Genomic DNA, 288,358 nt, shown 5'->3' with positions numbered 1-288,358 from the left:
GAGGATCTATGTATGTTTTTCTTTGGGCTCACCTTGTTTTTTGGCTTCTCTAGGCTTAATGTGTTTTGTTTATGGCTGGAGTCCACTAATGAGTGAGTGCATACCATACTCATCTTTTTGGGTCTGGGTTATCTCACTCAGGAGAGTGTTTTCTATTTCCAATCATTTGCATACAAAATTCAAAGTGTCATTATTTTTTACCACTGAGTAGTACTCTAATGTGTATATATTCCACACTTTCTTTATCCATTCTTCCATTGAGGGGCATCTAGGTTGTTTCCAGGATCTGGCGATTACAAATAATGCTGCTATGAACATAGTTGAACAAATGCTTTTGCAGTATTATTGGGCATCTCTTGGGTATTCCCAAGAGTGGTATTGCTGGATCCTGAGGTAGATTGATTCCCAATTTCTTGAGAAACCGCCACACTGATTTCCAAAGTGGGTGCACAAGTTTGCATTCCCACCAGCAATGGATGAGTGTTCCCGTTACTCCACATCCTCTCCAGCATAGGCTATCATTGGTAGTTTTGATTTTAGCCATTCTGACAGGTATAAGATGGTATCTCAAAGTTGTTTTGATTTGCATTTCTCTGATCGCCAAGGAGGCTGAATATGACCTTATGTGTCTTTGGCTGTTTGAACTTCATCTTCTGAGAATTCTCTTTTCAGTTCAATACCCCATTTTTTAATTTGGTTAATTGAAATTTTCATGTCCAGTTTCTTAAGTTCTTTATATATTTTGGAGATCAGGCCTTTGTCTGATGTGGGGTTGGTGAAGATCTTCTCCCATTCAGTAGGATGCCTTTTTGTCTTAACAACAGTGTCCTTTGCTTTACAGAAGCGTCTCAGTTTTAGGAGGTCCTATTTATTCAATGTTGCTCTTGTTGTCTGTGCTACTGGGGTTATATATTGGAGGTAGTCTCCTGTGCTCATGTGTTGCAGTCTACTTTCCACTTTCTCTTCTATCAGATTCAGTGTGGTCGGATTTATATCGAGGTCTTTAATCCATCTGGACTTGAGTTTTGTGCATGGTGATAGATACAGATCTATTTTCATTCTTTTACAGGTTGACATCCAAATATGCCAGGACCATTTGTTGAAGATGTTTTCTTTCTTCCATTGTATACTTTTAGCTCCCTTGTCGAAAATCAGGTGTTCATAGGTAAGTGGGTTAATATACGGGTCTTTGATTTGGTTCCATTGGTCAACGTCTCTGTTTTTATGCCAATACCAAGTTGTTTTTATTACTGTAGCTCTGTAATAGAGTTTGAAATCAGGGATGGTAATGCCTCCAGAGGTTCCTTTATTGTATAGGGCTATTTTGGCTGTCCTGAGCTTTTTATTTTTCCATATAAAGTTGATTATTGTTCTCTCAAGGTCTGTGAAGAATTTTGTTGGGATTTTGATGGGGATTGCATTGAATCTATAGATTGCTTTAGGTAGAATTGCCATTTTTACAGTCCAAGAGCATGGGAGATCCTTCCATTTTCTGGTATCCTCTTCAATTTCTTTCTTCAAAGCCTTAAAGTTCTTGTAAAATAGATTTTTCACTTCCTTGGTAAGTGTAACCCCAAGATACTTTATGGTATTTGTGGCTATCATGAAAGGTGAAGTTTCTCTGATTTCCCTCTCAGCTTATCTATCCTTTGTATATAGAAGGGCTACTGATTTTTTTTTCAGTTGATCCCCTTGATCTCCTTATGTTGTCTTTTTGCTATTGCTAGAACTTCAAGTTAGAATTTAACAATAATTCTACCCCCAGAAAGCCTACAAACTCACGGATACTGAACAGTCAACTACTGAATTACCCCTGGGTCAGGGAAGAAATAAAGAAAGAAATTAAAGTCTTCCTTGAATTCAACTAAAATAAAGACACAACATACCCAAACCTAGGGAACACTATGAAAACAGTGCTAAAAGGAAAGTTCATAGCACTAAGTGCCCACATTAAAAAAAAAAAACGGAGAAAGCTCACATTAGAGACTTAACAACACAGCTAAAAGCTCTAGAAAAAAAAAGAAGCAGATTCATCCAGGAGGAGTAGAAGACTGGAAATAATCAAACTGAGGGCTGAAATCAACAAAATAGAAACACAGAAAACAATCCAAAGAATCAATGAAACAAAGAGCTGGTTCTTTGAGAAAATCAACAAGATTGACAAACCCCTATCGAAACTCATCAAAAGGCAGAGAGAGACCCATTCCACAGCCCCATGACGCGGGACAATCAGACGTGATAGGGAGTCAAGTCAAAGCAGGAACTCAGTTTATTACGGTGAGCATCAGCTTATGTAGGTTAAGTGACATGGTGTGATGTGGGGGTACCTCCAGCCAATGAGAGACACCCAAACCCTCCCTCTGGCTAGAGGGGCATCTACCTAGATTTTGTTGTCTCATTCCCGCTCTGAAGTTTTGAGACTATCCATCAAACATAAGCCAGGCTTTTCTCTGTCCTACAGGCCTCAAGTACAGGCCCTGAGATAATTTTGGCCCAACACCAGTACACATAATTTTCCAAAGATCTGTGTGTTTGTGTGTTTGTTTTTCAGACAACTCTCTCTCTCTCTCTCTCTCTCTCTCTCTCTCTCTCCTCTCTCTCTCTCTCTCTCATGAATTGCAGGCTCTCCCTGAAACCCCTTCTTAGGCTTCTGCAAAACCAGGTAGCTATTTTGAAATCCAGTCAGGCTATGACTGTTCTACTCAGCAGCAATAAGCCATCAACATCAGTAGATTGGGTAAGATAATTGGGAATTCTTAAAGGGAGAAATTAGTTAAAAGAGACAGTTTTTTTTTCCCATTTGAAAAAAAATTTAAAAAAAACCATTACAATGGAGGAATTTGAATTTCCATATGACAATATGCTAGAAGGTTTAAAAATGGAGTGATTAAATGAGAGGATATCTAATGTAGATGGGATTTATGTATAGAGTTGTAAACATTATCAGCTTCATCATTTTTGTCTTATCACTAGAAAGTTGGTTAAAGCTGAGTGCTAAGATACAGGTCTTAGAAAAACCTAATAAAACAGATCACAGATAAAACAAATTCAGGAAGAGGAACTTAGCGGAAAACCAATCTCAGCATTGCGTTATAAGAATAGAGAGCAGCCTGAGGTTTTCAAACAACAACCTTATTATATCCAGCAACCTTACAGAAACTGTCAAATGACAGAAGCTTTGTTACAGCTAACTGGATTCCTGTGCCAATGTTAGATGTGAGGGGATTCAAGGAAGAAACATTCTCATATAGCACGCATTCACCTTTTGTGAAGCAAATGTTAATCTCGTGGTCAGTTTATAATAGAATTATCCTTAAAGACTGGATAGAATTCATTGAAGATTTTAGAGCCAGGTCCACAATTACAAAGGAGTGTGTGGTTCAGAGAGGTGGCTAAGAGTATTGAACAATGGAGTAAAGCTAACAGTAGGGAAATCTCCCAAGATCAAATTCTTAGAGAAGGAGATTATATTACCATAGAAAGGCAATCTCTGTATGACAATCACATCCTGGATTTATGCTGTGCAAAAACATTAGAATTCTTGGAAAGAATTGGAGAAATAAGAAGGAAAATTGAGTCAAATACTAAAGTCATACAGGGCACAAAAGAAGTCTTTACAGATTTCTTACAAAGATTGACTTCAGCAGTAAATAGAATGACACCAAATTCTGAAGTTAGACAAATAGTAATTGAATCTCTGACTTTTGAAAATGCCAATTCTCTATGAAAAAGAATAATTAGGCCATTAAATGCGAGATCAGCACTTTTGGAGGAATGGATTTGAGATACAATTAATAATGAATCTCATGACCATGATAATGCAGATAGGAGAGGTGATTTATAGAGGTTTGAGGAAAAATCAAAAAGTCAAATGTTATAATTGTGGCAAACAAGGTCACCTTAAAAGAGATTGTAGATAGGTCATTCCTAGAAACAATATTTTTTTTCTAAGAATGATCCATTCAGAACATCCCTCCCTTATTAATTATGCAGAAAGTATGGCAAAGCCAGGCATTGGACTAATGAATGTAGGTTAACAAGAAATATTCAAGGTAATCCCTTGCCATTGGGAAACTCCATGAGGGGCCTCTCACAGGACCCTGTGCCAAATTCGGTTCAGTTTTATGCCATCATAGAGGAAACTCCTTCCCAGAGCAATTAAAAACCTAGTGCCTATTGTAAAAAAAAACAAAACAAAAACAAAAACAAAAAAAAAAACCATACTGCTCTGGATAATAGGTCAGCTAAAGAAGAGAAAACAAAAAATTCAGAAAAAAATCATAAAGTTAGTATTTTAGCAAGCTTCTATCAATGAAAAAGAAACAAAATTTAAAATGTGAATTAAAATCATTGCCATTGATGGTCTCATAGACATGGGTACAGATTTAACAAAAATTTTATCAGAATTGTGGCATTCAAATTGTCTCTGCAGGATGTAAATGTTCAGTTTTTAGGAATTGGAACTTTATCTCAGGAAAAGCAGAGCATGAGATGGGTCGAATGTATAGGACCAGCAGGGCAGAGAGAAATATTAAAACCATATGTGGCTAACATAGCAATGTATTTGTGGGGACATGATTTGTTACAGCAATGGAATACTCAGATCAAAATTCCCCCTATTTTATAAAGAAAGCTGTAAATTAACATATGTTTCTTAGAAAAATATTACAAGATATTAAAAAGAAAAGTCACCAACCATTAAGGTTGTACAAAAACTGGGCATGATAGCTGCTGATATTTCAAAGGCACCAGCATCCCTACCTTTAAAATGGTTGGTACATAATCCTATATGGGTTAAGCAATGGCCTCTGACAATAAAGAAACTGCAGGTTTTAGATCAGCCGGTACAGGGCCAACTAAATGTTTCACATAATGAAGAATCAACCAGCCCTTGAAATCCCCTATTTTTTGTTAAAAAGAAATCTGGAAAATGGAGAATGGTATCAGATCTAAAAACTGTCAATAAGGCAATTCAACCAATGGACTCTCTACTCTGGCATTACTTTGCCTTCTCTGTTGTCTAAACAATGGTCTCTTATAGTTACTGCTTTAAAAGATTGCTTTTTCACTATACTCTTACAAGAAAAAGACAGAGAAAAATTTGCCTTCACAGTGCCTACTTCCAATAATTCTCATCCTGCTAAGAGATATCAGTGAAAGATTCTCCCACAGGAAATGTTAAATAGCCACACCCTGTGCCAATATTTTGTAAGTCAACCATTGAAAATGATATATAAACAATTTCCTGAATCTATAGTTTATTATTATGTGGACAACATATTGTTACCTGATTCAAATGTAGATACGTTAGAAAGAATGTTTGAAGAAGTAAAGTAATTTTTGCCTTATTTGGGGATTACAAGTTGCTCCTGAATAATACAAAGAGGAGATTCTATTAATTACTTAGGGTATAAAATATGTTTACAAAAAATTAGACTTAAAAGAGTTCAAATTAGGAGAGATTGATTGTAGACTTGTAATGATTTCCAAAGATTGCTAGGAGACATTTCCTATGTATAGTGCACTATTGGGATAGGTCCTAATGACCTGATTAATTTAAAACAACCTTACATCGTGATAAGGACTTAAATAGTCCCAGGAACTTATCAGCTGAAGCTGAGAGAGAATTGGCTTTGATTGAAGAGAAATTACACAAGGCACATGTGGATTGTGTAGAACCAAATCTTAACTGCATTCTGATCATACTACCCTCCAAACATTCCCATACAGGAATTTTAATGAAGAAGGAAGACATTATCTTAGAATGAATCTTTTTACCACATAAACTGAGTAAAAAATTTAAAACTTATGTGGATAATTTCTCTGATTTAATTCTAAAAAGAAAATTGAGACTTCATCAATTAACAGTAATAGATCCAGCAGAAATTATAGTACCTTTCAATAATGAAAAAATTGACAAATTATTGAAAGAAAGTGAATCTTGGCAAAGAGCTTATTGTAATTGTTTGGGATAGATTAGCAACAACTATCCTAAAAGCAAGAGAATCCAACTTGTAAAGAGAGCTAGATGTTGGCGATGGAGGGAGATGGAGGCAGAGACCCACGTCGAAACACTGGACCTAGCTCCCTAGGTCCAAACGAGAGGCAGAAGGAAGGAGAACGTGAACAAAGAAGGCAAGAGCAGAGGAAACCTTCATCCGACGTTGGATGGTGATACAGACGGAGACCCATATTGGAGCACCGGACAGAACCCTCCACGGTCCAAATGAGGAGCAGAAGGATGAAGAAAATGAAAAAAGAAATCAGGATTGCGATGGGCGCCATCACCCACTGATACAAGGGGACTGATCTAATGAGAGTTCACCAAGGCCAGCTGGACTGGAACTGAACGAGCACGTGATCTAACCAGATTCTCTGAATGTGGCCAGATTCTCTGGATGTGGCTGGCCCGGAGTCTTTCTGAAAAGCCATTGACAATGACACTGGGACTTGTTTCCTCTGCATATACTGAATTTTTGGGATCCAGTCTGTTTGGATACTCACCTTCCTGGACCTGGAGGGAGCGGGGAGGAACTTGAACTTCCCACAGGGCAGGAAACCCTGACTACTCTTAGGGATGGAGAGGGAGGAGGAGAGAGAGGGAGGGAAGTGGGAGGGTGTTGGGAGGAGGGGCGGAAATGGAAACTTTTATAATTTAATAAACTTAAAAAAAAAGAGAGCTAGATGTATCCTTCCTCTCATTGTATGGGACACACCAATAACTAGAGCTCCTACCTTCAATACTGATGCAAGTAAATCAGAAAAGGCAGGTTGAGAATTACAAAATTTAAATAAAATGGATCAAAACACTTATGGTTCTGCCCAATATCAGAATTATATATTATTCTCAAGGTACTAAGGGATTTTAAAGAACCTCTTAACATAGTTACCAATTTGCAGTTTGCCAAAAGTGTTGCTTTGAATATTGAAACCACTGAATTTCCACCAGATGATACATAATTGACTTCATTATTATTCAATTACAAGATATAATAGAAATAGGAACCATTCCATAACACACATCTGGGTCTGTCAGGTCCCCCAGCCCAAGGTAATGAGGACATGAATCAGTTATTGATTGAAAGGTGCTGAAGGCCTCAGAATTTCATTTAAAAAATAATATCAATAGGTCTAAAGAAAGAATTTTTCCATCACATGGCAACAAGCTAAGAAAATTATAAGAAAATGTCCTGATTGTTCTTTATACAACCAAACACCACTACCTGCCGTAAGTAAGCAAAGGGCACTCAGTGGAATGAACCTAGCAGATGGATGTGTTCCACTATGTAGAAAATGAAAAACTAAAACATGTACAACACACTATTGATACCTATTCAGGTTCTCAATGGGTAACTGCTTTGAGTTTGAAAAATGCTGATTTGGTAATTCCACATTTGCTAGAAATTATGGCCATTATGGGCACAAAAAGACATACAATGCTCCAACATATGTCTCTATGAAAATAAAAGTGTTTTTCTTATTATATTATAAAGCATATTACATATATACCACAGAATCCTATAAGCCAGGCAGTTAGAGAAAAATCAAATTAAACACCTAAGGATATGTTAAATAAATAGAAAGGGATGATAAAGACCCGCAAAAATAGATTGCATAATGCTTTATTAACTTTAAATTTTTAAATGCTAATGAGAAAGGAACAACAGCTGTGGAGAGACATTGGATAGTAGAAAAAACTACAGAATTAGATCAGCTAATATAATTTAAAGATGTACTGACCTCAGAATGGAAACCAGGATATGTGATAACATTGAGGAAGAAATTTTGCTTTTGTTTCTGCAGAAGAAAAGCTATGGATAACATCAAAATTGACAAATATTTGATTTGAACAAAAGACACCTCTTAATAAGAAGAATGGCTGTTTAATCTAAACTAACCTATAAAACTAACAAATGTTTTTTATTTGATCAGACATTTCTTGCCAAAAGAGAATTCCTTCAAAATTAGGGCTGGGGAAGGGTTTTGTTTTGTCTTTTCAGGAGACTAAAGGTATCCAATTAGGACATCTGAAGACCATTGGAAAATGAGACATTTGAAGAAAAAGGACAAATCTTCCCGAAAAAAAATCTCAAAAAAAGAATAAATTGGCCTATTGTATATCACATTTCAAACAGGATAAAATTTCATAAATCTTCAAAAATGTTTGTTTTTGCTGTTCTCTATAGACATATAATGTGAATGGCCTTTTTGTAGTTCCAGTTTAATTAAAAATTAAAACAGGATTAAGAGTTGAACTGTGGCTCTCTCATTCTCTAAACCCAAGCATGCCTATTAATGTGAAATCCAGAATCTCTATCTCGTGACAGAAGAATCACTTTGTATGGGACAGAAGAAAAATAAATATTTAAGGGCTATTTTATCGCTAATAATCTTATAATCCTTTGGTTTTATATTGACTCTTTAACAGCTTTTCTTATGGTATATTTATAAGATTAATATATACATACATATTTTAAACTTTTGTCATAATATTGATAATCATAAAGAGTACTGATTCTAGAAAAAGCTTTCATCTACCTTCCTGTACATGATTTCAGGTTTGAGTCTCTATCAGTTTCCTGCAGTGAACCACGAACACACATGATAGTGACTTGCTCAATATCCTTAGTCATCAGATAAATGCAATCAAAACAACTCTGAGATTCTATCTTACACCTATAAGAACGATTAAGACAAAAATCACTGATGACAACTTATGCTGGAGAGGTTGTGGGGAAAAGGGAACAGTCCTGCATTGCTGATGGGAGTGCAAGGTGATTCAGCCCCTTTGGATATCAGTGTGGTGATTTCTCAGAAAAATTAAAAAACAACCTTCCTCAAGACCCAGCAATACCACTTTTGGGAATATATTCAAAGAATGCTCAATCATGCCACAAGGACATGTGCTCAACTATGTTCATAGCAGCTTTGTTTTGTCATAGACAGAACCTGGAAGCAACCTAAATGCCCCTTGACTGAAGAATGGTTAAGGAAAATGTGGTACATTTACACAATGGAGTACTACACAGCAGAAAAAAATAATGACATCTTGAAATTTGCAGGCAAATGAATATATCTAGAAAACATCATTTTGAGTGAGGTAACCCAGACCCAGAAAAACAATTATCATATATACTCACTCATAAGTCGTTTTTAATCATAAAGCAAAGAAAACCAGCCTACAAATCACCATGTCAGAGAATCTAGACAACAATGAGGACTCTAAGTGAGACATATATGGATCTAATCTACATGGGAAGTAGAAAAAGACAAGATCTTCTGAGTAACTTGGGAGCGTAGGGACCTCAGGAGAGGGTTGAAGGGGAGGGAAGAGGCTGGGAAGGGAGCAGAAAAAATGTAGAGCTCAATAAAAATCAATAAAAAAGAAAAGCAAAAAAAAGCAATTACTAGTTTTAAATGTCTTACATTGGATTGGATTTTGTATATTGTATACCAATTTTGTATATTGATGCAAATTTGAGATTAGTTTTGTAGAACGTATTGTGTATACTTTTCTACTCTTGTTCAAGGTATTGTACCTAGAAAACATTTAACAACATTATGTAAACTTATAGTCCTTGAAAGTTATTAATATCAACTGTTTAGAATAATGTAAAAATGCACATTATTAATTAGTCACCTATTACAATTGAACTTGAAGTCACATTAGGTTTGTTTTCAAGATCAAATAGAGATATATTTTAAATAGACAGGTCATCTTCAAACACTTCAGAGGTCTACAGAACATGACATTTAAGATGTTTTAATAATGTCAGGTTTTTTTAAAAAATGACAATGAGGCATGTCTGCTCCTGGCAGCACCAATCTACTTCAGAGAAAGACGATGGTCATCAAAGAAACTCCACATGAAGTTTGTTTTCTTTGTGGCAAAGTAAGCCACTGAGCAAGAAAGTGTCCTTGTCTCAACTGCTGACTGTATGTTGTCCTAAAGGGACAAGCAGGAGACAAAAGAAAGTGACTGCCAGACCTTGCACAGACAAGGTTGGACAGTCCTTCAAAAATCTGGCTACATAGAAAAGTCTGTCAAATATTCTAGGCCTGTAGGGCAAAGATGGATGCCCCAAAGTTAAGAACAGCTTTGGGTGATTGCCCAGACAGCCAGTTGTTTTTGTCATTTCTCACATTTTTTGAAAGTTGCTTGCTTACACTTTGATGTGGGAGTCCCCTATATGTGCTATTAATGAATTAAAAAAAACTGTCTTGGCCTATTGATAGTGCATAACTTAGGTAGGTGTGGAGGACTGGACTGAATGCTGAGAGAAAGAAGGACAGAGTCAGAGATGCCATGGATCCATAGCTGGAGGTAGACATGCTGAAACTTTGCTGGTAGGCCACAACCTCATGGTGATATACAGATTAATAGAAATGGATGTAGGAGTTAGCCAATAAGAAGCTAGAGCTAATTGGGCCAAGCAGTGATTTAATTAATATGGTTTCTATGTGATTATTTTGGGGCTAAGCCAGCCGGAAGGCCAGGAACTGAGCAGCAGGACAAGCATCGGCCCCCTCCTCCTACAACCCTTTGTGCTTACTCCATTAATATTATTTCTTGGGTCCATGAGGGAGTTGAAAACTAGATATTCATAGTTATAGATTTTTTTGTTTACCAGATGCAGAAAGCAAGTTCTGATAGAAAGTAAATTAAGCACAAGACTTTGAACTCGCCAAGAAAGGATAGGTATGGAGTATTTTCTCTGAATTTGTCAGATGGTTTAGACATTGTTGATGTATTTATTGCCTGGTATATTGTAGTTAGTTATTGTACTTATTATATATAGTTTTTCTTATATTAGATAGAGCCTTCTTTTTATTTTAGACAAAAGGGGAAATGTAGTGATATATCTCATTTTTATTTTAATAAATAAAGCTTTCCTGAATGTCATGCAAAGCAGCCACACTAGTCAGCCATACAGGCCAAAAAGTGGTGGCATAAACTTTAATCCCAGCAGCCACAAAGTTAGCCATAGAGGCCAGGTGGTAGTGGTGCATGCCTTTAATTCTAGCACTAGAAAGAAATATAAGGCAAGCTTTGATAGGAAATCACTCTCTTTGTGTCTGAAGATTTCATAGAGGCTAGAGCTCTCTAGTGGCTTGGCTGCTTTGCTCTTCTGATCTTCAGGTTGAACTCCAATATCTGCCTCTGGGTTTTTATTATTTATGCTACAATTACTGTCAGGATTCTCCATAGAAACAGAAGCAACAGAATGGACATGTATTGAGAAGTGAGTTGATTAGCCTGGGTTACATCATAGGGTTGGGTTGTCCAGTGGCTGTCTGCACACTGAAGAGGCTCAATTGGGCTGGGTCATCAAGTAATTACCTGCACACTGGAGAGGCTCAGTTGGGCTGGGTAATCCAGTGGCTGGCTGCACACTGGAGAGTGTTGTGGGAGAATTGTCTGTATTCTGTCAATCATGTATTCTAATAAAATACTGGTTGGCCAGGCAGGAAGTATAGGCGGGTCAACCAGACAGGAAGTAGAGGTGGGGCAATGAGAATAGGAGAAGGCTAGGGAGGAGGATGCTCCCTCCGCCATTCCTGCCCAGACCACCGAAGAAGCAACATGTGAGCTGCCACACTGAGAAAGGTACAGAGCCGTGTGGCTTACATAGATAACGATAATGGATTAATATAAGTTACAAGGACTAATAAGAAGCCTGACCTAATGGGCCAATCAGTTTATAATTTTATGGAGTCCTGTGTGTGATTTTTATTGGGGCTTGATGGCTGTAGGGTACTGGGTGGGACAGAAACCCCAACACACCAGCCATCATGTTACAGGATCCAGGGCAAGAACACAGCCGGCTGCTCCTGTTACAGGAGAGGCTCAGTTGGGCTGGGTAATCCAGTGGCTGGCTGCACACTGGAGAGGCTCAGTTGGGCTGGGTAATCCAGTGGCTGGCTGCACACTGGAGAGGCTCAGTTGGGCTGGGTAATCCAGTGGCTGGCTGCACACTGGAGAGGCTCAGTTGGGCTAGGTGATCCAGTGATTATCTGCACACTGGAGAGGCTCAGTTGGGCTAGGTGATCCAGTGATTATCTGCACACTGGAAAGGTTCAGTCAGGCTGGATAATCCAGTGTCTGTACACTAGAAAGTCTTGGTTTCTGCTTTTTACACCAGGCTGGAGGTCTCAGCAGTCCCACTCTGGCACTGAAGACTTGTAGGACTCCTGGAGAGCTGTTGGCCTTCATCCATGTAGAAAGGTCAAAGAAGTAGGAAGAAACTGGGTTCTAGTATCACAGGAACAGAACAAAGAATCAGGAAGGGACCCACATATAGATGATTAATTTACTTTCAACAACAACAAAAAAAAATCAAGTAATTTTATTGGAGAAAGGAAAAATCTTCTATTTAAAATAAACTGTATAGTAACACTTGATAAATTATGGAAAAAACTTAGGGCTAATGTTAACATCATATCAAAAATAAAAATTAAGGCCAGATGTGTGAGACACACCTTTAATCCTATCACTGGGAAGGCAGAGGTAGGCCAGCCTTTGTGAGTTCAAGCCTATCTTGGTCTGCACAGCAATCTCCAAGACAACCAAGACTACATAGAGAGACCTGTCACATAAACAAAACTAAACTAAAAACTAAAAAGGAGAAAGAAAAGAAACAAAAATGAAAATGTAATACAAGATGAATCATAGAACTATGAGTAAATCTAAAATAGTTTTTTGATTTGTTTTGTTTTTTTGAGACAGGGTTTCTCTGTGTAACCCTGGCTTGCCCTGAAACTCAATCTGTAGACCAGGCTGGCCTCAAACTTACAGAGAGGTCTGCCTGCCTCTGCCTCCCATGTGCTGGAATCAAAGGTGTGCGCCACCACCAGCCAGCCTAACAGTTTTTAAATCAAGCAGAAAACAAAAGAATGTCTGGAAGCTTTGAAGGAAGCAAATGTTTCTTACAACACAAATGTTACAATTAGGAATTCAAAGTTTATAAATCAAATCTCTTCAGAACTGAAACCTAATCTTTCAAGATATATTTTAAAAAGAGAAAATTGGGGGCCTATATTTGCAACTCTGATTAAATAGATGTGTTGTAACCAGAATACCCACAGAAATTCTCACAATGCCAACTCAACTTTAAAACATTAGCAGAAGTCTTGAAGAGACACTTCATAAAATATAGAGATGTTAAGCACAAAAACGTTATTCCGTATTAGTCCTCAGCATCATGCCAATTAAAACATGATGAGGTACCACTTCTTCTTCTCTGTTTTGATACATTGCAAAACTCTTTTGACACTTTCCTATGGAAATGAAACATACACTCACTCTTGATCCAAAAATTAATTCCTCTTTTAGTATCTAAGAAAAATGAAGAGACTTGTTCATAAAAGCATGTAGCAGTTTTGTTTGTATAAAACTGGAGTCAAAAGTGGAGGCCAATTATACAGTTAGTAGCAAGAGAACACAGCCATATTTTTGCATCATGAAATATATTTAATAATACAAATGCAGCAATGTGGATGAATCTCACCAACATTCTCCATCACCATTCTCCCTATCCTCACTTTCCTGACATTTTTTTTTATAATGTTCCCTGAACCTTAGATGGTGTGCTGGGTAGTTTTATGTCAACTTAACACAAGCTAAATTCATCTAAAAGGAGGGAATATCAGCTTAAAATGCTTCCATAAGATCAGGGAACAGGAAAGCCTATAGGACATTTTCTTAATTAGTAATCAGTGGGGGAGGGCCCCGTGGGTGGTGCCATTCCTGAATTGGTGGTCCGGGGTTCTATAAAAAAGCTGACTGAGCAAGCCATGAGGAGCAAGGTAGCAAGCAGCACCCTTCCATGGCTTCTGTATCAGTTCTTGCCTCACTTGATGCTGGTCAACTGGAGCTGAGAAATTGTCAGTGATTAAGAAGATACCAAGATCGTTTAGGTGAAATCTGGAAAGTGTTTTCTGAGAGTACAGAGAAGTTATGTCCCAAAGGTGGCCAAAGTTGTACTTCTTACAGGCAGCCAAACTTAGTAGTGTTAGAGTTACCCAGATGGTACTGGTTTTGAAAGCATGAAGGGGTCATGAAGAGCAGCTGAGGCTTGGCACCGTGAGAGACCCGAAGAGGCCATTGGTGAAGATGCAGCCTCAGTGACAGTTGAAGTCCAGGACTGAAGGGGTCATGCGGAGAAGCTGAGGCTTGGCACCACGAGGAGAGCACAGGAGCAGCTATTGGTGAAAGGGTAGCCCAGTTTCTGCAGAAGACCCCAGCATTTTAGAAACATCAGTACCACGGGATGACCACCACAGACAGCAGCAACTATGGCGTGGAGCCAGAGTTGAGGAGACAAAATGTGTGTGCTGAAGAGGACAGAGCTGAAGAAGTAACCCAAGTTTTTTGGAGGAACCCAGAAGATCGTGAGTGAATCCCAGACATTAGACAACCCACTATTTGCACTCTTGGTTTTGCTTTGATGTGATTGTGATTGTGCCCCGGTTTCTCCCTCTGGAAATAATCAAGTATTTAACTTAATTGTAATTTTTTTGTAAGAGCCCACAATTTGGGAAACTTTGAATTTTTTTTGTCTTTTTTTTTTTTTACACAGGGTTTCTCTGTGTAACAGCCCTAACTGTCCTGAAACTAGCTCTTGTAGAACATGCTGGCCTCAAACTAACAGAGATCTGCTTGCCTTTGCCTCCTGAGTGCTGGGATTAAAAGTGTATTTTACTACCACCCAGTGAGACTTTGAATTTTTAAAGAGATTTTGAATTTTTAAAGTGATTCAATAGTTTATCTTATGTATTTTCTATTTTTAATTAAAAACTTTATTAAGTTATACATTTTTCTCCACTCCTTTCCCTTCCTCCCCTCTCCCCTTCTGCCTTCTTCCATGACCCCCACACTCCCAATTTACTCAGGAGATCTTGTCTTTTTCACCTTACTATGTAGATCCGTCTCTGTTGTGGGACAATGGTCTTGTACCCTGTCACTTGCATTGTTTTAATAAAATGCTGATTGACCAGTAGACAGGAAGGAAGTATAGGTGGGGCGACAAGGCAGGAAGTATAGGTAGGATGATGAGAACAGGAGAGTGCTGGAAAGAAAAAAGGCTCAGTCTGCAGTCATCATCCAGACGCAGAGGAAGCAAGATGAGAATGCCTCACTGATAAAAGGTACCAAGCCATGTGGCTGATGGCTAAGGGTGTTGAGCATTTCTTTATGTGTTTTTCAGCCATTTTAGATTCATCTTTTGCGAATTCTCTTTTTAGGTCTGTACCCCATTTTTTATTGGATTATTTGTTCTTTTGATGACCAATTTCTTGAATTCTTTATATATTTTAGAGATCAGACCCTCTGCATGATGTGGGGTTCGTGAAGACCTTTTCCCAATCAGTAGGCTGCCCTTTTGTCTTGTTGATCATGTCCTTTGCTTTAGAGAAGCTTCTCAGTTTCAGGAGGTCCCATTTATTAATTGTTTCTCTCAGTGTCTGTGCTACTGGGGTTATATTTAGAAAGTGGTCTCCTGTGCCAATGTGTTCAAGTGTACTTCCCACTTTTTCTTCTATAAGGTTCGGTGTGGTTGGTTTTATGTGGAGGTCTTTGATCCATCTGAACTTGAATTTTATGCAAAGTGATAGATTTGGATCTATTTGCATTCTTCTACATGTTGATATCCAATTATGCCAGCACCATTTGTTGAATATACTTTCTTTTTTCCATTTTATATTTTTAACTTCTTTGTCAAAAATCAGGTGTTCATAGGTGTGTGGATTAATAACTGGATCTTTGATTCAATTCCATTGGTTTTCCTGTCTGTTTTTCTGCCAATACCAAGCTGTTTTTATTACTGTAGCTCTATATTAGAATTTGAAGTCCAGAATTGTGATACATCCAGAAGTTCTTTTGTTGTACAGGCTATCCTGGGTTTTCTATTTTTCCATATGAAGTTGAGTATTATTCTTTCGAGGTCTGTGAAGAATTTTGCTGGAATTTTTATCTGTAGGTTGCTTTTGGTAAGATTGACATTTTTACTATGTTAATTCTACCTACCCAAGAGCATGGGAGATCTTTTCATTTTCTTGTGTCTTCTTCAATTTCTTTCTTCAAAGTTTTAAAGTTCTTGTCACACAGGTCTTTTACTTGTTTGGTTAGCATTACCCTAAGATATTTTATGCTATTTGTGGCTATTGTGAAGGGTGGTGGAGATTCAGTATTTTAAAGGAAGCTTTTTTGTTTTGGGGGTGTTTTTTTAAAAGGGTTTCTCCTTTTAAATGTTAGAGCCATGACTGTCCTGGAACTTACTCTGTAGACCAGGCTTGTCTCAAATTCACAGAGATTTTTTCTGCCTCTGCCTTCTGAGTGCTGAATTTAATGGTGTTCACTACCATGCCCGTCTGGGACTGAACTTTTAATGTGTTTGAGATTGTAAAGACTATGTGACTTTTAAAGTTATTTAGTTCTTAATGTGAGATCTTGCTTGGGAATGAATGAGGAAAGAAAGATTGTGGCTTAACTGTGATGTGTTTGTGTGTCAAGTTGACAAGAGTCCAAATAGGGTGGAATAATATTTTACCTTGGTCTAGGTCCTTAATTGTCACTATTCTTAGCATCTTGGGTAGCCTGGAATTTCTGAAATCACTATTGCTATTCACTGCAGAGATGTTTTTCTGATTAAGGCTGAGTAATACTCCATTGTCTGAATACACCATATTTTCTTTCTTCATTCTTCTGTTAAGGGATATCTATATTGTTCCCGATTTCTGACTGTTATCAATAGAGTAGCAATAACACGGTTGAGTAAGTGTATCTGTGGTAGGAAGAAGCATCCTTTGGGTATATGCCAAAGAGTAGTATAGTTGGATCTTGGGACAGATTAATTCCTGTCTTCCTAAGCAACTGCCACACTGATTTCCATAAGTTTGCACTCCCAGCAGCAATGGATGAGTATTACTTTACTCCACATTCTCACCACCATAAATTGTCATTTGTGTTATTAATCTTAGCCATTTAGATGGGTATAAGATGAAGTCTCAAAGTAGTTCCTCTTTGTATTTCCCTAATGACTAAGGATGTTGAACATTTCTTTAAATGTTTCTCAGACATTTGAGTTTCCTGTATTGAGACTCCTCTGCTTAGATCTATTCCCCTCTTTTTTTCTAGTCTCTTAAAAATTTATTTATTTATAATGTATACAGTGTTCTGCCTGCATGTATGCCTGCATACCAGGAGAGGGCACCAGATCTCTTTATAAATGGTTGAGAGCTACCATGTCATTGCTGGGAATTGAACTCAGGACCTCTGGAAGAGCAGCCAGTGCTCTTAACCTGTGAACCATCTCTCCAGCCCTGTTCCCATTTTTAATTGGGTATTTATTTTCTTGATATTTATCTTCTTGATTCTTTATATATTTATATTTGTCCTCTAATATTAGGGGTATTAGTCCTCTATCAGATATGTAGTTGGTAAAAACCTTTTCCCAAATGTAGGCTTCACTTTGTCTGAATGATGGTGTCCTTTGCCTTACAGAAGCTTTTCAGTTTCATGAGGTCCCATTTATTAATTGTTGATCTTAGTGCCTGTGCTATCAGTGTTCTATTCAGAAAGTTCTTTCCTGTGCCAATGAGTTCAAGGTTATTTCCCACTGTCAGGTTCAGTGTATGTTGTTTTATGTTGAGGTCTTTGATGCATTTGAAGTTGAGTTTTGTGCAGGGTGGTATGCATCTATTTAGATTCTTCTACATGCTGCCATCTAAGTCCTTAGACATATATATCAAACATATAGCTACAAGATTGGAGTTTGCCCTGCTGGGTTTTGATCTTGCTTTAGTACAATGATTACTGACTATGCCCCCAAATTCCTTTGGGATAGTTATTCATATTCTATGATATTATATGTTGAAACTATCTGATATGCTTTTAAAGGCACAGGGAGTTACAGTTAAAAGATTACCTTGACTCTCAGAAACGACTTTGGGCTTTTAAAGTGTGTTTAGACTGAAAAACTAAATGCATTTTGCATCATGATATGACCATGAGCCTTTAGGACAAGGAAACGGAATGTGATAGTTTGAATGAGAATGGTCCCCATGGTCTCATATATTTCAGTGCTTGATGTCTTAGTGTATCTATTGCTGCAATGAAACATCATGACCAAAGCAACTTGGTGAGTAAAACATTTATTGCAGCTTACACGTCCAGGTAACTTCCATCACTGAGGAGAAATCAGAGCAGGAACTCACACAGGACAGGAACCTGCAGGCAGGAGCCGATGCAGAGGCCATAGAGTGCTGCTTACTGGTCTGTTCAACATGGCTTTCTTGGTTAGCCTTCATTTAGAACTAGGACCACAAAACCAGAAATGGAACTACCCAGCAATCGTTAATTAAGAAAATGTCCTACAGGCTTGCCTACAGCCCAATCTTATGGAGACATTTTCCTAATTGAGGTTCCCTCCTCTCAGATGACTTTAGCTTGTGTTAAGTTGACAAACTACACAACGTACTTGGTCCTCAGTGAGTGGAATTGTTTGGATAGGATTAGGTGATATAGCTTTGTTGAAGTAGGTGAGCCACTGGAGGTAGGCGCTGAAGTTTCGAAAGCCCATGCCATTCGCAGTTAGCCCTCTCTGCCTCACACCTGTGAATCGAAATGGGCTCTGACTACAACTCTAGTGTCATGACTGCATCCTACAGCTATACCCCCACCCGTGATGGTCACAGACACAAACTCTCTAGAACCATGAATCCCAACATACTCTTTCTTTTAAACATTTCTTGATTATAACATCTCTTTACAGCAATTGAAAAGTAGCTAAGAGATTCATAGTCTTAGAGAATGTGCTAGACAGAAAATAACAGCAATTTCCTCAAGCAGAAACCAATTAAATCCCATATGTGACTACAGTGAAACAGAATCAGAACACAAAAACAAAAGTTAATAAGAAACAACAGACAGATGTGTTTTGACATCTTTGTGCTGATGGTTTCATAGAAATACATCAATCTCCAAACCTTTCAAGGTATGTACATTAAGCACTTGCAAATTTTTGTGTCTCAATCATATCACAAGAAAGTGGCTTAAAGCAAAAAGCAAAGTATTTGAAACTAATTTCCCCACCCCAGTGTAGGAAGTAAGTGATGACCTGAATGAATGTGTCCATGTCAAAAACCAAGGTCTAGGACCTTGGGAGTTGGCAAAGCCTTCCCCAAATGGGTCAGGCTCGGAAATGGCAAAACTTTCTTCTGGTCTGAGTATAAATGGTAACAGTGTGTGCAAGGTCAAGCCGAGCAACCGCAGTCTTCTCCCAGATGCTCATGTGGGCCACACACTCTCTGATGGAGCTGCACCAACTGCTCAGTAACACAGAATCTCGGTGTGATTATTGTGTACATCACAGAGAAAGGAATGGCTAGTCTCTGTTGAAGGTTGTGTTGGATAGCTATGTGTCAGCTTGACGCTAGCTATATATCGAGAGCCTCAAATAAGAAAATGACTCTATAAGATGGGCTGTAAGCAAACCTGTAGGGCGTTTTCTCAGTTAGTGATTGATGGGAGAGGGTACAGCTCATTGTGGTCCAGGGTTCTATATGAAAACAGGCTGAGTAAAGTTAATTTGTAAATGACATCAGGGAAATTAGCTATCCCATTAAGAAAGTAAAATTTCTACCATCTTAAAGGCTAAGTCTAAGCTTATTAAAGAACTAAATGTAGAAGCGAGGGATGAACTTAGTGATGGAATATATAGGCTTAGCACGTACAAGGACCTCTGTTTAATCTCTCCCACTGTACAGAAACTGAAAAAAAAGAAGGAATGTGAGAGGAGGCATCTAATGTAGAATAGACTCACCTGAAGTATTAGAGAAAATCTAGCCATGATCCTGGAATGCACACCTTCAAAAGTCACAAAATGCAAATCCATAGTTTAGGGCAATGCATTGATTACGCCAAAATGACAAAAGACACAATGATCAAATAGGCTAGTCATTTATGTGGGAGAATATTTGCAATAACTTGCTTATGATTAAGACAATTAAGGCTTATAAGTAAGAAGAAAAACATTACCCAATAAAAATGGCTGCAGAAATAAGATAGGAAATAGAATGAAAATATATAAGAAACAAGCATGTGAAAAGATTCTTAGCCACAAGTAATTAAAGATATGCAAATTAACACAATTAGAGGCTATTTTGGAAAATATAGTGAAACTGACAATAATTATAGGAAGCAGTCTCACACATTGATAATTTGACAGTATCTAATCTCTTTTAATGAGCATGCCCTTCAATGCAGAATTCTTCCCAGAATACTCGTCATAAAATCACAGCACAAATATATAAAACTCACAAGATTTCACTCAGCACTGATTATGACAGCAAAATGTTGAAACCCACTGACATGCTGCTAATAATTGAATGAATTACCCATTCATAGGAAAGATTGTTCAGCGAATCGCATAAAAACAAAGCAGCGATGGCAAAGTCTGTCTCTGAGACAGACCATGAGGTGAACAGTGTGTGTGTGCAGAATAATAGACTGAATCACATTAGTGACATAAAAGAATGCCTTGCAGGACAAAGCTTCCCTTCTTTCCTGCACATGGGCTCAAACACATGCAAAGATCTGGAAGAATACCCATCACTGATGCGAGAGGGTGCATCTGGGGACAGGGCTGGGGCAAACAGAGGCCTGATAGAAATGTCTACTTCCCTGGAGGTTGCTGCTTGTGACCTTCACAGAAACACATCTTCATATTTTTTTAATTAGGCAACAATCAGCCAGAGAGTCAACAACTGACTTGGTCCAATGTTGGAATTGTTTTATTGTCTATCAATAACTTGCATTTGACAGGGAAGGCAAGACAGCTGCCTGTGCTGTTTCCACACTCAGGAAACGAAGAGATGAATGCTGGTACTGTTTTCTCTCTTTTATCCAGTTCAGGACCCTACTCCATGGAATGGTGCTGGCCGCATTTGTGAGGGTCTTCCTACTTGAGTTAGCCCAATAAAGACCCTCCTTCATTGATGCATCCAGAGGTGTGTATCCTAAATGATAGTACTTGTTTGTGGCTAAGGTTTCAACATAAAAGTCAACGTGGGACACTACATATTCAAGCTGTACCAACTCCTCTTCCTGAGTTTTGTTAAAGAAGTTGGCAGTTTGGACAATTTTTCACATTCTTGTTCTTGCTGACTGCATATATGTGACATTACCCATAGGTTCTTCTGTCCCTACATCAGGTTCACATTGAGCTTACGTTCCCTAGAACTGTTTTATGATTGGTGTGGACTGCTGACATCAGAAGAAATACATCTGCTACCTGGCTCTTTTTACATTTGCTAGTGATCAATTCTAGATCTATGGATTCACTGTGGATCATAAAATCCCGAGAATCTGGTTCTATCATTTTTACCTTTGTCATGAGAGAAAAATCTTGGCAGCTTGGTTGCTTTTTCGTCTTTGTGCTGTTCCAGCAGTGCCATTGCTACAGATGTGGATCTGGGAAGAGGGGCAAGAGACCTCTCCACCCCCACATCAGTTCCTTGTCCTCTCAACCTCTGAACCCCTACACACCAACTGTTCCATGTCATTACTGTAGCTTCAGACTGGATCTTGTAAGAGAACCTGCCCCAACATCAGACTGACCTCAACCCTCCTGGCCCTGGACCCACGTGCCCCAGCCACTCCATGTGGTGGTTCTAATGGCTTCTTGTAATCACTGCAGCCTTGGACCCAGTAAGAGACCCATGCCCCTCAGCTCCGCCTCTTCTAAACTCTTCAGGCTGTCTAGCCTGACACCCTACTTTTGGATTCCATCTAGATAGACTAAATAAGCCAGGAGGCAGTGGAGCACGCCTTTAATCCCAGCACTTGGGAGGCAGAGGCAGCTCTGTGAGCTGGAGGCTAGCCTGATCTATAGACTGAGTTCCAGGATAGTCAGGGTCACACAGAGAAATCTGTCTCAGATAAAGAACTGATGGGCCAAACATATGGGTTCAAGATACTCTAACTCCAGATGCCCAAATTCCATCACAAGAGTACAAATGGTAATAAAAAAACAAAAAAAAGAAAATATATCCCACCCAAATCACCAATATGGTAGTAACAGACCCTAGGAAGAACAACTTAAATGAAATTCAAGATACACAATTAAAAAAAACAATTATAAACATGTTCAGTGAGTTCAGTGAATTCAAAGGGGACAAAGATAGACACCTGAATGAAAGAGAAGGCATGAATAAACCGAAGTCCAAGAAAACACACATGACTAAATAAAATAAGGACGATAACTCAAGATGTGAAAATTAAATTCAATAAAGAGATAGAAACACTGAAGAAAGCCCAAATGGAAATGAAAGAGTAAATAAAAGACGCAGAGTCTAATAAAAAAAAAAAAACCTCGATGGAAAACCTCAACAACAGGATGGAGTGTGTAACAGACAGAACTGGATAACCAATCGAATGAAATGATACATTTTCTAACATGAATTGTTCCAGCTCGTTTTATATCAACTTGACACAAGACAGAGTCTTCAGAGGAAGGGATCCTCAACTGAAAAAATGCCTCCCTAAAACTGGGCTGTAGGCAAGCCTGTAAGGTATATCTGTGGTGACCGGAGTGAAAGGGCCTGGGAGGGCCAGGGAGGGCCACCCACAGTGCAGGGGGCCAACCCTGAGCTGGTGGTCCTCGGTTCTATAAGAGAGCAGGCTGAGCAAGTCGTGAGGAGCAAGTCAGTTAGCAGCTCCCCTCTATGGCCTCTGCATCAGCTCCTGCCTCCAAGTTCCTGCCCTGTTAGAGTTCCTGCCCTGAGTTCCTTTGATGATGAACTGTGACAATGGGGTATAAGCCAAATAAACCCTTTCCTCCCCAGGTTGCTTTGGTCATATAATAACTATATAGCAACAATAACTATAACTATGACAGAAGTTGGTACAAGGATAGTGGGGTATTATTGTGAAAGACCTGATAATGTTGTTTTGAAGAGAACTATGAAAGAGCTTTGGAACTTTGGACTGGAAAAGACATTGTGTGTTGAGAGCTCAGTGGGCTGTTTTATAGGAGACTGGAAGATAATATGGAGGGCAGTGCAGAGGATGGAAGCCTGGCTGGTGAAGTTTCAGAGGAAGTTTAAAGACTCTATCAGGGCCATTCTGTGGTTCTTGTCAGCTGGGACCAAACAGTTGGCTATGGTTAACAAGAGACTGGCAATATTGAAGGGAAACCTTTGCATTACCGAGACAATTGATGCTGGCCAGCTGGGGCTGAGAAATTCGTGGCGTTTGAGAAGAGACCAGCATCACTGAGGTGAAATCTACTGGGAAGTGTTTCCTGAGAGCCCACAGAAGCTGTGTTCCAGAGGTGGCCAAGGTTGTACCTAGTGCTGGCAGCTCAACTTGGTAGTGTAAGTCACCCAGGTGGTACTGGCTTTGAGAGGCTGAGGGGGTCACGGAGGGCCCTGAAATTTGGCACTGAGAGAGGCCATTGGTGAAGGTGAAGCTTCAGTGGCAGTTGAAGGGATTGTAGGGGTCACAAAAGAAGTTGAGGCTTGGCACCATGAGGAGAGCCCAAGGGGAGCTATAGGTGAAAGGGCAGCCCAGCTGCAGCAGAAGTCCCCAGGATTTTTGGAGATGTCAGTACCATGAGATGACCACCAAGGATAGCAACAGTGGACAGTGGAACCTGCCTGAGCCTAGGAAACAAGCTGTGTGTGCTGCAGAGTGCAGAGATGGAGCGATGCCCCAAGCCTTTTGTAAGAACCCAGAAGATCATGAGTGAATCGCAGTTACTGGACACTGAGTTATTTACACTGTTGAAGTTTGGTTTTGCTTATGAGTTCTGATTGTGACTGTGTCCTGGTTCTTTCCTCTTGAAGAAAGGAAATGCCTAATTTATTTTTTGTTTTACAGGAGCCCACAGTTGAGAAGCTTTAAACCTGAGAGAGAGAAAAAAAAAGAGGGGGGGGGGAGGAAGGGAGGAGAGAGAGAGAGAGAGAGAGAGAGAGAGAGAGAGAGAGAGAGAGAGAGATTGGAGTTTTACAAAGACAGGATTTTGAAAGAGACTGGGTATTTTTTTTTGAAAGAGACAGTTTTAAAGTGTTAGAATTTTTAAGCTTGTGGCACTTTTTAGGTTTGTAAAATAGTTTATATTGTGATGTCTTTATCAATGTGTAACCTTGAGGATGAACAAGAAAGGACAAGTTGTAGCTCGACAGTGATGTGTTTGTGTGCCCAGTTGACGAAGGATAGTGGTGCTGGCTAGTTTTATGTCAACTTGCCAGAGCTATAGTCACCAGAGCGGAAGAGGCTCTATTTAGAAAATGTCTCATAGGATGGTGCTGTAAGGCATTTTCTTAACTAGTGATTGATGCTGGAGGACCCAGTCCATTGTGCGTAGAGTCAACCCTAGGCTGGTGGTCCTGGATTCTATAAAATAAAAGCAGACTGAGAAAGCATGGGGCACAAGTCAGTAAGTAGAACTCCTCCATGGTCTCTACAACAGCTCTTGCCTCCAGGTTCCTGCCCTGTTTGAGTTTCTGTCCTGATTTCCTTCGGTGATGAACAGTGATATGGAAGTGAAAGCCAAGTAAACCCTTTCCTCCCCAGCTGCTCTAGCCACGGTGTTTCTTTGCAGCATAGCTACCCTAACTTGTACACTAAAAAACTGAATATGTAGGAACTGTAGGACACTATGAAGAGACTAAATATGTGGATTGTGCACATATGAGATGAAAAATTCAAGGCCAGAAATATAGCAAATATTTTCAATAAAATCACTGAAGAAAAAAATCCCAATAGAGAGAATTGCCATCCAAGTTGAAAAGACTTACAGGATGAAAACACAAAAGAAAACCCGAAAAGAAATGTCTCATGACATGTTATAGCTAAAACACTTAAAGCACAAAAAAAGGCCACTAAAAGCTGCAAAAGAGAAAATCCAAGTCATATGTGAAGGTCAGTTAATTAGCGTGTCCACTGACTAGTTGATAAAAACTTTTAAAGGGTTTAGAAAAATATATTCCAAGTTCTGAAAGATCTCAACTGCCAACCTAACTTACTATACCTGTTAAACTATCTATTCTAAATTGAAGGATAAATAAAAATTGCCAATAAGAATAACAGACTAAAGAAATATATGATCAGCAAACCAGAAATATACGATACAGAGAATACTGAAAGGAATGCTTCAGAATAGAGAAGGAAACATCACCAAGAGGCCACAGAGGAAAAATTAGCAATTCCAGGACAGTTAACAAAAAGAAGTCTAAGAAAACACCACCAAAAACATCAACAAAACAGTAAAAATCAAACAACAGTTTTCAGTAATAAAACTCAGAATATTTATGGTCCCAGTTCCCCAAAAAAAGACATACACTACCAGATTCTATTAGAAAACAGGATCCAGATTGTTGCTGTCTCCAAGAAAGTTGTTTCAGCATCTGTTGGGGGAAGGACGCTTGTTCGTCCTGGCCACCCAGAGCCAAAATAACCACACAGAAACTGTGTTAATTAAATCACAGCTTGGCCTGTTCATTCTAGCTTCTTATTGGCTAACTCTTAAATCTTAATTTAACCATTTCTATTAATCTGTGCTTACCGGGTAAAATTCCCAGCATCTGTCTCCAGTGGCTCCATGGTGTCTCTCTAACTCCACCCTTCTTTCTCCCAGCATTCGGTTCAGTCCTGCCTACCTACCTAAGTTCTGCCCTAGCAACAGACCAAGGCATTTTCTTTATTCATTAATGGTAATCACAGCACACAGAGGGAACTCCCATATCAAGCATCCAAAATAGTTACCAAGTTGGTAAAGGGTGGGAAAAAGTTTCCCAAGCTAATAAAAGTAAGAAAAAGTAGGCCTTGCTGTTCCAATACCTGACAAAACCAAAGCAGAACTACTTAGCAGAGACTGAAAAGGTCACATCATGCTCATTAAGGGAAGAATACATCAGGAGAGTGTTGCAATTATGACCACACAACAAACTCATCACTGTATCCAATTTCATAAACAAATACTTCTTAATGTGAAGCCACAGGTTAATCCCAATAGAGCAATAGCGGGTATTTCAGTAACCCACCCTCACCAATAGATGTAAGTCATTTAACTCCAATGTCTTTCTATTATTTTTATCTGGCAGACTGGCCATCTAGCTCAGTGGGTAAAGCATTTTCTGGGAAGCTTGGCCCACCTGAGTTCAATCTCCCGGATCCACATGATGAAGAAAAACAATTCCTGCAAGTTGTCTTCTGACCTCCTTCCATGTGAAGTGGAATGTACACACTCACACATGCACACGTACACACAAAGTAAATAAATATAATTAAATGCTCTTTAAATTACATCAGAAATCAAATGGACCAAATAGACACCTACAGAATCCCCAGTCTAAACAACACAGGATACAACTTTTCTTCAATAACCCATGGGATTTTCCCACCAAAATATATAACACAATAGGACACAAAGCAATTCTCAATAAATACAGAAAAAATTAAAGAATTTTATGTATTCTAACTGACCAGGATTGAATGAGGCTAGATGTCAACAGAAAAGGAAACCACAGGAAACACAAATCCATGGAAATTAAATAACTGTTGAACAATGAATGTGTCACTTAAGAAACTAAAAAGGAAATTTAAAAGTTCCTACAAGTTTGGATTCACTGCAAAACTGCATGAAAATGAAACACAAGCTACCAAATCCACAGGATGCAATGAAGACAGAGGGAAGTCTAAATCCCTGCCTCTCCCTATGGTCAGAAGTCTCTAAGCAACACAGGTTCTTGTCATTGCTCTTCCTTACCCACCATCATGACATAGTTAGATCCTGTGGATGAAGAAACCACACTCTTTGGGAGCATGACAGAAAAATCAACCACAAACCAACCAATATCTGCCATCTATCTCATGCTGTCGGAAGGTGCTGGGCTGACAGTTGGAAGACACAAGTGGTCTTACCCACAGGGGCACCCTACATACAACAATGCTGACCTATCAAACAAGACGTCACCACTGAGAGAATAGTGGCATGACTGTTATGGAATAGCTAACTGATTTCAACATGCATTTGAGGACCACTCCAAAAGCGTGTATTTCATATCTAGAGCTATAATCTTGGTCAAAAGCCCATGGCTGGGGAGGACATAGGCCATAGGGTAGAAAACGCTATGGTCATTTTGCCAAATGGCCATGTTGTCAAATTGTCTTTTATGTATTTATGGATTATACCCAAAGACTTGGGATGATTTTAGCCTTTCTCAGAGAAGCTTGTTTATTGCAGTATGTAGGAGTCAACACAGATACAAATAACCAGTCACAGCACTAAGAATAAGAGATGGTGAATGTTCGTCCCTAAATGGAACACCTTTATCAGCCATCCAAGACTTAAGGAACACCGAGGAGGAGGAAGAAAGGAAGTGAGAGTTGAGGGATGGAGAGGAGCTGCGTGAACAATGCTGGCTTCCAGACATAGCTTGGCTCTTACGCTCAAAGCAGTTACTGTAACGCACAGGAGACGTGGTTGTCTGTGCGACATCAGAAGTATAGAAGGTGCCCTCCAGTCCTCACTCCACACCAAGCATCTACTGGCAGTTGATTGTTGCAGAGACAGGGAGAATTTTTGCTGGGGGCTGTGGACCCCCAGACCCTGAATTTTCTGTGAGCATTCTTGGCATTACCTGTGTCTGTCCATCTCTCTCTCTCTCTCTCTCTCTCTCTCTCTCTGTGTGTGTGTGTGTGTGTGTGTGTGTGTGTGTCTGTGTCTGTGTCTGTGTCTGTGTCTGTGTCTGTGTGCGTCTGTGTGTTTCAATCTCCACTCCCTTGCCTGACTTGCTAATTGTACCATAACCTGCAGCGCTTAGAGTGGGCGTTGCACTACAAACGGAGGCCCCCAGTAAGATTGGGAACTAAGGATCCCTGAGAGCTTGCCCTCAGGAATGGTGAGGGTGAATTGAAGATGGGTATGTGTATTTGTTTTTTTCATCCCCAGACTCTTGCCTGATAGCGATTCCATGTGGTACAGGCACCACAAGAGGCACAGCTGAGGTCAGGAGCTAGAGACTCTCCGAGGGATGCCCTCCGGAAGACTGGCCAGCAGGAAAGTAATAAAGAGGAGGCGGGAGAATGAATTGAAGGCCCCAAAAAGATGGAAGGTACTCAGAGAATCTGGATTGAGAGACATTTGATTCTGGGGACTGCTAAGAAAGGTATCTTGACTTTAAAATTTGGGTCTAAGGATTTGTTGCTTTGGAAAAGAGGGTCTGCTTTTGTTTCCACAGAGGCTAATGTGGTTTGATGAACCAAGGCTACTCACAAAGTTTGCTATGAATATCCCCAAAAAATTACTTCACCCAACTAACAGTGGGTAGTAGTTAGAGAGAACGACACTCAAATTTCCTAAATGATTGTTTACTGGAGGTTGTGAAGCCGAGAGGACAGCATAAGGTGGCAGTGCAAGGAGCATCAGCAACCGGAGACACCCAGACCCTGCCGGGCTGCCTGACCGCAAGTCAGCAGGAGAAGGCGTCAGCAGGGCAGGGAGGCAGTGGCAGTCTCCAGCTCTGCGCACCCAAGAGTTTGCGGTGCAAGTGGCCAGTTTTCCTGCAGGACCCGAGGGATCTGCATAGTAGCTGCCAAAGGTCCCCGAGCCCGCCTGCTGTCCCCAGCTCCCAGCGGCGCGGGAGGCACATTGCCCTAGCCCAGGTGGTACCCGGCCTGGTGGAGCCAACCTGGCCAGCTGTGGTGGTGCACGCTAGTAGGAAGGAGACATAGGCAGGAGGCGATTGTCACTGCTAAGACCTGCTCTGCTGGCAGCCGGAATTGCCATCAGCTGCTGTGACTATCTTGTAGCTGGTACCAGCATTTAATATCATTCATGTGGAACAAGAGCAGTTGGATTTCCTATGGGATTTGCATGTGGTTAGTTGCTCTCCTTTTTTCCATCATATTTATGCCACACCCAGGCTAGTCAAGAACCTTGGTCTAATTATATAAAAATAATCTCCAGACCCTTGTCCAATTCATGAGCCATACCATAGTGCGCAGAGCAGGTATTGCGCTACAATTCTTTTGCTGTGAGGGTGTGGCCACTGTTAGGTTTTCCATGCTCCATGGGATGACCCCCACATACGTACACATGGACAGCACCAGTTGAACTGCACCAGTTGTGGGTTATCAAAACAAAAGAAGGCATGAAGTTGAGAGAGGCCATGTTAGAGGGGAGATGAAATGGGGGGGAGGATATGGTGGTATTTCATTCTATACATGGATGAAATTCTTTGAGAATAAAAAAATAAAGAAGCAAGCCCTCCCTCCCACAAAAAAGCAAAAAATCTCTCAAGCAGAAATTCCAGGGCATTTTGTCAGTGAGCAACTTCCCCTGGGATTCTAGGAGTACAGTAATGTAGCTGGGCTCCTGAATGCCAACCAATTAAGACACACTCCAGGAGCAGATTACTTGTCCATTATGATCAGATTTTCATTGGTGTGCAGTAAAAGCAGCTCCTTCCTCCTTGATGCTGGAAGCCTATTGGCTGCCCTACTACCTGTCTGAGTGTGTGTGTGTGTGTGTGTGTGTGTGTGTGTGAGAGAGAGAGAGAGAGAGAGAGAGAGAGAGAGAGAGAGAGAAAGAGAGAGAGAGAGAGAGGTCACTGCAGCTCGTGATCCTATAAATATCCAGTGGGTTTGCATCAGAACTCATTGCACCCTTGCTCTGCACATAAGATCAGCACAACCAATGACTTCTCCAGTATGTGTCTCAGCTCATGGCACAGGTTAGTAAATGCTCCGTTCCGTGTAAAAGCTGACACTGCATCTGGGCATCCTAGAGATTAGCGCTTCCTAGCCGCTTGTTCAGGTCATACCTGCACTCTGCACATAGAGGCCACAGAGGAGAGGTGATAGAGCTTGACTCCAAAATCCCTGCACTTGCTGTTTCTCCAACTGACGTTCTATCTCTGCTACCCCGACTCTGTCTGCTTAGATTCTTTCTTCTCTGTGCCTCCTCTTTGTGTTGCCACCTGGTGCTCTGTCTACTCACCTGCCTGGCTCCGGTGTCTGTGTGTCACCATTAGGATGAATCTCCCTTTGAATTGACCTGTCTATGTGGAAAGAACATGAAAAGACCTGTCTTCTCAGAGTCAGAGAGCTGGGGTGGGTCATTCCAAACATCTGGCTCAGGAAGCTAACTCTGTATCAAACTATCAAAAAGTCCCATTACGCTTATGCAGACATCTTAGCCTGTCTCCTATCTGACTGCTCATTTTTTTTTCTAGAGTCTTTATTTCTATTATTCTAGTTCTTCCTGCCTCCTATGGCCCTCATTATCTTGACATTTCACCATTTTCCCATCATCTTTCTGCAGCAGTAGCAGAAAGGGTGTTGTCCTACCTCTATCTGTTTAAATATTTTATGATTAAGTAGCTCAGTGGGAGAGACATTTGAGGACACGCAAGCGTTAGTTTTGCCTCTTTTACCCTGAAGCTGCTTGACAAGTCAGTGCATGCACTGTTTTCCAGGCTCCATTCCCCAGTCAGATGCAAGAAACCTTTTCAAACCGCTTCCATGCCTTGCTCATGAGGACCGTATCCAGAAGTGAATGCAAACTGTGCACTCTTGTAGAAACCAATGTTGCAATGGTTATGCTTTTGCAGTCTATTCTTGTTTCCCCTTTTCCTAACATTCTCACTCATTTCTGTATTCGATTTCATCGTCTGTTTTCACTCGCCTGCCTTTCTCCCCTTTTCTCTGCCTCATAATTTATTCCTCTCCCTGGTTTTCCATTAGTGCTTTCTTCTCAATCCATTTCCCTGACTGAATAGATTTTTCTGGCTGTCTATGCATTTTCCTTTCTTGCAGATTTGAGAAAAATTGTTAGAGCATCTCACAGAGGCTTATGAATATATTACAATGAGACACGTAATACAAAGATTCAGACTTTCTATTTGCTTTAAGATCTACAGAATAAACAGAATTAAAGAGAAAGAGAATGGTAGTTAGGGACATGACAAGGGTTTTTCCCTTTTCTATTAAATTTGTTTTAGTTAAAAAGTAATTATATCACTTCTCCCCTCCCCTTCCTTCCTCCAGCACCTCCTGTGCCCCCCCCCACTTTACTCACTTTCAAACTGATAACCCATCTTTACAAAGAATTACAAGCAACCTGACAGCTATCTAAGAATTTTCTGACCTAGAAAACTGGTCTTTAAACAAACTTCTGAGATCAAAATCTTGAAAGATCTCTTCTAACACAAATAGCTCAAAGAAGAAGAGGAGAAGGACCTGGTGAAGGCGACGCAGTGGGCGTGTACTGAATAACCACTGGTTATCACTTAGACTGATTTTAGTGTTTCCTTATCAGTTCCTCTTACACCAACCCACACAGGAAAGTGGTCTTAGCAGGGTGCTCTTAGCAAGTGGCAAAACTGAGATGTAAGCATGTTTTGGGCGTCCACAGTCTGAACACACAAGATACAAAATGTTAAAAGTCCAAACTTAAAGAGGGTCAGTATCACCCACTTGTCTTTATGAAGCCGGTTGCCTCAAAACTCAGGTCCAAATCCCAATTTATTCAGTAACCTCAAGGGGAGAGACGACCCAGCCCCTTCAACGAGCCCCTTCAAAACTTCTCAGAGAAATTGTCATGAATGACTTAGATAACCTTTTGCTTTATGGTGGTTCAAAGTGGACAGAATAATTTAAAATGCTATATTAAATTACTTTCAGGCTAAGTGCATACATAAATATATGTGAATTTTGTTTTTGGACTTGGGAGTCATACTCAAGATTTCACAGTTTACAGATATGAAAAATGTGAAATTCAAAACACTTCTGGTATCAAACATTTCAGGTAAGAGATACTCAACTTCGTTTATCTAAGTTCAAATTCTGAACTCTGAGGAACATTTCTTCAATACCCATCTATGATTTTCACAAATAGATACTGAGTCTAAGCAAATGTACCTTGCACTCCCTAATTCTGCCCCTGTCATTGAACAGGTAACTGCTCAGTTCTTTCAAAGGCTTTCAGATACGATGACCTGAACTCTCATATTACGCTGGTTGTCTCTACAATTACCATACATTTTCAAGTTGGCACAAATGGTACTACAACTCACGCGAACCATGGTCATGCTGAGATCACAGAAAAGAGCCAGTCTAATTTCACCCTTGCTATTATCAGTGTCAAAACCCTTTATAATTTCTTCCAAGCCTCTTTTGTACAAATAGCCAAACCCTTTATATCTAGAGGCTAATTCTATGTATGTATTAACTGGACACATTTTCCTCCTGCTTCTCTGTACCTCTTAGGGTTTGTGAATTTGATTATGTCTTAGAAAAGAGGAATTCTGTCTATGCTGTGTCTTCTCTCACATTATTGAAAAAGCCTGGAGGGATAATTCTCAAGAGGAAGTTATGATTGGGTTTGTTTGTTTTATTTATAGACAAATTTGGCTGAGTTGGTCTTGTGCATGCAGCCAGGGGCCCTGTCAGGTCGCATATGGGATAATGTTGTCATGTCCTGCAGATACTGTTCTGTTACAGACGCCCACTACATCTGGCTTTAATAATTTCTGCCACCTGTCACCATGATTGCTGAGTCTTTGGAGGAAGGAGTGTAATATAGATGCCCATTCAGAGCTGAGAATGCTACAATCTCTTATTCTCTGCTTGATAATCAATAGTGGGGCTTGGTATAAGTCACCATCTACTGAAAAAGGCTTCCATGATGTGGCTTGAGAGATGTATTATTGGTCTGTGGGTATAAAGATAAGAACATAGGGGAAAGTTTATTACTATGCCCATTTAGCAGAATAATAGCATTGGACTCTGCCCTAGAGCCTATTATCTAGACCCGGACAGGGGTTTGTCCCTGTCAAAATCATATTTAAGAAACTTGTTGGATTTGTCTAAGTCATAGTAAAGAAAGGGTTAAACATAAATCTCAGTCTTGCTGAGCCCAGGACAAAATGAACAGCGCCAGAAAAACTGTAGCTGAGACATAGTCAGAAATCCTAACAATTATTTTTAAATCTTGATTCCAACATGACTTAAAGGGGACAAAGAATCCCACAGGCAGCCCCCCTGTGGGTTCAGTGCTTCCTTTTCACAATGGCAGGTCACCTAGAATTTCTGGTAATCAAACCCATACTATTGTATATGTGTTGATTTACAATGCTTTAACTCTCAGAGTTTCCTAATTTTTTGCAACTGTCCAGACATCTATTTCTTTTTGTTTTAGTGTTTAAATAAATTATATCCTTTATGGCTATCTGAGGTTTGTATGCCTAGGAGTAGCTCTGCTTAATGTATTTTGGTTAGTTATGCCATGAATTTAACTGATAAATCAATGTTTTCTACATTAAATGCATACTAATATGCTAAGAATTCTGAGTTTCAAAAAAAGGAAGAAAGGAAAGGAGGAAGGGAGAAAAGGAAGAAGAGAGGGAGGGAGGGAGGGAGGAAGGAAGGAAAAAGAGAAGAGCTTTTAAAAATAGGTCTTTGCTGGCATAGTGCTGCGTGTCTGCAATTACAGCTCCGAGCGGAGAGAGTATGCAGGAAGTGGTGAGTTCAGAGCTAGCCCAAATCACTTGGCACACACACAAATGAAATAAACAGCCCTCTCATAGCTCCATCATTTATATGCAATCTTTTAAAGGAGGCAAAAGAAAGTTCTTTTAAATTAAATGTAGCCATGATATTCCAAACACATTGATATATGTATTGCTTTTTGTTTCATTTTAATTATATATTTAACATAGGCTCATAAATATAGTTTTAATAACTACAAAATATTTCATTCATTTCTCTAAGTAACAGTTCCCATGTGATAGTTCCTAAATTTTTCTCTACAAATAATGCTGGGATGTACAATTTTGTGTATAAAAATTCTTAACTGATAATTTATTTGAGTAAAATTCTTAAATGGATCCATGTACCATTTAGTCAGTTTCTGTAATGTCATTATGTGCTAAGCACTGTCTCAAAAATTTCATATGACTTATTCATTTTGTCCTCAGGTTAATCCAATAGTATTGAAGTCATTATTTTTCTTTTTTGTTTTGGGAGATGAAGAAACTAAAACCTAGTAACATAAATAACTTAAATTATACAGTTGGTAAAGTGGGGAACCAGGGTTTAAATACAAGTCCTTGAATTTCCCAAATGGTAAATGGTTTCCACATTAAAGGAATGAATATATTTTGATTAATTGTTTGATACATCTCATGCCATGTATTTTATTCATATTCTCCTCCAGCTCCCCGCTTTAATCCTCCAAGAGCTGCCCCACTTCCCAATCCCCTGCTTCCTGTACTTTCTGTCCTTTAAAAAAAATGTAAATAGCCCATCAGCTCGAATTTGCAATATTCATGTACTTCCTCATGTGAGGCCAGACCACACCCTTAAGGGAAAAGTTCTCTCTCTCTCTCTCTCTCTCTCTCTCTCTCTCTCTCTCTCTCTCTTTCTCTCTTTTTCTCAGAGCCAACAAGTATCAAGTGCCAATAAACCTCAGTTAGGGACTTATAGTCCTCCCTGGCCATGGCCATGGTGGATGTTGATAGACTTGATATCACACAGGTTATGTGCAGACAACCAGAGCTGCTGTGGAGTTGTGAATGCAGCAGGTCCTGTTGAGTCCAGACAACACCAGTTCTCTCCAGTCTTCCCAGAACTCTGGTTCTTACAATCTTCCAAGAGCTCCCAGAGCCTTGAGGAGGGATGAGATATATATGTCCCATTTGTATCTGTCCCCCACCGTGGACACCTAGTCTCTGCATTTGGCCAGTTGTGAGTTTCTGTGCTAACCACTCTCTGCACAAAGGAATTTCTCCGATAAGATCTGAGAGCTGCACTAATCTTTGAGTAGTGAATGAATTTGGAAAACAATTTGATACTATGTCCACTTAGCTAAACAATATTAGGCTGTGCTGGCTAGTTTTATGTTGACTTGACACAAACTAGAGTCATCTGGAAGAGGGAGCCTCCACTGAGAAAATTCCCTACCAGATAGGACTATGTTAAGCCATTTTTTCCAGAGTGGATCCAACATCAGCTGTTCTCCCAGGGTAATTCAGCTTCCGATGACATGGAGTCCTCTCTCGTACCTGATGCAGTGACTCTGTGACCAACCATCTTAGTCACAGCAACACAATGAGGTAAGGAATGAGTCCTTCCAAGAGTCCCATTTTCAATGTGCCATAGCGTGGAGAACCAGTGTCTCTGAACAGCGGGTCAAATTACTGCCTGTTCTGGGAGCATTTGGGGAGAGAAGTTCTGGCATCCCTGGTATAGACTGAGGCAGACCACAGCAGCAGGGGACAGATGCCCTTTCCTCACAGGAAAGAACTCGCAGAATGGCTCTCGTTCATCTTCAGTGTGGTGGTGTCCTGAAGCCACGTGTACCAGCTCTAAAGATCTAAGTATTAGATTTCCAAGAATTCTGAACCCTGGTCATCAAACATAGTTATTAGTAACAGATAATTTGACTTACAACTAAATAAACTATACTTAAAAACAAGTATAGTAAATATTCAAAAACCATCACTTTCTAATTTGGCCACTACATTTTACTGTGAACTATGCTTTCAGTTTGTATGCACAATCTGTGTGTGTGTGTGTGTGTGTGTGTTTGTGTGTGTGTGTGTGTGTGTGTGTGTGTGTGTGTGTGTGTGTAGGAAGGGGTAGGAGAGGCAGACGATGCTATTTCAGGACCAATCTAGTAGACACAAAAAAATCCTACATACAGCCCTTGGTTGATGTTCACACCTGTAGCCTACAATTGCCCTGACATTTTCTGTGCCTTTAATAGAATTTAGCGTAATTAAACTTGCTATCTTTTTTCCTCATTTCCCCTAGTCTACAGTTATGGAAGTAGGTTATCCAAACAGTTTCTTATGCTGGCTTGTCTTTGTCAGTCTGAACCAAACCTAAACACCCCTTGGAAGAAGGAGTCTCAGTTGAGGAATTGCTTCCATCAGCTTGTTCTGTGGACACACCTGTGGGGCGTTGTTCTAACTGTTACATGATGCAGGAGGGCCCAGCCCATGGACAGTACCATGTTTGGGAGCACTTGGACTGTATAAAAAAGGCAGTCAAACAAGGCACAAAGCCAAGGATAGAAAAGCAGTAAGCAGTATTCTTCCGTGGTCTCTACTTCAGCTCTTGTCTACCTTGAATTTCTGCCTTGGTTTCCCTTAATGATGGACAACATATAACCTATAGCCAAAATAAACTTCTTTTCTTAGGTGGTTTTTAGTCAGTATTTTTTCACAGCAACAGAAAATGAAAGCAAATCACTCTTTTTTTAAAGATTTATTTTTATTTATTTGTTATTATGTATACAGTGTTCTGTCTGACTGTATGCTTGCAGGCCAGAAGAGGGCACCAGATCTCATTACAGATGGCTATGAGCCACCATGTGGTTACTGGGAATTGAACTCTGGACCCCTGGAGGAGCAGTCAGTGCTCTAAACCTCTGAGCCATCTCTCCAACCCCCTGATCCATCTCTCCAGCCCCAGAAGATCACTTTTATACACTGTTCACTCACGTGCCCTCCCTCTCCAAACAGACTTCAAGGGATGGACCTACAGAACAGCAGCACAGTCTCAGAGTTCATCCTCGTGGGCTTTGAGCAGAGTCCCCCTTCCACACAGGCATTGCTCTTCGCCCTCTTCCTGGCTCTCTACAGCCTCGCCATGGCCATGAATGGTCTCATCATCTTCATCACCTGGACTGACCCCAAACTCAACAGCCCCATGTACTTCTTCCTTGGACACCTGTCTTTCCTGGACATCTGCTTCATCACCACCACCATCCCACAGATGTTGATCCATCTGGTGACCAAGAAACACACGGTCACTTTTGCCTCCTGTTTGACTCAGATGTATCTGGTCTTTGGTGTGGGTGTGGCCGAGTGCATCCTTTTGGCTTTCATGGCCTATGATCGTTATGTTGCAATCTGCCACCCACTGAACTATGCCCAGATCATAAGTCGGCAGATGTGTGTTAGGCTGGTGCTGACGTCCTGGATCTTTGGGATGGCCAATGGCATCCTTCTCGATTATATGACTTTTCGAGGTCCATTCTGCAGAGACAACCACATAGAAAACTTCTTCTGCGAGGCCCCCATAGTGATTACTCTCTCCTGTGGGGACCCTAAATTCAGCCTGAAGGTGATCTTTCTTGATGCCATTGTGGTGCTACTCAGCCCCATGGTGCTTATTGTCACCTCCTATGCCCGCATCCTGGCCTCCATCCTTAGCAGATCCTCTTCCTCAGGTAGGGGGAAGACATTCTCCACTTGTGCCTCCCACCTGACTGTGGTCATCTTCTTCTACACCTCAGCCATGTTCTCTTACATGAATCCCCGCAGTACGCATGGGCCTGACAAAGACAAGCCTTTCTCCCTCCTCTATACCATCATCACCCCCATGTGCAACCCCATCATCTACAGCTTCCGCAACAAGGAAATGAAGGGGGCCATGGGGAGAGCCCTTGGGAGAGGCAACCTGGCTCAGGCAGAGTCTTTCTAGCCTGAATTCCCTTGAGGGGTTCAATCTACTGTAAATAGAAGCTTATCCCTTTTCCAGTCTTACTGCTCAATGCTGGAGGGCTCCGCAGAAGAACATTCGTATGGTCCTTGGCACCAGACTCAAACTTTGAAGTCATTTTTCCTGGTGTCTAAGGCTCATGACTTGATTCCAGCATAGACTGAACCTCTTTGATTTTCTTGGTAGTGTGTTTTTGTGATTGGAGGGGCAAATGCAATGCACTAGGGGTTATGTCGCTAACTAAGAGGAGTCAAGCATCCTCCTCAAGATAAAGCAATTAGCGTAAAAAAAACACAAACTGATTTAGAGAGCTTTTGCATAGGGAAGAGAATAGTTTGCAAGTCAAGGTGTGGAGGCAGTGGGTTGGGGGAATGTTGTGTGAGGTATGCAGAATACCATTCCTGCATGGCGGCCCACAAATGCTTTAAGTTTATAGAGGGAAACAAGGGGATATTAATCAGTGGAATTTTATTACTTGCCAAAACCAGCAAGAGGATGCATGAAATTCTAGATTAATGTTTAGGAGGGAGACTCTAACTAGTGTTAAAGCCTGAAAGCACCAGCTTGTCCACTAGTTTGATCATAACCTGGGAGTTCCATCTGTGTCACAAAAGGCCTTAGAGTCAGGGAGACTTTGAGGAACCTAATGTCATTCAACAACAGAGCAGGGCTCCTTTAACACATTTGCACAATTGTTGCTTGCTTTCATCATCTTGCCCCAGCTTTCCAAGTAGTGAAATTACATGCACGAGCTACCATGCCTGCCTCTATTTCTATCGCCATCCTGGTCATGTGTTGTACCATTTAATGCCCTTATTTTCCTCCTAAACTGGGTCGTGGCAGCTGGACCTTTATTAATCACCCCAATAAGCTTCCTTGCCTTCCTTGGACAGAGTCTTCCTTTGTAAGGAGAGTTGCTGGCAGGATGGAGAACAGAGAGACAGTGTGTAGGTACGTTTGTTTTCCTGGCTCCTTTGATTACCCAGGTTCTACAGCCTTGATCACGGAGTCACAGATATCTCTGATCCCTTCCCTTTCCTCTTAAGGTGTTACATGATTGAAGAAGAAATGGGAAACATGACTAATCTATAAGCACAACGTTAAATCTGTAGTTTAAATATTCCTATAAGTGTAGAGATAGTTATGTAACTGTAACATTATGAAACAATCAATAAAAAAGTATGATTTTGAACATTGCTATAGTTAGTATCTTAGATGACCCTAAAGGCTCATAAGTTAAAGGTTTTACTGTAATTTCTATCTGGGATGTTCCCCCAGGGGCTCCTGCTTTGACCACTTTGTCCCCAGCTTGTGGTACTGTTTGAAAGGCCCTAGAGCTTTTCCACAGTGAGGTAAAGGCGATAGGCAGCCCTGGTTTAGATCGTGGACTCTGCTTCCTGGTCTGTAACATATGAGCAGCTTCCGTCCCTGCTTCCAATGCCACGGATGAAGTCACTCCCATTACCATAGTTTCTTCCACTTTGATGAACTGGAATCCCTCTGAAACCATGAGATCATCATCCCTTCAGCTATTGATGGCAGGTATTTGATCCCAGAGATTCAAGAGTAACTAAGGCAGGCATAGTCCCCACAGTACTGCCATAGAAAGAGAATGAAGCCATTGGGCCCATTGGGAGCTTTTGAAATTATTGGCATCATGGCTTTCAATGGACTTGTGAGACCCTGTTCTCTTCCTTAACCTCTCTAATTTCTGGTGACAAAATAAGAAGACATTTTTATTCTACCACACACTCTGGCAACAGTCTGCTGTCTCACCATGGGCCAAAATAAACAAAGCTAATCAATCATCAACCGAAGCCTTCAAAACAACTTACTGAAACAGACTTTTCCTGGTCCTGGATTTTTTCTTATAATGATGGGAAACTAACTCACACAAACACAGTAGAAGAGGGACAACTGAACTTTGGAAATAATATTTACCTGACACTGAGACCAAACTTGACAATTCCAAAATAATCTCTTCATAAACATAGTTGCAAGGGTATTAGGGAAAAAATAAGTGATTCTATTCTCTACTGTATTAACAGATATTTTATGACTTCGTAGGGAAATGTGAACAAACATCTGTTCATCTCAGAGAGGGCAGGAACAACAAGACCAAAGGAATTATTCCACCCAACTCTAGGTAGTGAACCAATTAATTTATTGGGTTTACTGATAGGAACATGTGTGACTCAAAGAGTCAGTTGACACATCACCAAGAATTTCTAAAAGCCGCTACCTCCCGTGAACTCTTGGCCCAACTCTCAGACGAAGAGGGTCTCCCCTTTAGCTCATGCCTATGCAACCTTGGGGAGGAAACTTGTGAATCTTCTAGAATCCATTTGTTTCCTGAGCCTTGTGAATTTCTCAGGCTTTTCAGTCTTATGAGATGCCCCACCACCACCCCTTCAGGAAGGAAGTCCAGAAATAGCTACAAGAGATGAGACTTACACTATGGTTTAAATGCAGGACATTCAACATTGAATGAACATTAGAAAAAGCATTACCATCCATCACCACATTTCCAGACAAATGAAGAAAAAGACGCCATCAACTCTGCCATAGCTTCAGGAAAACCTACTGAAACTCTGCGGAAAATTTGTGCTTTTTAAGGAATGCACTCTGAGCAGACCATGGATGGGGGAAATTTTTCATTAAAGTATTAAAGGGATTCTTGAGCCAGGCATGGTGGTGCACATCTTTAATCCTAGCACTCAGAGGGCAAAGGCAGAAAGACCTCTGGATTTTTTGCCAGCCTGGTCTACAAAGCAAGTTCCAGTCCAGCCAGGGCTACACAGAGAAACCTCGTTTTGAAAAAATCAACCACCACCCCCCCCCAAAAAAAGTATTAAAGAGTGTCTACACAAAAACCACCTGGCAAACATCATCTCTAATAGTAATCATCAAACTCATTATCTTGAAGACCAAATAAGTTTCACTGCAGGCACATCGCAGAAAGGGAGTGGAAAGAACTTAATTGTCAGAGGATGAGGAGGAGTGCTGGGAAATGCTGTCTTCTGGATATGTTGAAGTCATGAACACACAGTGACTCTGTTTATCTACAAAAGGTTGAGCCTGCAAACATTTCAGCATGGGTGGGGAAGGAGCTCATGAGGTTCACCCTAGCTGAGGGTCAGTTAGTAGATGCTGGTGGAAGCCATTTCTCTAGTACCCAAAACTGTTGACTGTAGTTTTGTCACTAGAGCCTTTAGTGTGTTGAGATATGCTCCCTCCATATCTATCCTTTTCAGGACGTTTGTCACGCAGGATGTTTGATTCTGTCGAAGGCCTTTTCTGCGCCTACAAAAATGATTGTGTGATTTCTGTCTTGGAGCCCATTTCTGTGAATGACATTTATTGATTCATTTAGATTGGTTCATCCCTGAATCTCTAGAAAGAAGTCATCTTGATCCTGATGAATAGCCTTTCCAATGTGATCTAAATTGACTTGCAAGTGTTTCATTGAAAATTTTTGCGTCTATTTCATTAGGAATATTGATCTTGAATTTCTTTTCTTTGTTGTTGTTATTGTTGTTGTGAGCTTATCTACTTTGGTATCAGCACAATACTGACTTCATAAAGAGTTGGGATGGGAAAGATGGCTCAGAAGTTAAGAGCATGCACTATTGTTGCAAAGGACCCTAGTTCAAGTCCCAGCATCTGCATCAGGTGGCTCACAACTGCCTGCAACTCAAGCTCTAGGTGGATCCGACTCTTTGGGTCTTTTCAGACACCTGAACTCATGTGCACATCCCTAAACACACACACACACACACACACGCACACGCACACGCACACACTTAAAAACAAACTTGTAAGCATTTCTTCCTTTTCTATATTTTCTATATTATGCAATAACTCAAGACATAGTGTTATTACTTCTTTAAAGGTCTTATGACTTCTGCAATAGTATTATTGCAATAGTATTATACGTATAATGGGATCTTTTTAGTTCAGAGAATTTTTTAATTTGGCATGGGGGCCTGCAAGAGGCTCCTCAAGGTGTTTCCCAATATCAAAGGGTTATCTTGACTGTTCCTTGTTGATCTACATTTATTAGTCCAATGCCTGCCCTTTCCACACCTTCTGCGTAATCTGGAAGGGATTCTGTTTGGATTATGCTTTGAAAAACATTGTCTCTAGGAACACCCTGTTTACCATTCCTTTTTATGTGACCTTGTGTACAGCAATGGAAACAATTTTTCTTCAAACCTCTGGAAATCACCTCTCCTATTCAACTATCATCATGGTTATAAGATTCAATATTGACTGTATCTCAGGTCCACTCCTCCAAGAGTTCTGTTCTTGCCTTTAACAGCCTAATTATCCTTTTGCATTGAGAATTAGCATTTTTAAAAGCCACAGATTCAATTATTATTTGTCTAGCCTCTTAATCTAGCATCATTCTATTTATCACTGAAGTCAACCTTTGTAAGAAATAAGTGAAGGTTTCTTTTATGCCCTTTATGACTTTAGTAAATGACTCAATTTTCTTTCCTACTTTTTCAATTCCGTCCCAAGCATTCAAAGGTGTTGCACATCATAAAGTCAGGGTATGGTCATCATATAGAGATTTCATTTCTATATTAGCATAATCTCCCTCTCCAAGAAATTAGTCTTGGGAGATTTTCATACTTCTAGCCCTGTTTTATTGCTTAATGGTCTTAGTCTCATATTTCCACCAGGTCCTCCCTTGTAATTGTGGACCAGACTTCAATCAAGGCTGCTATAACCAAATCTCTCCAGTCTTGAGAGATAATTCTGTTTTAAGTTGACCATGCTTTTAACATTTAATTCACAAAAGGTGAATGCATGTCGTATGAGATTATTGCTTGCTTGAATATCCTTAAATCTAACATTTTCACAAGAGTCCAGTGAACACTTAACTAGCCTTGGAGATATCTGTCATTTACCAGTTCCTGTAAAGTAACTGGATATATTAAGATTGGTTGTTTGGAAACCTTAAGCAGTTTCTCTCTAATCTTACAATGCAATGCTGAATTTGGTTCTTTAAATTCCTCTCTCTGGATTTGAAATTTTCTATGATCTGTTTTAATAACTTTTTCTAAGGCCTGAATTTTGGCACTCATATCAACCAAGTTTTTCAGAGATAAGCCAAGAATTATCAAGATGATAATTATCATTATGTCAACGCCAGTTAAGTTGATTATCCCTTCATTTAATTGACTTAATTGCTCCAATTTTAAATCATGCATTGCATAATCATACAAAGACCTATCTTTCTCTAACATAATTATGTTTCCTATTTTTAATGTGGGGAAAAAAACCTCTTTTTTTAAAAACTAATTTCCCCCTTTAAGAATTCCCAGTTGTTTCACCAAGTCTGCTGACAATAGCAATGAAGATGTGAGGCTGACTGCTGCTACATAGAACAGTAGAAGTCTGAGAGGTTTTCATGACAGCTACCTAGTTTGGCAGCAGCCAAAGAAGAGGGTCCAGGGGAAAATCCACCAGGAGAGAAGAAAGGAAAACCCAGCCAGTGGGGGCAGTGACGCTTGTTGCGTGTAGCTCTGGCCTATGCCAGTGACTGCAAAGCCACAAGCAAGAGGCTTTTTTTTCCCCATGAATTTGTGACCTAAAGCTGGATGCCAGATGTGGCAAGAATTCTCATTGGTCTTAGTCATAAAAACCCAGAGTCAGATATAGGAAATAATGCTGAAAGATCAGAAGATAAGAGCAGCCAGTCAGTACTTCTTTCTTCTACTGATTCCTTAGAGGTGATCCTGTCCCTATAAATCCTCAGACTAAATGCTGTGTTGGTAAAACCTCAGACTGACTGACTGCTCAGACTGAATGCTCTGAACTCCTGTCTCCTCCCACCTGATGTCCCTCTCACCACCCAGCCATAGCACTCCCATCTCCACCTCCCTAGTGCTAGGATTAGATGCAATGATGTCAAGTGTTGGGATCACCTTTGTGTGAACTCTGTTTCTTTTACACAGAGTCAATATCATATAGCACAGGGCAGCCTTGAACTCACAGAAATTCATCTGCCTCTGTCTCCCAAGTGCTGGGATTAAAGGTGTGTGCCACCACTGCCTGACTTTTATGGCTAACTAGTGGCTTAACTCTGCACTTTGAACTTCAGGCAAGCATTATTTGTTAGATCAGAAACAAAATATCACTATGTCTAGTAATACTTGTTTTTAGAAAATTGGGTACATTTGTGCTTGGTGAGCCCTGCATTTAGAATTGTAACATCCTCTTGATAAATTACTCCATTGGTTAGTGTTAAAAGACCCTGTTAATCTCTTCTGATGAGTTTTTGTTTGAAGTCTGTTTTTTAAAAATTAGGTATTAGAACAGCAATTTTTGACTGTCTTGTCATTCTGCTTGTTTGGAATATCTTTTTATATTCTTTTACCCTAAGGTGATGTCTGTCTTTGATGATGTGCTATGTTTCTTAGAGGCAATAAAAGGAGACTACTTGATTTCTAATCCAATATGTGATTTTGTTCATTTTTATTGGGAAATTGAGACCACTAATATTCAGTTGTTATTAAAAGATGTATGTTAATTCCTGCCATTCTGTTGATTTTGTGATATTTTCTTCATTAACATTTGCTTAAACTATTCCAGCATTGTTTAGTCTTTTTTCCTGTAGCATCTTGAAATGCTAAAACACATCATTAAATATGTTTATTCTTCTCTGAAGTCCGAAGTATTCCTTAATTCTTTTTTAGAACTGACTTGGTAGTCATGAATCCACTTAGCCTGAATTTCTCCTCTAAAGTTTTGTTTTGCCTTCAATTATAACAAATATTTCTGGGTATCATGCAGCTGTGGCTTTCAGAATTTGAAATCTCTCTTTGAATATATTCATTTCCTCTTTGGGATCTTGGAACATGTTATAATCATTAATTTGAATTCTTTGTCTGAAATTTTCTCTAAGTCCCTCTCACTGGAGGCCATACTTATAGAATTGTTTTCTCAAGAATATATGTTGTCCTCGTTTTTAAGGATATTTTGTTTATGCATTAGAACCTTTATATCTGGTGTTAAATTGATGTTTGAGGGTATTTTTATTTATTTGAGTCTTTATTTGTTTTAAAAAATTATTTTTATTGAGATACATATTTTTTTCTGCTCCACTCCTTTCCTCTCTCTTCCCCTTCTACCCTCTTCCCTGGTCCTCATACTCCCAATTTACTCAGGAGATCTTGTCTTTTTCTACTTCCCATGTAGATTAGATCCATATATGCCTCTCTCTTAGGGTCTTCTTAGTTGTCTAGGTTCTCTGGGATTATAAATTGTAGGCTGGTTTTTCTTTGCTTTATGTCTAGAAGCAACTTATGAGTGAGTACATGTGATATTTGTCTTTCTGAGTCTGGGTTACCTTCTCTCAATTCGATGTTTTCTAGATCCATCCATTTGCCCACGAAATTCAAGATGTTATTTTTTTCTGCTGTGTAGTACTCCATTGTGTAAATGTACCACATTTTCCTTATCCATTCTTCAGTCATGAGGCATTTAGGTTGTTTCCAGGTTCTGGCTATGACAAATAATCCTGATGTGAACATAGCTGAGCACATGTCCTTGTAGTATGACTGAGCATCCTTAGAGTGTATACCCAAAAATGGTATTTCTGGGTCTAATTTTCTGAGAAATCACCATACTGATATCCAAAGCAGCTGTAGCAGTTTGCACTCCCACCAGCAATGGAGGAGCATTCCCTTTACCTCACAACCTCTCCAGCATAAGTTGTCATCAGTGTTTTCGATCTTGGCCATTCTTACAGGTGTAAGATGGAATCTCAGAATTGTTTTGATTTGCATTTCTCTGATGGCTAAGAATGTTGAACATTTCCTTAAGTGTGGCAGACCAGTTCAACTGGAGCACTGGGGCTGACAGGACAGGGTCTCAGGAATAGGTGGATAAGGAGTCAGCAAATGACAGAAACAAAACTCAAATGAATTGCATCTGAGTGCATCTTTATTAGGAAGGAGGCTCATCCTTTATACAAAAAAAGACTGCTTAACAGTATGTATTGTTTTTTCATGTAGTACAGATTATTATTAGAATTTTATATCAGATACATGAAAATAGATTTTCATCAGACAGATGTTGTGGTTGGTCATGCTAGACACGGTTTGTCATTAGTTTAGATATAAATCATTATCTAGTCTATGAGTTCATGACATTTTGAGCTAAGGGCAAACAGTTGTGGTTAACAGTCACACAGTCTACAGTCTTTGTATATTTCTGAAATCTATGCAAAAAAAAAAAAAACCTTCTTCTTTCCTCCTTCTCCATATTTCTAAGTCCTTTTCAAACCTTCCCCAAAACCAATCTCAAGACATTACAGGCATTTATTTCTCTCTTTTATCCTTACCCCATTTTTGTTAAATCTGTCATAATTGCTTATTTAAGTTTGCCTTTTGTTCTTTATTTACTAAGCACAAAATTAAACCTGGAAGCCTTTTTCCCTTGAATGTTAATCCATCTTCCTCCATTAGCATCATATCCTCCTGTATATGGCAATGGCTCATCAGTAGACTCTGGAAACTTAAACATACTGTCTTCCCTTCCAGAAGAAACCAGACTGTATTCCTTAGAACATAAGCAGGTAATGCCAAAAGTGCAAGGACTCCAATGCAGGAAGCACTGCACACACATCTTCTCTGCGGGCACTTTTTCTTGAAGCTCGGGCTTCAAGGTCTGCACCCCATTTTTATTGGATTATTTGTTCTTTTGATAACCAATTTCTTGAGTTCTTTGTATATTTTGGAGATCAGATATCTGTATGATGTGGGGTTGATGAAGATCTTTTCCCATTCTGTAGGCTGCCTTTTTGTCTTGTTGGCCATGTCTTTTGCTTTACAGAAGCTTCTCAGTTTCAAGAGGTCTGATTTATTAATTAATTCTCTCAGTGTCTGTGCTACTGGGGTTATATTTAGGAAGTGGTCTCCTGTGTCAATGCATTCAAGTGTACTTCCCATTTCTTCTATGAGAGTCAGTGTGGCTGACTTTATGTTAAGGTCTTTGACCCATTTGGACTTGAGTTTTGTGCACGGCAATAGATATGGATCTATTTTCATTCTTCTAAATGTTGTATCCAGTTATGCCAGTACTATTTATTGAATATGCTTTCTTTTTCATTTATGTATGAGGCATATATATTTGTATTTGGGGCATAGATTTCCTCTTGATGGATTTTTTTCCTGTGACTAATATGAAATGTCCTACTTTGTCTCTTTTGATTGATTTTAGTTTGAAGCCTATTTTGTTAGATATTAGGATAGCTACACCTGCTTGCTTCTTAGGCCCAGATGATTGAAAAAAATTTTCCCAACCCTTTACTCTGAGACTACGTCTGTCTTTGTGGTTGATGTGTGTTTCTTGTATGCAGCAGAAGTATAGATTCTGTTTTCGTATGCAATCAATATGTTATCCTGTGTCTTTTTAGGTGTGTTGAGTCAATTTATATTAAGGGCTATTAATGACCAGTGATTGCTATCTCCCATTAATTTAGTTTTTGTTGTTGGTAATGTTAATTTGTATGCTTTTCCCTTCTTTGGGATTTGCTGCTGTAAGATCACCTATTGTCTGTGTTTTTGTGAATGTAGTCAACATCCTTGGGTTGGAGCTTTCTTTTTAGTACTTTGTGTAGAGCTGTGTTTGTGGCTAGGTATTGGTTGAATCTGGTTCTGCCATGGAATATCTTGTTGTCTGTCTAAGGTGATTGAAAATTTTGCTGAGTATAGTAGTCTGGGCTGGCATTCATGGTCTCTTAGTGTCTGTATAATGCTTGACCAGGACCTTCGTACTTTCATTGTTTCCATTGAGAAGTCAGGTGTAATTCTGCTTGGTCTGCCTTTATATGTTAAAAACATATGGAACATACAAATTTGTGTGTCATCCTTGCACAGGGCCCATGCTAATCTTCTCTATATCGTTCCAATTTTAGCATATGTGCTGCTGAAGCGAGCATTTAAGTCATCTTTCAATGGAGGTGTTTTCAGTGTTCGGGTAGAATGTGCTGTAGTATGGCTGAAGTATCATTTTACTTTATTAGACTGGTGTTCTGTACTGTCCTAGTTAGGGCTTTAATTATTGTGAAGAGTCGCCATGACCACAGAATCTTTTATAAAGAAAAACATTTAATTTCAGGGGTTTACAGTTTCAGAGGTTTAGTGCATTATATATCATCACAGTGGGAAAAATGGTGGTATGCAGGCAGACGTGGTGCTAGAGAAGGAGCTGAGAGTTCTATATCTTACAGAGGCAACAGGAAGTGAACTGTGTTACTGGGTGTAATTTGAGCATAAGAGACCTCAAAGCCAACCCCCACAGTGACACACTTCCTCCAACAAGGTCATATCTTCTTCAACAAAGCCACACCTCCTAATAGTGTCACTCCCTTTGGGGCCCATTTTCTTTCAAATCACCACATTCTACTTCCTGGCCCCCAGAGGCTTATAGCCATATCATAATGAAAAACTGCATTCAATCCAACTTCAAAAGGCCCCATAGTTTATAACAGTCTCAAACTTATTTAAAAGTCTAAAGTTCAAAGTATCTTCTGAGATTAACACACTCTCTTAACTATAATCTCCTGTAAAATCAAAATGAAAATTAAGATTACATACTTCCAACATATAATGGCACAGGATATACTTTACTGTTCCAAGAGGGAGGAAAGAGGGCTAATGAGGAAATACTGGACCAAAACAAGGTAAAAAACTAGCTGGACAAACTCCAAACTCTGCATCTCCATGTCTGATGTCAAAGTGCTCTTAAGATCTCCAACGTCTTTCAGTTTTGTTGACCACAACACACTTCTTTCTCTTGGGCTGTTAGCAGATTTCCTCAGCAGGGATCCCATGACTCTAGCAATGCCAACATCTTGGGGTCTCCAAAGCAATCTAGGCATCACCTTCACAGCTTCACACCACAGCCTCTCTGGGCCTCCATTCAGGGACACCTCTGCCACACACCTGGCCTCGGCGGCTTTTCCTTAGCCACAGAGGAAAGTTCCGTAATCCCTTTCTTTTGCCTTTGACTCTGAAGCCAGAACCATGTGGCCAAAGCTGCCAAGTTTTGATGCTTGCTGGGGCTGAAAATTAGCCCCCTTGTTCAATTACAGCTTCACCAGCTTTCTGATTTTCATTGTTTGCTTCACTGCCGATGCTTGGCTGTCTCGCGACTGGATGTGGAGACCAGACTGGCCTTGAACTTAGAGAGTCGCTTGCCTCTGCCTCCCAAGCGCTAGAATCAAGGGTATGCATCACCACACCCTGACCTGAAGCTGAGGGTACAGTGATCATATTTGCCAGGTCTCTTATCTACGGATGAACACAAATTTCCTCAAACAAACCTGGGAGGATGTTTGGTCCTCCAGGTCACTTGCCATGAGTTTGGCCTCACAGGGGAGCCTTAAAAAGGAACAAGTAAAACTACCCCCCCCCCCCCGGGACACACTTGGAATGGTCAGGCCTCAAGAATGAATAGTTGGCCTTATTACAGATGGCTGCCAGAGTAACCAACTATAAACTATCTGTCTGGAGGAGGGGCAAGGTGGGGCAGCGATTCATGATCTCAGCTAGCACACCTGAGAGGGAAGGATGGGAGGAGGAGCCCAAGTGCCCAGCCCTATAATCACACAGCTAGTCTGCAGCAAATGCCCTGCACCCTCACTCTGAACCTCTGGGTTCCTCCTATGCATCCAAGATCATCGTAGACAATGACCTCATCAGCACATCCCAAACCACAGGATCAAGATCAGTGAATGGAGCTGATCTTGTCTCTGACCTTGTCACCAGAGACAAGCATTCTCTGGGTTTCTCAACATTCACATCACAGGGCTCTGTACTTGGTGGCCATTGAGAGGGAGAGCGGGCACAGATTTGGCTCTCTCGCTCGGTTTCTCCCTCTAGAGTCTACAGAGTCTCTGTTGTCCTGGATCTTTCACTGGGTTGCACAGTCATCTGTACCCCATAGTCCTCTGTGCCCCCCCATATGTCCATCAGGGTCTCAGTCTGCCCACCTGCCCTCCTGCCTGGGCAGAAGGCCAATAGTTTGGATGTGACTGACGTGCAGAGTCCAGTTTCCAAGAGCAGGAAGAAAGAGAGAACTCGGTTTAACCTCTTTTTCCTAGAGCTTCAGGAGGAGCCAACTCCTCAGTTCTGTTTCATACAGCAAGGCAAGCATGCCCAGCCTCCCTGGCTCCTTCCATGATGGAATTCTCATCTAGTTTCTTTTTCCTTGTCTGCAGGTGAACATTTTTAGGGTCTGCTCCTGGTGTGCCTCTCTGTATTAACCTTTTCTTTATTTCCACTCTTCCTTTTTTATAATTTATTTTATATTATTTTTTAACAAAGAAAACCATCTTTTTTCATTTTACATACCAATCTCAGTTCCCACTCCCTCTCCTTCTTCCATCCCCTCCACCTACTCCCCCAACGCCTCATCCACTCCTCAGAGAGGGTAAGGCACATTGTTCTGGGGAAGGTCCAAGACCCTCCCTACTATATCTAGGTTGAGCAAGGTATCCATTCACAGAGAATGGGTTCCCAAAAAGCCAATACAAGAGTAAGGATAAATCCTGGTCACACTGCCAGTGGCCCTGCTCTCTGCCCTAGCCATATAACTGTCACCCACATTCAGAAGGACTAGTTTGAACTTATGCTGGTTCCTTCCCTGTCCAGCTGGAGTTGGTGAGCTCCCATTAGCTCAGGTAAACTGTTTCAATGGGTGTCCTCAACATGGTATTGACCTCTTTGTCATATTCTCACTCCTCCCACTCTTCAACTGGACTTTGGGAGCTCAGCCCAGTGCTTTGCAGCAGGTCTCTACCTCTGCTTCTATCAGGACTGGATGAAGGTTCTACGGTGACATTTAAAATATTCATCAATCTGACTACAGAGCAAGGCCAGTTTGGGTGCCCTACCACTATTGCTTAGTCTTAGCTGGAGTCATCCTTGTGGCTTCCTGGAAATTTCTCTAGTGCCAGGTTTCTTGCTAGCCCCATAATGGACACACTTCTCTCCTTTCCCTTTGTATTGTATTAGTTTATTGAGAATTTTATATACGACCTGACCATATTCCACCTTCATTCCCACTCCTCTCAGACCCACCTTCCCTTCTCTATCCAACTCTATGTGCTCTTTCTTTTATTAACTTGTCAAGAATAACTTGTGCTGTCTACACTCCTGAGTATGACCTTCCACTAGAACGTGAACAGCTTATCAGGGGCCACACCCTTAAAGAAAAATGACCCTCCTTTCTCAGTCGCTATCAGTTGCTCTCTCAGCTGGGAGTAAGGACTTCATTCCCACCTCCCTCCCAATGCTGGTATTTTATCTGGCCTGAGTTTCTGCACAGTTTGTGCATGCTGTCTCTACTGCTGTGAGTCCGTTTGTGCAGCTGCCCTGGTGTGCCTGGAAAACACCTCTTCCTGATAGTCATCCTCCACCTCTGACTCTTACAATCTTTCTGCTCATTCTTCATAATGATCCCTTAACTTTGGAAGGAAGGGGTGAAAATATTGATTTGGGATTAATCATTGTTCTCTTGTCTCTGCACCTTGACCAATTGTAAGTCTCTGTGGATATCTGCCATTTCCTGCAAAAAGGAACTTCTCCGAAGAGGGTTGAGAGGTATATTGTCTATGTGTATAACAGTAAGTTGTTAGGAGTCTGTTTAATTTTATGGCCATTTAACAAAGTAATAAGGGTTTCTTTTCTTTGGGCTTTGTGACTGGTCTAGTCACAAGTTTTTCGTCTCAGTAACAGTACCGGGTATGGGTTTCAATTTGTGGAATAGGACTTATTCAGTCAGAAAGTGGTTGTTACTCTCATAAAATAAATGCCACTATTATGACAATGGGCATGTCGTGTCAGGTCAGTCATTGTTGTAGCTCTCAGTGTTCACAGGTGGGTACAACTGAAGATGATGTTTTCCTCTGTATTGCCTTGCACCTCCTAGCACTATCAAAACTGGCAATAGGGATGAAGCTTCCGGGTTCAATATTTTCATTCCTCATTATGTTCCAATCAATTTAATTCTTTGTCCTTCCGCTTGTCTTGCTGTATTGTTTAGTGCAGTGGTTCTTAACTTGTGGGTCACGACCATTGGAAAACACCTATTTCAGATGCTCTTAGAAATCACCAACCATAATTTATTTTTGTTGCCACCTCATAACTGTAATTTTACTACTGAGTGATGCCTCAGTTCCTAAGACCATCAGACCTATGTGCTTTCCGATGGTCACAACCCATAGGTTGAGAACGGCTGGCTTAGTGTGTGTTCTCCCTCTCTCTGACTGCTTTGTCTCATTCCCGTCTTTTCTCCCTCTTTGTGTTTATGTCTCTGCTTTTCCATTTGACATTTTTCTCTCTTTTCCCTTGGGAAAAGGAGGCTGGGAAGTGACTCATGGACAGGGGCTCCGCAGTGTCCCACACGATGCTGTTGTCGTGTGTGTGTCTTGGGGGAGTGGAAGGAGGTTGTTACTAGGAACCAAGCAAAAGGGAAGGAGAGTTAAATATATCAGGAAATGAGCAAGTTAGGTGTGTTGTGTCTGGAATGATAAGCCCAAACAAAATCCATGGGTAAAACATTTGCCAGACAAAAAATTGATATAAAAATTTTTAATAAAGAATAGACAGTGTAGACAGAAACAATGAGAAAATTCTCAGAGAGAGAAGGAAGGAGAGGGGGAGGGGAAGGAGACATGGGGAGAGGAGAAGGGAGGTAGAAGTGGGATGAAGGGAGAGACGGAGAGGAAATCACTCCACTGAGGAGAAACGAGGTCCTTTCCCAGCACTGGAGAAAAGTCAGCTGGCTTCTGGCTCTACTTATGCCGAGTTAGAGTTGGACAATAAGAGGTGGGCAGCTGACTGGCTTGTTAGAGAGTACATCTTACAGCACCAATTGTCCTTCCTGAGACTGGCCATCAGGGAGAGGTGCCTGTAGTCACTAGGCTCCAATTCTAGGGTATTACAATTCTCTGGGTCACACTCCAAGCTGCTAGGGACTGAGTGTTAGCAAGAGAGGATTTTGCTCTATGCATTCAGCCCTCGACTTTCGGCTTTCTCATCTCTACATCCATCCCTTGGTAAACCAACAAGATCGAGTCACTGACAAGGGACAAGTTCTCTTCTGACACTGCTTCAGAGATGAGAAGGGACAGTGGCATCATTGATGTGTTACAGGGTGAAGGGGCCATGAGTCGAACAGTGCTTGGGCCACAGACTGGAGTGGGGAGAGGGCTAGTTCCTGCAGGAGACTAAGCAGAGGGCTAGTTCCTGCAGGAGGCTGAAGGCTGACTGTGGCATTGCTTAGAGTTCAAGAGGTCATTGGTGGTTGGAGACATGTTTTATTGTAGCTAGTGATGATTGACAGCTCTGGGACAATATCAACTAGAACTTCATAGCCTGTGCTCCGGATGATACCAATTGTACCTGAAGATTAAATATCAAAGAAACAGAAAAACTAAAACGGAAACAAAGTAGTATGCTCAGGAGTAGAAGAATAACAAAGGTCATAGTGGTTTGAAGTGACACCGTGAGGTGGTTTGGGGAAGACAGGTAACCATGAACATAGTGGTGGTGGGATGAGCGGCTCTGCACCCGGCACAGGGGCCCAGTGCTGCTGTAGTCAGGGCGTACAGCGATGGTCATGACCTAGATCATGACTTCCCTGGGATCTGAGGTACTTAGTGATGGGTTTCACCTCGGTCTTGCCTGCTAAGGAGATAAAGATAGCCAAGAGGTTGACAGGAATAGGCTATTTGCACTTCTGGGAGTAGAGCAACCCTGACTCTGGACAGATGAACCTACAACCGTGACGGATATTGTAACCTGACTGCAATCAGGGATGTAGCAGAACTTGACAGGGTCCAGTGCAGACAGCTGAAGGGGGCCTTTTATCTTATGGGAAGGTTTTAGGATAGACCCAGTTTCTGGCTTAATGTGAGGTGATCCCCAAAACACACAGAATCCTCTTTGGGCTGTCCTTAACCTGGCGCCCAGGAACAGCCTTGATCATCTGTCCTAATGAGTCTCTGGATCCAGTAGCATGTGTCTGGAGGAAAGCCCTACCGTGAAGGACTTTAAAGGTGTGGCAGAATGGCAGACTTGGGAGTAGAAACCAGGCTGCCTGTGTGTCCTGTTGAGCCCCTTTGCTGTCAGAGTCCTCCTTACAGGACTTAAAATGCATAGTAGCCACCTGAGTCAGAAGCTCCCTGGCTTCTAGCAGAGCCAAAATCGCAGGGACATATTTAATAGGAGGGCTATGAAGACTGAGGAGATTTTTCTAGAAGGTTGTAAGGGTGTAGTTCATATGGAACACATTGGCCAAATCTGCATAAACATTAAGTTTCCTATCTGCCTCAGGAAGGGCCCTAAGTGAGAACAATTCTATCAGGTCTGGAGGCTGAATGACTCAGAAGGGCCCAAAGCATATGACTACTGTGTAGCCAAAAGCCTGTATCTTGCCACCAAAAGATGCTTCCATTTGGTTTTGTTGTTGTTTTCGTTTTTTTGAGACAGGGTTTCTCTATAGCTTTGAAGCCTGTCCTGGAACTAGCTCTTATAATCATGCTGGCCTCGAACTCACAGAGATCTGCCTGCCTCTGCCTCTGCCTCTCAAACGCTAGGATTAAACGTGTCAGTCACCACGGTCCAGCTAAGATGGCTTCCATTTGTAAGCCAGGATTTGGGTTGCTGGGATTTAAAATCTGGCAGTTTTACTGTAAGGGGAGTCTAGCACTTGTTGATTCGGGATTCTGTTAGTTGGGGCCCAGTGGAAGACCTTTGAGTTGAGCACTTTAAGGTTATCTAGCAGGTTTTTAAATTGGGTTAAGTCGGTCTTTAGAGCTTCTAAATCATCAGGTCACCTGCTGGACTTCTGCAGTCCTTTTATAGATGCTGAGAGAACCTTCCTGCCTTGTCTCCTGGCAGTTTGCATGAAGTCAGAGTAGCAGAGCTGCATGGTCATTTTCTTGCTAGTAAAGTTTGCAGCACCCCTGTATCCTTCCTAGTCTGCCCATTTGGAGTGAGGCGGCAGGAGTCGTTAGGAATTAGTCTCTAATGTGTGGGTTGACAAGTCACTGGGTTGAACTCTAAGTTGCTGGGCACTGATGGTTAAAGAGTAGGGAAGCACACTCTCCCTGGCACTGAAAGGCAGGAAACACTGGGGAGCATTGTCCTCTTCTCCACTAACACAGGAGTAACCGGACTATGAGTGGGAGGCTAGGCATGTCTCTGTAGCATTCCTTCCATATGAAGGGAAACCATTGAGAGATGTGGGGAAATTGAGTCAAAACTAATCTATATTGTCTAATCTGTGCCATCTGATAATTATAGGAGTTAATCCTTATTTGGTAGGAGAAAAAAAACTTGAGACTCAACTAGCCAACACTCCTCTGAAGTTGAATTTCAGATGTGCCTGACCCAAAGTCCCTCTGTCTATACACTGGACCTCACTGTCTCCTAATAAGGCGTAGGATTTTGGGAAGGTGTGCATGAGCATTTACATATTTTATTTTGAAATTTATGCATCATTCCTGAAGATTACTTTTCAATGATTATGTCTGAACAAAATGGGTTATGTATTCAAAATGAATATTTATATAAAAAGATACCTAATTGGGGATAACAAAGGCTTTTGCTATGGAAATTAAGGTTCCAATCTGTGCCCCAAGAAATCAGATCTGATCACCTGTCCTTGATAAGTCAATTAAAACAGCCAGACTGGGGCTAGAAAGACTCAGTAGTCAGGAGCACTTGCTGCTCTTGCGGAGGAGTCCAGTCCATTCCTAGCTCCCCTATCAAATGGCTCATAACCTTATATAACTCCAGCTCCGTGGGATCCAACACTCTCTTCTGGCCTCCATGGTCACCCATACATATGTGTCACTCACACAGACATACACACATGCAAATACACATAAAATAACAAAAACAAAAATCTTTTCAAAAAAGAAAAAGAGCCAAATTAAGAATGAAAAGGAGAGAAAGGATAAGTATTCAATGTGGTTACATTTGGGGAAGGAATGGATAGGTCCAGGCATCCTGAGTCCATCATTGGGTCCTGAAGCGAGCCTAAGGTTTAATAGATGGCCAGAGATGCACATACGAAGTAGTCCTAGGTCAAGGTGCGCTCCCGCCCATCACTGTCTCTTCATTAAGGTGATCTAACAACCATCAAATCTGTTTTTTGTTCTGATTGTCCCAGACTTCAGGCTTTCTCTTCTTTCAGCAGGGGATTCCTGAGGGAATTCTAGTTTCTTGAGACCCATCGTTCAGTGGCCAAAATAACGGACAAAAGGGACCCTTCAAAATAGCGTCATCTCTGCCAGGCCAGTTGCTATTGCAGTTTGTGTTCTGATTCTGATTCAAAGTAAGACCGATCTTATTATTAATATATAAATGGTATGTGTATATTTTTTCTGATCAACAACATGCTACTTCATTGTTTATTTGCTTTCTGAAGTGCTGGAGATAAAAACCAGTGTCTTACATAAGATGTTAGGAATTTTTCGAGCTCTCTGCCGATGCAAAAATCCTAATCAAGCCAAATCACAACAAGCCAAATTTAAAAATATCCAGGTTTAATGGGATTCCTGCACTCTTGGGTGGCCCTGGGGGGAAACCAGGAGGCTGCTAATGTGACACCAGGAGGAAGGAAAAGAGACCACATGTTTCTCCTTTGGGAGCGCGCTTAAATACCCTGTGGGAGTGGTCCTGATGGAGGAAGGGGGTCAGGACCTGGCATGCTGGGATTTGGAGTCCAGACCAATACAACTCTCAGGCCTGGGGGCTGGGATGGATGTGAGGGGCTGGGGGCTACACTCCCAACTTAACACACACTACCACCAAGTTACACCCCTTGTACAACATGATATTTTCATATATGTTCATACATTGTGAGACAACTAAGTCAACTAAGCTCCCATATCTATTTGTAATGGGAACCCACCAGAAATGACCACTCAAGACACACTTTATACGGAATTGAAAGTCTTTACTTCAGCCAGCTGGGACTACACTCAGGTATTCAGGACCCAAGTGTTGCCCCAACATTTATTGAAGGGGCCTTTTAAAGGTGCCCCTCAATAGAAGAGTGGTTAAAGAAGGTGTGGAACATATACACATTAGAGTTTTACTCAACGGTAAAAAACAATGACATCTTGAATTTTGTATGCAAATGGATGGAAATAGAAAACGCTTTACTGAGTGAGGTAACCCAGTCCCAAAAAGAGGAATATGGTATGTACTCACTCATAAGTGGATTCCAGCCATAATTAAAGGTCTTTGAGTCTATAATTCGTGATCCTAGAGAAACTAAATAAGAAAATGAACCTGAAGAAAATCATATGGTTATCCTCCTGGATATTGGAAGTAGACAAGATTGCCAGACAAACTTGGGGGCACGGGGGGGTGGGGGTGGGAGGTTGGGGGTGGATGTAAGGGGAGTTGGGTAGAGAAGGTGAGAAGGGGAGGATTCGGGATAGTTTGGGGGAATGGGATGGGTGGGATGGAGGAAGGATGGATATGGGAGCAGGGAAGTAAATATCTCAACTAAGGGAGTCATTTTAGGGTTTGTAAGAGACATGATTCTAGAGGGGGTCCCAGGTCCAAGGAGAGATCCCCAGATTGTTCCCTGGGCAGCAGAGGAGAGGGTGCATGAACTGGCCTCATCCCATAACCATACTGATGAATATTTTGCATATCACCATAGAACCTTCATCTGGTGATGGATGGAGATAGAGACAGAGTCCCACATTGGAGCACTGGACTTAGCTCCCTAGGTCCAAATGAGGAGCAGAAGGAGGAAGAACGTGAGCAAGGAAGTCAGGATCACAAGGGGTGCGTCCACCCACTGAGATGGTGGGATTGATCTAATGGGAGCTCACCAAGGCCAGCTGGACTGGGAGCGATGGAGCATGTGATCAAAATGGACACTCTGAACGTGGCGGGCAATGAAGGCTGACTAAGAAGCCAAGGACAATGGCATTGGTATTTAATTCTGCTGCATGGTCTAACTTTGTGGGAGCCTGGTTTGTTTGGCTATTCACCTTTAAAGACCTGTATGGATGGGGGAGGACCTTGGACTTCCCACGGGGCAGGGAACCCTGACTGCTCTTAAGACTAGAGAGAGAGGGAAAGGTGAGGAGGGGGAGGGAAAAGGGAGGCGGGGAAGAGGTGGAAATTTTTAATAAATAAATTAAAAAAATATTTAAAAGGTCAAAAAAAATAAAGGTAAACACCCCCACCCCATCCCCGCATCTTGTTATCCTGCTGGAAGCTGGGGGTAGAGGGTGCAAACAAGCCCTTTAATGGAAGCTGAGATAAGAAGTTAGCTAGGGGGAGAGGCTTATACAAAGAGGAAATATAACAGAAGCCAAGATAAATTAGCTAGGGAATCTTAACCTCAGGTTCCGAGAATAAAGCTGAGTAGCCAAAGAGCTTAAATTCCAGTCAAACCTAAAATGACCTCTTCAAGAATACAAGATGGAGGAACCCCTGCTCCATCACATATTATCACCTCACATAACCATTAATCCTTTTGTGGTGAGAATGCACAAAGCCCACTACCTTAGCATTTCTCAGGTACATAACACATAACTCACCATGTCATATAATAGAGTTCCTGAAATTATTCCTCTTGCCTAACTCAAATTTTGGGTCTGTAGGCAAAACATCTTTTCTCTCCCCACCTGCACCCCAGTCTCTAGGAGCCACCTTCCTGCTCTCTGTGTCCTTGACATGAGTTTTACATATCCCACACAGAAATGACATGATACAGTGTATTTCAGTGTACTTACTTCACACAATGTTTTCTAAGTTTTTCCACATTATCTCAAAGTATAAGATTTCCTGCCTTTTAAAGACTGAATGACATTTGATAAAGTAAATACCTTATTTCTGGGTCTGTTCATGTGTTGATGGATACTGTTATGGTAACCATAAAGATCTATTAAGAGAAAACTATCTCCTCTGGTCAGAGAACGGAACATCTGACATGGGTGGAAACTGAACATTCTGGGAGAGCAGATCAGTCACCTGGCTAAAGGTGATTACTTCGTCAGGAAGTGAGGCCACCCCTCAGCGAGTTTGGACCATTCCCCAGGAAAGTAAATCTCCCCTCTTTAAGCCAAGCTAAAGAAATAGGAGGATTAATTAGCCCTATCTATGAGAAAAAACAAAACAAAATAATGATTCTCATCTTAAAAGGAATTGGAAATAATTTATTCTGGGGCCCTTTTGAGTGACCATGACCTGGGATACAGATTTAGTTTCCATGCTCCAACATGGAAGCAGTTTCACGATGTTTCACAGTTTACAGAAGAGAGAAGTCACAAATCAAGGTGTGCTGGCTAGTTTTATGTCAACTTGACACAAACTGTAGTCATAGAAGAAGAGGGAGTGTTAATCCCACCAGGCGAGAATAAGACCCACTACCACAATTTTGGGGCCAAATCTGAAGCAAGCTTTATTTGACTCAGGTGTACCAGAGCTGGCCAGCAGCTGCCTCCCATGTCAGGTTAGAGAGAGCAGTGCTGAGTTCGTTTCTTGGGGCCCTTTAAGGAGTGAAACTGTGAGTGGTTGAAAAGCAGGTTTACAGAAGCAAGACAAGGAAAAATCTCAAAATAACAAACAACAAAGTGGTCAGTGATTAGGGAGGGTCAGGATGTGCTCAAAAACAACTCAAGGTCATGGGTTGGGGCAGGTCAGGTTCCAGCAAACTGAAATTTAAATAATAGAAATTCAGTTCCTACAGTAAATGAGAACTTGTTAAAAAATACAACAAAATGACTTCCTGCCTTCCAAATGAAGCCAGGCAGGTTTCTCAGAAGCCTTGATTGAGGAAATGTCTCCATAAGATCAGGCTGGAGGCAAGCTGTAAGGCATTTTCTTAGTGATTGGTTGGGGGGAGTGTTAGTCCCTTATTGTCATGGTGGGAAGCAAGGCAACATGCAGGCGGACATGATACTGGAGAAGGAGCTGAGATTAGAGAAGGAACTACACCTTGATCCCACAGGTAACAGGAAGTAGTCTGAGACAGTGGGAGGTATCTTGAGCATATATGAGACCTCAAAGCCCTCCTCCACAGTGACATATTTTCTCCAACAAGACCACACCTATGCACAAGGCTACACCCTTTAATAGTGCCACTCCCTTTGGGGGTCATTTTCTTACAAACCACCACAAGGCCCAAGATGCTCTCTGACAGCATTCTTAGATTTTGGGTTAGCGATAGCTTGTAGTTGCTAAGTTAACAGATTCCAGATGGTTTTTATCTCTTGGTCACAGGGTGTTGGTTCTGAGGAAGGAATGGTAGTTCCAGGGGTTAAAGCTAGATCAACAGAAGTTAACCTCTGGACCTGTTACATTTTAATCTCTCCACAATAGTGCAGTTCGAATCAGAGATTAAGTCAATCTCTGCAAACACAGCTTCTCTCCAGGAGTTTTCATCCACAGCCCTTTAATGAGATAATCTGGTTTTCTCTCCCACTGCCTGGTGCAGTTACCATGGAGTCACCATGAGGCTCTGTTAAGCCTGCCCACCTTTCTGAGTCCAGACCTGGCCAGAGCAGAAGAATGTTTCCTCTGGTACTTTCGGCTTTTTCTCTCTCTAAAGCCCCCCTCTCCACCATGTGGCTGCTTACAAACACCACAGTTTCCCCCAGTTCTCTCCATTTCCCTCCTGGGGGCAGCTGCCTGCCCTGTGATTTTTCTTTTAAATGTTAATAAATGTGTCCTTGACCTTTTTTCTGAGTCTGTCTTTAAATTATTTCATTAACAAAAGTAAGAACCCCAAGAGAGGCCCCAATTACCTGGGTAATATGTGGTGGCCATGGTAGGACTCCCCAAAATTTCCAGTAATCAGACATTTGATTTCCCAAACATAAACAGTGCCACAGCGAACATGGAAATAAAGATGCTCGCCTGCATCCTTATTATGCTAATTTAGTCTCCTCCGAACATAATACTGCTGCATCAGACCATCCCCATACTTCAAGCTTGTTTGGAAAACACCACGTTTAATATAACAGCAGGACGCATATTCCCCATCACCATCAGTGTGCAAGAACGAACTTTTCCTCCACATCCTTGCCAACACTTACCTTTCATCTTTTTGATAATAGCTATTCTAACAAGTATGAGTTCATATCTCGCTTGGCTCTAATTTGTATTTCCCTGATTGTTAGCTGTTGGGTGTTTTCTTCATATTTCTATTGGCTATTTATGTTATTTTGAGAAATGTCTAATCAGATCCTTTACCCATTTTCAAATCTGTTATTATCTTTCTTGGCAAAGAGTTGCCTTAAACGTCTAAATTGCTTGAGCGTATAATGTTGCACTTCTTAAAATCATCTATATTTAGTCAAGGACTCTCAGTGTTTGAGTTTTCCTCTTACACTTAAGGCCTGAAGGGTCACCTTTATGGTGAATGGGACCCAATGTCATTTTCTGATTGCTATAGGCCTGCTACTGAATTATTAACTCCATCCACATTTGGTTTCTGATGTCCTTAGGTCATTTCTTCTTTTAACCATGAAGGCAAAATTGGATCACAGGCCTGTGGGGGAAAGCAGTTGAGTGTTCTAGCTGCTTTTAGCATTAGAACATTAAGAGCCCCAGGAGATAAAGCTCGTTGTGCAATCACCCCACTCATGAGATCAAGGACATCTCTCCCATATTAGTTGGGAGCCGAATAAATGATTTCCCTAGACTTCTCCTGAGAAGTCTTTCTCAAGAAAGACCTGGTGGTGGGATTAGATGTGGGAATCTCTGCAGTCACCAGGTCCAGTAGAGTGTCAATTTGTGTGAGATGAGAAAGAAATTCTGTTCAACATGATTTAGTAGCTGGTGTTGGTTCAAACTTCTAGAGTCTCACACAGGTCAGTTTATTTTAGGTGTATTTAAGCACAGCAAAATTTTGGGAAAAGCTTCCTGATGATAATTAACTCAGTGCTGTGCATACAGCAAAGCTAAAGACATGACTAAATTGAAACTCTTAACAAAATGCATGTGACCTCTTCCATAAAGATGGGTTCTATTGACAAGAAACAATGCTCGATAAGGGCCTAGGAAGGATGACTGAAATAAACTTAGGAGTCTGGGCAGCCAGGTGTGTCCTGGCACTACAGATAGCACAGAGGTCACCAGGCTATTAAAACAGGTTATCCATCTCTTTCTTTGAAGAGACCACCCTGCATCTGTAACACTCCTGGTTCCCCTAGTGCCTATCTGTGAGAACAAGCTCTCTCCCCAGCACAATCCTATCTTAATCAGGCTTCAGAAGAGAAAATTTGAGGAAACAACAATTCAGCAATTAAAAGAGTAATTTTCAATCAAAAGAAGATAAGATTTTGAAGTTGTTGAACTTCAAAAAAAAGTTTTAAACCTTTAAGTTCCAGCTGCCTTCAAGAAGTTGATAAGTCATGAGCTTCCCTCCAAACAAACAAACAAAAAAGTCTCTAATATATTCAACTCTCCCTACACTGTTTTAGAGATTCACTTACAGTATGAAACAGATCTATCAATTTGTGGGGGTTCTTGAGCCTCAAGTTGGATCTACCATGTGAGCTTTGTGTCCAGAAAACAATGATTTTCTATACCATGAAGAGAAGAGTTTAATCCAATGAATAACAGCTTTAAGTATGCGTAAGAGAAAATGGTTTTAGATGATAGTAAATATGACTAAAAGACATACATTACTTGAAGAAAAACCTATCAGAAGATAGTCAAACTTACAGACTGAATCTTTTTAAAAATAATAAATTAATTTAAACAAGACCGGTGAATCCATAAGTCTCAAATAAACTAACCTCATTCCTAAAGCAGACTATTTTATTATTGAACAATTAATTAATAACAATGCTGTATCTCCCTTGTTTCCTGTGATCAGAGCATGATGGGAGAACAACAGAAAGACTTATCTTTGTAAAGATAACAAGAATCCAAGCATCATATTGCAGTGAGACATTTCCCCACAGGTCTGGCTCTCAACGTCATACTTGATTCTTCGAGCTCATTGTCATAGATGGAGACCTTGCTCTTAATTCCCGAATCCTGTGCTTTCACAGTCCAGAATATGAAAGAGTGCAGGATAATCACAAGACCCTCTCCTTGTGATTCGTACGGCAGAGTCAGCCATGAAAGTGGGCACAGCAATATTTATTACCACTTCTTTGGTTAACCATAGGCTTAATGGGTAGGAATGAACATTTCAGACACTGTTAGAGGTCCTAGTCTGTAGGAAGGAGAGGGCCGGTTGTTGGTTCCTGGCCGCTTAGCCCCAAAATAATCACACAGAAACTGATTAATTAAATCACTGTTTGGCCCATTAGCTCTAGCTTGTTATTAGCTAACTCTTACATGTTAAATTAACCCATTTCTATTCATATGTGTATCACCACGTGGCTGTGGCTTACTGACTAAAGTTCCGTCTGGCTCCAGCAGGGCTACATGGCTTCTCTCTGACTCCACCTCCTTTCTCCCAGCATTCAGTTTAGTTTTCCCCACCTACCTCTATTCCCTGCGCAGACCCAAGACAGTTTCTTTAGTAACCAATGATATTCACAGCATACAGAGGGGACTCCCACATCACTGATCCTTCCTTCCACGATGTATATGAACTACTTTGAAAATTGTTGCTAATTTAACTGTTATCACAGATCCTCTAAGTTTCTCTGCACAGAAACCTAGAGTTAGGTAGCCTTGTTCTCTAGCCATTGGTAGCTCTTGACAGCAACAAAGCCTCCCAGACAGGGACAGAGAGTGCCCGAGAATAGTGGTTCTTAGCCTTCCTAATGCTGTGACCCTTTAATATAGCTTCTCATGTTCTGGTGACCCCCAACCACAAAATTATTTCTGATGCTACTTCATAACTGTAATTTTGTTACTGTTATGAAGTTAATGTAAAAAATGTTTTCTTATGGTCTTAGGTGACCCCTGTAAAAGGGTCATTTGACACCCACCCCCACGTAGGGATTGCAACCTACAGGCTGAGAACCACTGGCCTAGAGAACATCGTTCTGTAGGAGAACAAGGATGATCCGATGGACAAGTGACAGTTTTCTCTTTCCAAAAAAGTCACAGGGGCATATCCTGTCCCCTGTGGTGGTATAATTGAAGGACAGACACAGGTTAGGACTGTTACGTTATGACAATTACCTTCATGTGGAAACAGTATCAGGACCTCTGTGATGGCTGTCATTGGTTGTCATCTGGACGGCATCTAGAATTAACTAAAAACCCAAGCTGCTGGGCACACCTGTGAGGGATTTGCCTTAATCCAGATCACCTGAATTATGAAGACCCGCCTGAAATCCAGACCCTTTGAAGTCAGGCAATCCACCTTTAACCTGGGACACGCAGTTTTGTGACAGCCTATGTAAAGGACACGGAAGAAAGAAACCCTTGGCCTCTGCCTGCTTGCTCTCATTCTCACTGTCGAGGTCATACATCCTGCTGCTGCAGCCTTCCTTCCCTGGCAAGAGAGCCGACTTCTTCGGGATTCTGTAGCATACAGAAGATGTCCAGCCTCACGGACTGAACTACTACTGGGTTCTTGGACTTTCAGTCCAGGAAACAGCTACCGTCGGGCTCGCTGTAAACCACGCTAAGGAATGCCCTTCATGTATGTATAGATCATTCTATCAGTTCTGTTGCTCTAGAGAACTCTGGCTAATACAACCCCCAGATTTTATTTCCCTACCCACTAGGCCTCTGGTAATCCAAAGGGGAGTAATCAAGATGCCTGTGCTCCACTCTCATGATTGATCACCCAATACAAACAACTGATCTTTACAGAAGCTCTTGGACTTTGGGGAAGTTCTGTTTTGCTTATAGATGGTTCTGAAATGGGTCAGAACGTACATCAGTAAAATCAACTATGACAACACAAACTTTACAGAAATTTTTCCCCTGTCCCTTTCTGCTGGAAACTGTGTATGATATGACTTCTTTGCCCAGACTAAATTACCCATGACCCTTCAATCAGATTAAACTATGTCATAAAGGTAATAAAATAGAGACTCAACTTTCAGAATATTCATAAACTATTTTTTAAATTGTTAATGTACTGAGATTAAAGACCGCTGGTCTTTAAATAAGAATCAGTGGAGTTAAGGATGGTGCTGTTTCTCTGTAGAGTCTGCAGAGGAAAATTACAATGCTCTTCTAGTTTACCACAGAAATAATAATCTTGAACACAAAAATTTTTAAAAGGCAAGAAAAACAAAATATACAATCTGATGGGGCAGGAGTATACAAGCCTTTAATCCCACCATTCAGGACGTAGAGACAGGTGAATCTCTGTGAGCTCAAGGCCAACCTGGTCTACAAAGAAAGTTTCAGGACAGCCAGAGCTATTACACAGAGAAACCCTGCCTTGAAAAACAGAAGCTATGTGTATATGTGTGACACACACACACACACACTCACACAATATGAAAAACAAGCAGGTAAGAGCAAGCATTACCAAATGGCAGTATGTAGTCTGAGGCTGCTTGTTCATTTTCTGGCCACCCAGACACCAAATAATCACTCAGAAACTATATTAATTAAATCACTGCTTGGTCAATCGCTTAAGCGTATTGCTAGCTAGCTTTTATGTCTTAATTTAACCAATTTCTAATCATCTGTGTATCAACATGAGGTCATGACTTACTGGACAAAGTTTCAGCATCTGTCTCCTTCAGGAACTACATGGCATCTCCCTGACTCTGCCTTCTTTCCTCTTCTATCTGCTTGGAATTCTCACCTTGCTCTATTCTGCTAAGCCACTGGTCAAAACAGCTTTAGTCATTAACCAATAAAAGCAACGCATATACAGAAGGACTTCCCACACCAGCAGTATGAGGCAGATAGCCCTCGCCGGTTCTATAGTGCCCTGCACATGCAATGTGCTATGTTGCTTAAGAATTCATTTGTCTGTAACAGCATAGGTGTCAAAGAGCTGAAAAGGTCACCAGATACAACTGCCTTCCAGAGTGGCCCACCAGCTCAGATCCCCCCTCCCAGGAGCAGATCTTCCTCAGACACCCTGCCATCTCTCTTACTGGGGACAGTGACTCAGTGACAGCAGGAGCAGCAGAGCCACAGGATGAGATGGGTGTGGTTTGCTTTCTACAATCCCATGTTTTCACACAGATGCCTGAATGTCCAGCTGCTGATGGCACCTCCCAGGGCACTCACTGCTGGCCAGCACAGAAGGTTATTTCTTCTCGGTGAACTACAGGCAAGCATGTGTCCATTAGTGGGGCTCAGTGAGTCCTTGAGTTAGAGTACAACTTCTTCTTAGCCAAGTCCAAGAATTCTATAGATTGTAGCTCACTGACGAATTATGTTGCCCAATCATTAGCTTGGTTTCACCATGCCTGCTAAGTGAAAGATTTTGGGCCCATATTAAGCTCTGATCTCTGCCCTTCCCTTTCCAGACCACCAGAGTACTCCTAGGTACTAGAACTATTCAACATGAAGATGATAGGAAGAGGCCTGGCTGATGCCTTAATAGACCAAGAAACCTCACTGGAAGGGAATCTAGCCCTTCAAGGAGTGGCCCTGGCACAGGAGGTAGACTCTAGTCCTTCAGGGAATGGACATGACAGGGTAGGGAGCCTCCTCAAGGCAAGAGGGAGATTTGAGAACTTGAAAGACAAGAGAGCTTAATTCAGCTTGTATAGCTGAATAGTCAGTCATAAGTAAAGATGAGGGATGGAAGGGGTAAGAATTAGTAGGAGTTGAAAGCGTGAAAAAGGGGATCAATAGAAGGCAAAATGCAGGTATAGCATGAAGAGAAAAGAAGAGGAAAAATGGAAGGGAGGCACTGAAGAGCATGGGGTTCAGCAGGCAAACAATGACCTTCTGAAACACGTGTAGGTAAAGGGGAGCTGAAACACCTTTTGTTTGGTTTTGTTATTTGTTTTTTGAGATAGGGTTTTTCTGTGTAGCCTTGGCTATTCAGGAACTCACTCTGTAGACCAGGCTGGCCTAGAACTCACAAAGATCCAACTGCTTCTGCCTCCAGAGTGCTGGGTTTAAAGGCGTGCACCACCACCACTCAACAGGATCCGGTACATCTTAACTGCAAACAAGATGAAAGTACAAGAGACTGGGTCTGAACATAATGATTCCCTAAATGTTACAGTAATGAGGAAAGACCATGTGAACTGTGACTACTAACTGTCTAAAGATGTCAGATAAGCACCATGTACTCACAGGGTAAGGGTGACCAAGGTTCTCGCGGGGTCAGTTCCAAATGCTTGGCATGTGTGAGCCCTGCTCATTCATTCTCCATTATTAGAGAGGTGGCTGCATTCTTTCTGCCCAGGAGTATGTATGTCTGACAATAAGCCAAGGTGTCACCTATTCAGGAAGCTCCTGCTCCAGCCAGGTACCTTTTGTGCACAGCGTGGTGGATAAATCCCTCTATGAGACTGAATCAGAGAAAGAGTAGATCACTGACTGGAAAGATCCAGAAAGGTGTGCTAGCCACCGTCATCTAAGCAATTTGATTCCTATGCTTTAAAACTTTTTAAGTATGCAAAGACAGAATATAGTTTTCTTCTAGAGAACACGTTCTCATGTGTTTCATACTAAGACCTTTAAGAAACTGCCATCACCATCACGTACTCCATACCCCAGTTTCTTACCTTTCCTCATCTGACCTGAGTCCCAGGCATAGCTATTCTTTCCCCTCTGGATGCATCCGACTGTAAGCAGTCCTTTGATGTTGAAGGACCTGGAACACGTGCATCATTTCCCAGGGCATCTTATCAATCCAGACTAAAGGGGTACCAGATCTTCCTCAACTTCTAAAATGAGGATGTATGTATAGAGCCTCTGGTGACCCTGGCATTTCACTAGGCCATTATTCACAGATTTACCAGTGATTGCCAAGTTCCAAAACATTGACTGTCATCCAGGAAAAGCCTCTTGCTGGGCTTCTGGGTCCAGGGATCATCTAACCTTCCACACAACTGTGCCCTTTATGTTTCTCCTGCCCCCCCTCCTCAAACAGGCTCCAGACAGCAGACCTGAGAAACAGCAGCACAGTCTCGGAGTTCATCCTCGTGGGCTTTGAGCAGAGTCTCCCTTCCACACGGGCATTGCTCTTCGCCCTCTTCCTGGCTCTCTACAGCCTCGCTATGGCCATGAATGGCCTCATCATCTTCATCACCTGGACTGACCCCAGACTCAACAGCCCCATGTACTTCTTCCTTGGACACCTGTCTTTCCTGGACATCTGCTTCATCACCACCACCATCCCACAGATGTTGGTTCATCTGGTGACCAAGAACCACACAGTCTCCTTTGCGTCTTGTGTGATCCAGATGTACTTGGTCTTTCTAGTGGGTGTGGCTGAGTGCATCCTCTTCGATTTCATGGCCTATGATCGTTACGTTGCAATCTGCCACCCACTGAACTATGCCCAGATCATGAGCCCTTGGGTGTGTGTCAGGCTGGTGTGTTCTTCCTGGATCTTTGGGATGACCAATGGCGTCTTTCTTGAGTATATATCATTCCGGAACCCTTTCTGTAAAGACAACCACATAGAAAACTTCTACTGCGAGGCCCCCATAGTGATTGCTCTATCCTGTGGGGACCCCAAACTCAGCATGAAGTTGGTTTTTCTTGATGCCATTGTGGTGCTGCTCAGCCCCATGGTGCTTATTGTCACCTCCTATGCCCGCATCTTGGTCTCCATTCTTAGCAGATCCTCTTCTTCAGGTAAGGGGAAGACATTCTCCACGTGTGCCTCCCACCTGACTGTGGTCATCTTCTTCTACACCTCAGCCATGTTCTCTTACATTAATCCCCACAGTATGCATGGGCCTGACAAAGACAAGCCTTTCTCCCTCCTTTACACCATCATCATCCCCATGTGCAACCCCATCATCTACAGCTTCCGCAACAAGGAAATGAAGGGGGCCATGGGGAGAGCCCTTGGGAGAGGCAGCCTGGCTCAGGCAGAATCTGTCTAGGAGGAAGATCCATAGAGAAGTTTCCTGGGCCTCAGCATCTCAGTCAGACTCCAAGAATAATCATCCATGTCCACCTTAGCATTAGACTCAAGAAGAAATTTTCTTTTGTGTCCATATCTCAAATCTCTTGTTGAATTTCAGCACAGATGGATCTTCTCTGACTTTCCTTAGTGCAGCGGGGAGGCAATATCTCTGTGACATGCATGTCAGCAGAGAGACAAGCTGGAGGAGACAAGAAGCTTGTTCGGCACATGTATCAGTAATCAATGTTGGTTCAGATATCTGGAGTCTAACCCCATGTTGTTTTTTTTAGGCATATTTAAACACAGCATGGTCTGGTGAAAACTAGTCTTGTGGTGAATAACTGAACCCTGCATATGCAACAAAACATACCTAGATCTATGAGGAACAAGGAAGCTAAATACAGGTCAGATGTGGCTACATCAAAACTCTTTGTAAAAACATGTGATACCTTCCATAAAGATAGGAAAATGAGTTAACTAGCAGACTCTGGAGGGGGGTGAAGTGTCTGAAAGGCCCTGGTCACACTGATTGTACAAAGGTCACCAGGCTGGAACAGGATTATTCCAGCCTTCTGGGAAGAACACAAGTTTAGTGTTCCTTTCCTTGAAAGAACAACCCTGTGTGCTTGACATCCCAAGTACTCTAGTGCATGCCTGTGAGTACAAAGACCTTTGTGACCCACACCTTAGTAACATACTTCCATTCGTGGAGGGAGATGTGCGTTGCCAAGAAACTTACTTTATAAAATAAGGAGACAGGTATGTTTTTCAAGGAAAAACAATTGAAGAAGATAATCAGATTGTGTTCAGGGAGCAGCACTCCCCACCCCCCCATGAGTGTGTGTGTGTGTGTGTGTGTGTGTGTGCGCACGCGCGCGCGCGTGCAAATGTATGTATGTATACAGATACCCGAAGGCAGTATCTCTCCTTTGGTGGTGGGTTGTATTCCTTAAAGATGGCAGAAAAGTTGATCCCATTTCCTAAGTCAGTCTCCTAGCACGCATCTTTTGACTGGGGAGTTTAAGTGATGAATATTCAGATTTATTATGGAAAAAATATTTATGTATTCCTGTCATTTTGTTGGCTTTATCCCATTTGGTACTTTCTTAGTCCTTGTTTGCTGACCAACTGTCCTAAGATTGTTTATTTTCCCTGTGGACGAGGGGATGTGGTTATCCTTCCTGCTAGTCTGAAATATTCCTTCCAGAAACCCCTTCAGCACTAACTTGGTAGTCATGAATTCTTTTTGCTTTTATCTTGCTTTCATTGTGGAAAGTTTTTCTTTCTTTTTCCATTATGGTAGTTTTGCCAGGCTCAGTACCTGGGCCAGCATCTGTGTATTGGGATGTAAAATAAATCATTCAAAGGCATTTTGGCTTTTAAAGTGTCTACTGGGAAATTGGCTGTTCTTCTAACGGGCTGCCATATGTGTGACTCAGTCCTTCCTTCTTGTAGTTCTCAATAGTTTCCTTGTCCAGTATATTCAGTGCTTTAACCGCAGTATGATGTGGGGAACTTCTGTTCTTCTCCCGTCTACTTGATGTTCTGTATACGTATTGTATGTATACAAGCATCCCTTCCCCTGGATTTAAGAAATATCTTCATATTTTATTGAAAATATTTTGTTTTGTCAAATAATATTTCCTCTGTGCTCATTAGTCATAGATTTAGCCTTTTCATGGTGTTCCAAGCTCTCTGATATTCCAGTTTCCCATTTAAGTGTGTATCATTGATCTTGACGGAACTAACCAACTTTCTACCTTATCTTTAAACCTTGATAGTCTGTCGTCCAAATATTCACTCTACAGTGAGATTTTTTTTCTGCTTCTTTCTCTTTTTTCTTTCCTTCTTTCTTTCTTTCTTTCTTGCTTTTTGGGTTTTTTGTTTGTTCGTTTGTCTGTTTTTGACACAAGGTTTCTCTGTGTAGCCCTGATTGTTGTGGTGTTGTGGTACTCCCTCTGTAGACCAGGCTGGCCTTGAACTCATAGAGATCTACCTTCCTCTGCCCACTCAGTGCTAGGATTAAAAGTATGTGTCTCCACCACCCGGTGTAGTTAGAATTTTGTTCAATGTTTCAGTGTTTTTGTTTATTTGTTTCTAGGTTAGCTTCCTACTTCGCTCTGCTGATTGTGAATGAGAGTGTGCACATGTGCATTGAATATGTGCTATAAAAATAATTCTTAACTTTCAATTTATTCAACACAATCTCCATTAAAATTCCAATGATACTCTTGACAGAATTTAAAAAAAATGTAAAACTCATTTGGATGGACAAAGTAGCCATCGCAATCCTAACAGAAAGACAATAGTCAAGAGTTTCTTTAGCTTCTTTCATTTGGGAGTTTATTTGTGCCCTCTGAATTCTTTGAATACGTGTATAGCTGTCCTTTTGGAGTCTTTGGACTCCCATCTAAGTTGCTTTCACTAGAGAGAAGTTGCTATGGGAGTTATGATTTTGAAGGCCTCTGACCTGAGGAATGCGCAAGTGGGTCCTGAGACTGTGGGGCTGAAGTGCTGAAGGGTGCCAGAGGTGTGGCCTCTCACTTGTGGTCTGGCTTCTCTATATATTCCACATCTATTAGAAAAACAGTTTGGCAGAGATTTTTCAGTCATCCTCCAAGCTCTGTTCACACTGATGATGATTCACTTTGCTTTGCTGAGGAAACACTTTTTGAATTCATGCAATCGCATTTATCAATCCTTAGGGTTATTCCCTGAGCTGATGGGATTCTCAAAGAATCCTTTCCTAAACACACAAACTAACATCATCAACAAAAACTAAAGTAAAGGAGATAGCAATCACTAGTCACTAATATCCCTTAATATAAATGGACTGGACTCAACTCACCTATAAAAAGACACAGACTAACAGATTGGCTACAAAGAGAGAATCCATCCTTCTGCTACATACAAGAAACACACCTCAACCTCAAAGACATATATCGCCTAAGAGTAAAAGGTTGGGGAAAAAAACGTTCCAATCAAATGGACCTAAGAAACAAGCCGGTGTAGCTATCCTAACATCTAATAAAATAGACTTCAAGCTAAAATCAGTCAAAAGAGACAAAGAAGGACATTTTATAATTGTCACAGGAAAAATCCATCAAGAGAAAATCTCAATACTGAACATCTATGTCCCAAATACAAGGGCACTCTCATATGTAAAAGAAACACTACAAAATCTTAAATCATACATTAAACCCCACACACTAATAGTGGGAGACTACAACACTCCCCTCTCACCACTGAACAGGTCTGACAGACAAAAAATGAACAGAGAAATAAGGGAACTAACAGATGTTATGACTCAAATGGACTTAACAGACATCCATAGAATATTCCATCCAAACATAAAAGAATATACCTTCTTCTCAGCACCTCATGAAACCTTCTCAAAAATTGACCACATACTAGGTAACAAGACAAACCTCCACAGATACAAAAAAATGGAATCATTATCAGATCACCTGGCTTAAAACTAGAATTCAACAGCAATAATAATTCTAGAAAATCACAAACACATGGAAATTAAGAAATACTCACCTGAATCATCAATGGGTCAAGGAAGAAATAAAGGGAGAAATTTAAAACTTTCTAAAATTCAATGAAAATGACCACACAACATACCCAAATTTATGGGACACAATGAAAGCAATGTTAAGAGGAAAGTTCATAGCACTAAATGCCTAAATAAAGAAGCTTGAAAAATCCCACACTAGTGAATTAACAGAACATTTGAAAACTTTAGAACAAAAAGAAGCAAACTGACCAAAGAAAACTAGACAGAAGGAAATAATTAAATTGAGAGCTGAAACTAACAAAATAGGAACAAAGAAAACAATACAAAGAATCAATTAGACAAAGAGTTGGTTCTTCAAGAAAATCAACAAAATAGACAAACCTTTATCCAAACTAACCAAAAGGCAGAGAGAGAATGTCCAAATTAACAAAATCAGAAATGAAAAGGGGGACATAACAACAGACACGGAGGAAATACATAGAATCATCAGGTAACATATTGAAAACCTGTACTCCACAAAATTGGAAAACTTAAAGGAAATGGACAACTTTCTGAATAAATATCACTTACCAAAATCAAATCAAGACCAGATAAGCAAATTAAACAGACCTATAGCTGCTGAAGAAATAGAAACAGTCATCAAAAGGCCCCCAACCAAAAAAAGTCCAGGACCAGATGATTTCAGCTCAGAATTCTACAAGACTTTCAAAGAAAAACTAATATCAATACTCCTCAAATTATTCCACACAATAAAACAGAAGGAACATTGCCAAACTCTTTTTATGAGGCTACAATTACCCTGACACCCAAACTACAGAAAGACATTACTAAGAAAGAGAATTATGGACCAACCTCACTCATGAACATAGATGCAAAAATACTCAACAAAATATTGTCAAACCAAATCCAAGAACACATCAGAACCATCATCCACCATGATCAAGTCGGTTTCATCCCAGAGATGCAGGGATAGTTCAAAATACAAAAATCCATCAATGTACTCCACCATATAAAAACTGAAAAATAAAAGCCTTATGATCATCTCAATAGATGATCATTCTTTCAACAAAATACAACATCCCTTCATGACAAAGGTCTTGGAGAGAGCAGGGATACAAAGAACATACCAAAACAAAATAAAGGCAATATACACAAGCCAACAGCCAACATAAAACTAAATGGAAACTCCCAGCGATCACACTAGGATCAGGATCAAGACAAAGTTGTCCACTCTCTTCATATCTATTCAATATAGTTCTTAAGGTCTTAGCTAGAGCAATAAGATACCAAAAGGAGATCAAGGAAATACAAATCTGAAAATAAGACGTCAAACTCTCATTATTTGCTGATGATATGATAGTTTACATAAGCAACCCCAAAAATTCTACCAAGGAACTTCTACAACTCATAAACACTTTCAGCAATGTAGCAGAATACAAGATTAACTCAAAAAAGTCAGTAGCTCTCCTGTACATAGATGATAAATGGGTTGAGAAAGAAATCAGAGAAACATCACCCATCACAATAGCCACAAATATCATAAAGTATCTCGGGGTAACTCTAACCAAACAAGTGGAAGACTTGTATGAGAAGAACTTTAAATCTTTGAAAAAAGAAATTAAAGAAGACACCAGAAAATGGAAAGATCTCCCATGCTCTTGGGTAGGTGGAATTAACATAGTAAAAATGGCAATCTTACCAAAAGCAATCTACAGATTCAATCAATGCCCAGCAAAATCCCAGCAAAGTTCTTCACAGAGCTCAAAAGAATGGTACTCAATGTCATATGGAAAAGCAAAAAACCCAGGATAGCCAAAACAATCCTGTACAATAAAAGAATTTCTAGAGGCATCACAGTCACTGACTTCAAACTCTACTACAGAGCTACAGTACTGAAAACAGTCTGGTATTGGCATAAGAACAGATAGGAAGATCAATGTAACCGAATAGAAGACCCAGATATCAATCCACACCTTTGAACACCTGATTTTTGACAAAGAAGCAAAAAATAGCAAATGGAAAAAAGAAAGCATATTTAACAAATGGTGCTGGCATAATTGAATATCAACATGTAGAAGAATAAAAATAGATCCATATCTATCACCGTGCACAAAACTCAAGTCCAAATGGATCAAAGACCTTAACATAATGCCAGCCACACTGAACCTCATAGGAAAGAAAGTGGGAAGTACACTTGAATGCATTGGCACAGGAGACTATTTCCTAAATATAACCCCAGCAACACAGATACTGAGAGAAACAGTATACATGGGACAGACCTCCTTAAACTGAAAAGCTTCTGTAAACCAAAGGACACAGTTAACAAGACAAAATGACAACCTACAGAATGGGAAAAGATCTTCACTAATCCCATAGCAGACAGAGGTCTGATCTCCAAAATATACAAAGAATTCAAGAAATTGATAATCAAAAGAACAAATAATCCAATAAAAAAAATGGAGTACAGATCTAAATAGAGAATTCTCAAAAGAGAAATCTAAAATGGCTGAAAGACACTTAAGGAAATGTTCAACATCCTTAGTCATCAAAGAAATGTAAATCAAAACAACTCTGAGATTCCATTTTACACCTATAAGAATGGCCAAGATCAAAAACACTGATGACAACTTATGCTGGAGAGGTTGTGGGGTTAAGGGAACACTCCTGCATTGCTGGTGTGAGTGCAAGCTGGTCAGTCCTTTTGGATATTAGTATGGCGATTTTACAGAAAATTAGAAAACAACCTTCCTCAAGACCCAGCTTTGGGTATATACCCACTTATATACCCACTTTTGGGTATATATCCAAAGGAGGTTCAATCATATCACAAGGACATGTGCTCAACTATGTTCATAGCAGCATTGTTTGTCATAGCCAGAACCTGAAAACAATCTAAATGCCCCTCAACTGAAGAATGGATAAGAAAAATGTGGTACATTTACACAATGGAGTACTACACAGCAGAAAAAAATAACGGCATCTTGAAATTTTCAGGCAAATGGATGGAGCTAGAAAGAATCATTTTGAGTGAGATAACCCAGACCCAGAAAGACAATTATCATATATACTCACTCATAAGTGGTTTTTAATCATAAAGCAAAGAAAACCAACCTACAAATCACAATCCCAGAGAACCTAGACAACAATGAGGACTCTCTAAGAGAGACATACATAGATCTAATCTACATGGGAAGTAGAAAAAGACAAGATCTTCTAAGTAAATTGGGAGCATGGGGACTTTGGGAGAGAGTTGAAGGGGAGGAGAGAGGCAGGGAGGGGAGCAGAGAAAAATGTATAGCTCAATAAAAATCAATGAAAAAAATTTTTTTAAAAAGGAAGTCATTTCCTAAGCCCATGTCATAAAGGATCTTGCTGTGTTCTCTTCCAGCATTTCCAGAGTTTTACACTGAGGTCTCTATTCTAAAAAATTGATTTTTGATTGGCTTAAGAGATGTGGATCTAGTTTCATCTTGCTACATGTAGAAGTCTTGCTTTCCCAGGCACACATTTTTGAAGAGGCCTTCTTTTCCCAGTGTATGTCTTTAACGCATTTGTGGAAAAAATATCTTGCTATTAGGTTGAATAAACGGCATTGGCATTCCGCTGATCTCCTTTCGAATGATCCAAGTCTCTTGTGTGTTCTTTCAATCTCTAGGCCCTTGCCTGGCTCGTGTAAGGTACAGTGGCACGAACTGTACAAAGAGGGTAACACAGATTCAGGTGTTACAATTGGAGGCACCGCTGGGATGATCAGGAATTACCGAGTTCTTTATAGATTTTGGAGTTCAGTCCTCTGACTGATGTGGGGTTGATGAGGATCTTTTCCCATTCAATAGGCTGCCTTTTTGTCTTATTGACTGTGTTCTTGGATTCAATTTGCCAGTATTTTATTGAGTATTTTTGCATCAATGTTCATGAGTGAGATTGGTCTGTAATTCTCCTTCTTAGTATGGTCTTTCTGTGGTTTTGGTATCAGGGTAACTATAGCCTCATAAAAAGAGTTTGACGATGCCCCTTCTGTTTCTATTATGTGGAAAACTTTGATAAGTATAGGTATTAGCTCTTCTTGGAAGTTCTGCACTAAAACCATCTGGTCCTGGGCTTATTTTGGTTGGCAGGTTTTTGATGGAAGCTTCTATTTCCTCGCAGCTTATAGGTCTTTTTAAATTGCTCACCTGGTCTTGGTATATGATATCTATCTAAAAAATTGTCCATTTCTTTTACATTTTCCAGTTTTGTGGTGTACAGGTTTTTGTAGTAAGACCTAATGATTCTTTCTATAACCGCCTACACCCATTTCCTTTTTTCTAAAACCTACATTTTTTAAAACACACTATGACCCAGTTAGAGGTTTATTTTTGTCTGAATCCGTCAAATATCTGTGATTGTTTTTTGATCACTGCCCAAAACTGTTAAGTGGACGTGGCTAGGACCACAGTGGCCACTTTGGCTGTTGGTTCCACCCTGCTTGGCATTTTTAACATGGAGGAGGTACATTTACCACCAGCTCTGGGAGCCAGCTTACCACCCCAACTCTGGGAAGCAGTTGGCCCATTCTGCCACCAAGTAACTAGCAACACAATGCCCACAGACCTCATCCAAGTGCTCTGTAGCAGGACCTCTGGAAAAGAGCCAGCTGTGCTACCAACACTAACCAGGAAGCCCTCTCTTAAAGGAGCCATGCATGTGCTCATCTCCAGCAAACAGTGCCTATCTGAAAAAAAAATGTGGCTACCAAGAAGCCTGTTCTGACTCTGTTTTTGTGCATCTAGAATTTTTAAGTTTTAAGTTTTCTCAGGCTTTATGTGGATATATGTGCCCTGTGTGGGTGCCATTTGTAACTGAAGGTTTCTTTCCCACCTGTCAGTTTCTGAGTAAACACTCAGAGGCTTAATATTAATTACAAATTATTTGGTCAATTGCTCAGGCTTATTGCCAACTAGCTTTTATATCTTAAATTCACTCATTTCAATTAATTTAGGTATTGATACATGGCATGGCATTACCTCACATCTTGCTTCTCTAGCAGATGTTGGCACCTCCTTGATTCCACCTTTTTTTCTCCCTGTATCTCTGTTTGGATTTCCTACCTAGCTCTATTCTGCCTGGTTATTGGCCAAATCAACTTCTTTATTAACCAATGATAATAAAACATACTCATAGCATACAGAGAGGTATCCCACATCATACCAGTGTCAACTTATGACCTCCATACACAGCCACATAGAAAAGCACAGACAGATTCCCACATGGTCACACACATACACTACACTACACACACACACACACACACACACACACACACACACACACACACTTTTCTAAGTTGTTACTATAAAGATTTATTTATACACTGTCAAGATAAATACAACCAAACTGCTAAGAAAACAAAATCTCAATTTCTAATATTGCTGTGGCTTAGATCTTGAAACCCTATGTGTTAAAGGGTATAATCCATGGTAATTGCCATTGAAAGGTGCCAGAACCTTTAAGAAGAAGGCCACTGTGAGAAGTCTTCAGATCATTGGGACATATACTTGAATATGACTGCGAACTTGGTCCCCTGCTGGCTCACCTTTTTGCTGTTATTGTTTATTTTGAGAGTATAGTTTATACATTTCTCCCTTCCCTTGCCTCCCTCAAAACCCTCCCATATATTTCTCCCCACACTCCTTCAAATTCATGGCCTCTTTTTTCATCAATTGTGATTACATTCATATATGTACATATGAATATATATATGTGTGTGTATATATGTATATATATATATGTACCCCCAAATATAGCCTATTGCATTCATATAGCGTTACTTGTGTATTTGTTTTCAGGCTGACCTTTTGAAACTATATGATCAAATGATGTCCTCTTCCATGGTGAGGACCACTTCTCTTGGTCCCAGCTTTACTCAGTCACCTATAGATCTTTGTGTAGTGCTTAGGCCTCATGGAATTTTCCCCATCCACTTTGGCATGTTCATTAGTGTCATCCTGGTTTGGGCAGTTAGGTTGGTGAGACGTTACAAGGGTGGCTTCTGATGTGGTTAAAAGACACAATCTTACAGAAGAGTCCCTGGTCTTCTTAAGATCTTTATGCCCCATCTTCTGTAATGTTTCCTGAGCCTTATGAGTGGGAGTATTCTGTAGATGGACCCACTGGGACTACACATCACAACCCTGCATATTGATTGGTTTTGGTTTTGTATAGTGGTCTCCATCTATCGCAAAGAGAAGTTTCCCTAATGAGACGTGAAGACTACACTTCTCTGTGGATATATGGAAAAATGTAGAGATTATTGTGAGGGATTATGGTGTTTTGGTAACTTAGTGGTTATAGATTCTTCTCCAATAGTCATGGCTTCACCAGCACTGAGTAGTTAGCTAGGTTTTCAGTACTAGGCATGGTCTCCTTCTTGTTGAGTGGGTCTTAAGTCCTATTAGAGAGCTGCTGGTTACCACCAAGGTATGTATGCCACTACTGTACCCTAAGGGGTTATGGTGCCATGTTGGTTATTGATGTGGCTCATAGATGTCATAGCTGGGTAGGACTGTTTGTTGCCTCCCTCCTTTGGAAGATTGCATAGTACCTCTGATACCATGAAAGCTAGTCCTCAGGGAGAGACATTCAGGCCAGCACCAGTTCAGGAACCTCTGGGCCCTGATTCTGAAGTACATGATGTCTTCTGTAATATGGACTTAGCTTCCACCTCTGGGGGAAGGGGATTCTTAACTTTGAATCAATTTTTTATGAGGGTTTCAGCTGATTCACTTAACACTTCTTATGGTCCCACTATACATTTTGTTCTCCTAGGCTGATTTCCCACCTATATTTCCTGCCTGCCTACTGGCCAATCAGTGCTTTATTAAACCAATACAAGTGACAAATCTTTACAGTATACAAGAGCATTATCCCACAGCATTTCCCTTTTGTTTCTTTTCAAAACAAGACCCTGAATCTAATATCCTTTGTTTATCTTTTTTTCTGACCATTATCCATAATAACTTATAACAAACACACTGAAAAAAGTCAAACAACCATAGTCCATTTTTGGAAATGTGGGTGTGGTTTTTTAGGCTACTTCCAGCTGATTGAAGGCACTAATAATCTTATGGGAACCTGAAGAAAATTTGGGATTATAATCAAGTCCCAACTGGAGTATTCTGTGAGGCTGAATCATCTCAACCAGCAGCCTTGAATCTGTTCTGGATATAGAACTCAGAAGAAACTGCAACAGAGATGCTCTGAAATATTGGATCATCTGGGCCATCTGCTCATAATGGAAATTTCCTTTAAGAGAGGCTTCCTGATTCAATGTTAGTGGCAGCTCTTTTAAGGATCTCTTCCTTGATCAAACCTTATTTTTCTTAATACAGAATGAATCCACAGCCTCTCAGTTCCTGTGGAAGCAAAAGCAAACCCTCTTCTCCAAAGTAACATGTCTTTTGAATTTTGACTTAAATTTCAAAGTCAAGGCATTTTCAAAATACATAAATTGGATTAATCCAGCAGCATTTATTATCAAATGTCTCTAAGCAGCTGTTGCTTCTTCCTCAACAGTCAAACAATTCAAAGAAAACATAACATACACTATCCATATTCTCTGTGTATTTTCATCTTTATGTGACTATTTTTACTTTATTTCCCTTATTTTTATTTTATAATTTTTGTGGGGTTTTTTTGAGAAAGAATTTATTTATGTATCTTAGTTGTCCTGGAACTCACTCTGTAGACTAGACTGGCCTCACACTCACAGAGATTCACCTGCCTCTGCCTCCCAAGTGCTGGGATTAAAGGTGTGTGCCACCACACCCAACTACTCTATTTTTTAAGGACTTTCCCTATCCTTTTTCTTTCCTCTTCCAAGTCTTTGTATATTTTTAAATATAGTCCAAACCATTTAGAGGTTTGAATCTGTCTTTACTGAATATCTCTATCTTTTTCTGACTACACGAGTCTTTAATCTGTTAATAGATATGACTAGGATTAAAGCTGTGTCTTTGACAGCTGGGTCTACCCCATTCCTAGTTTTTTGAGAGTCTAGCCTCATGGCAAAGGCTGATGGGATCCAGATTTATTGCCACAACTCTGTGGAGTTTCTACATCCATGCCTTCACCAAGAAGCCAAATGATGACTACTCATAAACATAATTCAAGTGTTTGGTGACAGGGCCTCTTAAAAAAGCTGCCACTATCATTAAATCAGGAAGCCTCTCTTAAAGGAGACATGACTCTGCTCATTACCAGCAAGCAGCCTACTGGAGAAAAGATGGTTACCAAGAAGCTGCATTTGACTCTAATCTTGTCTATCTAGAATCCTTTTTTAAAAAGCTTTCTCAGGCTTTATGTGGAAATTCTTGCCAAACATTTGGGTGCCATTGAAAGACTCTAAATGCATTTCTGAGGCCTCTCAGCTCTAAAGACATTTTCTGAAGCCTCTTAGCATTTGGAAACGGGACAGTCACCCACACACACACATGCTGGACTGCTCATCCTCCTGTGTCCTTGTGAATAATCTTCACACATAACTCCATTCTGGGAATTGATGTTGACTCAGTTCCTGATGATTTAGTCACTGGAACAAGGTCAGGATGGCCCACAGATGCTCCCCTTATCTCACCTGACCACACAGCTATTCTCCTGCCCTGGAATAGATCAATCACTCCTAGTAACCCTTTGAATAAGCCAATCCAAAAGTGAAGGAAAACAACCTTCAGGTTCCTCCCCCCCTTGTGTCTGTGGCTTTTTGCTTTAAAAGATGGACTGTAACAGCATTAGATGTTTTTCATATCCCAAACCTGAAGGGCCCTGTCATGACAGAATAAAAATCCTCTTGCTTTTGCATCAATTGTGGTTGTGTGAGTGGTGTCTGGAGCAACTCCTCCCTGATGTTTGGACTTCTAGTCCAACGCCATTTGTAGATAGAAGTTTTGGTCCTGCCTGGTCCTGTAGTCATTCAGTCCCAAATAAGGACACAGAGGCTTATATTAATTATAAACTGTTTGGCCTATGGGGTCAGGCTTATTATTAACTAGCTCTTACAACTTAAATTAACCCATAATTCTTATCTATATTTAGCCATCTGTACTTTTTGTCAGTAAGGCATTCTCATCTTGCTTTCTCTGCATCTGGATGATGACTGAATTCCCCAGAATTCTTCTAGTGTGGTTGCCCTGTCTATACTTCCTACTTGGCTGTTGGCCAGTCAGCATTTTATTAAACCAATACAAGTGACAAATCTTTACAGTGTACAGAAGCATTATACCACAGAATTTAAAATATTACTATAATTCTCACTGACTTTTCTACTCCTGAAAACCTTGGGCTGCTATAAAATTGAAATTTATGATGCTTGTATTCTGACTCAGTTTAAGTATGGAGGGATTCTTCCACCCTTACTCAGTCTTCTACCATCATCTCCCAGTGTGGATCTTACTGAATCCAATGTACTTGGGGCATTTTGGTAAAATAACCATTTGTGTATAATAAGGTACAAAAGCCAGGCATAGACCTTTGGAGTATGAGATGTCTGATGCTCCTTCACATGAATATTTAAAAGTTTTTGAACAAAGTCAATCATTCGAGCTCTTTAAAGGAGTCTTTTTCTGTGAATTCTTTCCCTGAAAGGTCAATTCATTGATATGCTAAGAAGTTCATTGCGTTCACACCTGTAGCCTTTGAAGTATTGTCTTGATAGAATTTCACCCAAGCATGATATTTACACCAACTGTTCCCGGTGACATTGAATAAAGAAAATTAATATTTATTTTGTCTAAGATTATCATGATAAGCTATCGCATCTTGTGGTTTGTATATTTATTCAATGTAATTTTTAGTGAAAAATAATTGTATTAGAACAAGAGGAGCCTAAAACATGGAAGAACTCCAGGATCCATGAGAGTGAAAAGACATTAACTTCACACGTGTTCTGTTGTGAAGGCCTGAAAAGACCAAAGGTCAGAGAGTTTGGGACTTATTTCTAGTTCCTTAAAATTTACTTGCTTCTGCCTCAGACAAAGGACCCACCTAGTTGTAAACCAGAGTTCTGCTGTCTCAAGGCTATTGTTATCAGGTGTGGCTAGTTGCCAGACCTTGTGTTCCTGGAACAGGAAAGTAGTTGGTTCCTACCTAAAACAAAAGCCTAAGGATCCAACTAAGTTCCAGTTCCCTTTGTGGAAGTAACTTGGGATTCCATCCAGAGAGTGGTTTGCCTACAGAGTATTTGGTCTAGGGCATGAGTCAAGGGCATGAGTGTGATGAATGTAGCCTGTGACTTTCAACTGGTATTACTCCTACATTTGGGGGTCAGGGGTATATTAAGTAAGCAGTTGGAAATTAAACATGGGTGAATTTTCAGTACTCAGAGAAATTCCCTCCTGATACTATTCTATATGTTTCTCCATTTTATTATTTTCATTCACATCTTCATATTCTTTACTACATTTCTAATCCCCACACCCTTACTCTGGCAAGAGGTATTTTTGTCGAGGCTGGTCCCCAACATTCTGCAAATTAAGTTTCTATATATTTCCATTTATTTAGATTTTAACTGTCTTTTTTCATGAGATTTATTCCTATATACTGTATATCTTGGATACCATTTAATTACTATCAGTGACAGCTACTCTTGGTAGTCAACTTGACTGCATCTAGAATGGATTACAATCCAGAAATGGAGGGCACACTTGTGATCTGGATTTTGAGCGGAAAAGACCACACGCCCTTAACCAAGGTTTTGAGATGGGAAGGCATGCCTTTACCCTGGGTCTCACCTTCTGCTGGAAGTGTATTATAAGGAAAATGGAAGAAGGAAGTATTTGGTTTTCCCCCTGCTTGCCCTGACTTTAAGAGCACATCCATTCCTTCACTGGCATTGGAGCCTAATTCTTCAGGATTCCAGCATATATGAGACACCCAGAATTGTGAGACCAAGCAACTACTAGATTCTTGAACGTTCCATTCACAGCTATCCATTGTTGGACTGCAGCCTGTAAGTCATTCCAATAAATTCATTTTGTCAATGAAAGAGATTTATTCCATAAGTTCTGTGACTCTAGAGAACCATGACTAAACACTGTCCTATGTCATGCATATATTGAATTAGAAAAAGCTGACTCCCTGGCAGTAAAGAGTAGAATAGTGGTTACAAGAGCCTAGTGAGTAAAGAATGGGCAGAAGTCAATCAATGGGCCAATGTTATATGTAGATAGGAGAGATAAATTCTGGAGTTCTACTGAACAGTAGACTAGACATGGCTAAGAATACTGCATCCAAAGCTGTTTGAAGTTTGTGAATTCTCTAACCAAAAAGAAATTACACACACACACACACACACACACACACACACACATACACACACACACAGAGTGTGATATGTAATTCGCCTGATTTGATCAAATCACCTCAAAGTTAGCTTTAACTGTCAACACAATCTAGAATTACCTGAAAAATAAATCTTAATGAGGAATTATTTAAATCAGGTTGTGTTGCAGAATATTTGTTTACATTGTATGAAGATTTGTCCCCGTGGTTGGCTTAATAAAGAGCTGAATGGCCAGTAGCTAGGCAGAAGAGAATAGGCAGGACCTACAGGGAGACAGACAATTCTAGGAAGAAGAGAGGTAGGGAGATACCAGCAAGATTTGGACTAAGTTGGACATACAGAGCAGAAGAGAAATGACTGTGACCAAGCCAATTGACAAGATGTAGACTAATAAAAAGAGATTAATTTGGATTAAAAGAGCTAGTTGGGGGAAAGCCTAAGCTAAGACCAAGCTTTCATAATTAACAGGAAGCCTCCATGTCATTATTTGGGGCTAGCAGCTAAAGAGAAAGTTGGACTACATATGGTGCCCAATGTGGGGCTCGAATATCCAAACATAGGGTCTTTGAAAGCTAAAGAAAGTTTCAAAAATGGAGTCAGACATGACTTCCTAGTGACCGTGATCTCTCAGGTAGGCCCACTGCTTGCAGTGTACAGAGGTATGGCTCTTTTAAGAGGGTAAAGCCTAGCACTTGAGCAGCTGAGATACTAGGTTAAAACAACTGCTGTATCATGGACACACTAACTTCCCAGAGCTGGAATGGTGTGGCTGGACCAGTTAGTCTTTGAGGTGTGGAACCAGCCACCAGAAGAGTGTGCTAAACTTGCCATGTAGCAGAGAGCCTAGCAGATTAAGGTTTGTTTCCCATGGTCAGAGAACACTGCAGACATGCAGTAAAGCAAGATCCAGACAGAAAGAAAAAAACCTATAAAAAGGTTCAATATGCTTAAAAACGTGCTTAGGTGCTGAAGAAAAAATAATGGGTACAGAAAGTCATTAAAAGTAGTTTAAAATAATAAAGTCTTTTTTTAAAGTAATATAAAAACTTAGCCACGTACAGATAAGAAATATACAGGGCACCTAGATACTGTATTTTGCTTTGTTGACTTCGAATTTTTAAATGCTAATGAACAAAAAACAATAGCTGCTGAAAGACACTGAATTATGGAAATTGCTAAATTAAACCAACCTATGTATTTTAAGAATGTTTTAACTTCAGAATGGAAGTCAGGAAATGTTCCGTTATGAATTTCTTCAAAACCAATAAAGACCAGATTTGATTGGGGGAGACCTCCTAAAAGTCTTGGTTAAAGACATAAAGAAAAAAACACAAAAAAACACTACAAGAGAGATGATGTATATGCTAACCCTGTTACATGGGACTGGGTGAGACATGATAAATCTTGTTGGCTATCAAGTTCTCGCAACTTGTTATATGACTTCCTTTCATATGGTATGGATAGAGGTTTGGTTATACAGTTCAAACAGATTTATAAAGTTAACAGATGTCTTTTACCTGATTAAACATAAAACAAAAAATTATCTGTAGCTAACTTGTGTACATCACACATTCCATGCAGATAGGTATGTTATCTTTAAAAGTTGGTATGTTTTCAGAAAAAAGGAACCAGACACCAATGACGACAAGTAGCCTAGGTGGTTCAGCCCTTCAGAAATGCCTCTGTTGCAGTTTCCTCAAAATTCCCTATTTAAAACAATTTTAAAACTGCTTTCTGAGATAGTCCAGCCTCACAGACTACTTCAACAAGAAATTCAGATAAGCCTTGCTCTTTCTTATCACACCAAGACTGGACAACAGCTATCTCTCCCAAGACTTGATCATTATCTCAACTTTCTCAGGGTCCCTAAAAATGCCATCTCCCCCAAGATGACAAGAAGCAGTCTAGAGAACAAGTTGTCCATACTCCCAAAAGGTAGAGTGGGTGGGTTTTGGTCATTTATAGTAGGTTATGGATATTTATCAATGTTCAGGGAAGTTGGTTGCAAGTTGTTACTGGTCATGGTCAGGAAAAAACTAAATAAATAGGTTAGATTAAGGGATCTCTTTCTAAAAGGAGGGATATTAAAATGATAGGATAAAAGGGTAGATTATTAAATTTACTTTTAAGCTACAAAACATAACTACTACTCTCAAATATTTTACACTGGTATGGATTTTTGTATATTGATACAACATAAGGTTATTTTGTTATACTATATATACATAATACCCTAAACACCAGTGCATTTTGAAGGACTATCCTACCTTGTCTTGGCAAAGTTTGGCATGTGTGTGTGTATGTGTTTGTTTCTACTCTCTTTTTTAAGGTATTGTGCCTATACAGATCATTTAAAAACGTAATACAATGTTCTTGTCTTTTATATTACAAACTGTTTAGGCTAATTAAAAAATTTAAGTAGTTAGTCATCTATAATAATCAAATTTATAGTCATATTAGGTATATTTTCAAGGTTAAACAAATATATTTTAGATAGATAAGTAGTCTTCAAACACTTCAGAGACTTACCAAATATGACATTTAAGATGTTGTAATAACATAAGGCTTTCCATGACAAGACACATCTGTTCCTGACAGCACCAATTTACTTCAAAAGAGGATGTTGGGCATTGAAAAACATTCATATGGAGTCTGCTCAAATTATGGCAAAGTTAGCTAGTAGTCAAGAAACTGCCCTTGCCTCGACTGCTGACGGTATGCTGTCCAAATTGGACAAATGGAACATGAAAGGTGACTGCTGCCAAACCTTGACAAGGCAAAGTAGGACAGTACCACAAAATATCTGATTCACAGAAAAGTCTGTCAGATATTCTAGGCCTATAGGTTGAAGATGGATGCCCCAACATTGCAGGGGAACCTTGGGTGACTATCCAGGCAGCCAACTGTCTCTGTCATTTCTACAGTTTTGGAAGTTGCTTGCTCTACACTTCCTATTTACTCACAAAATACTTCATCCTTACTGAGTCTCTGATGGGGTTGAAGAATAGATAGAATATAGTTTTATGGCTTTCCTTTTTACCAATTTTTTTAAAAAAAACTACAAAAGAGATATAAAGTTTATAAAGGTTGAGGGACATAAAAGTTTAAAGTGTTTAGCTAAAAAGATGTTTTAAGGTCTAAAAAGATATTTTTAGTGTGATTATACAAATTATTATAGAAAGTGGTTTAAGTATAAAACTTTGGACTCACTAAGATCTGATAGAGTATTTTCTCCAAACTTACCAAATACATATGGACTGGACATTGTAAATGTAATTCTTAACTGGTAATTGTTCTATTGTATATAGTTTTATGTGTTAGGGTTAGAAACTTTTCTTTTTATTTAAACAAAATGGGAAATTGTTGTGGAATATTTGTTGCATTTGTTTGTATGAAGATGTGTCACTGTGTTTGGTCTAATAAACATCTCCTGCCAATAACTAGGCAGGAGAGAATAGGCAGGACTTCTGGGGAGAAAAATGAAAGAAGAGAGGTGGGGAGACACCAGCTAGAAGACCAAGTAGGACATACAGAACAGAGGAGAGATAACCAAGACATATGACAGAGTATAGACTAATAAAACAGTTAATTTAAGTTAAAAGAGCTAGTTGTGGGAAAGTCTGAGCTAAGGCCATGCTTTCATAATTAATAATTAGCCTTCATGTTATTATTTGGGACTGGCAGCCAAAAAGAAAGTACAACTAAAAAGTTGGTCAATAAGTATATCTGTAAGGGATTGTCTTAATTGCTAACTGAACAACCCATAGTGGACAATATCATTCTGTGGTTTGGGTCTATACAAGAGTATAGACTATACAAGAGTAGAGAGGGCTAGCCAAATAACAAGCAAGTAAGCAGCATAGGGGCATTAATTTCTCTTTGCTTTTGACTGTGAATGTGGTCTGGCTAGCTGCTTAAATTCCTTAATTTCTCCCCCAGTTTCTTTCCAGAAATGATGAACTGTGGCCTGATATTGTAAGCCAACTAAATTCTTCCCTCCCCCCTTAGTTGCTTTTGATCAGGCTGTCCTATCACAGCAACAGAAAATGTTGTAAGAGCCCACTTGTTTTTTCCCAGCTGCTCAGCCCAAAATAAACACACAGAAACAATATTATTTGCAATACTGTTTGGCCAATAGCTTAAGCATATTTCTGGCTAACTAGTATCTTAAATGAACCCATCTCCATTAATCTGTATATTGCCATGAGGCTGTCACTTACTGGGTAAAGTTTCAGTGTCTGTCTTTGGTGGGGCTACATGGCTTCTCACTGACTCTGCCTTCTTTCTCCCAGAATCCAGTTTAGTTTTCCCCACCTATCTAAGTTCTGTCTTGCTATAGGCCAAATCAGTTTCTTTATTCATTAACCAATAAAATCAACACATAGATAGAAGAACTTCTCACAGTAAGAAAAAGAACTACGGCCATACCCAATAAACACTTACAATTTTAATCCAATTGAAAATAATGAAATTCCATCTTAAGCATTATATTTTATATTTCTCTTGTGCTGTCTTAATTATGTTTCTATTGCTGTGACAAAACACCTTGATCAAACCAACTTATTAAAAAATGTTTAATTGGGCTATAGTTTCAGAGGGTTAGAGTCCATGTTGGTGGGGCACACTTTGGCAGAAAAAGTTGAGAACTCATACTATGATCTTCAAGCAGCAGGCAGAGAGAGAAAGCTCAAAATGTCACTGTTCTTTTATGTCCTCTAGCAAGGTCACAGCTCCTTCTAATCATCCCCATACAGCCGCTAGAAGACCAAGTATTCAAATATATGAGCCTATAGGGGCCATTCTCATTTGAACCATGACATGCTGTATGACATTTTGGGGCACATGTGAACAAACTTGATCTCCACCCCATATAGAGCACTAATGACAGAGCCAATTAAGAGACCTGGGTGACCCAAAGACAATAACATCACAATAAAAGCCCCTCCAGTATAGTTGATGTTTCATGAAAAATATCCCTGGAGCTCTCTGCATAGCTTGCTGTCAGCTCCATCAAAGACAGCCCACCTCCCATCCCACCACCACCGAGTCTCCCCATAGCAAAAGTTTACTGTTTTTCAAGCCTTGGGGAGGAGCTTGACAAATCTTGTAACTTCCTATATTGCTTGAACCTTATAGCCCTCATGTAGTCCCTGAGCCCTACAAGCCTCTTTATTCACTCCAAGGAGGAAAGCTTCCATTTAGAGGGAATAGCTAGGTATACAAGACCTGGTAATAGACAATAGCAGTTAAATGTTTGCACACTGATTTTGTACCAAGTAACTTTGTTGAACCTATTCATTTCAGCAAATTATCCATGCATTCTTTCAGTGTCTCTATAAATATGATCAAATTATCTGTACTTGAAGAGAATAACATTATTAATTTCTACACTTTTATGCAATAATTTCATTTCCTGCCGTATTGTTCTGCATGGAACCTACCAGTACAATAGTGAATAAAAGTAGAGATAATGTTTATTATAGGTTAATTTGCTCTTTAAGATAATTCCTTTTTAGTTGCCAGGCAGTGGTCCCTGTACTATTTCCTATCTACCGCAAACAGAAGCTCCTCTGATGAAGGTTGCATTAATCCGTGGATATGATGGCAAGTCATTAGAAATTCATTTAAAACTATGTCCATTTAGTAGAATAATTGTGTGAGAACCTACTTTCTGGTCACAGGTTCTTGGTTCTAATAATGGTTCTAGGTACAGGTTTTACCTTATGGGGCAGGCCTTAAATCCAATCAGAAAGTGGTTGGTTACTCCCATGACATTTGTGCCACGATAGAGCCAGTGGTCATGTCCTGCCAGGTTGGTTGCTATTATAACTCAAAGATACACAACTGGGTAAGATTGGTGATTACTTTCGGCCTCTGGTAGCATTCATAGCACCTTCTGCCACTGTGAAGTTGGCCAGTAGGGATGAAGCTTCCAGGTCAATTACCAGCTTGGTTTTCTATGCTGTATAACTCAAGTATGTGGTATCTTCAGCAACTGGATCTTATTGCCAAATTCTGTGGTATCTGGGGGTCTGTGGGCCCCAGTAAAGTTACTGGCCAACAACTCCAAAACAGATTTTCTATTCCTGGAACTGGGTTTATATTTGTTAGTCTGTAATCTTAACAGCTTTAAAAAAGGGTTTTTTTTTTTAACATTCCTGGTTAGTTGAATGCTTTTTTAAAAATTAAATGTAGGTGTGAACTTCAGTCAAACAGGTGGATTTTCTAGATAGATTGACATCATCTAAAATTTTCATTTTTCTGTCAATATGGTGATTTACTATTAATTTACTTTCTAACAGTCACTCAATTTTGAATCATGATAAACTCCATTTATAATATGAAGTATTAATTTTTAATACATTATAATATGCAGTTTGTTAGAAGTTTGTCTAAGAATTCTGTCACTATAATTCTAAGAAAATCAATTTATTTTATTTTGTCAAATTTTGGTACTGAAGTTATGTTAACTTATTTAAAAGTTGAGGTATTTCCTTTTTTCTAATACATTTGTGTTAGTTTTTGTTTGTTTTTGGTTTTAGTTTTTCCATTATCACCAAATACTTAAGATAAGGAATGAATGTGGAAAGAAGATTTATTTGGGTTGATAATTTTGATTGACTATCTTCATTTTATTTCAGACTTATGGCAAGGCAGCATACCACTCCCTGAGCATGAGATGAGGCAAAACACACTATGACTAAAAACCAAAATGGAGCAAGGATATTTTATTTTATTTGAGAGCTGTTGTGAATGGGGGTGTTTCCATGACCTCCTTTTCTGTATGTTTGTTGGTGGTGGTTAATAAGCCTAATCAAGGCACTGGGCCTGGGCGGTAAGCGCAACCTGGCAGGAGGCAGTTCCTGTGTTTCAATAGCCTGCCTGAGTACAGGTGGGCCCTGTGTCAGCTCAATGACATTCCTGGCCAGCAAGGGGCACTGATCTTCTAGCAGACACCCATCAGAGGGGTGAGTTTGCTCCTGGCCTGCGGCAGAAGCCCAGCAAGGAGGAGTTCAGACTTTTCCTGACCCCCTTGACTCCCTGGGTCACCCTGCAGTGGTGGCTCCACCCTGCTAAGCTCTCCCGCCTCCCATCCCAGCTTTCATCCAGGTACACCTTCCTCTATTCCTCCCTTCCCCCTGGGGCCATAAAATTTCCCCAGCTCAGCTGCCTTGTATGCTGAGACTGAGCTGTAAGTGCAACCCAGCAAGAGGCAGTTCCTGTGTTTCACTAGCCTGCCTGAGGACAGGTGGGCCCTGTGTCAGCTCGGCGACAGTCCTGACCAGCAACGGGCACTGACTTCTAGCAGACATTCATTGGAGGAGGGGATTTCCCCAGCTCAGCTGCCTTGTGCACTGGGCCTGGGCTGTGAGCGCAACCCTGCAGGAGGGAGTGCCTGTGTTTCACTAGCCTGCCTGAGGAAAAGTAGGCCCTCTATCAGTGAAGTCCCTGCCCAACAAGAGAACCTGACCCAATATCAGAAGATCCAATAGAGAGCATTTGAAGGAAGAGATGGGCAGATGCCAAGGCAAGAACTCCTCCAACAATCTGAAAAACAACATGAAAACACCAGATTCCAACGACCCTACAATAGAAGGACTTGAACACCTTAATTCAGAAGAAGTGGAAAAAAATTCCATTATGAGAGCAATAGAGTCCCTTAAACAGGATATGAATAACTCCCTTAAAGAATTGGATGAGAAGTATAACAAAAAGTTTGAAGAAATGAGTAAAGAAATGGATGAAAAGTATAACAAAAAGTTCGAAGAAATGAGTAAATCTGTGAATGATACCCTGGGAAACCAAGAAAAAATAATCAAACAGATAATGGAAACAGTTAAAGAATTGAAAACTGAAATGGAAGCAATGAAAAAAACACAAACTGAGGGCCAGCTGGATATGGAAAATCTAGGTAAACGAACAGAGACTACAGAATCAAGCATAACCAATAGAATACAAGAGATAGAAGAACGAATCTCAGATTCTGAAGACACCATAGAGAAAATAAATGCTCTGATCAAAGAAAACAGCAAATCCAACAAATTCTCATCACAAAACATTCAAGAAATCTGGGACACAATAAAAAAAAACAAATCTAAGAATAATAGGGATTGAAGAAGGAGAATTGCAGATCAAAGGCCCAGAAAATATATTCAACAAAATTATAGAAGAAAACTTTCCCAATCTAAAGAACGATATTCCTATGAAGGTTCAAGAAGCATACAGAACACCGAATAGACTTGATCAAAAAAAAACCCCTCACCATATAATAATCAAAACACAAAACATACAGATTAAAGAAAGAATAGTAAGAGCTGCAAAGGAGAAAGGTCAAGTAACTTATAAAGGTAAACCTATCAGACTTACACCGGACTTCTCTATGGAAACCATGAAAGTCAGAAGGTCCTGGATAGAGGTACTGCAGAAACTAAGAGACCATGAATGCAAACCCAGACTACTATACCCAGCCAAGCTATCGTTCACTATCAATGGAGAAAACAAAATATTCCAGGACAAAAACAAATTCAAACAATTCGTAGCCACAAATCCAGCCTTACAGAAAGTAATAGAAGGAAAATTGCAACCCAAAGAATCCAACATTGCCAACACTGCCTACATTAACTCAGACATCTAGCGACCCTTCACAAGTACAACTCAAAGAAGGGAAACACACAAACTCTACTACACACAAAATAAAAAATAAAAAAAAATAAACCGGAGTCAACAACCACTGGTCATTAATATCATTTAATATTAATGGACTCAACTCACCTATAAAAAGGCACAGACTTAGAGATTGGATACCAAAACAGGATCCAACTTTCTGCTGTTTACAAGAAACACACCTCAACCACAAAGACAGACATCTACTCAGAGTAAAGGGTTGGGAAAAGGTTTTTCAAGCAAACGGACCTAAGAAACAAGCAGGTGTGGCCATTCTAATATCTAACAAAATTGACTTCAAACTAAAATCAATCAGAAGAGATGTAGATGGACATTTTATACTCATAACAGGAACAATTCATCAGGAGAAAGTCTCAATTCTGAAAATCTATGCCCCTAATATAAAAGCACCCACTTATGTAAAAGAAAAACTTTTAGAACTCAAGGCAGTCATCAAACCACACACACTAATAATAGGAGACTTCAACAAATCTCTCTCACCAATGGACAGGTCAATCAGACAGAAACTTAACAGAGAAATAAGAGAATTAATAGAGGTAATGAATCAAATGGACTTAACAGATATCTATAAAACATTCCACCCAAATAGGAAAGAATATACCTTCTTCTCTGCAGTTCATGGAACCTTCTCGAAAATTGACCACATACTCGGTAACAAAGCAAACTTCCACAGATACAAAAAAATATTAGTAACCACCTGTGTCTTGTCATATCACCATGGAATAAAGTTAGAACTCAATTGCCACATCCACGGCTATCACGCCGTGTAGCAGAAATGCTGACTGAACGGACTGAGGCTGGAGGATTGGGGTTTGTGCTCCATGGAGTTTATGCCCTGGACTGTTCCCTGGCAATCAGCTGTGGTCCTGATGCCACCTGAATTGCCATCTGCACTGACTCAACCCTCGCTGTCACTGGCACCACTGAAGCTGTTTCTTTCTTGTTCTTTTGTTCTATTCTCGTATTTTGCCAACAGACCATGCTGTTCCAATGAATGAAACTGCTGAAAGCCTTTAAAGAAGTAGCTAGTTCTGGGAATTGCAGGTCATCGTTAGGATAATTCCTTAATGATGTGGAGAAGAAGGAGTTAGTCTTACAGGGAGAAACCTTAGAAGTCTTCTGCAGAGAAACAGTTACAGCAGCCCCCACTAGGCATCTGCCTGGGAGGACATGTGCAGTTGCAATTAGAAAGCAGATGGTGGATGCCCCCACGCTGACCCCAAAGTCTGGTAATTACCTTGATCCATTCCCATACACAGAAGGCCTATAAGGCCTTTCCTGTGGGCAGAAGAGGCCTAAACTGATAACAACATCTGAGCCTGGGAATCAGGAAGAGAGTTGAGAAAAATGGTGTGAAACAAGTCTCAGAGAAGTGTGAGATCATGTCTTTGAGCAACAACCACAACTAACGTTTAGAAGAGACAATGGAAACAAAAATTTGCTATTCTTGTTAAATGACAGTGCTGTTCCTTTTCTTTGTTTCTGTTCTATGATCTGATGACATATGCCTTTGCCAAGTTCCTTGACTGTAAAAGTATAAAAGCCTTACGCTAATTAAAGTAAAGCTACAGCAGCATATTCAACTACATTGAGTGTGTTTGCTTGTCATTTCCTTCGCTGATTCCTGAAATCTTCTGAGCATTCGTCCTGTTTTCCCTCGGTCTGAGTGTCTCCACGAGAGATGGTCTGTGGCACTCAATACCAATTCTAACACCAGAAAGCCCACAAACTCATGGAAGCTGAACAGTCAATTACTGAATCACCGCTGGGTCAAGGGAGAAATAAAGAAAGAAATTAAAGTCTTCCTTGAATTTAACGAAAATAAAGACACAACATACTCAAATCTATGGGACACAATGAAAGCAGTGCTAAGAGCAAAGTTCATAGCACTAAGTGCCCAATTAAAGAAAATGGAGAAAGCACACATTGGAGACTTAACAGCACACTTGAAAGCTCTAGAAAAAAAAAAGAAGCAGACTCACGCAGGAGGAGTAGAAGACTGGAAATAAACTGAGGGCTGAAATCAACAAAATAGAAACACAGAAAACAATCCAAAGAATAAACGAAACAAAAAGTTGGTTCTTGGAGAAAATCAACAAGATTGACAAACCCCTAGCCAAACTAATCAAATGGCAGAGAGAGAACACTCAAATTAATAAGATCAGAAATGAAAAGGGGAGGGACGCTTCCTGGCGCCATATTGCCAGCTTGATTTTACAGCAGAGGAGGCACCAGGGGATTGCTTTCTGTGCTGTGAGTGCTACTTCAGGGAGCTGTGAGGAGAGCATGGGTGAGCATGGAATCCACGGCATGGGTCCCGGCAAGGAGGAGCTTGGGCGTTCCCCGACCCCATAGATGCCCAGGTCGCCCTGCAGTGCTGGCTACCCCCTCCCGCCTGCCATCCCAGCTCCCATCCAGCAGGGGCCCTGACTTCTAGCAGAGGACCATCAGTGGGATCCTTCATCTGGCGAAGGACGGCGATACAGTCGGAGACCCACATTGGAGCACTGGACTGAGCCCCCCGAGGTCCAAATGAGGAGCAGAAGGAGGAAGAACATGAAAAACGAAATCAGTACTGCGAGGGATGCTATCACCCACTGATACAAGGGAACGGATCTAATGAGAGTTTACCAAGGCCAGTTGGACTGGGACTGAACGAGGAGGTGATCTAACCAGATTCTTGGAATTTGGCCGGATTCTCTGACTGTGGCTGGCCCGAAGTCTTTCTGAAAAGCCATTGACTATGATACTGGGACCTGTTTCCTCTGCATATACTGGATTTTGGGGATCCAGTCTGTTTGGACACTCACCTTCCTGGACCTGGAGGGAGGGGGAAGGAACTGGAACTTCCCACAGGGCAGGAAACCCTGACTGCCCTAAGGGACGAAGAGGGAGGAGGAGAGGGAGTGGGGGGAGTGGGAGGGTGTTGGGAAGAGGGGCAGAAATGGAAACTTTTATAATTTAATAAAATTTACTAAAAAAAAAAAGAAATGAAAAGGGGGACATAACCACAGACACAGAGGAAATTCAGAGAATCATTAGATCTTACTACGAAAGTTTATATGCCACAAAGTTGGAAAATGTACAAGCAATGGACTGGTACTTAGATAAGTACCATTTACCCAAGTTAAATCAAGACAGGGTGAACAATCTAAATAGACCTGTTAGTCACGAAGAATTAAAAGCTGTTATCAAAAACCTCCCAACCAAAAAAAGCCCAGGACCAGATGGTTTCAATGCAGAATTCTACCAGAACTTCCAAGAAGTGCTAATACCTATACTCCTTAATGTATTTCACAATATAGAAACAGAAGAGTCATTGCCAAATTCTTTTTATGAAGCTACAGTTACCCTGATACCAAAACCACAAAAAGACACAACCAAGAAAGAGAATTACAGGCCAATCTCACTCATGAACATTGACGTGAAAATTCTCAACAAAATCCTGGCAAATCAAATCCAAGAACACATTAGAAAAATTATCCATTATGATCAAGTAGGCTTCATCCCAGAGATGCAGGGCTGGTTCTACATACGCAAATCTATCAATGTAATCCATCATATAAATAAACTGAAAGAAAAAAACATATGATCATTTCATTAGATGCTGAGAAAGCATTTGACAAAATTCAACATCTCTTTATGATAAAGGTGTTGAAGAGATTGGGGATACAAGGATCATACCAAAATATAATAAAAGCTATTTACAGCAAGCCGACAGCTAACATCAAACTGAATGGAGAGAAACTCAAAGTCATTCCATTGAAATGAGGAACACGACAAGGCTGTCCACTCTCCCTATACCTCTTCAATATAGTGCTTGAAGTTCTAGCAATAGCAATAAGACAACATAAGGGGATCAAGGGAATTCGAATTGGAAAGGAACAAGTTAAACTCTTGTTATTGCATAAGCGACCCCAAAAACTCTACCAAAGAACTCCTACAGCTGATAAACACCTTTAGTAATGTGGCAGGGTACAAGATCAACTCCAAAAAATCAGTTGCCCTCCTATACACAAAGGATAAAGAAGCAAGGAGGGTAATCAGAGAAACTTCACCTTTCACGATAGCCACAAATAGCATAAAATATCTTGGGATAACTCTAACCAAGGAAGTGAAAGACCTATTTGACAAGAACTTTAAGTCTTTGAAGAAAGAAATTGAAGAGGATACCAGAAAATGGAAAGATCTCCCCTGCTCTTGGATTGGGAGGATCAACATAGTTAAAATGGTAATTCTACCAAAAGCAATCTATAGATTCAATGCAATCCCCATCAAAATTCCACCAAAATTCTTCACAGACCTTGAGAGAACAATAATCAACTTTATATGGAAAAACAAAAAACCCAGGATAGCCAAAACAATCTTATACAATAACGGAACTTCTGGAGGTATAACCATCCCTGACTTCAAACTCTATTGCAGAGCAACAGTATTGAAAACAGCTTGGTATTGGCATAAGAACAGAGAAGTCTACCTATGGAATCGAATAGACAACCCGGGTATTAACCCACAAACCTATGAACACTTGATTTTCAACAAAGGAGCTAAAGGTATGCAATGGAAGAAGGAAAGCATCTTTAACAAATGGCGCTGGCATAACTGGATGTCAACCTGTAGAAGAATGAAAGTAGATCCATATCTATCACCATGCACAAAACTCAAGTTCAAATGGATTAAAGACATCAACATTAATCTGATCACTTTGAACCTGATAGAAGAGAAAGTGGGAAGTAGTCTACAAGACATAGGCACAGGAGACCACTTCCTAGGTAGAACCCCAGTAGCACAGACAATAAGAGAATCAATGAATAAATGGGACCTCCTGAAACTGAGAAGCTTCTGTAAAGCAAAGGACACTGTCAGTAAGACAAAAAGGCTACCTTCCGACTGGGAGTAGATCTTCACCAACCCCTCATCAGACAAAGGTCTGATCTCCAAAATATACAAAGAACTCAAGAAACTAGACACTAAAACTCTAATTAACCCAATTAAAAAATGGGGTACTGATCTGAAAAGAGAATTCTCAACAAAAGAACTTCGAATGGCCAAAAGACACTTAAGGTCATGCTCAACCTCCTTAGCAATCAGGGAAATGCAAGTCAAAACAACTATGAGATACCATTTTACACCGGTCAGATTAGCTAAACTCCAAAACACCAATGATAGCCTATGCTGGAGAGGATGTGGAGTGAGGGGAACACTCATCCATTGTTGGTGGGAATGCAAACTTGTGCAGCCACTGTGGAAATCAGTGTGGCGGTTTCTCAGGAAACTGGGAGTCAACCTCCCTCAGGACCCAGCAATTCCACTCTTGGGAATATACCCAAGAGATGCCCTATCATACCACAAAAGCATTTGTTCAACTATGTTCATAGCAGCACTATTTGTAATAGCCAGAACCTGGAAACAACCTAGGTGCCCCTCAATAGAAGAATGGTTAAAAAAGGTGTGAAACATATACACATTAGAGTTTTACTCAGTGGTAAAAAACAATGACATCTTGAATTTTGCATGCAAATGGATGGACATAGAAAACGCTTTACTGAGTGAGGTAACCCAGACCCAAAAAGAGGAATATGGTATGTATTCACTCATAAGTGGATTCTAGCCATAATTAAAGGTCTTTGAGCCTATTATTCGTGATCCTAGAGAAGCTAAATAAGAAGGTGAACCTGAAGAAAATCATGTAGTTATCCTCCTGGAGATTGGAAGTAGACAAGAGTGCCAGGCAACCTCGGGTGCATGGGTGGGGGGGGGAGTGGTTGGAAGGGGAGAGGGTTAGAGAGAAGGGAGTAGGGGAGGAATGGGGAAAGCTTGGGGGATGGGGGGGAGAAAGGATGGATATGTGATCAGGGAAGTATATATCTCAACTAAGGGAGTCATTTTAGGGTTTACAAGAGACTTGATTATAAAGGGAATCCCAGGTCCAAGGAGAGATCCCCAGATTGTTCTCTGGACAGAGGAGAGGGTGCCTGAACTGGCCTTGGCCCATAACCATACTGATAAATATTTTGCATATCACCTTAGAACCTTCATCTGGTGATGGATGGAGATAGAGACAGAGACCCACATTGGAACACTGGACTTAATTCCCTAGGTCCAAATGAGAAGCAGAAGGAGGGAGAACGTGAGCAAGGAAGTCAGGATCAGAGGGAACCTTCACCCAACGATGGATGGAGATTGAGACAGAGACTCACAATGGAGCACTGGACTGAGCCCCCAAGGTCCAAATGAGGAGCAGAAGGAGGGAGAACATGAACAAGTAAGGCAGGACCGCGAGGAGTGCGTTCACCCACTGATACAAGGGGGCTGATCTAATGAGAGTTCACCAAGGCCAGCTGGAATCTCTGAATGTGCCTGGCATGGGGACTGTCTGAGAAGTCATTGATAATGGCACTGGAACGTGTTTCCTCTGCATGTACTGGCTTTCTGGGATCCTAGTCTGTTTGGATGCTCACCTTCCTAGACCTGGAGGGAGGGGGTAGGAACTTGAACTTCCCACAGGGTAGGAAACCCTGACTGCTCTTAGGGCTGGAGAGGGAGGAGGAGAGGGAGTGGGGGGGGAGTGGGAGGGTATTGGGAAGAGGGGCGGAAGTGGAAACTTTTATAAATTAATTTTTAAAAAAAGTCTAATCAAGGAAGTGAAGAACCTCTCCAAAGAGAACTTTAAAGCTCTGAAGAAAGACATAGAGAAAAACACTAGAAAACGGAAAGGCATCCCTTACTGTGGACTGGTAGAATTAATATTGTGAAAATGACTATTCTACCAAAAGCTATTTACAGAATCAATTCAATGCCAATAAAAATCCCATCTCATTCTTTGCAGAAATAGAAAGGAAAAAAACTATCTTAAAATTCATATGGACCCACAAGAAATCCCAGATAGCCTAAACAATCCTCAATAAAAATAAAACCATGCTGGAGGTATCCCTAGTCCAGATCTTAAGATATACTTGAGAACCATAGTAATAAAAACAATGAAAACATACACTTAGACCAATGGAGCAAAAAAAAATTATGACTCATTCAAAAATGGGCCTGAGACCTGAATAGAGCATTCTTAAAAGAAGGAAAAACAACGAATAAAAAAGACCTCAAAAAATTTGTATCATCTCAAGCAATTATGGAAATGGAAATCAAAACAATTTTGAGATTAAGATTTCATCTTACCAATAAGAATGGTTAAAGTCAGCAAAACGACTGCCAACAAATGCTGGGGACAATGAGGGGAAAGGGAACACTCATTCATTGTTGGTGGGATTGCAAAATGTTGCTGCTATTCTGGAAATCAGTATAAGAATTCTCAAAATGCTAAAAACAAATCTACCAAATGGCCCAGCTATACCACTCCTTAGTATCCTTCTACACAGATCCTTGGCATGTGTCCAAAGAACTCCATGTCCTCTTACACAGATCCTTGGCATGTGCCTGAAGGATTTGATGTCCTCCTACACAGATCCTTAGCACAGCCATATTCATTGCCACTCTACTAACAATAGACAGAAAACAAAAACGACCTAAATATCCTATGACCAATGAGCACAAAAGGAAAGTGTGGTACATATGTGCTATGGAATACTAGTCAGCTGTAAAGAAAAATAAGATCATGAACTTTACAGGTTTGTGAATGGAACTAGAAAAGATCATATTGAATGAGCATACTCAGGCCCAGAAAGACAAATGTCACATGTTCTCTTTTGGAGGCTCCTAACTCCAAATCTCCAAATGTAAATGCATAGCCCGCAGTAACTACAGAATCCAAGAAAGTAAGATAGGACCATTGCCAAGATAGGGAAATTGGGGAACAATAGAGAAGGGAATATCAAGTACAAGATCAAGGAAATGGGAAATGGTGGAAGAGACTCTTTAGGGAGGGAGAAAAAAGTGGGAAGAGAATAAAGGAGAATAGAGAATACAAATGATCTGAGGGGAAAAAAAGAAAAGGGGGCCTCCTTAGGGAAGGAAGGAAGAGGGAGGGAAGGAAAAAGCAATATGGATGGGTGAAAACCCACAAGAAATCATACTTTTAACTATTTACCTTAATATATCCTATAAGGTATGTCATTTAGTATATAAATATACATATATTGTTTTAATGAACTTTTCCCATCTGAGCAGATAATGCTCCCTCTAAGACCACTACTGTGGGACAATAGTCTTGCACCCTGTAAAGATTTGCCGCTTATATGGTTTTAATAAACACTGAGAGGCCAATAGCCAGGCAGGAAGTATAGGCAGGGCAACCAGAACAGGAGAATTCAGGGAAGAGAAAAGATTCAGTCTGTAGTCATCACCCAGATGCAGAGGAAGAAAGATGAGAATCCTTCACTGATAAAGGTACCAAGCTACATAGCTAACACAGATAAGAATTATCTTATCTGTGTTAACTAATAAATTAACTAATAAATAAGAATTATTTATTATTATAATTTATTTAATTATTATTATAATTATATTATTTATAATTATATTATTATAATTAAATAATATAATTATCATTATAATTATATTATTTAATTTATTATTATAATTTATTATTAAATAAATTAACTAATAAATAAGAATTAGTTAATAAGAAAGCCTGAGTTAATAGACCAATCAGTTTATAATTAATGTAGGCCTCAGTGTGGTTTTTTGAGGAGTGAACGACTGCAGGACTAGGAGGGACAGAAACCTCTGTCAACAAACGGCACCCAACATAGACAACTAAAGAAGACAGATTTCAAGGAAATATTTTACTTTTTTCCATGTCTATTTTTTGTCTATATCATACCTTTCTTTGAATATATGTTTATATGAATAATGCTTAAGTTTTCCACAATGAACAATAGTAATCTTTTCCTGCAGTAATCTTTGAAGTTACCAGGAAGAAGATGAGGCCCAACAACAACAACTCCACCTGGTCAATATGTCATGATGCTGATAGTGCTACTATCAGACCAGTTTTGGGGTACCAGCTGCTGAAATTGTGCACCTTCTCTTACAATGTTCTAGCCAGAACCACAAATAAGAACATCAAAAAACAAAACCCTATTGACTACCCAGAAACCATTTGCAATTATACAAAACAACAATCTTGAAACTTAACCATTATTTTATCTTTACAGGATCCCATAGAAAGAACATTGTCCCCATGACAGCTGGAAGCAATTCTAGAAGATGACATCCCCTCTCCCAACAAAGTTATAGAGTTGGGGGTTGGTGTGGAAATTGTGTAATCCCGGAGATCTCATAAAAAAAGAGGGAAAACTAAATGGGATAATAAGTAGATTAGTGTGAACTTACTCACACTAATAATAGTAGTGAGTAATAGAGTGAATACTTGTGAGCTGTTATTTATAGACAATTTACACCTATGCAAAGTTATTTTGCTGGATTGTGTGCATGCATGTTTATAACTCTAAGACATTTTGTATAATTGATACAATTTTTAGGATATATTAATCATATTGCATTATACATTTCTACCTCTAATCAAGATACTTATACATCATTTACATTTTGAGATCATTGTCCTCCTTTACTGCATAGTTGTTTAAAGATTGTTTGATATTCTGATATGAAGTCTTAATCTTTAAGTTATACAGGTATTAAGTATTTTATGCCAATAGTCATTCATGTTTGCTATACTTTTAGTCAGACTAATTAGGTTCTTTAGACACATAGAGATTGTATTCTGCATAGGTAGGTAATCTTCAACTACTTCAAAAATCTGTAGAGCATGGCATTTAATAACTTAGGATCGATCTATTTCTGAGAGAGTGTTGAGCACCAAAGACACTCCACTTGGAGTTTGTTTTCTTGGCACAACTGGCTTTTGGTCAAGGAACTGTCCATTCCTTGACCACTGACAAAGTGCATGTTGTCTGGACTGGACAAGCAGGAAACAAGAAAAAGACTGCCAAACCTTGCCAAGACAGGATCAGATGGTTCTGAAAATTTTCCTGCCTCTGAAAATAGTCTGTCAGTTACTCTAGACCTTAGCCAAAGTTGGTTGCTTCAACATTGCAAATGAGACTTTGAATGATTGCTCAGGTAGCCAGTTGTCTCTGTCAATTACTGCACATTTTGGAAGCTGTTTGATTGCACTTCCTGCCTGCTCGAGTAATATTATCTCCCTTCTCAGGCCTTCAATGGGGTTGAAGATTAGTCATAGTTACCTTCCTCTTATGATCTAGCCAAATCATTTCCAGTATAAGACTTATATTCCTTAGGATAGAATGTTTATTAAAACATTTAGCATAGTGTATATAGTTTTGTATTGGGTTTGGAACTCTCTTATTTAAACAAAAGGGGGAGGTGTTATGGGAGCTACTTCAGCCAATAGCCTTTAAGATACCAACCCACTTGGGCATGGTCTCTTATACTATAATTGCCAAGGTAAAGCATGTGCTCACTCTGTTGCTGCTGGCTGCTGGATTCAGTTTCTGTTCTCTGTTCATGCAGAAGACTGTGATCTAGGACTGTGATCTGTGAGTCTATCCCTAAATAAATAGCCCCTTATAATATGCAGTTCTGAGCTACTACGGGATTATTTTGCAACTTCCATCTTCAGACCACCTAACAAAACACTCAATACCAGACATGAGATTTTAAGCTATTATCCAGGGATGTCTAAGAGACTCCCCAAAACATACAGCCTATTGCTATTTCCCTTGGTTACCACTCCCCTGCCCCCAGAAAGTGCAATATTAGTCCCTATTGAAGACACCATGCACTTCAAAAACAGGACCCAGAGGTCCCTGAGCTGGAACTGACCTGAATGACTGAAGACTAGTGTTCATGGTACCAGAAGGTGCCATGCAATCTTCCAAAGGAGGGAGGCAACCAATAGTCTTACTCGGCTATGACATCTATGAACTACATCAATAGCCAGCATGGCACCATAAACCTAAAGGTACTGCAGTGAATTGCACACCTTGGTGGTAACAATTGCTCTCTAACTGGACTTAAGACCAACTCAACAAGAGGGAAACCATGCCTGGTACCAGAAACCTTGCTAACTACTCAGCGCTAGTGGATTCATGGCTATTGGAAGAGAATCTACAACCATTAAGTTGCCAAACTACCATAATCCCTTACAATAACCTGTACATTTTCCCGTATATCCACAGATAAGTGTAGTCTTCACCAAGGAAACTTCTCCTTGAAGCAGATAGAGACCACTACACAAAACCACAATCAATAAAGAAGCAGCGCTATGGTACCCAATCTAAATGAGTACATCTACAAAACACTCCCACACCTAAGGCTCAGGAAATATGGCACAAGAGGGCAAAAAGATTGTAAGAACCAGAGGATGAATGTAGCAGGTTTTCTTGAACTGCCAGCCCCCAAATCTTGATGGGAAACTTATTATTTATGAACACTTGGCCGTAGTTTAGGCTCGTCCCACTAGCTCTTATGTAACGTATTTTAACCTGTTTCTCTCTCTTCACCTATGTTTTGCCTTGGGATTTTTACTTTTCTTTCATTATGTATGTCCTACTTTCTTACTTCCTCTATGTCTGTCTGGTGGCTGCCTGCCTGACTGGTCCCAGCATCTCCTTTTCTTTCTTCCTTTCTCATTCTCTCTTTAGCCTAGATTCCTCCTACTTATTCTCTCTCACAGCCAGCCCCACCTATCCCTCTACTAACTAACTATTGACTGTTCAGTTTTTTTATTAGACCAATCAGGTGCCTTAAGCAGGCAAGGTAAAACAAATGTGATGTGCCTTTACGTAGTTAAACAAATACAGCACAAACAAATGACACACAGTTTACCTACTCTTCTGTGATACTGTTTCTCCTAGCAACATCGAACTATACCGGTAAAGTCTCATCAACCTGAGCACCCAAACATGAACAAACAATGATGATACTAATGAGCACCAAAGTGAATGTGTAAAAACCCATGAGGCCTTAATCCTTCACCAAGAACTATAGGCAGCTGAGGAAAGCTGAGAGCAGGAGAGATGGTTCTCCTCAGAGAAGAGTATACCAATTGGTTGTCCAATGCCAAGTGATCAGTCTTGGAAACATATACATGAAGAACATTATATGGATGTAACAGGCTATATTTGGTAATATGTACATATATTTGTGCAATAACAATTTATGAAAAAGAGGTCATGATTTGGGAGAGAAGGGAGGGATATGTGGAAAGGTTTAGGGGGAGAAAAGGGAGGGAGAAATGATGTAATTACAATCTCAAAAATATTTTTAAGGAGTTAAAGGACTCCCTGACTTGAAAGTGGGGGTGCAAGGATCGTATTTTTCAGGTTTCATGGCTACAGAAGAACACAAATTTTTCAAGAAAACTTGGGAGTATGTTTGGCCCGCCAGGCCACTTGCCATGATCATGGCCTCACAGGGGAGCCTTAAAAAGGACCAAGTAAAACTACACCCCAGGGACACACTTGGAATGGTCAGGCCTCAAGGATGGATAGTTGGCCTTATTACAGATGGCTGCCATAGTAACCAAGAAACTGTTGTCTGTCTGTGGGAGGGGTAGGAAGAGGGAGAGGGCTCACGTGTTCAGACAAGCACACCTGAGAGATAGGAAGAAGGGCAGAGGGGAGGAGCCCAAGTGCCCAGCCCTATAAATGCACAGCTAGTCTGCAGCAAACACCCTGCACCCTCAGGCTGAACCTCTGGGTTCCTCTTCTGCATCCAAGATCAGCACGGACAATGACCTCATCAGCATGTCCCAAACCCCAGGGTCAAGGTCAGTGAATGAACTCTCTTCTGCTGTGGAGATGACCTTGTCTCTGACCCTGTCACCAGAGCCAAGCATTCTCTGGGTTTCTCAGCATTCACATCACACAGGGCTCTATACTTGGTGGCCATTGAGAGAGGTCACAGATTTGGCTCTCTTGCTCAGTTTCTCCCTCTCTAGAGTCTACCAGAGTCTCTGTTGTCCTGAATCTTTCACTGTGCCCCACAGTCCTCTGTGCTCCCTCCATCCCTGACATATATTCATCAGGATCTCAATCTGTTCACCTGCCCTCCTGGCTGGGTCAGACAACCACATCACTTCATCCACAAGAAGAGCTCCCCTGTCTTGCTGAGTCCAGTTTCAGAGGCTGGAAAAGAAGAAACCCCAGTTCAATCTTTCTTGCTAGAAGTGGCTCGCTAGTTCCAGTTCTATATCAGTACCCAAGCATGGGAAGCCTCTGCCAGTCTCCCTGACTCTCCATGTTGGGGTTTTGCCTCATTTTCTTCTCCTCCATAGGTGGAGGCTTCTGGAATCTCTCCTACTGTGCTTCTCTGTACGGACCTGTTCATTTTCATGGTTTTCATAGCTCGTTATATTTTGCTCAGTTGAATTCCTTGGTTTTTCACCTTTCCTTCTATACTGTTTTTTATGAGAAGCCTCCCTCTCTCTGGTTATAGCCTCTCAGTTTGCTTCCCTTATGCCTCTATCTTTATCTTGGTACATCTTACTACTTTTTATTTATCTGATACTTTTTTCCTTCCTTCCTATGGAAAGGGAGGCTAGGAAGCGGCTTATGGATGGTTCTCTTTCAGAGATTGTGACAACAAACATGCCTTCCGCATTTTGTTGGGAATTTTCCAGGGTCAGGGACTGGTGTTTGTGATTTCTATCAGAGCCAGAGAAGAGGAACAAGTACAGAAAACAAACACACCAACAAGTGAGGTGTGCAGAGCTACCTGAGATGAGAAGCAGACAATGATTGGGTGGGGGAGTGGAGAAGGTGGGTGAGGTCCTCCCTTCTCTAGATGTCTATAGCAGCTATGGTTTGTGAATGAGAGGTCAAGCAATCTTTGAAGCAGTCCTTTGATGTGTGAAGTGAAGTCATAGTGTTGTGCCCAGACCATGACCCCCAGAGAGAGACCACCAGAGAGGCCCAGACTGTAATAAGCAAGGTTTAATCAGCATAATACAAACATGTTTGGAACTCATCTCCATCCCCGTTACAACAAGGTAGAGAGGAGTTGTATCTCCTCCGTGGGGTAAGCTTTTAAAGGCATAACTACAAAGAAAATCCTTGAAGATGCTTTGGCATGGGTACAAGGACTTTTGCTCCCTCACATTCTGTTAAGTCAGCTTTTTTTCTTGTTTTTAGGGAGGCCACTGTTCTTGAGTTAGGCCATCTTTATCAGCCTGTACCAGGTGGCTGGCTGGGTTGAACTAAGTGACCTTGTGCTCAGAATATCCTGGGTGGGAGAGGGGAAGGCCACTATCTTCCTGGGAAAACATTCTGCTAGAAAATTTCTTCTTGCCCCTTTGAGAATAAGGGGTGAGGGTCCCACAACAGGAAGACGAGAGAAAACTGAATCAAATCTAATTATATGATCTTAGTTCATCTTCATTTCCTAGGAGAAAAGCAAGACAGTCTGTCAACTAACCCCTAGAATTGAATTTCAGTCATGCCTAATCCAAACCAAAGTCCCTCTGCCTCTACTGGGGATGGGGTTAAAAGTGGGGTGTTTTTTTTTAAATATATAAACATTAATGTATGTTATTTTTTAGTGTAAAGGTTAGCTTTATAGGTCATTTTTAAATGATTACATATGGGGAAAGATTATATATTGAAGGAAATAATGACCCTTAAGGCACTTGTCTTGAAGTAGCAATGTCATTTTAGTTTGTGCATCAAATCTGACTCAAAATAAGAATTTTTCATTTATAAATAAATGTTACATATATTTGTGCTATGAAACATGATATTTCTTAGTCAGGTGTGATGGCACACACCTTTAATCCCACACTGGGGAGGCAGAGGCAGGGGGAGCATTCCAAGTTCTTGGCCAGCCTGGTCTACACAATGAGCCTCAGGGCAGTTGGAACTGCTTAGTGAGAGCGGCCTCAACAAACAGATGGTTCTTTCACATGTTTGTCTATTTTCTGAAGTTCTTGAGATTGCAACCAGAGCTTTGCCCCTATCAGGCAGGTTCCCTCCTACTGAGTTGCATCTCCAGTACACCCTGATATTTTCATATGCCTGTATATGAAACAAGACTAAACTAAGCCAGTTGACAAATTCTCTCCTCATGAAAGTATCCATTTGAGGTGAGGATGGTTAAAAACAATTTGCTCAGCAATTTTCAAGTGTATAATACATAATTATTAAATGTAGCCGCCATGTTGTACAATAGATGTCATGGATTTATTTCTCGTGCTTATCTCAAGTTGTGTGTCTTTAGAGCAATCTCTGCCTCTGTTCTGCCTCGGAGGACCACCTCTCTGCCATCTGTGCCCTTGACACAGAGTTTTAGATGCCACATAGTAGTGATAGCATATGGTATTAATGAATTAATATCTATTGGTTTCATGTGCAATATTCTTTGTTTAGTCCATGTTATCCAAAATGAAAGGATTTCTTAATTTTTAAGGTTGAATTATATTTTCATTATTAATTACCACATTTTAAAAATGTCTGTTAATCAATTGTTGATTGATACAATCATTAATTCTGCTTAACTATTGTAAACAACACTAAATTGAACACTGTAGTATATATGTATCTTCAACATACCAATTTAATTTTCTTTAAGTATGTTGAATCAAATGATACATATATTTGGAATTTTTCTGGGAACCCCCATAATGTTTATTATAACAGCTGAACTCATTTTCCCACCAACAATGTGCAAAAGGGGGCCTTTTTCTCTACATCCTTACCAACACTTCTCTTTCATATCTTTGTTGATGATTTTATTTTTAATTATATGATTTATTTTTATTGTATTAAGATTTACTTTGAATTGTGCTTGTGTGTTTACACACGTGCATGCTTATGCATACATGTGAGCCTAGCATCTGTGGAAGAGGGTATCAGATTCCCTGGAGCTGGAGCTGCAGGCAGCTGTGAGCTACCAGACAAGGGTGCTGGGAATTGAACCCGGGCCCTCTAGAAGAGCAGTGTACATCTTAATCGCTTAGCTATCCCGCTAGTCCTGACTTTATTTTTATATATAATTATATGTATATGTGGAGGAGGTTGTGCACCTGAGTGCAGTGGTCACAGAGACCAGAGGAAGATGGCAGCTCTCCTGGAGCTAAATTACAGGGGCTTGTATGTCACCCTATGTGGGTGCTGGAAACCAAATGTGTCCTTTGCAAAAACAGTTCGTTCTCCTGCCATCACTCCAGGCCCTCTTTCACCTCCTCTTACAACACCATTTTAGCTGGTGGAAGTCAAATGTCACTGGAGTTATAGTTTACTTGCCTGATCATTGGTAGTGTTAAACTTTATATTTTCATTTGCCTGTTGAGAAATATCTATTCAAGTCCTTTATCTATTTTTTATCTAATTAAATTGCACTCTCTCTCTCTCTCTCTCTCTCTCTCTCTGTGTGTGTGTGTGTGTGTGTGTGTGTGTGTGTGTACAGCGTTATACATGCTCATGTATGTATGCATATGTGTGTGCATGCACATGGAGGCCAGAGATGCGTGTCTGGTGTCTCCTCCGTTTCCTCTCCATCTTAGCTTTTCAGTCTCTCTCACTGAATATAGAGCTTGCTGACTCAGTCAGGACCCACTAAGGTCTCAGATCTTTCTGTCTCTCCTCATCTTAGGAAATTTGTCAAGAATCTGAGCTTCACGCTGGCATATGGTGTTTCCCACAGGTCTGGCCTGTAGTATCCCCCTTTGTCTTCGGTAGTCATGGATGGAGACTTCACCCATAGCTCACTGACTCTGTGCTGTCATAATTCAGAATATGGAAGGCTTCAGAATTGTTTCCTTTTCAGGATCTACCATATATTGTGATTAGCTAAGGGCTGCTTTTCATTACAACCCAAACTCTATCATATTTCATTGTTTATAGTGTATTTTTATATATGGGATAACATTAGTTTAATAATAATTACTTGGAACTTTGAGGGGCCCAGTAAGTACTTACTGCTCTTTCATCTTGTGTTGGGTAAACTGAAAAATATGGGGGAGGGAAAGAGTCAGCAGAGAGAGGGGGTCAATACATTACCTTTGTCAACAACAACAACGAGCCTACATGGGCTTCTGTGTGCCCACTGTTAGGTAGGCTTGCTTATTCCCCAGTCACTGGCAGCACCAGACAGCACCAGAGCATCCTAAACAGGGGCAGCACCCAGCCTAGAGAGCACAAGAAACAGGTTTAAAAAAAATAAAAAAATAAAAAAATAAAGTTCCTGTCCTCTGTCCTCTGTGATAGAGTATAGCACAGGAAGGCAGATGATCCCTGTCATGTGGAAGGAAATAGCTAACCTGTAAGAGAGGCACCTCTCTTCCCCCTCCTTCTTTCCCGCTTACCAGTGTCCACCACTTTATTCAACTACCTTGTTATGTCTCTGGTTGACCAGCTTCCACCTGCATAGCTGATCCCCCAGTTTAATTGCTGCTCTTCTGAGACGCTCTTGGACAATCTGGAAGTTCCTATTTTACTTGCAGATGGTTCTGCAATGATCAGAACAATGGGTCAGTTAAACCAACTATGACAACACTGGACCCAGAGAGAGCTGGTTCTCGGTTCTGTTCTACTGCCAAGCCACGTGTGGCTTCATTGTCCAATATAACTTATCAGCAAGTCTTCAATGAGATTAAATTGCCTCATTAAGGGATATTAGCAAACTGCAGGCTCAAACAAAATGATGCATATGAACTACTTGGAAATTGTTTCTAATTTAAGAGACCACACATCCTCCAGTCTTTGAAGAGGGAATCAATACAATTGTGAATGCTCCTTTTTCCCTATGCAGCCTGCAGAGGAAACTATGATGTTCTTCTGGTGTAGTGAAGAAATCCCACAAGTGTCTTGTGAATGCGTACAGAGATATCATGTATAAAGCTATGGATGTTGACCACCATTACTCTTCATGTAAACCACTGTAAATACATTTCAAGGCTAAGATTAGCTGCAGAGGATGTAACAACACTTTCTACCATTTAGTTTTGAATTTTTAAGATTTATTTTAGACCTGAAGAGATGGTTTGGTCGTAAAGCACACTGGCTGCTCTTCCAGCAAGCGTAGCTTCAATTCCCAGCACCCATATGGTGGCTCCTAACCACCCATAATTCCAGTTCCAGGGGATCTGATGCCCTCTTCTCGTATTTATAGGGACCATGCATGAAAGCAATACACAGACATACATGTATGCAAACATCCATATACATAAAAGGCAAATTTATTTTTAAAACTAAACAATTATTTATTTTTAAACATTTATTTTAAATAATTTATTTATTTTTATTTCATGTGCACTGGTGTTTTGCCTGCATGTATGTCACGTGAAGGTGTAAGATCTCCTGAAGCTGGAGTTACAGACAGTTGTGGGCTGCCATGTGGATGCTGGGAATTGAACCCAGATCCTCTGGAAGGGCAGCCAGTGCTCTTATCTGGAGCCATCTCTCCAGCACTGTTTTGTTGTTTTTGATTGTGTGTGGGTGTGTGTCCACATGTGGGTGTGTGCATTCGAGGGCGAGAGCCCACGGAGGCGACAGGCATCAGACCCACTGAAGCTGAAGTTACAGATGGCTATGAGACACCACAGTGGGTATGGGAACCAAGTCATCTCGCCAGCTCCCTCTGCAGTTCATTTTAAGACATTCTTTGTCAGAATAATATTTTTTGAGAGTAAGAATATTTTTATTTTGTTTTGTTTTGTTTTACAATAGAGATACTACTATATGCTGATCTAAAACTAGAGAATTGACATTTTCTTTTTCTTATACTTTTTAATTAAACAGAAGAACATAGGGATTTTTAAAGAAAGCATGGACACAAAAACTATAAAGGGGCAAAAAGGTCAAAATACACAATATGAAAAGCAAGCCAGTAAGAGTGAGCATTACCCAATGGCAGTATGAGGCAGATAGCCCTCGCTGGTTCTATAGTGCCCTGCACATGCAATGTGGTGTGTTGTTTAAGAATTCATTTGTCTATAATAGCATAGGTGTCAAAGAGCTGAAAAGGTCACCAGATACCACTGTCTTCCAGAGTGGCCCACCAGCTCAGACCCCCCTCCCAGGAGCAGCTCTTCCTCAGACACCCTGCCATCTCTCTTACTGGTGACAGTGACTCAGTGACAGCAGGAGCAGCAGAGCCACAGGATGAGGTGGGTGTGGTTTGTTCTCTACAGTCTCATGTCTTCACACAGATGCCTGACTGTCCAGCTGCTGATGGCACCTCCCAGGGCACTCACTGCTGGCCAGCACAGAAGGTTATTTCTTCTCAGTGAACTACAGGCAAGCATGTGTTCATTAGTGGGGCTCAGTGAGTCCTTGTGTTAGAGTACAACTTCTTCTTAGCCAAGTCCAAGAATTCTATAGATTGTAGTTAACGACTTGTGTTGCCCAATCATTAGCTTGGTTTCAATGTGTCTGAGAGTGGAAGATTTGGGGTCCATATTAAACTATGCTCTCGGTCCTTCCCTTCCCTCCCTTTCCCAACACTCAGAGTAGTCTTAGACACCAGAACTTTCCAACATGAAGATGATAGGATTGGGCCCAGCTGATGCCTTGATCAACTGAGAAGCCTCACTTAAAGGGAACTTAGTGCTTCACGGAGAGAGAAATGGAAGGAACTGGGCAAAGGGAACAAAGGGCTCACAGAGAAGGCTGATGGGAATGGACAAATCAGGAACTAGACGAAAAACTGGCAGTGAGAAGAAAGCTAAGCAGGAACACATGGTCCCTTTACGCACATATGCTACATCTAACTCCAAACAAGATGAAAAGTACAAAGACTTAATGTGAGCATGGTGGCTCCCCAAGAGCTACAAGGTCTCTACAGATGTACCGTGCACACCACTTTCTCACAGAGGCAAAAGAATTGGCATGCATGTGCCTTGCACACAGATGCTTTCACACAAAGATGGTTGAATTGTTTCTACCAAATAGTGGGTCAATTCCAACTGCTGAGGGAAAGGTTTTTCCTGATTTAAAAAGAAATACAAGCAATGATAATCAAACGCGTCCTCCAGCATGCACTGGTGTGGCTGCAACTACTCCCAGAGAGTGAGACTGAAGAAAGGTGTGGAGAGGCAGCCATGGCTGCATCAAGGAACCCCTCGGTCATTCCCACCCCAGAGACAGTTTAGTTTCCCCCCAAAACGTCAACACATTTACCACCTCAAATTAGGTACAAAAAGATCAAACGCTGTCCTCTTCTAGAAAATACTACCTTCATGTTGGCTATAATGGCATCTGCCATAATTCCAGTACTTGGGAAGTGGAGGCAGGGATCCAATGCCATCCTTGGCAATGCAGTGAGTTCAAGACCAGCTGGTGCTACACGAGATTTGGTCTCAAAAAAGAAAGAGTGGTGGGCAGAAACAAAGGGAGGGGAGGAGGAGAAAAAGAGATGGAAGGAAGGAAATTAATTGAATGAAAAAAAGAAAAAGAGTATAAAATATGCCTTAAATCTCTCTCAGGTCGGTCCTACAAAGGACCCTCTTTAAGTCAATCACCACCATCCTTCTAGCACACACTCCACACCCCAGTTTCTTACCTTTCCTCATCTCACCTGAGTACCAGGCATAGCTAGTCTTTCCCCTCTGGATGCATCCGGCTGTAAGCAGTCCTTTGATGTTGAAGGACCTGGAATACATGCACCATTTCACAGGGCATCTTATCAATCCAGACTAAAGGGGTACCAGCTCTTCCTCAACTTCTAAAATGAGAATGTATGTATAGAGCCTCTGGTGAACCTGGCATTTCACTAGGCCATTATTCACAGATTTACCAGTGATTGCCAGGTTCCAAAACATTGACTGTCATCCAGGATAAGCCTCTTGCTGGGCTTCTGGGTCCAGGGATCATTTAACCTTCCACACAACTGTGCCCTTTATGTTTCTCCTGCCCCCCTCCTCAAACAGGTCCCAGACAGCAGACCTGAGAAACAGCAGCACAGTCTCGGAGTTCATCCTCGTGGGCTTTGAGCAGAGTCTCCCTTCCACACGGGCATTGCTCTTCGCCCTCTTCCTGGCTCTCTACAGCCTCGCCATGGCCATGAATGGCCTCATCATCTTCATCACCTGGACTGACCCCAGACTCAACAGCCCCATGTACTTCTTCCTTGGACACCTGTCTTTCCTGGACATCTGCTTCATCACCACCACCATCCCACAGATGTTGGTTCATCTGGTGACCAAGAACCACACAGTCTCCTTTGCGTCTTGTATGATCCAGATGTACTTGGTCTTTCTAGTGGGTGTGGCCGAGTGCATCCTCTTGGCTTTCATGGCCTATGATCGTTACGTTGCAATCTGCCACCCACTGAACTATGCCCAGATCATGAGCCCTCAAGTGTGTGTCAGGCTGGTGTGTTCTTCCTGGATCTTTGGGATGACCAATGGCATCTTTCTTGAGTATATATCATTCCGGAACCCTTTCTGCAAAGACAACCATATAGAAAACTTCTTCTGTGAGGCCCCCATAGTGATTGCTCTCTCCTGTGGGGACCCCAAACTCAGCATGAAGTTGGTTTTTCTTGATGCCATTGTGGTGCTTTTCAGCCCCATGGTGCTTATTGTCACCTCCTATGCCCGCATCCTGGTCTCCATTCTTAGCAGATCCTCTTCCTCGGGTAGAGGGAAGACATTCTCCACGTGTGCCTCCCACCTGACTGTGGTCATCTTTTTGTACACCTCAGCCATGTTCTCTTACATGAATCCCCGCAGTACGCATGGGCCTGACAAAGACAAGCCTTTCTCCCTCCTTTACACCATCATCATCCCTATGTGCAACCCCATCATCTACAGCTTCCGCAACAAGGAAATGAAGGGGGCCATGGGGAGAGCCCTTCGGAGAGGCAACCTGGCTTCAGCTGCACCTGCCCAGAAGGAAACCCTCTGGAGAAGTTTCTTTCAGTGAGGGATGGAAGGTTACTTTTCCCAGCCCTTGCTTTCCAATTCTGTAACGGCACAAGAAAAGAGTGTTTGCAGCCTCCTTGGCACTAGGCTCAGACCTGGAAGTTCCTCCTGACATCTAAGGCTCATTTTTTTCCCACGAACTTTCCTGAAGAAAATGTGAGGCTTTCCTGAATTTTTCCTCTGTGTTCCTCAGGACTCAGTGAATAAGTGCACTTAACTCTACCTTGTTTACATAATTCTTTTACATGCCATCACTCAGGATAATTTTTGCACATATATTTAGGAATAAATAATCTTTCAATCTTTTAATAAGCCATATTAGTTGTGTTTTAGAATATATTTCAATTGAAACAGAATTACATTCCTCTCTCCCTCCAGGTCCTCCCAGCTCCTCCCTCAAACCCACACCCCCACCTGTGTTGATAGCCTCCTTTTCTTTGATTATTATAATAACATACATCTGTCTTTATTGTTTATATATAGTTTCGGGACTGATCACTCTCCATTAGACCTCCCACAAATGCCAACACTACATAACTCTACTTGTTTGTGTATTGTTGGGGAGGGGCAGGTAGGAGAAGTCAATGTTTCAAACCCCTTTTCCTAAATCCTTTGGTTTCTTTAAGTGAGACACCATTTGACTGACACTTCCTTTCCATATAAGTACCTCTATCAAGTTCCTCAAGCCACCAATTTCCTGATTTTTACAAGACCTAAATCATGTTCCATGCACCCTGCTGCCTTCCTCCTGCTCCTCCATCTTTGACTGAACTCAGATTTAAATCACTTCACCTGCCTTCTCACCAGAAATGGATTGATTTAATTCTCAGTATTCCAAGGAACACCCATGCTATCTCCACCACTGAAGGGGCCTCTATTTGATTCTCTCCAGCTTCCTTGAGCTTCTTTCCTTAACCAAACCTCCTTTTGTTAGCAGTTTTCTTTATTTTCAAATTGCATATTTTTCAAACTTCTTTGATAATAAATAGGTTTTCTCTTAAAAAGGATAGGCCGGTTTCTCATTTCCCTGATGCTCTTTGATGGTGTGATTGTACTCCACGTGGGAAGCCATCAAATGGAAGCCAAAGTCCCTCCATGTCCTGAGCATCAAGTTCTGTCCTTCCTAACAGTGACCAAAGCAATAACTTCACTCTATAGAACTGCGATCTTGTATCTAGAAACCAGAAAGTGTATGGTAAGGAGGAAGAAATGTCAGCACTGATATGTAGAAAAAGCAATATATGTAGAGCCTACACGTTTCTGTTAAAGAAAGAAAAAAGAAGAAAAACCTATACTGAGGTTAGACAGCAATACTTTAAAACTATTACAGTAGGAGATTGAACTCAAATTCAGATTAGAGGGATTTCCAAGAGCTTTTCTAGACAGTGTGGCAGGATACAAAATTAACAGACAAAAATTAACAGCCTTGACTGAATCCCATCCCAGCCTTCATCCAGGTACACCTTCCTCTCTTCCCCCCTTCCCCCTGGGGCCACAAGATCTCCCCAGAGCAGCTCCCTTGCATGCTGGGCCTGGGCTGTGGGCACAACCCAGCAGGGGCAGTTCCTGTGTTTTGATAGCCTGCCTGAGGACAGGCAGGCCCTGTGTCAGCTCAGCCACATTCCTGGCCAGCAAGAGGCAGTGATCTTCTAGCAGACATCCATTGGAGGAGGGATCTCCCCAGAGCAGCTCCCTTGAGTGCTGGGCCTGGGCTGTGAGTGCAACCCGGCAGGAGGGAGTGCCTGTGTTTCAATAGACTGCCTGAGGAAAGGTAGGCCTTCTGTCAGTGAAGTCCCTGCACAACAAGGGAACCTGACCCGGTACCAGAAGATCCAATAGAGAGCATTCGAGGGAAGAGATGGGCAGACGCCAAGGCAAGAACTCCTCCAACAATCTAAAAAACAACATGAAAACACCAGATCCCAACGACCCTACAATAGAAGGACTTGAACCTCTTAATTCAGAAGAAGTGGAAAAAAGTGCCATTATGAAAGCAATAGAGTCCCTTAAACAGGATATGAATAACTCCCTTAAAGAACTGGATGAGAAGTACAACAAAAAGATTGAAGAAATGACTAAAGAAATGGATGAGAAGTATAACAAAAAGTTCGAAGAAATGAGTAAATCCGTGAATGATACACTGGGAAACCAAGAAAAAACAATCAAACAGGTAATGAAAACAGTTCAAGAATTGAAAACTGAAATGGAGGCAATGAAGAAAACACAAAATGAGGGCCGGCTGGATATGGAAAATCTAGGTAAACGAACAGAGACTACAGAATCAAGCATAACCAATAGGATACAAGAGATGGAAGAACGAATCTCAGAGTCTGAAGATACCATAGAGAAAATAAATGTTCTGATCAAAGAAAACAGCAAATCCAACAAATTCTCATCACAAAACATTCAAGAAATCTGGGACACAATAAAAAAAAACCAAATCTAAGAATAATAGGGATTGAAGAAGGAAAAGAACTGCAGACCAAAGGCCCAGAAAATATATTCAACAAAATTATAGAAGAAAACTTTCCCAACCTAAAAAATGATATTCCTATGAAGGTTCAAGAAGCATACAGAATACCAAATAGACTTGATCAAAAAGAAAACATCCCCTCGCCATATAATAATCAAAACACAAAACATACAGATTAAAGAAAGAATAGTAAGAGCTGCAAAGGAGAAAGGTCAAGTAACTTATAAAGGTAAACCTATCAGACTTACACCAGACTTCTCTATGGAAACCATGAAAGCCAGAAGGTCCTGGATAGAGGTACTGCAGAAACTAAGAGACCATGGATGCAAACCCAGACTACTATACCCAGCCAAGCTATCATTCACTATCAATGGAGAAAACAAAATATTTCAGGATAAGAACAAATTTAAACAATTCGTAGCCACAAACCCAGCCTTACAGAAAGTAATAGAAGGAAAATCGCAACCCAAGGAATCCAACATTGCCAACACTGCCTACAATAACTCAGACATCTAGCAACTCTTCACAAGTACAACTCAAAGAAGGGACACATACAAACTCTACTAAACAAACAAACAAAAAAATAATAATAACCAGAGTCAACAACCACTGGTCATTAATATCACTTAATATTAATGGACTCAATTCACCTACAAAAAGGCACAGACTAAGAGATTGGATACGAAAACAGGATCCAACATTCTGCTGTTTATAAGAAACACACCTCAACCACAAAGACAGACATCTACTCAGAGTAAAGGGTTGGGAAAAGGTTTTTCAAGTACACGGACCTAAGAAATAAGCAGGTGTGGCCATTCTAATTTCCAACAAAATTGACTTCAAACTAAAATCAATCAGTAGAGATGGAGACAACATTTTATACTCATAACAGGAACAATTCATCAGGAGGAAGTCTCAATCCTGAATATCTATGCCTCTAATATAAAGCCTCCTACTTATGTAAAAGAAACACTTCTAGAACTCAAGGCAGTCATCAAACCACAGACACTAATAGTAGGAGACTTCAACACTCCTCTCTCACCAATGGACAGGTCAATCAGACAGAAACCTAACAGAGAAATAAGAGAAATAAGAAATAAGAGAAATAACAGAGAAATATGGAGGTATTGAATCAAATGGACTTAACAGACATCTATAGAACATTCCACCCAAATAGGAAAGAATATACCTTCTTCTCTGTAGCTCATGGAACCTTCTCGAAAATTGACCACATACTTGGTAACAAAGCAAACTTCCACAGATACAAAAAAATATTAGTAACCACCTGTGTGTTGTCAGACCACCATGTATTAAAGTTAGAATTCAACAACAGTGCTACCCCCAGGAAACTAACAAACTCATGGAAGTTGAACAGTCAACTACTGAATCACCCCTGGGTCAAGAAAGAAATAAAGAAAGAAATTAAAGTCTTCCTTGAATTTAACGAAAATAAAGACACAACATACTCAAACCTATGGGACACAATGAAAGCAGTGCTAAGAGCAAAGTTCATAGCACTAAGTGCCCAATTAAAGAAAACGGAGAAAGCACACATTGGAGACTTAACAGCACACTTGAAAGCTGTAGAAAAAAAAGAAGCTGATTCACCCAGGAGGTCTAGAAGACTGGAAATAATCAAACTGAGGGCTGAAATCAACAAAATAGAAACACAGAAAGCAATCCAAAGAATCAATGAATCAAAAAGCTGGTTCTTGGAGAAAATCAACAAGATTGACAAACCCTTATCCAAATTAATCAAACGGCAGAGAGAGAACATGCAAATTAATAAGATCAGAAATGAAAAGGGGGACATAACCACAGACACAGAGGAAATTCAGAGAATCATTAGATCTTACTACAAAAGTTTATATGCCACAAAGTTGGAAAATGTAAAAGAAATGGACATTTTTTTAGATAAGTACCATATACCAAAGTTGAACCAAGACCAGGTGAACAATCTAAATAGACCTGTCAGTCATGAAGAATTAGAAGCTGTTATCAAAAATCTCCCTACCAAAAAAAGCCCAGGACCATATGGTTTCAATGCAGAATTCTACCAGAACTTCCAGGAAGAGCTAATACCTATACTCCTTAATGTATTTCACAATATAGAAACAGAAGAGTCATTGCCAAACTCTTTTTATGAAGCTACAGTTACCCTGATACCAAAACCACACAAAGACACAACCAAGAAAGAGAATTACAGACCAATCTCACTCATGAACATTGACGCAAAAATACTCAATAAAATACTGGCAAACCGAATCCAAGAACACATTAAAAAATTATCCATTATGATCAAGTGGGCTTCATCCCAGAGATGCAGGGCTGGTTCAACATACGCAAATCTATCAATATAATCCATCATATAAATAAACTGAAAGACAAAAGCCATATGATCATTTCATTGGATGCTGAAAAAGCATTTGACAAAATTCAACACCCCTTTATGATAAAGGTGTTGGAGAGATTGGGTATACGAGGATCATACCTAAATATAATAAAAGCAATATATAGCAAGTCGACGGCTAACATCAAATTGAACGGAGAGAAACTCAAAGCCATTCCACTAAAATCAGGAACACGACAAGGCTGTCCACTCTCTCCATACCTCTTCAATATAGTGCTTGAAGTTCTAGCAATAGCAATAAGACAACATAAGGGGATCAAGGGGATTCGAATTGGAAAGGATGAAGTTAAACTTTCGTTATTTGCTGACGATATGATAGTGTACATAAGCGACCCCAAAAACTCTACCAAAGAACTCCTACAGTTGAAAAACACCTTTAGTAATGTGGCAGGATACAAGATCAACTCCAAAAAATCAGTTGCCCTCCTATACACAAAGGATAAAGAAGCAGAGAGGGAAATCAGAGAAACATCACCTTTCATGATAGCCACAAATAGCATAAAATATCTTGGGGTAACTCTAACCAAGGAAGTAAAAGACCTATTTGACAAGAACTTTAAGTCCTTGAAGAAAGAAATTGAGGAGGATACCAGAAAATGGAAAGACCTCCCCTGCTCTTGGATTGGGAGAATCAACATAGTAAAAATGGCAATTCTACCAAAAGCAATCTATAGATTCAATGCAATCCCCATCAAAATCCCATCAAACTTCTTCACAGACCTTGAGAGAACAATAATCAAGTTTATATGGAAAAACAAAAAACCCACGATAGCCAAAACAATCTTATACAATAAAAGAACTTCTGGAGGCATTACCATCCCTGACGTCAAACTCTATTACAGAGCAACAGTATTGAAAGCAGCTTGGTATTGGCATAACAACAGAGAAGTCGACCTATGGAATCGAATAGAAGACCTGGGTATTAACCCACAAACTTATGAACACCTGATTTTCAAAAGGGAGCTAAAGGTATACAATGGAAGAAGGAAAGCATCTTTAACAAATGGTGCTGGCATAACTGGATGTCAACCTGTAGAAGAATGAAAATAGATCCATATCTATCACCATGCACAAAACTCAAGTCCAAATGGATTAAAGACATCAACATTAATCCGACCACTTTGAACGTGATAGAAGAGAAAGTGGGAAGTAGTCTACAAGATATAGGCACAGGAGACCACTTCCTAAGCAGAACCCCAGGAGCGCAGACAATAAGAGAATCAATGAATAAATGGGACCTCCTGAAACTGAGAAGCTTCTGTAAAGCAAAGGACACTGTCAGTAAGACAAAAAGGCTGCCTTCTGACTGGGAGAAGATCTTCACCAACCCCTCATCAGACAAAGGTCTGATCTCCAGAATATACAAAGAACTCAAGAAACTAGACACTAAAACTCTAATTAACCCAGTTAAAAAATGGGGTACTGAACTGAACAGAGAATTCACAACAGATGAACTTCGAATGGCCAAAAGGCATTTAAGGTCATGCTCAACCTCCTTAGCGATCAGGAAAATGCAAATCAAAACAACTTTGAGATATAATCTTACACTTGTCAGAATAGCCAAACTCAAAAACACCAATGATAGCCTATGCTGGAGAGGATGTAGAATGAGGGAAACACTCATCCATTGTTGGTGGGAATGCAAACTTGTGCAGCCACTGTGGAAATCAGTGTGGCGGTTTCTCAGGAAACGGAGTCAACCTCCCTCAGGACCCAGCAATTCCACTCTTGGGAATATACCCAAGAGATGCCCTATCATACCACAAAAGCATTTGTTCAACTATGTTCATAGCAGCACTATTTGTAATAGCCAGAACCTGGAAACAACCTAGGTGCCCCTCAATAGAAGAATGGTTAAAAAAGGTGTGGAACACATACACATTAGAGTTTTACTCAGCGGTAAAAAACAATGACATCTTGAATTTTGCATGCAAATTGATGGAAATAGAAAACGCTTTACTGAGTGAGGTAACCCAGACCCAAAAAGAGGAAAATGGTATGTACTCACTCATAAGTGGATTCTAGCCATAGTTAAAGGTCTTTGAGCCTATAATTCATGATCCTAGAGAAGCTAAATAAGAACGTGAACATGAAGAAAATCTTATAGTTATCCTCTGGGATATTGGAAGTAGACAAGATTGCCAGGCAAACTTGGGTGCAGGGGGGATGGGGTGGGGGGTGGAAGTAAGGGGAGATGGTTAGAGAGAAGGGAGAGGGGGAGGATTGGGGATGGCTTGGGGGAATGGGAGAGGGGAGGAAGGATGGATATGGGACTAGGGAAGTATATATCTCAACTAAGGGAGCCATTTTAGGGCTTGCAAGAGTCTTGATTCTGGAGGGGTTCCCAGGCCCAAGGAGAGGTCCCCAGATTGTTCCCTGGGCAGCAGAGAAGAGTGTACCTGAACTGGCCCTGGTCCATAACCATACTGATGAATATTTTGTATATCACCATAGATCCTTCATCGGGCGATGGATGGAGATAGAGATAGATACCCACATTGGAACACTGGACTTAACTCCCTAGGTCCAAAAGAGAAGCAGAAGGAGGGAGAACATGAGCAAGAAAGGCAGGACTAGAGGGAACCTTCATCTGACGATAGATGGAGATAGAGACAGAGACCCACATTGGAGCACTGGACTGAGCCCCCAAGGTCCAAATGAGGAGCAGAAGGAGAGAGATCATGAAAAAGGAAATCAGAACCGTGTGGGATGCGTTCACCCTCGGATACAAGGGGACTGATCGAATGAGAGCTCACCAAGGCCAGCTGGACTGGGACTGAAGGAGCATGTGATCAAACCGGAGTCTCTAAATGTGACCGACATGGGGCTGCCTGAGAAGCCATTGTCAATGGCACTGGGTCTTGTTTTGTCTGCGTGTACTAGCTTTCTGGGATCCTAGTCTGTTTGGATGCTCACCTTCCTAGGCCTGGAGGGAGAGGGGAGGAACTTGAACCTCCCACAGGGCAGGAAACCCTGACTGCTCTTAGGACTGGAGAGGAAGGAGGGAAGGGAGTGGGGGGGAGAGGGAGTGGGGGGGGAAAGAGTGGGGAGAATGGGAGGGTATGGGAAGGAGGGGAGGAAGTCGAAATTTTTATAAACAAATAAATTAATTAATAAAAAAAATCAACAGCCTTCCTATATGCAATGACAATATGCTGAGAAAGAAATCAAGGCAACGATCTTATCCAACACGCACATTTGCATGCATGCACACTCACACAACAAAATCCCTCTACAGTGAAAGCTTCAAAACTTGAAGAAACTGAGAAAGATACTAGAAGATAGAAAGATTGCCCATGTGCACTGACTGCTCTTCCAGAGGTCCTGAGTTCAATTTCCAGCAACCACTTGGTGCCTCACAACCACCTATAATGAGATCTGGTGCCCTCTTCTGGCCTACAGGCAGGATACTGTATAAATAAAAAAATAAATAAATAAATAAATAAATCTTAAAAATAGCATGGTATTGGAACAAAAGCAGACATGTAGATCAGCAGAAGTGATTAGAGAGCCAGATAAAACTCCATGTAACTACAACTCTAACACTTCTGGGCATAAATGCACAGGGCTCTTTATCCCAAATCAGAGACTTTCTTCATAATAATTACTAAATGATATCAGCCTAGAAGTCCATCACCTAAAGAATGGACATTGAAAATACAGTACCTACATAAAATACTCATCAGTAAAAACATGAAGTTTGTAGGGAAATGGAATGAACTGGGGAACATTATACTGAGGAGACCCAGGTCCAGAAAGATAAATGATGTATGTTCTGAAATGTGTGGGCCCTAGGGTCAAAGCTGTAGATTTGTGTGGTTAACTAGGAATGTCTATGGGAGCCAGGAAGCCAGAAAGGGGCAAAGGGCTGTGTAGGGTGAGAGGCTCAAGTGAGGGGAGAGAGTAGAAGTCATATAACGAGAACGCACCTGGGAGATCCAGGAGTCAGGCAGCTTTAAGCATGGATGAGGACTGGAAGAGAACAGGTCAGGGTGGTCAGCGGAAATAAAGAGGGTAAGAAGAGGCCTTATGAGATCTACTTTGTAGATCTTAATACTGTATAAGCTGAATAAAAATCTTTAAGAAGGAGAGAGTTGTCCTGGAGAGGAAACAGGACCCTGTGTTGCTAGTCAGTGTTACCTAAAGGAAAGTAAGCTTGTCCTATGTCTTTAAGAAGAACAGTAATTTAACCTTTGGGAGACAAGTTCCTACACCCCAGAATGAGAGACAGGGTACCATCTTCCTTAAGGATGGACCTTCAGTAGCTCATGTCCTGGAAAGACCTTCCCTGGGTCCTGAAACTGGCAGTAAGTTTCCAAGATTTATATTCTAATTTTAAAAACCAGAAAAAAAAAATAGAAATCACAAGCGTTCTGATTCTGCAAAAAAAAAAGGGGGGGGGGACTTACAACCAAGAAGAACCCTGTCTAAAGTTATCAAACTGAGGGAAGGGTATAGGCCTTCCAGGTCACCACGGAGGAAAAGAAGGCCTCGTCTGCCCCTTGAGTCCTAGCTTCTCTAAGTGTGAAATTCCAATCTTCAAAAAGCCTTTGAAGAGGAAAAGAAAAATGGTAAAGGAAAGTCTGAGAAGAAAGTTTTCTTTGAGAAATCCTGAGAAATAACTTCATAGCCTTACAGCAGTGGGTCTCAGCCTTCCTAATGCAGCAACCTAGTAATACAGCTCCTCATGTTGTGGTGACCCCAATCACAAAGTTATTTTTGTTGCTACTTCATAACTATAATTTTGTTTCCATTATGAATCATAATGTAAATATCTATGTTTTCCAATGGTCCTAGGCAACCCCCGTGAAAGGATCATTCAACCCATTAGGGGTCTCAACCCACTAGTTGAGAACCAACTGATAGACAATGAGATTATGAACAGGGCAGTTCAGCAAAGAGCAAGCATTACTTAATGGCCCATGCAAAGCAGTTGGAGCACAGACAAAAGCAGCACACATGGATTAGGTCCTAAGACCTTTACAGTTGATCCCCATGATAGTAGGATCATTACCAGATACTGCCATCCTATTTGATAGCAAAACCGGAAGTTCCTAGTGGCTGTTGCTTCTTTTTCTTTCATTTTTTTTTCTTTTTTTCAGATCACACATGATTTAAAGAACTTGGCTGCCATTCTCACTCTGAAGCCCTGGCCCCAGAGCTTATCCCTCCTCTCCTGGTCTGGCACTGCTGTTGTCCTCTTGACCTCTTCCTCAGCAAATGGGATTATCTGTAGACTATTGCGTACACCTTTGTCTGCGGGACTTCCGAGGCCCCTCCCCTCCCTAGAGATACCCAGGTAGTTCTGGTTAGAGGGGGCAGGGCTCGGGATATCCAGACTTAAGGGTTGTAAGGAGAGAAACCTTTTCTTTAGTAGCTGCCCTGAAGTTGTCACTGTCCTCAGTTAAACTCATTGGTTTCTCGGCTGCACTGGGGTTTTGTTACTGTCCTCAGCTCACCTCGGAGGTCCAGAAGAATGCCAGGAGGTGATGCTAGCTAAAGCCATGAAGAATATGGGGGAGTTATAGGCTGCAAAATGGAGAGGGGCGCTGGCTGCTAGGACTAAAATTCCAAACAAACAAATAATAATAATAAAAAAAAAAGAATCTATTTCTTGTAGATGTGCGTTCAACAAGCATGTCAGAAAGCTAGATGGGGCCGGAATGCTGAGAAATCAGACCCGGGGTGACCTCAAACTGTCCTCTCAAGGCCTCCCAGTTGGAAGGACTCACAAGCAAAACTAGGGCCTGTGCCAGGTCTCCCCACCTGCAGCCTCGGACTGTCTGTCTCCTGGAAGGGGAGAGCTCCAGGGTCTATAAAAAGCCAGACAACTTCCGTGTGGTGGTGGTGCACGCCTTTAATCCTAGCACTCGAGAGGCAGAGGCAGGTGGATCTCTGTGAGTTCAAGGCCAGCCTGGTCTACAAGAGCTAGTTCCAGAACAGGCTCTAAAACTACAGCGAAACCCTGTCTTGAAAGAAAAATAATAATAATAAAGCCAGACAACTACTAGAAGAAGAAGCTGCGCTGGAAGAGCTCTCCGCACTTCTCCCGGCCCCCTCTCGTCCTGAAGAAGGGAACACAATTGAGCTCAGCCCCTACCTAGAAACCAAGGGGCAGGAGGGAACCTACAAGTTCTCTCAGATCCTCAGTTCCTTCCCCATGGAGGCCACATCTCCCTGCCCAGCTCCACCTGGCGGCAGCACCCTGCGATGCTGCGGGCCTTGACCCGATTAGAACCGCCGAGTCTGTGGTGACCAATCAGATGTCCTCCGCCTCTCGGCGCGCGCTGTGCAGCCAATGGGCGCTGTCTCCTTGGTCGCTCCTCCCGCGCCGGCTCCAGATTTGTCAACCTCGGAGAAACAAGGTCTATTTCGGGAAGTGACTGCAGCGGCCGGCCGCGGTCCCGCAGCTGCAGAGGCAGAGGAACTCCAGGCGTGAGGTACCCCTCCTCTTCGGCGGAGGCTGGTAGGGGGCGGAGCAGAGCCGCGGACCTCGACCAATCACATTAGGCCTCGGTAGCTGCCGGTTCAGTCCTAGGATGCGGAGCCTAAATCTCTCCAAGCGATAGCTCCATTTTTAGCGAATTGTGTAATGCTGGGCTGCACTTACTGCCCGTAAACAACTGCAGTGTCCTCAGCCGCCTTATGGCCCCCTTTCCACTAACCGTTCGAGGAAAGCCTCTTGACACGTACCTGAAGTCACTGGGCTCTCTGAGTCCCCATAATTTGTGTCTTACGGCTGTACTCCCTCGTTGTTTTAGAATTAATTTACTCTCTTCTCCATCTAGTAGGTGATTACGTTTTTAGCGCTTGGCACAAGTACTTTGACCGTAAGGGGGGTGTTGTGACGGTATCCCTCAGAAAATCCAGGAGAATCCTGGTATATTAACCAAACAGAAGCAAAACTTTTCCTATGGGACCGGAGAGAAAGTGTCCAGAGTCCTGACCCCACCCAAGCCCCCATTCACCTCCTCTGAAATAGTTTAGCCATAGAAATATGGTTTATCCGGGTCATGAAAATTAAACGCACATATTTGTTAACACTAAACCTAAAATTTGACACTAGATCTAAAGACCTGTCCTCTTTCTGGCTCTTCAATACCTGGCCCTTGTCATCCATCTCCGGGCGTGGAAGGCATAAACACTGTTCTCTTTCATCTCTGCTTTCCACTGGGTTCCATCCATGAATGGCAAAGGCCTATCAAGAGGTTGAGTATCTAGTGCCCTGACTTTCTCTTGAGGGAACCTCTTTTACCTATGATTTCTGCTATTGAGGCCCACTCTCCACCTAGTTCAGTCTCCAAGATCTGGAACAGAACTCACTCTGCTTCTAAATTTCTTATGATTGTCCCACATCCTCACCTGGGTCTTCAAAGTAACCCTTCATTAAATTCTATTCAAATTATCTTCCCCTAACATAAGGCTCTCGTCCTTTACTGGGAAGCAGAAATAATCCCCTCAAATAAGAACATGTCAAAGTGGCTACAGGAGCTCTGGAGACAGGCAAACCTGAGCATGGTGTTGTGACGTTCATTGGTTCATTTGATGAACCTGCAGGCTGTCCTAGATACTGCACAACCCACTTTTTAAAGAAAGGAGTGGACCATTGTCACCAAGAAACTCCTATGAGACATCACATCCACTCACCATCACTACAGTTGACTTTGCCGAGATAGGTCAGTAGTAACTTTTTTCTGGGAATGTGATTGCTATGTAGTAGATAAGGCAGGCAAGAGCCTCGGGTGATGGAGCATCTTCTGTCATGTATACACAGAAATGGAAGAAAGTTGGTGTGAACACTGAAGTCAACAGGAAACAGAAATAAAAGACAATGTCTCCGGAGAAAGAGCCTAAGATAATAACTCCCCTGCTTTGTGTCTGCCTTGCACTTTTCCTTCTTTTCTGTGAAATAACTTTATGTCCTTGTAGTAAACTCCGGAAATGTGACCACACACCCATAACAACTATTAGCAATATCTTGTGAGCCCTAAGAACCGCACATCTTTTCTTTATACTTATTTTCAATAACGAGTTCATTTTACTGTCAGATTTCGGGGACTTTTCTGTGAGATTTCCTCATTTCAGCCCTTCATCTTCCAAATATTGTTCTGATATATTTATGTTTAATTTGCTCCACAAGGGACCGACTTAACCATAACTCTGTTCCATGCCATGCACCGTCATTGATGTCTGCAAGCACAAACTGTCTTCTTTTGTCCATATCCTTTGTCTCTGCCCTCGTGTTTCTCCTTTTATGGTGGGTAATAATGTCCTACTGTGTTTATGTTTAGTTACTTTGTAGATTGCTTCTCCTCTACTGGGGGATGGAGCCCAGGACCTTGCTCATGCACATTAGATGCTTAATTTTGAACCACATCCCCATTCCTAGACACACTCTTTTCGAGTTCTCCAAAGCTGGTGAGATATGCATCCTGTCCTGTGTTTGTTTTACTGAGCAGGGGTTTCCAGCTCCACACATTTTGCCAGATGCTGACATTTACTCTGCTTCACGGCAAACCTCTCTTGTCCCACTCTTGAGTGACAGACTCAAGAGTCTGCAGCTCCAGTCTCTAGAGCTGTACATTGGACTTCCCCGATTACTCCATTCTAGACTTTTAAAAGGATTTGACATTGGTAAGGCCACTAGGTGCAGCTCTATTCGACATGTCTAAGAAATCCTGAGTGGTTCTGCAAAGCCGGTGAAATGAGTACAAGACTGTAGTTTCACGCGGCTGTCAACGCTTGCAGCTTTGCTAACTCCTGCTTTGGCTGGTTTGGTAGATAGCAAGAGCTACCATTGGTTTAGCTTGCATTATATTAATAACCACTTTAATTAAATCTACGTATGTTTATTAGTTTTTCCTCCTTAGCAAATTGCCTGTCATCTAACCTTTGTTCCTTTGTGCCAGTGGTCTGCTGTCTTGTTCCTGTTTCTTTGCAGTTGTTATTTGTATATTCCAGAATGATAGTCTGTTCCTGTTTGAATTTTTAATATATTTATTATATAACATTAGCATATTAAAAGGTTAGCTTTTGTTTGTTTTGAGACAGGGTCTCTTTATGTAGACCAGGTTAGCCTAGAATTCTCGGAGATCCTACTGCCTCTACCTTCCAAGTGCTGGGATTAAAGATATGAACCATCACGCCTGGCTCATTGTTAACTTTTAAAAAATATCTCATGCAGCTTTGTGTGTGCCATTTGAGTGCAGTGCCCCCCCAAGGCCAGAGAGGGCACCAGATCCCAGGAGCTGGATGGATAGGAGGTTGTGAGCCAACCAAATTGGGTTGTGGGAACTGAGCTTCGCTCCTCTGGGAGAGCAGAAAGCGCTCCTAACCGCTATGTCATTTCTTCAGCCCCAGTTAACTTTTATATGTCTGGAAATTTTAAAAATTTGTAGTCAGAGTTCTGGTGATGCTTTTGAAAGCACTGACAATGTATGGGTACCACTCTCTCAGTTACATCGATTTTCTGCGTATCGGTATATCTGAGTCATTTTAGTGAACTTTGAACCTTTATTCCCATAGACTTTCCAGTTTTATCATCTCAGTATTTAAAGTCAGGTTTGCTCATTTATTTTGCCTGATCTGTGTGGCTGTCATGAACTCACTCATGTGTGGCACAATTAGAGCCAGAGCAGCAACAACTATTGCTATCAGCTCTTTCCAAATCCGGGGTTATCAGCCTTCCTAATGCTGTGACCCCTTAATACAGTTCCTCGTGTTCTGGTGACCCCCAACCTAACATTATTTTCATTGCTACTCCGTAAGTGTAATTTTGCTACTGCTAGGAATTGTAAATATCTGTGGTTTCCAATGGTCCCTGGGGGTCACCACCCACAGGCTGAGAACTTCTGTTTTAGGGATGACATTTTGATTAACCTCTGGTCCATTTTTATAAAGATACTTCTTTCTTATTTTATTTACTGATGTGGTTCCCTTCTGAGTTCCACTCTCTGGACAGAACATCTCCACAGAGGATGCTGTCTCCTCCGAGTAGAAGGCTACTCGGACTGTCTTTCCCCCTTCTCCGTGGGTCCTGCTTCAGTGCTTCTACTGTCTTGCTTTGCTATCCTCTCCCTGCCCCTCTTCCTAAATTTTGCAAATGCAAGGCTGATCTGTATATCACAATAAAGACAGTTTCTCCGCCAGGAGCAGCTTACCTGTGAAAACACAATCTGTGTCCCATGGCAAGCAAGCCCTTCCAGAAAAGAACCTAGCTCCATTTCTCTGGAACAGTGGACTGGCCCTTTTTCAGTACCGTGTTTCAGGCAGGAGCCCCATCCAACTGTGTTTTCTCTCTTATTTGTGGTATTTTATTTTTCTCACGGTGTAAAATGCAAGGATTTTATTATTACCTGTACTTTGTACATTGTTGCAAACACTGTATATAGGTTCATTTAGGGAAGTGGTGGTGGTGGTTTGGTCAACACCAGTCCAGAGTGGGATGTTATCTCTGCTACTGTCTTGCAATGTTCTACTACATGTCCTTGCAATATAACTTGTTACAGATTTTCTGCGCAACATTTTTTACCTCATCTATTTTACCTTGCCCTACGTGCATACACATCTACTTTCCCCGTATACCATGCATTTCTTATATCGAAATACTCCCAATTCAGCCAGCAATACTCACGGAACAGAGGCTTTCCATTCCATCTTCTGAGAAGCACGTTGCCCTTATTCAAGAACATAGCTTTCTCCTGTCAGTAGTTTGTGAGCTCCTTAAGGGCCTGGGGAAGTGGGATAGAGAAGCTTGTGGAAGGCACCAGTTCCACAGCGGACTTCCCATGGTTGGTCTTTGCCTCTCTCTCAACCTTTCTCCTTTTCTAGTCTGCAAGAAAGGGCTAAAATGTCTAGTAGAGCTATGTCCCTGCTAAAATCAGTAAAAGGGCTACACTTTGTGTGACTTGGAGTTACTAAGTAGCCATGCCAAGGCTGCCTATGTGGGGTCAGGGTCAGGGTGTAAGCACAAAGGGAAATAAACCACCAGAACACTGCAGAAACTATCTTGGATCCTGCAGACTTCCCTGATCTAGGAACTGGAATTTGTGTCAAATTTAATCAGGTCTGTAATAGCCCTGGGAAGTCCCTTCGGACATCTAACCTACATATAAAATGGCTGTATAAACATCATCACCAAGGTTTCTTTCCAAAAAGAAAATGTGAAAGATTCTGAGAGATGACAATATGTTTCAGCTAAATTCCCACCTCTGCCCTCTGAATTGCTCATTTTCACTCTTATTACTCAACTGAACATTTTTTTTCATCTTATGGTCAAGATGGTCCTTTACAATAATATAAATTGTGCTTGGTGTGGTGGTGGACACATTTAATCCCAACACTCTGGAAGTAAAGGCAGATGAATCTCTGTGAGTTTGAGGCCAGCCTTATCTAAATGGTGAGATCTTTTCTCAAAAACAACAAGAATAATAGTAGTAATAATGTAGATCTCACTGACTCCTGACGCTGTTTTTTTCTTACACATCTAAACATCTTTGGGATAGAATGTCTCATACACCTGATGGGAGCTCACAGTTCCTACCAGCTCCCAGAAGGCATGACACCATACCTATCATACCTACCACACCTACACAAGCCTGACCCTCGCTATCATGCAGTGTCATGAATGGAAACTTCGGTCCCTCAATGTTTCAGTTCACCAACCCTCTAAGGACACTCTGAAGAAATATTATTCCTGAGTGTTGTTCAAACACTTGCCTTAAACTCTCTCTGGCAAGTTTAAAGGAAGAGCCAGTATTGAAGACTAGGTACTGGGGCCAGGAGGAAACTCCCAGAGGCAACAGTTTCTTCATTAGAAACTCTACTTTGCTGAAAACTCAATATGGCCCCTCATAGAAATGCATGGAAGAATATGGACAATTCTGAGTCAAAGTGATTCAGAGGTGCCCAGGCTCAAGGAGAAGTAAATACAATGCTGTAATAATCATTAGTTATAACTATGTACACAGCAGTGATATTTTAAAGTTCTATTTTAAATTAAAAATAAATGATGTTTAAATAAGAATGAAACTTTAAGACCCAAGTGGTGATTATTATTAACAGTGATCATTATTGGCAGTATTATTTCCTTTTTCCAGGGTGCCCAACATGAGGTGCCACTCAATCAGTGGTATTCCAAGTCACTGGTCGACACTTCAGAGATGACAAGCATGAAGATTCAGCAGCAGCTCTCAAGGTGCCATAAATCTGGAACTAGATGGACAGTGTGCTCAGGACTGAATAAAAGCACACACGGAATAGAAACGAGATCAAATGAGGTTATTGTTCCCCAAACAGGTACGAACAAAAAGAGGTAGCCACTTAGGGGAGGATGAGGACACACTCCTGTGTTTCTGAAAGGGAAGCACTTATGGGCCTTAAAGAATGGTGGGGATTTGAACTGGAGGACAGGGACAGGACAAATAGAAAAGTAAGGGTTTTTACCGAATGCAGGGAAATGGAAGTGTCTCCAGGGAATGAGGGGTGGTACATCCTGGCTACAAAATTCATTATTCCTTTCGACTTTGCCCATTAAGGAACTTGATGAAAATTGTGAATCTTGCTCTTAGAAATAAAAGCATAGATTGATAATCAAAAGGAGTTGCATAGTATCTCTGGAGAGTTCTCACTCAAAGGCAGTAAGAGAGGCAAACAATCAGGGGAGACAGAAAATGCTGGAGATGATGGCAGAAGGCTCATTTTTGGAGATGCGGTTTGTATACCTGACTTCTCTGGGAAGAAATGGAGAACCATCCAGACTGCTCACCCAAGGACTTAGGAACAGGGTCCATCTGGGAATCACCTCCAGCACGGAACTGGAGGATTTGGGCTTCTGATGAGGTAAGACAGTCTTTAAAAAGGAGCTAGAAAATGAAATATTGGTGGGGCAGGAGGTATGCCAGGCCCTTGTTAGGGAGGAATTTGACTACCTCCCCCTACACACACACACACACACACACACACACACACACACACACACACATACACACACACCACATCACATCACATCACATCACATCACATTTTATATTTAATATAAGCAGCACTGGGGAGAAATTGCAGATTGTCAAGAATATTCAGAACTCTGGTTAGGAAGATTCATTTGGGGAGTATCGGTATCTGAGAGACGGGGGGGGGGGGCAGTTAGTTTATTGCAACTGCATTTATAGTTTTCAAATCCATCTTACTTATTCAGTTTTCCTGTCTCTCCTCACCACCCACCACATGGCAGGAAGCCAGGCTTTTAGAAGGCCTTTGCCAGTCCTGAAGTGAAAGACATAAATTCACTTCGAGGTTCCTCTTGTAATGTCTCTCTTCCGCGACAGGTGGCACCATTACAGCATTATTTACAGAGCCCGGTTCTTTCTCAAGCACAGCGCTTCCAAGCAGAAAAGCTGTTTTTCAGAAGGAATTCACCTTCTGAGGACAATGTAGAATGGGGGGTGGGGTGATAGCTAGAATAAGATTGATGAGCATTCCTTCTGTGCTTCAGCATTCCAGCTGTAATAGGTTCCCTGAGTGAATTTCTCTTTCTAAGCACTTAAATAAGGAAAGATGTTTATGAAAAGCTGTCTTTCAAAGCATGAAGTTTTATGTGTTTCGAGAAGTATAGTAAATATGTTTGGGGGATGATGTAACTCAGTTCTAGGAGAACTTGTGTTTCTAGGTGTCAAGCAGAAACTATAATCTACAACACCATCGAGAGTCCATAAATCTGCATGCGATGTTGAAGGCCAGTTTGAGTCACAGGGAAACAACAGATCCTCTAAGAGCAGATTTAGCTGCACCAGGCTAAATTTATAGCTTGTTTCTATGAAACAAGATGTGCTTTGTCTTTGAGATTAAGATCTAATCTTAATTAGGCCAGTTAGAGATGAGAGTTCCAGAAACCGAGACTTGCATTGAGTTGTATGTGGGGTTGTGTTGGCCCCAAACAGAAAAAAATAACTTGAAGCTACAGATAGTGTTATGTAGTTGTTTCCTCTCAATTAAAATGTGCCTCCCTGCCATGCCTTTGATCCTAGTACTTAGGAGGCAGAGATAGACAGATCTTTGTGAGTTCGAGGCCAGCCTGATCTACAAACTGAGTTCCAGGACAGCCAGAGCTACACACAAAGAAACCCTGTGGTGGTAGGGGGGTGGTCTTAAAGTGAGGGTGAAAGCTTTGAAAACTCAGAACCCAGAAAGTTAGGACACACTCCACTCCTGAAAGGTTATGTAACATTGGTGTATAAGACTCTGCTGGAGCTGTCTGCAAGTGGGGCAGGGAGCCCCAGGGATGCAGCTTTTGGGAGTAGCCTCCTGTGCTGAGGTGGGCTGTTCCATGATGCAGCTACCTTTGAGTGAGCTAGCTACCCATGCTTCTGTAAGTAATTCCTCCCCTGCACCCCCTATTAAACAACCCAATAAGCTCGCTAGTTTACCAATCTACACTTGGGTGGGATTGCTCTTTCAGTTTGTCTTTAGTGAGTAGATGAGTGCTCTCGAGTTCTTAGGAGACCTCAGACATTTCTTAGGCTCTCACAGTACTTTGACGGATTTCCAGTATTTCAGATTTGGAAGTGATGGCAGGATTGCACCACCTGATAGGTATCAGTGTAATCAAGTAAGTGGAGAATAGTCAGACGGAGACAGCCATTTCAGTTCCAGGCAGGAAATACTTCGGAGGCTCCAGGAGGCATCGGTGCTGGACATCCTGGCCTCAAACAGGTTCTTTTCTTTGTGGATTTTTTTTTCTAGTTGAAGTCTCTCGTTCCACTTTACTCAATGGCTCTTACCATTTTTTATAAAAGTCTGATTCTTACTCTTTAAGGATTAAGTAGAGACAATAACCCTTTCTCTCTAGAGAGAATATATATTTGAAGGATTTTGTGTTTAATTTCCAATGATTGTGGCTTCCTGAAATGTAACCGTAAGGTCTGTCATAAACCCTGGGTGGGAAACTAACTGAAACTCACTTACCTATTTTCCAGTGGGAAATAGGAAAGGCAGAAGTGGGGTAGGGTTGGGAGGCAGGGCAGCCTTGCAGAATCTCTTTGACATGCTGGTGTAGATAAAAGAAGGCATAAGAACTACTTTCTGTAGGAAGACTTTTATCTATCTGGACTTGCAGGGAATAATTAAGGGGGCTGGGGGGCACACATACACAGGAATAGATGTTGATGGCTACAGGACTCCACCAGAACTTTCTATGGAGTCCAGATGAGTTATGCTGCCTTTGAGATTTAGGTCAAATGATGGAGGATCTGAGCTCCGGGGAACAGAAAGTGAGCTCACCGGAGGAAGGAGTTGTCTGTGAATGCCTGCAAGCATTGGCCTCTTCCCCTCCAACAGCAGGTCCAGACAGCCATCTGCTCCATGCAGTTACTCAAGAAAGGTCATGCTGAGAAAAGTCATGAACCAAAACCTGAACTGTGTTCTCTTCAAACTGAGAAGGTGACAACTGACTAAATGATGCTGGTGCCCTTTCAGGATTCTCTCAGTCTCTTTGAAGATCCAAATTAAAGAGCAAATAGAAAGATGGTTTCTATCTAGGATTCTTTTAAATAGGGCCATCTTGGGGTTAGGTCCTGGCTCTGTCTAATTCAAGTCTGTGACCTTGAAGTCTTAATCCTGTGGCTGAGCTGTTATGTAAAAATAATAACCGTTTGTACGTCATAGAGTTGCTGGGAGATAAAATTGGAGCTCAGTAACTGATCATCACCATGGTAATTGATGCTGACTGTTGAAACTGTAGCAGAAACCTATGCCCCAGTCCTCAGCTGTGTGCCCTGTCTGCTCTCCTGAGGGCCCCAGCACACATTACCCAGGACTGTATATACCTCAAGGCTTCCTCTGGCATTTTCAGAATATGGGACTAATCATCTAGCCTTTTGGTTCATACCCACTTTTGTTTAAAATAAAAAGGCCTGTGCTCTCTAGAGAAGCTAACCATGCCCTTTGCCTTAATTCTATCCTCAAGAGTAAGGGTCCTTTATTTGGGAAAAGATCATATTAAAAGAGAGTTTACTCAAGGGGCAGAAGCAGGTAAATCTCTGTGAGTCCAAGGCAAGCCTGCTCTACATAGAGAGCCCAGGTCATCCAGGGCTGTGTAGTGAGACTGTCTCAAAAAGAAAAAGAGGGTGGGAAGGAAGGAAAAAGGGAAAGGGGGTGAGAAAGGAAAGGAAAAAGGACAGCATAAATCTGCAAAATAAGGGCTGGAGAAATGTCCTGACTGCCATGAGCCCTTGCTGCTCTTCCAGAAGACTCAGGTGTTTTCCAGCACCTCGTCACTCAGCTCACACCTGCCTGAATTTCAGCTCTTGGGAATCTGACAGTCTCTTCTGGCCTCTGTGGGCACCATATGCACATGTGCACACACAGAGGCACAAACACACGTGTACATAAATAATAAACCTTTTAAAAGAGTCTCTAGGACCTTCCCTGTGTTGTTTTGCTTTCCTGAAGGAGTCAGTCACCTCTCTGCATCCCTAGGAGAACTATAAAGAAACTAACACTTACACAGACCTCCTAGGAGTATTTTTTTGTCAACGAATTTTTATTCCTATCATGTGTATTCTGAAAACCAAGTCTCAGGCAGTAAATTCAGTGTTGGAATTTAAAGATTCAAACCCATATCTGTGCCTGCAGCCCTCTTTGGACCTCTCTAACAGAAGCAATTTTACATCACACACACACAGAGACTCACACATACACACACACAGACAAACCAACACATACACAGAGACACACAAACACACGCAGACAAGGCACGCATGTGTGTGCGCGCACACACACACACACACACACACACACACACTCACACACAGAGCCTAGTCTGCTTCAACTTTTGTTCTGGGGCAGCCTCAGGACATCTCCATCACCCAAGGGAGCTGCAAGAGATGATGTCAGTGTTGACTCTCTCGGGGGAACACCTTGCCGGCATCTTCCACTAGAGGCCTGAGGCAGTTATTGTGGTTTCCTCGGTGATGTGTCACTCCACTCCGGAAACCCTAAGCAACCCCTCCATCCCTAGAACAGGTGTCATGCCTGCTGTGCCAGGGCTCTTGTTCAGAAGCCACCCTGTGGCGGGGATGATGAGGGGGGATGCTTCACTGAAACAAAACATCTCGTGAAGGTGTGGAATGCTGGCTACTAAGAGCCCTTGTAAGCTGGGTATTTCCCTGCCAGTCTGCACATTTCCCAGTCCAGTTTGGATCAAGGTCTGAGCCAGAAGGAAAAGCAGACAGAGTTGGCAATGCTTGCCCCAACCAGGACAAGGTCAGTTAACTCTCTGGACTGTGGGCAAGGAGAGAGGAGGGAACGCATGGTCCCTACGTTCCTACTAAGCCCTGACCCCAGCAGACCCAGAAGCCCCACCCTTAAGCCCCCTTAGGACCAGTCAGCAAGAGGGGAGATGACGTCTTTTTATTAAGGTTGACACCAAGGAAAGCACTGAGAAAGGATACACAAAGGAGGGGGAAGGGCACACAAAGTCACCACTTCAGAAGGTAGGAAGGAGGCACATTAGTTAGGGAACCTCAGGACAGCCACATGCTCCATGCCCTGGTTGAAGAGTGGGGCAAAGGGGAAAAGAGAGGGGAAAGTGCCATGATAGCCCGGGGCTCACAGAAGGGTCTGAAGCCCCCTGAACCTAACGCTAGAGCCACAAGCCCTGCCCCTGAGGGCTCACACACTACTACACAGTGGACACACAAAACACAAGACATTAATGGAAGCAACACCAAAAAGCAGAGGGTAGCGACATATTGACAGAAAAAAAGGAACTTAAGTTTCAGCAGGTATAGCCAGAAAAGACAGTTTTGGGCTGCAGCCCCCCTTCTGCCAAGAGTTCCTCAATTGTCCCCTAGATCTGGGCTATTGCCGAGCAGCCCCAAGTCTCTGCCTGTGAACTGGGTACTTTGTTCTCTAGGTCCAGGTGAGGGGGAAAGCAATCCCAGACGAAGGCAGTGAGAGGGCAGGTTCTGCTCCGCATGCAAAATCCCAGAGCTTGAGCTATTGTGTCTTCATGCACATTCATAGCAGCTCCCCCAGCCCAGGGGCCCTTGCAACCCCATGCACCCAGATTCCTAGGGCTGCAGCTCCCTCCTCAAGCTTCCTTTACCAATCAACAGCCGCAGAGATCTGTGAGGGGAGAGGCTTCTGCAGAGCACTGTGTATCTTGGATTTCAGCAAAAGGGTAAATTTCCTGTTGCCAGAACAGAACATACCCCAATTCCTTAATTTCTAGGTAAATACAGATTATTTGCCAGAGTCCTAGATGAGTCCTTTTTCGGAATAGAAAAAGCAGAATTTTATTTACATAATTAAATGGTCCTTCTGTTTCCTGGGAAGAGGGGAAAGGGCAAAGTAAGGGGATAGTTGGGAATCCCAGAGATGGGCACTTCCTCTCCGGGAACCTCACCTTTCCGCAGTTTTGCTATGATGTTTGCTTGGAAGATTTCGCGATGCTTCCAAAGTCCTTCACCCTACAAATCCTTACGTGAGGGAGTCTCTCTCCCTGACCTATGAGAACCACGTTTGGAGTGAAGCACACTGCACCGCACTGTTCAGTCCCCTCTCATTAAGGACTTAGAAACTCAAAGCCCAGGTAGTTGGTTGCCCCCGTGGGGTCCTGCCTCACAGAGAGACCTCGCCCTCCAGCTGCAGCAGGGTAATGTCAGGCAGGTCGTGGGGCTCCACAAGTGGCCCATCCTCCCCAAGGAGACCAGCACAGGGGCTCTCAGAGCGCTCACAGTGACTGGTGGGTGTGGCGGGGCTGGGCATCCCTTTCTCCTCCTCTTCATCCTCGTCCTCCTCCTCTGGATCGCGACCCAGCAAGTCGCTGTCCCCGATACCAGGCGAAGGTGTCTCTGGATCATGTGGAACACTCGGGAAGCTCCCCTTGCCGCCGGCCACGCCCAAGCTTCCCTGACGGGGCGCGGTGGTCATAATCTGGCACATGGAGACTATGGCCCGCTGGTTGGCGCACACGTCGTCCGACAGAACCTGGATGTGCGAGGCCTGCTCGTCAAGCGCCCCTCGCATGGCCCTCACGTCCTCAAACAGGGCCTGAAGCTGGGCCTTCAGGTGCTCCATCAGTTCCTTCATGCCGCCGTTATACTCCCCAGAGATCACGTCCCCCACGGCTGGCACCGTGGACACCTCCAGAGGTGCCGGCATGTCGCCGCCGTCCTTGGTCATGATCTCCAGCAGACTGTCCTCCATTGAGTGGCAGAAACGGGCTGTGGCAGCTCTGGGTCGCGTCCAGCCGGGCCTCCAGGGTGGGGGAAGGGTATGAAGGGAGAAAGGTCCCGAGAGGGACAGGGTGGATCCCAGGGACACCTAGGCTCCCTGGAGGGGCGGGGAGCCGACGTGAGGAGAGCAATCCCAGGCAGAGGGCGCCGGCAGGATCAAGGAAGGCCGAGAAGATTCGACGGAACGAAGACCCGTCTAGGGTCCTGGGGCCAGCGTCTGCGGGCTTACCCAGGGGCAAAAGTGCCCTGCCAGCTCGCCTCCCGAGTGGTACCTGTGTCCCTGCCGCCCTCCCGGCAACCACCGGCTCTCCGGGTCACGGAGGCGTTCGAAGAGGAGTGGAGGTCGAGACGGGGACCTGCAGCGTGTCGTTCTCGGGACTCCCCCCGGGCCATCCACCAGCAGAGCCCGCGAGTGCGGCTGGAGCGGCAGGGGCGGGTCTCCCAGCCGAGCCGCGGATGCTCCCCCGTTTCCAAGGCGACGCACGGCACGTAAATGACGTGTGTCTCCATGGCAACGAGGAAGTGGAGAAGAAAGGGAACAGGGTTCCGAAACTGCAGTGGAGCTCTGCTGTTTGGGCGGACAGGCGGGGCGGGGAAGCTGCAGTGGCCTCAGGGAAGCTGCAAAGAGCGTGTGGCTGCAATATTTAATAGGACAGCATGAGAGAGCAGTTTGCTGCACGCCCCCCACCGTCAAACCCGAAAGAGATGTCTGCCTGGGTGGGAGAGCTTTACATCATCTCTCCGCATACCTTTCTTGGACGGTGGCGCGAGAGCCAGATCCTGTCCTTGTCCTCCAGCGGCCGGCGGGACTGGGTAACAAGACGATTGTTAATAATCCCAGGCGAGGTGGCCGCGCCAGGCCTTACGTTGCAGAGGGAGGTGGAGGGCACGACCGATTTTTGCCTCTCCCTTCTGCTGCGTATACCAGTTCTCTCGCACCAGAAAGCTCCGGGTGAGATTCTGTCCCTTATGAGACCCAACTGCTTCTACCCAGATTACTGTGAGTTGATGAGAATGGTGAAACTAAGTACTTAAATTTTGAGAATGAAAACTCCATAGCAACAGATTTCCCTCTCCTGCACCCTCCATCACGGAATCCCCGGCGCTTAAAATAGCGTCTAGGACGCAGAAAGCCAAATGCTTAATGTGTCTGTAGAATGGATACTTAAGAGCCACCAAGTACCGTTCCCTTCCCCAGGATTCTCCAGCCCACACATAGGGTACTTCCAAAGACCTGAACACAATTTCGTTTCTGCCCTTAATGATTCAAACCTCAGCTGAATCGTTTTTTGTTTGTTTTGTTGATGTGTTGGGGCACTGGACTGTAGCGTCTCTAAATCTGAGTTAACACTGTACCTTCACACAAATGAGTGAGTCATCAGTGTCTGCGGGGCCATTGCCCCTAGTGCCCATGTTTAGATAGCCGCTGAATGTCCCTGTCCTTTATGGAAACTCCTTCCCCAACTTAAAGGGTAGAGCAGGAGAGAAGGAAGAAAAATGGGTTATAATATATTTAGAGATTACATAGACTGGGGGTTTGTCATTTTGTAGGCCGCAGTATGCTAATATAACCAGTAAATGAGAAAGCCAACTGATCGCAACCTTCAAGTTTACAAGAATCTAGGAAGGAGAATCAACAGTGTCACCTAAATATAGAAAAAAAATGTGGTTAAGTGTCACTGGACACTAGTAGTTCAATAAAAGCAAGTGTGTTCTTGAGTTTCCCTGGTTGTGTGTCTTAGTGATGAAGAATGTCTATCTAGCCGAGGAAATTTTTGCTGTACCAAAGAACTGTTTGGTCTATGCGTCTCTTAATGCTGTTAAAATAAAAGCAAATTAAAATATCTTAAACTATCCAGGGTCAGCATGTTTAAATAAATAAGCTAAGGCATATATATTGGGCAAATGTGAGGAATTTTATTTCTCAAAACAAATATGTAAACTAAATAACACACGTATCAAACAATATTGTGTTTGCTAATATTTGTGGCACTCTTCCCTTTTCCTATCCCTCTTGGCTCTGCCATTTGTGCCATCCATGATTAGTAAACTTTAGATGAACCCTAAATTTCTAGCTTACAGAAGAAAGTGCCAGGTGGTGGCAGCACACACCTTTAGTCCCAGCTCTCAGGAGGCAGAGGCAGGTGGAGCTCTGTGATTTGAAGACCAGCCTGGTCTACAGAGCAAGTTCCAGGACAGCCAGTAACCGGGCCTGTTACACAGAGAAGTTTTCCTTGGTGTCCCTAAGTACAAAGAGACTTTTTTTTTAACATAGAAGACGAAGTCTACAATCTGAGTTGGATCTCTGAAACCCACACTGTGAAAGGAGAAAACCAAGGTCCACAAGTAGGAATTTGGTCTCCACCACAGCAAGTGTGTGCTTGCATGCAAATGTTTGTTGTTGTTTTTGGTTTTGGTCTATAGGAAAGCTAGAAACCGAGGCAGGACACCACCAAGCTTACCCAGAATGACATTTGATCACATTACAGCAAAAGTCCTCAGAGCTTCACAGGATCCGGCCTGCTGTTCGTCCCTCCCGTGAGAGCCTTGCTGCAGCAAGAAAAGACTGGCACATTCTGCAGGCTTTCTGCCATGCTCCATTCTCCCCCTCTCTTCGCTGGCATGTCACCTGGAAGCTTCCATCTCGCTGGTTCTCTTCTGGTGTGTCCCCTGCCTTCGACTTTTGAAGAGTGATCCTGTTACTGGCGTCATGCTTCCCATCTTTGCTGCCGAATAAGCTGGACATCAGACCCTTCCCCCTCAGTAGGAGCTGGGCTATGCCATCACACAAGGCCCTTGGCCACTATTGTTGAGGGTGCTGCGTCTGTCAATGCTTTCAGCATCAGAATATCATGCTGCTCAGAGGCTCTGACCATGCAGTACACAGAGAACACAGGGGCCTGGGCCGGGAAGGAGGGGAAGTGACTGGAGAAGCACCGGAGACCATGGGAAGCAGGTGCAGAGACCCAGGGCTGTGGCTGAACCAGGCCAGTTCCAGGTCAGACATTTGCCAGGGTAGGTAGGAATCTGGGAAGTGGGACTTGAAAATACAGGAAGGAAACATTAGTTGCGTTTGATTCAAAAACAGATCACTTCATAGAGTCTGCATGAAAATTAGTAATAGAGAATAGACAGGTCTGGTCTTAGGAAATTAAAGGCGATGTGTACAGGGAATGAAGCACAGCCTTTATCTGCTGGTTGGGTTAAAAGGCTGGATGATTGGGAGATCAGTCCTTGTGGTTGAGTACCCCAGCCATAGTACTAAACTCACCAGAGGAACTGCTCATAGAGGCGGAAAAAAAAGCCTGCTCAGCCTCCTGCCTCCTGCCTTAGTCTCCGGGTATCACTGTAGCTGCTATATTCTATCATCTTATTCTCGGTAGCCTGTAGGAAGAGGAAACCCCATGCTAGAAAGGTGGTCCCCGCTATGTGTACCCAGTCCCAAGTGTCACATTCTTTTGAAAATTGCAGTTGAGTAGCCCCTTTCTATGTTTGTTATGTACCTCGGCCTTCTGAAGCTGATCTGAGAAGGATGCTTCTGGGCTCGGGTCTAGAAGAATACACTACATCAAGGCCAACTGGAAGCCCAATTGCTGTGCGTTTGTGCCTTAGTCTAGAATCCCCAGGCAATGCTCCCCAAATAGAACTTATGAGGCTGTGTTGCCTAAGGCTCATCTCAGTGTGACCTTTGTGCTACCCCCTTTTCACAACTTGACACAAATTAAGGATACCTGGAAAGAGGGAACCTCAACTGAGAAATGGCTGCCCCCTGTCTGGGCTATGGATATGTCTCTGGGACACTTGCTAATTGGTAGAGGAAGGCCTAGCTCACTGTGGGTGATGCCACATGATTCTGGGTTGCATAAGAAAGAGTTACATAAGGAATGTGAACATGGAAGCAAGCCAGTAAGCAGCAGCATTCCTCCACAGCCCCTCTTCACTTCCAGTCTCCAAGTTCCTGTCTTGAGTTTCTGCCTTGGCTTCCTGCAACAGTGGACTGTAACTTCTAAGCCAATTAAATCTTTTCCTCCCCAGTTGACTGCGGTCAATATTTTATCACAGCAGTAGGGAAGCAAACTAGGAAGGAAATTGTTTCTGGGAGTGGGGTTTTGCTGTGATGGACCTTACCGTGCTTTTTGGAGAGGATTGGAGAAGCATTTGGAACTTTGGGCTGGAAAAGTTTTTGAGTACTTAGTTCTCAGTGAGCTGGTCTGTGGGAACTTGGAAGACACTGCCAACAGAACTGCGGATGGTGAATGTCTGGCTTGTGAAGTTTCAGAGGGAAGCAAAGATGATCAGGGATGTTTGTGTGATAATTCAGGTTAATGATCTGTGGAAGGGAGACCTTTGCTGTACTAGGACAATCATAGCTGGTTGGCTGGGCCTGAGAATCAGCTTGGTAAGAGACCAGTATCATTGAGGGGAAATTTTCTGGGATGTCTCAGGGATGTCACACAGATGCATAATTTCTAGTTCATCAGGGGCAACTTTTCTTGATAAATTACTTCTCATGGTTGCAACCCACTCGGAAAGGAATTATACCTGTGCCTGGGTAACATGGTGTGCGGACCAAAAACTTCCCTCCTCGTTTGTCATATTCCGAGGACATCCTTGTGTTCTGGTGTACATGTTTTTGTTTTGTTGTTGTGTTGGTTTTTAAACAGGGCTCACTGTGTAGCCTGGGGTAGTCTTGAACGCTTTCTCTTCTTGCGGCAGACTCCTAGGCACTGGGGTTGCAAATGTGCACTCCCGGGCCTGACAGTGAAATACCTATCTACTTACTACTAATTGATTAATTAATTATATTAGGGGGTTGCACACACATTCAGCCGTAGACATTGGAGGTCGAAAGACAATGTGCAGGAGGCAATTCTCCCCTTTAACCTCCGGTCATCAGGCTTGGTAGCAAGGGCCTTTCCACTTGGGGCCACCCTGCCAGCAGCCCGGGGTGGGTTTTTGCCTGTGACGAAGTGGAGGCCTTTTTGTCCCCTGCTTGTGTCTTCTCCTAGCTGTCCTAAAATCACACCAAACAAGAACTGTCCGCAATGTGGAACAGGCTATAAAAAGCTCAGGCTTCTTGGGGCTGCGAAACTGAATCTAATCAAGAACCAAACAGGAGGAGAAATGCGACGGCCTGGGGACGGAGGTTTGTCTTGAAATAGCCCAAGGTGGCCCATCGCAATAAGGCCTCTCGCTTTCCACAGCTTTACTCAGGTCTCCAGGAAGCAGAAGCAAACTCCAAATGAAATTTGCTGGTGACTGTCTGGATCAAGTGAATTAAGCTGGGACCATATTGTCCTCAGAGGGTCGTGCCAAGGATCCATCCAGCCCATCCATCACCATTATTTGCACACCCACATCAGGTGTTTGTATTATTAAAATCCATTCCCTCCCTTACCAAGATGCATTAACGGCTCTGCTCAGCAGAGCAGGCTATTAGCTATGACACCTCCCATGTGGGAGACAAAAATATCTGTCCACATTTCACATAATTCACACTGAAATTTCTGATAGTTACGTTTCAACAAGGTCTGTGGGACGTAATGCCTCTTCCTTTCATACTTGTGACTTTTGTTAGTGTTTGGGGACATTCTCTTTCATAGAAAAAGAGTGTGGAGAAAGGTTCTGAGAAATGGCTATGGAGCGTGGAGATAATGTCATTTGAAACCTAAAGTTATGATCTGAGGCCTAAGATATGGAAGACAGGAAATAACCAACAGCGAGGCAAGAGAGAATTTTTAGTGGATTTTGAACTCTGAAGCAAGCTAGCTTTGTTCTCTCATCCTCTGGCAAGATGCAAGCCTAGGCAAGATTTTTCTTCGTTTGTTTATTTCTTCTGAGACAGGCTTTCTCTGCCAGAATACTGGCTGTCCTTGAACTCACTATGTAGACCAGGCTGTCCTCAAACTCACAGAGATCCACGTGCACCCGACTCGTTCTCCACCCCTTCCCTGTGCTGTGTTCCACCAGTGCCCAGATTGTAGCAAAGGTTTGAGAAAGTTTTACACCACTGGTGGAGGAATGAACGAACTAGAATCCTCCATCCAGGGGCCTTGAGAGCCTAGAGACAGTTTTGCAGCTGAGTGCTCCACTTTGCGATACAGCCACAACCCGGCGGGTTGCAGGGTAACCACAAACCCAGAGCTGGGAGTCCTGAAGCCATGGGTACCTCCAGAACAGGGAGATAGCTGCAGTCTCAAAAGCTCCCCAGCACAGTCCTTCCGAGGTTCATAAACAATACCACATTTCACATTTCTGGTCAGGCACTTTCCCTTCGTGCCCTCCCCTTCCCCCACCCACTCACCCCATTCGCTACATTCCAAAGTCTTCTAGAAATGCCAACGCAACGGAGCCTCTCCTAGCCACCACCTTGGCTTTGCATTGCTTTGGCCTTTATTTTTCTCAGTTCCACAGGAATGGAATCCTGGTAGTTTTTAAATCCTGTTGCTTTACACAGCACATTTGTAAAAGGTCATCAGTGTCACCGGGCGGAGGTTTGTTTGTCTCATTGTTCTGTTGTATTGTTACATGAATGTACCACATTGTATTTTTTAATTTTTTCTTGTATTTTTGATATAATTACATCTTTCTCCAGTTCCTTTCCTCCCTCTAAACCCTGCCATATACTCCTCCTTGCTCTCTTTCAAGTCCATGGCCTCTTTTTTTCTTTAGTTATTGAATGTGTGTGTGTGTGTGTGTGTGTGTGTGTGTGTGTGTGTGTGTGTGTTTCTGAATACATAAGTACTATCTTCTCAGTCTGTATAATGGTTCTCATGTATTTTTTTTCAGGGCTGACCATTGGTATTGAATAACCAATTCGTGTGTTCTTCCTTGAGTGGGGGGAGATTATTCCTTAGTTGCCATGGAGGGGTGCTGCTTACTGGCTGACTCCCCATAGCTTGCTCAGCCTGCTTTCTTATATAGAACCTAGGACCACTAGCCCAGGAATTGCCCCACCCACATAATGGGCTGGGCCCTCCCCTGTCAATCACTAATTAAGAAAATACCCTACATGCTTGCCTGGTCTTTTGGAGGCATTTTCTCAACTGAGGCTCCCTCCTCTCTGATTACTCTAGCTTCTGTCAAGTTGACATGAAACTAGCTTGTAAACCCACATTCTCTCCAACGCTTTGTATTGTCAGACTTGTAGTTATTGATTTGCTCTCTATGGAATTCCAAAATCTCAGAAGAACACTTGTAGCATAGTGGGTATACATTAAATATTGAGTAAGTCACCGTTTCTTAATTTTCAAGCATAAGAATTTTGTTTCGTCTTTTTTGTTGCTGATGCAGAGCTTAATTCCATTGCAGCTAAAGAATACTTCTTTTTTTTTTGATGAGAAAGTAATTTTATTAAATTATAAAAGTTTCCATTTCCGCCTCTCCTCCCAACACCCTCCCACTCCCCCCACTCCCTCTCCTCCTCCCTTTCCATCCCCTAGAGCAGTCAGGGTTTCCTGTCCTGTGGGAAGTTCAAGTTCCTCCCCCCTCCCTCCAGGTCCAGGAAGGTGAGTATCCAAACAGACTGGATCCCCAAAATCCAGTATATGCAGAGGAAACAAGTCCCAGTGTCATTGTCAATGGCTTTTCAGAAAGACTCCGGGCCAGCCACATTCAGAGAATCCGGCCACATTCAGAGAATCTGGTTGGATCACGTCCTCGTTCAGTCCCAGTCCAACTGGCCTTGGTGAACTCTCATTAGATCAGTCCCCTTGTATCAGTGGGTGATCGCATCCCTCGCAGTCCTGATTTCCTTTTTCATTTTCTTCCTCCTTCTGCTCCTCATTTGGACCTTGGGGGGCTCAGTCCGGTGCTCCAATGTGGGTCTCCGTCTGTATCGCCATCCATCGCCGGGTGAAGGTTCCCTCTGGTCTTGCCTTCCTTGCTCACGTTCTCTTTCCTTCTGCTTCTCGTTTGGACCTAGGGAGTTAAGTCCAGTGTTCCAGTGTGGGTCTCTGTCTCTATCTCCATCCATCGCCAGATGAAGGTTCTATGGTGATAAGCAAAATATTCATCAGTATGGTTATGGGCCAAGGCCGGTTCAGGCATCCTCTCCTCTGTCCAGAGAACAATCTGGGGATCTCTCCTTGGACTTGGGATCCCATTTATAATCAAGTCTCCTGTAAACCCTAAAATGACTCCCTTAGTTGAAATATACTTCTTATATAATTTTAACCCTTTGAAATGTGTTCACCCCTGGATTAAAGCAAGTTACTGCTTATAACTCATGTACATATAATGTAAAAAATATGCTCCATGGATATGTGCCTATTTGGGCAAGTTTTAACAAATGTGTACATTATTTATAAAATGTCCTAGGTCCCAAATGACTTTCTTTACTTATATGACAAGAAAGAGTTGCTTTCATCTTACCCAATTAAGTTTGTGAGTTTGGCCGGCCTTGCGTGTTCTAGAGTGATACACATATGATTAATATTTTCTTTAATAAATTTAATGTCATAAAACTTATTTACTTATTTTATCTAATGTGTATTGTTTTTTCTTCATGTATGTACATTATATGTGTATCTGGTATACTCAAGGGTCAGAAAAGGGCATCAGATTCCTTGGTTCTGAAGTTAAAATGTTTGTGAGCCACCATGTGGGTGCTGGGAATCAAATCTGGATCCTCCGAAAGAACAACTGCTGAGCCATCTCTTCAGCCCTATGGCTAAAAAATTTGAATTGTCATGGTTTCTGGTGAACTGAACGTCTTTATGGTTAGGTGGTTTTTCTGCTCACTAGTAATGCTTTCTGCTTTAAAGCCAAAAGTTGACTGATATGTATACAATTTTACTAATGTTCTTGTTACTCTGTTTCCTTAAGTTTTCAGTATGTCCCCACAGACGACTTCTATAGTCATGGTTCATCTTGTCTTTCTCTTTCCTCATCTTGACATCCCTTGTCTTTTGTCAAGATTAGTTTATTTGTACTTAATATTAATTACTGGATTTAAAGTGTTTTGAGGATTAATCTATTTCTCAGTTCCTTTGGGCTTCCCCCTCTATTTCAAAGTTCTTTCACTAGGTACTTAACAATGTAGAATTAATATATCCTTTTGTTGAGTCCATCTCTTTATTAGGAAGAAACAAGGGGCAGATCCATGGTTCAGCAGTTAAGAGCACTTGTTGCTTTTCCAGAGGATATGGGTTCAGTACCCAGCACCCATGTGGTGGCTCACAACCATCCTTAACTCCAGCTCCAGAGGATCTGAGGGCCTCTTCTGAACCCTGCCAACACCAGTTATATATATGTTGCATACACATACATCGAAACACTCAAACACATAAAGTAAAATAAAGCTAAATGTTTAAGATAGAATTGCAGATTTAATAGAAAAGTACAGTAGTCATCACTGGCAATTTTTAGTCTGATATTAACAGAGCCATTTCAGTATTTTTTAATATTTATCGTTTTCATGGACCATCTTCCTCCTTTTTCAATTTGTCATATCTTTTATATTTAAAGTGAGTTTTGAGGTTAATCCCAGCACTTACAAAGCAGAGGCAGACAAATATCTGCAAATTCCAGGTCATCAGGGCTATATAGTGAGACGCTGTCTCCAAATAAATATATAAGTAAGTAAAAATTTAAAAAGCTAGTTTCCTACATGTTGCTTATATTCACATTTTTATATACCCTTATCATCTCTACCCTCTAACTATAATATGTAGATCATGACATTTATTTCAATTACTAATAAGATTAAACTCTATTCTATCATATTGCTATTTGTTTTGTATTTATTCCATCTGTTCATTGTTGACTTTTACTTATTTTCATTCCTATGCTTAGATTAAATACATTTTTAAATGATTCCTTTCTACTGTGCTATTGGCTTATTAGCTGTAACATGAATAATAAAAACCCAGAGACAGAAATTGGGGTTCAACCCAAAAACCAGAAAAGCAAAGTAGCCAAGCCACTAGAGAAGTCTTATATCTCTATCAAAGTTGGGCAGCCACAAACTAAGCAGATTAAGCTTCTCTCTCTCTCTCTCTCTCTCTCTCTCTCTCTCTCTCTCTCTCTCTCTCCCTCTTCCCATTTTATATTCCCTTGAGAGCATGACTCCCTAGGACTGAGATTAAAGGTGTGAGCCACCACCACCTGGATTTGTTTCTGCATTGACCTTGTGTAGCCCAGGGTAGCCTTGAACTCACAGAGATCCATCTACCTCTGTCTCCCAAATTCTGGGATTAAAAGTGTGTGTCATCATTACCTGACTTCTACTGACTTTAGCTTTGCCTCTGGTCTTCAGGCAAGATGTATTTATTAAAATACAAATAAAATATCACTATATTTCCCCTTTTTGTCTAAAATAAAAAAGGCTATAAATAATATAAGAAAAACTATGTACAATAAGTACAGTGACTATTTACAATATAGACAGGAAATAGATAAATCGTCCATTTGCATTTGACAAATTTAGAGAAAATACTCAATATGTATCCTATCTTGGTGAGTCCAAATTTTTGTACCTAATTTACTTTCTGCATAACTTGCTTTCTGCATCTGATAAACAACAACAACAACAAAAAAACCTAAAACTATATCTAGTCTTCAACTCTCTCAGAGACCCGAGACAGAAATAATACTGACTGAGTAAGAAGGAAGTGCAAGCAACGACTTCCACGAAATGTGAGAAATGACAGAAATAGCTGGCAGCCTGGACAGTCACCAGTTCTTCCTCATCATTGGGGCATCCATCTTCGGCCTACAGGCCTAGCATATCTGACAGACTTTTCTGAAGGGCTGTCCCTCCTTGTTTTTACAGTGTTTGGCAGTCACTTTCTTTTGTGTCCTGCTTGTCTAATTAGGACAGCATACTGTCAGCAGTCAAGGTAAGGGCATTTTCTTGCCCAGCTGCTTATTTTTGACACAAAGAAAGTAAACACCATGTGGAGTTTCTTCAATGCCCATTATCTTCTCTGAATTAGATTGGCACTACCAGGACCAGACATGCACAATGTCATAATAAAAGAACCTGAGTTATTGAAACATCTTAAATGTCATATTCTGTAGATCTCTGAAGTTTTTGAAGATGACCTGTCTATCTAAAATACCTCTTTGCTTGACCTGGAAAACATACCTAATGTGGCTATAAGTTCAATTATACTAGGTTATTAACTACTAACCTGCATTTCCTTATTATCCTAAAAAGTTGGTAATAGTAATTTTCAAGCACTAGAAATTTGCATCACATTGTTAAATGAGTTATATAGATACAATACCTTGAACGAGAGTAGAACTATAAGTACGGTATGTTCTAACAAAATTAATCTCAATATACAAAATGTGTATACAATATATAAACGTCTAATCCAACGTGAAACATTTAAAACTAGTAGTTGCTTTTTTAAAGTAGATTCAATATATACCACCATAATTAATTCTTTCTTCTATATCAAGACTTCAGGCTTTGCAAGCCATGTGGTCTTTGTGGCAACTACTCGGCTTAGTCCCTATGTCATAGCTTAGCACATACATAAATAGATGTGCCTGTGGCTGGGTCTCAGCAAAGCCTCATTAAGAGAAGGAGCAACAGTGCAGGTTTGACCCATCTGCCCCAGCTAGCCAGTGCTGCTCTGGGCCCTGTAATGTGTACTTATCTGGCTGCTTTCACATGTTCTTTTTTACTTTGGTTTGTTTGTTTGTTTGTTTGTTTGTTTGACTATAATGTACTTTGACACAGTTTTCTTTATTCAATCTACATTTAACTGAGCTTCAAATTTGGGGAATTTTTAGTTATTGTTTCTTTAAATATTTTTCATCCATAATTCTCCTGAAACTTCAGCTTTATGTATATTAAGTTATTTATTATATACAAAAATAATTTTTACTCTAATTCCTTTTTCATCTTTCCATCTTTAGATTTTCTGGTCTTGTTTTTCTGACATCTATAAGTTTTAGCTCTCAATTGTACCTATAAAATGTTTAACTTTTACTCATTTTAAAATGGCATCTTCGGGACTCTGGCAATTTGAAGATTCCCTTTGAACATTAGAACTTATAGTGATTTGGTTGTACATTTGAATTACAATACACATTAAAATTATCTGCCTTCTGCAGTAAATTCTAAACAGGTTTCACAATATCAATCTTCAGTATCAGCAACAAAGTAACAGAATACAGGTTTTGTAGCTTATTTTGTACTTAAAATACTTTCCATTAAAGAAATGTGACAGTTTACTAAAAGCATGTTTAAGTACAGTACAATTTGGAAAAACTTTCTTGGTGTAACACAAGCCCTTATGCACAAGAGGCGTAATTACACCATACACGTCATTTCTTGCATGACGATCTTCTAGAGACAGGATGCATGAGTTACCTTAAGAGCCTAAGGGAGGAGCTGGTGTGGTCTTCGTCACACAGATAGTTCAGAGGCCATATGAGATATTAGCCACCTTTGGTCCTGGTTGTGGGAGCGTGGGGGAGCCTTAGGCCAAACCCAAACGTCATCTAGACTCTTAGGCATCTCCCATCCTTTTTATGGGAGCTGGGTATGACCTGGCCCACAGATGGACTAGGATATTCCATTCCCAGGTTTCTGGGTGGAAGGTGATATTTTTCTCTTGTTGAAGAGACAGTCCTGGTCTCCTTGATGCTTATCTGTGAGGGCAAGGACCTTAGTGCTCCCAACAAAGAAAGGCAAAGTGCTGTATGTTCAAGGACACTTAAAATAATTCTGGTTATGTTACCAATTTCATATACATTTAGGTTTATTTGTCTCATTGATTTTTACTTTCTGACTATCCTTTGTTCTTTTTGGTTTAATTTACTTGCTCAATCTATAAAATGAGTATAGAGTAAAAAATATACTGGGATATTTGTTCAGAACTCTCTCCCTTCCATTCCTCATTCTTTGCCCACACCTCTCCCTCCCCCATCCTCAGTATCTAACCCATTTGTTAGTTTCTGAAATAGTCTTTAAAGTGCTTCATTTTACACAAGAGCAGCTTCCATGTGTACTCTCTCATGCACTCAGATTCACACAATCTATTCTGGCAACCGTCCTCTTAGCAGTGCAAGCAAATATCCTCATGATGTCTGTAGCTCCACAGTATCCCAATATATGCCAGACTTTGTTTACCTACTCGGTTCCTCCATGGTTAATAGATATCTGAGCTGTTTAGAAACTTTGTCCTTAAAAAAGGCCACAAGAACTGTCTGCATGCACACTTTTTCAATTTTGCACAGATATGTTTTCAGTATAGATTTTCAGCAGAGATCTCTGGAATATGTGATATCTGGGTTTAGGGATAAGGCCATTCACTAGTAATTCTGTGAAATAGTACGAGAAACCCCTGCTTGGGAGCTGTATCACTTGTAACTTTCACCAGTAACCATATATATATATATATATATATATATATATATATATGTGTGTGTGTGTGTGTGTGTGTGTGTGTGTGTGTGTGTGTGTGTATATGTTACTGGCAACACTAGTTTTGGCAACACTAAAGAAATGATATGTCAAAGCAATATAATTTTACTTTCTGTTTTGAATGAATTGAGTATGTTTTAATACTTTAAAACCAAATTGCATGAATTTTCTACTATTTTAAAGGTTAATTCCATGACTTTTAAAATTATTTGTGTCTTAGTTAATTTTTCAACTGCATTTGTGTGTCTGTTTCCAGGAGCTCCCCGGGCATTAGAGAATTACCTTTTTCCTGTGGCATCTGGTGCAAATACTACGTTCAATGGACCATTTACCCTTTGGCCTTGTTAATATTACTCAGGTCATACAAGGTTTAAAATTATGTCATAGAACTTAGCAATCTTCTATTGATTTTGGACTTAAAGTCATGGAAGTGCTTTACTCACTACCCCTGTGAATCAATTACGGAGATCTAGTCCCCTTTTCCTGTAAGAATGGAGGACTTGCATTCTTGCAACACTGTTTAACTGACTGAGGTGGGTCTATCTTGCAGCATAATTATGGATTCTACTTCACCTTCCCCCATTCCCCAGGAAAGCTGCTGGGAGCACAGAGGCCCATGTGCTCACAGATAGTACTAGGGAAACCAGGACTGGAAACACATTTGGTTGCTTTTAAAGAAAAAGATGTATAACCTGTTTCCCTCCCCCCCCACCCTCCCAGATGGCTGGGAATGGAGGTGGCTAAGAGCCTGGTGATCTGTGTGATCTGTAGGGCAAGGCCATATCAAGCCCCCACAAACAGGGGCCAGGGGTTCCCCCCACATGCCCACAGTCAGGACCAGAGATACCCAATAGTCTGAGTGACCTTTGCATTATCTGTGTGACCAGGGGCTCCCCCAAGCTTCCACAACCAGGTCCAAAGGTGACTAATAGCCCAGGTGAACACTCACTTATCTGTGTGACTGAGAGGACTCCAGATCCTCCCCCAGGCTCTTAAGATAACACAGGCACTCTATCCCATTATCAGGCAAGAAGGGACCTGTACTTCGAGAGGAATTTTGGTGTAATTACCCTCCTCTCACAGAGGATTGCTATACCAGGAAAGTTTTCCAAATTGTACTGTACTTAAACATGCTCACAATAATCTGCTTGGGGTCAGACGCTAAAAGTTTGAACCAACACTGGCTTCTGAGTCATGTCAAACCAGATTTCCTCCTTGCCTCTCACAGATCATGGATCTTTACTCTACTAATTCTGACATTAAATTATATCAAATTTTCCCACATCCCTGTGGAAGCCACCTTCAGCTTCCATCATTTTTGCCTACATCACTAGACTACTGTTTTCAATTCTTTGATCCTTGCCCTGCCCCTGTGTAAAATTATTTCTCAGGAAGACAGAGTGACCCTTTAAAAATGCAGGCATAGTGATTTACTTGTGTAAGACGTAGTAGTGGGCTCTGTTGTGGAATATTATTTTAACTGGACAAAGATTTGTTACATTTGTTTTTGCTGCATTTGTTTAATTATGAAAAGATGTGTTGCTGTTTCACCTTGCCTGATTGATTTATAAAAAGCAGAACAGCCACTAGGCAGAGAAAAGAAAGTCAGGGGCTGGCAGACAGAAAAAAATAAACAGGAGGAGGAAAAGGAGAGGAGAGAATGAGAAGAGATGCCCAGGGCCAGCCAACTAGACACAAGAAGCAGTGAAAGCAAGTTATACAGAAGGAAGAAAGGTAAAAAGCCCCAAAGCAAAGAGTAAATAAAGAGAGAGAGGTTAGTTTAAGATAGAAGAGCTAGCCAGAAAAGAGCCAAGCTAGGCTGAGCATTCACAACTATTAAGAAGTCTCCCGTGTCATGATTTGGGAGCTGGTTGGTTGCCCAAAAGAAAAAGTGTGGTACATTTTCCAGAGACACAATTCAGAAGCCCCAACATGTCACCCAACACTCCACTTGCTCTGGAGTCCCATCCCCGTCCCGTCCGTACTGTCCCTGTCCCCGTCCCCGACCCCTCCCCGTCCCCGGTCCCCGTCCCGTCCCCGACCCGTCCTCGTCCCCGTCTCCGTCCCCGTCCGTGTTGTCGTGCCCCCCCCCTTCATTGTTCTTAGCCTCAGTTTGTGTCGTCAACTTCCCATTTTGGCCTCTTTCTCTCCTACTAGCTTCCTAGGCTCCTTGCCCCTCCAAGGCTTGGCACTCTTTGCTTGATTTGCTTCAGCATCTCTCCTTGACCTTTCTCATCTTTAACCTGTTTTTCCCGCCCCTCTTCTAGATCTGCATTAGGGAAACTGGCTTGACTTCCCACCCTGAATGATGTCCTTCATCGAATGGTCCTATTATTCTTCAATTTTCTGTCTTAATCTACCATGCAGTGTAACAAAATACAATGTGCTGGGTCTTTTTTTCTTTTTTTCCTTTTTCTTTCTTTCTTTCTTTTCTTTTCTTTTTTTTTTTTTTTTTTTTTTTTTTGAGACAGGGTTTCTCAGTAGCTATGGAGCCTGTCTTGGGACTTGTTCTGTAGATCAGGATGGCCTCGAACTCACAGAGATCCACTCCCGAGTGCCACAGGGAATAAAGGCATGTGCCACAACTGCCTGGCAGATGCTGAGGCATTGATGAATAACCAATTTATTCATCACACTCATGGAGTTTGAAGTTCAAGATCAAGATGCTGATTCATGTGTGGTGAGAGCTACTTTCTCATACATCATCATTCTTTCACTTTAATCTTACAGAAGGAAGAAGTATCTCTCTGGCTCTCTTTTGTAAGGACATTAGCCACATTCATGAGGTCTCATCCCCTAATACCATCATCCTAGAGGCTGAAATCTCAGTACATGCATCTTGAAAAGATGTATGCATTTAGTTATTGCACCTTTTCTTTACGAAGAATATCACTATCGTGATTATTTAGGTATTCAAATGATTTCTGTAATACTTATTTTTCACATGAAACTGTAATGTCCCTGGAGTCAGGGGTCGTGTTTATCTTGTTCTTGGTGGTATCTTCAGTATCTCTCTAGTTAACAGTCATAGTAATAGCATTTAATACGTATCGGGTGAATGGGTGAAAGGACAAAAGAATGAAACGATCAAAAATAAATAGTCAACGAGTCAAGGAATGCACTAATTACTGAACTCTGGGAAAGCAGCCTGAAAGGACAAGTGCTCTCTTTGCCCTCCAGGGGGAGACTTTTTTCTATCAGAATCCGCATGAACCGCACTGAACAGAAAACTGAGATGGAACCTCGTTTACTTCTCAGGCCCCTAGAACCGGTTCCAGACAATCTGGTTGCTTCCTTTCTAAGACACGCCATGCCAGAGGTTCTCAACCTGTGGGCCACGACCCCTTCACAGGGCTTGCCTAAAACGATCAGAAAACACGAATATTTGCATTACAATTCATAATAGTAAAATTACAGTTATGAACTAGCAACAAAATAACTTTATGGTGGAGAGGGGTCCATCACACCATGAGCAACCATACTAAAGGATTGTAGCATTAGGAAGGTTGAGATTCACTGGTTTAGACTATTTAGTGGTACTAGGCAAGCGGGCATTTCAAATCTCTGTTGTTTCCCTCCCATAAACAATTTAAACAAAAAGCAAAACTTTCCTGCAAGAATTCATCCATTTCAGTGTTTGTTTGCCAGATAATTAAGCTGCAACACTTATGTTCTTGTAAAAACATAACATCTATATGTTATTTCAGTATCATCATTAATGTTAATTGTGCTTTACTGTAATTTTTTTTAAATCCCTCAAGCATTCTTTCTCTATGAAGATCTAAACATTTTACAATTATTTCTGGTAGTGGAAAATATTGGGATTCTATAGGACAAAAAATATGAAAATATAAATGTGAGGCAATTTTCACTTAAGAACCCAAATGATGCATTAATTTCCCTGAGCCCTTGAGAAAATGAAAAGGAAAGCCAAAGGGGTGGGAGAGCATTTGAATGCTGAGAGGGTGCCTGCCTCACGCTGTTTCTGAAAGACGCCCTTGTTTAATCCCGAGGCATCTTGGGAACTACTCAAGCCACATACATACTGCTCTGCTCCTGCCCAGTAAGTAACTCACCCCAAACTTGTGCTCTGCCTTCCCCGAAGTTTCCTTCTCTGAGCTCCTCCCTGAGCCTCTTTTTTTTTTTAAATATTTTATTTATTTGTTTGTTTATTTATTATAAAGTTCTGTATGCATGTCTGCCTGCAGGCCAGAAGAGGGCACCAGATCTCATTACAGATGGTTGTGAGCCACCATGTGGTTGCTGGAAATTGAACTCAGGACCTCTGGGAGAGCAGTCAGTGCTCTTAACCTCTGAGCCATCTCTCCAGTCCTGAGCCTCTTTCTTTCTCAGATCAGAGAAGACTTCCTTCTGTCCCTGCCTTTGGGGGGTCACTTTTCAGGACTACACTTTACCTTGCATCTGACATACACCTGCCGCCTTAGGGCTACTGTGGCTGTGATGAAACACCATAGCCAGAAGGAGCCTGCAAAAGCAAAAGGCTTGTTTGACTTACACATCCTGAGTCACAGTCCAGCGAGGGAAACCAGGGCAGGAACTCAAACCAGGCAGGAACCTGGAGGCAGGAGCTGATGATACAGAAGCTATAAAGGAGTGCTGTGTACTGGCTTACTGTACCTCATGGCTTCCACAGTCTGTGTGTGTGTGTGTGTGTGTGTGTGTGTGTGTGTGCGCGCGCGCACGCACGCATGTGCGTGTGTCTATATGGTAAACACATGCTTAACTTTTTTTCTTGAAAATACATATTTTATACCATATATTCTGATTAAGGTTTCCCCTCCCCCAACTCCTCCCAGATCCTCCCCTATTCACCCAAATCTACATCCTTTCTCTCTCTTAGAATACAAAGTAAGATATATCATAATAAATAATAACAATAAATAAATAAAATAAGATAAACACCAAGACGAAACTTGAATAGAACAAAAAAAAAGAGAAAAAAGCGTCAAAGAAAAGGCATGAGAAACACATACAGGGGCTGGAGAGATGGCTCAGAGGTTAAGAGAACTGACTGCTGTTCCGGAGGTCCTGAGTTCAATTCCCAGCAACCACATGGTGGCTCACACCCATCTGTAATGAGATCTGAGATCTGGTGCCCAGAACACTATTTAAAAAAAAATCTGTCTCAAAAAAACAAGAAACAAGATCATCACCAATGACAGAAAATTAGTTCTGGATCTTGAATTCAACTCCTCACACTTGCAAGGAAAGCACTTTATTTAAAAAAGAAACACATACAGATGCTAACACACACACAAAGAAAACTCATAAAAACAAAATTGGAAACCATAATATAAAGCAAAATATCCATAAGGTTAAAAATATATGCCTAGACAAAATATGGTGTGACCAAAAACCTACAAAAATAGCGTTGAGTTTGTTTTGCGTTGGCCATCTACAACTGGACATGGGGCCTGCCCCTAAGCATTATACGCACACCCAATGAGACTCCAATTTATCATTTACAAATGGCTTATCAACTGGAGATAGCTTCTGAGTGAGGGGTGAGGATTGTGTCTACTTCCCCTGGGACCCCATCTGGCTTACAGATGTGTAGGATCTGTGCATGCTGCCAGTCTCCGTGAGTTCACAGCCTTATCCCATCATATTGTGTGCAGACGGCCTTGATTCCTTAGTGTGTTCCATTCCCCTTGGCTCTTCCAATCTCTCTGCCTTCTCTTTCAGAGTTCTCTGAGCCCTGAGGGGAGAGATTTGATGGAGACGTCCCAGTTAGTACTGAGTGTTCCAAGGTCTCTCATTCTCTGCACACTGTCCAGTTGTGGGTCTCTGCATTTGTTCCCCTCTACTGTAGGAGGAAGATTCTCTGATCATGGCAGAGACAGTGATCTGTGTATGGCAGAAGGCCCTTAGGAGTTATTTTATTGCTTTGTCCCTTTTACAGAACAATAGTATTTGTTTTTTTTTCCCTCCTAGGTCCATGGTGTATCTAGCCTCAGGTTCTTGGCCATCTGGGCATGTGGGACATAGGTTCCCTCTCATGGAATGAGGCCTTACATCCAATCAGATAGTGGTTGGTCACTCCCATAAACTGTTCTACTACACAGCATGTCTTAAAGGCAGGCCACCATTGGAGAGCAAAGGGTTTGTAGCTGGGTAGGTGTTGACCTTTCTCTTCTGGTAGCAGACAGAGCACCATGAATGACTCAGAGGGGTGAGGGCCCTAGGTAGGCACCAGCTGCCTTCTCCATGTTCACTGAGTTATGTGGTGTTGTCTTTAGCAATATGGAGTTGCCATCCATTTGCAGAGAACAACCAATAGCCTTGGCTATAGCCTGGGTTATTTGGGGGTTCCATGGAGCCCCTTCGGCCAACAACTCAATTAGATGTAACCTGTTCTCAGCATTGGAGGTTTTATTTGGGGGCTTGCTTTCTTATAGCACCCAGGACCACCAGCCCAGGCGTGGCACCACACCCCAGTCACCACACCTCAATGCCCTAGAGGCTTGTCTACAGCCTGATCTTATAGAGGTATTTTCTTAGCTGAGGTTTCTTCCTCTCAGATGAAGATTATACAAAGTTGGCATAAAACCTAGCCGGCATACCTACTATGTACTGGGACTCTGCTATTCAGAATGAATAAACATAGAAAACCCGTCTCATCCTTAGTGGAGCCAAAAGGACAAAGCATTTGGCAATCTCTCTAAAGAAATGCAAGCTAACATCAAGATGGCACAGATAATAGCTCATAATGCTTCATGTAGCATAGAAAATTGCTCTTCACAAATATGGCCTAGGTTTTGTGAGCTGAGGCTGAGATATGGATTGCAGCTTGCTCAGAATTAGAATGTTGGTTCCTACTGTACTTATACGGTGTTATATTGTTTCTAAATATAAAGAATTACATTAAATGATAACCCTAAACACTATATAAGTTCAGAGAAAGGTAAAATATGCTCTTGTGTTAGTGGGGGGTAGTTATTTTTTTTCCCAGCTAGATAGATAGTGAATCACATTGTGGATTCTAATTTTTCACCATCTCCCACGGCTTTTTGACCCTTCTCTTCTCTCCTTCAAGTTTAAGAGTATCGCGAATTTGCCTTTGGCTTTTACTCTTCTGGTGATAGAATATCTAGGAAAAGTTCCTTCCTGCATTTGAGACACCTTTCCCTAGGGAGAACACGCCATCAGCATTAGTCATGTGGGTCTGAAGAAGGAGGTCTGAGGTAGGAGCCAGAGCGCAAAGAGCTGTCATGAAAGGTGCCCTGCTACCACTTAGGAGCTAGCAAGGCAGAACTCTTCTCCTCCAGCTTCCTGTCACTCCAAAGGATCTGACTAAAGCCAGGAAAATATTTGGAGCCAGTAAGAGAAGAGAGACAGTTGACTCCTAAAAGGAATTGCTCACATGGCTTAAAGGTAGGACATCAGCTCTGTAACCTGGTTCACCCCCATGGCCTCTACTTGGTCTGGACATTAATCCATGTTGATTGCTGCTAGCAGCAGTGGGTGCAACCATAACAGCATTATCAAATTTCCAGCTCAAGTTTACACCCAGCTCTGAAAATAGAAACACTAGTTAGACTGTCTGCCAATTAACACCGCCTACTGGGCCCTTCCTAAGGGCAGAATTGGAAAGAACAGAGGGGAAAATGACCTATGGTCTTATGGGAAACACAGAGCATACACACACACACACACACACACACACACACACACACACACACACACACAAACCCAAAACCTCATGAATTGCTTCTATTAAAGTTACCAAGAACAGAAATAACTACACGCAGTAAGTACCTAGGAAGAAATTCAGATGTGGAATACACAAATCATGGGTGTGAACAAATCACAACTTTGTTCTTCAGGCCCTTACCATGTTTTCAAATGTTTTACCTAGGTGTTAGATTGTTATCTTCCTTGGTTCCTGAGTGGAAATTTTATTTTTTGGTTCATTCTTTACGAACCGATAGTCTTTTACAAAACAGTCCCTTGAAATTAAAAAAGACAGCCTAGATGAGTTTGCTCAGCACCTAAAATGTTTCCAGTACAAAATGTTAGATTCACAAATCTTCATGCTAAGGTGTTGTCAGTCCAAGACTGCTCTCTCCTTCCTCCAAGTAGGGCACATGGCTGGTAGCTGCCAGCTTTCTTCTCACACACCACCAAAGCTCCCCTCCCCATTAGCCCACTGCTATTCTATCAGCTTGTGTAAAAGTGGGGGGCTTCAAGACACCTGAAGCCAGGAGCTGCTCTTTGGAAGGCCAGCATTGTATCTAACATGGTGGAAGCTGAATTTTTTTCCTACAGGAAGCCTTTGGCAGTTCTTTGGAGATTCCCATCATTAGAGCCCTCGTAGGCAAAAGCATTTGACCTAGAGAGACATGGAAGTGGTGGCCTACAACAAACTATGGATTTTAGGATTCCTTTGTCTGTCTCTAACTTCAGGCCATCTTGGTCCTCCATGCCTTGAGACCACCCTTTAGGCAGTAGGCAACTCTGTGTTGTCTGTCTTCTATGTGGCCCACATTTGGTGTAAGGACATATTGATAAATCCATTCTTTACAGCCACAGCCTTCTTTCACTGTCAGGAACCGCCTTTGTGTGAGTCGTGCCCACGTTAGGCGCCTAAATGGCTTATCTGGTGCCCAGCATGAGACAGCTTGCAATATTCCACTTATGGGTAAAACTGTTGTTATAGTTCTTGACATTACATCAACAGGGAACACTTTTCAAATGCTCCAGTGCCAAAGAAGTTCATTTTTATGCTTGAGGAGAAAGAAGTATTTAGTTGTGCAGATAGAGGGGACTCAACAGCACAAATTTTTTTCCCTATAAAAATTCTTCATAGGTCTCTCTCCTTCCTATAGTCCCTTGGGGTTCCTTTTGGAATAGAATATTTCTTCAACATTGACTCTTGTTGATGCGATGGTCCTTAATTGCAATCAACAATGATCACGCTTGTCTTACAAACCTTAATCAAAAGGAACCATACTTCATCTTTGTCCCCTGAAAAGCTGAGCCTATAGGAAGTAAGAGCTCAGTAAACATTCCAGGAACAGGCAAATTTAAAACTGTCTTTGTTGTGATGCCAGTCTCCAAGACACTTCAGTAGCCTGGATGGGTAGACTACTTTATCATCTAGTGGCAAAAATGCTGATTTTTTTCCTCATAATTTATAGTCTTTAGTATTTACCAGTCAATAAATTTGGGGAATGAGTTTGGGAGGGGGATACCATCAAGACAAATAATCCAATCTTCTCAGAAAAAAGAAATCCTCCAAAGCAGCAGGAATTACAGACATTTTAAAATAGTTTGTCTGGAAAAAAAAGAAAAGGAAACCAATAACAACCTAAATATTGAAAAATGAACAAAAGAAAAAAATTAGATTTTAAATGTGACAAACTATCAATGTTTACAAATGGGTGATAGTTATACAGATTTCATGTTACTATTCTTTCTAGTTTTTCCTGTATGTTTGAATATTTTATAACAAAAGTTATATTAAAATTTGAAATTGAGAATCGTTGATGTCCTTACCTTCCTTTAGGAGGCACCAGCAGAAGCAAAAATGGAACCTAAGGCTAGGAGCTAGCACTCTGGAGGCAGACCGGGTGTAGCCCAGTGGGAATACGCCCATGGAAACCGACAGTGTAGACTTGGCAATTTTGTAACGAAATGCTCACAGGTTCCATTTTGTAGCCATATAGCTGTTTGAATCTGGGCAACAGAGTAATCGTTTTGAAAGCAAGAATTTTTTGCTTTGGAATTACGTAAAAGCGAAAATTTCTAGAAATAGGATTTTTTTTTTAAAGTGTCATTACAGCCAACATCGAGAAAGTTAACACTCAGAGAAACAGTGAAATAATAGATCACTTTCAGAAACAATGTCCTAGTGTTTAGTCTTCCACAGCTCTGCTTGGTGCACGGCATTGAACCAAAGCTGTCGGGGGCCCAGAACCTCCGAAGAGAGGTGGACGACGTCCTCCAGGTTATAGTACTTGTCTTGCTAGATCCTTTGACCCTGACCTCTCTAATGGGTACAGGTGGAAACCTGCTTTTGTTGTGGAGTGAGTTCTCAGAAAGAGCAGTGGTTCAAACAACCTGGCTAACTCGAGAGTAGAGAGGCAGTTACCAGCCCCTCACTAGGTCAGTTATGTGAACTTGCACGACACTTTGAAGTGGATGGTGCTAAGGAGAGAATATTGTGGGAGTGAGGTGTACAGGACGGTTTTCTGCTGGGGACGAGCTACAGATTGCGCCCACGTCCATTGCTTTTAGACAGCAACAGGAGAAAAGCAACCGGCTCCCTTAGACCACCTCCGGCTTCGAGAGTCTGCGCAGGCGCGCTCGGCTTTCTCACATTGGTCAGCGCGCAGGCGCCTTCGCAACGCGGTCGTCAGCGCTGAAAACCCGGGGCAGCCGCGGGCGGCTTCTGCTTCCGGGTCACGCCTTGACAGCGGCTTCCCGGACCGAGCTCTGCCCCGCGGTTCGGTGAGTGCGGCCGTAGGTGTGGGACGGCGTGAAGCCAGGTCCCCAGCGGGAGCTCCGCAGCCAGTAACGTCCCTAGCCGCCCGCCCGACTTGCGGGCCCTCCCCTGCCTTTGCGGGTGGTGGGGGCGGGGACAGGTCGGTGTTCGCGCCGCAGGGCTGCAGGCTGAGGCTCCCGGGACTCGCTCCTGGGGGTCCCCGCCACCAGGGACGCCAAAGTCCTGACATTTCGTGCCCTTGTCCTGGTTCCTGAGCTCGGCCAGGCCCGGCGTCCGCGAGCCACCAGCAGCAGGTGTCTTGGGGGTTGTGTGCCCCGGTCCAGGGTCCCCGCAGCCAGGCCCAGGCCTGACCAGAGCAGGAGCTCTTGGGTCTGTTGTCTTTCCAAAAAAGAAAGAAAGAAAGAGAAAGAGAGAGAGAGAGAGAGAGAGAGAGAGAGAGAGAGAGAGAGAGAGAGAGAAAGAAAGGGCGTTTTCTGTGCATTCCGTAGGGAAAGAAAACAGGGCATGGGGCGCGTGAGCCCCAGCTGAGGAAGGAACCCTCCAGGGGTCAAACTGCTGGGTTTGCTGCCTGCTAGGGGCAATGGCGACATCGATTATCTTGCCCCGTCCTGACTGGGAATGCTGTCCAAACTTGAAGTTACTGTTTCACCTGGAGCTTCATGGTAGTAGGAGGTGAACAGCTGCCATGCTCTAGATTAGAGTTCTTACCCTGGAATCCAAGAACACCCATAAAATGAGCACCGGGTTTAGTATCATCTGCTTAACCGTGTACCAGAAATTTAACAGAACCACTTCAGTCCAAGCTTGTGCTTTAGCCTGGGTTTTGTCCCCTCCGTCCACACCATTTTTGGAATCCCGGACTCAAACCCACCTTTGTGGCAGCCCCCCTCCATGCTTACAAAGTGCAAGATACAGGTAGTTAATGGTCTGAAGACGAGGAGGAAGGCGCGAGTGTTTTGAGTGCTAGGAATTGAAAAAAAGGATTTGCCAAATTCTAAGGAAAAGTCACTCTACTACCAAGCCATACCCACAGCCTTGTACAACCTGAACAAATATAAATGGCTACTGATTAGTAGAAAGAAAGTAGTAAAGTTTATACTATATTATATAATGTATAAAGGATACCCCACCACAAAAGCAAATCTATATTACAAAATTGCTGAAAACATTTTTCATATTCATGCTATCAGTAATTGCATGTATAATTACAAAATTTATTAGGTTCCAAAGTTAAAATTTTTGCTTCTGGGCCACACCTTGATAGCAACTTTCCCGACCCAGAGGTTTAGTGGGTGAATCTTGGGTGCTGGACCGACCCAGTGTGAAGTCAAGTCAAATATTAGTTTAACAAATGTATGTTGAGGACTTTGATGTGCCAGGCACTAATTTAAAAGGTTCCCATTACCTTAACTCTTGTGGGGTTAATATTCAATAAAAAACACAGCTGGTCATCAGAGAGTATCCAGGTTTATTTAACATCCTAGCAACTATTGCAATCTGCCTTACTATTGCAGAAGGAGGTATTGATTGGTCACTGAGCTCCTTGACATCTGTTTTTATAGTGGGAAATGCTTAACCCTGAGGACAGGTATACTCAGCAATATCGTGTGTGTCTAAAACATGTTTGTTTCAGGCAGTCTGGAGCATGTGGACGCACTCTGAGCCTTGATGAGTTCCAGTATGTGGTATATTATAAACGTGTTTGTTTCAGGCAGTCTGGAGCATGTGGACGCACTCTGAGCCTTGATGAGTTCCAGTATGTGGTATATTATGCAGAGCATTCAGAGCAAATACTCCCTCTCAGAACGCCTGATCCGAACAATCGCTGCCATCCGCTCCTTCCCACATGACAACGTAGAGGACCTCATCAGAGGGGTGAGTGGGCCATTCTTGATAGAGCGGACCTTTGAATGGGGAAGTGTTAGAATTCCTGCTAAATCCTCATAGGTTTTCAAGTCGCAACCTTGATTTGAGCACATATTCCATGTTCATCAGTGTTTAGCATGATCATTAAAATATGTTCTCCCTAACTCTTGCTTCATCCGCCTTTATGTCCCTGATGGCTTTCTTCATAAAATATATTCTAGATAACCCGACTCACATGTTTTTGGTTTTGTTTTTTAACCTGCCAGGGTGTGGTACATGCACATGTGAAAGCCACGAGGTCAGTCTTCTGTCCATGTTTTATGGGGGTGGGCAGTTAAGGAGGCAAGCAAAGTGAAGATCAGTTTTTAAATCCTTGGAGATTTGCTTCAAAACTGGCAAATGGTGATTTCAGGAGGGATTTCACTTTCCTGCTTGGTATGACAGCTTTCAGTTTTAGCTCCACAGCAGACACTGCCTCTGAAGTGTATCGTAATTGCAGATTAAGAAAATGAGAGACTAGAGAGGTAGCCCAGTGATGGAGAGAGTGCACCCGCCAGGCAGCTCACAACCACCTGTAACCAACCGTTCTGATGCCCTCTTCTGATCTCTTGGACACATGCACATGTAGAAACTCACACAAGGACACACACACACAGCATAATTAACAATGTGTCTTACGTTTTTAAAAGAAAGGAAGTACTTTCCCTGATCTCTAAGCTCTGGGGTCAGTGATTCGGTTAAAGGACTAGTACTCTAGAAGACTTTGGTACCCTTCCCCCTTTGAAGAGAAGCTACCAAGTAATGTTTTAGAAAATGTAACCATGTGGGTTCGGGTCAAAGTTGCGCACCTGAGTGAGGAAGGAGTGCCATAGCTTGTTCTCACACATAAGGCCATGTCCTCAGAAATGTCCGGGCAGCCATTTTGGCAGACTGTGTTGTGGAGAAACTTGATCTGGGGAAATGGTTTCCTTTTCTTCCTCTTTAATAGTCCCTTGGTTTAAGTACTGGAATTCATTACGAGAACTAATAGGTACTTGTAGTTAAAGTGTATTCAGGCTTAGGAGTCCCTTCTCCATCAAGTCCCTTCTGCAGCTTCTGAATTCCTTCCCATAGGGAGCAGATGTGAACTGCACCCATGGCACACTGAAGCCCCTGCACTGTGCCTGCATGGTGTCGGATGCTGACTGTGTGGAGTTACTCCTGGAAAAGGGAGCAGAGGTGAGTGACATTTTAAATACTTTCAGATTGATGAGTTTTAAAAATTTGACCTTCATCTTTCTTAGAATTTCCCTTTGCATCTTCCAGCTTGCTTTGTAACTCATGGTGACGTTGGCATATCTGTTACTAAGGCAAGGAATGATCATAAGAATCATAAGATGATTCTAAGGGTTTTATCCCTTTGCCTTTCTTTTTTCCTTCCCTTAAACTGTCCATGGTTCCAAGGAGTTTTGTTTCTCTTTCCTTCCCTGCATACCTCCTGGGTAGTAGGGAAGTCATATTTCCATTGACTCTTCTCCTGTGGACTATACAGTTACCATAAGTACAGCGGCTTCTCAACTCCACCTAATCCTAAACCATGTAAGATACTCTTGGACTTGTGGAATTCTGGAGATTATTGTTTTCTTTGTAATGTATCTTAATATGAAAATAAAAAAATTATTTTTGAAAGTAGACTCTTGGTATTGGCATTAAGCAATGTAATATAAAGAATGATTAAAAGAATAGACTCTGAGCCAGGCACGATGGTATGTGTTCACCTGTATCCCAGCACTGGGAGGGATGAGTCAGAGGACTGAGTTGGAGGCCAGCTTGAATATATAACAAGACTCTGAAGCTGACCACCTCTCCTCCCCAAAAGGACTTTGGAACCAATTTCATGGGTTCCACTTCCAGCACAAGTGCTTCCAGTTATATGACCTTGAACAGATTCCTTAATCCCTCCCTTTGCTTCAATTTCCCCATCTATAAAAAAGGTATGTTGTAAAATTGCAAAGTGTATGGATTGCTGCCTGTAGCAGTCGCTGAGTAAGTACATGACAAATTAATCTAGCAGCTTTGTCTGTTGGTGAGCAGTCTTGACGGTGGTGTATGCTGAGTGCTAATTTGAATCAAACAAGCCATCATCAAGCAAGTGTGCCATTCCAAACACGCTGGACAGTAAACAGAAGAAGCAAGTCCCACCGTAACATCTCCTTATGGCCATGCTATTCTCCGCAGCACTAGTTAGTCTATAATCTTGTGGTTAAATCTTTTTGTAATACAAATGACCCTGAAGTGAAAAGCCAGTTATACCCTGAGTAATTAATACCAGTGACCAAAGGGAAAGTGAGACTTAATAAAACAAAACTGTCAGTTCCATTAAATGGTTTGCTCTGGCTAGAGTGCGCAGTATTGTATGGAAGAGATCTTAAGTCATCTGTAGATTAGGAATTTGAAGTAATGTCTGACTCAGTGAGGCACCTGCCATTTCAGCACTGGAAGTTTGTGATCTTTCTCCACACCAGGTCATCTGAGACCTTTGTAGGGTTAAAAGAGCACACCAAAGCTAGGAGGACAGAGTTTTGACATCGTTATTTTTCTTTCTGGTTTCCATTAATTGCGGAATAGAGAAAGTATTAGGTTAAATAATCCAGAATTTCTCTCAGAGCAGTATTAAAGACTTGGACTTCATCTTTTCCCTCTTCCTTCCCTCGTATGGCAGAGACTAATAATTAAAGAAGTGAACACTGCAGTCCTGCCGGCCAGTTAGTATGATAGTTGGCTGTATTTTGACAGTTCCTATTGTTCCCCATATATGTGTTCTCATCTTGATCACCAAGATTTCTGGAGAATTGCATATTCTCTTATTGTTGAGAGCATTGCATGACAAAGGTAGTGGGCAAATCCATGCAGGATTCTTTGCCAGACTCCTTTTTTTCTTCCCAGTAACCAGTCCACTGTAAAATACTTCCTTCCTTTCTGTAGGTCAATGCCCTGGATGGTTACAACCGAACAGCCCTCCACTATGCTGCAGAGAAAGATGAGGCTTGTGTGGAAGTCCTCTTGGAATATGGTGCAAACCCCAATGCACTGGATGGCAACAGAGACACCCCGCTTCACTGGGCAGCCTTTAAGAACAATGCTGACTGTGTGCGGGCTCTCCTAGAGAGTGGGGCCTCTGTCAATGCCTTGGATTACAACAATGATACACCACTCAGCTGGGCTGCCATGAAGGGAAATCTTGAGAGTGTCAGCATCCTTCTTGATTATGGCGCTGAGGTCAGAGTCATCAACTTAAAAGGCCAGACACCCATCTCCCGCTTGGTGGCTCTGCTGGTTAGAGGACTTGGAGCAGAGAAAGAAGATTCCTGCTTCGAGCTCCTTCATAGAGCTGTTGGACACTTTGAGTTAAGGAAAAATGGCACCATGCCAAGAGAAGTGACCAAAGACCAGCAGCTGTGTGAAAAACTGACTCTGTTGTGCTCAGCACCAGGAACTCTTAAGACTCTTGCCCGTTATGCTGTACGCCATAGCCTGGGTTTCCAGTACCTGCCCAATGCGGTGAAGGGTCTTCCACTGCCAGCTTCTTTGAAGGAATACTTGTTACTCTTAGAATAGCCTGGAGGAGACATGTCCGCCATCGTGCAGACAGCTCTGGGTGAGGTTTTCTTTACACTACTGTCTCTTTGTCATGGAACACAGAACAGAACTCGTTCCTGCTGTGTGGTTTATAGATTTTTGAGGCAGCACATCACAGCAGTAATGTGTGCACCATCTCCCCTCCCCAAACAAACCAAAAATGAGAAACTCCCTGCACTTCTGTTGACTGTTTTATTGCTTAGTTGCCTTTTGATAGTGAACCCTGCAAAAGGTCTTCTCTAGCCCCTGTAGGACACTTTGGAGTCAACAGTATAACTAAATTTCCCTAGGAAGATATAAAGTACTCAGAGTATATGGTTTTCCTTTGGAGCCATGGATAAACATTGTGAACGAATTTCTCCTAAACATTTTTAGTTGATCTAGAGTTTAAGTAAAATCACAATTCCAGTGAACAAGAATTATGTTCAAAGGATGAATACTTGAACTTCAGATAGAGTGTAGAATCAGAATTGGGCATTCAGAGGGAACTGGCTCCTTACTCCTCACCAAAAGAAATAACCTTTTTCACCTTTTTCTATAGTTTGCCCAAGGGCTAGTCATCCAGCCGTGTAATTTCACAGAAGTATCTTGCTGCTCCCCACAGGAAGACAGAGTCTCAGTAGTCCTACGCTTCCCAGACCGTTGTCTATCGTGGCTCTCCCTGAAACTCCTCTGCACTAAGGGGCCGAGCATGAGTTTTCCTGCACCTTAGATGAACATGTTTCTTTAGCAAGGCAAGGTGGGGCACTGCCTTCTCCATAGAGCTTCATTCCCTAAGAGTTTGAAGATGGTTTCTTTCTACCCTTGTGGAACTTTTGCTTTTTATTGAGCTATAGAAAATGGTAGGGAAAGTGGAGCTGGGAACAGAATATAAAAGGGCTTCTTTGGAATTGGACTGCCTACCCAAAAAGGACCTGTTTCAGTGAGCACTAATTTTCCTTTTCATGTTCTTAAACTAGATGAAGTTGATACTGACCTTAAGTTATCTGTATGCAAGTTTGGAAAGCACTTTTTAAAAAGCTGGCTAGAACTACACCCAAATGAATAGGGCCATCTGGCACAGTTAACTCGAAAAAGTATGCCTGCTTTTGTCTTTTGCTGTTGCCAGGGTTTGCCCATTTGAAAAAAGAATAAATAAATAAATCCAAAAGCAAGTTTGGCAGTTTCCACTGTTTCTTCTTTTCTCGGCTTCCTCTTCTGCCCACCTCTCCGTCTCCCCACAGCAAGTGATTCTGGGTTTGGGTGTGCAGGAAAGTGAGGCACAGTGTTTTAAAGCTCCTGCTTCTGTAATGCATCCCCTTACCCCCAGATACAAAATTTCTGCTTTTATTCTTTTCTTTCTTTCTTTCTTTCTTTCTTTCTTTCTTTCTTTCTTTCTTTTCTTTTCTTTTCTTTTTTTTTTTTTTTTGGTGTTTTGAGATAGAGTTTTTCCGTGTAACAGCCCTAGTTGTCCTGGAACTAGCTCTTGTAGACTAGGCTGGCCTTGAACTCACAGAGAGTTGCCTGCCTCTGCCTCCCTAGTGCTGGGATTAAAGGTGCACCACCACCTCCCGGCTGAAATTTCTGCTTTTATTCTTAACCTTAGCTGCAGGGTGTAACTCAGTGATAACAGCAGGGGACCAGCATGCTCAAGGCCCTGGGTTCACTGACCAGCACCACTAAAAAGAGATTAGCCAGATGGCTCAGCTGTGAAAGACTGGGGTTCAGCTCCTACATGGTGGCTCGCAACCATCTGTAACTCCACTTCTGGGGAGTGGGGGGATCTGATCTCTATAGGATCCTACATGCAAATGGTGCACCTAGACTCATGTAGGCAAACACATTAATAGAATACATCTTATAAAAAGGAAAATGCTACACATTAAGGTTCCAAAAAAAGCTTTAAAAAACGCTAAGGCCAAGATTTTACTCCGTGCTGCTTAGGATTTCTCAAGGAAGGGCTATGTTCTTAGAGGCTGTTAGGTGTAACCAGTAATGAGATCCACTACTGTACGCAGGAGGCCTGGAGGCCTCAAACCTCACAATTATTAAAGGTTGTGCGGGGCGGGGGGGGGGAGGGGGATGAAAGGCTAAAGCCCAGACTCCACCCACCAAGACTGGTTAGTTCAGTAGGAACTAGGCATCAGCGTCCTTAAGGCAGCCAGGCTTATTCTGTTGAGCTAGGCCTGTGAACCACTCTAGATGCCATTCCATTTCTCATCGTTGACACCTGTGATAATTGGGAAAGGGAAAACATTTTGTCCAAGTAGGTTACCTGTTTCTCCATCACCCCATAATTACAGTTGGTGACTAGTAATGCATCCATCCTATTCAACACAGTTTCACCTGTCTAACTTTGGGAAGATGGAGTGCAGACTGTTTTTCTTTGTAAGTGGCCTCTGTTACTACATTTGTTTTCAGATCTTATTATGATCTGAAAATATTACTCTCTATGAAGTGCCATTTTTCTTCTGTGATTAATTTCCACCTGTCTTTTTTCTCTTTTTATCATTTTCTCCAAGAACAGGTCCTAGGATTAACACTGGTGAAGGGAGCCTATAAATGAGCGGCGGCTGGCACTTGTGCCCCAGTGTGCCAGCGCTCGCTCTCCATCCATTTCCCTTGCATTTGATTAGCACAGTGAAGAGCAGAACGGAGATGGGCTTTGAGATCAGTGTAACTGGGGCTGGGAAGATGGCTCAGCAGTCGAAGAGCACTCATTACAGAGGACCGGGTTCAGTTCCCAGCACACACATGGTTCAGAACCATCTGTAATTCCAGTTCCAGGGGATCTGACTCCCTCATCTGACCTCTGTGGGTGTCAGGCATGTATGTGGTGCACATACAGACAAAACACTCATACACATTACAAATAAAGTAAAAATTAAACTATTTTATTTTGAAAGCGGGTCTAATTATGTAGCTCTGGCTGTCCTGGAACTCACTAAGTAGACCAGGCTGACCTCAAACTCAGAGATCCACCTGCCTCTGCCTCCTGAGTGCTAGGATTAAAAGCATGCGCCACCACACCCGGCTAAATTTTTTTTTTAAAAAGATCAATTTGACTCCCAGTTTTGTTAGGCTCTGAAACCTAAGAGACATTACTTAATCACTCTGAGGCACTGTCCTCATCTCTGGAGAGGGTTGTCAGCACTCCCCTCATAACGCTATTTTGGAGATTCCACAGTAACATGTAGAATGCCTAACACAGCACTTTGTGTTTAATGTTATTTCTCTGGCCTTTAAGGAATGTCAAAGAGCATTTGGCTGCTTCAACATGAGACTCTGGCGATAGCTATTTACAACTGTTATGGAGATGTAAAGTAGCAGACAGCAGACACCTATTGCAATACTGTGAATGTGGATGTCTTTCCTACTTCCACAGGCAAGGATGAAAGCTGTATGGACTGGGAGGAATAGGCATATGTGTAACTGAGAGTCACAGGCTGGTGTATGGAGGCCAACTTCACTTTAAAAATAGGTCACCCTCCTGTCAACCTGGGGTACAGTTTATAGTCCCAGTCCTCAGGCCCAACTGCAGGGGACTCTTCAATAGTAAATCACAGTATCTGCCATGGACACAACAAACTGCATCTGAGTAAGATCTGACATCTTTCTCAGTGTGTGTATCCCAATCAACCCAGCACAGGTCCAGAACCAGATGTCTCTCTTGTCCAGACTTCCAACATGCGCATGCCTTTCCTACAAAGGACCTGCCAAATAGAGTCTGGCTTTCATCCAAGGAAGGGTTGAAAAGGAAGAACACTGAGTTGAGGAGCAGAGATTGTGGGATGGCAAGAGAGAAAGTGAGAGAAAGTATGGTAATGGGTAGATAATCAAGAACTAAGCCATAACTTCCTGTTTGGAGACGGGCTCATCATCATGGCCGTAGAGGGACTAGTGTGAGATAGGGCTGAGGGGCAGGACCGTGTGTTCTGGGACACTATCCACCAAGAGATGCTCGAAACAAAACACAGAACCTTCCACCAAGCAGACGTGCACAGGAGAGCAACGTGCTGCTCCCCGAGGAGCTCCGTCTGGGTAGGTCAGGGACGTGGGGCTGGAACCAGGACACTCCTTCGTGACGGCAGTGACAAGAGCACCAAAGCACAGTGACCAGCTGGCATTTATTAGTGTAGTTATACTTCATCACTGTGGTAAAAGTAAAGGAACCTAAGACTCTTTGTTACCACAAAGAAATAAATAAAGCTTATTTTTAGGAAACCTCTGGGTAGCTGAAATCTAGCAGTAGCACTAGAGAAATCCAGCCTACATAAGAGATGAAGCTGGGTGGAAAGAATGACAGCTACCTAGAAGGAGATTCACTCACTGCCCCTCCCCCAACTCCTGGCCACAGCTGGTCAAGGTTGCAGGTAAAAGGAAGCCTAATAGGGTAAGGGGCTAGGGCTAACACACTGAGAAATCACGGGCTTAGATCTACCAGGGCATGAGCTGACCGTGATCAGACACTCTTTCCCCCTCCAAAGAGGTCTAGACAGCAGCTTCTCCAGACCGCTTCCTAGAGATGTGCTCCAGGTGGGCGTGGTCAGAGGTGTCCAGATCAATCTCATACTTGGCTAGGATTTTGAGGATTGGCCTCAGCTTCAGCCACCACTGTTCTTTGGGGATTCGGTGCCTACAGAGAAATGAAATAATGGTGATGTGATATTATCATACTCCAGTAAACTACCAAAGGCTTCTGGGAAGAAGCTGGGCAAAAATGCTGGATTTAGGGCATGAGTACCTACAGTTGTTACTACAAAAAGAAAAGCACTAGAGACAATTAACAGGCTGTGGAAAGTAGAGCTTGGGAGCTAGTAGCAGACAGGACCATTCTAGAATGTCATGACTTACTCAAAATCCGTCTGGTCCTTCAGCTCGGTCACTGGCTGAAAGACCAGGGCCCTCTTACGCATCCCCAGGACACAACCTGAGTCTGGACTATTGGCAAAGATCCGTCCTGGAATAAAGGATAGTCAGTCAGTTAGTCTCAGCTGTGGAGTGAGCTTCTGGAGAAGGGGCACCCTCCCGCCCCACATACCATTACGGTAGCTCTCTTTGATTTTCCCAGACATCCAGTTCATAGCCTTGGCACCCATCTTAGTGGCAAAATTCCTGTCAAAGGGAGTCGGGCTTCCACCCTGAGGGTAAAATCAGAAAACTTGGAGGAAAGGATCCTAATGGAGTACAGAGGTCTAAATATACAGAAAGAACGGCTCCTGGATGTACACGGCATTTTGAGGCAGTGCAGGGATCCAAAGTAGCCGGTCCATTATCAAGCACGTGTGCTATGCTGCAACACGTGCATGTCTGCTGCCATATGTGCAGCCATGCTCCCTGCCATGATGATAATGGACTAACCCTCTGAAACTGCAAACAAGCCCCAATTAAAAGCTTCCTTTCATAAGCGTTGCCTTGGGCATGGTGTCTCTTCACAGCAATAGAACATTGACGAAGTAAGATAAAGACGTTTTCATGTGTGACCTAACCTTGTTCCATGGTGACAGAGAGGCCCCAGCAGATGCTGATGGGAGCCTATATGGTTGCCGGGGGCTCTGGGTAACTGGTGAAGGCACGACTGGGGTGTCCCGCTACCTGTTGCATGTGGCCAAGCACGTTCTTCCTGCTGTCGAAGATGCCTTTGCCCTCCTCAGAGTACAGGTTGAAAATGAAGTCAGTGGTGTAGTTCTCATTGCACTTCTCATTCCTGCCAGGGAAACCAGAAGCCTGAGTCTCCTTCATCCCTGCCTTTTACTTTCCTAGGCTCTTCTACCTCCTCCCAAGGCTCCTCCACCCCCACGCTCTTCTGTATCAGATTCCTTGGGTGTCCCAACTATAGATCCACTGGTGGACTAGGGCCACACTCACGAGTTCCTTCTGCACTTGGGAACAACGGGTGATGCAGTACCTTAACACCAGGCCTCTCTTCACCGTTGTCTTCATCTTCTGCACTAGATGCTCCACGTTCGCCTGAAAGTCAAACGGTGAATCCTAAGCTCAGCTGAGACAGGCACCCTTGTCCCTCCTCTACATCAAGCCTTTCTAAGAGGGGAGAAGGCATGGGGGAGAGTTGCTCACAAGCCTGGGTTTGAACTAGGTCTATGTCCCTTAAGAAGTCTAGTGCCTGTAGCACTTAGACCCAAACCAAGACAGGCAGACTGAGAGGGGGGCATTAGAGAAGCTTCCGTGACTCGCCCTCCCCCACCTCTGTCCTCAGAGAAGTGACTGCTCACAACCTGTGTTTTCACACTTTTAGCATGTGCTGCCTGCATGTAAAGCAGTGGTTCAGTGTTGGGAGTGTGTACCCTCATCTGAGCTTTGAGGTGAGCATGAAAACAAGACTCCCACTCTCCGCTCTTGGCAGGGATTGGCTGGGGTCCTGAGCTGGGAGTTCCCCCAACCTGCTGCTAAATCTCCACTCTGTGGCATTCTTCTCCACCACTGAACTTAAAACTGAAAAAAATAATGATCATTTGATCTCTCTGTGAAATATGACTCCTGGCCAGAGGTGAAGGAAGATTTCCCTCAGAACTGGAATGGCAGCAAGAGAAATCTGGGGGGAAGAGATCACAGATTTCTCAAGCATTCAAACTACCTGCTCTCTTAAGAGGTTTGAAGTTTTGAAACCCTCTACACCTTTCTCTCCTATAACATGAAAGCAATAATAATAATTACATGTCTGTTTTGAAGATGAAATACAGACAGCACCAAAGGGCATAGCAGCAGGCTACCTGAGAAAATGCAATACCAAAATAGTAGCTATGGCCATGTATGTGAGACAGTACTGGAGAACACTTGCCAGGAGCCCTCCCATAGCGCTGGTTACTATAGGAACACTCAGGAAGATAGACTGGAACAGGAGAGACACCTAGAAGGCTCCGGGAGCCATCTACCTGGAGATCTCGGATGGTGAAGGGCTCCTCAAAAATGTAGGCGGCATCAGCCCCAGCTGCCAGTCCTGCCATGGTGGCCAGGTAGCCACAGTAACCACCCATAGTCTCGATGATAAATACCCGACGCTTGGTGCCTGCTGCGGACTGCTTAATCCGGTCACAGGTCTATAAATAGACAACAGGTCACAGAAAGATAGGGTTAGAAGTCGGATCTTTATTCTTACTCAGCTTCCTTTATCAATTCAACTCCAGAGCTATGTCCTTCTAGGCCAGTGAGACCCCGGGCCTCATCAAGGTCCTGCATTCAAAGAGGGAACTACACTGTAGAACTTCTCTCCTGGGAAGAAGGCCAAAGCTGTCTTTAATGTTGTTCAGAATAAGGGATATTAAACTCTATAACTTCAGAGGACATAACAAAACAGGCCCTTTAGTAACGATATATTTTTAGGCAAGGAAAATGAATACCAGCACAGATGCCTGGCTGCACAGGATTTCCCAAACGCTGCTATGTATTTAAGAAAACGAGACTCACTTTCCAAGAGCAGAACAATAACCGGGCTAACGGGATGGGGCGGCAGCAGGTACTCACTGTGCAGATGGTGTTTAGGGCTGTGTCGGCCCCGATGCTGAAGTCCGACCCGGGGACGTTATTGGAAACCGTAGCGGGAATGACCACAAATGGGATGCAGAGCTCATCAAACAGCTTCCTGCCCTCCATCAGCTCCAAGCCCCCTGTGTAAGCCTAAAAATAGCAGCAGGAGCAGACATGAGAAAGAAAGGGCAGGCGGAGGGGGAGGGGAGGGGACAGTGGGACACTCACCTCAAAGCCCCCAATGATGACAAGACCCTGAATGTTAAACTTAGTTATGTTGGCACTGATCTGTTCCAAGTTCTTCTTGGGCAGGGTCCTGGTTGACCAGTGTCAAGGAGCAGGGAGTAGGAAATTGGGGATGAGATAGCAAGATAGAAGGAGAGAGAAGTTAAGAATTAGAAGGTGAACTGGGTGCAGTGACGCATATCTTTAATCTGAGCACTTTGGAGGCAGAGGCAGGCAGATCTCTGAGTTCAAGGCCAGCCTGGTCTACTGAGTGAGTTCCAGGACAGGCAGAGCTACACAGAGAAACCCTTTCCCAAAAACAAAACAAGCAAACAAACAAGAACTAAAAAGTGCTTTCTTTAGTGTCTGAACCTGCAGCCCATTCTTCCTCACAATCTCACACCATTCTAGAGTATGTAGTGACTCTCTAGTGGTCAGATCTGCTACATGATGTGCAGCTGGGCCTGCCTATCCTCACGGAAGACAGGCTGAGTTTTCAGCGCAGTTGATGTAGGCCCTAACATGATTGAGTGATGCCGACATTCTAAAGAATCTTAAAGGGGTAACTGGGAGAGGGTGCTCCCAAAATACCATTTACCTTTTAGTACCAAGTTTGGAACCACCTTGACCAGTCCAGCCTCCAACATAGCTCCAGCCAGCTTCTTCAATCTGCAGGGAAAGGGCACACAGCTCTACATCGTAGCCAGAGTGCCAGGAAGTCCATGTGTGATCTAGGCCACTTCCTGAGTTCTGACCCTACAGAGTTCCCCTTGGTCAGAAGCTGACCCAGCCACTGGCTTTTCCCCACACTGAATTCCTTCTGCCCTTCTGACTCATCTAGGAATAACAAGCACCTATGATTGTGACACTGTACTAAGCTCTGGGACAGAGAAATAAATAAGATGTGATGTTTGGAAAGGATTGTCCAGGGTTCCTATCCTCATTACCCTAAATTAACCCTGGAGAGAGGCAAAGATGATGGACTGGTCACCCCTACACTGACCCTCGCTGGCCCATACTGCACGTGGATGTCCTCCCTCCTTTGTGTTCTCATACCTGACCCTTGGCCAGACCCTCAAAGCCATCATGTACAACCAGCACTCGGTTGCCCTGGATAAGTCCGATCCTCACAGTAGAGCGAACCGCAGCATTCATGCCTGCAGCTGGGGCCCCCACGTTCATCACAGCCACTGTGTGCAACCCTCCCTGTTCAGAAGGAAGCAGGGAGAAAACGAAGAGAGAAACACCCCAGAGGGGACATCACAAAGAGAAGCCGAACTCTGAGACCCTAAAATATGTGTGACAATATACATCACTCCCCCAGGGAATGCCAGTGCACAGTCTTCTACCTTATCCTATAGGAGCAAAGTTTTACATGTAAAACCTTAGTCATCATTACATAACAGACAAAAGGCCTCAGAGGACAATGCATCCCAAAGTGTGGTCCTTGGGCCACTTGGATCCTGATCCACCTGAGGAGCTTCTTGAACACACATTCCTGTCTGCTGCTCTGCATCTCACTCTGTGCTGAGGGAAGGGCCCAAGAATCTGCATCCTTCATAAGCAACCCAGACAACTGATAAATATTAACACCATGAACTTCTCTTTCAAGGGAGCAGGTGCTGAGGTAGATCTGGGTGTGATTACACCCACAGGATCAAAGCCCTCATTCCTGCTTCTTCATGTGCTTTTGCCCACCCTGAACTGGGTGTGAGTCTTGGGTTTTCTAGCCAGGACAAGGTAAAAACCCAGGACTAGTATCTGGGGCGGCTAACAGAGAGTCATCACACGGGGTCGGGGTTCCAGCACTGAAGAACAGTGGGGGCAAAGATTTGGCAAGGCTAAGGTTGTGTGGACTGTGGGTAGCACTTCGTGAAGAGAAACTGAGTGGGGGGCGGGGGCGGCAAGCTGCCAGTACCTTAGAGACTGGGGGTCTGACGTGAGCTAGGAGCTTGTACACCTCCCAGTTGTTCATGAAGCTCCTAAAAAGAGTACAGAGAGAACAGGATGTCTTCAGGCCACTCCTTATGGCACACAGCCACAGGTTTTCACAGGGCAAACCTCTAAGGAACTAACCAGGCAGAGGAGGGACTAGGAAGAGGATTGCAGTCACTTCTCAAACACTCCCTGAGGGCTTTTGTCCTAGGTGCTGTGCTCAGCCTATGAGACCATTCCTTGCTTGGAGACACCCAGAGCCTAGCTGAGGGCCATTTCTAGAAGTAACAGACTCTTTCCAAGGAGAGCACCCCTAGGTGAACTCTTGGGCACCTCACAGCTGATTTCCTTGGGGAAGAGACTGTTGCAGACAATAACTAGAAAAGGCGGCTCATGTTTGGGGCCTAGAGTGGCTTCATTCTGGTATCTGGTTGCTATAGTTAGTGAATTTCTAGTCACTTTCTCACCGGCCTCTCAGCTTCATGGCTTCATCGAATCTCTTCTCATCCATAGCCTTGGTCACGTCTTTGGTCTAAGGGAGGACACAGCAAGAGTCACAACTCCGAGGCATGATTCTGCATGACCAAATCTCCTTTGATGGGATCCTGCTCATCTACACCCCACCTTTTCCGTGTCCCCCAAACTATCATAGAAGCATCTTTATTTTCCCTTAATTTTTCTGAGTAATGATCAGCAAAGGGAGACTAGGTTATAATTCTGGGCAGAGTAGAGGAGTGCTCACAGGTGAGAGAACCTTCCCCCCATGCACTCAGGGCCCCAACAGCCTTGGGATTACTGAACAATGAGGAGACTCTACCAGATGGGAAGTCCCCACAATGTGCTGCTCAATGGCTGCCTTCTACCCAGAGCCTGGGTTTCCGGACTCTGGGGATGCAGTCTCAATACTGCTGCAGGTTATTGGGTTTCTGAAGTCTCAGAGAGAAGCAGGCCCCAAAGTAGGGGGAAATTCAGGCAACCCCAGCAATCAGGATCAATACTCTAGTTCAGCAACCAGCCACTGTATTCATATCGTGGCATCAAAGGAGTGGCTACCCTAGAGAACCCAACATTTTCCAGGTACTGTGTCAGGTGAGCACAGCGTCTCCCTGGAGGTGAGCAGTGGTCACCCTGGGTTGATTAGAGAAACTCATTTAAGGTAGATGTCATATAGAGATAGGAGGTAACCAGCTAGAAGTTACTAATTAGCACCCCCAAGTCTCAGTACTCTTAGGAGGACGCTGCACTTGTGTCCCTCCCACATAACTGTGTGATTGGTGCTTATAAAACATTAGCCAGTATGTGGACCTCCATCTTCTGTAGGAGCACAACAGCCGAGGGAGCCGACGCTGAGTGGTGGTCACAGCTCTGGAGATGGCAGTGCCCTCTTACTCTGCCATCCTGCCTTTCCATCCTTTGCTCTAGTGGGACCACAGAAGTTGATCTCATTCCCCTCGAGCTCCCAGGAAAGGGCATAAGACTGCTAAGGCACAGAATGGGGTCAGCACTTACCACTTGGACACACTCCATGAGGGGCAGGCGCACTGCTTGGTTACCAGAGAGGCTCACCACACAGGCTGGGGTGTCTGGGGTCCCCTCCAAAAGTGCCATCACTGCTTCTACACCCATTCTGCTCCCCTGAAGGAGTCCATGGAACAAAGAATTTTCTTAGACCTCCCTGTTTGGCTTAGCTAAGAGCCAGGATGCCCAGGGCCCTTTCCAAATCCTAGGACTGAGCTCCACACTGAAAGGCTGCATGCATCTAGGAACTTGCTGTGCTTTACTTCCCTACCCAGATGTCACCAAAGCATGTGGCTCTCTGCCCTCTTGTCATCAGAACCCTAAGTACTGTACTCGGTTCCAGAGAAGTGTGTCCATGACACATGGTGATCAACAGATTATGGGAGTTTAGTAATATTCTTTTCTTACTGAGTAGATTGCCTTTCTTCCAAGTGAAATGGGGTAAGAATGATAAACTGAGTATCCAAGGTTAGATCCCAGTAGCTTCACTGATGCTCAGAGCTCCAAGAGTGATCCTCACAACTAGGGCTGCTCTTGCCTGTCATTATCTTTGTGTATGGGAACAGATGAGGACCACTGTGGCCTACAGGCTAGTGGAGGGACAGCATGGCTAAGGATATAAGCCCCATAGGAGCAAGACAGCAAAGCTGGGGGTTCTAAGGTACAAGAGCCGCAGAATCCTGTGACTTACCAGAATCCGATCAAAGGCTGATGGCGTCCCACCCCGCTGCACATGTCCCAAAACAGTGACCCTGGTGTCATATCCAAGACGCTTTACCACCAGCTAAAAGGACCAAGAAGGGGAAACACAAAGGACCAGGAGGAGATGCAGTGTCAAGACTCAGAAGCCAACAAGGGAATGGCCAAGCATGCTGGGCACAGGGTTTCACACTAACATTCTTGATGTCTTCTGAGGTGATTGGTTTTCCATTCTTGTCGATTGCACCCTCAGCAACAATGATGATGTTGAGCCGAGAACCACGGGTCCTTGTCTGGTCAAGAACACGAGAGACGGCAGTTAATGGAATTAAACTGATGGGTAGACAATGTATCACCCATGAAATAGAGTGAGGGTTTTTCCCCACAAGGGCAAGATAAAATGTTTATACCTCACTGAGTCGACGACAAAGGTGTTCTTCCCAATCATCATCTGGTGGACATTCAGGAATAAACACCCAATCAGCCCCACAGGAGAGAGAGGTGACAAGGGCCAGGTATCTGAGATGAGAGCCAGAAACATGGACTAGGAATCTTTATAGTCCACAAACAGTCTCATCACACCAGCAAGATCTCTTAGCCCCCATAGCTGATGGAAGATACAGAGTCCCTGCGTTTCATTCTTGAGGCCAATGAGCACTAGGCCTGTCAATGAGATGCTGTCCTTGAAGAACAGCGTCACCCTACTGGCTTCCCAGCTCAGAGACTGCCCATCCTTTCCTGTGTGCCTGAGCATGGCCCACATGTACATATAAGTAGGGGAGATAGTGCAGAGGCAGGGAAAGAGAGTCATGTTGTGTGGACTCTCTGGGAAGAGGGAAGGGCCATCTCTAACTCTATGGAGTACATGGGTCAGGATGGGGATCTTACCCACAGTGGCGGCCCATCACCTCTAACACAAATGTCCTCTGATGGCTGCAAGAATAAGACGGGATTTACGGTCTGCACGTCCCAGCGGCCGGGACCAAGACACCACCCCACCTAAGTTCCTTGGCCTCTGGGAGGTGTGTTTATGCTGCTGGCCATCCAGGAGGTTTCCTGGGAGACTCTGAAGACATGGAGAAGCAGTTTAGCTTCCTAGGACAGATGGAGACTCCATTCCAGGAAAGGAGGAGTCTCAAAAGTAGAGAGAAATAGAAAAGATGAGGAAATGGGACTAGGCTAAATTGAAGTCCTGCAAGATTACCCAGGGTATATTGGCAGCCAGCTGTCTTCCAGTTTCCTCCACTGATCTGCTACCTGACCTGTTTACTTCTGAACAGTGGTGCTAATGGCATCCACACAGTTGGAGAGGGCAGGTCAGATTGTGAGCTCCCCAGGTCTGCCTTACACTGAACCACAACCGTGTAAGACAGTGGTTCTCAACCTGTGGGCCTTGACCGGGGTTGCATATAAAATACCCTGTTTATCAGATATTTACATTATGGTTCGTAACAGTAGCAAAGTTACAGTTATAAAGTAGCAACAAAAATTTTATGGTTGGGGGTCACCGCATGAGAACTGCATTACAGGGTCGCAGCGTTAGGAATGTTGAGAACCACTGGTAAGAGATTGTAGGTAAAGTCCCCAGAGCGACACGCCTGAAAGGCAGCATGGAGAGCGGCAGAAAGGCGTGTAGGGGGCCAGAGCGACTTCGGATCTCTAGGGGTGAGTCTCAGAAAAAGGTGTTCAAGCCCCGGAAAAGCTCTCACGGTGGCTTTTTAGTCTCACTCGTTCTTGCCTGTCCTCTCATCTACTTCTTTACTGCCTCCCTCCTGGGTGCGTTTACCTCTGAGCGGTGGTGGTGATGGCGTCCACGATCTCTACTATCCGGTGCAGGGCAGAGTCGGTACCAATGGTCATATCAGTACCACAGAAGTCATTGTCGATGGAGCCAACCAGACCCACAATGTTCAGGAAGCTAGACTTCGTAGCCTCCTCTGCTGTGATCTTCCCTGTAAGGGGAAGCAAACCAGAGGCCACCAGCTGAGGAGTCTTCCACACCCACACAACAGATTACTAGAGAGACTGTAAGCAATGGTAGAAAGGAGGACAAAGATTGTTCGTTTGCATGTAGTTAACATTTTTCTGGAACAGGAGTTAAGAATACATACATCACACAGGCGTGCACACACAGTCACATGAAAAGCAATACTGATGAAAATGTCTTACCATTTTTCTGGAGGTCATTCAACAAGTCACTCCACTCTGAACGGAAAGTGTCAGCCCCAGTGAGGCTGCCATCACCTCCGATGACACACAGATTGGTGATTCCCCGCTTCACCAAGTTGTGGGCAGCCCGGAGTCGTCCCTCGCGCTCCCGAAAGTCTTTGCATCGGGCACTGCCAATCACTGTGCCTCCCTTGATGGGAGAGGGTAGAATTCAGGTCTTCAGATGGCACAGCCAATTTTGAGTTCAACATGCTAATATTTCCCCATTCAACCCAGTGATGGACCAGCATAACCACACCCTTAAGTTTCCTGGCATCCCTAAGTCACTTGTCCCTACAAAGGAAAAGAAAATGATGCTGGATGTCATAGTGTCACCCCACATTCTGCCACACTTAGGAGACTACTAAGATAACTATTTCACTGGAGATTTTATCATCAGAATGATTGTTTTCAAGAATAAGAGAATTTGTATATACATTAGCTTCTATTCCAGCTTTATCTCTTTACCTTCATCTTTCACGCTGACTTCTGTCTGGATTTTCCTTAGTGTCTGGCATTACTGGATTACATCCAGACTATTTTAAGGAATTCAACCCCAGTATGCTTGTAGTATCTCTCTAACACACTGAAATTCTATCTAAGATCACTCAGACAATTGGTCGATTGGTTCCTTGGGATCTATGGTGTTAGTATCAGAGGCCACAGTATTCAGGTATTCACAGGGGAGGGGGGGAACTACTCTGTATGTAGCAAGTCTTGATTTCCCAGGAACTTATAGATACTCCAAGAGGTAAGTAGATTCAATAGTTTTAATAAACAATAGATGCCCCTGGCATCCATGGCTCTGGGATATTAGTAGAGGATACTTTTTTATTCTTAGGTCACTCTGTGATGGACACTACTGCCTGTATGGAAACTTCACTAAATCACTACATATTTAGTGGCTTCCCATGGAATTTTTAGAGGATCTAGATAAAGAATGGGATACAGCTGTAATTTGTAAATTTCTTACTAGATCAGCAAATGGTTATAGTTCTAAGCTAGCGCCGAGTGGACATATCTTAAAAGAACTTGAACAACATTGGATAATCATAGAGGGCTGTAGATAGGGAAAACCAATTTCTCTAGGATTCTTTGAGATGATGCAAGACAGTCTCAATTCCCTTTCTCCTTTAAATAGTCCAGTTTCAGGCCGTCACATCGCTATCACGAGGATTGGCTGAGTTCAAGTTTATTGGCCTTGGTCCTCTAAGGTTATTTTCAGGGCCAGACTTTCCCCGTGACCCCAGAGTGCTTATGATGTGCCAGTTGCAAAAGTCTTGCTATGACCTTTCTATAAAGGGCAAGCCATGCTGGAACCACCTTCTCACCCCCTTAATCACCGCAAGAAGCCAGGTTGGTGTTTTCAAATGCAAAGGGTAAAGGGCAAATATAAGCCTCTTCTGTCACTGAAACCCTTCACACTGGACCACGTGGCAGGGAATCTGGGACACCAGAGTGGGCTGAGGCAAGGACAGTAAAAACAGAACACGACTTCTCTGGGACATACCAGCTGAAGCATCATGGAAACGCTCTCCCAGGTGGCCTCCCTGATGTGCTCGCCACCATCCACCAGGCCTTGGTAACCCTGAAGGGAGTAGTATATCCAGTAAGGCTCCATTAAGCTCCCTCTAGATGGACAAAACTAAGACAGCTCCCCTAGAAAGAGGCTCAAGCTACACCATCCCAATAGTGACCCCTGGATGCTCGTGAGAATGTTATATTTAGTAGATCAGTCCCAGAAGGGACACGTCAACTCTTTTGTATGTTCAAGTTTCTCTCATTCTTTTCTTTTCTTTGAGACAGGGTCTCACTGTATGGCTTTAGATGACCTAGAACTCACTACACAGGTTGGTCTCCAGCTCACAGACATCCACCTGCCTCTGACTCCAGAGTACTGGGATCAAAGGCATATGTTACCAAGCCTGGCCACCTCCCACTCTTGAAGTATCAAAATACACTTCCATCTTAATTCCTTTTTACCCCCTCATCCTATTTTCTCCAAGATGTTTCCCAGGAGAACTAGAAGGTAGCTGGTTTTGATAACCTAAGGGGGAAAGAGGATGGAGGGAGGGAGGAAAAAAACAGGACTTATTGTAAAACTGAAGTTGGCAGAAGGGCAAACAGACCGTAAGGAAAGGATGGGCAAAATGTGAGAGGGACTGAGCAAAGGCAGCCAAGGAGGAGCCAGAACCTCAGAAAGCTGGGAAAATTCAGAAACACAGTGACACCCTGTCTCTCTGGAGCTCTACCTTTAGTTACAGTAAACTTGCTGGGAAAGACATCCCATCTCAGTTCTATCTCCGTGAGTTTCTTCTTTTAAATTCAGTAGGCAATGTGAGGACCCAATTTGCAGAAATCAGAAGGAGGAAGGAATGACTCAGGGAGACAGAGCCAAGGAAAAGAAAACAGCATTGCAACTAGGAGGTGAGGAGGAGAAGGTGGGAAAAGGGTGGGAGGCAGATTAGGCAGGGAACAGAGAAATGGCAGAGAACAAAGTAAGAACCAACCTCATGGACAAAGAAGACACGGGCCCCTGTAAAGATACCAACTCGAACCACAGCCCTGACAGCAGCATTCATACCTGTGAGGAGGGGAGGAGAAGTCAGGGAAAGGTCACTCGGAGGAAGCGCAGTCCTGGAATGCACAGCAGTTACATCTGGCTAAAGACTGGAGTCAGTCCTGTGAGCCTAGATTCCTCTCGCCCAAGTCTTCTGCTCGCCCCAGTTTCAGTGGCTGCACCCAATGCTAATGGAGCTCCAGATACCCCATCCACTGCCCCTCCAGCCCCTCAACCTTGACCTTCCCGACCTTGGCCTGCAAGGGCGTCCTGAGAATAACGACAGTGCTAAAGCAAGCACTTTCTGAATGTGCTTTGTGACTTAGATACCACTAGGCTTGGTCAGAGATTGTCTCTTTAATCCCTCCCATAACCTGGAGATTCCTCCATTTCACAGATTTCAAATGGAAGGTTAAAGGTGTCAAGGTCACAAAGCCAAAAGTTCAGATTTAAACCCAAGTCCTCCCATGTCCACATTAGCACTCTAGACTGGACTCTGTGCCCACGAGCCTCCATGGTTTCCCTAGGTTTCCCTTGTTTTCTGCACTGAATAGACATCCAGCTTTAGGACACTGTTCACAGGGAAACATGACTTTTTTATGGCTAAGTGATCTGACAGAACACAGTTTGTTTCTAAATATGTTTATTATTGGATGGCGGATTCTTTCAGCACACACACACACACACACACACACACACACACACACACCACAGAGCCACCATTTTGAGCTATCTACATGGCTACATGTGCCCCGCCGTTGTGATTCTCCAACTCCCTCAGTATCAGGAACTGTGTGTGCAGAACTGGTGAGGCGTGCACTCCCCTCCCCACCGTCCTACCGTGTAATCTCACTGTCCTACCATGTAACCTCACCAGGAGTCATGATGATGCTTGCACACCTCCGAGACAGAATAACCAGCTTCTAAAACTGCTGTAGCCACCCTCTCTCAGATATTTTAGTTTCAATATAAAATGTATCATATGATTCTTAAATACTAAGCCCACAAACACTCGGGAAACCATTACTCTTGGAGCCTGTGAAGCACCAAACTGAAGACCATCGCAAACTATTAAACAATCCAGAGCACTTAGAATAAAATAAGTTTTCCTTTCCTTTCTTTTCCTCTCTTCCACTCCACTACTTGCAGGCCGACATAACATCTATTATATAGTTATTAGGTCTAAATCGGATTGCAGGTCCATTCAGCCTTGAACAAAGATTAGCAGAATGCACATCACGATCTGACATGGTGCTGAGTGCTGAAGGTACAGCAGGGAACAATACAGTCTAGGAACTACTGTCTCATGACGTAAATGCTCACAGTGTGGTGAAATGATCCCTAAGGGAGGGGAATGTCAAAGCACATATGAACAGGACCATATAAGCTTGTCAGGAGTGCTCAGAAATACAGCATTTGTCCTGAAACTGAGAATGCGACTTCTGGTCCTTTTTGTCAGACAGACGATTGAGGAAGACCCTTCTAGGCAGGGAAAACTGTAGAAAGGTGGGGGCCAAGAAATAACTTCAGGTAATTCAGTGTTATAAGGAGTGAAAAGCAGAACGGGAAGTGATAAGAGATGGTGCTACAGGTTGGGAGGTGCCCGTATGCCATCTGAAGAAGTCTGGGTTTACCTGGGGATCCATGGATGTGTGATCAGTTTCAGCAAACCCATGAACCCCATAAAACTACATGAGAGTTTTATGGTCTTGACATTCCTTCTGGAAGAAGGTCCGTATCATTCATGATCCTTAAAGGGGTTTTTAACTCCTCTTGTGCATAAAAATAGTTACAGAGAATCAAGAATCTCTAGGAATTTTGAGGGCTGAGGAACATGATAAGATTTACATTGTGTATCAGAAGGGCTCTGGCAGCAGGGTGACAAGCAGCTGGTTGGGGGGTCACTGGGAAAGGGGGCCTTCTGGCACCCTAGATAAGGCATGAGGAGGTCTCGTTGTAGAGGGGCATGTGGGACAAAGAGATAGTGGACAGAAGACACTCAGAGAACAAAGAAAGGGACTTGGATCCAATAGGCGAGGTGATTAGATTGCACACCCTGAAGAGAGAGGTGCCCCCTTTGGACATAGTAAAGGGTTAAACTGAAGTGCCATTAGCTAGGCATTAACTGGCATGCTTGGTTTGGGAAGGCAGGGGTAGGGGACAACATGTTCACATTAGGATGGGTTGAATTTAAAGTCCTTGTGGAACATGCACACCAACTTGGAAGAGAAAACATATATGATTAGAGAGGCAAAGGACAAGGAGCTGAACTCTCAGAAGTGACTGTGGTTACTAATAAACTAGGAGGAGAGATACAAGAAGAAGCAGGGCTTAGCAATGTCTTAGAAGCCACAGGAACCATTTCAAAAAGTAGGAGCAATTTCAAATGCATCTAACAATGCATCTAAGATAAAGATGGAAAGGTTGGGCTTGTCAGCAGAGGCACCTATGAGCACAGCTTACTCATGACATCACTTAGGCACAGTCCTAAGAAGTCTAAAAGTCTACATTCATATATTTAGTTGGAATGATCTGGAACAACAAACTTCTGCACAGGGAGAAACTTCTCGGAGGCCTGAGGAGACCCAGTGTGTGTGAAGGGAGCATCAGACTCAGGGCAGAGTCCTCAAAACCCCAGGAAAGATGAATAAAGCCTGCTCAAAACAATCCTGCAGATGGGAAACTGCTGCTTATTGCCCAGGCCATTGCACAGCTATGGGGTTCTTTCCTGGGTCTGGAGCTCTGGACTACACGCTGAGAATCTGAGGAAATGAAGAGCTGTCGTTCTGAAATGTCACAGCAGAGGTTTCTTTCTGACCCCAAGCTGAGAAAGGCATGAGGGACACAATTAAAGAAAAATAAATGACCCAAAAGGTCTTCCCTGTTGCTGCGCGATGGTGGCACATGCCTTTAATCCCAGCACTCGGAAGGCAGAAGCAGGCGGATCTCTGTGAGTTCGAGACCAGCCTGGCCTATAAGAGCTAGTACCAGGACAGGCTCCAAAGCTACAGAGAAACCCTGTCTCAAAATACCAAATAAATAAATAAATAAATAAATAAAAAGTCTTTCCTGTTAAACGAGCACTAGTTGGTAGGAATATCCAAATCTTTGGGAAGAGAAACCCCACAGTAAGGAAAGCCAGCTTTCTCCTCTCTCCCTCCTGCTTTCTGATCTCAGCCCTGCCAATCTGCAGAGACCACCTATCCCACTTCTACACTGACTGTTTCCTCATCGTTTTTGGATCCCTTTGTCCTCCTGCATCCTAACCCTAGCTGCCTAAAAACACTGGACTGGGAAGCACAGTTTAAACGCAGAGTCTAACCAACTTCACGGCTTAGCCTAGTCTGGCCCTAGGCCAGTCCTGGCCCGACTTTTCTTAGCTGTTCCATGTTTCCCTAAATGACCCTCTATGAGCAGCTGCATGGCTTATTAGAAGCAAGATGAAGGATAAGATTTCAGGGAGCATGTAAGAGATATTCTGGGGACAAGCAGGAGGGGCTCTGAAGCAGCCAGTGCTGTCTCTGGAGAAGGTCCTTAAGGAGGAAGAGCTGGGTCTTGTGTCTCTATAAGACTAGGTAGAAAATAGAAGCTAATAAAAAAAAACCTGCTATACTGAGGATGACCTTGCATTTCTGATCTTCTTGCCTCCACCTCCCAACTGGGCTTCCAGATGTACACCACCACGAGCAGTAGACGCGGTATCTCATGCACCTAGGCAGGCTCTATACAAACTGAGCTACGTCTTCGACCTGATCACGAGAGTTTGGGAAGGTGGTACTGACAGGTTTCTTCCTGAGCTTTGGAAACGGTAAAAAATTATGACAAATGTTTGTTATATGTGAATTGTACTCTCTAGTGGATGGATACTAAAAAATTATAAACCCTATGATAAGTATCCAGAGAGGTAATAGAATCCCAGTCCTGTACTCCTTTAAAAATAGGATATGTACGCATTTGGAGCCACGGCCTGGAGACAGCCGGCTAGAACAGATGGCTGAGGTCCTTTCCAAGACAGGATATGCCAATGTCAGGAGGCTCAATGAGGTATGGATCAGTGGGGCTGTGGCCTTTTGGGGTTGTAAAAGGAGTACGATTTAGTATTTATTCCATTCAGCCCAACATTCCAGAATTCTTGACTTTTGAGCTCAAGACATCTAATTCATGGTCATATTCCTGTTTCACGATTAACTAATTTTGCTGAGCTCAAAGAACGGCAGCTGTGGCTTCCGTGGGTGTCACAGAGCTCAGTCTTGCTTTACCATGATGCCCACGGCCCCTTGGGAAAAGCAGCATTCCTATTCTTTCCTCCCGGGAGGCCAGCATACTGTCTCTGGGAAGGCTACCACTGTACTGGGACGTCGTCAGCTAGGATCTCTCAGCAGTATTTCAGACTTCTGTTCTGGTTTCTTGTCTCCCTAGAAGGTCATTTTCTATCTCCCTTGATCCCTTCTGACATGCACCTATCAGAAGATAGATTCACATTGTAACTGCCAGAAAGTCCCAGAGGTTTGGGCTCTCTTTTTTCTTCTCCCCTCTCCTGCTCCTCCCCTGCTCCTCCCCATCCCCTTCTCTCAACCCTCTCTTTCCCTCTTCTTTTTAGAGAAGGTCCTTTTCTCTCATTCTTTCCATATGGTCTCGTGGGTTTTTTCAGCGTTTATCTCTTCCTAACTACCCATCTAAGTACATAGGCCACAGGATCACCACTGAGAAGTGTGTTGAAGATCACAGTACTGACATGGAATTCTATCAATAGCGAAACAACAGAAGTTGGGTTAGCGGCATTTCCAACCACCACCAGGGTTCTGTATTCTTAGTCTGATCATTCAGGCCTCAGTGCCATGCCTTCCTCCCTCAGGTTCTTCATGGTTAATTCTGATTTGTTACATATACCATAATTATAATCAATAAATGTGTTTAATTTTGAAAGTTTGATCTTCAACATACACTTTTCAGTGCTGATCCTGTGTCCTCCATACTTAGATGGGTGGGTTAGGAAAAGAAAGAAGCTGAAAAAACCCCATAAGGCCATATGACATTTTAAAATATGCTAATAAAAAATACCATGACCCAGGGTTTGGGGAGATAACTCAGCCAGTCAGCTCAGATCCCAGCACCCATGTAAAGCTGGACACAGTAGCAGGCATCTATAAACCCTGCCTGAAAGTGCTGGAAGTGGAAAGACAGGTGGGTCCTCGGAGCTGGCTGGCCAGTGTGCACCAGCACGCAGCGCATGTTTATATAATCAATGGGAGACCCTCTCTCCAAAATCAATCAATCAATCAATCAATCAATAAGGTAGAGAGACTAAGGAAGGCATCCAGCATTGACCTCTAGTCTACACACACACACACACACACACAGAAATACCATGAGAGCAAATATCATCGTTTTCATAGATGCATCCTCAGCACCTAGCACTCTGTTTGATCACAAAAGGTGCTCATTAATTTGTTTCTTTATTAGCCATCCACTTCCTGAGTGTGTGCTATGGCCAGCCACTCCTCCAGGCACCATATTTGAATAAAAGGATCAGTTTGTTGTTTTTTTTAAAAGCATTTTTCTTGTGAAGTAGTTCCCAATTACTCTCACCAGGATTTACCATATCCAACATGGCCAGTGCACACTGGCTTACTTGTATTCGTGTGCCTGAGGAAGAACCCAGCGATACAAAGAATCTCTCTCAAGAGAAGTCAGCTTCTGCACAATAGGGCTCTGCACAAAGTGAGTGCTTAGTCCTCAGTACTAAGTCACCGAGTACCCTAGGGCCAGAAGCACCAGAGAAAACCTGTTAACTCTTCAAAGAGATTATTCTCTACAGCGTACTATAAGCTCAAATATATGGAAAAATAAAAGTGGGAATTGTTTTGTTCCATCTCTCCCACCTAATCTTTTCCGCATACTTTATTTGATGGCTTCTTAGACTCTATTCAGAGAAAGGTTCTCTGTGTTTCCTACCCCTCCAGCCCTACTGGGTCTGCAGGATTAACTGATGAACTGATGTTCTTTCCATTTGTTAAAAGACCAGAAGGGTGGGAAGCAGGGTGACAGAGCACTGGCTGAAGTTGGTGAGTGCAGACACTCCCCAGGAGAAAAACCCAAGGATCCAGCTGAGTTGCCCAATACCAACTTCAAGTCTCTTCCCTTTCCCAATCTCTCAAGTTCTTGAAATCTATTGCTTTCTCAAAAATCTTATCTCAAATTCTCTCCAATGGTGCTCAAGGACCAATAGCATTAATATACAGAGAAATTGGATAGAAATTCTACGAAAGTTCGGGTCAACAGTAGCAGAGCAAACAATACCTAAGTTCACTTAGAGGTCCGTGTTCGAATTTCTAGGAAAACCCAAGACCCAGTGTGAACCCACATGAGAATAGTTCTAGGGAATACAAACTGAGGGAGTCAAGAAACTCAAGAATCACAGCAACCATGTTTCTGTCCCCTTTCACTTACCTTGGGCATCTCCACCAGAGGTTAACACGGCAATGGCCTTGCCGATCCCCAGCGTTTTGGCTGCATGATGCTCTTCATGGGTCATGATCCACTCTACAATTCAAGACAATGGTCAGTTAAGATGAGATGGATCAAGGTGCCCCTTGCTCAAGAAGTGTCTGTCTTAGACTGGCTAGAGCCACCCAGTTAGACTCTCCCACTAAAGCTGGGCTCTGCAGCCACAGAGCTCTGGAAGTCTTCCAGAGCAGAGCTGCACCCTCTCAGAGTGACAAGCTAAAGTGTCAGAGTAATCTAGACCACGGCTACATAAGTCCTGGCTTATCATTCCCTGCCCCCTCCCACCCCAGTTGGAACCTGTCTTCAAAACAGGCTAAGGTCGAGAGGAAAGGACACTTAACCAGAAAGAAAGGAGGAAGCAAAAGGAAATCTGAGTGCATCCTTTTAATGAAGGAAGGAGGTGCTGCAGAGGGCACAAATCAGGTGAGGTTTAGGTACTGACAGAACCAGCAATGAGGAAGCAAACAGGTGCAGGCTGGCTTCTGGTTCAGAGTAGAGTGAGCAAGGCTGGGTAACAGGGAGCTAGAGCTAAAGTTTGAGGTTATAAAGGAAGGCACATGAGAGCCAGACAAACTAATGACGCCAATCTTAGGAATGGTTATGGTCATTCTACAGTTCTACCCACTCCTCTCAGCCTTTCTAAGCAGCAGCTGAATTCTTTGTCTTTGGGTTTTGCCCCTCACATTATATGCTATCAAATGGAAGGGTAACAAAACTTCTGCTACACACAGATACACACGCACACACACACACACACACACACACACCAATATTGTGAGACCTTTATATAGTCATTTATAGAAGAATATATATATCTTTAAATATGAAATACAAAGCATACTTTTTTTTGGTTTTCTGAGACAGGGCTTCTATGTAGCTTTGGAGCCTGTCTGGAACTAGTTCTTGTAGACCAGGCTGGCCTCAAACTCACAGAGATTTGCCTGCCTCTGCCTCCCGAGTGCTGGGATTAAAGGTGCACACCACCACCGCCAGGCAAGGCATACTTTTATATCCATAAAACACCAATAGGCTCATCACTTCCCATTACCCATTACTAACACCTGTTACTTTAAAATGTGTCACCTGCCTCCCAGAGTCAATACTGCCACTAAACCCTACTATCCTTTCTTTTTCTCTTCCCGCCCGTACCCTCTTTTTTATCCTTGTTGCCTCCTTCTACCTGAGTTGCTGTGGCAATAGTTGAACTTATCTCCCTTAACACATTAGCTTGTATTGCCCTTCTTCCTTTATTAGAAACACAAAATGAACTTTCATGGGAAGGCTGCAGGCCCCTGAGACTTTGGTTGAGGGAGGACTCATAAAGAGGAACAAGGACTTTAAAAGAAGCTTGCTTCTGTCTAGTATCTGGGGAAATTGGGATAGTTGCTTGTAAAGACTAAGTCACAGAAACATACAAACCCACAGATGCCAATAAAATATATGTGGTGAGACAAACATGAAGATAGACACATACAGTTAGAGACAAAGATTAACAAATGCAGTAGAAAATCAGCATTGATAGGTGGAATCAAAACTTCGTGATTTCCATTCCAAGCTCCTATGGCTGAGCCCTGCCTTCAGCATTCTCACTACCCACTACCCGTGGATCCTCTGGTCCACTGCCATCTGACCATTACTTTGCTAGTCCAGACTTTGGTGTCCGAACACAGTGCATCCTTTGGCAGGCTAACCTGTCTCATTCCATCCATCCATCCTTCCATCCATCCATCCATCCATCCATCCACCCATCCATCCACCCATTCAACCAACCAACCACACACACATACATACCTCACTCTATCATTTAAAGCCACACTTCTTTACCCTTATTAACCTATTAAAACTTTACTAGATATCAAAGTCCAGAAAGCCTTCTTTTTGAATCTTCTACAAGTTACATATTATTTGGAAATAATAATTCATTAGCATTCAAATACAACTTTATTGACGTTTTAATTCCTTTTTATACACTAATAAGAGGGCTAGACTAGATGAAGGGTTAGCAAACTACAGCCTGTAGGACAAATCCAGCCATTTTCACTTATCTGTATGGCAACAAACTATGAAGGTCCTTACATTTTAAATGGTTACAAAAATATTTTATGACAGGAAAAAGAACTGAAATTCAAATCCCCATATAGCTGGGTCCTTGCCTGTAGTCCCAGCTATTCCAATCCGATAAAACTCAAAAGTTCAAGACCAACCTGGCAACCTATCACAACCCTGTCTCAGAGAGGGAAAAAGAAAAAGAAAAAGTGTGTCCACGCTCTCCGTGCTCATCTGTGCGCTAACGCTGTGCAGGGTCTACAGTAGACCTGACGGTGTGCAAAGCCCAAAATACCCTGTGTCCTCCTAGTAAAGCTTCCTGATTGCAAACCACTAGACTGTGTTGTTGTTAAATGCACTTTCTCTAACTAGGCTGAAAATTCCTCCAAGGCAGGGAGTATGTTTACTTCTGAAACTACTCCCAGTGCTGGACAGATGACCCAGAAGTTCAGAGCACTGACTGCTCTTCCAAAGCCCTGGGTTCAATTCCCAGCACCCACAAAGCAGCTCACAACTGTCTGTAACTCATCCCCACTGGACACCGTCTTCCAGCCTTCACAAGCATGAGGCACACATGTGGTGCACAGACATCCATTCAGATAAAATGCTTATAAACAAAACAAAAACAACAACACAAAAGAAAACCAGTTCCAATCCCACCCATTGAAGTGTATGCACACAGGGAAGGTCAGTGACACTTGCTGAGAAGCATCAATGAACCAATAGACCACAAATACATGAAGAGTGAGCTTGGGAATGGATAGACCTCCAAATTCTACTCCTAAAGCCTCAGGGCTGGGAATATAACACAGTGTGCAGTATTGGCAAGACCCTTGATTGCAGGCATCACAAGTTAGAAAGAAAGAAAGAAAGAAAGGAAAGAAAGAAGGAAAGAAGGAAGGAAGAAAGTAAGGAAGGAAAGAAGAAAACAGGAAATGGAATCAGTCTAGACGGCCATCAACAGATGAATGGGTACCATAGAAATGTGGTACATATGCATAATGGAATTTTACTCAGCTACAAAAAAACTAAATTATTAAATTTTCAGGAAAATAGATGGATCTGCAAAGAGTAATATTAAGTGAGGTGACCCAAGCTCAGAAAGACAAAATCTGCATGTTCTCTCTCATATGAAAATCCTGTATTGTAAAGTGTACCTGTATATCCAAGAACAGGAGGAAGACTGAGTAAAGCCTAGAACATTAGAAAGGAGACCGAGAGAGTGAGAAAATAGGTAAAGAAGGATGGGAGTCCATGGAACATGAAAAGAGACCGAGAAGTACAAGGAGAGATCAGGGTACAGGGTGGTGGGGAGATAAGGGGAAAGAGAATCTATTAAAACACATTTTGTTATAAAATGCCATAGTGATATCTAATAGCTTTGTGCTACTTCTAAATTAAAAAAAAAAAAACAAAAACACTCAGGCACACCTAGGACTTAGAAAGTGACAGACTGGGAAAACAACATATACCTAGAATGTGACCGTCTCAATTTCTGTTGCTCTTGAGAAAGACTACATGTTTGGAGGAAATAGAAACCCAAAAATTTGGGAAAGAAAGAAATAGACATCTGACTATGCTGATCTTTAAAACTTCAAGTTTTCTCTTCTCTTTTCCAACTGGAGTTCATCACCTGTATGCCTTGATGTCATAGTTTCAGTGGGAGGGGGAGAGAGTTCACCCTACCATGGCTGGGGTGCTGACCTGTAAACAGCAGCTCACCTCCTGAATCTGTATGTCAAGAGGCACAGGAGATAAAAATGCATGCAATTCGTACACCCGCATCCTTTAAGGGTCCACAGTGACACGCATGTGGACAGAGTCACGGATACTAAATATAAATATACAAAATCGTGTGTGTGTGTGTGTGTGTGTGTGTGTAAGCACGCAGGAGGCAGGAACGCAGCATCATAGGTGCACCAATTTGAACTGGATGTGTGCCAGGGGAGGGGTCGGGCAGCCAAGTGCAACACAGCCGAGCACCCCCGCCATGCATCTGGGACCTAAGCTTACAAATGCTGGGAGGTTAACCGAGGGGCTCGGCTTCTTCACGCGTCCCCAGCTCCCATCCCCCTCTCGCCTGCGATTTCGGATGCCTTGTCACGTCTGGCTCTCTGTTCCTTTCTATCCTCCCCACCGACTGTTCCCAGCACGTTCGCTCCCACCTCACTCTTGGCTTCGCCCCTCGCTCTCCACCCAAGGCCTCCCTCTTGCCTGGTAGTTTTAGCTCTCCTCCGCCGCCGCTTTTCTTGCAGATTGTCCTTGGGGAAAGGAGGAGGGGAGTTCGGAGAACGCGGGGAGGAGCCAGGTGGAGGCAGCCGGGGGAGGAGGGAGAGGCTTCCAAACCTCTACTGGCCAAAACTGGCAAGGAGGCTCCGCCTCCCCCTGCTCGCCTCTCCTCTTCCTCCTTCGCTTAAGAACTCTGCTGCTTTTGCAGACTTGCTTCCCAAAGACCGCATCTTTATCTTGGGAGCTCATGAACGTGGTGAGAGATAGAAATTACGTAGTTGCTAATCTTGTTTCCAACTGAGCCAACTTTTCCTTTTCTTGGACGGCATGAGATTCCTTGAATTCAACTATCTCTTGCCACTGTTCAAATTCTCCCCTCCACACTTGACCACCTCCATCAATCTTAACAAACATTTATGCAGAGTCTGTGGGACAGACTCTGTGTTAGACAGATCCCTGCCTTTAAGAAACATCCAACACTGGCATCTTTTATACAATCACCTCAAAACTCCTTCCACATTTGCATCACCTCTCTCAGAGATAATAGGAAGAACCCAGCTTGCATGGTACCAAGAGGAAAAGGCCTCTTTTCAAGTCCACCGCATCAGGGTTGCAGGGTTTTTGGAAGTGAGCGAGCACCTCCTTGAGACTTCATAGTAAGCAGCATGCACTCCGGAAACAATGGCTTGGTGCTCTGAGTACCATGGCATTCCAAGCTCAGATCTCTGCTCTGCTCGCTTTGCTCCACCCTTGCCTTTGCTGCGGTGCTGCCCACAGTCAGCAGCACTCTTGTTTCTCTACTGCCCTTTCTCTTGCTGACTCTTGCCTCTGCCCCGCACATTCTGACTGCCAACAGCAGGAATGCAAGTGAACAAGCAATGAAAATTTTTGACTCAAAATTTATACACTTTTATGTTGCAAATCACACCATCAAGAAAGTAAAAAAGACAACCTATAAAATGGAAGAAAGTATTTGCAAATTATGTATCTGATAAATGTCCAAAATGTAGAGGAAAAGCCCTGAGACCTGCCTGGTGACCCACCTCCTGCCTGCCTTTCTGTATTCCACAAACACACACCAGATCAACGTATCTCTCAACCTGCATCTGAGATGTTTCTCTGTGTAATAGATGGAGAGTAATACAGAGACCCACAATTGTCAAAGCACAGTGAGTAAGAGATCACACCTCCACCCCAGAGGCTCAGGAATCCTTTTCAAAGAAGGGTAAGAAAGAAAGTGAGAGCCAGAGGTGGCGGGGGACTACAAGGAAAATTATCTTCTGGAAGTATTAGGGCACTGCAGATAAGAATCCACAGCAATTTCAACAGCATACACAAAGTCTGTGTGAGCCAAGGCCAGAGCTGGGCAAAAGGAGCCAATGGCAATCATTAGCTGCTGGGAGAGGGACAGTATTTTAGGAGTGTGGCCCCTGATAAGCTGACTCCAGCGGAAGACCACTTCCAAGAATGTTTGAGTAGCACAGATTGGTCTTGAAGGGTTAAAAGGAAAAACAAAAAACAAAAACAAAAAACACGAAGTTGGGTCATTAGGGAAGGTGGACTAGATCTGGGAAAAGTTGGGGGAGGGGTGAATATGATCTCATTGAATTTGTACACATTGTAGGAAACAAACCTCTCAGAGAGAACTAATTTTAAAAATATTTATACATGAAAAACTCTCTTATAGTTCAGTAATAAAAAGACAATAACTTTTTCTGATGGACCCAGATGAAGATAGAGAGACACAGGGAGGAATAAGGAGGGGCTTGGAAAGATCAGGCCTTTTCAACCTGGGAAGGTGAAGAGGACAGTCAGCCGATCATTTCTCCTTCACTTTCTGAATCTATCAGATTTAAAGACTAATATCTGACTCCCAAGTTTTATTTATTAACAGAACAATAAAAATAGGCACTGTATTTGGCACCCAAAGTGGGGCCTTAGATGGCGCCAAGTGGCAGAGCTACCACCACTGACTTCACCTCATACTTCAAACTCGTCCAGAAAGTTGTGGACCTTTCTCATAAGACCTAAGTGCACTTTAAAAGATGTGCTTAATGGGCTGGAGAGATGGCTCAGACGTTAAGAGCACTGCTCCTGGGTTCAATTCCCAGCAACCACATGGTGGCTCACAACCATCTGTAATGAGATCTGGTGCCCTCTTCTGGCCCATAGGCAGGCAAACCACTGTATAGTTAATAAATAAACAAATCTTTTTAAAAAAAAAAAAAAAGATATGCTTAATAGTCAGAAAGGGGTAATAAAGACCCTTAGAGATAGATTATACAATGCTCTATTAACTTAAAATGTTCTGAATGTTGCTGGGCAGTGATGGCGCACATCTTTAATCCCAGCACTAAGGAGGCACAGGCAGGTGGATCTCTGTGAATTTGAGGCCAGTTGGTTTACAGAGTGCATTCCAGGACAGGTTCCAAAGCTACACAGAGAAACTCTGTCTCAAAAAATAATTTTTGAATGCTAATGAAAAAGGAATAACAGTTGTTTTAGAGACATTGGATAGTAGAAAAAAACTGCTGAATTAAACAGCCTATATACTTAATAGATGTGTTAACCTCAGAATGGAAACCAGGAAATGTGTTACACTGGGAAGAGGTTTTGCTTTTGTTCCCACAGGAGAAGAAAAACTATGGATGTCATCAAGATTGATAAAATTAGATTCAAACAGGAGAGAACTCTTGATTAGAAGAGGTGACAGTTCATCAAATAGCATGGCAAATCTGTCTAAATTAACTTATACAGCTAACAAATATCTTTCATTTGATAAGACATAACCTTCCAAAAAGGGAAACTCCCCAAAATTAGGGTTTGAGAAGGGTTTTGTTTTTGTCTTTCCAGGAGAATAAATGCATCCAACTAAATAATATGAAAATCACTGGGCAAAGAAGATATCTGAAGAAGAAAATGTCCCAAGAAAAAAGTAAATTGGTTTAATGGCATAACACATTTCCAACAAGATAAAATTTCATAAATCTTCCCAAATGTTTATGTCTGATGTTATCTATAGATTTATAATGCAAATGGTCTTTTTGTAGTCATAGATCCATTAAAAATTAAAGCTGGCTTTGGAATTGGAGCATGATTCTTTCTTTCTCTAAACACAAGCATGCATATTAAAGGAAAATCCAAAATCTCTGTTTCATGTAAGAAGAGCTACCTGATATGGGAAAAAGACAAATAAAATTAAGTGATTATTCTATTGTCACTAATCTCATAATCCTTTGGTTTTATTTTGACTCTTCAAAACTTTTCTCTTTTTTCATAAGTTTTGAAAAGATTTATTATGTATTCAGTGTTCTGCCTGTATTTATGCCTACACACCAGAAGAGGGCACTAGATCTCATTACAGATAGTTGGAAGACACCATGTGGTTGCTGAGACTTGAACTCAGGACCTCTGGAAGAGTAGCCAGTGCTCTTAACCTCTGAGTCATCTCTCCAGCCTAAAACTTCTTTTTTTTTTTTTTTCGAGGCAGGCTTTCTCTGTAGTTTTGGAGTCTGTCCTGGAACTAGCTCTTGTAGGCCAGGCTGGCCTTAAACTCACAGCAATCTGCCTGCTTCTGCCTCCCGAGTGCTAGGATTAAAGGTGCGCACCACTACTGCCCAGCTATAAAGCTTTTCTTAAAATACAAATATTATCTAAAAATTTGTAAGATTAACATATATATATATATATTTCTGTTGTGATACTGATGGTCATATAAAATACTAACTAATTCTAGAGCTAGGCTTCATCTAGCTCCCTCTACATTATTTTGGGCTTGAATCTGAAACAGGTAGTAAGGAACAAAGTTTATGTACCCCAGGTATCTTTAGTAGATTGTGGTCCTTTAATCTCTCTGAGATCTGTTGCATATGGCATTTAAATGTTCGAGTTTTCTACAGTGACCATGACCATTCTTAACAACAACCTTTTAAGTCTCTAAAAGGATGATGGGGCCCACAATGACAATTCCACCTGGATTGTGACAGCAGCACTAAACTGACAAATACTACCCAAAGATAAGCTTTGGACTACAGTCTGTTCAGACAATTCCAAGGAAGTCAGCTAAGATGGTCCAGACATAGGCTACCCCAGCCAGGACTTCAGATAAGTCTTCAATTTTCCTATCACACCAAGACTGGACAACAGTTAGTTCTCCCAGGACATCATCTTTATCTCGATTTTTCAGATAAAGATGCCATTACCCTCAGACAGCAAGAAGTAATTTTAAGAACATGATGCCCACATTCCCAAAAGATGGGGCAGGTGTTTTTTGATCATTCAGTGGATGTTTGTCATTGTTTTGGGGGGTTGGTTACAAGTTGTTATTGGTCACAGTCAAGGAGGAAACAAAGCAAAGGTGATTAGATTCAGGGATCTTGTTCTGAAAAGAGAAAGGGGGTATAGAAATGATAGGATAAGAGGGTAGATTATTGAGTCTACTTTTAAACTATCAAAGCAACTTCTAGTCTCAAATATTTTACATTGGTATGAATATTTGTATATTTATACAAATTTAAGGTTATTTTTATTATATTGTATATATGTTTCTATTTTTGTTTACAATATTGTACCTATGTAGCTCATTTAAAAATGTAAAGTTTTAGTCTTTGAAAACTATTTAGGATAATAAAGAAAGACAGGTTAGTAGTTAGTTATCTATAATAGTCAAACTTATATTAGGTATGTTTTCAAGGTCCAACAGAGATATTTTAAATAGATATATGATCATCAAACATTTCAGAGACCTACAGAATATGGCATTTAAAATATATTAATAACATAAGGCTTTTTATGACAGTGAGACACATCTGTTCCTGGCAGTACCAGTTTACTTCAAAAAAGGATGATAGACATCTAAGAACCTCTATATGGAGTTTGCTTTTACTGTGGCAAAGTTAGTCACTGGGTAAAAACCTGTCCTTGCCTCAACTGCTAACAGTATGCTGTCCAAATTGGACAAGTTGGACACAAAAGAAGAAAATGGCTGAACTTTGCCAAGACAAGGTAGAATAGTCCTTCAAAATTTCCTGCTTCACAAAAAGGTCTGTCAGATATACTAGACCTGTATGCTGAAGATAGATGCCCCAATGTTGCAGAGGAACTTTGGGTAACTGTCTAGACAGCCAGATGTCTCTATTGTTTCTATAGTTTTGAAAGTTGTTTGCTCTGAACTTCCTATTTATTCAGGTAATAGTATATCATTCTGGGATCTCTGATGGGGTTGAAGACTAGATAGTTATGGTTACAGTTTTCCTTAGTTATGATAGAAAGTAGATTAGGTACAAAACTTTGGACTTACAAAGAGAGGATAGATAATGGAGTATTTTCTCTGAATTTGTCAAATACAAATGGACTAGACATCTTGAATGTAAATCTTATTTGATATTTATTCTTACTATATTTAGTTTCACTTTGTTAAAGTTAAAACCTTTCTTTTTATTTAGGTAATACCTGATAATTGTTCTTATTGTATATAGTTTACTATGTTAGAGTTAAAACCTTTGCTTTTTATTTAGACAAAAGGGGGGAAATGTTGTGGGATATTGGTTTATATTATCGCTCCAAGACTGCCAATGGACTTAAACCTTGATTCAGAGGGCAGAGTTCACATTAAACTGGCCAGAATAAACCATAGAGTTTTCTGGTGTACCCAGATGAAGAATGGAGAGACACTGGGAGGAATAAAGAGGGGCTTGGAAAGATTCATGGGCCTTTTCAATCTGGGAAGGTGGAAAGGATAGTTAGCTGATCATTTCTCCATTGCTCTGTGGATCTATCAGGTTTATACCATAATATCTGACTCCTGAGCTTTATTTATTCACAGGGTAATAAAAGTAGCCACTATACTGCAAGGCCACACTGAACATTAGTGAGCATAATTTATTGTTGGCAGAATGCACTTTAAAGACAGTTTAGCAGTTTCCTGAACAAGTAAATTAGTGTTTGTCAGAGACATGACCATCACATTCCTATTTTACATAAACAAGTTACATTATGCTTACACAGAAGAAAACTGCACATGCATATGTACAGAAGCTTTATTCATGGTTGTCCCAAATTAGAAGCAACCAAGACATCTCTCAAGAGGTAAACAGATAAAGAAAGAATGATGCATTGATATAACCAAGTATTATTCAACAATACAAGAAACTGAATTACCAAGTCATGAAATGACATGGACGAACCTTAAATGCATCTTTCTCAGCAAATCAGGCAATCTGAAAAGGCTAAATACAATAATGCTATATAAGATTCCAGCTTTTTGACATTCTGGAAAAGGCAGAATTATGAAGATAAAAGATCAGTGGTTACTTGGCGCTTGAAATAGAGGGGCAAGGAATATATAGATCATAGGGGATCTTAATGGAGGTGAAATTCTTCAGTAATGTTGTAATGGTGGGCCTATGTATGGCATTATGCATTTGTCAAAACTTGTAGTACTACGTAATGTGAAGTACTGACTTCAGTTAATAATAGTGTATCAATATTGACTCATCAATTGCAACAAGTGCACTATACCCATGCAAGATGCTGAAAATGGAGAAAACTGAACATGATACAACTCTGTTTTATATAATTTTTAAAAAGAACCTTTTTGCTTTGGGATTTTTATTTATTAGACTTGTGATATAACTGAATAAATCTGTAACCCCATAACGCCTGTAATTTATCAAATTCCTATGACATAAAAATGTTGGTTGAAAGAAAACAAAGTGAAAAAATAATGAGAATAGTAAATATTTGATATTATTCCTTCAGTACTGCTTAGGGGAGAGGCACCAGTGAATACAAACACCTGGCATTAGAGAAAGAGGATGCGACCACACACAGACAGCTCATGACAATGGCTTTTCCTGCCTTCTCATTTTAAACTCCCCAAACGAACATTTTCCTTCTTCCAAATTTTTTCATCAGACAACTTTTACATTCAAAATATGATTTTCAATGAATATCAACAATTTGGATGAGGCGCTTTAGTTAGCTATTCTTGATTTACTTAGTGAATCAAAGTTTGAATTCATAAATTGTTGGTGGACTGGCGATGGAGACAATGTTTGGATCTAAGTAGTTCTAGAAATTATGGTGTATCTTCTAGCTCCTTCTGACTGGAGCTGAGAAACATCCCTGAGAGCAGAATATTGGTGAATGGAACCCACAGGCTGAAATGTGAAGACAAAAGAAGGCATCTCAACATCGGTATACAAGTTAGAGTCCCTAAAGAGCGTGACAGATGGGTCAAAAAAGGAATGCAGAAAGCTAGATGACGCCTCAAATTCTTGAGAAAACTAAGTTCATTTTCACTGTTGGAATAGTGTGATGCAGCTACAAAAGTATGCCCTTCTTCCAAAGAGAAAGCTGAAGTCTTGATTGGCACTGGAGAGGAGGCTGGGGACTCTGGATTTGTTTGTCTCAATGACCGAAGTACAAGAATTGGACATGACACTGCTTAAAAACTTGGTTTGGGACAAAGTATACTTCAGGTTTCTTCAACTTTGGAAATTGGTAATTCTAATTTAGGGCTTAGGGTAGTGGGCCCTAGCAGAAAAAAGGGGGGGTATTGAATATAAAGACTGAATGTGTTGAATGTATAGGAATATAGCCAGAACACTCCAGATAATAAGGTTATAGTCTGTCATCCCTCAACCTTTCAATACCACATAGTCTTCCTGTATTTAGTATTCAGGGAAAGTTAACATATACAGAGAATGGCCAAATAATATCTTACTTTATGCCATACTCCAGTACCCAGAAATGAAAGACCTATTCTTATTTTATTTTGCATGTTTGCATATATGATGGGCATATGTTCACATGCATGTGTTCATGTATGTGCAGGTATACATGTGTGTATATTCATGTGGAGGCCAAAGGTTGACGTCAGATTGCTCAATTGTTCTCCACTTTATTTATTGAGGAAGGGCCTCTCACTGTACCCAGTTTGCTGATTCAGCTAATCTTGCTAGCCAGCTTACCCTGGGGATCTAGTCTCTGCCTCCTAAAATCTGAGATTACAGGAGGGTCACTGCACCCAGTTTCATGCATGTGTTGGGGACATGAACTCTGGCTCACGTTTCATGGTAAGTGTTTGATCCTCTGAGACACTTGCTCAGCCCACAAAGGGCTGCTTTTTATGCTGATCCTTAGGGCATAGGAAGACATTCCAAAGGTTCTGTTAAAGTTCTCAGAGCGCTTCAAGATTCAGCCAGCTACTGGGCATAATGACAAAGTAGACAGGAGAATTAAAAACCAAGAGAAGAGGTTCTAAAAGATAGAAGTGTAGGATGTTTAGAAAATTCTCTGATAGTCGGATGGTGGTGGCACACGTCTTTAATCCCAGCACTTGGGAGACAGAGGCAGGTGGATCTCTGTGAGTTCGAGTTCAGCCTGGTCTACAAGAGCTAGTTCCAGGACAGCCAGTAACCAGGCCTGTTACACAGAGAAGTTTTCCTTGGTGTCCCTAAGTACAAACAAAGAGACTTTTCTTTTAACATAGAAGGCAAAGACTACAATCTGAGTTGGATCTCTGAAACCCACACCGTGAAAGTAGAAAACCAAGGTCCACAAGTAGGAATTCGGTCTCCACCACAGCAAGTGTGTGCTTGCATGCAAATGTTTGTTGTTTTTGTTTTTGATCTATAGGAAAGCTAGAAACTTGGGTAGGCTCCAAAGCGACAGAGAAACCCTGACTCAAAAAAACAAAAAGAAAAAAGAAAATAAAGTTCTCTGGTAAGTAGAAGTCGGAGCACTTAGGTGAAGAAGCTGAGGTCCTCCAGATTAGCTGGCTCCTGCGCTCTGCCTGATGTGGTAGATAAATGAAAACGTGCAGAGCTTTGAGGAACAGCCTCCAAACCAGGAACAACTCCACAGCACTGGAAAGCAAGAGCAAGAGAGGTGGGGTGGGAGTAACAGTGAGAATAGCTGAAGTGGGGAGAGCCAAGCTATAGGACACTGGTTGGGGGGCAGCTTTTGGGGAACAGCAAATAGCAAATGCGGAGTCTGAGGACTAGCAGATTGCCTTAGGACTAGAGCGAATTCTAAACAGACTGCAGTGGCTTGGTGAGTTGATGCGAGACACTCTAACAAGGAGAGTTGAGGAGTAAAGGCTGCGAGTTCTATGGAGACAGATACCAGGTGCAGACACAAACCATTCTCTACCCGAGACTCGTGGCTCGAAGGGTGGAAGAGCGAGCCTCGGAGGCAGAGGAGCCCCTACCAGTCATAAATACTGAAATTTCTGGCACAGGACACTTGTCTGTCTACTCCATCTCACTTAGAACAAGCAGGTAGGACTGTTCCATGTGCTCTGTGTGGTTTGAGACAACAGTTCTTCGCTTGCCTGGCAGAATGACCATCATATGGAAAGAAGTTGGAAGTGCAAGCTCTTGGGTCTTGCCTGGGATTACTAAATTGGAAATTTGGGGGTGGTATACGGTGCATTTTAACAACCCCTCTAGGTAACTCTGACCCAAGCTATTAAAAGCTGTGGCATATGACAGTCATTGTATGTGTGGTCTGATGGTGGCCAAAATAAAATGCAATGTATGGTTGTGTTTATATAGAGGACCTTTTCTATTAACCAATTAAAGAAATATTTCACACTGCTATTCTTTTTGTTTTGTTTTTGTTTTTCGAGACAGGGTTTCTCTGTGTAGCCTTGGTTGTCCTGAAACTCACTCTGAAGATCAGGTTGACTTCGAACTCACAGAGGTCCACCTTCCTCTACCTCTTGAGTGATGGGATTAAAGGCGTGTGCCACCACAGCCCAGCTTATAGTTTATCTCCCCCCCCCAACACTGCTATTCTTATCTCTGCATATTTGCCTGGAAGAAGAACATGTAATGCTATTTGTGCCACCCAATGATCTTCCTAATTGAGACAATGTTGAAAGAGATAGTTTTGTCAACTTAACATAAGCTACAGTCATAGCCAAGCAGTAGTGGGGCAAGCCTTACAGATCCCAGGCAGATCTCTGTAAACTTGAGGCCAGCCTGGTTTTACAGAGTGAGTTCCAGGACAGCCAGGGTGACACAGAGAAACCCTGCCTTTAAAAAAAACAAAACAAAAGAAAACTCCCTCAAACTCGAGTACTTGAGAAGAGGGTACCACAAGTGAGAAAATATAAGATAGACTGTAGGCAAGCCTGCAGGGCATTTTCTTATTGATGTGGGAGGGCTCGGCCCATAAGAGGTGGTGCTGCCCCCTGGCAGGTGGTTCACAAAAGCAAGCTGAGCAAACTGAGTCAGCCAGTAAACAGCATTCCTCCTTGGTTTCAGCTTCAGTCCCTGCCTGGGTTCCTTCCTGAAGTTCTGTGATTGGGAAGTGTAAAATGAAATGAACCCTTTCCTCCCCAAGCTGCTTTAGATCATGGTGTTTTACCACAGCAATAGCAATCCTGACTAGGTCAAGTCCTAAGAATTTTAGCTCCATGAAAATTCAAGTTCTGTGAAACCGATTCTGGAATGTTATATCTTGACTCGTTGAGATCAAAGCAGTCTTCAGACAGCCAGAATCCCCACTAATTTTTCTTTGTCGGAGTCTGGGTTTTTGGATTTTTTTGTTTGTTTGTTTTTGTTTTTCAAGACAGGTTTTCTCTTTTTAGCTTTGAAGCCTGTATATCAGGCTGACCTCGAACTCATAGAGATCCGCCTGCTTCTGCCTCCCAAGTGCTGGGATTAAAAGCGTGCACCTGCACCACCCATCTGGTTTTTGGATTCTTATAACAGCATATAGATGGAAGCTCTCGTCTCTAATGAAGAAAACAAGAGTACTTTCTTAAAGAGAAGTAGAGCCATAGGCAGTATTAATCCTCCACACATTGACTGCACTTACAATGTTTGCATCTTGGTCAATACAAGCTACCTGTGAGTGAGTTCACTTGTCAAAAGACCAGGAGGACAGTAGTGGCATGAATAATGCTGTGTCAGATGACGGGGAGAGCATGAGAGTGAGGGCTTCTCTTCTACAGAGAAGCTGTAACAAGAAGTAGCAGGGAGAGCGTCGTCCTTTGGATGCTCTTCTGTTTCCCACTCAGCCATGAGTAGTCATAAGAGTCGCTGGTTACCTAGGCAAGTTGCTTACCAGTGAGGTCCTTAGGCACAGACGAGGATTTACATGCAGTGGGCAGCTGGGTCTGTCGGACTAGAGCCTGACTCACAAAAATGCGTGTTGCCCCGAAGCTTTGACCCTGGAGGTATCTCTGTCCCACATTCAGCTCTCTTGGTTTCTGCCTTTGTGTTTCTTGCAGCTTAAATGAATAATCGCCAGGCAGTGATGGCACATGCTTTTAATCCCAGCACTCGAAAGGTAGAGGCAGACAGATCTCTATGAGTTCGAAGCCAACCTGGTCTACAGAGCTAGTTCTAGGACAGCTAGGCTGTTACACAGATAAACACTGTCTCGGGGGGGGGGGGGAGAAATAAAAAGAAAAAATAATCATGTTTTCCCTCACGTAATAGGAAGCCTGAAGATAAAAACAAATAATCTAGGACAAGCACCTACAGGCAAAAAATAAAGGCCGCAGGGGAAGTCAACTCAATGGAGAGTTCTCTGCACTGCCCTCTGTGGAGTGCAGTTTAATTTTCATGGTCACAAGATGAACCTTTTAACACAAGATTCTGGGCTCTTGCAAGGCGAGAAGTAAGAAGAGGACAAAGAACACAGCACATGGGTAGACGCCACTGAGGATGCTCCAGATTCCCTGCTTGTCAATCGATTATAACTGTAAGACAACTTGTATGAGACTTTTAAAATACAACACACTTTACTAATCTGATAGAACCTGGATATTTTTGATTTAGGCAAGGGTAAGAGTGGAAGCTGGGGGAGCAACTAGACAGATATAGAAGTCTTGGTGAGACAGCAGGCCACAAGCATACCGAAAGATATGTATGATGAACACATACAATGGCTGGGCATGGTAGTGCACACCTTTAATACCAGCACTCAGGAGACAGAGGCAAGCAGATCTCAATGAGTCTAAGATCAGCCTGATCTTCACAGTGAGTTCCCAAACAGCCAGAGCTATCTTGAGAGACCCTATCTCAAAGCAAACAAACAAAAACAAAAAAAAAGAAAACAGACATCACAATGTATTTGAACTAGATACCAGATACCATCCAGTACATCACACAATGCTGAATATTCTACTGGCTAAGTTGTCCAGAAAGAAATTGAGATACAACCAGAATTAAGCTATGATAAAAATACTATGTATACTTTTATGATGAAGAACATCGGTTATTTATAGAAACACCTTCATAAGAATACATACTAAAAACTAATGAGCTGGGATTTTTTTATAAAAGCTGGGCGTTTTTATAGTAGAACACTGGAAACGCACTTTCGTGTTCTTTGGAGTTTCTCTTCCAGTGAGAAGTCTCACAGCGTGGGTGGGAGAGCTGTGGCGGAGTCCTCACACACAGGAAGGGGCGGTAGTGTCACTCACACCTCCTGGAAGAACTTCAATAACTTCTAAACATTCAAAAAGAAACTTGTAGTGTGACTGCTCCTAACAATCAGAAAAACTGATTTTGGTAGGATGGCCAAGATTATTCAGTCTCAGCAAAGGGCACATGGCTCTTTGCCGTGGGGACTCTTGTGCATGTGGGTGTCTAGCAGCATCCTGGGTATTTGGGAATATTACCTACCATTCTTTACAAAAGCTAAGGCTAGGAAGAGAGGCCTATGTGACCCATGGGCCATGCTCCTTGGGGTGCCTCAGTGCAGGACCACATATCTTGTGTTGGTTGGCAGTTGAGTACTGTATTTCAGAAACATATGCACACACACCAGCCTCATCACTACACAAGACACAGTGTTCATACTGATGGGCAAAGAGCTGGAGAAATAGCAGCTATGGCTGCTCCTCTACCAAGTATGAAGCAAACAGATGCTGTTTTCCTGGAGACTAGAGTGCACCATCTCCCTATGTGACTGCACTCAGAACAAGGACTAGAGCACTCTGGGATAGTGTCTCTCACTTTTTCTTTTCTACAGGAAAGCAGAGGCAGCAGTAAGACAGGGTCTGCACACATCTGTGTGTTCAAAGCTCTGGGTTCACTTATGTTATTTGATAACCTAACTCCTTCGTCAATACCTTGAATGCAAAGCACAGAGCAAGGGCATGGCAGTCACCTAAGGCAGTCCTTGGAGATCTGACGCTCTCTTCTGGCCTCCATGGACACTGCATGCACAGGGTGCACACATACATGAAGGCAAAACACATAAAAGTGAAATAAAATTGAAAATAGAAGTTGACAATTGAATTAACTATTCCAGGACCTGGGCAATAGATAACAATATATTTGTGCATACTTTCTGAGAATGTGCTATCTGAGCTCATTTTATTGACTCAATAAGAGATGAGAAAATGAAATAACTGTTTTCCCTATTACTCAGGAGCTGATGTTCCAGGAAAGACAACATATGAGATTGCATAAAAATTGAGAGGTTGGTGATGCTGGTTCAAAATGTTCAATTTCTCTCATCCTTCTTCTCTTCTTCCTCCCTCCTCCTCCTCTTTCTCCTCCTCCTCTTCTTCTTCTTCTTCTTCCTCTTCTTCTTCTGTTTTGTTTTGTTTCGAGACAGGGTTTCGCTGTAGTTCTAGAGCCTGTCCTGGAACTAGCTCTTGTAGACCAGGCTAGCCTTGTATTCACAGAGATCCACCTGCCTCTGCCTCCTGAGTGCCGAGTGCAGGGAGATTAAAGGCATGTGCCACCACCGCCCAGCAAGTTTCTAAAGAGCCCGTAGAGATGTAGATATGAGTCGTGGCAGGCGAGCCCTTAGGCTTTCTGGATAGGTCTAGCATGGGTGCAGGGGCCCATTATCTCATATGATCTCAAACCTATGCTGTCTTCTTAGTATGTCTAGCATAACAAGACTCATGAAAAAATGGCTTATATTCAAGAATATTTACTTATTCATATACTTGGAGTACCTGTTTGGCAACTGTGGGTGTTCCTTTAATCTGATTTGCTCAGCCCATACAGTCAGCAGCTGGCATCAAGCAGTAACCCCAGGCAGCAGCTACTTTCTACCAGTGAGTATGTTCAGGCTGTTTCCCATTTGCCATTCTCATTCGCTCTGGACCTAATACCCACCTCAGACCCCCTTTGCCCTGATGACTAATTTGGACTTGCATCTCCGGTTTTCACTAACCATTATCGTATGGACAAAATTATGATGTTCGGCTTCTACATTGAACACCGAAGCCTTGAGTAAGATCCACTCATAATCTTTTCAGCTTTCTTCCAAGAGAAAGGAAATCAATTATCTTCCAGCCTGAGTGGGGCCTCTCTGCATCTTTTCTTGATTTCTTCCATCTTCCCTTCCATTTTATTATTTCTTCTTCCTATCTACCTACATACCTATTTTTTCTTTTCCTACTAAGAAAGTTTGTTGACCACATACTATGTCAGGCACTGGGAAGAGAAGTAAACAAAACATACATGTCCTTCATGGTTACAGAATTAGAGCAGTGTGGATTCAGGGAAGGAAAGCAATATACAAACTCAGTATGTAAGGCAGGGACTAACTCAGGACTGTCAGAGGAATGACTGCATTAGCCATCTAGAGCAGAGAAGCATTTTCCAGAAAGCACAGTTGGCTCTGAATCTGGGAGGAGACCTGAGTGCTGGGGAGAACAAGAACAAGATCACACAGTGCCTTCTAAATTCTGTTAATGCTTTTGCACTATGAGAAACCAACTGAACAAAAACAAAAACAAAACATTTCACCATAAATTCATTTCATTGACAGATACAGGTTACTGGGGTACTCTGTTCTGTTTCATTTTATGGTGTTGGATAAGTAAACCCAGGGGCTCATGCATGCTAGGCAAGCACTCTACCATTGAGCTACATCCCCACCCCTCATATTTGCTTCTTAAAATGATCTTCAATCTCTTGGTAGATGGTGGTTTAAAGGGAAACAAAACTAGGATCCATCTCTCCAGCCAGAAAAACTTTTTATCCCTGAATTCCTTCTGGATATATGGAAGTTATTGAGCTAAATAATTTTTAGGGCATTTCTGAATTGTAACTATTAGGATAGTGATAAGTCATTATGTATCTCTCTCCTCTCTCTCTCTCTCTCTGATAAGTCATTATGTATCTCTCTCTCTCTCTCTCTCTCTCTCTCTCTCTCTCTAAGTCATTATGTATCTCTCTCTCTCTCTGATAAGTCATTATGTCTCTCTCTCTCTCTCTCTCTCTCTCTCTCTCTCTCTCTCTCTCCCTACCTACCTACCAATTTACACATACATACACACATATATGGGAGAAGTCAGTCTTGATTATCACAAATGCCACAATGAAATGCATTATTTTAGGGACTGGAGAGATGGCTCAGAGGTTAAGAGCACTGACTGCTCTTCCAGAGGTCCTGAGTTCAATTCCCAGCAACCACATGGTGGCTCACAGCCATCTATAGTGAGATCTGGTGCCCTCTTTTGGCATGCAAACATACATGGAAGGAATGTTGTATACATAATAAATAAATAAATCTTAAAAAAAGGGAAATGCATTATTTTATACTCTAACTTTACAAACTAATTTAAAAACTCTTGTTTGGCAGGTTGATTGGATTAGGTACAATACAGGTAATTAGTAAACATACCTCTGGTCATGTCTGTGAGGGGACTTACAGAGAGTATTAGCTAAGAAGGGAAAGCTGGTCCTGTGTATTGCTGGCACCATCAAATAGGCTCGAATCCCGGGAATAATAAGAGAGAGGAGAGATGGAGGAAGGGTGCAGAAGAATAGGCTCCACTTTCAACACCTAGGCACTCTGACGTGAACTGCTAGCCCAACATGTCCTCCCCAGTAAAATGGACGGAACCTCTGAAACTGTGAGTAGAAGCATCTTTCCTTCCTTAAGCTATCGGGCGAGCGCATTTTGCCACAGCAACGGAACAACAGAGCATGTTTTATAACTTATTATTTCTAGTATGTTACTGGCACACAGTGGAAACTAAAGAAGTATTTTCAGTGAACTGAATCCAATATGGATATATTAGTTTAGGAGAGACATATATATGTGTTTCTAAAATTTAATATGAAGTATTGATGAGCTGAATCTTTATTAAAATATACAAGAGGAATCTGTTATTCAAATTTTCCCAAGGTAAAATTTACAAGTCTTTGAAATAATTTTTAACATAATAATAACTCCTTAATTTAATTCATTAGTTGAAGTTTCACTTTTCTTTTTTTTTTGAGACAGAGTTTCTCTGTGTAGCCCTGGCTGTCCTGAAACTCACTCTGTAGACCAGGCTGGCCTTGAACTCATAGAGATCCACTTGCCTTTGCCCTTCGATGCTGGAATTAAAAGCATACACCACCAATGCCTGAAGATGTTCCATATTTCTATATATCAAGTTTACTCAATAAGGAAGTCAGATTAAATAGTTTATAGTAACATGGGAGCCAAATGACTTATCTTGAAAATAGTTTGAGTGTATCTCTCAAGGTTTCATGTGTTGAAAATGTGGTATTCCACGTGGTAATGTTAGGAACAGGTGAAACTTTGAGAATGGGGTCTGATGGGAGGTAATCAGGTTATTGGAAGTGCTGAGCTGGGAAGGAATTAATGAGATTCTTGTGGAGCCCAGTTAGTTCTTGTGGAAAGAGGCTATTATAAAATAGACAAACTGGACCCCCCCCCCACTATGTGGCTTTCTGTTTCCCTGTGTGATCTCTCCTTGCTTATGTTCCTGCTATGATGTGGTTCATCCAAGGGAATCTTAGACAGGGCCAAGCAAAAGGAGTTGCCCACTCATGGGCTTCCAGTTTCCTCTGCCGTGAATAAAATCTTTGTTTTTATACATTATTCAGCATTGGGTGTTTTGTTATAGCAACAACAAACAAACCACATATAAATATTGTGGAAATGAACTAAGTATTGCTCATACAAGTAACTGTTCTTTATACAGCTTTTCTCTTTCATCCTCTCTCTCCATACATTCTCCCTGTGTCTTAAATTTAAACTGTGACTCATAATGCTATAAATAACCTTTTGCTTTCCAATACTTCTTTTTACACCCATCCCCATTGTTTACACACATGCCTCACCAGTTTCAAGAATAGGTATATGTCCCACGGTGTTTGGATCATCCACAGTTCCTAGTCTCTTCAAGGAATCTGTCTTTGGTTGTAGCTTTGGTATGATCATGTTGGAAGTTGACGCTTCCCCAGCTGAGAAGCAAAAGCTGTAGGTCACCCTCAGGGTGGGACTCAGAGAGGGGCTGTGCCCTACACTTACATTTTGCCTAAAAGACTTAACTATTGAAAATTTCCCTTCCATAAATACAATGAAAAAGATTAAAAGAAGTGATGATTGTTCTCAATAACTAGTTTATCTTTCAAAGATTCTATTCCTTTGATAATAACAGAGGCAAAGCAGAACTCATTACTACAGATTAGAAAATCGCTTTTCTTTGGGCCTTGACTTACATATTTGGGGGTGCCTATAACAGTAACAACAAGAACTCCCACAAAAGAGCCTAGACATATTACAATAATCCATAAATTAAATAGAAATCAATGCCCATCCCATGTTCCATAAATCTTGTTCTCACTCAAAGCCCAAATCTTCCTTATTTGCCTGGCACAAGTATAACATCTAAAGAAAATATATAACACAGCGACAAATATTTTTCAAACTAGGAATAGAAATAGACCCCTTAAGTCTGTAATTATTCGGGAAGCTCCGAGAAAGCTCACCCCTTGTCACTGCAGCATAATTAACGGTACCTGTGCTCTGAGCAGTCCTGACTACTTGGCGAGACTGAATCACGCACATGAAAAATTTCAGTTGAAATTCGTCTTTATGCATGGCTATTTCCTAGAAATAAAGAGTTTAATCCAGATGAACAGATCTGTGGAATAATTAAAGTGTCAAAGATTGACATGGTCTAGGTGTATTTAATACTGCCAGGCTTTAGGATTTGTCCATATAAAAATATCAGTATATAAGGTGATATAAATAATCTACTTTTATATATGTACCAAGTCAGGGTCCCTTTCACCTCCTTCCCTTTCCCAGTTGCTGAGAGTATGAGAAAGGTTGGCACTTCCAGAGGTTTTCCCTACTTTAAGACCCAATTCAGCTGGGCCGTGGTGGTACACGCCTTTAATCCCAGCACTCGGAGGCAGAGACAGGCGGATCTCCATGAGTTCGAGGCCAGCCTGGTCTACAAGAGCTTCCAGGACAGGCTTCAAAGCTACAGAGAAACCCTATCTCGAAAAACAAAACAAAACAAAACAAAAAAAAAGACTCAATTCAGACAGGCAGTCAACTGGGTCTAGAATACCTACTCTGGAGCACCTCTCCAAGGCTTCTAGGTGGGGTTTGAGCCAGAGGCCTACTAAACTAAGGGAGCTTGGTAAATAATTTGAAAGAACAAACTTATTTCTTTTCCCATTATTCTCGCTTAAAAAATTTGACCTGAATTACATGTCTAAGACCTCTGGCGAGCCTCACTAGAAATCACTGTTTTAAATTCCTACAGTTATGGAAGGTTCTGCATGTTGTCAGTCTTAAGTTAAGGTGTTCTCAAAGTTTCTCTTCCCAGTCTCTGGTCCCTGTCCCTTGTCCCCCACGCCCTACTTCCTGTGATCCCTCAAGCATGACAAGAAGCACATTAATTTCCAGAAGATACAGTTTGAAATCGACTTAAGATATCAAATTCTCATTTAACAAGGAAGGCACAACAATGTAAGGCCACAGTGAAAAACTGCCACGGAAACCTGAACGTAAGCCAAAAAAACAAACAAACAAAAAAACCACGAACGGAACCAGAAGACAGCGGGTAAGGGAGCCGAGGGACAGAGAAAAGCAAAGGACGGCGGGCGCACTAACAATATTCCGAGTGTGAGAAAGAGGAAAAGCCCGGTCTGAGGGTGACAGGGAGACTAAGACCAGATTCAAACGCTCCCTTGGCTTCTAAGGCCTCGCCACCTCGCGCAGGCGTCCCACGAGCCTGTAACTCTGCTCTTTGACCTATTGCCCCACCCCCTTTCCTCCTCGGCTGCTGCCCAGCCGTCTTCCGGTGCTGTAAAGACGGTTCCGGTTCACGGAGGTTCCCGGGCTTTGCGTTCCGCGCCCGGCCGGAAACTCCTTTGCCTAGCAGCCGGTTCCGGTTCGGTGAGTGGCGGCGGGAAACTGGGGGAGGGGTGAGGATGGAGGGAGACTGGGCCGGGAGGCTCCGTCGGATCGGGCCCGCCGACCTCCGCGGGGCTGAGCGGAAGCGAGGACCGCGGTGGGGACAGTGCTTTTTCTTCCGCCCCGCCCCCTGGGACCACCTCCACTCCCCCATGCTGTCCGGTGGCGGCTGTCTGGCCCGGGGCTGGTAGCCGGGCTTCCCGAGGCCGCCCTTTGAGGCCTCTATCGCCTGACCCGCGGAGAGGCTATCTCCCCGCGGTCACAGCAGGCCCTTCTCAGCGCCCAGCTCTACTTTTCCACTGAGAAAAGACCGCTTGGGATTCCTGGAGTTTCCCGCCAGAGCAGGGTCCTCTCCAAGGGAGAACTGTTTTCACCAAGGAAGTTCAGCTTTCAATCCCACCTGCTTCACCTCTCTTCTTCTTTGAGACCTGAATGATACTCCTCGATTACTTCTGTGTCCCACGTAAACATTTCTCCAACTCTTTTACCCTGTGGTATTTCCCCGAGATGTGATATCGCTAGTGCCACCACCAGAGAGAAACGTCTGGACCCTTCTGCACAGGTTATGAAACCTCCCTTAACTGCCACAGTTTTCTTACCTGGCTCATCGCCTCTTGGTAATTGTCTTGAACCTTTTCTTCGTATACCCTAATGTGATCTTTCTGGCTGTGTGCTAGGTTTCCCTGGTCTTGAGCTTGGTGATTTCTGTTTTATCAGTACCTCTACAGTTTTGCTGTTATCTTGTTGGCAATAACTCGCTCCGTTATCACTTTAAACTCACACTTGTTAAAATTATTTAGTTCATTTGGCACACTTACTATATTGGAGTGGTGGTGATTCTTGTAAAAATTATGCTGTCTGCTGTAGTCTGCCAACTGTTTGACTTAAGGTTTTCATTGTAATCGGAAATTCTGGATGAAGCAGATACATGTGTATGTAGTTTTCATAAAGAGCATTTGTATTCAGGACTTTGGCTGATATGTGGATTACAACACCTTTGAGGTGACAGTGACACCTTCATGATTGACTTCAACCTTCCAATTAGACTGCCTGCTCCCTCTCCCCGTCCCTTTTAGACAACTTCATTCATTTTATCTGATTTCAGTTCATTATCCCAAATGCAGAAGTGGCAATCCTGTCACTCCACTGTTGTTGAGTCTAGAGAGGGAGTGGATGAATATACAAGCAGGTTCTGCCACTTGTGGCTAAGGTGATGGAATTTTTTCTTTCACTGACTTACGTGTCTCCTACCAGTTGTCCCAGCTTTGCCGTGTCTGTGAACACACCTGCCTCTGCTTCCTGAGTGCTGGGATTCAAGGTGTGCACCACCACGCCTGACTTCCTGTGAACTTCCAAGTGGCAAAGACCATCTTATTTGTGTTTGTATCCCAGCACCCAACACTTAGTGTAGTTAGTGTATGTATGGAAGAAGGTAAAAACTGCTTAAAGCTGTAGAATATTAAGGTGCTTATGGCAACAGTTTAATTGGGGAGAGATTGCACATAGAAATACTATTGTGGGGACTGGAGCAGAGGATGATGTGGTGTAAGCTGTATCATGTATGTGCACGGCTGCTTCCCAGAACCCCAGAGTAGGGTTACTCACACCGTTTTCACAGTCTGGCTCTGAATACAGCTAACTGTACAGTGCTATATGTTTGCCAGTAACTTCATCATTAAATTTTGTAGTTATCTCTTCCAAACAATACAGCCTTACAAATGATTTGTCAATTTCTATTCTGTTGCAATCAAGACCTTATCTTTTCCCACCGATTTCCCTGTCACTGGTGTCCCACTCTTAACTTAATTCTCATTAATAACTAGCTTCTTCTTAATATTCTTAATTAAATGACTGATGCACACTAGCAATGAATTATTAGAATGATTTTCTTTTGTTGTTGTTTTTCTGAGATAGGGTTTCTCTGTGTGGTCTTAGTTATCCTGGAATTCACTCTGTAGACCACGCTGGCCTCACAGACATCAGCCTGCCTCTGCCTATGTGGCACACACCTTTAATCTTAGCTCTCAGGAGGCAGAGGCAGGCAGATCTACAGAGCAAGTACCAGGACAGCCAAGGCTACATCGAGAAACCCTGTCTCAAAAAACCAAAAAGAAAGGAAGGAAGGAAGAAAAAATTGTCATCCTTACTAGAATTTGAAGACATCTAAGGCTTCTTATCTAGAACTTTTGTGAAGAATCTTGGTGTTATCTCTTTTGGTTTTTCGAGACAAGGTTTCTCTGTAACTTTGGAGCCTGTCCTGGAACTAGATCTTGTAGACCAGGCTGGCCTTGAACTCACAGGGGCCCACCTGCCTCTGCCTCCTGAGTGATGGAATTAAAGGCGTGCGCCACCACCGCCCGGCTTATCTGTTTTTTAAGTCTCTTCTTGCAACACATTACTAATAAAGGTACTAAAAGTACGCACAGAAGCAAGTTATGTCTGTGTTAAGGTATGAATGTGGGGTTTTAGTCATCTGAACATAAAAGTCAGGGTAGATTACCCAAAGCTAGCTGGAGGTTCTGTTTCAATTGTCCAGGCAAATCTTTGAATGAAGATGTTTGAGGGATGTGAAGCTGTGCTATGCTTGAGATGTGCACTTGCTGAGGGATTTTTGGGGCCTTCCTTTTGCCCATCTGTGTGATTTCATGCAAGTCATTTAACTTTTCTGAATTAGTGAATTTCTAGCTTGTTTTCCCCTTCCCTTCCCATTTCTCTAAGATGAAAAAGAAATTAACTAGGATTGTTCTACTGGATACCAGATTTTTTTTTTCTTTTTAGAGAGCATTTTGCTGTATTATAATCCAGAGTGGCCTTGAAATCTTTCTACCTTCCAAGTTCTGGAATTAAATTAGTTGTCATCATCTTCCTCTTCCTCCTCTTCATCATCCCTCCCTCTCTCCCTTTCCCCTTCTCTTCTTTCCCACATTAATCTGGACTCTAAAACATTTTACCCTAGGGCAAGAGGAATATCTCAATGGTTAAGAGCTCTGGCTTCCAGGGGACCCAGGTTCCACACAGGTTCACAACCTTCTGTAACTCCAGTTCCAGGACTCTGACGCCCTCTTCTGATCTCTATAGGCACTAGGTACACACATAGTGCACAGACACACATTCAGGCATATACTCATGCACATAAAATAAAATAATCTTTAAAAAAAGAAAGAATTCTACCCTGTTAAAAAAAGAAAGGGGAGAATAGCCTGGAGAAATTATGATTAGAAACTTTATGATGCATTAAGCATTTAGAGATAGTTGAAACCTAGATCTAAGGCTTAAGCCGTCTGGGGGATCCTGGCAGGCCTAGGCGCTCTGCTCATTGAAGCAGCCTTCCTTGTATGCTCTTTGTTGTGGCCATCAAGAAAGCCTATTGACATCACAGTCTCGACTGCTGTGAGGGTTCAGGATGACTGTGGACTTGATAATCTAGTGCTCATTTTTTTTTTTTTTTTGCACTTTATTTATTTGGTTTTTCGAGAAAGGTTTCTCTGTAGCTTTGGAGCCTGTCCTGGAACTAGCTCTGTAGACCAGGCTGGCTTTGAACTCACAGGTTCTGGCACCTCTGCTTCCCAGGTGCTGGGATTAAAGGCTTGCGCCACTACTGCCCGGCTAGTGCTCAGTCTTCTTAACCAAGGTCCTAAAAGTAGGTGTGCATGTGTGGTTATGTTAATTAAGCAGCTCCAAGCTGTTAGACTCTTAACTACCCCAACCCTTTTCTGGGAAAATTCATTATCTATAACTTCTCTTTCTGCAGTTTCAGTTATAGTCAACTGTATTTAGAAAATAAATGAAAAATTCTATATTTCGAGACAAACGATACTCATTGGAACACATTTACACAGTGTGTGTTTCACTATGTAACCCTAGCTGGCCTAGAACTCACTATGTAGACCAGGTTGGCCTCAAACTCACAGAGATAGATCTACCTGCCTCTGCTTCCCAGATTGTTCTGTTTTTATTACTGTTGTTCTAATTTAAATTAAACTTTCTTAGATGATTATGTATAGGAAGTGTGTGTGTGTGTGTGTGTGTGTGTATACACAATTCAGTCCCACTTGTAGTTTTAGACTGTTGTGATCCAAGGCTCTGAATCAACTTAAGCAGACACAAAAAATTACTAGAAGGTAGGGGAACACAAAAGAAGTGGGGAAGTGGAGGAGGCTGATAGATCAGGGCACAGAACAGACCCAGGAGCTGAACTACAACCCCAAATGCCAGTTGAAAAAGTATTTAAGCATAAAAATCATAAACATTTGTTGCCAAGTTACAGTTTTTCACCATCAGAATTCAAAGATTAGGGGCTTTTTTTGAATGTTACATCATTATTAACCGCTATACAATGTAAGCCTTTCAGTCTAACCAATTAGATTCATTTGTTTTATCTGTTCTTGGGAACAGTCATTTGTTTCTAGAGAACTAAAGATGCGTAATGACTATGTCTCTGGTTTAGGGAGGAGGTAGGTCAGCTATTGGAAGGTTCCCAGCTCCTCTAGGGCTTGGGAACCTGAATTGTATTTCACCTTACAGGTACAATGGTGTCTGAAGTCAAAATGGCAACACTTAGGACAAGGTGCTTTTAGCCTGTTCCCAACAAGACATATACTGGAAGCTTTGAAACATACCTCCTTCTTGAGGGGATCTTTTGTATAGATAAAGCAGCTTTGGTTTAAGCAGGTTTGATTTGGTTTGGTTGGTTAGTTTGGCACTAAGGATTGAATAAAGGGCCATGTCCATGCTATGCAAAGGTTTACCACTGAACTGTATTCCAACCCGTTTTTTGTTTTTTTTTTTTTCAGTTTGGTGGATGATGTTGGAGGGAGAGGTAGAGAAAGAGTGCTTTGTACAACTCAGAGTATTCTTTGATTGTACTCAGTAAATTTTTTGTCATTTTGTTTGTCTGCTAATAAGATTTAGAGAAATCTTAAGTGACAAAGACTGTCACTTGCTTAGAAAAATGTCTTAGTATGAAGTAATAGAAAAAGTAGTGGATTAGGCAGAATTGCTAGCTGTAATTTCATTGCAGTCACTAGATGTATGATTTTTATACATGTGAGTCAGTCTCCTGGCGGGGGGTTGCCTCACTCCATTTCTGCTTTGAAGATCTGTGACTCTCTGGGTTGCCTATAATTGCTGTTTAATGCAGCATAGTGTGCAGCAATGTTTGGAATTTATTTTTCATTTTTTTTTTCTCAACAAATCAATAGCCTTTGCCGTTTTTCTCCAGTAATGACATCAATGCCACTTCTCTCTAAGTTCCTGTTATATAATATTTGAACTAGATGCTTTATGGTTTATTTATATTTTTGTCTTCTTTTATAGGTTTTTGTACCTTTGCTAAAGTCAGTGATGTGAAAAGACCTGAAATGGGTAAGACTAACTAAAGCAGTCCTTCCGGCCTCTTAGTTACTGACTAGTTAGACTGGGGAGAAAGAGTGAGTTTCCCAGTACTTGCTATGTTTGTGTCTTTGTGCATAGTAATAATATTACAAGATCTTAGTCCTAACTAAATACGCACACACACACTCAGCATTATTTTCCTTTGGTTAATACATTGCTTACAGAGTCATTTAATATCATTTTCTTATTCATTGTTTTGAAAAAATAAATACACACTAGCAGTATTTGTTATGCTTACTATGTATCTACTCTAAGTATTTAATATATGTTAATTCATTTCCATTGTTACAGTCATCTTAGAAGGATACCTAATAGTGTATACAAAATAAACAGGATTGTACCAACAATGTATTGTATCAACAAGGAAAGTGAGATACAGGTTAAGAAACCTGCCTGGGGTCATATACTCTGTCTAGCAGAGTTCAGTCCCTGTTCTTTAGTGCTGTGTAACACGGCCTCCTGTAGGAGAAATAATTTGAGGAAGGTAAATATTCTGTTTCCTATTGCTAGTGATATTGAAACTTTGTACTCAGAACATGTCCCCTGTTTCATTCATTGCATTCTCTCTGTAAAGGAGCTCAGTGTTCAGACAGGAATAGCAGCCAGATTAGGAATAAGTTGGAATGGCTACATCCATGTTTCTTTTAAATTCACCTTAAACCTTTTTTTACTTCTTACATTTTCTTTTTCTAAAATAAAATATTTATTTATTTATTTATTTATTTATTTATTTATTTATTTATTTATTATGTATACAATATTCTGTCTGTGTATGCCTGCAGGCCAGAAGAGGGCACCAGACCTCATTACTGATGGTTGTGAGCCACCATGTGGTTGCTGGGAATTGAATCTTTGGAAGAGCAGGCAATGCTCTTAACCTCAGAGCCATCTCTCCAGCCCTACTTCCTACATTTTCGTTTCCACCACCACCACCCCCATCCCCCTCACCCTCACCCGGCACTCTTCTGCTTTCTCATAGTTTACCCTCTCCTCCTTATGTGTTTCTATTTTCTCATTGCTCATTACACTTATCAATGTAAGTCACTGAGTTCTCATAGCTCTCATTTGTCCCTGTTTGAGCTCTTTTATGGTAAAGATGTCTCTAAAGTAAGATTCTACCATAGTACTGTAGCTGTTGAGATGATACTTACTAAGAGTCATACAAATAAATTCTACTTTTTTACAGAAAAAAAATCAAGTGGATTAAGAAGTTTTTAATGGCTGGTATGTTGTGGGAGGGTACATGTACATGTGTGTATGGGTATGCTTGCCCATGGGAATGCATGTACAGGCTCGAAGAAGATTTTGAGTATCCTGTCTGCCTTATTCCTTTAAGACAGGGACTTTCACTGAACTGGAAGCTTACTGTTTTTGCTAGGTTAGCTGCTAGTCAGTAAACTCCTAGAACCTGCCTGTTTCTACCACACATTGCTGGGGTCACAGGTAAACACAACCTTGTTTGGTTTTTTACATGGGTGCTGGAGATTCAGTCTGAGATTCTCACACTTGTGCAGCAAACATTTCTGCCTACTGAGCCATCTTCCCAGCTCCTGACTTCAATTTTAAAGCACCTTTTTGAGTTAAGACAACAAATGAATCACTATGAACAGAGGTTTTGAATGGTGATGTACACTCACTTCTTCCCTTTCTAAGTGATAGGGCTTGCTGTGCTATCCATGCTAATCCCAAACTCAGGGTCTGCTGATCTGCCTTTGCTTTGCAAGTACCTACAACTTGTAGAGCATAGCTCTTTATCCAGTATCCTATTTTTTAAAATATTAAATTTATTTACTTATTTATTTTTTTAAGATTTATTTATTGTGTATACAATGTCTCTACTGCCTGTATACCTCCATGCCAGAGAGGGCACCAGATCTCATTACAGATGGTTGAGAGCCACCATGTGGTTGCTGGGAATTGAACTCAGGATCTTAACCTCTGAACCATCTCTCCAGCCCAATATTAAATCTGTTATACTTAAAACATTAAAAGTTTTCTTTAGGGGAAATTTCATTATTTTAAGAACTATTAATCAAGCTGTTTTAAGTCTTGTGTAGATTTTGAGCTACTTGTTAGATGGTGTTAGTCAATTCTAAACTGGCCAGTGTCTTCACATGTTAAAGAAGGTTTTATTTGACTATATAATTCTTTGAGAATCATTTTTATTAGGTGGAAAGATTGACTCATAGGAAACTATGTTTGAAGGATTGTGTTACTTGATCTAATCTGGACTCTTTCCCTAGACGACACTGCTGACGGGGTGAAGATGGATGCTGGAGAAGTAACTTTAGTGAACCACAACTCCACCTTCAAAACCCATCTCCTGCCACAGTCACATTTTCCCGAGGACCAGCTTTCACTTTCTGACCAGCAGGTTAGGAATCATTTTTTCCTTTACTAAACTAATAATTTTGTTCATTATAAGTAGTCATCTGATACAGTTTGAATGCTACACTAAAAAATCCAAGCATGTGAGCTTTTTAGAATAAATAATTTTAGTGTTTGGATTTCTGCTTGGTTTAAGATAAAAAAAAAAAAGTTAAGACAAAACAGATGACATATGAATTAAGAACAATATTTTTTAGAAAACTCTTCATTGTTCCTCAGGATATTAAACTTTTGACACATAGATCTTTCTTCTTTTAAACTAAGTCTTAAAATTACTAGGCATTAGCTTAGGGGAGGGGTGATACACAGCCATTCTGAGGCGCTTTGGCTGTGATATAATTCAGTGTTTCAAGGTCTGGCCCAGAATGCAGCATGTGCATTGCCAGGGACCTGGTGAAAATGCAGAGTCTGAGCATCTCCCACTGGAACAGAAGCTGTATTGTAAAAGCATCCCTAGCTGACTTATATGCATACTAAAATAACAGGAACACTGCTGAAACAGCAGTCTTGGGCCAGAGATGGCTCAGCAGATAGAAAAACTTTCTGCCAAGCCCGATTACCCTGGTTTGATTCCTTCAAGTTGTCCTCTGACCACGTCACTTATGCCATGAGATGTGCAATAAATAACTGTAATTTTTTAATTTAAAACAAAAAAAATAGTCTTGCTCAGTAGGAAAGCCTGTGGAAATTTGAATGAGATAATTTGTTGCTGTGTGAATCTGCTTGTGTGTAGTAGGCACTGGTCCCCCATAGTCATGTGAGTGCTGCATATATGCTTACATCTTGTACTTGACAAGAGGTGGTTTGTAAAGTGTCCAAAAGAATCAAAATCAAGTTGATATTCTCAGCTTCTGTGACTTGTTATAACTCAGTTTCTGGTAGAATACAGTAAATGCAGATACACCATCCAGTGAACGTCCTTTAAGTTGTAGAGCAGATAGTTATGTCCCATCTTCCCCTGAAATCTGAGTAATTTCACCAAATTGTCTTCTTGTTAGTACACAGCTTATTTATAATATAATATATATATATATGTAGTATATTGAGTTGCAAAGTATATCATATTTCTGTTTAATGATGTTTTTCTTAGTATAGACTTTTATTGTTTTTTATTGTCAAAATTATGATTTGAGAAAGCAATCTTGTGTTTTAGATCCTGCCTTCTAGGCAGGGGACTTTGGACCGACCTTCCTCATGTTCTACAAGAAGTGCAGCTTATAATCCAGATTACTATTCAGGTATGGCCCATTGCTTGTATTCAGATCACTGCACACACTTCACGTTTGTTTCTTCATAGAAATATCTGTGTTTACCATCTCTAAAGGTGAAGGCATGATCAGGTATAATTGGGATGTGACTTGGTGGTAGAGCACTTACCTGTTGTGCTCAGAGCCCTGGGTTTCCTTCCCGACACTGTGAAAAATAAAAAGTGAAAGCATTCTCCAAAGCAGCATGGCATTTTCCCATCACAGCATCATTTTAGTCAGTTATTTATGTGTATGGTTTTGGTTGCTATAATAGTTTGAATTTAATGTCAACCAAATACCAATTTTTGAGTGGGAAAGTTTTTTTGAATTTTCTTCCTGTTTGTCTCTTTCATTATAGAAAGTAAAATAGCTTTGTTTTTTGGGGTTTTTTTGTGGTTTTTTTTTTTTTTTTTTACTATGTATATGTGATACAAAGGGTATTTGTTTTGTATTGATTTAAGCCACATGGCTAACTTATTTCTATTCATGAAACAATTAAACCTGAAAATTGATTTCTGTCCAGGTTTGTTCCTCCATCAGGGCAGGACATGTTAGCTACATGTCTGCCTAGCGCCTGCCACAGCCATGTGCTTGTGTATTCAAGGACTTTCTGCTCAACCTGGGATCCAGAGTAGAAGCTAGCATCCTCTAAGTGACTCCTGTCCCTGGCCGGCGGCCTTGTCTGCCTCTGACCTGCTAACTAAGACTGTGCCTGTCAGTCTCTGGGCACTGTGACTCTGCAGCATTACAGTGGCCTTCCCAGGTCTTTTCACTCTGCCACTTCAGATCCCATTGGACCACAAGTATGGGAATAGTAGGAACACCGTAGAGCCTGCCTACATGAGAGGGTTTTTTTTTTTTTGTAAAGATAAGCTTATTATAAATTTGCACATAATAATAATTATTATTATTTGGCTTCCTCAGGATTCTTTGTCAGCAAGATGAGATCTCCTCCCCTAAAAAGACGTTAGTATGATGTTCTTTTAGATTTATATTATATTTAAGTGTGTGTTATTTAGGTGGGTGGTACTATACATTGGGCACTAGCTTTCCCCTTGGGATGGGCAGTGGCCTTTACATAGTGTGTGTGAATAGTTTCAATTGTAAGAAGGCTCTGAACGTAACTCCTTTGCCATTATTAAAAAGGGCTTTTTTTGTGAAGAAAGAAATCTGGTGTGATAGATAGTTCATTATTACTCCTACAGAAAAAAAAAACATTTGAGTAGTTAATAAAATCAGATCATTAATATTTCCATTTGAATCATGCTGTGTTTGCTTGTAATTTCATATGCCAGTTTTCCATTAGATAGAAGCTTTTCATTGGGTTGAAAATAATTGCTTCATAATAAATAGTTGTATAGGAAATTGGACTTAAACCCCTTGACTAAAACCAAATTTTAACTCCACTTTCTTTGACCTCTTTTGATTTATCTCTGCATATATTTGTGGTACACGTTATATGATTTGACACATAAAATCTTTATAACTCAAAGTTTGTATTTTTTGTTTTCTATGTGTTCACATATTCTTGCCCATATTTATTGTTTTCTATTGATTTTTAATCTGGGCATTGCTGTGCACAGTCATAATCCCTTATGTGTAGTTTCAAACTCCAAAAATTCTAAAAAACATTTTTTTAGATTTGACATTAAAACCTACCTACATGAATTAGCATGAATTCTCTGTTTTGACTTCACTTATTCCTATAAAAAAAGAACATACCCATTTGTGCCTGTACCAATATTTTTTTATAGAGTGCTGTTCCAACTTGCATTGACAAGTGTTATGTAGAATAACAGGTTATTTTGCCAAAATTCCAAGTCTGTAATTCTGAAGTACAATTGGCCCTCAAGCCTTTATGATTTGGGATGAATGCCCAAGTGCCTTCATTTGTGTCATTTTTCCTACATCTTAAGTCCACTATACCTCTGCTATTGTTAATTATTATTAATAACATCACTTAAAAGCATTCATATAGTATAGAAGTATATTATTTGTGTTTTTATAAATAAAGCTTGCCTGAAGGTCAGTGCAAAGCAGCCGTACTAGTCAGCCATACAGGCCAGGCAGTGGTGGTGATACACACCTTTAATCCCAGCACCAGAGAGACATAATAAGGCAGGAGGAGACAGGAACTTGTTCTTTCAGTCTGAAGATTTCATAGAGGAAGAGCTCTCTAGTGGTTTGGCTTCTTTGCTTTTCTGATCTTCAGGTTGAACCTTAATATCTGCGTCTGAATTTTTATTATTTGTGCTATATATAGTTTTTTTTTCTTAAATTTTAGTTGTACCTTTAATTTAAAACAAAGAAAATAATCTTGCTCAGTAGGAAAGCCTGTGGAAATTTGAATGAGATAATTTGTTGCTGTGTGAATCTGTGTGTGTGTGTAGTAGGCACTGGTCCCCCATAGTCATGTGAGTGCTGCATATATGCTTACATCTTGTACTTGACAAGAAGTGGTCTCTTGAATAAATATGAATTCTCTGTTTTGACTTCATTTATTCCTATAAAGAAAGTACATACCCATTTTGTGCCTGTACCGAAGACTGACAGAGATACACCAGAGATCACCCCAGATCCTCTTTTTCTTGACTGTGGCAATATTTGACCAGATTCCTGGCTTTCTACTTGCAGCCACAAATTGTTGAGAATTATTACATTTTTCCTGTGTTTATCATTCTACAAGTTGATCCCCATTCCAAAAATCTTTCAATAACATTTATCTCTCATTTGAATTTGTAATCTTTTTAAGAAAAAAAGAGTATTTTGTAAAATATTCTTTTGTATTTGTACATGAGAGAAAGATAACTGAATAATTAAGTCGTGCTGACGAGGAAATACTGAGCTCTCTGTTATGCTCATTCTCCATGTGCTGTATACAGCTTGAAATGATCCATTCGTCTATCAGATTTCACTTAGTTCTTGATTAAACAAGCTTCTGGCATGCCACAGACCTTACAATCAGAATTTTACATCTAACACACATACCCAGGGCCCTAGGTAGCAAACAAAAACAAAGCTCTTTTTTTACCAGGTACTTTAAAACCTTTTTCTTTTGCCATGACCTTTCCAGTTCATTACAAGCCCTGCACACCTTTTTCTGTTCTGTCTGCCTTTGAGTCCACCTTGCTGATGGGATGAGGTGTGGGTCCAGGTTCCTGCTGTAGCCTTCTGATTCAGTGCTGCTGTGTCCGTCTGTTTGCCGTGCTCTTCTTCTACCAAGATGAAAATACAAATGGGAAAGCCCACGTTGTAGAATCTGGATAAAGCCTTTCAGAAAGTCTACTCAGACTATTAACAAAAGTGACTTTCCTGAGTTGTTTAGAAAACATAAATGCACACTTTGACTTTTTTTTAATAGCCAGTTTTATGCAGAGCACACTGGAATAATTTTAAAGTGTTTTTAATCCAAAAGAGCATCATCAACAACAAAAAAATAGATCGAGACAAAAAGAATTTTCTATTGCTTTAAATTTATCAATATCTTCAGAAAATATGTTAATAGGTAACTAAGCTAACATGTAGTAGTATTTTTTTTGCATCCCATTACTACAGTAACTAATACACCACAATGTTAGTAGGAGAAATAAAGGGTTACTTTCTCAATGAACAATTATCTGACAGTTTCTTCCTTTATCTTTTCTTTTTCTGTTTTTCTTTTTTCTTTTTCCTTTTTTCATTTTTTGAGTTACAGAGAGATGTTTATTACAGATTTCATAGGTGAGAGCTTGAGGAGAGGTGAGCAGTGAGCCTCTGAGCAGTGGGACACATTCTTGGTGTTTTAATACAGTTTATTATGTTCATAAACATAGTGCCCATTTCTGCAGAAAACTTACAGAGAAAAACACTCAGTCGTTTTATTAGAACATAACCACAGTTACATTTTCATTGTGCTCTGATTTTGTATGCATATATGAGCACATGATAAATTTCCTTGTCTCTAGCTTTATAGCTCAAATGTCTTAGTGATGACAAAATGCAGGTTAAACGTTTCTGCAGTCCCTTGTCCTCACCAGTGATTAGAAGATTCTTTAGTGATGCCATTAGCTGGGGCTAGACCCCTGCCTGAGCCCATGCTTTCCCCTCCAGTGAGTACTCTAGGGAAGGAAGGCTATTTGACTGATCCTAGATCTCAAATTTCATGTCTATCAAGAAGATTTATATTTTTTAACAGCTTTCTTCCTCAAAACATCGTTGGTTAGATCATTTAGCAAGAAGTGTGAAAGACGATTATTCCTACTGTTACTGTTTTGCATTTAGCAAGTATTGTTTCTGGGTTTCTTGCTACAACTCAAATCTATCCTTAGAGTAACAGTAGTCATATGTTAAGTCCACTTGTTTACGACGGAGGAGGAAAGTTCTGATTCATTTTGAAAATTAATTTACTTACTTTAATTGTAAGCCTAAGTGACTTCATTGACTGGTGAATCATTTGATACTAATAGCACCATGACTTGCTTTTTCTCCCCCTTGCCTTGTTTGCCCCAAAGCCTGTTTTCATAGTTTCCTTAAGGAGCCTTCTTTTTTAGGCTGTTTTATTTGGATAGAGTATTAAAAGCAGACAAACGTGTGTGTGCGTGTGCACGTGTGTTGAGGCAATCTCACTGTAGCCAAGGCTGGCCTTAAATTCATGATTGTCCTGCCTCAGCTTCTCACATCCTGGGATTACAGGTGTGTATCACCATACCCACCCTAAATGCTTTAAATCACATAAGTGCGTACTGTTGTGTGCATAAGTGCGTACTGTTGTACAGAGTTCTCTGTTAATATCCTTTCAAAATGTCATTAGTATAAGATAAGAATTCTGAGGATAGAGAATTATTGTTCTTAGTTTTCCACTGACGCTCCTTAGAATTCTGTAGCATAATGTCTGGAGTTACTTTGTCAGAACTGTTTTAATTTATCTGGTTCTCCTGATAGAGAGAGGAAGACATAGAAATTATTCGACTCCTAACTAAAACTTCAAGAGGTTTTTATTATTCTAGTTTATAATCCAGAATTCAAAAAGGTAAAATAATAAATAATTTTCAGTCTGATTGCAGTAGCAAGGATTGGACTATTGATGATATGTATGATAATTGTGGCTTTAAAAAAGTCACTAAAGATTGTACTAGAACCAGAGGTATATATAGTAGTCATTCCTGCCATAAGCCATAAGCAGCACTTAGCTCTGTACTCTGAGAAATTCCTTGAGTCTGGGACGTGATAACCATACAGAAGAAGTGACACTGGCTGCTTAGTAAGCAATAACTGTTGTTCGTTTGAATTACGATCTCCTCGGCCCTCCACTTGCTTTCTTACTGGTCTGGCCTACCTTCTTTCAGGCCCAGGCCTGGGAGTGCTTGCAAGATATAGTTGGGGTAAAATGTTGACTTTTGGTGGACACCACGGAGTCACATTGATGCAGATAAGGCACATGGCTGTGGCAGGATTCAGCTCCTTCATCAATTTTCAGGTTAGTATGGCTGAATCAATTATAGTTTGTAGAAGTTCCCTTACTGCAGATTATTGGCAGTTGAGACTGGGATCTTTGTCCATGAGAGACATGGTGATCTACTACGTTAATGTGAATGCAATGATGGAACATGGTTGCAGTCATGAAAAGACCTAGATCTAGTTATTTGTTCAACTTATTCAGACTTTTATTTTATTTTAGATAACCCCTCCTCAGACAGTTTCCTTGGCTCAGATGACACAGGAAGCTTTGGTCAAAGTGCAAATGGACAGTGGAGAAACTCCACTCCAGCATCAGTCTCCACATTACAGAAATCCAGAAATAGCCGAAGTCTTTACCTCGAAACCCGGAAGACCTCAAGGTTAGTTATTTTGTTTGCCTACTTCTCAAACCTTTCTTCAGATATAAGGGAAAAGGCTATAAGATTGTTGTGCATTAGAATTTTCAATGAGTACACCATAATGAGATACACAAATCTGTCTCTTTGTGTTGAATTTGGACAATAGTCAACTCTTGTAAATCTTTAAAAGAGACACCATTGAAGGAAGTCCTGGTTGGTGTAAATGTTTCAGACTCTTTAGGATAGTGTTCAAATAGTCTACTAAATTTTAAAGTGGAAATTAAGTCAGTCTCTGAAACTTGAGTGGCAGAATTTACAGCATTTCACTTGAGCTGACTTGAATCTGCTCCACATCTGAATTAGTTAGAGCCAAGTATCTTGTAACTCTTAGGAAGGAGAGGTCATAGAGAACCTTACACATTTCCAAGGTTATACTGGTCATTAAAGACAGGTACTTCAGATATTTTATCATTATTATTTTGTTTTGTTTTTCAAGGCAAGGTTTCTCTGTGTAGACCAGGTTGTCTTGGAACTCGCTCTGTAGACCATGCTGGGCTCAAACTCCCAGAGCTCCACCTGCCTCTGCCTCCTGAGTGCTGGCTGGGATTAAAAGCATGTGCCATCACGCCCGGCTTATTTTTAAATTTTGACTGTATTGGAAAATCATACCCAGGGAATTGTGTACACTAGCAAGTTCTCTACCACTGAGCTATATTCCCAGCCCATCATTTATTTTTGTTTGTTGGAGATGAAATCTAATGTAGCCCAACCTGGACTCAAAACTCAATATGTAGGCAAGCATGACATTGAGTTTCTGATCCTTCTGCCTCTAACACTTAGGTCCTGAGATTACAGATGTTCCAGGCTCCTAGCCCATGTATTAAAAAAGTTTTTCTTCTTCTAACTTTTTAAATTCTCTGTATATATCTGAGGAATGTGAGGTCATTTAGCTTCCTGGTTAACCAAGCTTCATGATTGACTGAAACCAACAGAATGGCTTTTATTTTATTGAAGATTATCAGCACATGGATTCTGGGAATAAATGTTATGACTCTTAGGGATGATTTTCACCAGTTTTTAATTTTTTAATCATATGAGATGTAGTACATTTATTACTGTAAGAATTAAAGTGTTGACAATAAAGGGGAAACTTTTGAACTCCCACAAGCTCCTTCTCACATTGATCTTTCCTCCTAAGCCTCTTCCTGTCTGTCTCTGCCTGTCCGTAGGTAGCAGCACTCACGTTGTACTTCCTGTCTCTGCCTGTCCTGTAGGTACACATAGTACACTTATGTACACTATGCAATGCATGGTCTTAGTCCTCATTAAAAGTTCATGTATTATTTAACAAGTTGCTTTTTAAAAATTGATAACACCGTATTGTTATTTTTAATGATGTTATAGAAAAAATACATATGCTTTTTTAAAAATTTAAAAATGCAGATAAGCAAAAATAAAAATAAAACACCACATTTCTATCAATCAGAGGACAACACTTGTAAAATTCTTTTCTTTCAGATATCTTTATTATCTTTAGATCTTTTCTCAAAGATTAGTTCATGTTGTACATACTCTTTTTTTTTTTAATCTCCTCTGAGAACGCCCTGTGTCCAGCACTTGGGCCTGGCTCACGCACGGAGAAGTGGTCGGAGAGGCATACTCTTTTTTTAAGTATTAATTTATTGTTAGTATGTGATATGTATATGAGTTTGGCATCCATATGGAGAATAGAGGACAATTTGGTGAAGCTGATACTTTACTTATACTTGGGTTCCAGGCAGCCTTAGGGTGTCAGGCTTGAACAAGTACCTTTACTGTTTAAACCGTTTCACCAGCCCCATACTGTGCATGCTCTTCTGTCCCCCGCTTTTTTAGTATCATTTATGTCTCGTTTATCCAAACCAATGTCCCATGCAGTATCACACTTACCCACTGTCTCCCTTAATTCTCTTGTAGTCTAGAATGGCTGGGGTCAGGAGCCAAGGGATTGGTTGTTTGTGCTTTAATAATGGCATGACTTTTTCCTGTGTAGCTGCCCTTTGGTTTTGATACGTCTTCATGGTATCACAGGTTTATTGTCCATTCCCTGTGCTTTTTGTAAGTTAATTTTTTTGACTCAAATAAATAATGATATTGTGTTATACCACACTAGAAAACAGATGCTGTCTCGTGCCAGTTTTTCTGTTGTTAGTGATGGTAAATTGACAATCTGGTCCCTGCTTACACACTTAGAATTTGTATGATTTGAATATACCCTGAATGTGGTTACTTGGCATTATGTAAGTGAACAATTCCATTTTATTTAATCCTTTAGTAATTATTAATATCAATCGGAAATCCTTATCTAATGATATTTAGAATTATTGAAACTTTATTGTTGTTCTTATTAGTTGGCACTGTTTTTTTTTCATAAGTTAAGGTTGTTTGATTTCTCTGGAATACATTGTCTATTATGGGAAAGATAGTACAAATGAATAGTTCTTTTTTAAATTCCAGTTTTTGAAGTAAGTTTTTTAAAATGACTACCTTCACATAGTTTAAATGAATTTAAATTGTTGTGTTGAATTAAATATTTTTTAAAGTTCCCCTTAAGTGTTCTTTTTTCTTTTTGTTGTCCTGTTTGGTTTGATGCTGCTAGGCAAGGTCTGTACTGAGCTGCATCCCAGCCCCTCTTTCATTGCTTGAGTCAGTCTCCTAAGTTACCAGGCTGGCCTTGAACTTGTGATTCTCCTGCTGTTGCTTCCTGAATAGCTGGAATTAGAGGCCTGGGACACCAAGCCCATCCTTGTTATTTTGTTAATGCTAATATTCTGATAGCATTGGTTTTGTAACCCAGAATAGTGGGAAGTGGGATACTTGCTTGTTTGCATTTTAATGATAGGGTTTTCCTGCCACATTCCCCTTTGAACTTGCTTCTGACTCTGGTAGACTCAACTTTATTAAATGTGGTAGGATACTTGTTTATTGGCACTGCAAGATTTCTTCATACCTCTTTTGGTTTGGTTATTTTAATGTTGAAAAAAAAACACACTTCAGGAAGCTCAGATACAAAAGACATTGTAGAAAACCATTTTGCCTTTCCCAAACCCTTGCACTGCCACTGCTTTCTTGCTAACGGTGTCCTCCCAGCCTGAGAGCATAAGCCTGAGCTGAGATCTGGGGGCCTTTGTTCCTCCTCTGTATTATACATAAAAATCCAGAGCTTCAGACCATATAATTAGTCTACTGCAGCCAGCTTAGTCAGATGTTCAACTGTTTGGGGTGCTCAGAGGGGAATGAAATAGAAGAAAAGTTCATTTGGGTCAGAGTAAGTACGCTAGGTAATGGCAGATAGAATCATATAAGGAGGAAAAGCTTTAAACTAGTAAGATAAATGATTGAGGTTTTGAGTTCACAGAGATAGTTTTTATGTCAGTTTTCTCACTAGGAAGGGCACAGATAGTAAGAATCCATAGTATAATCACAGAGTATGCCAAACAGCCTGTAGATCACAGAGTGTGCCGTACGGCTTGTAGATCAGAGTGTGCAGTATGGCTTGTAGATCAGAGTATGCATATAGCCTGTAGATCACAGAATGTGCTGTATAGCTTGGGGGGAAAAATCTTCTGGTTGCTTTTCTTGAAGGAGGAGAGGAAGGAGGAAATTTAAAATTCACTGTAAAAGTTCAGTTGTGAGACTTCAGCTTGATCCATCCTTACATGTTTAAAGTACTTCCAAACTGCTTTAGGGACAAGACTGTGGAATAGAAAGTAAGTATAGTAGAAAAAAATATGTATGTGGTTAGTGTGCCTCCACTCTGGGTTTTCCAACAAAGATGCTTTGTTCTCCCTCATGCTGCATTGCTTGCTGTTTGGTTCATTCTAGATTGTGGATCTAAGAAAAACAGTTTTAATTATTTGATAAATGTATGATTTAGCACTCTCTCTCTCTCTCTTTGTCTCTCTGTCTCTCTGTCTCTCTCTCTCTTTGGTTTTTCGAGACAGGGTTTTGCTGTAGTTTTAGAGCCTGTCCTGGAACTAGCTCTTGTAGACCAAATCAGCCCGGCTGATTTAGCAATCTTAAGATCTTTTAAGAGACAGAACCTCTTTTATAACCTCGTGTGTTATATTTTAACATATTTCTGACAAATGTACATCTGTCATTCTAGCTGTTTTTATCATTATTATTTCTTAAAATTGGAAATAATCACTAAGTTTATTTTTTACAAACTTTTTTTTTTTTAGTGGGTTATCAAACACCTTTACAGGAAAGTCAAATCATCACTGCCATGTGTCTGCATATGAAAAGTCATTTCCTATTAAGCCTGTCCCAAGTCCATCCTGGAGTGGTTCATGTCGTCGAAGTATTTTAAGCCCTAAGAAAATTCAGAGGCGACATTTCAGCACAGCCGAAGAGGTAAGGAAAAGCTGCAGCCATAGATGCGAAGAGCAGCTAGGGCCCTTCACGCACTGAGCCATTTGTTGCTCTCACCCATACGCGTACGAACCATTGTACTTACCTAATCCTCTTTGTGCCTTTTCTCCCATAATTACTGTTTGAAATTTTGCCATTTTAAGTCCTAAAATGTTGGAAGAACTTTATTTTCCTACTGTCTTCTGTTCCCATTGTTTCATAGCCTTTCTGAACTATTGTTTCCTTTAGTATATCTGTAAACTTTACTCAACAAGTTTTGCTTTAGTAAAATTTGATCAGTAGATATTTACTCTTCTTACTAGGAACAGTTTTCCTCAATTTAAAAACAAAATATACAATAAAAAGAAATTAGTTTTTAAAAAGATAGTTAGGGGTGAGGGAGGTAGCTTACTCATTGAAGTGATTTCCATCAAATATCAGGACTTAAGTTCAGTTCCCAGCCCTCACATAAAAAGCTAGACATGGTGGTACATGTGGGGAGCCAGAGATGGGCAGGTGCCTGGGGCTCATTGGCCCATTGGCCTAGCCTACTTGGGACTTCCAGACTAGTGACAGACCTGTCTAAAAAACAAGACAAACAGCTTCTTGAACAACACTGGAGTTAACTATGGCTTCTGCGTGTATGTTTGCACATGCTCCCGTGTGTATGCATACATATGAACACATACACACACACACACACACACACACACACAGAGAGAGAGAGAGAGAGAGAGAGATTACTTTTTAAAGCCAGTTAAATTTATTTACCTCTTGTCATTATGAGCAGGATCTTGGAGGTCATAGACTTTCTCAAAAGAAAGCTTTTCTATTGATACTTGTTGTCCTTTCCTCAGGGTAACCTAAAGGGTGAGACTGTGACTAATATAACCTATAACTGGCATAGCAAGAAGTATGTGCATTACATATTTATTTTGTATCTTACTAGTTTTAACTGGTTTCTGTAGAGATACAAATGAATAATGATGACCTTACATTTGTACAGTAGTGTTTTAGTGTGCTTTCTATATGTTAGTATATTAAATGATTGAGTTCTTTTAGTCCAGTGAACTAGGTAAGGGTGAGTTTGTATTCATATCGTACGAGTTTGGAAAGAAAAGTCACCTGGCTGTTAACAGTATATCAGGTCTAAGTGCAGGTCTTCTGAAGTGTTTTTGCTATGCTTCCTTTCACACCACGTGGTGATATGGTTCCTGCCTAGCATTACTAGATAATTACGGAGTTTGTTAATTGAAGATGGATGACTATCTGAAAGTGAGAAATGTTTAGTAAGGATGTGCTCTTTGAAGTTTTAAATTTGTATTGTATCCAAGAAGAATGACAGAATAATGTTTAATAGAGAAAAGACTATGCAAGAAACTGGAACATTTGCCATTGGTAATAGAGCTAATTGACAAGGATAAAAGGGAGATTGATATTGAGGGCAGTGGAAGGTTGCTATGGAAACTGAGCTCAGAGCCTTGTTCATGGTTACTACTCAACTGACTTCTCAACACAAGTAATTTATACGTCACCTTTTACATTATTGAATTTTGTACCAAGTGTGTTTTGATATACACGTCAGTAGTTTTGATTTTTGTTTTTGTTTTATTGAGAAGATTTCACTCAGTAGCCCAGGCTGGCCTTCAACTCACTGTATAGTCCAGGCTGGCCTCAAATTCTTGGTTCTCATGCTTCAGCTTCACAAGTGTTGGTATTACAGGTGTGAGCTACCTTTCCTGGCATAATTTCTCCTTAATTTCTGGACTTGAAGAGTTTGTGTTTATTCTAGAATGAGCTATAGAAAGGCTGTCTGGGAAAGGAGAAGCAGTAGCATAGCAGCTAAGTAGAACCTCCTAGAGGAACCCCAGGCTCTGGAAGTTATGTCAGCCTGTCACTCACCTGCCGTCTCTTCCTAACTTCCTTGCTTCCTGTCACCTCCACTGCCATCCCAAGAACTTGGGCTAACCAAGTAAATTTTTTCTTCTAGCCAACCTTCTAGGCCACAGACTGGGTGAGTGGAGCTGGAGTTCCCCTTCTGCTTGCAGCACAGTGAGATGGATGAGGGCTGAACCTCAGCTATGGAATGAGGTGCAGGAAATTTTGTGTGAAAGGATTTTTGGTCTGTTTTCTCCAATTAAACCACTTGTAGTTGAGTATAACCCATACGAGTATGATGAAATATTAGAACAAACATTATTAGCAAATATTCAACAAATTGTTTAGTTAATTATGAATATTACTGGTAATGCAAACATAATACTTTCTCCCCACTAGAACTAGAGGTTTTGTTTTGTGAGGTTTGTTTTGTTTTGTTTTTTTGAGACAGGGTCTCCTATATAGCTCTGCTGTCATAGAACTCATTATGTAGACCAGGCTGTCCTCAAACTCACTGAGATCCACCTGCTTTTGCCTCCCAAGTGCCGGCACCACCATGCCTGGCTGGAACTAGAGAACTTTTTATGAGAATTTACAAAATGTAAAAAAAAGAAGAAGAAGAAAAGAAAATCCCATAGAAATGTTGATATCTACAAGAAAAATTTTTGCTTTGCTTAGGGTAAAGAAGGAAGATGATGTATTAATATCTAATTAGGAATTGAGATTTGTCTCTGAACTTCTGGAATGTACTGCTGTGCACAAAATTAATGGTTAAGTTATCATTACTGCTATGGTCAGTTTTAAAACAGGGCTCTTAAGACGGGGAGTTTTAAAAGGGTTAAAAATGTACAAGTAGTAACTGTGCAGCTATCGATACAGAGGACACCACTGAGAGTGTTGGCTAGCACCATTCAAATGGTTTTACCCTCACACGGCACCACTGTGTTAGCTGCACAGATGTAGAGCACTCTGTGCTGTCATAGGCCTATGCTGTACCATAATAGAGAATGTGAGTGTTTGAAAGGAGAAATGGTGTGGCAATAAAAAGTTTAAATAGTAGAACTGTAAGTCAAGTCCCATGAGATGGCTCAGCAGGTAAAAGTGCCTGCCACCAAGCCTGACAACCTGAGTGCCATCCCTTCACACGTGTCCACTCCACACTAAATAAATAAATGTGGAGGGAGAGTTTGAAAACCACAAGTCTTCCTTTGTAGTTAGGTACTGTGCTGAGATAGTCCCTGAGCAGCGTTCTGTGGCTGGAGCATTGTGTCCTGGAGGGAGGGTGCCCCCACTCTCCTCCTTGTGGGTTGCTGTAGTAGTAGTTTCACTAAAAACCAAACATTTTGGATTTAGCAGAAACATTTTTAACCATTTTGCTTCCGATTCATTTATATGTAAAGCTATTACATTATGCAAAATGGAATGGAGAGACTATAAAGATTCTAAATTATAGTAATTTATAATAGGTTATTAGCTTGCTGAAGTTAATTTTGTGTTCTCATGTTTTTACAGTCTTACATCTCAGATTCATACTGTACTCCTTTAGAAATTCCACCAAATGCAGGATTTACTCACATTTCACTCCGTGTGAATGTGTAATGAACGTATGTGGACCTGCAGGTGCATGATGACTTTATTCACCAGACCAATTGTCACCTTCAGAAAATCTCTTAACCACAGTGAACTGTGTTCTTTTTAGAAGCTGCATACCATTAATTGTCCCAAACAACATTTTCTTGTTGGCCAAGCTGCTTGAAACCTAAGTAAACCTTTATAAAGATGTATATCTTTTAGTCTCCTTAAATTCTTCCTATATGATAGTCTCTGTTCTATGTTAGTATGTATTCATTGTATATAATAATGAATTTCATTGTGGCCCATGCATGTATGTAAGTATTTGATCATATAAGCTCCCAGTTACCCTCTCTTCCCAGGCCCTTTTCCTCGTATTAGTTGTTTGCCCCACTCCTTTTTTTCTTTGAGACAAGGTCCTGGCCTGCCTTATCACTTTGAAGCCCAGAGTGGCCTTTATTTGCAGCAGTTCTCCTGTCTCCGCCTCCAAAGTAGTGGAATTCGAGGTGTGTACCGCCATTTCCACCCTCCACCCTACATCTAAAGTTTGCATCTGACAGAAAACATGAATTTGTCTGAGTCGGTCTTATTTAGCATGATGATCTCTAGTTCCATTCATCTTTCTGCAAACAACATGCTCACATTTTTTAAAACTCTGTGTGTGTGTGTGTCTGTGTCTGTGTATCCTATTTCCTTTTTCTGTTAATCCCTCATGGATAACTAGGCTGATGCATTAACTTGGCTATTGTGAGTAGTGCAGCTATAAACATGTTAATGCAGATTTCTTATTTTTTAAATGTTTAAGTTTAATTTCATGTGTACAGTTATCTTACCTGCTTGTCTGTCTGTGCACCTGAGAAAGAAGAATGCGTTGGATCTCCTGGAAGAGAAGTTTAAGGTAGTTGTGAGCCACCATGTGTGTGGTGGGCATTGAACCCAGATTCTCTAGAAGAACAGTTAGTGTTTCTAACCACTGAGCCTCCTCCCCAGCCCTAGATTTCTTTATTGTATGCTGATTACTTTCTTGATTACTTTGAATATATAGCCAAGAGAAGTGTAACAGAACCATATAATATTTCTGTTTTTAGTTTTTTGAGGAACCTCCATTTTTATTTCCCTGGTGGGAATTCCCAGCAATAGTACATAAGGTTTTTACAGCATCCCCATCCTCTCAGGTATTTGTTGTTTCTTGTTGACAGCCCTGACTGGAATGAGATAGAATCCCAACGCAGTTTTGATTTCTGTTTCTCTGATGGCTAGAGATGTTGAACATTTTATGTATTTATCATTTTTTTTCCTTTTTTTAAAATTTATTTATTATGTATACAGTATTTTCAGTACTCTGCCAGAAGAGGGCACCAGATCTCATTACAGATGGTTGTGAGCCACCATGTGGTTGCTGGGAATTGAACTTGGGACCTTTGGAAGAGCAGACAGTGCTCTTAACCACTGAGCCATCTCTTCAGCCCCTGTATTTATCATTCTTTTGAGAACTGTCTTCAATTATGTACTCATTTCATAATTGGATAATTTATTTTGGGGGGTTGTCTTGTTTTTTAAGGATTTTATTGTGTTTGCAGTCAATTCTAGGGCCTTACTATGCAGCTCTGGCTGTACTAGAACTCTCTCCGTAGACCAGGCTGGCTTTGAACTCACAGAGGTCTGCTTGCCTCTGCCTCCCACTGGAATAAAGGTGTGAGTCACCACACCTGGCCTCCAGCCCAACTTTGAAATTCAGAATTCCTCTGGTACTGTTTTTCAGGTCTTCCATGAAGGTTTAACTTTGATTCTGAATTGTTTTTGTACAGCATGAGAAGTTGGGAATCTAGTTTCATTCTTTTACAGGTGCACATCTAGTTTTTCCAGAAGAATTAGTTAGAACCGACTTCTTCAGTGTGTTTTTGAGACTTTCTTTGAGAATCAGATGAGTGCGGGCCGTACGGAGTGCCTTCTGGATGCCTTCTTCTGTTTTGTGGTAGCAGCTGGTTTCGCTCCTGTGCTCTGTCGTGTAATTCACGATAGATTTTCTCCTGCTTTAGCGCTGCTCCTTTTGCCCAGGGTTATTTTGTCTGTTTGGTGTCTTTCACACTTACATATGAGTTTAGGTTAGTCAGTTGGTCAGTTTCTCTTTTTGACTTTCTTTAGTTTTTTGAAACATGGTCTCATGTTTAGTTTTTTTTGAAACCCAGTCTGTGTAGCCATCCATGGCCATGAACTCTTGATTCTCTTGCCTTCATTACCAGTTATAGTCATGTGCCGCCATACCCGTTTAGTATTGATTTCTTTCTATATCTGTTGTCATTGAATCTATAGATCACTTTCAGTAATAGTTATTTTCACAGTATTAGTTCTGCTGATCAACACACATGAGGGTTTTTACTATGTTCAGTGTCTACATTTTCTTTAGTGTTCTACAGTTTTCACTGAAGAAGTCTTTTACCTGTTTGGTTAGATTTATTCTTACACGTTTTTCTATATTTGTCCTTCCCTGCCACCCGTTTGTATTTTTGAAGCTACTGTGAATAGAATTGTTTTCCTGAAGTGGATTTTTTTTTTTTTTTACTTTTTTGTTTGTGTTTGGTCTTTTGGGTTTTGTTTTTAGCTCTTTTCAGTTTATTGCATGAAGAAGTTACACTAGTTCAAATTAAAAGCAGACCCCAAATGGTTGCATTGTACAAGCTGTGAGGGTTTTAGAATGTTACAAGGAACAGAAAGGAAATTATACTTATTGCAGGGAAATCCTCAATTAACTTTCAGAGAACAGCAACCACTTATGATCTATGATCCTTCAGCTGATCATCATTAATCCAGTGTCTATCAGGAACTGGCATATTCATGTACTGGTTACCCTATAACTGAATTACTTCTCCATATTCTTGATGCACAGTCTATTGCAGGCAAGTTTATCTTTAAATTAGTTTCTTTTTATTTTTTGTTTGTTTGTTTTGTTTTGTTTTGTTTTTTTGTGGTTTTTCAAGACAGGGTTTTGCTGTAGCTTTGGAGCCTGTCCGGGAACTAGATCTTGTAGACCAGGCTGGCCTCGAACACAGAGATCCGCCTGCCTCTGCCTCCTGAGTGTTGGAATTAAAGGCGTGTGTCACTACCACCCAGCCTTATCTTTTTTCTTAATCATCATCAATCCCTTGGACAGTAATGAGGGTCTTTCTGCTGTTTCTCTGTTGAATTCTTATATGGTTATAATCCTCAGTACCAGCAGGAAGCAGTTCATCACCAAAGTGCACACAAAGAGGCTGAAAGAGTGGAGACTCCAGGTAGCAGGCATATATATGATTCTTTCTCCTCAGTAGCTTTGGAGGAGGCTGGTGGAGGAAATGGGGTATATTTAGTTTTTATACTGTTACTTTGTTGTAAGTATTTACCAAGCCTAAAAGTCTTTTAATGGAGTCTTTAGGGTCTTTTAAGTACAGGATTATATCTTCAGCAAATGGGGCTAATGTGATGACATCTTTCTTTCACATTAGTAATGCTTTTTTCTTGCCTTAGTGCTCACGCTAGAAATCAGTAAGAATGGGCACCCATGTTTTGTTCCTGATTTTAGAAGAAATGCCTTCAGTATTCCCCCATTCAACATACCCCATAAAGACTATAAGTTTATTATATGGTCTTAAACATGTCTTTCCTTCAGAGCTTTTTGCCATGAAGGACATTGAACTTTGTCAGACACTTTTTTTTTTTTTTTTGCATCTATCAAGATGATGGTGTGATACTTAGCCTGGCTTCTGTTTATGTTTCTTGATTTGTGTATGGTGCCAGCTTTCCATCACTGGAATAAAACCAACTTGGTCATGGTGTACAATATTTCTAATGTGTTGAATTTTGTTTGGAAATAACTTATTAACGATCTTTACATCTATATTCATCAAAGAATTTGATTTATCATTTTCCTCTCTATTGTGCTCTTATGCAGTTATGGCCTCAGGCTAGTATTGGCTCTATATTATGAGTTTGGAGGTATTTATTTCTTTTCTATTTTGTGGAATAGTTTGAAGAACATTGATGTTAGTTCTTAAGTCTGGAAGAATTTAGCAGTGAATATCCGGTCCTGGACTTTTCTTTGTTAGGAGACTTTGATTAGTGATTCATTATCAGTTTTAATCTGTTTAGGTTATTGTTATACCTCGTTGTTCAGTTTTATTAGGTCATCTAAATAGCCAGAGAGGTATACATTCCTTCTGAATTTTCCCAGTTGGAATACATCCATGTTTTGAAAATCCTGTTTTTTTCTTTTTTTGGTTTTTGTTGTTGTTGAGACAGGGTTTCTCTGTGTAGCCCTGGTTGGCCTGGAACTCACTCTGAACCAGGCTGGCATCGAACTCACAGAGATCCTCCTGCCTCTGCCTCCTGAGTGCTGGGATTAAAGTCGTGTGCCACCACCGCCCAGCTGAAAATACTGCTTTTTCTCCTCTCCCTCTCTTTGTTGATCTCTAACTGTAGTAGATCCTCAACTTTGTCTTCGGTACATTTTATTCTTTCCTCTACCTAGTGCTCTGGTCTGCCATCCTTTTTATTTTATTTTTTTAATTTTTTTGAGGTTGGATATTTGTTTTTATTTATTTTATTGATATTTATTGAGCTCTACATTTTTCTCTGCTCCCCTCCCTGTCTCTCCCCTCCCGCCTTCAGTCCTCCCCCAAGGTCCCCATGCTCCCAATTTACTCAGGAGATCTTGTCTTTTTCTACTTTCTACTTCCCATGTAGATTAGATCTATGTGAGTCTCTCTTAGTGTCCACATTGTTGTCTCAGTTCTCTGGGATTGTGGTTTGTAGGCTGGCTTTCTTTGCTTTATGTTTAAAAACCACCTATGAGTGAGTACATGTGATAATTGTCTTTCTGTGTCTGGGTTACCTCACTCAAAATAATGTTTTCTAGTTCCATCCATTTTCCTGCAAAATTCAAGCTGTTGTTATTTTTTTCTGCTGTGTAGCACTCCAGTGTGTAAATGTACCACCTTTTTCTTATCCATTCTTTGATCGAGGGGCATTTAGGTTGTCCAGCTATGACAAACAAAGCTGCTATGAACATAGCTGAGCACATGTCCTTGTGGCACGATTGAGTATCCTTTGGATATATACCCAAAATGGGTATTACTGGGTCTTGAGGAAGGTTGTTTCCTAATTTTCTAAGAAATCACCATACTGACATCCAAAGGGGCCGTACCAGCTTGCATTCCCACCAGCAATGCAGAAGTGTTCCCTTTACCCGACATCCTCTCCAGCATAAGTTGTCGTCAGTGCTTTTGATCTTGGCCATTCTTACAGGTGTAAGGTGGAGTTGTTTTGATTTGCATTTTTCTGATGAGTAAGTGTGTTTCAGCCATTTTTAGATTCCTCTGTTAAGAGTTCTCTGTTTAGGTCTGTACTCCATTTTGTTTATCATGGCCACAAATTTGATTGTTATAGATGACAACTACTAACCTGCATTTCTTAATTATCCTAAATAGTTTGTAATAATAATTTTCAAACACTAGAACTTTACATTATATTGTTAAATGAGTTGTATAGGCACAATACCGTAAACAAGAGTAGAAATATATACATTATACAAATATAACCATAAATTTGTATCAATATACAAAAATCCATACCAATGTAAAATATTTGAGATTAGTAGTTGCGTTTTTTTTTTTTAGTTTAAACGTAGATTCAATAATCTACCCTTTGTTCCTATCTTTCTATATTCCCCTTTTTTCTTTTCAGAATGAGATCCCTGATCTGATCTCATTTATTTAGTTTCCTACCTGACCATGACCAATAACAACTTGCCACCAACCTCCCTAAACAATGATAAACATCCGTAATCCACCAAACAACCAAAAACCACCACCCCACCTTTTGGGAATGGGTATCCTGTTTTTACATTTACTTTCTGTTGTCTGGAAGTGACAGCAGCTTTGGGGAACCCTGAGAAAATGGAGATAATGGTCAAGTTCTGGGAGAGCTAACTGTTATCTTGGTGTGATGGGAAAGTTCACAACTTATCTAAACTCCTGACTGGAGTAGTCTATGAGGCTGTACCATCTTAGCTAAACACTTTGAACTTGTCTTGAGCAGTTTGTAGCCCAAAACTGATCTTTGGGTGGTATTTTTTCAGTTTAGTGGAATTACCACAATCCAGGTGGAATCGTCTTTGCAGAGCCCTATGATCTTCTTGGAGATGTCAAAGGTCACTTCTAGGAATAGTTACGGTCCACTGCAGAAAACTTAAACATTTTATCATATGCAGCAGATCTCAGAGAGAAAGGACCACAATTTGTTAAGTATATCTGGAGTATGCAAACTTAGTTCCTAGTTACCTACTTTAGAGACACACTCCAAATCACAAAATTCTCTGTTTAGGTCTGTACACCTCTTTGTTGTTGTTGGATTATGTGATCTTTTGGTGTCCAATTTCTCGAGTTCTTTGTATATTTTGGAGATCAGACCTCTGTCTGATGTGGCGTTAGTGAAGATCTTTTCCCATTCTGTAGGCTGTCTTTTTGTCTTGTTGACCGTGTCCTTTACTTTACAGAAGCTTTTCAGTTTCAGGAGGTCCCATTTATTAATTGTTTCTCTCAGTGTCTGTGCTGTTGGGGTTCTATTTAGGAAGTGGTTCCCTGTACCAATGCAGTCAAGTATAATTCCCACTTACTCTTCTATAAGGTTCAGTGTGGCTGCCTTTATGTTGAGGTCTTTGATCCATTTGGAATTGAGTTTTGTGCATGGTGATAGATATGGGTCTATTTTCATTTTTCTACATGTTGATATCCAGTTATGCCAGCACCACTTGTTAAATATGTTTTCTTTTTTCCATTTGATATTTTTTGCTTCTTTATCAAAGATCAGGTGTTCGAAGATGTGTGGATTGACATCCATGTTCGGTTCCATTGGTCCTCCTGTCTGTTCTTATGCCAATACCAGGCTGCTTTCAGTACTGTAGCTCTGTAGTAGAGTTTGAAGTCAGGGATTGTGATGCCTTCAGAAGTTCTTTTATTGCTCAGGATTGTTTTGGCTATCCTGGGATTTTTGCTTTTCTAAATGAAGTTGAATACTGTTCTTTCAAGGTCTTTGAAGAATTTTGCTGGGATTTTGATGGGCATTGCATTGAATCTGTAGATTGCTTTGGTAAGATTGCCATTTTTACTATATTAATTCTGCCTACCCAAGCACATGGGAGGTCTTTCCACTTTCTGGTGTCTTCTTCAATTTTTTTCTTCAAAGATTTAAAGTTCTTGTTATACAAGTCTTCCACTTGTTTGGTTAGAGTTACTCCGAGATATTTTATGTTATTTGTGGCTATTGTGAAGGGTGTTGATTCTCTGTTTTCTTCCCCAGCCCTTTTATCATCTGTGTACAGGAGGGCTACTGATTTTTTGAGTTAACCTTGTATCCTGCTACATTGCTGAAGTATTTATGAGTTGTAGAAGTTCCTTGGTAGAATTTTTAGGATCACTTATGTAAACTATCATATCATCAGCAAACAGTGAGAGTTTGACTTCTTTTCCAATTTGTATCCCTTTGATCTTCTTTTGTTGTCTTATTGCTCTAGCTAGGACCTAAAGAACTATATTGAATAGATATGGAGAGAGTGGACAATCTTGTCTTGTTCCTGATTTCAATGGAATCGCTTGGAGCTTCTCTCCATTTAGTTTGATGTTGGCTGTTAGCTTGCTGTATACTGCCTTAATTATGTTTAGATATGTTCCTTGTATCCCTGCTCTCTTCAAGACCTTTATCATGAAGTATTTTGTCAAATGCTTTTTCAGCGTCTAATGAGATGATCATGTGGTTTTTATTTTGCAGCTTGTTTATATGGTGGATTACGTTGACAGATTTTCGTATGTTGAACCATCCCTGTATCTGTGGGATGAAGCCGACTTGGTCATGGTGGATGGTGGTTCTGATGTGTTCTTGGATTCTATTTGCTAGTATTTTATTTAGTATTTTTGCATCAATGTTCATGAGTGAGATTGGGCTGTAATTCTCTTTCTTAGTATTATCTTTCTGTGGTTTGGGTATAAGGATAATTGTAGCCTCACAAAAAGAGTTTGACAATGTTTCCTCTGTGTCTGTTGTGTGGAATAATTTGAGGAGTATTGGTATTAGTTCTTCTTTGAAAACCTTGTAGAATTCTGAGCTGAAACCATCTGGTTCTGGGTTGTTGGTTTTTTTGTTTGTTTGTTTGTTTTTGTTTTTTTGGTTGGGAGACTTGTGATGACTGTTTCTGTTTTTTCAGCAGTTATAGGTCTGTTTAATTTTCTTATCTGGTCTTGATTTAATTTTGGTAAGTGATATTTATCCAGAAAGTTGTCCATTTCCTTTAAATTTTCCAATTTTGTGGAGTACAGGTTTTCAAAATATGACCTGATGATTCTCTGTATTTCCTCTGTGTCTGTTGTTATGTCCCCCTTTCCATTTCTGATTTTGTTAATTTAGATGTTCTCTCTCTGCCTTTTGGTTAGTTTGGATAAAGGTTTGTCTATTTTGTTGATTTTCTTGAAGAATCAACTCTTTGTTTCATTGATTCTTTGTATTGTTTTCTTTGTTTCTATTTTGTTGATTTCAGCTCTTAATTTGATTATTTTCTTCTGTCTAGTTCTCTTTGGTCAGTTTGCTTCTTTTTGTTCTAAAGTTTTCAAATGTTCTGTTAGTTCACTAGTATGGGATTTTTCCTCCTTCTTTATGTAGACATTTAGTGCTATGAACTTGCCTCTTAACACTGCTTTCATTGTGTCCCATAAATTTGGGTATGTTGTGTGGTCATTTTCATTGAATTTTAGGAAGTTTTTAATTTCCCCCTTTATTTCTTCCTTGACCATTGATGATTCAAGTTAGCATTGTTTAATTTCCATATATTTGTGGGTTTTCTGAAATTGGTATTCCTGTTGACTTCTAGTTTTAAAGCATGGTGATCTGATACGGTACATTGGGTTATTCCAATTTTTTTTTTTTTTGTATTTGTTGAGTTTTGTTTTGTTACCGAGTATGTGGTCAGTTTTTGAGAAGGTTCCATGAGGTGCTGAGAAGAAGGTATATTCTTTTCTGTTTGGATCAAATATTCTGTAGATGTCTGTTAAGTTCATTTGAACTTAACATCTGTTAGTTGTCTTATTTCTCTGTTCATTTTTTGTCTGATTGACCTGTCCAGTGGTGAGAGGGGAGTGTTGAAGTTTCCCACTATTAGAGTGTAGGGTTTAATATATAATTTAAGTTTTAGAAGTGTTTCTTTGACATATGAGGGTACCCTTGTATGTGGGGCATGGATGTTCAGTATTGAAATTTCCTCTTGATGGATTTTTCCTGTGACTAATATGAAATATCCTTTTTTGTCTCCTTTGACTGATTTTAGTTTGAAGTCTATTTTGTGAGATATTAGGATAGCTACACCTGCTTGTTTGTTAGGTCCATTTGATTGGTGTATTTTTTCCCAACCTTTTACTCTGAGACAGTGTCTGTCTTTGAGGTTAAGATGTGTTTCTTGTATGCAGAAGAGGGATGGATTCTGTTTTTGTATCCAATCTGTTAGCCTGTGCCTTTTAATGGGTGCGTTGAGTCCATTTACCTTCAGGGATATTAATGACCAGTGGTTACTATCTCTTGTTCATTTAGTTTTCATTGTTGGTGATGTTAGTTTGTGCATTTTTTTTCTTCTTCGGGATATGCTGTATCAATTGTCTGTGTTTTTGTTGGTGTAGCCATCTTCCTTGGATTGAGTTTTCCTTCTAGTATTTTGTGTAGGGCTGGGTTTGTGGCTAGGTATTGGTGAAATATAGATTTGTCATGGAATATCTTGTTTTGTCATTCTATGGTGATGGATAGTTTTGCTGGGTATAGTAGTCTAGGCTGGCATCTGTGGTCTCCTAATGTCTGCACAATGTTTGACCACGACCTTCTGACTTTCATTGTCTCCACTGAGATGTCAGGTGTGATTCTGATAGGTCTACCTTTATATGTTACTTGGCCTTTTTCCTTTGCAGCTTTTAATATTCTTTCTTTACTCTGTATGTTTGGTGTTTTGATTATTATGTGGTGAGAGAACTTTTTTTTTTTGATCCAGTCTATTTGGTGTTCTGTAAGCTTCTTGTATCTTCATAGGCATATCTTTCTTTAGGTAGGGAAAGTTTTCTTCTATGATTTTGTTAAATAAATTTTCTGTGCCTTTGAGTTGAACTTCTCCTTCTTCTATACCTATTATTCTAAGATTTGGCATTTTTATGGTGTTCCATATTTCATAGATATTTGGGGTTAAGCTCTTGTTAGATTTAATGTTTTCTTTAACTGATGAGTCTATTTCCTCTATTGTATCTTCAGAGCTTAAGATTCTCTCTTCCATTTCTTGTATTCTGTTGTTCATGCTTGCATTTGTGGTTCCTGATCATTTTCTCATGATTTCTGTTTCTATAATTCCTTCGGCTTGTGTTTTCTTTATTTTTTCTATCTCAGTTTTCAAGTCCTGAATAGTTTCTTTTATATGTTTGAGTTCTTTTTCTTGGTTTTCTTTAAGTGATTTGCTGATATCTTCCAACTGTTTGTTTGTTTTTTCCTTCATTTCTTTACAGTAAATTCTCATTTCATCTTTATGAATTTCAAACATTCTCTTGAAGTTATTTTTTAGATCATTTTCTTCTGGTTCATCCATATTTGGTTGTTCAGATCTTGCTGTTGTAGGGTCTTTAGGTTTTACTGGTATTGTGTTGCTCTTTGTGATGTAGCATGTGATCTTTCCTTTTCTACTCATCTTTTCCTCTAATAGGTGTAGTTGGGGTTGTCTGAGATTCTGTTGAATAATCTTATGGGTGCCAGTGAGTCCAAAGCTGAGATGGTTGTTCCTCATGGTACAGTCAGTGTCACAGTTCTAGTTACCCCGTGGTTACTCCTGTTCCTGGAGATAGCTCAGCACTCCTGTGCCTACTCTGCTCCCTTGGTGTTTGCTGTCTCAGGCCTACTTTGACCTAGGCTGCTGGCTTTGATCTGTTTCTGTACATCTTGGTCTGGATCTCCTCCTGCAGAAGTCCCTGGCTTGGAGTTGGACCTGTTGTGGTGGAGATCACTGACTCTGATCTGGTCGCTGGCTCAATCTTGATCCGCCCGTGTCCCAGGACTGGGTTTGCTCCTGGCTTCTGCTCCTGGTGGAGCTTGTTCTCTCTGTGTCTTAGATTCAGTCCCACTCCGGTTCTGGTGGAGGTTGCAGACTCTGAGTCAGGTCGTTGGCTCAATCCTGGTCTACCAGTGTCCCAGGACTGGGTTGGCTCCCAGGGCTGGATTTGCTCCTGGCTTCTGCTCCTGGTGGAGCTTGTTTCCTTTGGCCCTCTCTGTCTTAGGAATCCTGCCATCTTTTTTAAAGCATTTGTTTGGTTTTGTGTGTGTGTGCGTTCACAAGCACACTCACATATCATGGCACTCACTGGCATCAGTGCTTTCCTTCTCCCATTTAGGTCCTAGAGATTAAGTGTCAGCAGGGTTGTGCCCTATCCACTGAACCATTTCTGTAGCCCTTAGTAAAATGATTTTCTAAGAAGTGAAAATCTCCAAATTTTCCTTTCAGATTGTTTTCTTTTGTTTTGCTATGGTGTTGAAAATATCCCTTTACTGAGTGTCTGAGCCTCCAGCTGACTTCTTCATTCATCTGTTTATTTAAATTGTTGTGGGTCTGTGATGGGTAAGTTTTGAATGTGAAGTGTCCCCACAGGCTTATGTGTTTGAGCTAGCTGGTGGCTTTGTTTTAGGGGGTAGAGGAACCTTTTGGACATGGGGTCTAACTGGCAGATGGAGGTTATAGGTCAGCTCTCCTTATGCCCAGACTTGACCTGGAGGCTAACACCAACGCTTGTGTGAGGGACATACATTTGTTTGTATGGGTGTGCAGACATGCATGTAGAGGCCCCAAACTGATGGCAAGGGTCTTCCTCCATAGCAGTCCACCTTACTTGTTGAGGCAGGGTCCCTCTGTTGAACACTGAACTCACCAATAGAATTAGTCTAGCTGCCATTCCCAAAGGCATCTAGTTAGTTCTGGGTATTCAAACTCTCATCCTGATTTTTGCATAGCAAGATCTTTATCCTCAGCCTGGATGGCTGTCTTTATGGTTTTATATGGGAGGAGCGGCCTTTGGGGGCTTAAACCTCATATCATTCAGAAGGGAAAAATCAAATTGCCATGACAGCAGCAACACAGAAACAAAATATAAATAAACATTTACAGATGACTACTAGACCATGAACATAGGAAAAAAGGAAGCAAAAATAATATAGAATATACTGGGAACTTCAAAGTTAATAAAGGTAAAAGTAATAAACAAAGGATGAAACAAAGGAGCACAGGAAAGGAAAGAAGAAAGAAGCAAAGTTAAAGAAAAAGACTAGTTTACAACAAACAAAGACTTTTAATATTTTCCTACTATCATTCTTCAGGGACAGAAGTAAGACTTAGGTCCTATTCTTCTGGCCAGAAACAAAATCCTGCTGTTTAGTCCTTGGTTTTACAAAGGAAAGGTCTAACCCCAAAGTCCTTCAGGCCTGCCATTTTACTACCTAAAAGTGGCACTGGCCATAGCAATCCAGACTGTGGAACTTAGCTTAATGGATTTCTTCTCCAAGGGAAGGCTGCCCTGTAGGAAGACTCCTGAATCTAGAACTGCTCATTGTTAGAAGGGCTGTGTACACTCTCAGCCTTACTCTAAGAGGCTCTCCAACTCCTGTTTTCCTTTAGGTCTCCTTTCTGTTTCTCCATGCTGTTGAGCTGTCCTGTCCCTTCTTGATTCCTAGTGTTCCCTCTCTTCTTGGGGTAGTCTCTGCTTTGTTCCCCTGACTGTTGTCATTTATGATGTCCCACAAGAACTTCCAGCTCTTTATTTTGAAGAACTTAACCAATATCTCAAACACTAAACAAGGTCATCAGTGTTGTTGCTATAATATGAATGTGCCAGGCATAAAATAGTGTGTATTCCAATGCCCTGCAGAGAACATCACAAACTGTTATTCGCTCCTTGGGATCTGTTCATCCACCAAATGTTTACCTAATTTTTCCTTTTGTTTTAATCACTTAGCTGTTTAAATTTCGGGATAGTTTGGATTTGTCCTGCTTCACAATTTAAATGCATCTAGTAAATAAGTAACATTATAATGACAATATAATTATAATTTACTTTGTAACAACAGTGAAAGGTTCAGGAAAAGAAATGTTAGTGTCTAGTCACTTTCATAGTTAATTGCTTTAGTTAATTCTTTGTTTGTTTGTTTGTTTTTGTTTCTGTTTAGTTTTTAGAGTCGGGTTTTTCTGTGGAACAGCCCTGACTGTTCTGGAACTCACTCTTTAGACCAGGCTGGCCTTGAACTCACAGAGATATGCCTGCCTGCCTGCCTCTGCCTCTCAGTTCATTCTGCTTTCAACAAGCATTTATAGGGCTGGAGAGATGGCTCAGAGGTTAAGAGCACTGGCTGCTCTTCCAGAGGTCCTGAGCTCAATTCCTAGCCACTACATGGTGGCTCACAGGAATCTACAAGGAGATCTGGTGCCCTCTTCTGGCTCATAGGCACATATGCAAGCAGAACACTATACTTAATAAATAAATAAATAAATAGATCATTAAAAAACCAAACATTTGTAATTACATAAAATGTGAATGCGCTTAATGAAAATGTCGTAATAGAAACCCTAACACAGTGAATTTCATATTGTGAAGACTGGTGGTTGCAAAAAGTCACCAGGTCATTTCTTAGTGTATGTAGCATTGCTTCTTTGTAGAGTAGATGCTTTGCAGGGTTAGAGTTGCTTACAGAACACTCTCTCCCAGTGACCTCATTTGTTCTACTCTTCCTTTTCATGGATCTTAAAACTTAAAGTAATTCCTGCCTTGGGCTTTGCATTTACATATATATAATATATATTATATATGTGCTTATATACATATATGTATGTATTCATCATTTACATCCCTCCTTAGTTTAGGTTTCTGTTGAAAGATCATCTTTTTAGCGAGATTGTACCTTCTTGCTGTTTCCCCTCCATCAGTTTGTATCTTCCTAGCCCTTTAATTTTCTTAGCACTTTGAACAAGTTTTTGATTGACAGTCCCTTTAATAACTGTAGTATAAACTCCACAAAGGCTGGAAATTTATTTTATACAATGCCAAATCTCAAGTGACTAAAGCATAGTAGATGTTCGAGTCAGTGAGAAAATGTTACAGATTATATGGGGATTTTTCTTAAATACTAAATTGAGACTTAGAGAAGAATAAGTAATTAAATGGTGGAGATGAACTCCACTTTCAGAAAATACTTAAGACCTGCATGGAATGCAAGATCCCTTCCTCTGACAGAGCCTGACTGTGAGCTTGCCTTATCGGGACCTGTGTAATTGGCTCAGGACTCAAGGGGTTATTGGGATTCTAATTCAGAAGTCTTAAATGTTTTTTTTTACCTGGACTGATTATCATTTGATTGAGTAAATAATTGCTTTGTGGCTTTCTGGCTTCATTTTCAATAGCTTCTCAGCACTATTATATCCGCCATAATTTTCCAAAAAAAAAAAAAATCTCTGAGATTTACTTCTGCTTAGCTCCTCTTATCCACACTTTGAGAGTATCATCAGGATACAGTATTCCTTTGTCTTCAGGACTGCTAGAGCTTTGGCAGGTTCTGAGAGTATTTACATGTTTGTGTGAGAAGTGTTTGCCTCGTATTTCAGAACTTTTCTTTTCTCTCCCTTCTAGACAGTTAAAGAAGAAGAAAAAGAGATCTACAGGCAGCTGCTGCAGATGGTCACGGGGAAACAGTTCTCTGTAGCCAAGCCCACCACACATTTCCCTCTGCATCTGTGAGTCACAGAAGTATCTTATGTAGACTTAACTTTACAGTTGGCTATTTGATGTTGAAACTGTATCCTTCTTTTACCAGATCTCGGTGTCTTAGTTCCAGTAAGAACTCTTTGAAAGACTCACTGTTGAGAAATGGAAACTCTTGTGCATCTCATGCAGTCGGCTCTGATTCTTCATCCTCTGGATCAGCCAGCATCCTAACTACACAGGAACGGTTGTCCCATAGTGCGCGCTCCCTGTCGTCCTGTACCCCAGATGTTGCATTTGGATCCAAAGACTCTGATCCTTACCATCAGCCTCACCATCACCTCTCTGCTCCACAGCAGCCAGATAACTTGCCGACACCAAACACACAATCTGAAGGTAAATAAAACTAGCAGCTCCAGTAACTAGTCATTGTATCTGTTGCAGCAAAATTGTAATACATATAACTTAAATTAAAGATTTTAATTAAATACATTTGATTCAATTAGCCATGCCATGATGAAACCAAACCCACAAATAAAATTCATTCCTCTGTTTTCTCGTTTTTCTCTCCCCCACCTTCATCCTTCTTCCCTTCCTTCCTTTTTTAAAGGTGTATTCTTTTTTTCTGAATACAAATGACAAGATGTAATATTTTTTAAGGGTCTTACTGTGTACCCCTGGCTGCTTGTCACTTGCTATATAGGAGGCTGGCCTTGAACTTGGGCAGTTCTACCGCCTTGGCTTCCAGCGAGCTTAAGTTACAGGAGTGTTCCACCTTGCTAAGCTAAATACTTCAACTTTGTGAGCAAAGAAGAGTCCAAGCTCCCTCAACCCGACTGCTTCAGTAACTTCTTTTTGTTTCTCTTACTTTACAATGCAAGTGAGGTTCTTTGAAGTCCTGAGAATTTTCAAACATTAAGCAAGTATTTATTGTATATGCGTTAATTTTGATAGAAGCTTTGTATATCTCAGAATGGTCTAAAACCCTTGGTTAGAAAGAAGAATCTCAACTGGGCGGTAATCTCAGCCAGCGGTGGTGGTACATGCCTTTAAACTTGGGAGGCAGAGGCAGGCGGATCTCCTTGAGTTTGAGACCAGCCTGGTCTACAGAGCAAGTTCCAGGACAGGCTCCAAAGCTACAGAGAAACCCTGTCTTGAAAAACCAAAAAAAGAAAGAAGAATCTCCCACCTAACCCTCAGCTAGCCCAGCTACCCTGTCTGAGCATTGGTGGTGGTGACAGTTTTGTTATGTAGCTATCCTCATTTTAGGTTAAGTGTTCAGATAGAGGTTCTTTTGACGTGGTGCACATCTCTGAAGGCTCTCCCTCTTTTCTCAGTTCATTTGATTTGTTGTTAGTATTCTCATCACTTTATGAAAATTCTTACTTGGGAATTTAATTTTTAGTGAATCACTATTTAACTACTCATGGGCACCTCTGTTACATTTTGTGAAATGATTTGCTGAGAACTATCTTTTTATTTTCTAGAAATCTAAAATAAAAAATTCTCAAACCTCAGGAATACATGTTGTGTAGTAGATACTGAGCTGAAGCTAGACTGGAGCAAACATTGGACCTGACATTGTGTCCTGTCCTTGTTCTGTGTGATAAATACTCTAAGTGAGGGTATAATCAATGCTTCAGAAGGGCATGTAAATACACAGTGATAAAATCTGTGCTTTTAAAATTATTTCTATAAACTCAACCTTTGTCTTTCATCTTCTCTTTTTTCTATCTCCTTCTCCTCACCTTACTTAAAACTCAAGACTTTTAAAACTGTGGCATGTTCTTATCCCTAGAAACAGGAGGAGGAGGGTCAATGCTCGTGGACAGATGTGCCTGTGTTTTTAATGATGTCCTTATTTGGGAGGAGAAGCTCCTCCCAATACTAGTTTCTAGTCTCAGTAAAGTGAAACTGTTCCTCTCTCTCCATCTTTATCCTTACACTTTGCCCTATGCTTAATGCTACATTTGTGACATAGAGCATAGCATAGTGTCGAAGCTTAAACTGAAATCAGACGTGGTAAATGGTAGGATTTTACTAACGATGAAACATTCTTGTATTTCTTTGTTTAGGATCAGACTCTGTGATTTTACTCAAAGTGAAAGAATCTCAAACTCCAGCTTCCAGGTAAACCGAGGGGAAGGGTCAGCCATTTTCCTTCCATAATCACAGCTCCTTCACTAAAAGTAAACAGATGCTAGTATTCTTTCCTGGGAGAAGTTGATATTAGATAGAGTATTTTCCCGTTGGTTCTTTACTGTGTGTGCCTTCCCTTTATGGGGAATTTCTCCTAGAAATGACTTGAAGTGGGAGCTGTTTAACAAGGCAGATGGAGTGATGTCCTTGGCTAGGTTAAAGTCTGCTTTTTCAAGACTTGGCTGGTTGCCTTCTAGTTTAGTTTCAGCGACTGCCTTTTAGTTAGCTTCCTATGGTGAGGGTCTGCCCTGTTTTCCCAGAATGTAGCTTCCACACCTCTGTACTTCATACATTCTTGATTCTTCTGCCTGGGATTCCCTCTCTTTGCTCGACCACTGATTAATTCTGACCTTTTTTTTAAATTTATTTATTTATGTACATTGGTGTTTTTGCCTTCACATATGTCTGTGTGAGGGTGTTGGATCCCGTGGAACTGGAGTCACAGACAGTTGTGAGCTGCCATGTGGGTGCTGGGAATCGAACCCTGATCCTCTGGAAGAGCAGTCAGTGCTCTTAACCTCTGGGCCATCTCTCCAGCCCCCCAATTCTGACTTTTCAAAATCTGAATCAGATGTTATTTTTTCTAGGTGGTGTCTGAGTCCCAAGATGACATTAAACACTCCTCCCTCTCTGTATCTTTACTACTAATGCCTTTGCTTGTAACTCCCCAGTACTAAATGTAATGCCTCAAAGTGTGGATGCTTAGTAAGTCTTTCCGAAATAAACGGTCTTCCCAGAAAGGCCAAATTGCCCCCTCGAGTAGCCCAAGTCCTCAGTTTTCCTTGCTGTTTAATGTGTTAGCATACTGAAATACATCTCAGCATGAGAGGAACAGGTATATTCTTTGGAATTGGACAGCTAATACTTGTTGTTTCAGTACAGTTTGTCCTTCTGAACCTCAGGGTGGTTTTGCTTGTTTTTTATAAAATATGAGTAATATAATTTCATGTTACATATTATATTGAAGATAAATTAATATGGAGATTTTCATGAGGCTTAACAGTATATAAAACTGCTAGGGCAGTTTTACATGCAGAGCGCTAAGAACAACTCTGTGCTTGCAGCTCTTACTACTGTCTGCCTCGGTTATATAAGAAATACTGTTTAATCTCTGTAGAAATTCAGTTTTCTTTATAATTGTTCTTCCTAAGGCAACAGATCCCTCAGTCCATTGAAGAGAAGTACTTGCCCCTCCATTATTCATTTATTCAGCAGTCATGGGTCTGCTCTGGACCAGAGTTGTAGAGGATACAGTAATTTATAAATAGACAAAATCTCTATTCTCAATCAAGGAGTGCAGACAAATTCATGACCTGTTTATGTGAAATCATATGTAATTCTTTTTGCATCTTTGTATCATGTAATAAACATCTCATGTTGATTCTTTTTATTTGTGTCATACACTGAAACTATACTGCTACTGAAGATTTCTGACTTGGTTGTTATATCAGGTGTTCATTGTGCCACAGGTATTCAGCTCTCATTAATCGTAATGACAATGATGAGGCAGAGCAGTATTTTTATTGTCAAGCCACAGCCTAAGGGTGACTAGGGACCAACAGAACGCTAACCTCTCTGTATTTTACACAACTTGAAGCTGAAGCCCATAGAGGTGAAGTGACTTGCTTAGAATCACAGAACTAAATGAAATCAGGTCTCCTAACTTTCATTTGGATGCTGTATTTACTTGTTTTTATGTACCTCAAAGGATTCCTTTGGAAGGATGTTTGTTCTTCTAACATTTGTTTCTGTCGTAGATCCCTTAGTTAGGGGTTTGCAAAGAGATAAAGCAGTTGAGAGGGGAAAAGCTGTTGGAACAGTTAGCATTCCTGTGACCCTACTCAGTGTTTCTCCTTTGGGCTGCCCGCAAGAGCGTTGCAGACTGGAGTAGGCCTGCCATCTTTGGAGTAGCTGATTGTGCACGTCTCTGCCTTGGCTCAGTGATTCCCTTCTCCATATGCATGTCTCATACGAGAGTACTGGGCTGCACTTCATTCCCCTCTGAGCACTGGCTCATCCTTTAGTACATGTGTAGTGTTCATGTTCTTAAATTTCAGGTAGTTACTTTGTGTCAGTTGGCTATCTTTCATTCCATAATTGCAAAGTAATTTTACGAACTGTTGAGACGATTGCTTTTGTTGGTGAAAATATTTGAATTTCTAACTCTTGTTTATTTTCTTTCCCCGTCTATAGTCCTACTTTCTTCCAGGCAGAGCTGTGGATCAAGGAATTGTAAGTTATTGTTTTTGATACTGTTTTTCTTCTCATTTCATTTTCATTAGAAAGAAATCAAACAACTAATTATCCTAATTGTTTTTACTCAGTAAGAGTTCCAGGACAGCCAGAGATACTGGGTAACCCTGTCTAGAAAAAGAAAATATGTATTTGTACTTTTCAGGTATTAGGTTTTTAAGATTCTCTTAGAGTTACAATAGTTTGTTTTTTTCCAGATTTTATGTATTTTTATTTGATGTGTGTGTGAGTGTTTCACCTGTGTGTGTGCATCTTATGCATACAGTGCCCACAGAGGCCAGAAGTGGGGCAGGGTCTTCTGGAACTAGTGTTATGAGCCTCCATATGGGTACTGGGAACTGAACCCAAGTCCTCTGACATTCTTAACCACTGAGCCATCTCTTCAGCCCCAATTAGGAGATTTCTGTTTTTATATTTGTCAACTTTGTAACAATTGCTGAAGCTAAATTGAATTAGAAAATATTCCATAGTTAGCTATGTATAAAAAGAAAAGTAAATGCCATTGATTTTTCGAGACAGGGTTTCTCTGTAGCTTTGGAGCCTGTCCTAGAACTAGCTCTTGTAGACCAGGCTGGCCTTGAACAGAGGCCAGAGATCCGCCTGCCTCTGCCTCCCGAGTGCTAGGATTAAAAGCATGCACCACCACCACCTGGCTAAAGTAAATGCCTTTATTTTATTATTAGATAAACTTTTGAGTTTTTACAGAGTTTGAGAAATTATTGAAAGCATTTAACTTCAAGTACCAAAGTCTTTTCAGTACTCATCAGTCCTTGGTCTTTGTGAGTCTAAATACATAGTATTTAGCTGTAGCCTTGACAGTGTACTGTTTTCTCTGGGACCCAGTTCTGCTGTGGATTTCTAGTGAAGCTTTATTTTCACCAGCCTCCTTAGGAGGCACACTTTTGAAACGAGGCTTTATTTACAACTACCCATAGAAGTCACACCTATTATACTTAAATTACTCCAGTAAACATGGTAGAATAATTTAAATGACAATGTTGTTTTACTATGTCTTAAAATGTCCATGTGATGAGGTTTGAGTAGAGTCTGTATTGTGAGCTCTATTTAACGCTGGGCACCTGCAGCGTGTTGCAGAGATGTGGTGGGGCAGAGACACTGGTCTGACTTTGCTGCTCTCCATTCTCTAGAACTAGTGTTTATGATTCTCGAGCCCGGGAAAGATTGCGCCAGATTGAAGAACAGAAAGCACTTGCACTGCAGCTTCAAAACCAGGTAAGAAACAAGAAGTGTTAAGATTAAAGTAAGGACTGCACCGGTGGCTCAGCGATCGAGAGCACCTGTTGCTCTTACAAGTGTTAGACTAGAAGTAGAAACATCAGGGAGGAGTTGCTCCAGACACCACTCACACAACCACAATTGATGCAAAAGCAAGAGGATTTTTATTCTGTCATGACAGGGCCCTTCAGGTTCGGGATATGAAGGACATCCAATAGCTGTTACAGCCCATCTTTTAAAGCGAAAAGCTGCAGACACAAGTGGGGGAACCTGAAGATTGTTTTTCAACTTACTGGATTGGCTTATTTAAAAGGTCACTAGCAGTGATTGGTCTATTCCAGGGCAGGAGAATAGCTGCGTGGTCAGGTGAGATAAGGGAGAGCATCTGTGGCCTTCCTGACCTTGTTCTAGTGACTAAATCAAACATCAGGAACTGAGTCAACATCTGTGGGTTGTCTTTACCTTAATTCCCAGAATGGAATTATGTTTGAAGATTATTCACAAGGACACAGGAGGATGAGCAGTCCAGCATGTGGGGGGGAGGGTGGCTGTCCCGTTTCCAAATGCTAAAAGGCTTCAGAAAATGTCTGTAGAGCTGAGAGGCCTCAGAAATGCATTTAGAGTCTTTCACAAGGGACTCAGCTTCTGTTCCCAGCACCCACATGGCAGCTTACAACCATCAGGAGCTTCAGCTGCAGGGGTTCCAGCCCCCTCTTCTGGCCTCTTCAGAAGTCAGGCACCTACTTGGTACACTTTGCAGGCAAAGCACTCATATGTAAATGTAATCTCTTTTTTTTTTCCTGTAAGATAATAAAGTAAGTAGCATATCCAGGCTGGGGCTGTCAGCGAGGTTAGCTGTGCTTGAGTGATGACTCTACACTCATGTAGTAGCTAAGCATTTACTGTAAATGGCTGATGTGCAGACTGACTCACCTCACATAAGTCAAGTGGTAGATTTCTTTGTCCCACTTATTCTAAAGTTCTCTTTCCAGAGATTGCAGGAGCAGGAACATGCAGTACTTGATTCCATAGAACTACACCTTCGTGTACCTCTTGAAAAGGAGATTCCTGTCACAGTTGCCCAGGAAACGGGGAAAAAAAGTCATGAGCTAACTGATAGTGAAAACGAATTTCCTGAAATTACAGAGGTAAAGTACATACTGGTCTACAAAGCAAGTTCCAGGACAACTAGAGCTGTTACACGAGAAACCCCTGTTTCAAAAAAAAGAAAGAAAGAAAGAAAGAAAGAAAGAAAGAAAGAAAGAAAGAAAGAAAGAAAGGGAAAAGAAAAAAAAAAGAAAATTCCTTCAGTAGAGCAGGATGCTGTGGCGCACCCCTTTAATCCCAGCATACCAGAAGCAGAGGCATATGAATTTCTGCATTTGAGGCCAGCCTGGTTTATGTAGATGTTCCAGGCCAGCCAGAGCTACACAGTTAAATGCTGTGTCGAAAAAATAATCTACAGCTGCCCTTTGCTTAGAAAGGCTGCGTGGGTCTTCCAAACAATTCAGCAGTGTCCCCTACATCTAGGTTTATTCATAAAGCCATACTTCTATTTATATTATGAGCCCACCACTTATATATGCAGGCTGCATCGCCAGGCTCAGATAGGAAATCATTTTATAACACATTGTGTTATAAAAGCTAAGAAATACTATTTCTTTTTGTGTTTTTGTTTTGTCTTGTTTTTTTGATTAGCATACAAAGAAATGGTTTTCATTATGATATTTTCATACATTGTTTTTGTAATGTTGCTTTTTAAGCAATAATCATTGTGAACATTTTTGAAGATACTTAGAAGTCTTATGTTCCTTAATTCACGCCTCTTTCAGAACATTATTGGACCTGGGATGCAGCTTGGTGGTAGAGTGTTTGCTTCACATGTGTAAGGCCTGGGTCCTCAGTTTGATTTCAGCACCATTAAGATGAAAAGAACTGCATTTAACCAGTGAACATCACATACTTATTGGAAAAAAAGTGAAATTTATGTCCTGGCAATGCTGAAGCATGCATAGGCCGCCCGTATATGGTGGTTCTGTTGAACTTGTCCATATTGGGTCTCATGGTCTGAGTTGATGAGGATAACTGACCAGTTAGTTCTCTTCTTCACATACTTCTTACAGTTGTATTAAATTCCATATTTTATCTTTAAAAGTTAAACAAAATACTGTTTGTGAAAAGTGCATCTAATTTAACTAAAAGATGCTACCTTTACTCCATGGTGCCTTTTGTGTAAGCTTCTGTCTTGGGAAACCATTTGAACCAGAAATATAAAACACAAAGAAGCCCTTTAAAGAGTTGGAAAGTTTGAGCAAAGTTTGTTTCAGTCTTCAGGAACTGATATGAAACAAGGATCTGAATATTGTGTGAGAAAGAAAGGACTAAGAATAGGGGGAGGGAGTAATGAGGAAGACAGCGTTAGATGCAGACCGACAACAGTAAACTCGGAAGTATTGGCTGTGGTCAGTACAGTCTGGAGACTGGGGAGAAGCCAAACCATTGTGTTCCACCTTTTGTTTTAGGAAATGGAGAAAGAAATAAAGAATGTATTTCGTAATGGTAACCAGGATGAAGTCCTCAGTGAAGCGTTCCGCTTGACCATTACACGCAAAGATATTCAAACTCTAAACCATCTAAACTGGCTCAATGATGAGGTAATCTTGCACTTACTCTATATGCAAATAGTAAGTAAATACTAAATGAAAACTGAAAGCATTATCTCACTGTTTCTCAAAATGTGGTTCTTAGATGATCTGCATCTGAAACCCTCTCCCAGGCTCTCAGTACATCTGCATCACGAATGTGGTGCAGAGAAGCGAAGCCTTTTAACAAGCTCCATGCTTCTGTGTGCTTAGTGCTCCTGATTCCATCTGTTCCTGTAGATGCTGAAGGACAGGCCATCACACAGGAGTATTCTCACTCTGCTCAAGGCACCTGCTCTGCAGTTTATATTTCTGAGCAAATATTTAATGTCTGACCTTATTGCAGCATGAGGGACTACTTTGGGAATTCTAGGCAGAAACCAGGTTCATTTCCTTTTCCTCATCTGGCTTTAGGTTACTTACGTTGTATATGGTAAGCTTTCTGGGGTAGCCTTCATTTGTCATGACGTTTTTAAAGCCGATATTGAAAAAAAATAAATTATTTTTATGTAGTTGGTATATACCAAGAGGGGGAATGACTTTGCCTTCCAATTCCAATTAAATATATTAATTATGACATGGTCTTTAAATTAATTTGTCTTCATCCTAAACTTTTGAAACCTTGTTTCACTTTAGAAGGATTTATTCCTACTTTTTATTTATTATTGTGTACATATAACAAGTTGAGCATGTAAAAGACAAAGCATGGGACAATTAAGAAACTCCCAAGGTCATAGATGTTATAGTAAATAGCAGGGTGGAGCTCCACCCAGGCCCTGGTGTTCATTGTAGATCACTGCCTCAGAGTCTTGAATTGGATCTGTTATGGAATAAGATGTGTAGAACTTCAGACCATGCATCACGCCCAAGATGTTAATTCCCTTGGGGTCAGCTGAACTACTCCATTGTCTGTGACAATGGTTAGTTTATGAGATAAAAATTTCAGAGACTTGCCACTCTTTGAGTACATTTTTTTGACTAGCAATAGTAAGAAACATATGGTTTGATGTCTCTATCAGAAATATCTTTTGACTCTTCAGATATTAGATTTATAGTGGAGAAGAGCTCACTAAACTAACAAGGAGAACAAAATTCAGTAATAATCAAAAGTGTTCTCTTATAAATTGTTATTGGTTTGTAATCACCATTTTCTTTTTCCTGTCACTGCTGGAAAAGAATGTCAATTATTCCTAAAGGATTTTAGCCTGTTTATTATAAATTATGCCAAACCTAGGGGGCAGCAGTGAGTAGGATATAAGCTGAATTCTTGTCCTTCACTGTGGCCTTAAGCTCAGAAATTCCTTACAGAGGCAGCATTCATCAGGATAGTTTCCATTTCCCAGACCTATGAGAAGCTGGGAATTACGTGCTTTAGAATCGATTTGGGGGAGGAGAGAGTCCTTCTCCACTGCAGCCCTACCACACATGCCTGCAATGTTTGCAGTAGTGCTTTCCTTTTGAGTTCAGAGAATTAGCTCTCAGAACAGGTGTAAAGATAAAACCAGTTTAAAAGAATTGAATTTCTTAGGCTTAAACAGCCAGCATTCTGATGCACTGTTAGATACCCAGCATTCTGATGCACTGTTAGATACCCAGCATTCTGATGCACTGTTAGATACCCAGCATTCTGATGCACTGTTAGATACCCAGCATTCTGATGCACTGTTAGATACCCAGCATTCTGATGCACTGTTAGATACCCAGCATTCTGATGCACTGTTAGATACCCAGCATTCTGATGCACTGTTAGATACCCAGCATTCTGATGCACTGTTAGATACCCAGCATTCTGATGCACTGTTAGATACCCAGCATTCTGATGCACTGTTAGATACCCAGCATTCTGATGCACTGTTAGATACCCAGCATTCTGATGCACTGTTAGATACCCAGCATTCTGATGCACTGTTAGATACCCAGCATTCTGATGCACTGTTAGATACCCAGCATTCTGATGCACTGTTAGATACCCAGCATTCTGATGCACTGTTAGATACCCAGCATTCTGATGCACTGTTAGATACCCAGCATTCTGATGCACTGTTAGATACCCAGCATTCTGATGCACTGTTAGATACCCAGCATTCTGATGCACTGTTAGATACCCAGCATTCTGATGCACTGTTAGATACCCAGCATTCTGATGCACTGTTAGATACCCAGCATTCTGATGCACTGTTAGATACCCAGCATTCTGATGCACTATTAGATACCCAGCATTCTGATGCACTATTAGATACACCTAAATCCTGATGTCTATTTTACAGATACTTTTCTTTTTCAATTATGAATATTTAGTATTTTGCAAGTAGCTCATATTTTTTCAATTCTATTCTTCCCTCAAATATAGATACTCTTGTAAATAACCATTTTTGTTTTGTGTGTCCTGTCAATATTATAGAATATATTAAAAGTCTCTGCAAAATAAGGTAGCTCATAAATTATTTTTACCATTGGCAAAGTAATATAAAAGCTAGGAAGTGAAAGGAATCAGATTTAGTTTTTAAAAAAGATAAAATTCTCAGTTCTCCAAAAGAAAAGAAGGATGGGAAGAAAAGAAAATCCAGGGCCAACAAGATGGCCAAAAACGTTTGCTACCAAGGCTGGTGACTTAAGACCCAATAGTAGGCGAGAACCAACTCCCACAAATTGTCCTCCGACATCTTCCCGTCCACCACTCCCCCTGTCTATAATTGTATAAATATGGTCCATGCATCCATATAAATAAATATGTGTAATAATAAAATAAATAGAATCCCAAAATCCTGTTTTGGGTACATACATACATACAGCCTTTGGGCTGCATTTTATCTAATCGCCTCTCCCCCCCACCCCCCACAATGAGACAGGGTCTCTCTACATAGCCCTGACTATTCTGGAACTATGTTGACCAGACTAGCCTTGAACTCACAGAGATCCATCTGTCCTTGCCTCCACGGTGCTAGGATTAAAGGCATGAATCACCACTCCTGGACCCTGTTCTCTTTAAAAAGAAAAACAGGCCTTCATGCCTGTTTGTTCAATAGACTTTCAATTTTATTTTCATAAATGAACTTACTAGATTCTATATATCTTCAAAGAACTAATTTGAGATTTTTACTGCCACATGAGAAAACCAAACTTCTCAAAAATAGATTATAGGAACTGACTATCCTGTAAAAATCAGACACTATAAAAAAAAGACAGATAAAATTGATACTGAAGATGAAAATTTCTATACTGCATCAGGAAATCAGTCATTAATAATGTCTAAAGAGATGAAAGAGAAAACATGTGTGCAGAAGTAGATAAAAGTAAACATGAAGAAACACATATTCTCAAGTGGATTCAGTACCAGCAGTTACTAATCCCTAGAGTTCCATGGCTTCTAAAATCATTCAACTTTAATTCTGTGTTAATCACTCTGATAAGAGAACCCTTTTAGTCTAGGTGTTTTTTTCTTCTTTGAAGACCTGAGCATTGTTTGGTTTTGTTTTTTGAATTATAAGAAGTTTTTATTTTATTATTTATGTGTATAGGTGTTTTGCCTTCATGGATGTTTACGCATTACACATGTGTAGTGCACACAGAGACCAGAAGAGCATGCTGAATTCTCTGAGACTGAAGTTAGAGACTCTTGAGAGCCACTCTGTAGGTGCTGAGAATTAAACCCAGATCTTCTGGAAGAACAGCCAGTGTTCTTGCTGCTGAACCAGTTCTCCAGCCCCTTGAGCATTGTTTTATAGATCATTAAATAAATTTTAAAATACTTGTTTAGGTATTTGTACAGATAAAACTGATTTTGCTTCTGCTCGGGATATTGTAAAAGGGGAAAGATTTACCCTTTCAACTTACCTAGTATTCTAAAAAACCAAAAACCAATTTCTATACATTGCATAAATGTATACAGCAGTGGTCCCTGAGAGAAGTGAAATAAAGGGGGTATGCTCTATAGTTTATAAAAACATGGTTGTGGAGATACAGCAATAGATACCCAAGGTGAAGCATGGAAAAAGAAAGATGGCAAGACCATCAGTGAGTTCTGGGATGTTATCATGCAGCCTGACTTTGCAGTTGGAATCCTAGAATGAGAAGTAAAGGCATTAGCAATATCTAAAAATCTGTTTAAGAAATTAGTGATGGAAAATGTCCAAACTTGAAGCCTAGGAACTGATATCTTTGAAATTAAACATATCCAAAGTAGAAGAAATGTCATGCTAAAATGTATAATTCTAGCCAAAAAAAAAAAAAAAAGGAGGTACATTAAGTGCAGAAGGACAAAGAATAATTTGTTAGGAACCACACATGCCAGAAAACATTTGAAATACTAAAGAAGAAAAACAAATATTGTCATAAATGCTATAACCAATAGATATCCTTTCAAAGTAAGCTTTGCTCTTTTACTTTTATTCCTTGTAATGTGTGCACACCAGAGTGTGTGTGAAGTCAGAGCATAACTGGTGGGAATTGGTTCTCTCCTTCCACCTTGTGGGTCCCAGGGATTGAACCCAGGATGTCAGGTTTGACAACGAGCACTTTTACCCAGGAAGTTAGCTGTCTAGCCCGCTGAAAGCTCTGCTTCTGGCATAGTGCTGAAAGAATCCACTGCTGGCAGACAGGTGCTGAAGAAATGTTCCATGTTCCTCAGGCACAAGATCATCAAATGAAAATCAGTCTGCAAACGAGTAAAGAGATTAGGATGTTTTCATCTCTAAAAGAACACTGATTAAAACCAAACTGAACAACATATTGTTTTAGTGGAGCTTATGTGAGAAATAGATGTTTGTTAATTGTAGCATAAAGGAGAAAACAAAATGGAGTTCATGCTAACTACTGTCAGATTCTCCCTTCTATATGTAGTAGTATAATGTTATGAACATAGACTGATATCATTAAAAAACCTACGAAGTTCAAATCCCAGAGCAATGACAAGAACAGAGATATACTTGTAAGTAATAGCCCAGCTAAAGTACAACTAAAAACCCAAAGGAAGAAAAGATAGAAAAGAAGAAACCATACAAACATAGAAATGAGTGTGGTAATGGGTTTAACTCAGCCATATCAGTGTCAAATCAAATCTACCCTATCTGGTAGAAATACAGTATCATTTTAGAAGAGGGGCTGGGATGTAGTTCAGTTGGTAGAATGCTTGCTTTGCATGCATGTGGCTGTGGCTTTGACCTCTAGCACTAGAAGAAAAGAGAAAAAAACTAAATAAAATGAATGTTTAATTTAAGCTAGTTATATCCAAAATATGTCATTTTTGGTTTAAAAATACTAATGAGTTATTTTACTTCCTCTTTGAAGTAGGCTGTAAATTTTGCATCTTAGTTTGTAATAGTCATAACTCAGGAAATTAACCTTGGATAGTTGCTATCATATTAAACAAGTGTGAATGAAAAAAATTTTAAAAAAAGCATTGAGTTCGAAAGTAGAGATTGTTAGACTGGGTAAAAGAAAGTTGTCTGTAAGAAGCATCCTTTCCTGCACGCCTAGGAATTGAACCCAAGACCTGTGTGTGTTAGCTATGCGCTCTGTAGTGAGCCACACACCAACTATACAAGATCCTGTTTTGAATGTAAGGGTACGGATAGGTTTACAAATTAAGGGATGGGAAAATTATACCATGCAAATATTAATTAAAGAAATCAAATGGCTGTTAAAGTATATGAAGCTTGTTTTAGAGTTGGGGACTGTTAGCAGTGGTAGTGATCTCACAGTAGAGACCGCTTCACAGCCTAAATCCTTACACATTCAGTAACTTTCAGAACACGGGAAGCAAAACTGGTAGAACCAAGAGCAGTAGGAGAAAACAAAGCTGTACTTGCTCCAAAGACTCCAACACTCTTCTCTCCCTACATAGCTGATAGAATAAGCAGAGACTGAGTGAAGAAACCGCTTAACTGGTACATTTCCTGCTTTCATTTGTCCTCCAAGAGCCTAGTCTCTAAATCATTGCTAATAACTAATTTACATGGTGAACTGGAAACTAGCAAGAAAATATATGTACCCCTTTTGGGGGCACAAGTCTACTTTGCAAACTCACACCAATTATTAACCAGTTGTTTCTAAAGTAAAATAATACTAAAATATTGAAATGTGGCATTTGTAACTTCACCTGGGAAGGAAAAGTCTTGGGGAAATCTCACAGCAAATGCGAGAAAAGGGAGAAACTGAGGTAGAGTTCACAAGTTCACAAGTACACAGGCTGCTACCCAGCAGGGCTGCCATTTGTAAGCCTTGTCTTTGAAGAGAAAAGCCTTTCAGGTTTTCAGCATTGCAGTAGCCTTCATGTAGAGACAGTATTCCTGTTTGGTTGGTTGTAGGAAAGTGAAGCAGTCAGGCGATAAGGAAGTTCCATGCTCAGTGGGTTTTTCTAGAATTGAGAGCTAGAGGTGGAGCTCATGCTTTTTAGTCAAGAGTTCTAACTTGTAGAACACAGTATTTAGTGGAAGTCCAGGCATCATATTTACTCAGTGATAGAGCTCCTGCCTACCTGCACAAGGCCCTAGGTTTTAGCCTCACCCCCCCCCCACCCACACACATGCATGATGGAAAGGGAGGGCAGTCATAGTGGTCACAGTTGATAATTCTCTTCCGGAAATTACTAGTAGAGAGGAAATAGCCCACAAAACTTAAACCTGACAGTAAGTTTGTTTATAGGGAAGGAATAACCTATGTTAAAATGAAAGAAACAAAGAGATGAAGATAATTAAATAGGTGAATGTGATAGACCTGCCACATTGATGCATCCGTGAGAATGAAGCCATCAGAGTAAAATTGTTTCTAGGACCACACACAGGCTTCTTTTTCCTGTCCTTATGGCTGGCCTCTGGAACGTTCCCCAAACTAGATCTGATAAACTTAGATCTTATGCAAGGTCATTTGGTTTTATACTTTAAAAAATAATGGAAGATCCCCCACATAGCAGCCGCGAGCCCAGTGGGTCCCAAGCTGCTCGCTGCGGTCCCAGGAGAGCTGCTTGCGGCGGGGCGGCTGGTCCCACCATGCAGCGAGCGGATGTGAGCAGGCGCAGGCGGCAGGTAGAAGGCACATGAGCAGACACATCTTACAGAATGGAATTGGATATTTATTACCTAGAGGAGAGAGAAAGAGAGAAGAAGAGGAGAGAGACAGAGAAGGGAGAGAGAGAGAGAGAGAGAGAGAGAGAGAGAGAGAGAGAGAGAGAGATGCGCCAAGAGGGGTCAGAGTTGATCCAAGATGGTGGGGAGAGGTCAGGGGTTGCCAGGAGTGGGCGTGGTTTGCCCCTTAAAGGGCCAAAAGAGTAACATTTGGAAAGTAGTAATTGATTTCCATAAATGTAGGTGTTGCCTGCCTGTCCTCCTTTAAAACTATACAGTAATTCTGATCATTTGTTCTTGAATGTACACATGAGGAGACAAAGTCCTGTACAGTAGGGAAGTGGTGTTTTCTATTTTAGTCTAGATCTTGTTTGGGCAATCTCTGAACCATAACAGTCTAGTGCTGCTATTTTGTTATCCTCTTGTCTCAGTGTCTGCTTGGGAGTATTACCATGCCTATTGCTTCCTGAGCTAAGCAGTGGGGTTCAGAGTAACCGTGAAAGAGTTAAACATCAAGACTTTAACTGCTAGCGAATATTTTACTTCTAGATTTGTCTCGTTTGTTGGGCAAGAAAAAAAAGATACAAATACCAATGATCATTTATGTCATCTTGTCAACATTCAAGGGAAAAACTCTTATCTCTCTGCCCAGTATTCATTAGGAAACCATGTAGGATTTTTCTGGAGCTGGAGAGATTACTCAGTGGAAGCTCTTGCCGAAGACCCAGGTTCACTTCCCAGCACCCACATGACAGTTTACAGCCATCAGTAACTCCAGTTCCAGGGGATTCACATACAAGTGATACACAACATATATTCAGGCAAAACACTCATATACATAAAATAAATAGTTTTTTAATTTAAAAAAGAAAGAACTAAAATTTTCCTTTAAAGAGGAGCCTCTTTGCAGTGTCAGGCTGGCAGCGCATCAAATAGAAAAGGAACAAAGGCACTGCAGACAGTTCCCTAACCTCAAAGAAGGCTGCGTAGACAAGCAGGCCCCCAGCAAAGGCTCTTCAGACAGTAGGAGAAGGGGGGCAAGTGGACTAACAAGCCTAGCAGTGGCTTTTAGATGTGCTTTAGTGGCAGGACAAGCAGTTAGACACAGGACTGGCATACTTTAGCCCCTTATTTTAAAGGGGATCAAGACTTGCTGGGCTAAGAGACTCTTGTGTCAGAGAGAACTCTTCCAGTGGAGATGGGAGGGACCTTTGTTTTCATAAAACAGGGGCAGACATTGTGGCATCTCTGTTTCTCTTTCATCTTGAACACTATGATCCCTTCTCTCATTTCTTTCCCCTTTATCCCCAGTCCCCCACTGTGGAATGACTTGTAGGATTCTTTGTGTGTCTTATTTTGAGTATGATTGTGTCTTGGCTGAATATGGTAGTTTTCCTCACTTGAGGAGAGAGAGTTGTATCTAAACTCAGCTTAGATATCAGATTGCAAATTCTCAGCTAATAGGAGGGAATGTTGAGGCCACCAAACTCCCTCTGCTAGGATATAGGGAAAATGAAACGGAACCCAGATCATTCCACAGAGCTAATTAACTATTGACACTAGTGGGAAGAAACCATTTCCTTCCCCATTAAAAAAAGCTTTGGATGGAGTCAATACCCAAGCAATGAAGAAAGGATTCTCTGTTCTCATCAATCTAGCTTTATAGTTAGTTCTTTCAGGGAGTGAGAAAAACCCTATTTAGAAACATGTTTAGTTTTTAGAACTTTTTCCCTCTGAAAAATAGGATACTTACGTGTAAAGTGTCAACCTCCACCTTTTTTAAAAAAAAAAAAATTCAAGCTAACGCTAGCAGAAGTGATAGCTCTGGTAGGGAACTAGGAGAGAAATACTTGCATGGCTTTGTGTGCTTGGCTCTCCTTATCTCTCTGCCCGTGTTCTTTTACCTTTTTCCTTAGTGCTTATTGTCTGATAAAGTATGTAACCTACCAACCCCTGCAAAAAGGTTTGACAATCAGTGACTGCCTGGTTATCTGCCTGCATATTGTAGCTTTGGGTATAGTACATATATAACTACAATATATGTTTATAATAGTTGTATGTATAGATTCTGCCTAATTCTCTGAAAGGAAACTTACCCATTCCTTTTGGTTAATTTTCTCTTAATGGAGATTGTAATTTATTATCTAGAAATCTGTGCTTGCTGGGCAGGTATGCCTATATTAGTGGATGTTTTCATAAACAGAGATACATTATTTAGGACCATTATTTTCTGGCAGTTTAATCGAATACCTAGATTTGAAAGCATACCATCTGTACCTTGATTGTACCTTGATTCCTTTTCATTATTCAAACAAGTAAGAACCAGTTAGCTTCAGGACACAGAATTAGCCACAACCTAAGTCCTCTGCTTCCTCAGGGTCCTGATACACAGTGGTCAGAGCTACAGGCAGAGCAGTGTCTTCAGAGTTGGCCCCCATCACCTCAGAGCTCTTAGTGCAGTTTCCCTGGAGCCACCTCTGCATCTCTATCTGTAGGCCCTTTCTCTGCTCTAGACCATGCTCGGCTGTGTTCCTGGCAGTGTTCCTTGCTGTTGGGCAGTGGCTCACTGCTCTGGCATCCTAGTGTGTAAATATTTGTCAAAGGACAGGGGCATTTTCCCATTCCTCAAAAAAAATTCTGAAAAATGTGCCTGTTTTCATAGTCATATTTCCAAGCTGTGGCTCAGTTAGCCCATTCATTCCTTTCAGTTGACAGACACTGCCCTGGCCGTAGTTAGCCACATAAAGTAACTATGCTGTAATCTTTGGCCCTTTCAACGTTTAGTACCAGGGAGTCCTGGACCTAAAGGAACCGTAGGCAGCATAGTTACTGTAGAGAAGACATTGCTTTGTTGACAGAAAGAATCCACTTTCCTCAAGTTGATAAAGTATCTCCTCTTCTGCAAGCATTTTAATTTACATACTCATACTTGCTATTGAAGGAATAATAGTCAGTAGCTGAGAAAGCTAAACATTTGATCTCTTCATGCTTGTGACTTGACTGTTAGGTCTTTAATAGAAAACGGTTTTACACTATATCATGTCTCGCTCCTAAGAGAAATTGCTGTACTATTACAGGTGTTTTCCTAGTTTACCTTCTGGCTTTTTGGTTGCTTAGATCTGCTTGAAACTGAAGCTGCATGCCACTGCCATGTATCCAATACGGCTTTGAATATGGAACCAGATTTTATGTCACATTGCAAGTCTTTAATATCAATACTCAAGTCTCAAACAGGAGGTGTTCCACAGGTTCAAGGCTAGCTTGCACCGTATAGGAAGTTGAGTTCAGACTGCTACAGAGTGAGACTGTCTCGAGAGGGAGTGAGCAAAGGAAGGAGAGAGAAAAGGAAAGGGAAAATGAAGGGGAGGGAGAGAGGAAGGAGAAAAGGGTATGGGGGAATAAGAACTGAGATCAGGATGCTCTTACTCAGTACAAAAACATTAAAGTAACTGCCAGTGCACGCCGTCATTTCCTTTCCTCTGAAGCCTCATCTTCCTCCTTCTTCTCCGTGTTCTACAAGTCTGACTAAATCTGCCTATTCATTCTGTTTTCCAGCAGTGAAACCTAGTTGTTTGATACTTTCAGAAGTTTGATTAATAAAATCTTTATATTAAGTAAAAACTGGATGTTTTAAGTCTGTCTATTGAAACATTCATTGAGTCGGTTGTGATTCAAAACAATACATAAACATATGAATGGCGTCCTGATCATTCAGTGTGGCTGCCCTTTTCCTGTCGCCACTCTTTCGACTGCTCTGATGTGTAATGTCTTCCTGCAGATCATCAATTTCTACATGAATATGCTGATGGAGCGCAGTAAAGAGAAGGGATTTCCAAGTGTACATGCGTTTAATACCTTTTTCTTCACCAAGCTAAAAACAGCTGGTTATCAGGCGGTGAAACGTTGGACAAAGAAAGTGGATGTGTTTTCTGTTGACATTCTTCTGGTGCCCATTCACTTGGGTGTGCACTGGTGTCTAGCTGTGAGTAGCTCCTTTGTTTTTGATGACATGAAAAAGAATCTACAAAGACAGCATAGAGGGTCACTAGTTCTACATCTTTTCTTGATTATAGGGAAAAGTAGGATTTAGTAGCAATAACTTGGCTAAAAATCAGGTAAATGAGTGAATTTCCCATTAGAGTAGGAGATACTTGGCGTTGGCAGCTGTAGGCCAGCTACCAACCTCAGCGTAAGACAAGGGGGAAACGTGTTCGTGATGCCGCCAGCTCCAGCTTGGGCCACTACTTCCTGCCTAGCTGTGACTTGCTTTGTGTATTTTTATGACTCTGGAAACATGCATACATCAAATTAATGTTATTAAAAGTTATTGTATATTCTGTTTTGAATTATGTTTAAAAGATATCAATCCAAAAAGAAAATACCAAGATTAAAGACAAACCCAGAATCTTGTCATCTGTCCCACGCTATCGTCTCGCCAGCAAGAACCACGCGGGACACTAGGATTCTTCTGCAGAAAAGCTTTAATGCCCCTTGGGAGCTAGAGCATAAGCCAACATGGCCAGGGACCCAGATATGAAGGAACCCATCCCTTATATAGGAAACAGTCCTTGCTTCGGACGTGTCACTCTTGGATTGGTCTGCTGCCCGTAATCCCAGATGATGCCTCGGGAGTAGGCGGGGACAGCAGTGGAAAGTTACCTAGCACATGTGCATTCACCTGGCGGTGAAACCGGATGCCAGCACCATCTTGTAATGGGGCATGTGGATGCGGCCCTTCACAGTCATCATCTTTCTTAAACTGTGGAAATGATCTTAAGATAGTTAACTAGTGTTCTTTGAATCATGTGTTGTTGATCACAGGAAAACTGAGCTGTAGAAAAAGATTTTAGGCTAATTACTAGGCCCACCAATTGATGAGCCCCGGTATCACTCTACATGAACACAGTGCAGAACATTACCCAGCTTCTCACAGTGTCACAGAAAGTCGGGGAGGGAAAGCTGATGCTGCAGCACTGTCCTCACTGCTCTGTTTGTTCCCAGGTCATAGACTTTAGAAAGAAGAGTGTGACCTACTACGATTCCATGGGTGGAATAAACAATGAAGCCTGCAGGATCCTCCTGTAAGTGCGAGTTGAAGACAGACAAAATTGTTTTGGCTCTCTCTGTCTTTCTAGCAGTTAAACTCAGTTGTCTGATATCTTCAGAGACATGACTCGTCATATCTAGTATAAATGCATATTTAAATTCAAGTAGAGTGAAGCAATTATAATACTTAAAATATGTGTTAATGAGGGCAATTGCTATCTTGACACATTAAAATATGGAGTAATTATATACATAGAGATTAAGCTAACAGAACTCATTTAAATCAGCTTTCTGAAATTTTAGATGAAAAAATCAAGTCCCACAGAGGTGACTTTTGGTTTGCTTGGGTCTTAATACTCAGTGAGTGGCTCACGTGGAAATTAGAATGCAAGTCTCTTTCTTATGCTCTATTTGCTTCTTTTTCTAAAACACCTATTCTTTGCTGTGCACCTGGAACTCACTCTGTAAACCAGGCTGGCCTCAAACTCGGAGATCCTGCCTCCCAAGAGCTGGAATTAAAGACTTGTGCCATCAACCACCCTGCTTGAATTTATTCTTGTTAAAATGTTGATTTGGATTGAACTTTTACAAGGAGATCCAGGCCTACCAGTGCAAAAATACATACCCTGGTACTGCTAAGGACTTTTTAAAATCATTAATCATTTAATATAATTTAAATAAATTATCCATTAGATTGATGACTCTAAAAGGACCATACAAACCAAGAAATATATTTAAAAACTATTATTCCTTAGGAAGATTAATAGACTGAAGAACTTTAGGAAGAAGACTGTCACTATCATACAGTCAGAAGGAGAGATGCTGGCCCTCCTGGGTTGACAAAGTGGGCTGATGGTAGGAGTTTCATCAGTTGGCTTCTGAGGATTGCTAGCCCCATCCTGTGGTGACAGCTGCCATCAGAACTCCACATGGCTCATCTCATTCTCTTCCAATGTCTTAGGCAATACCTAAAGCAAGAAAGTGTTGACAAGAAAAGGAAAGAGTTTGACACCAATGGCTGGCAGCTCTTCAGCAAGAAGAGCCAGGTATGTTCTTGTTGATCTCATACAAATTCTTACAAACTAGGGTATGTGGGAGGAGAGAATTTTATCTGCTGTTTGATTCCCAGGGACTTTCTAGCTTCATGTCTAGCCTGACTTCAGTTTTATCGGTTCCTCAAGGAAGACAAATTATTTGTGGGAAATCTCATAACATATTTTTTTGTGTAAAACTGTTTTCTAAATGCCTAGCTGTTTTGCTGAATTGCTTACTCCTGTGAGAAATACTTGACGATTTAATTCTTAGTGAAAGGGCCAGTTTTTATACCCTTAGGTATCATGGAAATCTGAGATAGTTCCCCGTGGATTAATACGAAGTAAAACACAACGGCGGGACTAAAATACTGCTCCCCCCTTAAACTTTTCTTAAATAGTCATGTGTTCCCACAGTCATGTGTTCAAAATCTAGGGAAATGGTGTCAAATTGATAAAGAATCTTGCAAAAATCGTATGTTGTTTGTCTTTTAGGAGATTCCACAGCAGATGAATGGAAGTGACTGTGGGATGTTTGCTTGCAAATACGCTGACTGCATTACCAAAGACAGACCAATCAACTTCACACAGGTGAGACGGGCCTTCAGGACAGCCAAGGCACCTGAACCCAAGCTATCCATAGCTGCCTTTCTAACTGTTTTTGGCCTCTGCCATATGTTTGCATGCTTCAGGTTGTGTCTCATAACACTGTTCACAGTCTATAACGCTGCACCAAAGAAGACAGTGACAGTTCACACCCTGGCTTACCGTGTGTCACATACAATAGTGAGTCTTGGTTAAAAAGAAAGCTTTAATCTCTGTTCTCTGTCCATCTCCCCCACCTACCTCTAATCTTAGAAGAAACACAAAATGAACCAGAGAAAGCATTCAGATTTGGGAATAGACCCTGTCTTAGTTAAGGTTTTTATTGCTGCAAAGAAATGCCATGACCATGGCCACTCTTATAAGGAAAACATTTAATTGAAGTGACAGCTTACAGTTTCAGAGGTTCAGTCCATTATCATCATGGCAGGGAGGATGGTGGCATCCAGGTAGACATGGTGCTGGAGGAATATATGAGAATTCTACATCTTGCAGGCAACAGGAAGTCAAGTGAAAGGCACACTAAGGGAAGCTTGGACAAAAGAGACTTGAAAGCCCTCCTCCACGGTGACACACTTCCTCTAACAAGGCCACACCTCCTAATAATGCTACTCCCTTTGGGGGCCACAGACCCCAACTTAATGTCCTCGTGTTTGTTACAACATCTTATCCTTGTCCCCTTTCTCAGTGCAGCTGTTCATTTTTCTGTATATTGTCTGAGCCAAAGTTATTATGGTTTATTCTTATATGTTTCCTACTTAACTTTTTACTTCTATTGGAATAAATGGCTTTTCTAGATTTTGTTTGAACCAGGGCTTCATTTTAAACTTGTTCTTCTTGAGGCTAGATAGATAGAGGCTAGATAACTCAGTGGTTTTAGAGCACTTGTTGCTCTTCCAGAGGGCCTGGGTTCAGATCTTAGCACCTGCATGGCCATACACAACCACTACTAACTACAGTTCCAGAAGATTTGCCCTCTTCTGACTTTCACAGGTACCAACCCATGCACACGGAACACAGACATACATGCAGGGAGAATATCATACAGATAAAATAAATAAATCTTTAAAAAGAAAGAAAACTTACAATTTGTTTTCACCCAAGAAGTTTTTGCATTACCTGGATATATAATTATATTAAATATTAAATGAAACATACTGATAATAAATCAAAGAATTTATTTTAACACACTTCTCTGGTTTACATGTAACTTTACAGTTGAATAAAGGCAAAAGTGCGTTTGCACACAAATGAAATGGGTATTCTTGTTTTTACATAAAGAATTGAATTTGGCTGAATTTTTGCTGTTCTGGGATACAGCTCATCTTCCTTGTTTTCAGAGTTGATTTAATACTTTGATTTTATATCAGCAATACTGAGAATGCTGTTGCACAGAATGGTACAAAATGGCTGAAGTAAGATTCAAACAGCAATTTTTTAAAAAATATTGCTTTGTTTTTTTTTAATTTTTGGGAGAAGGAAGCAACATGCACATGGCGGTTAAGACAGCTTGTGGGGGTTGTTTCTCACCTACTATGAGTCACATCAGCAAGCTCTGCAGGAAGCACTTTTGCTCCCTGAGCCACCCCACTGGCCCAAACAACAATTTTTAAAATCAAAATTCTAGTACAATACAATCCAACAGTAAGCCAATTAGATATATCACATGCTAAGAAAGTATGATAGGAATGTACTAAAATTCTTTTGGTTTTCATAGTTAAACCATTTTGTTTCTATACGAACAGAAAATGTTGTATATAGTAAAAACTATATAATGTACAGTGGTCCAGAATCTGAACTGGGGTTTCTGGAGGCACCAGCTGGCGTTCTGTCGTGTCCCAGGGCAGCAGAGTCAGAGCTGCAGTGATGTCATGCAACACAGGGAGCTCTGCCAAAAGCACCTTCAATTCATTGTACATTTGAGCCTGAATTAATTTTTTGACACAGTGTGCTCAGAAACCTTTGACTATTCTCAGATTTTCACACTTAGACATATTAAGTTTCATATTCAGATGCTCATATGGGTTACCACCCAGAGTTTAAAAAATTCTTAGGAAAACGGCATGGTGGCACCTGACTTTAATCCCAGCACTCGGAGACAGAAGCAACCCAGTCACTTAGGAGTTAGAGGACAACCTGATCAACATAGAATTTCAGGTCAACCATGGCTACATAGTGAGAGCCTATCTCAAACAAAACTTTCAAAAGCTAAGACACTGGGATCTTGACCAAACTGAGACAGTGGTTGAAGTTCTCTTAGCTCTTCTCTGAGAAAGTACTTTTCATTTTCAGTCCTTAGTCTCATACTCTCTTAAGAGATCAACATAAAATACCTGATAGGTGCCATTCTCAGAATTGTTGTAGTCATTTGGGCCTCTCCCAATGACTCCATATGATGGCACTGTAATCCCTAGAGGCTACAGAGTGGAAATAGTAGAAAAGAACAATGAGAAGAAAAGGCTACATGTAACCAAGAATGAGCAGTTTGGAAGACCAAAAATGTCACTGCATCTGTTGGTTGAAAGCCTTAAGAAGAAAGGGAATCTGGAGAAAGGAGAATTGTGCCTATGAAAGTGAAAATTAAGAGTGTGTCTGTGTCCCTACAGCAACACATGCCATATTTCCGGAAGCGAATGGTCTGGGAGATCCTCCACCGGAAGCTCTTGTGAAGACTGTCTCAGAGAGCAGACATGATAGTGTGGGGGACCAGCCCTTTGCCATCTACAGCCAGAGACCTTGGGACAGCTGCTCCTCACCCTGTTCGTGTGCAGCCCTTGATCCTGGACCAGCCCAGGCGAGATGCACTCACAAGCACATCTGCCTTTCCTTTTGTATCTCAGATACTATTTTTGCAAAGAAACTTTGGTGCTGTGAAAGGGGTGAGGGACATCCCTAAGCTGGAAAGAGACTGCTTCTCACCTCAGTTCTGCCGTCTTGTTTCCAAAGGGCTCCAGCCTCACTGAGTTCCTAATTAGGAGCCCAAGGAAAACTTGGGAAGAATCTTGGTTTCTTATAAACTCTGGTTGCTAGGCCTTATCAAGAAGTAGGAAAGAGTGTGGACAGCAAGTAGGGATAAAAACCACCAGCACGTAGACATACACATGATTCCCAGGATGCAGAGTTAGGAATGGGAGCATAAACTGGACTTTGAGGCACAAGCCTACGTACCCTCCTCCAGAACCCTTCCTATTTATATGCCCTAATGTGAAGCCCAACTGCTTGTCCTCAAAGCTGTTTTATCACTGGTAGTATCATCCCATTCTGAGCATAGTGCACAAGCCCTGGCAGACCCTAAAGTCGCAAGCAGTTCTTTCCTTACAAGCAGGGGTTCGCATGTGCTAGCGCATGTGCTGTGGGGAGGACCCACCCAGAAGTGCTGAGTGCAGCAACAGGGCCCCCACTTCACTGTTGCCTCTTTCTGACTAGGAAGGAGGAATGCCAGAGTTGGATGAATACAGGTCTAGTTGGTCTGTGGCTAGTTCGTTTAAATATGTTTCTAACCACAGAGAATTTTATATACATAGTTCCTATCTATATGTGTGTGTGTACATGCATATATACACATGCACACATGTGAAGTATATATTTCATAGGGATGTGCTTTTAAAAGAAATAAGACTGAATGTGTTCACCATTTAGTCTGTAGGTTTATTTTCATCTTTCAAATTCCAGCATCCAGTGATTCCTACCAACTGCTGCGGATCAGGTGTTTATAGACTTCCTAAGAGTATTTTAAGACCTGAATGAATTTTGGCTTAAGAGTCAAGGTTATCAAGGTAGATGGCATTTTCAACTGAAAACAAAACGGGTGGAGTTTGGGTTGATAAGTCTGAGATTGTGAAACTGATACTCCTTCTGTTGTCTCTAGCGACTCTCCACCCTCTGAGAGCCCAAGGTTTAGATGGTGAGCTGATCCTATGCCAGTGTCCTTTTGTACTGACGTTCTAGAACTAGAACATTTTATACTTTTTCTGTATTGTAATAGGTAGTTTTATATAAAAATCTTTTCTCCTCTTCCCCATCCATGTGCCCCATCCTTTCCAGCATTGTGCTTCTTCCTTGAGCTTATTTGAAGATTTTACTCTGTTTTATACCAAGCTCGTTTAGTACATTTTTCTATGTTTACCACAGGTTACAATCTGAAAACAACAACTATTTTTTTTTTAATATTCCATTGTTAAACTGAGTGTTACTGTCTCCACTCCAGCCACCAGTGCCCTCCCTCTTCCTTGGTCCCTGCATGTTGGAGGAAGAGACCCCTTTGTACATTTATGTTTCCTTCTTGCTGCTCCTCTTTTCCTTCTCCCCTCCCTTTCTTTTTCTTTCTTTTTTTTATTTTTCCATAGGAAATAAATAGCTTTCTGTATATGAGTCACTGGGACCTTTCCCACTCTCCTTTAGAAAACTGTGGTGGTATGCAGTCTGACTGCAGGCCTCCTAGACTTTTGTCTGATTCTTGGTACTTGCTGTAGTTAAAGTGACAGCTGACTCGGTGGCACCTTGGACTAGTCATATAAGACAAGCTTTTCAGGCTTTCCTGTTATCTGGGGCTCATCAAAGATCGTTTCCTCTGTTTATTGTTTGTTCCTTTAGACAATATCTGTTTTATCTCCTCAGAGACTTTTTGTGTGGACCAAAGCAACAAATATTTATTGCCATGTACAGCAGAATATGAGACTTGCAACAAAAGCACTTTGCAAAATATATAAGGAATTCTTGAGCCTGTCTGAAGTCAGCTCCCTTTCTCCAATGCAGTTTAAATATGTACCAGGTAAAAGCTAGTGATTCCAAGGCCACTGTCCATCCCAGGACTAATAGGAGTGGCCAGATGTGATGGGGTGGCTTAATGGGAACCACGTACAGACTTGTATAAAAAGCCATTCTTGAGAGTCCGCCAGCAAGAGCGGGACGAGTACCTGGGAACTTCCTTAATTCAAGAATGAACTTTGCTGACCAAGACTGAGTATGTTTCTGTATTCTGTGGCTGGGGGTATGCTACCAGTATCTGTTTAACCTGCTTTAAACGAAACGTGCCTATTGTTTCCCTTCTCTTCATCTCCTCCCCTGAGTTCAGAGCTCATAACCATCTTCCCTCCCCTACAAAAGGAATATTTGTAGTAAGCGTTACATGGCAGTTACAGACTTTTCAACAAAAACAGCCCCAGCAGTCATCCCTGGACTGTGTACACAGGAAATAAGACTTGTTTCTGCCTTTTTTGAACATGTGATGTGACATATGGACATAATTACATCCAGTTGATGACTTGAGATCCACTGTGACTCCCAGGAGGCCTGTGTAGTGTTAAGTGTATTTCTCCATCATACAGCCTAGAGACTTGCTGTCAGGTCCCTCTTCTAAACATGAGGTGTACTTCCTTGTGATGGCAGGTTCTGTTCTTCAGACAGTATTATCATGCTAGCCTCCTGTGCTCAATGTCCTCAGCACTGACAGCTTTTTGTTTTAGTGTTTCAGAGGTACAGATAGCCTGGCAAAACCTTTCCACCCACTCCATCCCAAGGCCTGCCCGTCTTCACCTGGTTTTACACAGCCTATGGTACTATCACTAGTAGAAGAGAAGAGAGTTTGTTAAAGAGCTCCTTTGTTTTTAAACTCGTAACCTCTGATCTCTCTGTGCCATCCCCCGAGCTCTGAAGAATGTGAGAGTAAAAAGTGACTAACACTTGGTTGCTTTGTTTTTCCTTGCTCTGCTTGCGTAGTTGATGCTAGATGGAGTAAGATGCTTTTGAGCGGGAGTTGAAGATCAGTGTCAGTACTGGCTTGGTTGTAGAATTAAGGCCTACATCAGTACCTTGCCTAAATATAACATACCTAGATGTCGGCTCTTCTTCCTTCTAAGCTGAGGAGTAGCCATCAGTTATTTGGTGACTTCTAGGGATTGTCTCATCCTTGACAGAACCCAACTTCTAGGGAGGCAAATGGAAGAGATTTGCCACTCCACTCAGACTCCACTCTGCTCAGGCACCCTCATTCAGTTTAGTCCTTTCTTAAGCACCTACTGACTACATGCACCCATATCTGATCTTAAAGCCCTCTCTGGTCACACTATCTTAAAATCTTTGTTTGGACTTCTGTAGCCCTAATGAGGGAATGGGATAACTTCCCCATTTGCCTTTATGGATGGACCAACACTTAGAGCTATCAAGGCCAGAAAGTGGGTTGATGCTGTTTTTGCTAATCAACAGTGCAAGCAAGCTTCTATGTTGTGTACCGAGGATTTGGCTGGGCTCATTCTCTGAAGCTTTAGTTTAAAATGAGAGTATTGTAGGGGTGTGAGAGGGGATTGCTGATTCATCGTCACCTCCAAAGGGTTCCTGCAGATCGCAAATAGTGCTCCACCTGACAGGAGTGCCGTCCTCCTCGTCAGTCCAGCGGGCTGTCATTTGGGGGTCGTAGGCCCTTCAAGAGGGTTCCCAAGAGGCTTATCAGAACACTTTGAGTAGGTTTCTCCTTCATCCTTTTATTAACAGTGATATCCCTGCACACTCAGATGATGGGCGCCTCTCTCTCTGTCGTGATATCCCTGCACACTCAGATGATGGGCGCCTCTCTCTCTCTCTGCCTCACCCTCTAAAGGCACTGCCTTACCTGGAACACAGGGAATCCCTGTCTAGGTATCTCAAGGGTGAGGCCGGGCACTGGACTTACGAGCCCTAAAATGGAGAGGAAAGATGGTTTGACCAAGGAAATAAAGGCCACCTTGTCCTCGGGGTCTTACAGTCTATAAGTTTATAGTTTGCTGATGGGAAGCTAAGCAAACACAAATACCTTGTCGTTAACGTAGTTGAACGAAGCTGAAGTGGAAGCAAGAGCAGGGGTGGGGGCGTGTCAGGGATATTGCCTTTTTTTGTGTTTGTCACTCCCTAGTTTTGGGGTTTTTTTTTTAATTGATTTATTTGAAATAAATTCTGTGGATTTTGCTTCTGTGCTTTGACTGGGGACTCTGGGCTCAATAATATATTTGTCTGTCTCTGAGACTATTTCTGTCTCCTCTCATATATCTGAGATAATGTGTGTGTGTGTGTGTGTGTGTGTGTGTGTGTGTGTGTACATATATATATACATATAAATTACATAGATATCCCCCAACTGTCTGCTGATCCAAACTGGACCAGTGATTGGATCCTCACTGTGGTCTGGATTTCTGAATCCACCCCTCAACCTGGAGACTGAATACTGTTCATTCATTCATTTCATTCCACATACCTGGAAATGAAGCCTGGAACACAAATAACATGCAAATCTGTGGCTTTCTGGTGCTTTTAAAAACTAAACCTGTCTGCAGAGGCTGCCAGAGTGCTCTCTTGAGGCCAGGCACACCAGCCAGGACTCCAGGCTGCTCTGCTAACTGCACCTTTTGTCTCCTTGCTCTCTTGCACGCCTTTCTCACCATACCACCTAGTGCTTCCCTAGGCTCACTCTCACAAGATTGAAACTACAGAGGTGCGGCTGCTTGCAGGCTCGAAGAGAAACATTTATCTGTTGGTTAGGAGAGCCTAGGTTGTCGCTGGACAGATTTTTGAACTTGGGTTTTTTTTGGTTTTTGGCATAAGATTTTTCAAACATCGCACAATGGCTTGAGTGGAGAATGAAGTCTTTAAACCATGTACTTCTTGACTCTTCGTTACATAACTGGCTGTTGCCTCACTCTTCTCCACCTGACACCAAACAAGGAGATTGTTCTCCAAGTGTCCTTAGCCTCTCCCCAGCTACTCCTGGATGGTTCTCTGGTCATGACTGTGCAGAAAATCCCAAAGGAAAAGGGATGGGTGCTTGTTCTTTACACACTGACACTTCCTAGATCTAGGGGAAGTGTTAGTTCCTCATCCTGCCTGTGTGCATTTACCATCAACCCACTGCAGGCCAGACTTCTGTCTCTGCAGTGGCCTGGCAGACACAGCTCACTCCCTCTCTGACTGCCACCCTGCTCCTCTCCCATGCTGTTTAATGTTATCACCTGGCCCCTTAGCCTCGCTGCCTCCTCTGCCTGTTGGAATACTCTGGTCCAAAGTCTATAGCTTCTTCACTAACGTTTTCTCCTGTACTTACCAGCATCTGGGCATGATGCTGGCTACTGACTTGTGTTAAGTATCTCTTGATAAAATGTCTACACTCCTCCAGGTGTCTAGAACAACTGAAGGAGACAGGCTGATTGAAGGGGGTGAATGAATTGCTATTATTGATGTCTCCAAGTTGTGTGCTAATCGAATGAGACAGAGTTTTATGTAACCCAGACTGGCCTCAAATTTGTTATGTAGCCAAGGATGACCCTGAGCTTCTGATCCTTCCGTCTGTCTCCCAAGTGTGTATCACAACTCATCTTTTTTGATTTGGATTCATGTGTTATTACACTTTTTAAATGTATTTATTTTGATTTCATGTATATGAGTGTTTTGCATGAATGTCGTGTTTGCGTGTCTATGTAGCACTTGTGTGCCTTTTGCCTGCAGAGGCCAGAAAAGGGTGTCAGGTCCCCAGGAATGAGAGTCACAGGCAGTTGAGCTACCTCATGATGCTGGGAACTGAATCTGGGACCTCGGGAAGAGTAATTAGTCTTTTAGTTAGTGGAGCCATCCCTCCAGCCCCACGGGTTTCTTTTTGAGATGTCCTCACTATATAGCCAGGCTTTTGATCCTTCTCATTCTCCTGAATGCTGGGATTAGAGCATGTGCCTCCATTCCTTGCCTTCCATTTTGAGGGCTTCAACGTTGATGTTTGTTTGTGTGTTGTTTGTTTTGGAGAAAGGGTCTCACTATGTAGCTCTGACCTGGAATTCGTGTGTACCAAGCTCACCTCAAACTCAAAGATCTGCATCTTTCAGCCTCCCAAGTATTGGGCTGGCCCCTGATCTAAGTTCTTATTTTCTTTTTTCTGCTTTCTGTCCGCTAGAGAATCTCTGGCTTCAAGGTTTTTGTTTTGTTTTGTTTCTACTTAGCAACTAGAGCCATCTTCCAGTAGTATTAACAATGTAGTAGCAGTAAAGGTCAAGGCCCTGGTCCCATATCTACATGCCAACCATTTCATATGCATTGCTTCATTGCCCCTCAGCAGTCTGTGACGAGGAACTGGTGTCACCGCTTTGGAAATGAGAAAATGAAGCATAGACACTGAACAGGTCCTCCTCCCAGCCAAGAGCCGGGAACTCAGGTGTGCTGCTGCCCTGTGGCTACTTCATGCTCATGAGGAAAACACCCCACCAAAGGCCTCTTGCAATCTGTTAAAGAAACCCGGGCAGAGAGCCATTAGTGGGACCCACTCATTAGTGGGACCCATAGCCCTCATCTCTTGTGTTACTCCTCTCTTCACCTTAGTTTGGAAGGGGGAGGGAGAGGTGGAGTCCCTCTGCCTTGAGTTCATTGTTTCCTTGGCTTCTTCAGACAAGTGGTATGAGGTCCTCTTCCACCCCTCCTCAAGTGTCATTTCTCTTCACTACCTGTCCGCTCCTTTTCCTTTAGAGTCTCCTCTAACCCAGAAAAACATAAACCTAAGGACAGAGGGTGATGAAATACAGAGACACCAGGTGGCCCCAACCAATCCATGCACGTGGCCTCAGGAAGCAGGCAAGGTTAGCGCTGGATAGGGACACACACACATTAGTGCATACATGCCGCCCCCTCCCCCCGCCCCCTGCCCCACGTGTACACACACAGAGTCTGGAGAGACATTTCTAATGGTCCATTCTGTCTCTTCACCTCAGCCTCACTCATTCCTCTGCCTGAGTTTGAGAATCTCAGGAATGTGGAGCCCAGAGCCCTCCCTAGGTCTTCCATCTCCCCCTCCCCCACACACACTAAGCCCCTTTGCCCTGTGAAGGAAATTGTATTCAAGAAACTAAATGGGAGGAGTCATGACCCTCTGGCTCTGCTCTCTCAGCCCTTCCCCCACCCTCTGCTGTTCCCAAACCGTTCTGCCACTTTTCATCACAGATGGCTGCCACCCTCACCAGAGGTCTTACTTGATGGTAATTGTTCCTAATGGTTTGCCCTGGCTTACGAGGCCTTTCTTGGCTGCCCTGAGCCAGTAGCTGTCTTGCTTTTGCTTAGAACATGGACTCAGTGAGGGAGGCAAGCCTCTTTGGGCCTCAAATCCTAGCTTTCCAGATATAATTTAGGTGGAAGTCTCAGAGAGAGTAGTAACCAGACTTGAAGAGCAAGGACCTAGGGGTGCATTGGACATTTCCCTCCTGAAGACATTCAGTACCGGGGATCTTTGGAGTCTGCCAGAGGGAATGGCAGCCCTCCTAGGTGGAGCTGGGAAGCTGAGGAGAGCTTGAAGGTGGCACATAACATTGTCCCTTTCTCCTTCAGCTGCTCCTGATCCCGTTCCTTCTACCTCCAGGAAAAGGGTAGTCTAATATACTAGTTAGAAAATGATTTGGGGGTGACAGCCCAAGTAAGGATAGAGAGGGAGCCGTTTTACACAGCCCCAGACCTCTGAGGTAGTCTCATAGACATGCCAGATAGGGTCTGAGCTAGCACATCCCCTTAGATTTAGTGACAGTCACCACACCGTCTCCACCCTTTCCCCTGAGTCAAGACATCAGGTAAGATTTTGATAAAAATATCTTTATGGGCAAGTGAATTTATTCCTATCTATGTAGTCATCCATCTGCCTATCTGTCTACTACCATCTACACAACCATTCGCTCAGTTAGCCACTTAGGTCCCACTCGGTGCCAGGCACTGGGGTTTAGGGACGATGTGGTGTGGTTGCTGGTCTCCATGGGTCTACCCGTTGGTCCCCAGGAACTTTTCTCAGCTCCAGTTACTTGTACAGAAGCCGAATCTCCCTTCTGTCATGTAGGGAACCAGATTCCAACCCAGGAGGTCTTCCAGTGGATAACTAGAAGTCTTAAACCAGAGACCATTGGTAATGGGGGCCAGGATAGTTGTTGGAGGGATGAGGAAGGCGTCCAGCCAGGCCACTGAACCCATTACTGTGGTTTGGCTCTGCTGGTAAAAAATAAAAAAAATAGCAAGCTTGGACAACTGTCTCCCTGTGTCCTGTGCTCTAGGCTGCTCCCAGACAGGAGTCACTCCATTAAACAAACTACTGCCAAGGGCAACAGGGGCCTGGGCCCAGAGAGGTCTGGAAGGGAGAGTGGGGACATAGGGCCCCTGGACAGGACTTAGGCCTGCCTGTTCATTACAGATACAGTTGTACAAGTGAAGCCACCTGGCTGACTGGAAGTTTGAGCATACAAAGTAGATGCTGAAGCTGAGGAGAAAGGCACACTCAGGGTCCCGGGCACTGAAAGGAGCACACATACTGACACGGCCTATAGGTTCGCTTGCTGGAGCCTGTTCAGGAGGAAGTTGGCAGTAGGGGTTAGAAGAGATAACAGAACATTGGGTGGAACATCAGAAGGACTGTGTGCTCTGGGCTTCTCGGGCCTCTCCCCTTTCTGCGTGTGGCTGAGGTTGAGTTAATGGGACCTGCATACACAGAGGCTCACACAGCCTTGAGGACAGAGGCCCATTCATTCCAGGAGCTGCAAAGCACCTCTTGGACTGGCCTGCAGTCCTGGTCCTGTCCCACCAATGTGCAAGGGAGCGACATGCGTCTTTGCACATGCAGCCTTACCCTCAAGCACACACAAAAGCCACACTTAGCGCTCTAACCCCTCCCGCCACATGCCTCCTGGATCAGACTCTGGCTCTGCCTTCCTCAATCGTTCACCCGTGCTGAGCCCATTGGAGAAGCAGTGAACAAACTCCTGGACCCCGGGCAGCCCACCTTAGCGGTACTTGGAAAACTTCCCAGATCTTGGAGGAGAAAAACATCTTAGCCAAAGAACAACATGGAAAAGACAGCAGAGAAGAGGGTTCAGGTGGCAGCTGTGCCATTGGTGAGCTTTGAGACCCTCAGCAGGATGTTTTACCCCTTGGGGATTGTCTCCCTACTGTGAGATGGGAGAGAAGAACTTGAAGAGGAGCCCTATGTAAGCCTACTGAAATGATGTGCAATGCACAGAGACCTTTGAGTCCCCTTTGAGCTGAGCCTATAGAGGTGGCCCAGTGGTTAAGAACACTGGATGTTCTTGTAGAAGACAGGTTTTGATTCCCAGCACCCAGTGACACTAACAACCATCTCTAATTCCATTTCCTGAAGGCTTGAAACCCTTTTCTGACTATTTAGGCACTGCATACGTTTGGTGCACAGACATCCATGAAGACAAAATACCCATACACATATAAAACTTTTTTAAAAGTAGGTGAATAGCCAGTAACTTTTCTGAACATTTCAGGAGTCAGTTCTCTAAGTGATGCGAGCATTGTGATTTAAGCCCACACCATCCCTTAGGGTCAGAATCAACTTCGTCCTCCATGCGTGTCTTCATGATCCTCATTCCTACTGCTCAAGCCGTGGAAACTGATGGTCTCCTCTGATGGACCGACCACTTCCTGGATCTGATCCAGCTCTGCAGGGACCAAGGGAGGATGGCAGGAGCTAGGGAAAAAATGGCGTGGTGCTGTATGTCAAGAAGACTATGGTGACGACTCCATGGGAGCCCTGTGTCTGTGAAAGTGAACTTGAGGATGTTCCCAAACAGGAGCTTCTTCAGTCTTCCCGAAGCCCCTCCCCGTGCACCTCTCGGGTGCCCGTGCCCGCGGTCCTGCTCCAGTGCAGGCTAACTTCCTACCCTGAAAGGCCCCCGGGACCTGTGCGCTCCAAGGCAGCCCAGAAACACCTCCGCACACTGGGAAAGGGCAAGTGCTACCTAAAATGTCACGACTCCAGTGCTTGATTATTTTTTCTGTCAAAATAATTGATCGCTATGGAAAAAGTCAGAACTTTAGAAGTCTTCACCATTACAACTGCTTTTATTTTTTAAAGCCGATCTTTCGACGATTGGCACGTGTAAAGGTTATAATCCAGCACTGAGGACTCTGCGTTGCCCCAGATAAGAAACCCTCGAGAGTCACTCACCATAGCCCTTAGGGGTGGAGAAACAGCCATGTGCTATGAAAGGCCAGAGAATGTGGGACCAAGGGGCTCTGTTCCAGCCTCAGCGCTGTCACTTGCTAACTAAGGGGCTTGCGGCTTGCCTTCCCTGTCCCTCACCTCAGCCATAGTATTTTCAGCTCTTACCTATGTGCACGACAGCATCAGGTTTCTTTACACATTGCAGTAACTGCAGATGGGGCTTCAGATATGAAAGCACACCGACAGTGGTCCCTTCTGTCAGCATTAGTTACTGGTAGAGAAGAGGATGGAAGTCAGTCAGAGTGGCCACTAGGAGACTTAGGATGTCATCTCTACATCCTGGCCTCAAGTCCAACTCAAAGATCCCCAGGGAAGGAGCCCTCAGATCCCTCCAGTTCTGGGCTCGCAGTTTGCTGAAAGCACTCTAAGTTGCTGAAATAAACACCATTTTTTCACATGAACAGTATAGATTTTATTCAAGGTATATTTCTAAAAAGGTTATCCTTGCTTTACAAACTACAAAACCAGAACCATGAGAGGCATGACTCTTTAGAGAGCCCCACAGCACAGGACTGCTTGGTCCTGTGGTGTCCATGAGTACTGCCCTTCCCACAGCCACATCTTCCCTCTGGCTGTGGCAGAATGAAGTTCAGTGTAGCCTGTTGGACACATGGCTGTCCCCGCCTATGAATTGAAAATTGCCTCTCCCTGGACAGCCCCCAAACACTGCATATTTTTTCAGCACCTCTCACCAGTCCCACAGATGAATTTATCTTTGCTACATGTGCCATTTGGCTGTTTCTGTTGCAGGAGACCACGGGTTCAGTGGGTCTCACTGTTCTGCCACACTGACCGACAGCCACAGCTCTGTTCTCTCAGCCCGCACTGGGGCCTGGAGGCCTACGTGTGGGAATTCCAGAATGTCAGAGCTGGATGAAGGACCACAGCCCTTGCTTGGTACTGCCCCAGCCACTGCATGGGGGGAAACTGAGGCCTGGGGGAGAGCAGCTTAAGGGGCATGGGATGGCAGGTTTTCCCGTGTTACGTCCAGTGTACACCCCACACCAGCCCCAGTGGTCTCCCAAAGCCCTGGCCTGGCGGTTTCAGTCACTGAGAGAAGTCTGATGTTCAGTAATAGGTGAGCTCTTCTCTAACCCTGGGCTCAAACTAGACTTCCATTCCCTTTAATGTTCACCTTTGTGTAGTGTCCAGAGAAAGATGGGACTGAGTTCACTTTATTTATTTATTTATTTAGAGACTGAAGTCAGTTTTCCCTAAAAGGAAGTGAAGAGCCACAATTCCTGGCCCTTCTTGAGCAGCCTATGGCCACCGGACTACAGATAAGGTTGCACATCCTGGGGCTCATGAAAAAGAAATCCAATTGACTTTCATAACAGAATTATTAATTCACAGAACTGAAAATCATGGGAGGCTCAGGATAGCTTGATCATGCTTTAGTTAGTTTCCAGTAATTCCGTTGGTGCTGCTTTCCTGATATGTGGCCCCTCACAGTAAGGGCCCCTGGCAAACCTAAAACCTCCACACAAATCTTGTACAAGAGAGAGGGATGTTTTCCTTTTCTGGCTTAAAGCCGAGATTTTCCCCCTACTGAAGCCAGCTTTCTCATGGCTGGAGAGATGGCTCAGTGGTTAAGAGCTGTGCTGCTCTTCCAGAGGACCCTGAGTTTTTCTCCCAGCAAAACTACCTGGAACTCCAGATCCAGGAGGATCGGACTCTGCTGGCCACTGCAGACACCTGCATTCACAAATGCACATCTACCTTCCACCACACACACACACACACACACACACACACACACACACAATCACTTAAAAATAAGTTTTTAACAAAAAATTTCTTGTGTGGGTCCTGGAATTGACCCAGGTCAATCAGATTCTTTCTGTACACTGGGGAGTTAGAGTAGACTCTCAGAATAGCATTTTCTGCACAGTGATAGGGAGTATGATAGATGCTGGGGGCAAGCAGAGTACCGTTTATAGCAGCATTTACAAGGGCTAATGAGATAGCGCATACAGCGTTTCCAACAACACCTGGCACATAGGAA

General features: G+C 41.7%; 7 protein-coding genes and 1 non-coding gene across 19 annotated transcripts; 5 read left to right on the top strand and 3 right to left on the bottom strand.

Annotated features, from left to right (window-relative positions):
* Nucleotides 1–36,218: 36,218 nt before the first annotated feature.
* Nucleotides 36,219–38,815, top strand: LOC148119011 (olfactory receptor 10AD1-like). Its single transcript, XM_087898713.1, has one exon. The coding sequence runs from the start codon at nt 36,542–36,544 to the stop codon at nt 37,493–37,495; it is 954 nt and encodes a 317-aa protein (XP_087754839.1). The 5' UTR covers nt 36,219–36,541; the 3' UTR covers nt 37,496–38,815.
* Nucleotides 38,816–47,364: 8,549 nt separating this feature from the next.
* On the bottom strand, nt 47,365–47,468 carry LOC125407508 (U6 spliceosomal RNA). Its single transcript, XR_007234233.2, has one exon. It is a non-coding gene; the product is annotated as a U6 spliceosomal RNA (small nuclear RNA).
* An 11,989-nt stretch (nt 47,469–59,457) lies between these two features.
* Nucleotides 59,458–68,480, top strand: LOC125407483 (olfactory receptor 10AD1-like). Its single transcript, XM_048445108.3, has 3 exons — nt 59,458–59,524; nt 65,934–65,952; nt 67,517–68,480. The coding sequence occupies exons 1-3, from the start codon at nt 59,458–59,460 to the stop codon at nt 68,478–68,480; spliced, it is 1,050 nt and encodes a 349-aa protein (XP_048301065.3).
* A 43,098-nt stretch (nt 68,481–111,578) lies between these two features.
* On the top strand, nt 111,579–113,825 carry LOC146891012 (olfactory receptor 10AD1-like). Its single transcript, XM_085678434.2, has 2 exons — nt 111,579–111,703; nt 112,829–113,825. Exons 1-2 carry the CDS (start codon nt 111,579–111,581, stop codon nt 113,823–113,825), a joined length of 1,122 nt encoding a protein of 373 aa, XP_085534560.2.
* A 22,269-nt stretch (nt 113,826–136,094) lies between these two features.
* Nucleotides 136,095–138,400, bottom strand: Ccdc184 (coiled-coil domain containing 184). Its single transcript, XM_048444695.3, has one exon. It carries the CDS (start codon nt 137,911–137,913, stop codon nt 137,326–137,328), a length of 588 nt encoding a protein of 195 aa, XP_048300652.1. The 5' UTR covers nt 137,914–138,400; the 3' UTR covers nt 136,095–137,325.
* Nucleotides 138,401–161,673: 23,273 nt separating this feature from the next.
* Nucleotides 161,674–168,432, top strand: Asb8 (ankyrin repeat and SOCS box containing 8). Of its 3 annotated transcripts, none has more exons than XM_085678745.2 (4): nt 161,674–161,799; nt 163,428–163,669; nt 164,774–164,878; nt 166,625–168,432. In XM_085678745.2, exons 2-4 carry the CDS (start codon nt 163,541–163,543, stop codon nt 167,255–167,257), a joined length of 867 nt encoding a protein of 288 aa, XP_085534871.1. In that variant the 5' UTR covers nt 161,674–161,799; nt 163,428–163,540; the 3' UTR covers nt 167,258–168,432. The 3 variants fall into 3 exon arrangements, with proteins under 3 accessions (XP_085534871.1, XP_085534872.1, XP_085534870.1); XM_085678746.2 differs by having other exon boundaries at nt 161,692–161,799; nt 163,510–163,669; XM_085678744.2 differs by having other exon boundaries at nt 161,695–161,799; nt 163,506–163,669.
* A 2,933-nt stretch (nt 168,433–171,365) lies between these two features.
* Nucleotides 171,366–214,531, bottom strand: Pfkm (phosphofructokinase, muscle). 4 transcript variants are annotated; one of them, XM_048444701.3, is made up of 24 exons: nt 212,420–212,510; nt 211,739–211,861; nt 190,338–190,430; nt 183,838–183,911; nt 182,838–182,915; nt 181,289–181,478; nt 180,906–181,071; nt 180,008–180,052; nt 179,530–179,638; nt 179,317–179,412; nt 179,112–179,204; nt 178,412–178,537; nt 177,370–177,434; nt 176,886–176,949; nt 176,024–176,173; nt 175,566–175,636; nt 174,971–175,058; nt 174,740–174,892; nt 174,151–174,315; nt 173,166–173,227; nt 172,853–172,964; nt 172,299–172,398; nt 172,112–172,217; nt 171,366–171,893 (listed from the first exon to the last, which is right to left on the bottom strand). In XM_048444701.3, the coding sequence occupies exons 1-24, from the start codon at nt 212,499–212,501 to the stop codon at nt 171,749–171,751; spliced, it is 2,556 nt and encodes an 851-aa protein (XP_048300658.1). In that variant the 5' UTR covers nt 212,502–212,510; the 3' UTR covers nt 171,366–171,748. The 4 variants fall into 4 exon arrangements, with proteins under 4 accessions (XP_048300658.1, XP_048300660.1, XP_048300663.1 ...); XM_048444703.3 differs by lacking the exons at nt 211,739–211,861; nt 212,420–212,510 and adding an exon at nt 214,430–214,531; XM_048444706.3 differs by lacking the exons at nt 211,739–211,861; nt 212,420–212,510 and adding an exon at nt 194,655–194,807.
* Senp1 (SUMO specific peptidase 1) lies at nt 213,560–280,300 on the top strand. Of its 7 annotated transcripts, none has more exons than XM_087899225.1 (20): nt 213,560–213,812; nt 219,147–219,194; nt 220,411–220,448; nt 221,468–221,598; nt 222,766–222,850; nt 223,784–223,825; nt 228,516–228,675; nt 232,878–233,049; nt 251,205–251,308; nt 251,389–251,672; nt 253,352–253,406; nt 255,669–255,707; nt 256,877–256,961; nt 257,957–258,112; nt 259,487–259,618; nt 270,446–270,649; nt 271,669–271,748; nt 272,675–272,759; nt 273,240–273,335; nt 275,954–280,300. In XM_087899225.1, the coding sequence occupies exons 3-20, from the start codon at nt 220,442–220,444 to the stop codon at nt 276,014–276,016; spliced, it is 1,980 nt and encodes a 659-aa protein (XP_087755351.1). In that variant the 5' UTR covers nt 213,560–213,812; nt 219,147–219,194; nt 220,411–220,441; the 3' UTR covers nt 276,017–280,300. The 7 variants fall into 7 exon arrangements, with proteins under 7 accessions (XP_087755351.1, XP_048300670.1, XP_087755353.1 ...); XM_087899227.1 differs by lacking the exon at nt 213,560–213,812 and adding an exon at nt 213,839–214,447 and having other exon boundaries at nt 220,413–220,448; XM_087899226.1 differs by lacking the exon at nt 213,560–213,812 and adding an exon at nt 213,840–214,392.
* Nucleotides 280,301–288,358: the final 8,058 nt, after the last annotated feature.

The sequence above is a fragment of the Myodes glareolus genome, chromosome 19, assembly GCF_982192425.1.
Source record: "Myodes glareolus chromosome 19, mMyoGla1.1, whole genome shotgun sequence".
Lineage (NCBI taxonomy): Eukaryota > Metazoa > Chordata > Mammalia > Rodentia > Cricetidae > Myodes > Myodes glareolus.
The sequence above is the reverse complement of the archived record's forward strand: the minus strand, read 5'-3'. Positions and strand labels throughout refer to the sequence as shown.

What these genes read in the sequence shown, in the direction of transcription:
- Senp1 (XM_087899227.1), top strand. Translation starts at nt 214,396, where the DNA reads ATGAAACCTCCCTTAACTGCCACAGTTTTCTTACCTGGCTCATCGCCT. An exon ending in ACCAAACACACAATCTGAAG is followed by an intron (nt 251,673 to 253,351) that starts GTAAATAAAACT and finishes TTCTTTGTTTAG; the next exon opens with GATCAGACTCTGTGATTTTA. An exon ending in TAAACTGGCTCAATGATGAG is followed by an intron (nt 259,619 to 270,445) that starts GTAATCTTGCAC and finishes GTCTTCCTGCAG; the next exon opens with ATCATCAATTTCTACATGAA.
- LOC148119011 (XM_087898713.1), top strand. Translation starts at nt 36,542, where the DNA reads ATGGACCTACAGAACAGCAGCACAGTCTCAGAGTTCATCCTCGTGGGC.
- LOC125407483 (XM_048445108.3), top strand. Translation starts at nt 59,458, where the DNA reads ATGCAGGCGGACATGATACTGGAGAAGGAGCTGAGATTAGAGAAGGAA.
- LOC146891012 (XM_085678434.2), top strand. Translation starts at nt 111,579, where the DNA reads ATGGACAAATCAGGAACTAGACGAAAAACTGGCAGTGAGAAGAAAGCT. An exon ending in GAAAAGTACAAAGACTTAAT is followed by an intron (nt 111,704 to 112,828) that starts GTGAGCATGGTG and finishes CTCCTCAAACAG; the next exon opens with GTCCCAGACAGCAGACCTGA.
- Asb8 (XM_085678745.2), top strand. Translation starts at nt 163,541, where the DNA reads ATGAGTTCCAGTATGTGGTATATTATGCAGAGCATTCAGAGCAAATAC. An exon ending in TAGAGGACCTCATCAGAGGG is followed by an intron (nt 163,670 to 164,773) that starts GTGAGTGGGCCA and finishes TCCTTCCCATAG; the next exon opens with GGAGCAGATGTGAACTGCAC. An exon ending in TCCTGGAAAAGGGAGCAGAG is followed by an intron (nt 164,879 to 166,624) that starts GTGAGTGACATT and finishes TCCTTTCTGTAG; the next exon opens with GTCAATGCCCTGGATGGTTA.
- Ccdc184 (XM_048444695.3), bottom strand. Translation starts at nt 137,913, where the DNA reads ATGGAGGACAGTCTGCTGGAGATCATGACCAAGGACGGCGGCGACATG.
- Pfkm (XM_048444701.3), bottom strand. Translation starts at nt 212,501, where the DNA reads ATGCATAAAGACGAATTTCAACTGAAATTTTTCATGTGCGTGATTCAG. An exon ending in ATCACCACCACCGCTCAGAG is followed by an intron (nt 180,053 to 180,905) that starts GTAAACGCACCC and finishes TTATTCTTGCAG; the next exon opens with CCATCAGAGGACATTTGTGT. An exon ending in TCATGGAGTGTGTCCAAGTG is followed by an intron (nt 177,435 to 178,411) that starts GTAAGTGCTGAC and finishes GTCCTCCCTTAG; the next exon opens with ACCAAAGACGTGACCAAGGC.